This window comes from Cryptomeria japonica, chromosome 5, assembly GCF_030272615.1.
Source record: "Cryptomeria japonica chromosome 5, Sugi_1.0, whole genome shotgun sequence".
Taxonomy (NCBI): Eukaryota; Viridiplantae; Streptophyta; class Pinopsida; order Cupressales; family Cupressaceae; genus Cryptomeria; species Cryptomeria japonica.
The window spans coordinates 217,816,495-218,104,852 of NC_081409.1; the positions used below are offsets into that span (position 1 = coordinate 217,816,495).

Consider the following 288,358-nt stretch of genomic DNA (forward strand, 5'->3'; position numbering starts at 1 on the left):
AGAAAAAATGTCAAAAGAATTATTCTAGGCTTTATGGGATCATAATACACCCAAAACCATTAAGAAAATAAAGGTAGTAGCTCCTTAATAAGCTTCCTTACATTCTTCAAGAATTTGTTCAACACTATCATCATATTATTTCTTCTCAAGAATACACTCCAACTAGGGTTGTTTCTTTGTAGTCATGCCAAGTCTCTGACTCACAACACATTCTTTGTGATTAACTTCTCACCCAGGGAGATTTGTGAGAGGTCATTTTTGTAATGTCTAATGATAAATCTCTTTGGTTTGGATGAAATTACTTATAAATTCTACAAATCCTTTTGGGACATAATGGGTGGTGATCTTCATAAGCTCTATCTTGAGGCCTTTCATTTTGAATCCTTAGGAAATTTAATAAATAATGGAATATCAAATTCATACCTAAAGTTGGATACCCTAAAGAAATCTACAATCGGTGGCCTATCACTTTGTTAAATATCTCATATGTCAAAGTTCACACTCTTAAGCTTATGCCTCTTCCACCTTAGCTTATTTGTCTTGATTAGACTAAGTTCATTAAGTTTTGTTGGTTGAAAATTTTGTACACTTGGGGAAATATACAAAATTGTGGTTTCAACCACAACACACAAGTAAAAACTCTCCTAATTAAGGGAAGGCTCCCCCTATCTAACTACAACTTGGAAAATAAAATGGGATGGGACAACAATCTTTCTTCTTTTTTCAAGAAAGATAATATCTGTTTCTCTTCACAGAAAAGGATAGCGATTGAATAACAACAGTAACCACTTTTAAGTGAAATAAGAGAAAGGAAATGAAGTATCCTGAAAGCGCAAAGACTTCCGTCACTTCCTTCGGGACGAGACAACAATACCAAGCTCAAAGACTTGACTATTGGAAGTCCTATCTACCCTTTGCTATACTAAATTTTACAACGAATAAAAGATAACAACTCAAAGACTGGAATAATCTATTCTTTCAACACAAAGACAAGAACTAATGCAAGCTCAAAGACTTGTTCCTCCTTCAAGAGAGTTTCCTATTTTAATTAATCTTCTCTACTTGCAGCTCAAAGACTTCAAATCAGATTGGACTAAGCTCCTTTAGAAACACTTGGCATAGAAGAAATAAAAGATTCAAACTCAAACATGTAGTTCAAAAACTCAAAACTTGAGTAATCCTTCTTTATTATTCTTCGAAAACTTTCAATCCACATACATAAGCTCAAAGACTTCTTGTTGTAAATTTGGCAGAGTTTTTGCTTGTTTTCCAAAAGATAAAAATTACAATAGACTCCTTCAGTATTTATAGAAGAGGAGCCTTGAGAAAAAGGTGGGAGGATCCTAACTAACTTAAGAGATTCTCTCAACCACCAAGACTCATTCAATAACTAACTGAGACTTCATTAACTAACTAAGAGTTACTCCAACTAACTAAGACTTATTCCAACTACAGTTCTAATCGGACACAACTTGCAGTTGCCTTACATGTAATTACAAAAGTGTAAGTAATGTGTAACTTGCTTTTTACAAAAAATACTTTTACATGTAACTTATCAAAACTAAATTACAACTACATAACTAAAACTATTCCATGTGTCTAAAGACACGACTCTAACTGCATCATCCTTTGTCTGTGATGATCTTCATGTCGCTTCAGGATGCTATAAGTTTGAAGTATTCTGGATTGCTAAAGACATCTTGAACCGGAACGGGAACTTGCATCCTTATCTTCTTGCTTGGGGTAGTACTGGTTTTTCAAGAGGGAAAGGGCGACCTTCCTCTTTTTATGTCATGACCATCTTTGTCTTGAAAGCATTTTATGCTCTCAACCATGAATTGTTGTTGTATTTCTTCTTTGTATCATCCTTCATTCTTGAAATTTGCTTGCAAAATAAGGCCCATGCCTTAATCCATTGATTTGGTAGATCGTGTGTACAAACCGAACTGACAAGGGAAGAGAGAAATTGATGCAAAAATGGGCTCACAAGTGAATTTCGGGTTTTGGAAGTTGCATTATATGTGTGGGAAAAACAAGAGCATTAACTTGCAATTGCGGGGAACAAACATGCAACTTCATATGTGTAATGGGTAACTACAAGTTTGCACTTGTAATTGGACCTTTAGAACTCATTTTCAAGTGTTTTTTGAGTGCATTTTGGACCAATTTCGGGTTTTAGATGGCTGACTGCAGGTAGATTTTAAATGGGGAAAATGAATGAAGGTGTGAAATGAATGGATGAAATGGTATGTACGGATGATGGAAATGAATATGGAAAGATTTTGGGAAGATCACCTTCAAGAAAATGGGAAGAACTTTCAACAAAAGATGGTTAAATCTTTTATCCGTAAGGGAAGAACAATTGTTTTCATCCAACTTGTAATCGGGATTTAAAATCCCGAATACAAGTAAAGAGGGAAAATGGGGAAGAACAATGCAATTCTAAAATTGCTTTACAAAGGGGAAAATCTCTCTCACAAAATCTGATTTTTGGGGAAGAACCAACATATTTGAAAACAAGAAAAATGAAACAAGAAGAAAATAAAGAAATAAATCAAACCCTGCTTCAAACTGAAAATGCCTCTTCAACAAGATGATTAATCTTTGAAATAAAGAAGAATATTTCTTAAAAAGAAATTAACCGTATTCCAAAACCCTAGCCACATTTTTGAAAAAAATGCCCAAAATTGAAAAACGTGGCAACAAATGCATGAGAAATGGCATGGAAAATGGCCAAGACTCTTTCTAACCTCAATACCTTAGCATACCAAGCCAAAACGATTCATAACATTGCTGATTCGTGGCATTCCAAATGGCAAAAAAACGTGGCTGCTGTTATAAAGCTAAAAACCAGCAATCTTAACCTCCATGTGGCGTGAAAGGTGTTTGAAAATGCATAAAAATAGGGAGGAATCCAAAACGCCTTCTATCTCCCAAAAAATCTCCACAAAAATTTGCTAAAAATCCTCAAAAAACATGTTTTTCCTTGCAATTCGGGTTTTTTGGAACAAATAGCAAGTTTAAAATGCATGAAAGAATGAAGATCGGCTTTTTTGGAGGATATGACAAGTTTAAATTTCACTTTTTCAACATGTTAGGCAAAATCGGGATTTTTTGGCCAAATAGCAAGTTTAAAATGTCAAAAATGCACTTTATGAGCAAAATCGGGTTTTTTGGACCAAAGTGCCAATTTTAAATTGTCACTTTTTCACTTACAAGGCAAAATCGAGATTTTTAAGACAAATAGCAAGTTTAAAATTCACTTTTTCACTTACCAAGCCAAAATCGGGATTTTTTAGACAAATGACAAGTTTAAAATTGTCAAAAATGCACTTGCAAGGCAAAATCAAGTTTTTTGGAAAGAAATGCAAGTTTTAAATACTTGTAAAAGGGAAATAAAATCCCTACAACAAGTTATACTTGCTTGCACATATGCAATGGGGATTTAAAATCCCTATTACATGCTAAAACCATTAAAGTAGGGGTTTTTTGACCAAACTGCAAGTTTACTTGTAATTGAGTCAAAAAATCCCTATTTTAACTAAAGAAGACCAAAAACCAATAAAAAAGATAAAAACAACAAAGGGGAAATGTAAAACAAATTACAAGTAACATCTTTTAAATAAAAGTGCACATGTAATAAGTAAAAAATTCCCCTACAAAGACCAAAACAATGAATATTATTAAAACTTGCAGTTTGAAGAAAATTCTCCACCTATAGTTGGGATTTTAAAACCCGAAATTGAAGGAAAGACATAGCAAACGAACCCAAAATTTTACGAAATTTGAAACGTAGTTCGAGGATGGACTAAAGATTAAGCCAGTCCAAGGATTAGTTGAAATTCTGCCTCGAGAAGCATGTCATAGAGTAAATTTTTTCATTTTTTCACAAAAATTTCATGTAATGGTCCTTCATTTTTTAAAACAAAAATGAGGACAACAAGTTTATATTTATATTAGATAATACACTTTTTTTGGGGGGAGTAATTGAAGGGAATTTATGCTCTTATGACCACATTGAGTGGCCTTTATATTCTATCCATTCTTTAACTGCTTGGGTTTGACCTAATCTTTTAGTTAGTTTGAGTAGATGTTGTTTGTTGTTGTCTTAGCTTGAACTACCATAGTTGACCAACAAGCTAAGCCATTTGGATTATTTTGGTTTGCATGTCAAGGTTTCCCTCTTGGCTCTTTATGTGATTTCTACATAAGGCTTTAGCTATTTATTAGCTCATTAACCTCTCAAATGTTGGTCAAGGGGATTTTATTGGCTAATAATGCTACCAATTAGTAAAAATTATCATTTTTGTAGTTATTCATTCCTCACTCTAATTGAAGATGAAGATAATTTTAAACAAATAGTTTATGCATTTATACTTTATTTTGAGCCTTTGGCTCGAGTGTCCAACAACAAAAGACCTAGAACTACAAATAATATTTTCTTCCCAAGATAGCTAGTTAGATAGTTATGGGTGGAAATTGATTGATCATGGGGAATTTTTTTTCAGTTTTTTAGCATTACATTTTCTTTTCAAGCTTCTCCCATTTTTCTTTGGCAAGTTGTTGCCAAGTTTGAGAAGAAGTTGAACTAGTAGATCAACAAGCCATGTTCCTTGGCTACCAAATTCCAAATTGGCTGGACAAAGTGTTAGTTGCCAATCATGTCTACTATTATTCTTGTTGAGTGCCCTCCAAAGCCTATTAAAATTTTAAAAAACGTAGACATTTTTTTAGCCTCCATTGACGAGTATTGTGGATTTCATTATGTTTCTTGGGAATATAGTTATCTTCTCTATGAAGTTGGTGGTTTGGGACTGCTTTAAATTTGTCAACAAGGTTTAGCCCTTTGCGCCAAATTGATTTGTAGAGCTCTTAAGAGAAATAAAACATGAAAAATTCTTATTAGTCAATATATTAGTTCAAGTGTCTCTTTTGGATGACTAACTTAGAAAGGTTTGGACCTCATTACCCTTATCACCATGACGAAGCCAATTCAAATTTGAAGGCATTTTATCATTAAAAGAATTATGAAATCTTGAGAGATTATCAAACCTTGGCTTATTTGGGTGGGAAGTCAATTACGTAATGCCCTTTCAATCAACTAGTAGTATATTTGATGGCCTCCTATTATTTCTTGTCAAGATTACCTTTTAGAAAATGTGCCATAGATTCATACATGTAAATTATTCAAATAGGCACTAGGACTCTTCCATGTCTCACTCATAGAGGTACCAAGAATTTCCTCTCTTAGCTAGAGATTAATACAAATTGTCTAGCCAAGACCAAGAAACCTTTCAAGCTTTTATTGGTCTCATTCTTTCTCAGACGGTCTACGAAATTGGGGTCAAGTCTTTCAAATCTTGGTGGAAGGACTAAAAGTAGTATGCTTATACACCATTTCCTAATTATGAGACCCAAAAATTATATTTGCGTCTCTCCTAATCTTCCTATGGTTGTCCAGTTGAATCGCCATTTATATAACTCCAACCCTATAGTATGTATTGGGCTATGCTTAGTCGACTTGTAGCTACCTTAACTCTTAATTAAGTCATATTATCATTATTATATTCTTATTTAGCTAAATAGATTGACATAGGGGTTATATGTTATTGTCTAAGTCATCCTAGGTGATATCTTATGAATAAGTATTATATATATATATATATATATATATATATATATATACATGTACATGTACATGTGCATATATATATATATATATATATATATATATATATATATATATATATATATATATATATATATATATATATATATATATATATATATATATATATATATATATATATATATATGCACATGTACATGTACATGTATATATATATATACATGTACGTACATATATACATGTGTATATCTATATATATATATATATATATATCTATATATATATATATATATATATATATATATATATATATATATATATGTACATGTATATGTACATGTATATACATATGTACATGTATACATATACATATGTACATGTATACATATGTATATGTATACATGTACATATGTATATGTATACATATACATGTAGATATATATATATATGTGTGTGTGTGTGTGTGTGTGTGTATACATATACATACACACACACACACACATACATACATACATACATACATACATACATACATACATATATATATATATATATATATATATATATATATATATATATATATATATATATATATATATATATATCATAAGATATCACCTAGGATGACTTAGACAATAACATATAACCCCTATGTCAATCTATTTAGCTAAATAAGAATATAATAATGATAATATGACTTAATTAAGAGTTAAGGTAGCTACAAGTCGACTAAGCATAGCCCAATACATACTATAGGGTTGGAGTTATAGAAATGGCGATTCAACTAGACAACCATAGGAAGATTAGGAGAGACGCAAATATAATTTTTAGGTCTCATAATTAGGAAATGGTGTATAAGGATTCTACTTTTAGTCCTTCCACCAAGATTTGAAAGACTTGACCCCAATTTCGTAGACCGTCTGAGAAAGAATGCGACCAATAAAAGCTTGATGTCTAGCCAAGACCAAGAAACCTTTCAAGCTTTTATTGGTCTCATTCTTTCTCAGATGGTCTACAAAATTGGGGTCAAGTATTTCAAATCTTGGTGGAAGGACTAAAAGTAGTATCCTTATACACCATATATACATGTACATATATGTGTATATATACACACATATACATGTATATATATGTATATGTATGTATATATACACACACACATATATATATATACATACATGTATATACATGTATATATACACATATATACATGTATATATACATGTATATACACATATATACATGTATATATGTGTATACACACACATATATATACATGCATACATGTCATATATATATATACATGCATACATGTCATATATATATATATATATATACATGCATACATGTCATATATATATATATATACATGTATATATATACATGTATATATATATATGTATATGTATATATATAGATGTACACACACACACACACACACACACATATATAGTCCAAAGTATTGTGTTCTTATTGAAGAATATTGGGTATCTGCCTCAAAGTGGATTAGGAAGTTGCCCTCTCAAAGTGGCATATTATTAGAAAGTATTTGGAACATATTTCCTATTATAATCTTCTATTGTACAAGTTGTTTCATTACAACCGTGTCTACTTCAATCCTCCACAAGAACTTGGCATCATAGATTCTAGGCCATCTGATTGGCTATTCTTGAGCCTAAATCGACTCATTTTGCTAGGTGCATTCTTATTAAGGTCTCCCACTTGGTTATTGTCTTATGAATTTGGGAGATCTCCAAGTTTGATGTCTAGTCTATAGACAATTAGATTCTTTCAAGTATCTTTTTTTGTTTTGTACTAGAGCTTAAGAAGCTTGGAATTAGATTCAAGTTTTTGTAGGCCTTTTGGACTTGCTCCCTTTTTGTGGCATATGATTTTGTTATGGGACCAACCTTGTCTCCCTTTCAAGTATACCCATATTTTTGACATGCTTTAAGGTGGAGATTCTCTTCAACATTTGAGAAGATAAAAAATTCTTTATATTTTTTAGGATGTTTAGTTGATGCTCATTTCTCTCTTTATGTTACAATTATGATTTTCTCTAATGTGCTTATTCAAATTCAAGTGAAAGATACCAAAGTTGTAGTTGAGGTGTCCCATTTGTAGGAGCTCTTGGACCATTAGGGCAAAAATCTTGGATTTCAATGAGGTTGTGCCCAATTCATCAAATGAGACTGTGTTCCCCAATCCTATGACTCCTAACCCTTGAGAAAAAGAGAAATTACACTTGTAGTTGGTCACATTCTTCACTATCACCTTTTGCTTCCTCTCCTGGGCGTGGTGCTTCTGGTTGGCTTGAATTTGACAAGTTCTCTTGATTGAAGTTGATCATTTCTATAGTATGTACTCAACAAACTTCAAAAGATACTCTTGAGGAGGGTGCATGCACTAGTTGTGAGTTGGTTGATGATAATCTAACCTCTAATTATGTATGGAGAAATCCTTATGATACTAGAATTGTTTTAACTATTTAATTTTTTATGTCATGTTTAGACTTGACCCTATAACTTGTTGTTATTTATCCCATCTTAATTTTTTTGAGACTTTTTACCATTTTGCTTTTTAATATCACACCATCGTCTTTTAGGTTAATTAAAAATTAAATAGGACTCATTCAAAAAAAACGTGTAGCAAAAGTTTGAGTTTTTTTTTTCTTTTTACCAGAAAAGAGACGTGTCTTTTTACCAGAAAAGAGACGTGTCTTTTTACCAGAAAAGAGACGTGTGGTTTCGTAATTTTATTTTTAGAACTGTCACTGCAAGTTGATGAAGCAGAGGAAACTTACAAAAGCGGCAGACTTCTGTATCTCACCACGCAGTAAATCTGTCGAGGTCTTACATAAAAATTTCGCAAAAAGTTGGTTTGAATTGGCGACGTGTTGAATAGAGAATAAATGTAGCGAGTGAAAGTGAAAGGCAACGGAAACGTGAACATTTGAAATCAAACGATATTTATCCAATTAAAACTCGAAGAAATCTTGAAAAGGGCTTTTAAATTAGGCGTTGAGAACTATAAATCGGTAACGAAAATTTTAAACATCCGACCGTTATCGAAGTTTGGGTAATGGAGATCTCTTATAATTCTGATGCAGTTTTGAATTAATTTATTTACAGGATGTTTGGGATCTCAGTCAGGTCAAATGCAGAAAGCTGGCCGCTTAATTTATCTGTCAACATATTAATATAAAAGATGATTTATGACATGATCAGATTTCTAGAGTCGCCCACCTCAAATTATGGTAAAAAATTGACAAGATTTACAATTATCTGAGGAGACCTAGCCTGGATTTCATAAAGCCGGCTTTGTCGTTATGTCATGATAAACCCCACCTAGGAAAATAAAGATAAGAGGTTAGATGGTATCTAGGATTTGTGTGTGTTTGACTTACTATTATATATACGTGGTTGTGTTGTCTTTGATATGGAATTGAAATGGCCTCTGTTTTGGTTTTGTTCTTCATAGCATTGTCTGCTGCTGCAGACTATGGCAGCAATGGCGCCTACATTCAATACAATACGACAGCAGGGCCAGTGGAAGACAAAATCAATGTGCATTTGGTTCCTCATAGCCATGACGATGTGGGATGGCTCAAAACTGTTGATCAGTACTACATTGGATCCAATAACAGTATTCAGGTCTTTAATTCAATCCAATTTAATTTCATTATAATGCTTATGCATTCACATCGAGAATCTTGTACATGGAATCTTAAATTAAGATATTATTGGAGAGTTTATTTTAAAATTACACAATGTTCAACTTACATCAAAATAAGACATCCCAAAGTAAATAGATTTTCATTTCTACCACAGACAATTATGGTTTAAAAGATAGTAAAACTTTGTATCTTGACAGAAGTTTGATTTTGGATGGTAAAATAGTAGCAAAACTCAGTCCAGAGTGACTTCAGAAATTAAAAGTTATTTTTCAATTAATTGGAATATAATCCAGAAAAAATTCAAAAATTAAAAATTGCTCAAAATTTCATACTGCAAAGATAAAAATCAATAGCTATTTTAGGAGTCTAATTTTTATTTAGAATTTTTGCAGTGGTATACCAATAAAAACAGTAGTACATCAATAATAGAATGTAGTGGAACAATACATAGAGGCTACCAATGATGCTTGGAACATTTCTTTTTTTAACCTTGTACCCTCTCTTATGTCAATTATCATGTCTATATCTCTGGTATGGCGTTGTGCAGGGAGCATGTGTGAAGAATGTGTTAGATAGCCTGGTTTTGGCATTGCAAGAGGATCCCAACAGAAAATTTATTTTCGCAGAACAGGCAAGTTGGACTGGAATTCTATATTTTGTCTCTCTTTTGCATTCTGAAATGATTTATGATTTAGTGTACGGTTAACACAAGTTTGGATTCTTCCTTGTTGATACAGGAAAGTTCCGAATAAACTATATTGGTGCTCTTTAAATTGCATTGCATTGTAAAGTTCTATGGGTTTCCTACAAAGATATTAGTTCATGTACATATAAATGAAGCCAATGTTGTCAGAAAATTTGTTTTGTGACATGGATATACGTTCTTGTTATCAGAATATCTAAAAGCGCTGTTAAATTTATGGACAAGATTCTTTTAAATATTTTAGATTATGTCTGCAAAGAAATTGAGCACACATCACTCTGCATTTTTCATCATATCAGAATACCTTTTCATTTCAAATAAGATTAAATCTAGTTGCAATTGTTGTTTTCTGAGCCCCCTAATCTTGCAAGAATACTAGGAGACAGTTGCAGCTTTCTTTGGGAGTTTAGATTTAACTTTAATAATTTATAGTAGATATAGAGCAGCTGGTCAATATTTTCATATTATATATGATATGTTACTATTTGAAAAAAAATCATATTATCTGTAAATTTTGGCCAATATCTGACATTAAAGTAATTTGTACAAATTTACTATTATTTGGTAAATATTTATCAATACAATGAATACATGAATTAATAGTTTTTCATCAATTGGCAAAAAGATAGCCCATAAGACTTTCTCTGGAAACCTTTGTTCTGTGATGAGCCAAGGAAATGAAATCCTGAAATTCAACTGATGAACCCAGTGGACCAAGATTCTCTTCACTTTAATGTATTGAAGGTCACTGGACAAGAAAAATTACTGTCTAATCTAGGTTTCTGTTATCTTCATATGGTTAATTATGATGGGAAATCTCATCTCTCATCAGTGTCCATGTTCTGGTTGATCGTTTGAGGGAAAAGCAGATACTGTCTTGAAAACTGGAAGATTGGATAAAAAATTGAGCCATCCTAAAACAAACTTTTATTTACCCTATAAATAATTAACCTTCAGATATGTATAGCTTATATTCTGTGGGTCAATTCGATACTGTTAGCTGATAAGTACTACCCAATATCTCTTAGATGATACTGCTTCTACTGTATTGTTTACCCTCATATTGTTGATCAAATTTTTGCTTTTGTGGTCATAGGCTTTTTTTCAGAGGTGGTGGAGGGAGCAAAGTGATGAAAAACAGACACAAGTGAAGAAGCTAGTTGATGCAGGCCAGCTTGAATTCATGTAATTTTCTGTTTTGCACAATTTATCACAATCTTGTACAGGGTAAAGTTGACTTCATTTGTATCAGTAGTAATTTACTGATACAGTCTAGTATTTGTACTTCTAGTAATGGTGGTTGGTGTATGCACGATGAAGCAACAGTGCATTATATAGACATGATCGATCAGACAACCCTTGGGCATCGTTTTATCAAGCAACAATTTAACAAAACTCCACGAGTTGGATGGCAGATTGATCCCTTTGGACATTCTGCAGTCCAAGCATATTTGCTGGGCGCTGAGGTAAGAGCCTTATGACCTGTTTCCTTTCGATGTTCAAATATATAAATGGTTCTGTGTACCAACTAGGTGCCTATTTAATATCATGTTATATCCTTTTTCTTTTTGTGATATTAATTACACATGGTAAAGTCTCCAAGCTGTCTCCAAATTGCTTTACACATGGTAGGGTTAACAAACACTTGTATACAATTTAATAAGAAATTGCAAAAGTAACATTTGTTTCCAGGTTTCTACAAAGCATTTCAAAGGCAGAACTTGTATCTCTGCCCGATTGGATCAGTTTCATGCATTTTCTTAGTGGATTTCTCACATTATGTTGACCTTGGCCATGCTATACCCTTGGTGACAGGGAACTAATTGCTTTGTTTTGTTTTGATTTGATAGATAACACAGTATAGACCATTTTTCTCCTTGCAGTTCAGTGTAAATTTAGGAAATGGATCTAGTGTATTCTATGCTTTCCTGAGTGATGGCTTTGTTGTAATATTGTTCGTGCCAGTCATATTTATGTAATAGGAGTGATAGGTCATTTGTTTCCCTATTTGTATATGGATAGAGGGATGACCAAATTTGTTCTAATGACAAGATTTCACCCATTGACATTTGTGTGGAAGAATAGAGATGTAAAAATATATTTGTGACAATCATTTACCCATGCTAATAAGCTATTGTCCTAGTCTTATTGTCTTAATGTCATCCTTGTGAGCATCACCTAGATGCAATAAGTGCTAACTCGACCATTTGTGGTCATGAGAGATGGGTTATTGGGAACCAGTAGTCATGAAATGATGGTCAATGAAGATTGACTTTGAAACTATACAGTTGAATCACAATAAACCATTTCATTAGCCAATGAGTTAGTTTAACTTCGCTATCATAAAGTAAGTGTTTGCAGCCTGTGAAATGACACACACAACTAAAAAATGTATTCTCTGAGATCCAAAAAGGATTATTTGTGTTTTGAAATACTTCTTCATTGTAAGTTGAATGTTATACTTCCATTTTACATCTTCTAGATGCTTTAAATGTGCTTCATTCTTTTTTGTTGTTTGTAGCTTGGGTTCGACTCTCTGTTTTTTGCACGCATAGATTATCAGGATAGAGCAAAGCGAAAAGATCAGAAGTCCTTAGAAGTTGTGTGGCGGGGGTCTAAGACATTTGGTTCTTCTTCTCAGGTCAGGAGGATTTCTACTTTTGTAAATGCTATTACAACTGTCAAGAATGTTGTCTCTACTCTTTAGATGCCATTCTTCTAAGTTCTCACTATTCATTTTTGTTCCAGATATTTGCTGGTGCATTTCCTGTTCACTATAGTCCTCCACCTGGTTTTCATTTTGAAGTTAATGATGATGATGATCCAATTCAGGTGCATCTTTCTAAATTTGAAAATGGACAACAAAGCACACTAAATTATCTACTTCTTACTCATGTTCATGTATAATATATTGCAGGATGATGTTCTTCTTTTTGATTACAATGTTGATCAAAGGGTAAACGATTTTGTCGATGCATCAATTACCCAGGTAATATATCGTTGATTTTCTTAGAAATCAAATAGAATGCTTGAGGTGAAGCATATATATACCTGTATGACCATATAGTTTAATCACTTGGATTTTTTAATTGACAATATATTATTACAATACATAAATTTTCTGTTATTTTTAGAAATTATATGTGATTGTTCCTTTCTTTAAAGCATAAATGCATAAATCACACATAGTAACATTCCTTCATTTGAATAGGCCAACATTACTCGTACAAACCACATTATGTGGACAATGGGAGATGACTTTCAGTATCAATATGCAAATTCTTGGTTCACGCAAATGGACAAGTTTATTCATTATGTAAATAAGGTATTATTTTCTTTGGTCTTTCCTCTTATTAGTCATGCATGATTTACTAACATATTAACATTCAATATGGATTATCAAAATCCAACATTGGCTTTCTTGAGGTGTGATTTCTATGCAGCATATTAACATTATATGAGACTTTTTTCCTTTCTGGCTAACTATCATAGTTGTCAATAACAATACTAAGATTGTGGATAAATCCATAAGCCATAAATATAATGTAACGATTTAACAAATGTCAAGGTTCATATATATGAGGGATGGCTACTGTAAATATGTATAAACCAACAATCTTAAATTATTGTCTCATGTCAAGATTTGTGTATTCCTTCCCATAGGTTTTCTTGAAAAGCACTATCAAGATTTAGCTACATTATCCCAAGTTATACAGACATCAAAACACTTGAACAATAAACATGACAACTTTTGTAATGTCCCCACTTTGAAATATAATTTAATAAATAATAATAATAAAATTAAAATACAAAAAGAATAAAAATAAAAATTAAATTAAAATATAAAAGAATATAATTAAAATTTGATTAAAGTTAATGAATAGTCAAAAGGCATGAAATGATAAGTTACGACTCCCTCAAATATTAGGTATAAAAGGTAGAAGAGAATGTAATGTTCCCTGACCGCACCAGCGAGGGAGGCAAACGTACGGTGGGGTTGGAGCAAGGTCGTACGGTGGTGCGGCCGTACGGTAGGGTCAAGGAAGTTGTACGGTGGCGCAACAGGACGCACGGTAGTGCAGGGGTAGGCCGCACGGTAGCACCAAGAAGGCCGTACGGTGGTGCAGGACAGGTCGTATGGTGGTGTAGGGCTGGCCGTACGGTGGTGCAGAGCCGGCGCACGGTGGTGTAGGGCTGGCCATACGGTGGTGCAGAGCAGGCCGTGCGGTGGGGCTGAAGGTGTACGGTGAAGGCCGTACGGTGGTGCGGATTGGGTAGAGATGCCGAGGTTTGGTGAACTGCAGCGGTTGTGTGGTGGGTTTCCAGAGCAACGGGTTTGGAATATTATGAGTTCCCCTTATGCATGTAAATCCAAATTAACAGATACGCACTGGAGAAAGTAAGCAATGATATATTTCAAGATGTGCTAGATCCGGAACGAATACAAAGGCAGGATAGGGTGAGAGGTGAATCCCACCGAAACTGCAAGTACCAAATAGGGAGGGTCTTTCACCTCCAAAATGGCAGTAACCAGAACTCCAATAGGAATTCGCACAAGAGAAAATAAATATCAAAATTCGCATACCCCTAACAATGACTAACACGGCCAAATATATGGGCTCCGGGAAACTTCCCGAAGGGTTACAAATGGGCCGACATGACCAACCAAAACTTGCCTAATCTAATTAAAAAAAGGCCCGAAATATTTGTTATTAAATTTGGGCCTTACAACAAAGTAATTAGATTTATTATTTAATTACATCGGGGATATCACAGTCCTCCCGGGCCAAAAATTGCTTGCCCTCAAGCAATTGCAGACTTGGATGCTCCAGAATTTGTTCCCCTTTCCAGGTGGCATCCTCAATGGGTAGATTCTTCCAGCGTATAAGGAACTCTTTGACTGTGCGTGTTCTCAACCTCTTTTCTCTGACATCGACGACCTCCGCCGGTTCCAAAATTAGTTTCCCTTCTTCGTCGATGGGTGGCAGATCCCTGGACACTGTGACGCGTTGCTCGACGACCTTCTTCAGACATGACACGTGAAAAACATTGTGAATCCGACTTCCCTCAGGAAGCTCCAATTCATAGGCAACTTCGCCCACTCTCCGAACCACCCTGTAGGGTCCATAGAAATGCAGCCTCAGCTTCTCCTTACCACTTGTCTTCAAGGAGGATCGTCTGTGCGGCTGAAGTTGGAGGTAAACCAGATCACCAACTTCAAAATTTCGCTCAATCCGGTGTCGGTCAGCATACATCTTTTGTTGGTTCTGTGCCCTTTGCAGGTTTTCTTTGAGAGCTCTCAGGATGTCTAAACTCTTTTGAAGCCAATCTTTGGCCATTGGTGCACGACTATCTCCCAATGCCAGGTCAACAAATGAAGAAGGTTCATAACCGTATAGTGCTTTGAAAGGTGGCATGCCTATCGACATGTGATAAGTGGTGTTGTAACAATGTTCACCCAAATGTAACCAGCGAACCCAAGCCCTCTGTTGTGCTGAGATGTAGTTCCTGAGATAACCCTCCAGCCATTTGTTCACAATCTCTGTCTGTCCGTCTTTCTGCGAATGGTAGCTCGTGCTGGGCGACAGCTCGGTTCCAGCCAACCAAAATAACTCCATCCAGAAGGTACTCAGGAAACGTCTATCCCTGTCATTGACTATGTTTCGCAGTAAACCATGTAGGCGGAACACCTCACGGAAGAACAACTCGACTACTTGAACTGCTTGATATCTTGTGGGGATGGCAAAAAAATGTGCATACTTGGTCAATCGGTCAACTATGACAAAAATGCAATCCTTTCCTTGCACTCTGGGGAATCCCGTAATGAAATCCATCAAGATGCTATCCCATTTCGGGTCGGGAATTGGCAGTGGTTGCAACAGTCCGACCGGAAGGTTATGCTCAGATTTGTTCTGCTGACAGGTGGAACATTCCCGTACATACTGCAGAACGTCGTCCTTAAGCCCCTTCCAGGAAAACCTTTCACGGATCTGTCTGTAGGTTTTCAAGTATCCCGGGTGTCCAGCCAAGGGGGAGTCGTGCAATTCCTTCAAAACTTTTTCCTTCATCTTGGATTCGGGTACCAGATAAATTCTGTCCTTGTAATAAATGATGTTGTCAACTACCTTGTATTGGTCATCCTATACTCGACCATCCATCAGTTCGCAGGCAAAAGTGTTCTTAGAGTATTCAACCAACAGGTATTCCTTCCAGTCTGCTGAAATCTGAGATAAAGAACATATGGTGGGCCTTCTTGACAGGGCATCAGCGACCACGTTATTCTTTCCCTTCACATATTCAATGTCGAAATCAACTGCCTGAACTTTGCTCACCGATTTCTATTGTCGTTCATTCACATCCCTCTGCTCCAAGAAGTATCGCAAGCTGTTGTGATCTATTCACACAACAAACTTTGCTCCGACGAGGTACTGCCGAAACTTCGTCAGTGCGTGTATGATGGCGAGCATCTCCTTGTCGTAGATGGAATATAACCGCTCAACTCCCGAGAGCTTCCGGCTCTCGAATGCAATGGGGTGACGGTCTTGCATCAACACCGCTCCAATGCCTTCACTCGAGGCATCACACTCCAAGATGAAAGGGCGAGTGAAGTCTGGTAGTGCCAGAACCGGACACGTGCTCATCACTTATTTTACTTTGTCGAAGGTCTGTTGTGCCTGTGCATTCCAATGGAAGGATCCTTTCTTTGTTAGATCTGTCAGTGGTGTCCCAAGTTGTGAAAATCCTTTCACAAACCTTCTATAATAACTGCACAAACCAAAAAATCTGCGCAACTCTGAGAGAGTCTTTGGTGGAGGCCAATCCAAAATGGCCTGAATCTTTTCCTGATGAACTTGTACCCCCTGGGTGCTGATGACATGACCCAAGTATAGAACCTCGGTCATTCCAAATTCACATTTGGATCTTTTGGCATACAGTGATTGTGATTCCATAATCCCCAATACTTCATCTAAATGCCCCATATGTTCCTTCCAGGTCTTGCTGTAGATGAGTATGTCATCGAAGAATACCAATAGGAACTTACGCAGTTGCTTGTTGAAGATGTGGTTCATGCAAGACTGAAAAGTGGTTGGAGCATTGGTTAATCCAAACGGCATGACCAAGAACTCATAGTGTCCGTAATGGCAACGAAAGGCCGTCTTTTCCACATCTTGCTCCCTCATACGGATCTGATGGTAGCCGGAACGGAGATCAATCTTGGAGAAATAGATTGCGCCATGTAGTTCGTCCAATAGCTCATCGATCCTGGGAATGGGGTACCTATTCTTGATAGTCTTCTTGTTTAGTGCACGATAATCGACACACATTCTGAGAGTCCCGTCCTTCTTCTTCACTAGTACCACAGAGGACGCAAAGGGGCTAGAACTTGGCCGGATCCATCCCTTATCGAGGAGTTCCTGGATCGTTTTCTCTATCTCATCTTTGAACTTCTTCGGGTGGTGATAGGGTGTGGTGATAACGGGTTTTGCCCCCTCCTCCAACTCGATGGTGTGCTCAAACCCTTTGTGTGGGGGTATACCTGGTGGAATATCAGCGAAGACCAAGCTATGCCCATCCAGAACCGACTGAAGTTCCCCATCCTGATAGTGAGTCGGTTGTCCTTTCACAGGTTTTGTTGAGATCAAGCAATGTGTTGCCTAGACTACTTCATCATGTTTGAAGATGGCTTCCATCCTTTTGGCAGAAATCTCCCTTGGGCCGCCATTCGACATTCCCCTGAGAACTACCTTCCTGCCATCAACCTCGAATGAGAACTCCATCCGTTTGAAGCTCTGTGTGTACTGGTTGAGGGTCTCCATCCATTGAATGCCCAATATGATATCCGTGTCATCCAGATCCACAACAAAGAAATCATCGGTCATCGTGTAATTTCCCATGGTGATACTGAGTTGCGAAACCAGGTGAGTGCATGATAGGAGATTGCCTCCTGCCACCTTGACATCGAACCCTTCATGTTCCTTCGTACACAAGCCCCTATGGTTGACGAGTGACGAGTTTATGAAGTTGAGCGAGGCTCCACTGTCGAGCATAACAAGAACTCGTTGCCCTTGGAGTGTACCACGTACTCTAAATACACTGCACCTTGGGGTCCCTGCCAGTGTGACGATGACGCCCCCCCTTCGTACCAATGTGGAGATTCTCTCCGCCAGGCTAGTTTCTTCAGCCAATTCTTCCCTTGGGGTTTTTCTTTCTTCATGCTCCTCTTCTCCATCAAACATTACTTCAATATAGTGATTCTTTCCTTTGCCCAAACATCGGTGGCCTGGTTCCCATGGTTCTTTGCAGGTGAAACACAACTTCTTCCTTCTGAGTTCTTGTCTTGTAGCTTCATCGAGCGATGACCCCTTTGGATAGGGTTTATTATCCTTCTCCCTTGGAATGAAAGGTGGTTTGGTAGGTGCAAAACTTCTGGAAAAGGAAGATGTTGCCATGTTGCGGGCCTTTTTTATTGCTTCTGTGAGCGTGTTGGGGTTGAACCCTTTTACCCAACCTTTCAGTGGTTCCATCAATCCGTCTATGAACAAGACCACCAATCTCCGCTCTGAGATGTCGGTCACCAACACAGATAGTCTCTGGAATTCTGTGATGTAATTGTCCACAGATCCCGACTACTTTAGTTGCGCCAACTCCTTGAAATTGAGTTTCGGATCCTTCCCGTCAAATCGATCTATGAGCTTCTCTGTGAATTCAACATAGGAAGTTATCTTGTCATGGCCAAGAGTGACCATTCCATGATGCCACCATTCATGCGCGACCCCTTCCAGGTGGAGTGCTGCAAACTTGATAGCTTCATCTTCAGGCATCGGGTTGAGTTGGAAGTAAGTATCTGCCTTTTGAACCCAGGCACAGGCCGAGGTCGCTCCGGCCCCATCAAAGGATGACAGGTTGATCTTGCCAACCTTCCGTTTGATGTCATTGTTATAGTGTCCATAATGGCCCCGACTTCTGCCGCCCAAGTATTTCATCTGGAGCTCCACATAATCCTTGAAGGATATGTCCCCTTCGAGATTTGCACCCCTCCAATCTTGACTCAACTGTGCTTGCATCTCCTGAAAGGTGGGTTCTGGCTCCCCCCGTGGTGCTTCGGATTTTTGAGGAAAAGTCAGCATCAACGGCCGTGAATGTGAGCGTTGGATGTTTGACCTTCCCGTGACCGAATCATCGCCCTGCCCATTCTGTTCTCCATTCGTTTTTCCCAAGGCCAATTGTCGTAAGGTTTCCTCCATGATTTGTTGTCATTGCTCACCTCTGGTTAGGGTGTCGTTGAGTTGAGCTTGGCTTTTGGTTAGCTCCCTTAATAGTGCCATGACTTCTCTTGTAGGGTCCTGTGGTTCGCCCATTCGATCGGCTGAAAAGTACCTCCTTCTGGTGTACACTTACATCCGCTACACGACAGGCTGGCAAGATCACAAGCTCTGATACCACTGTAATGTTCCCTGATTGCACTAGTGAGGGAGGCAGACGTACGGTGGGGTTGGAGCAGGGTCGTACAGTGGTGTGGCTGTACGGTGGTGTAAGGCTAGTCGTACGGTGGTGTAGGACAAGTCGTACGGTGGTGTAGGGTTGGCCGTACGGTGGTGCAGAGTTGGCGCATGGCGGTGTAGGGCTGGCCGTACGGTGGTGTAGAGCAGGCCGTGCGGTGGTGTTGAAGGTGTACGGTGAAGGCCGTATGGTGGTGCGGATTGGGTAAAGATGCCGAGGTTTGGTGAACTGCAGCGGTTGTGTGGTGGGTTTCCGGAGTAACGGGTTCGGAATATTATGAGTTCCCCTTATGCATGTAAATCCAAATTAACAGATACGCACTGGAGACAGTAAGCAATGATATATTTCAAGATGTGCCAGATCCAGAACAAATACAAAGGTAGGATAGGGTGAGAGGTGAATCCCACCGAAACTGCAAGTACCAAATAGGGAGGGTCTTTCACCTCCGAAATGGCAGTAACCAGAACTCCAACAGGAATTCGCACAAGAGAAAATAAATATCAAAATTCGCATACCCCCAACAATGACTAACACGGCCAAATATATGGGCTCCGGGAAACTTCCCGAAGGGTTACAAACGGGCCGACATGACCAACCAAAACTTGCCTAATCTAATTTAAAAAAAGGCCCGAAATATTTGTTATTAAATTTGGGCCTTACAACAAAGTAATTAGATTTATTATTTAATTACATCGGGGATATCACAGAGAACTCATTTGAAAGGGGAATGATTTGGGAATCGAATGTGCAGATCTGATTGCGAAAAGGCTGTGTCCCTTTCAAAGGGAAAAAAGAATGAAGAGTTACACTCTTTCAAAGGGTGCTAATGGTGAAAGGGGCATGTCTCTTGCTAAAGTGCATACATGATGAAGAGGTGTGACCTCTCCCTCACATTGAGAGATATAAGGAAAGGAATAAAAAAGCATCTAGGATATCGCCATCAATCAAATCAGATAAGAAGTGTTGTTAAGTTACAGGCAGTAACATCCTTGTTCTTCGTGGTATGCATGGGGATGTTCTTAATATGCATGCTTAATATATGTGTTGACATGGCTAAAATCGTGGAACTACGACTCTCTCCAATCAACGCAGAATGGAATGCTTAGTATCCTATCCTCTCTTGAGATAAGAAAATCCCTAATGCTGTTTTAGTTGATCAATGGGGACGACCTCAAGGTTTCAATTGTTAGGTTTTGATTGCAGGATAGCTCAATAGTTGATGTGTTTTGCTGGAAACACAAAGGGGACTTACAGTTAGACAGAATTTGTTTCGCACAGGTTCCCTAAGATCTTACAGTTTGATTTCATCAGATTTATCTTTGGTATGATGTTGTTCGGACTTCAACTTTGGTAAGAAAGGGGAAAAAGGAAGGGGAAAGAGGGAAAAAGTGCCTAATTAATCTACCTAAAAATAACACCTTCAAGTTGATAGACAAAATTTTTGCAATAATCAAATTTAATTTCGCCAGCTATTCGCACAACTACATAAAATTGATGCAATCTTCAAAGGGGAAACATATTTTCAAGTTTTTAAACATAAACACTGAAGTTGAGAGATTCATACATTCCATGTTCAAAAAAACCGAACTAGGCTTATTAATAAGTTCAGACTAACCATGCAGAGGAATTGGCAGTCAGCCAATCGTTAATGGTATGAACGAAGATTTCTATCAGATATCAACTTGCACATATTATTTTGTAAAGCAAAATGCATACATAAATTTAAAGAGTGAAGAAATAGACCGTGCACTCACATGAAACAGTAACAACTTCAATTTCCATTAAGTCTGAATATATTTCTGCAGAGCTTTTGCAACAATCTACAATTTCTTACTAATAATAAGAGAGAAACCAACTCCCTTGTATAGGGTTTCAAAACAGATGAATGGCCAAGATTAAACTTAAACAAGTGGCCCAGATTCATCTCCTAAAACAAGGCTGCCCATACCCATAAATGGAAAACAAAAATCAACACCAACCATAAAGTAACTAATAACTACCAACTACCAAACATAAAGCTGCTCCAAAAAGTGCACTTGCACAGAGCTAAAAAATTTACAATGACTTTGGTAGTTGGAAAGAAACTTTATGTTGAAAAAGTGCACTTAGAATTTGAAAGAAATAGATATTTTCAAGAAAGCACTTCCTTCCCTGAGGTGGACTTTTTCTCCAAAAATTCATCTTCCTCATGCAAGTAACCTTTCCAGATGTCCCGGTGTGCCGAACGTTCTTCCAGAACATATTCTTGAAATTTTATACAAACGGGGAACAATTCCTCATTAGGGGGAAAAGGAGGATTGCACATTTTGAACTGTGTGCCTTCAAGATGAGAGTCGACTATCCCTAGCCGCTCGCGCCAATCCGATTGTTAATCTTCGAAGCGCAATATGTCTGTATGCAGCTTGCTGATGCACTCTATGTCCTCCACAGAATGCAGTTTTATCGGGCTTCAACCTGACATTCCATTGTGATACTACATCACCATCCTCCCTAGTATCCGTCCAGCCAATGACCAATGCCTTATGGATATTTTCACCGCCATTTTCGATATGGGATAAGTCCATCTCGCATTCCTCCCGAATTTTTCTAACGATGTCCGCCATGTCCATCTTCATGTTGACGATCCAATACCACTCTTTTAAAGTATTGACATTATAGGGATCTAGGATAGAATGTAGTGCCGGCATCCGAGTGTGAGTCCAAAAAAGAGCCCTCATGAGTGGTTGAGCTAAGGCAACCACTTCCTGAATTTTGGCGTACTCCCTTTGTACCTCCAACATCTTTATCCGTGCTGCTTGTATTTTGATTGTCACTTCAAATACATCATTAATAATCTTCTTTCCTTTTATTTTAATGCTCCGGATCCATTCCTTGACAACCGTGGCATTGTCACGCACTCCTTCAAATTCAGTTGCAGTCTTTTGTGCTAGTGCCAATGGGGGAACATGGGATTCAACAGCATGCTGTAGGGGTTTCAACAGGTGATCTATGTACCCCTCAACTTGTTTAGCATGAGCCCGATACATATCTCTCTCAGTAGTCATTTTGTCGAGCTGTCTGAGCATATTCTGCACGGAATCTTTGAATTCTTCGCTCTCCTACTCTTTGGTTGCTTGCCCTATTGGGATGGTCGTGACGTTGTAATCATCCATTGCAATCTAATTTGTTGGTTTGTCTGCAGGTGGGGTAGCAATATGAATCGTGTGGTTCCTTTGCTCGTCTTGGGTAATCTTGGAGTAAGTCTTCGGCTTTTTCCTGCCTTTGGATTTTATTTCTCCTATTCGAGAGAAGATATCCTCCAGGTTAATTGGTGGCTTGACAACTGCTTTCCGATGTGCACGAGCTATTAACTAGTCTTGAGGGATGGTCTGTCCAGATGCAATTGCCAGATTCTCACTCTGTTCTTTGGAGGCCTCAGCTGACTCACTGCCTATCCGTAATTGATCCGGCATAGGAGGTATGGGTGTAGTATCTAATCCTTTACTCACGGCTGAGTTCTCCCCCACCTCACTGAGCAACTGCTGGGTATCCTCTAGTAATGGTTGCTCTTCAGTTCTGCTGGATTCTTGAGTTGCATCTTCTTTCTGTTCTCCCTCAACCGCGGTGTCATCTTTGTTGCCGCCTTCTTGCTGCAACTCATGCCTGCTCTCTTGCGTGAGTTGCTGTTTACCAATCCCTTGATCAGGTGCAATCTCTCCCTCTTCGACCTGATTTCCAGGTTCATCCAAGCCAATGATCCTCACCTTTGCCTCTTGCTCATTTTGTATTTGAGGATCATTTGCCTTGAATGCAACAGGATCGTTTTGTGAAGGTGGAGTGGGTATGTAATCAAGTTCAACCACATCATCCTCTGAACTGAGGTCCTTGGATGACGAAGTAACCTTTGGCCTCCTGATTGGGATTTTTTCTCTTCTTGTTCTTTTCGATGTTTGAGTCCCCCTATTGGCCCTTGCTTTCTTTCTCTTCTTTTTAGGTTTCTCAACCTCTTCCTTTGGCGCGCTTGAGGTTCCTTCATCCTCTAAAGACTGGGAATCGAGACTACCTATCAAATTGTATGTGAATTGGGTCCCTTCATGTGTCAGCCTCTCAATTTGTTGGGATAACCAATTATTTGTGTACCTTCTTGGACCTTCCATGACTGCTTCAAAATCTATGATTAGGTCCTGAGTCCAATAAATGGCTGGCGGGAGGTCTTTGACAGCTTCAAATTCCCAGACTTGCAAGCAATTTCCATAGTCCGTTAGTTGATCTGGGACCTGGCGGTACTCATAAAGCCGCAATTGCTGAACACTCAACCTGGAATATTCCTACCGACGGACCTCAAAGTCATCTGAACAATTGCTCCAATAGTCCTCTATTGATGCCTTGGCTCTGTAACGCTTGCCGTAGGCCTTCTTTCCCAATCCCTCATGGTCAAAGCATTTCCTGGGGAAATGCTCCTATAAGCAATAGGATGCCATGACTCTTCAGCTTGCACCGAATTTTTGAAGTGCGCATCAAGATTACCCAAAATCATGGGGAAGGTGAACCCCGATTTCTTTTTGTCTCTGAGTAAGCTACTTGTTGGGTGTGCTTGCCTTGCTACCTCCATGAGGATTAATCTGTCTGATGGATAGCGTGGAAGTCGGTATGGTGTTCCCTCAAAGCCTGTTATTCTGATGTAGGTGATGTTGGTTGAAAATTTTGTACACTTGGGGAAATATACAAAATTGTGGTTTCAACCACAGTGTGTGAGTAAAACTCTCCTAATTAAGGGAAGGCTCCCCCTATCTAACTTTTGAATTTTATACTTTCAGATTAATATAAAACTCAGAAATCAGAATTTAGTTTCTAATTAGATTGTTTGCTGTAAAATTTAGAGATTTCTAGATTTAGGCATAACATAGAAATGAACAAAATAAGAACAAAACACAATTACCTTGGGAAAACCTCCTAGGAGGAAAAACCCAGCTAGAAAAGATCCTCAGATTTGATTATGGATTATGTTCAATATTCTGATTTACAATACTTATCTCAAGTACTTGAAGAGGTTTGAGATGTTCACTCTTAGGGCTGATGAAATCTTCAACAAGTCTGCACTTTCATAAGCATTAGGTCTGCCCCTTTAGCACACCAACCAGCAATTAGGTTCATACACTAGATCTGCACTTTTAGTGCATCTTAAGTCCGCACTTTTGCTTGAAGCTGGTCTGCAACCTTAGTGCCTTGAATCTAGAGTAGTTCGCACTCCTTTATGATGGTATTGCACTTGATGTTAGCACCTCCAATGGTAGATATGATTCACATATATTCCTTCTTCAGTTTTCGCATTATGCAGATATATATTTCGCATGAAAGAATATTGTATTGATTGATGAATGAGGTGAAGTTGTCCTTTATTTATATGAGGTGCAAGATCTAGTTAAGTGGGCTTTTACTTTATTAATAACTTTTAATTATTAATATCTCTTTTACCGAATTGCCTTATTAGTATAGGGTTGGCCCTATTTATGGGAGCACGTTTCCTTGAGTGTGACGTAAGGATTTAGGGAGTGTCGTGAGAGAGGGCCCAGCCCTACACCTTGAAGGAGGGGCTAGCCCTTTGGGCGGATTCCAATGTTGCCTAAGGCAATTGGAATCTGCCACTCCTACCTAATTACAATCAACACTCCCGCTTAATTAGGGAGGAGAAAACATAATCATAATCTTCCATCTTGCACACAAGCAAAGAATGGATTACATAATCAGAATATTGTAGTCTTCCATCTTGCACACAAGCATATAATGGAACTACATAATATAATCTTCCAGCTCGCACACAAGCATAGACTGGATCCACATTACATTGCCCGCAGAGGGTGGAGAGGATCTTTTCTACCATCTTACATTGTCTGCAGAGGATGGTTAACAATTACTCTTCTCCCTGAGAAGATTACAATACCACCTTACATTGCCCGCAGAGGGTGGTTTGATACAACACAATGTATCACTGAGGTTGAGACTCCCTCTCAATCAGGGTTTCATTTTCCAAAACACCGAGTCTGTCTCTGAAGTACACAAACTTCACTTTGGACAAAGGCTTGGTAAGAATATCTGCAACTTGCTCATCAATGTTGATATACTTCAGCTGAATGGAGCCTCTTTGCACCATATCTCGAATGAAGTGATAATGAGTTTCCACATGTTTTGATCTGTCATGAAACACTGGATTGATAGACATTTTGATACAACTCTGATTATCACAATGAATAACTATAGGTCCCCAAGGTTGTCCAAACAGCCCAGCAAAAAGCTTACGAAGCCACACTGCTTCTCTAGAAGCAACACTTGCTGCAATATACTCAGCTTCAGCAGTACTTATACAACTGAGGATTATTTTCTGCAAGCCCAAGAGATCACTGCGGATCCTAAGCTGAAACAAATGCCGGAAGTGCTTTTCTTGTCTTTGACACTTCCAGCCCAATCTGCATCTGAATAACCTTCCAAGGTTATTGAAGTGTTAAGTGGATACTTCAGCCCATAACCAACTATGCTTCGCAAGTATCTTAGGATGTGCTTGGCTGCAACAAGATGAACATGTTTGGGCATGCTCATGAACTGGCTGAGAGCATTCACTGCATAGCATATGTCTGGTCTAGTGTTAACTAGATACATCAGTGATCCAATCAACTGCCTGTACTTTGATGGATCTATAAAATCAGAGTTAGTTGCAGAAACACTTAACTTCTTTAAGTTAGATTCCATAGGAGTAGACATAGGTTTACAATCTATCATTCTAAATCTTTTCAAAATATCAATAGTATACTTTCCTTGACTTAGAAAAATTTCGTTAGATCTTTGCCATACTTCTAGAGCTAGAAAATAATGCATTTGACTTAAATCCTTCTTTTCAAATTCTGAAGCTAGTTCTTTCTTACATCTAATGATAAGTTCATCTTTACCAGTAAGAAATAAATCATCCACATAGAGAACTAGAATTAGCATTTCATCATTGGATAACTTAAAGTAGATGTTAGAGTCAACATCATTTTTACAAAATCCTAAACTTAACAAGTATTTATCAATTCTTTCATACCAAGCACGAGGGGCCTGTTTGAGGCCATACATAGCTTTCTTCAATCTGCAAACATGAGTTTTTCTATCTTGAATCTCATAACCCTCAGGTCGTTCAATATAGACTTCTTCCTCAATGACACCATTAAGGAAGGCAGTCTTAACATCCATTTGATGTAGCTTCCAACCTCTAGCTGCAACAATAGCTATTATAGTTCTAATACAGGTATATCTAGCAACAGGAGCAAATGTTTCTTCATAGTCTATGCCTTCTTTTTGAGAAAAACCACGAGCTACAAATCTAGCCTTATATTTTTAATACTACCATCAGCATTATGTTTAATTTTGAATAACCATTTAGAGGAAACAATAGATTTACCTTTGGGTCTGGGCACAATGTCCCAAACATCGTTCTTGATGATTGACTGATACTCTTCATCCATAGAAAGCTTCCAGGCATGATGGTTGAAGGCTTCTTCAACATTGCAAGGTTTAGACTCAATGAGATTGCACATCAATGCAATGTAGCTGGAGAATACTTAAGGTCTCTTGGTTTCTCGGAAGGTGCCACTGGGAGCAGCAAATCTTTCGGCTTCTTGAATGGTGTTTCTTACCCAAAGTGGCCTCTTTTTGGTAACAACAATGTCACTAGGTATATCAGTGGGATTCATAGGCTCTGGTGGATCATTATGTTCTTCTTGAGGTGGAGGTTCAACAGGCTCCCTCTGAATCTTAGGGTTAGTATCAACATTCATATCTTGATTGTCATTAATTTCATCAATAACAGAAGAACCTTTTGATTTTTTAAAGGCAATATCTTCTTCAAAAATAACATCCCTATTTACCTCAACATACCTTTGACCTGGAATATAGATCCTGAAGGCCTTGGAGGATTCACTGTATCCGACTAGCATGCCTTTCTTCTCGAAGGGTTCCAACTTGGTTCGCTTTTCCTTGGGCACATGACCATAAATAGGACTTCCAAAAATTCTTAGGTGACTGATGTCCGGTTTGGATCCTGTGAAGGCTTCTTCAGGAGTCATATTCTTTAGAACACGGTGAGGATATCTATTCTAAATATATACCGTTGTTCTAGAAGCCCCAACCCATAGAAAGGTCTGCAAATCTCGATCATGAATCATAGCCTTTGCAGCCTCAACAATAGTTTTATTCTTCCTTTCAGCAACTCCGTTTTGCTGAGGATTGTATGGAACACAAAACCCCCCCTTAATTCCTGACTCAACACAAAAATCATAAAAGCTACCGGAGCTATACTCACCTCCATTGTCAGATCTTAAACATTTAATTCTTTTACCAGAGGAGTTTTCAGTCAATGCCTTAAACTCTTTAAATTTACTTAAGACTTCATCAGATTCTTTAGATTTCAAGAAGTAGATCCAAGTTTTCCTAGAGAAATCATCTATGAAGATTACGTAATAAAGAAATCCACTAGGAGATGCTATAGACATAGGACCACATAAATCAGAGTGAACAAGTTCTAGTTTATCTTTAGCTCTATTTTCACTTTTATGAAAAGGGCTTTTAACATTTTTATCTATAGCACAACCTTTGTATGTATTATCATGAATTTGACTGAGTTTAGGCATACCTTTGACTAACTTTTCAAGAGAGGGAAGTGCTTGATAGTGTAAGTGTTCAAGTCTTCTATGCCATAGCTCATAGGATTCGGGAGCCTCATTAATGAGGGCTTCAACAGGGTTAGTAGAGAGCTTATATAAAATATCATATCTATTACCAATTCAACGAGCAGATTTAAAACTAGATTTCTTAGGCCAAGCAAGTACTTTTCCCTCAGAAAATGCAATTTGATAACCTTTATCTTCTAGAACAGAAATGGAAATTAAGTTTCTTTTAATTCTAGGAACAAATAAGATGTCACTAAGGTGAAGTGAAATACCAGAGTCTAAATTTAAATAAGTAGTGCTAGAACCTCTTATCGAATATCGAGCATCGTCACCAATTACCACATGAAGACTGGTATCCTTTTTTACTAAGCCTGAAAGATGATCACGGTAGCCTGTGATGTGTCTGGAAGCACCACTGTCAATTAACCATGTATTACTGTTTGTGGGTATGCTGCTTGATAGGGCAGAGATGAATAAGAAGTCATCATTTTGTTCTGAGACTTCATTTAGGTTGGCTTCTCTTTGAGTAGGATCATTCTGACATTCTTTAGCATAGTGACCAAATTTGTCACATCTGAAACATCGAACACGAGAGATATCCCTTGGCTTCTTCCAAGAATGCTGAGAACTAGGTGGTCTGAATTCTCTATTTCTCTTGGGATAATACTTCTTCCAATTTCCACCTTTCTTGCATTGGGCTGCAAGCATGTGTTGATCATCTACATGAGGACTTCTGAGTTGCCCCCTTGTGATAAGGCGTCTCTTCTTGAATGCAATCATTCTTAAGGTGATCAAGGGTAGGTAACTCAGTTCTACCACTAATGGTTTGAATAAAAGACTCCCATGAGTGTGGTAAACCATTTAGGGCAATCATAACAAGATCCTTGTCTTTCATGTTATGTCCAATTGTACCTAGCTGATTCTTTAGTTCTGAAATTCTCATAAAATAAGAAATAACAAAATCTTCTTTTGACATTTTGATATTAAATAATTGCTGTCTTAAAGTAATTGCCCTACTAAGATTGTTAATTTCATAGGTACCTTGTAGATGACTGAATATTTCCCTTGCAGTAGTGAATGAGGCAATGGAGGTGACTAGGTGGTTTTTAACTGAATCAATGAGAAGCTTTTTGGCCTTGACAACATCCCTTTTGAATTGTTTTAGCTCAGCTGCATCCGTAGGTTCAGTTAGCTCTTTCACTTCTATGAAGTGAAGAAGATCTTCTTCCTCTAGAGCCACCATGATTCGAACCTTCCATGCAGCAAAGTTGAAATTTCCATCAAGCCTATCTTCAACTTTCAGCCCCATTGACCTGACCTGTGAATGAGACAACAATCTGGAAATAAAGGAGTACTAAATTCTGAAATCTGAAAGTTGATCTAGCCTATAGCTCTGATACCATGTTGATTTTTATACTTTCAGATTAATATAAAACTCAAAAATCAGAATTTAGTTTCTAATTAGATTGTTTGCTGTAAAATTTAGAGATTTCTAGATTTAGGCATAACATAAAATGAACAAAATAAGAACAAAACACAATTACCCTGGGAAAACCTCCTAGGAGGAAAAACCCAGCCAGAAAAGATCCTCGGATCTGATTATGGATTATGTTCAATATTTTGATTTACAATACTTATCTCAAGTACTTGAAGAGGTTTGAGATGTTCACTCTTAGGGCTGATGAAATCTTCAACAAGTTTGCACTTTCATAAGCATTAGGTTTGCCTCTTTAGCACACCAACCAGCAATCAGGTTTATACACTAGATCTGCACTTTTAGTGCATCTTAAGTCTGCACTTTTGCTTGAAGCTGGTCTGCAACCTTAGTGCCTTGAATCTAGAGCAGTTCGCACTCCTTTATGATGGTATGCACTTGATGTTAGCACCTCCAATGGCAGATATGATTCGCATATATTCCTTCTCCAGTTTTCGCATTATGCAGATATATATTTTGCATGAAAGAATATTGTATTGATTGATGAATGAGGTGAAGTTGTCCTTTATTTATATGAGCTGCAAGATCTAGTTAAGTCGGCTTTTACTTTATTAATACTTTTTAATTATTAATATCTTTTTTACTGAATTGCCTTATTAGTATAGGGTCGACCCTATTTATGGGAGCACGTTTCCTTGAGTGTGACGTGAGGATTTAGGGAGTGCCGTGAGAGAGGGCCCAGCCCTACACGTTGAAGGAGGGGCCAGCCCTTTGGGCGGATTCCAATGTTGCCTAAGGCAACTGGAATCCGCCACTCCTACCTAATTACAATCAACACTAACTACAACTTAAAAATAAAATAGGATGGAACAACAGTCTTTCTTCTTCTTTCAAGAAAGTCAATATCCTTCTCTTCACAAAAAAAGTGATAGCAATTTAACATAAAACAAGAGTAACAACTTTTGAAATGAAACGAGAGAACGGAAATGAAGTTTCCTGAAAGATCAAAGACTTCCGTCACTTCCTTCGGGACGAGACAACAATATCAAGCTCAAAGTCTTGATTATATGAAGTCCTATCTACTCTTTTCTATACTAACGGTATCAAGAACAAATTATAATAGCTCAAAGACTGGAATATCTTATTCTTTTCTACTTAAAACAATGGGAAGTAGTATAAGCTCAAAGAGACACAACTATTTCTCACAAAATCTGCTTCTAAACTCTCTTAAGAATAAGTGCAAGCACAAAGACTTACAACTCCTCTCAAAAGAATATTTATTCTAATTTATATTAACCTCAAATACTTGTAGCACAAAGACTGTAAATCAAATGCAATTAAGCTCTTTAAGAAACACTTGCAAGAAAGATAATATAGAACACAAACTCAAGAATGTAGCAGAAAGACTCAAAGCTTGAGCAATTTCCTTCTATTCCTTCAATTCTTGAATTCACACATGAAAGCTCAAAGACTTCTTTGCTGTAAATTTGGCAGAGTTTTTGCTTTCTTTCCAAAAGATAAAGATTACAATAGAACCCCTCAAGTATGTATAAGAGAGGAGTCATGAGAAAAAGGTGGGAGAATCCCAACTAACTTGAAAAATTCTCTCAACCACCAAGACTTATTCAATAACTAACTATGACTTATTCCAACTACAATCCTAATTGAACACAACTTGTAGTTGCTTTAAATGTAATTACAAAAGTGCAAGTAATGAGATAACTTGCAATTACAAAATTATTTTCTTACATGTAACTTGTCAAAACAAAATTTCAAATGCATAACTAAAACTATTCCATGTGTCTAAAGACGTGACTCTAACTGCATCATCCTTTGTCTGTGATGATCTTCATGTCGCTTCAGGATGCTAGAACTTGAAGTATTCTGGATTGGTAAAGACATCTTGAACCGGAACGGGAACTTGCATCCTTGTCTTCTTGCTTGGGGTAGTACTATCTTTTCAGGAGGGAAAGGGTTGCCTTCCTCTTTTCATGTCATGACCATCTTTGTCTTGAAAGCATTCTATGCTCTCAAACATGAATTGTTGTTGTATCTCTTCTTTGTATCATCTTCCATTCTTGAAATCTGCTTGCAAAATAAGGCCCATGCCTTAATCCATTGATTTGGTAGATCATGTGTGCAAACTGGATTGACAAGGGAAGGGATAAACTGATGCAAAATGGGCTCACGGGTGAATTTTGGGTTTTGGAAGCTGCATTATATGTGTGGGGAAAACAAGAGCATTAACTTGCAATTGTGGAGAACAAACATGCAACTTCATATGTGTAATGGGTAATCACAAGTTTGCACTTGTAATTGGACCTTTAAAACTCATTTTCAAGTGTTTTTTTAGTGCATTTTGGACCAATTTCGGGTTCTGGATGGCTGACCGCAAGAAGACTTTAAATGGGGAAAATGAATGAAGGTGTGAAATGAGTGGATAAAATGGTGTAAATAGGGATCTTGATATGAGGGAAATGAAGCTTATGACCAAAAACAACAAGTGTGGATGGTTATGAATGGATTTTTGAAGAACTTTTCCATTTTGATCATATGAAAAATGGGAAGAACTTTTACTTATAATCCGGTTCTAAAAACCCGATTTTGAAAGAATGGGTATTTTTCATCTTTGAAACTTGGAATTTCAACAAAAGATGGTTAAAATATTACAACCATAAGGGAAGATCAATTATTTTCATCCTACTTGTAATTGGGATTTAAAATCTCGAATACAAGTAAAGAGGGAAAATGAGGAAGATCAATGCAATTCACAAATTGCTTTGGAAACTTGGAACAAAAGGGAAAATCTCTCATAAAAACCGATTTTAGGAAAGAGCAAAACAAAACTAACAACGATCATGAAGAGAAAGAATCTCTTATAGAAAAAAAAAGAAGATTCAAACCCTAGCCACGTTTTTGAAAAAATGCCATATGTATCAAAATGCCCATTAAAAGCATGAAGAATCAGTCAAGTAAAGCACCCAACCTCCACGCCTAGGCAAGACAAGCCAAAACGATTTAGGAAAGACAAGATTCATGCCACTTGAATAAGAAAATCATGGCAATTTTCAAAAACGTTTTTGCTGTTAAAACACCATAAAACCAGCGATAATGTCTTACAAATGGCATGAAGAGAGTTGGAAAATGCATGAAAATAGCAAGGAATCCAAAACGCCTTCCTCCCTCCTAAGATTTCTCCACAAAAACTGGTGGAAATTGTCAACAAAATCCTCCAATATTGTTGGTCGGGTTTTTGGGAAAGAACAACAAGTTTCATTTTACATGTAATAGTGAAAATCGGGTTTTAATTCCCATATTACAAGTTTAAAATGTTACTTTTCTCTCAACAAGGCAAAATTGGGTTTTAGAAATCCAATTGCAAGTTTAAAATTCCTCAATTTACACTTTATGGAGAAAATCAGGTTTTTTGGGCACAATAGCAAGTTTAAAATTGTCACTTTATTCCATTTCTAAGCAAAATCGGGTTTTAGAAAGAGATATGCAAGTTATAAATAACTTGTAAAGGGAAAATAAAATCCCTACAACACATTTTAATAACTCAACACATGTAATAGGGGAATAAAATCCCCATTACAAGCAAAAGACATTAAAATAGGGGTTTTACAAAAGAATTACAAGTGACTTTTAAATATACAATTTAAAATTAACTTATAAATAACTTGTAAAGGGGAAATAAAATCCCTACAACAAGTTTCAATAACTCAACACATGTAATAGGGGAATAAAATCCCCATTACAAGCAAAAGACATTAAAATAGGGGTTTTACAAAATAATTACAAGTGACTTTTAAATATACAATTTAAAATTAACTTGTAACTTATCCAAAAAAATCCCTATTATGACTTAAAAAGCCAAAAAACATCAAGGGGGAAATAAAAAGTAAGCTACAAGTTCTTTTTTCAATAAAGTGCACTTGTAATTAGCCAAAAATTTCCCTACAAAGGCTAAAACAATAAAAATCATTAAAACTTGCAATTCAAGGAAAATTTCCCACCTACAGTCAGGGAGAAAAAACCCGAAATTGAAGGAAAGACATAGCAAACAAACCTAGAATGTGATGAAATTTGAAACGTGGTTCAAGGATGGACTAAGGATTAAGCCAGTCCAAGGATTAGGGGAAATTCTGCCTCGGGAAGCATGCCATAGAGTAAAATTTTCATTTTTTGACAAATTTTTTATGTAATGATCCTTCATTTTTGAAAACAAAAATGAGGAACCTAGAATGTGATGAAATTTGAAACGTGGTTCAAGGATGGACTAAGGATTAAGCCAGTCCAAGGATTAGGGGAAATTCTGCCTCGGGAAGCATGCCATAGAGTAAAATTTTCATTTTTTGACAAATTTTTTATGTAATGATCCTTCATTTTTGAAAACAAAAATGAGGACAACAGGTGAATCTGGGAAACTGGATGAACCATGCACCGTATTTCCGGTTTAGGGTGGTAGCCTGCTTTGACAACCTTATATGCAATCCTCCTTGCATTAATCTAAACATGCGCATTGTAAAAGCGTCATTCACACGCTCGTATGACCAATTGTGTATGCGATGTTATTATTTTCTCTTTGGGAAATGTCATAGTAATGCAACTGAGGGTAGCAGTCGTATACCTTCACTTGATTCGACCTATTCCCAATCTCACCCTTCTTAATTAATCCCGTCAATGGCTGGTGTTGAGCAAACATGCAGACCAAGTAGGAAGTCATGGAAAAGTACTTTTTTTCTTCAAGCTCAACCAACTGTGTATGAATATTGTCATTGATGATCTGAGCCCAATCAAACTTAGACTTCCCAACGAAGACTTGCTCAGTGAAGTAGAACATCCATTCCTCGAAGAGATTCCATTGAGGAAGTCCCATGACCTGGCTGAGCATAGTAACCGTATCACCATATTCATTATGAAAATCGCTTATGGGGGTCTTTTTATTGATTCTAGTGCTTGGTGGTCTTCTCTCACTGAACCATTCTTCGTTTATCAATGTTTTGCACTTAGCAGGATTCATGTCATAAATAACTTGAGCCTCATCGATAGTTGTGGCAATGGGATCATCACGAAACGAGATATCAAATGCTTCCCCAAGAGCTTCAGGCGTGAAGTCAGCTAGTACAATCCCCTTCAATACCACTAATTTGGTTTCCGGCTGATAATGTTTAGCAGCCTCAACTACTAATTCATAATTCTGCATGGCCAAAGGAAACTAGCTGCTTGAGCAATACCACTCTCCATCATCCGTGTAGGCTTGCCATAGGCGTCAGGAGAGTACACTCTGTTCCTGAAATCCTGAATATCAATATGTCCTAGGTCCGTATCTCCTATGTTTTCCCACACTCTGGACCTTTGACTCCCTAACTCTTCCTCCTTGGTACTATATCTCATTTTTTCGACCTTGCGGGGAATGTCAGCTTTGGAAATCTGGGATGTTCCAGTAGCGTCAGGTGCCTTTGAGGACTCTGTCGCTGATTTAGGCATTTATCCTGCACAACCAGACATGGATTATGAGGCAGGCCTTGATGCGAAAAATAGGGGTTAGCAGTGCCAGAAGACGGCGTTAGTACCAAAATTGACGATCAACGAGATAATCAAAATTTGAAAATATTGCTAAAATGCAACATTTAAGCAATTTTTAATCTGATCGCTTGGAAGCTAAATGCAATTTGAAGCTGAAATCAAGTTGGTTTGGTTAACTGCTGGTTTGAACGAATTTCAAGATACTGTTAGTTATGATGCTGACGATGAAAGTTGCCAGTGTTATTGGATCGCGCGACTCAACATTTTAAGTTTTCAGTTTGAGCTCGAAACTTCTAGAATCTCTCTAAGTTTTACATTTTCGGCTGGAGAGACGATTTTGACAGTTGGCTATTATTGATTTTGAGCAAGTTTAAAATTTTATCATTCCATTTGTTGCCAATGATTGAAAATCGCAAATGTTTTTTGCTTTCTAAAATTATTTAGTTTTCATACTTGCTTGCTTTGAGCATTCAAATTAGAGCAAAATCCCAAAATTTGCCTAAGTCCCAAATTGTCGGCTGGAGACCGAATTTGACAAATCATTGATGTTTCACGGGATTAAACTTAAGATTTCCACAATGCACTTCGTAAGTTAACCCTGGGTAAAAGAACTATGATCATTTTGCAAAACCTTAACCATGTGAAGGGGCAAACTTTGACTTACCTGGCAGTGAACTAAAGAGGCTTGAACTGCAGATAATCAAACTTGGCGTTGAGGAAAGGAAGGTAGACTCAGCCCTTGAAGAAATACTCGGCTCCTTTTACAAACTCGCGATCAAAAGAGATAGTTAATCATTTTCGGCTCAAATCATATGTATTGCACAATCTTTCTCCTTTGATGATTTTGGCTTGAAAGAAGTTTATTTCGCGATTTTGGCTTCTTGAATGATTTTGTGAACTTGAACTCCTCTATGAATTTCGGCTGATAAAAATAAACAAATGACGAGGGTTTGGGTGATTTTGTTTTCAATACCAGACCTCAGGTGTTTAAATGATTTGCATGATCTTTCTCCTTGGATGATTTTGACCTGAAAGAAGTTTATTTGAGAGTTTATATGAACTTTGGCCTGTTAGCTCTTTCGTGAGCTTTAGCGAATTTCGGCCTTATTGGAAGATTTGCGAGATTTTCCAAATTGCCTTCATTTTGGGTTGAAAACTCATTTTTTGCGATTTTCACTTAAATGACGTTTTCGGGTTACACCATTATATTGCGCGATATTACCTTATGTTTTTCTATTTCGGCCTAGTTCATACTTTTGCGAGATTTAGTGATTCTCGGGCTGAAGGGTCAAAACGCAAAAGTAGATGAATGGCCAAAATCTAATCTAATCAAGTGGCCCAGATTCATCCCTACAAAAGGTACCCACGCCCATAAATGGAGGGCAAATATCAGCAACTACCCCAAAGGGAGTAATAACTACCTAAAAGGTAATTCAAACTTATCCAAGTGTCATGTCCCCTTTCTAGAGTGGACATTAGAGACAGAGGAGTTGGCCTATCATTGGAGTCTCGTAGGCTAGCAGAGGTTGATTGGGACTCATTCAGTGCATATAGTGACTGGATTTTGGCTTTATAGGCAGTTTGAGGGCCATTTGGAGCAGTTCCTTGATTTTAGGGAGATTCCCTATTTTTTAGGAGGTTGTGGCAGTTCCCATATTGGAGGTTCCACGGGACCATGTCATGGTTTCAGTTTCAGGAAGTTTGGGTGTGTTTCCTAGTTTCTAGGAGCATCCCTAGATTTTAGGGATGGGACTGCCAGTTAGTTTAACTTTTTTGGCATCGGTCACAGATAGGTGACAAAGTTATATTCATGATTGTTTGGTCATTTTGGGCTATTATTGGATATTTGGAGATATTTTAATATATTTAAATATTTCTTAAGTTTGCGATTAAATAAATTAAAATAAGGCTATGTATTTAGTCATTTTGGAGTAATAAGCCATTTCTGGCTTCATCTGGGTTGATATGCCTATGTGTTATAGCTCGTTGGAAAGGTCTTGAACTTTGCTACATGATTCTCACCTTCCGGAGTCTTTTTGGATGCCTGAAGCTATTTATTTGCAATTTAGTGTTTTTTTCCTATAGTTGACGCCATAATTAGAAAATAACACTCTTTTCATAATGCACCAACTTTACTCCCTTTTAGGGTTTGGCTTGGAAAGGAAAGGAGATACAAGGAGATGAAGACCAAATTGTTCATTATCTTTTACACATTTCATCTTTGATTTGGAGAATTTGCTCTGGAGAGTGATTTAGCATCTGGGATGAAAACCCCAGGGTCTTGCCTGTCTGGGACGAAACCCCCAACACAGTGGTTATTTGGTTCTTGCATTCAGTTTTCAGTGCCTTAGAGTTGGTACGACATCTTTTTTGGAGGATTCAGTGAACAGAGTTAGGGTTCAGCGTGGGGATTGGGGTTTCCAGCTTGGCATCACCTAACAGCCGTACGGTTGTACTTTGCAGCCATTTCTCTTCCCACGTGGAGCTATGTAAGAGCTTTGGATGTTTGCCACAGCTTCCTTCTTGATTTCAGTATTCACTCTTCATTCAGGTTGGACTCATTGCTTGTTGTAATCTTCCTGGAATTGTTTGGAATCACTGTCTGGACAATTATTTGATTTAAATAAATCAGAAATCTGCTTGGTACGATTCTGATTTGGCTGTGTATGAACATTTATTTCCAGTACTCTTTTCATGTACTTGTTCTTCAATTATTACTTGCTGAAAAACTATCAAAAACACAAAAATAAACAAACCTTCTGCAACTTCTGTCTATTCTCTAAAAGCATCAAAGGAAACACAGAAAAATATAGTTTATTAATTTAAAAACTACAGCAGATCAGCAAGGGTATCCATCAGGGATCTTTCACCAAGATAATTCAAAAACTGCACATACACAAAGTTTTAAATTTATGGTTGACTTGGAAGTCAAACATGACCCTTTGGCCAAAAGTGCACTTTCAAAATTTAAAAGAAAAAGCACTTTTTCTTTTCCATTTGTAGATTCTTTTTCCAAAAATTAATCCTCGCCATGCAAATGCTCCTTCCAAAGGTCTCGACCTGCTGCGCGCTCTTCGCGAACATATTCCTGGAACCTGATGCACAACTAAAACAACAAACTGAAAGGAGGCATAGGAGGATGACGAATTTTATACTGCATGCCCTCCAGATAACTGTCTACGTGCCTCAAACCATCCTACCAGCTGGACCGATTATGCTCAAAACACAATATATCTGAATGCAGTTGACCGGCAAAACCAAGGTCTTCTGCCGAGTAGGCGATCTTGTCTGTTCTCAATCTTTTCTCCCAGTCTGGTGGCATCACGTCATCAGACAGATCATTCTTCCACCCCAAAACCATTGATCGGAGGATTGTCTTGCCAAGCTCTTGCATGTTGTTCAGAATTCCATCGCATGCATCTTGCTCCTTGACAATGATCTCCCTTGTCTCATTCCTCGTAGTGATAATCCAGTACCATTCTTTAAAAACATTGATATCATGGGGGCCAGGGGTCCAGGATGGCGGACAGTGTAGGGATCTGCACTTGGGTCCAGAAAAGGGCTTTTACAAGAGGCAGGGTTGTAGCAGCTACCTCATGGATTTTGAGGCATTCCCGTTTTACTTCGAGCAGCTTGACCAAAATGGTCTCTCGATGGTGGGCCATTTCTTTTACCTCTTCAATAATCTGTTCTCCTCTTTCCTTAAGGCCTTGCATCCATTCCTTGACAGCCTTTGTAGTATCCCGTACCCCTTCAAACTCTATCGTGGTCCTTTGTGCCAATGCTGTTGGGGGAATGTGGGATTTAGAAGCATTATGCAATGGTCTCAGGAGTTGATCAATGTATCCTTCGGCCTGCTCAACATGAACTCGATACATGTTCTTTTCAGTTGTTGTCTCTTCGAGTTGTCGAAGCATGTTTTGCACAGAGTCTTTGAATTCCTTTCCTTCTCCTTAGTGGCTCGTCCGATGGGGACAGTCATGATGCAAAAATCAGCTAGTGTAATCTGATCTACTGGCTTGTCGACAGGCGGGGTGGCGATATGAAGGGTATGGTTCCTTTGCTCATCATGGGTTATCCTGGAATATGCCCTGGGCTTTTTCTTCCCTTTGGCCTTCGCTTGGTCTATGCGTGAGAAGATGCCCTCCAAATCGATGGGCGGCTTGGTGGCGGCCTTGCGCTGAGCTCGAGCAATTAACCATTCTTGAGGTACAGTCTGGGCTGATGCTATGGTTAAATTGGCACTCTGTTCTTTAATGATTTCAGCCGGCTCATCGCATATTTGCAGCTGCTCGGCCATAGGAGTGGAGGAAGTGTCAAGTTCCTTGCTTGCAGCCGAATTCTCTCCCACTTCATTGAACAACTGCCTAGTATTTTCATGCGATGGTTGTTCCTCAGTCTTTTCAAGTTCACAGGTCACATCTGTCCTTTGCTCTCCTTCAACAGTGGAGTCATCCTTGGTAGTATTATGCATCTGCAATTCATGGCGGCTCTGCTGGGTGGGTTCATGCAATTCAATCCCCTGAGTAGACGAAATCTCTCCTTCCTCAACTTGATTATCAGGTTCGGCTGATTCAATGGCCCTTAGCTCGGCATCCAGCACGTCAGGTGCAGGAGGATCATCGGCTCCAAATGCATCAATATCACTTTGGGAAGGCAGAGCAGGTATATAATCTAGTTCAACTACATCATCAGACGAACTGGGGTCTTTCGATGATGAAGTGACCTCTAGTCTCCTAATAGGGATCTTTTCCCTTCTTGTTCTTTTGGATGTTCGAGTTCCTCTGCTGGCCTTAGCCTTCTTCCTTTTTCAGGGTTTTCAACCTCTTCCTTTGGTGCACTGGATGTTCCTTCATCTTCGGAGGACTAAGAATCAGGGTTACCCATCAAGTGGTAGGTGAACTGGATCCCCTCATGAATCAGTTGCTCAATTTGCTGGTGCAGCCACTGGTCAGTATATCTTCCTGGGGCTGCCATAACCGCCTCAAAATCAGTGATTGGATCTTGTGACCAATCGATGCCTGGCAAAAGATGTCTTACCGCCTCAAAATCTTGGACCTGTAGGCAATTTCCTGAATCTGTTAGTTGATTTGGGACCCGATGGTATTCATAGAGTCGCATTTGCTGCACACTCAGCCTCGAATATTCGCGCCGTCGGACCTCATAGTCATCAGAGCAGTTCTTCCAATAATCTTCAACTGATTCTTTTGCTCTGTATCGCCTGCCATAGGCTCTCTTTGCCAGATTGTCGTGATCGAAACATTTCCTCGGGAAATGTTCCTATAGGCCATAGGAGGCTAGTTCTGCAAGGGATTCCTTGACATGGGCCAGACTCTTGAGATGGACATCGAGGTTGCCTATGACCATAGGGAAGGTGAATCCTGACAACTTCTTATCTTTGAGTAAACTGCTCGTTGGACGCGACTGCCTTGCGACTTCTAGAAGAACTATCTTGTCGGTTGGGTATCGTGGAAATCGGAAAGGAGTGCCCTCAAAGCCAGCTATCCGGATTTAGGAGAACCTTGGGAACTGGATGAACAAGGCCCCATACCTCTGTACCAGAATAGTAGTTTGCTCGAAGAGCCTTATGTGTAGTCCTCCCTGCATTAGCTTGACCAGGCGCATTGTGAAGGCGTCATTGACGCGCTCATACTGACCAACTGCATAGGCAGGGTTGTTCTTTTCCCTTTGAGCTATGTCATGATAGTGTAGCTGTGGATAACAATCGTATACCTTCACCTGATCAGGCCCATTCCCAATTTCACCTTTCATGATTAAACCCGGCAGTGGCTGGTTTTTGGCGAACATATAGACCAAATAGGAGGTCATAGTGAAGTACTTCTTTGCCTCAAGTTCGATCAATTGGGTGTGAATGTTATCGCTTATGGTCTTTGCCCAATTGAACTTGGATTTCGCAGCGAAGACCTGTTCCGTGAAGTAAAACATCCATTCCTCAAAGTAATTGGATTGGGGAAGTCCCATAATCCTGCTGAGCAATGTGACCATGTCCCCATGCTCGTTGTGAAAGTTGCTTCTAGGGGTCTTTTTCCCAATCCCGACGCTTGGAGGTCCTCTCTCCTTATACCACTCCTCATTTATCAGTGTTCTGCATTTGGCAGGGTTTATTTCATACGCCGCCTATGCTTCATCCGCAGTTGTTGCTATGCGGTTGTTCGGGAAGGGAATGTCAAATGCATCGCCAATGGTTTCAAGAGTGAACTTAGCGAGGACCATGTTCTCGAGGAGCACCAATCTGGAGTTTGTTTGGTAATGTCGGGCAGCCTCTACTACTAGCTCATAGTTTTGCACTGTTGGGGGAAATCCTGCTGCCTGGGCAATGCCACTTTCCATCATCCGCCTAGGCCTGCCATAGGCATTAGGGGAGAAAACTCAGTTTCTGAAATCTTGAATATCAATATGGCCCAGGTCAGTATCACTGACATTTTCCCACACACTTTGAACTTTTGATTCCCTCAGTCCCCCTCTCTGATACTAATACTTCATCTTTTCGACTCTGCGAGGGATATCTGATTTGGACGCTCGTGATGTCTCGGCTGCAGCAGGTGTCTTTGATGATTCTACCACCGATTTAGGCATTTACCCTGCACAGCTGGACGCGGATTACAAGGCGATATAAAGGGAAGAAAGCGAGTTAGATAAAGGGATACGCCAACATACAAAGATTGATTCGAAAACCGAACTTAAAGAATAGCATGACACTTTTAGCTAAAAAGCTTAATTAATTTGAACATGAATATTTACGAAGCTTTTCGATTGCGAATTTATACTTAGGCATTTTAGGATCAATTTAAAAAAATGGACGATGCTTTAAAATTTTCCTAAGTCTGAAAATGCGTTTTCTAGCTGAGTCCTAGGAATAGACTCGGATTTCAATCGCGTTGCCTGACGTCTTAAAAATGGGAAGAGATGTGATTTTAAGACTTAGACGATTTAATTCATTTTGCACATACATCTATCCGATTTTGCATATATTTCGAACGATTTCAAGAGAGGCGAAACACACTTAGCTGGCCAAAATGAATGGCATGAATCCGCACAACTTGCAAATTTGAATGGGAGAGTTCTGCAATTTGAATTTTAACGGTTAACTCCCTAGTTCAATTTTTCACGCCTAAAAGTTGGAGAGAGAAATGCAGTTTGAAGACTTAGGTTTTAGCAACTTACCTTGGTTGGATTTTTCGATGATTTACTTCAGCATGATTTTACCTTGGGCATTTTTCCAAATTCTAACTTTGTGATTTTAATCCTATGCGAACTTCAGCGAATGAAGGGGGGGTTTGAAAAACTTTGAACTTCATGATTTTGCCCTATGGCGAGCTATTTCGGGGTTTTGAAGAGCCTTGCAAGGTTTGTAAACAAATCACGATTCTCCTCTCACGTGAACTTTGGTAGAAAAGAGCACTTCGAAAACTCCTTTACAAACACTTCGCAATTTACCCTTTCGCAGTGAAAATCGGGATTTGGAAGGTTTACGCAAACACTAAAACTTCCGCGATTTCCCTATGGTGCAAAATTCAGAGAATGAGGGAGTTTTTTTAAAATTTCAAACATTGTGATTTTGCCTCAGATCAAACTTCGGCGATTAGGGGGGGGGATTTCGCAAGTTTGCAAGCCCACGATACATTGTAGTTTTGCCTAACTTCGGGACTTGAGGATGGTTTTTAAACTTACAACATTTATATTTGCTCTGTTAGTTGCCGAACTTCGGCGTTTGGAGTGTTTTGAAAACCCTTTTATACTTTTCGCACTTCATCCTCTAAATGCGAACTTTGGTGCTTTGATGTACTTTTCAAACTTTCAACTTTCACACTTTCACCTTATATTGCGATTTTCGGTGAATTGGAGAGTTTTGCAAGTTTTAACTTTCACGCACTTCTCTCTATAATACGCTTTTCGGGGTTTTTGAACCATTTGCAAACTTTAAAAAAAAACCTTTTACTTACCCGTTTGTATGTGTTTTTCGGGCTTTAGGGGCGTTTTGCCAATTTTGGCATTTTGGGGCACTTTGCCAACTTTTAACTTTTTACACTTGCCCTCCAAATCGCGATTTTTGGCGTTTTGAGTGTGTTTTCAAACTTCGGCGATTTGGGCCATTTTGCCAACTTCGGCGATTGAAGAGTTTTTGCAAACTTTCTAACTTTACCGTTTTCACCTAAAAGTGTGAATTTCAGGGTTTATGGGGGTCTTTGGAAACTTTTACCTTTAACACTCCTCCCTCATGCAAATTTCGGGGTTCGGAGGTATTTCGCAAACTTTAAATTTTGTCACTTATCCCTTTCTGGCAATTTTCGGGGATTATGAATGTTTTGAAAACCCTTGTACTTTTACGCCTTACCCTCATTGCAATTTTCAGCGATTGGACTCACTCTGAAAACTTCGGCGTTTGGAGCCATTTTGCCAATTTCGGCACTTGAAGCCATTTTGCCAATTTTCACTACTTGTATATTGTCCAATGCTGGCAAATTTTGGGATTTTTGCCCATTCTGCAAACTAAAAAAAACTCATGCAGTTTCTCCCCTTTAGTGCGAATTTCATGATCTTGGGAGGTTTCGAAACTTTGACATTTGCATCCTTTTATCTCTCCCATATCCTTTGACGAAAATCGGCGTTTTGGGTCTTCATGCGACCTTCAGACGTTTATCTCTTACTTGGCTGATTTGGCTAGTTTCTATCATTCTATGCCTATCTCAGGCAATTTTACAAGCTTAAACGATCTTTTGGAATCTCATGCCCGAAGGCTCAACTGATCATACGGATTCACAGGCTCCTCCGTTCATAACATCACCACTCATGGATTGAATACGGGCGCGCCCAAAGAGACGCGAGACACTCTACGTGGAACTCAACAGGGCGAAGGCGAAAAGACCAAAAAAGAGGAAGGGGGACCCTGTCTGTGACAGAGAGCGTGTGCAACGCACAACAATTAGTTATCATTGAAAAGCATTAGATATTCTTGCACATAAGTTGAACTGACTCCATGAATGAGCACAATGTAGTGATTATAGTGTAAAAGATTTCTTAAATGAAAATTATCAGATTAACTAAAGAACAAAATACTTGCAAGAGTGGCCTCTACTTTACATAATAATAAACATAACTATATTTATTACACTCTAAAGCAATAAAAATGAAATTGTAGCCCCAAGAACATAATTAATTGAAGTATAATGATTTTGTCTTTATTATGCATTTCTGAAATCTTTTAGATCAATGACATATTTTGCTCAATAGCTTGCTACTTCTAGGTAGTTTCAGCATGTTTTTGAGGGTCCATTGCCAAGCTAGACTATGATTTTTCAATTTGTTGGGACACATCTTTAAATTACACTAATGGCAATAATATGGGAATCAGAATTCTGAGCAGAGTCACAAAATATTACTTGGAATTTCTGAATTTCAAATTATTCTTGAATAAAATTACCACTATGGAGTTTATAGCCTATCAAATTCAGCTTTCAATTATACCATTCAATAATTAGAATGATAGCCAGCATAACCATCATGGTAGCTTTTTATAGTTGCCATGTAATAAATTTAAGGCATTAGATCTTGTCTCACCATATCAAAAATATTATGAATATTGTTGTACTGTACTGAGTTTTGTAAAAGTCTAATTGATTCTTCCTAACAAAATTTGAAAGTTCATAGGACGGACGAGTTAATGCATTTTATTCAACTCCATCAATTTACACTGATGCAAAGAATGCTGCAAATGAAGCATGGCCCCTAAAAGTTGATGATTACTTCCCGTGAGTGGAATCAATTGTGTTAAAGAAAGCATTTGATTTGTTTCTAGTGATTTCTGCGCTCTCTCTACCTCAGTGGGTATAAATTAATGGAAATATACAGGTATGCAGATAGTGAAAATGCTTATTGGACAGGATATTTCACAAGCAGGCCAGGTCTCAAGGGATATGTTCGCTACTTAAGTGGTTATTATCTAGTAAGTGTCTTAAAGCATCAAATGTCTGTCTGTTTATCTGAATGAATTTTTATGGTACATAATGTAGGAATCATAATAATCAGGGCATGGTATGCATGAGCAGGCAGCACGACAGCTTGAATTCTTAGTTGGCAGGAAAAGTGGGAGCTCAAATACAGATCTTTTAGGTGATGCTTTGGGAATCGCACAACATCATGATGCAGTTAGTGGCACTGAAAAGCAACACACTGCAAACGATTATGCTAAACGTCTTGCAATTGGAGCTTCTCAGGTTTGGCCTATGCAAAGCCACTAATCATTGTATACAAGTATTTATGTCAGGTTCTTTCATTCATTTCAAACATTGAATCTTATGCTTAAGTAAGATTCACTAAAAATTGTAACATTCCAGGCAGAAGAGGTAGTGAGTTTAGCTCTCTCTTGCTTGACAAGCTCAGAAACTTCTGGTTGTCCAAATATATCAAGGTTTGAACAGGTAAAATGATCACCTACTATCATTTTTCAATTTGAATTACTTGGTAGTGACACTGTCTACTTCCCTCCATGCTATTTTTATGTCATTTGCATCTTTTCTTATCAAAGGAAGCAAATTGGCTATTAGCATAATTTTATAGTACCTTTGTATTATTTACATTCAATCCAATATACTTCCATGTTTTTTTGAAGCTCTTCTAATGAAAGAAAGCAACAAGCTATTAGCATAACATTTGAGTATCTTTTTATCATTGACATTCATTATTTACATTTCAATCGTTCATGTTTCCTGTTAAATGTTTGAATGTGAAATGCCTTATACATTCTACAATGTCAGAGTTTGGTTCATGTTTTCCGATTATATGCATTGGTGTTTTGGATTTTTGGAGCTATCAGATATAGCTAGAGATGCAGTTGATCATTTTCAAATTCCAAATTTGACTAACATTGTAAAATAAGTAAATTTGACAGAAAAAAGTTGGCGATCACTTAGTCCCCAATGATTCTGATTTTGAAAACTACCATGTAATTATTCTCTTATGGTATCTGAATATAAAGCAAAGCATGATTAGATAAGTTCCCAACTGTATTTTGGGATTCAAACAATACAAGATAAAAATCCCGCATACATTGTTTCTCCAAATTCTTAAGTTCCAAACAAAGAAAAGATGATGTGTATGTAGGAACAATTCATTTTTAGGAACTACAAGCTACATACTACACAATAGTCATTCAACAATGTTGGTTTTAGGCAATCAGATGTTAATCTAGTTACTTAAATTATAAACAGACTGAGAATAAGCAGAAATAATAATAAAAGCACACAACACAAGACAAAAGTACCCTAGGAAAACCTCCCTCTTGGAGGTGAAAAAAACCCAGCAACAAGATCTCAGTTTATATTAGACAATATCAATATACAACTTTGCTTCAACACTTGAAGCAACATATAAATAAGAACAACAGAATGAAGATTCCAAACTAGGGCACAAGGAATAGCTTGATAGACTTATCTGCAATATCAAGATTTTCTATTTGCTGTCATGCGGATCATTTGCAGAGCATAGGATTGAATTCTCTGACTGTGAATGTGATTCGCTGCCACTGAGACAATCGCTGTTCCTAGGAATGAATCGCTGCCTCAAGAAGATAGTTCGCTGGTTCCTATGAATGAATCACTACCTCAAGAAGATAGTTCGCTGGTTCCTATGAATGAATCACTGCCTCAAGAAGATAGTTCTTTGGTTCCTAGGACTGAATCACTGCCTCAAGAAGATATTTCGCTGCTCTTGGAAGGATGATTGACATAAGGCTAGCAGTGCTTAAAAATGAAGATTATGCATTGTGCAGAATGAATCTTGTTTATATACAAGATTCATGTTCAAGTCTTCCAAGTCGGCTTTAACCAATTCCCTTTATTTTACATATTTCAATTTGCACTTTTGGTGCCCAATTTGGGGCCTACATTACTTGCAAGTTGCGACACGTTTCCTTTTGGGCCCAACCCTATTAGACATGAATTGCTTAACCACACGTTACATTTGGGCCCAGCCCTATAGACATAAATCGCTTAACCTTATTACAATAAGATAATATTTTAATTGCCACAAGGCAACATTAAAATATGATCCGAACTAGCTAACCATTTCAACACTCACTCTTAGCTAGAGAGGATCCTATGAATAATCAAATCTCAAAGTGTGTAATGTTCCCTGACCGTATTGGCGGAGGAGGCAAAGGCGTATGGTGGTGTTGGAGCAAGGCCGTACGGTGGATGTGAGACTGGGTGTACAGTTGTCAAGAGAGGGCCGTACGGTGATGCCAAGACAGGCCGTACGATGGTGCCCAAGATAGGTCGTACGATAGTGTGAGACTGGGTCGTACGGTTGTGTGGGAAGCAGGCCGTACGGTGGTGAGGAGGGAGTGTAACTGTACGGTGAAGGGGGGGTATGGTGGACTTCAACCTGTGAAGGGTTTAGTCTCCCGCAAGCGTAAAATTCTGAATATTAGGAATCCTTTATGCATGTAAATTAGATTAACAAATACGCGAGTGGAGAAGTAACAATGATGAGATTCAAGATTTGCCAGATCCGAAACAAGAACACAGAACAGAATAGGGTGAGGAGTGAATCTCATCGAAACTGCAAATACCAAATAGGAAGGGTCTTTCACCTTCGAAATGGCGGATACCAGAACTCCAACAGGAATTCGCACAAGAGAGAAAAATATCAAAATTCGCATGCCTATGACAAAGACTAACTCGGCCATATATATGGGCTCCAGGAAACTTCCTGAAGGGTTACAAACGTGCCGACATGACCAACCAAGACTCGTCTAATCTAATTAAATAAAAAGGGCCCGAAAGATTGTTATTAAATTTGGAGCCTTACAATAAAGTAATTAAATTTATTAATTAATTACATTGGGGACAACACAAAGTGGCTACTCCCATGGATGAAACACATAATATGTTCACCATAGCTACTCCCAGAGGGTGAATGAACTCATCATGGAATTTCTTCCATGATACCCACCATACCTACTCGCAGAGGGTGGGACCACCATGCCTACTCGCAGAGGGTGGAATTTCTTCCATGATACCCACCATACCTACTCGCAGAGGGTGGGACCACCATGCCTACTCACAGTGGGTGGAATTTCTTCAATGATGCCCACCATACCTACTCGCAGAGTGTGGAACAAAAAACTATTACACAAAAGATGAGGCTTCCTCTGAAGCTGAAAGAAACTGGCTCCCTCTGAGCTTGACAAGCTCCCTTTGAAGCTAAAGATGTCAAGCTCCCTCTAACATTTCCTCCTTTTAGAAAAGGAAGTCTTCATTTGACCTTTGCTCCTCCTGAGATGTCCCTATGCCAATTTTTGCAGAGGAAGCAAGAGGAGTGGACCTGAATTTGCAATCCCGAGCAAAATGACCATACTTGTCACACTTAAAGCATTGGATGTGAGATAATTCCTTCCTCCTTTTTTGATTTAGGGGTAGGATCTGAATCTCTGTCTTTATCCCACTTCCTTCCTTTGCTTTTAACCATATGTGAAGCAAGGGCTTGATTGTCTACATCATAATGATCATGCTCAATTCCTCTTGCTATCAATCGTGACTCTTCTTGTATGCAATCTTCTCTCAAACGATCGAACATTGGAAGATCTGGTCTTGCATTGATTCCTTGAATGTAAGACTCCCAACATGCTGAAAGACCATTGAGGGCAAGCATGGTCAAGTCACTGTCATCAACAACCTTCCCAATGGATGAGAGCTGATCTCTCAAATCAGAAATCCTCATGAAGTATGCTATGACGGATTCACCTTTCATCATCTTGATGTGATGAAGCTGCTGCTTCAAAGCTAGGGCACGACTGGTGTTGTTGATTTCGTACATCTCTTCCAATGTCTTGAACATTTCGCTGGCAGTCTTCAGCTTGGAGATGATAGGTACAATATGATCCTTCACAGAGTCAACCAGCATTCTCTGAGCTTGAAAATCTTTCTTCCTCCATGAAGTCTTTTCCTCTTCTGCCTCAAGTTCAATGGAAGATCTCTCCACAAAGTCTGCAAGATCACCTCCATTTAATGCAAGCATGATTCAGAATCTCCATGATGTGAAGTTGGATGCACCATCCAATCTATCTTCAACCCTGAGATAGTTGAAGATTTCAAATGAAGTAATAAGAGCAAAAATGGAAGGAGGAGGAGCAACTATAATCAATCTGATTACCCCTAATTCGAACTTGGCTCTAATACCATGTTGGTTTTAGGCAATCAGATGTTAATCTAGTTACTTAAATTATAAACAGACTGAGAATAAGCAGAAATAATAATTAAAGCACACAACACAAGACACAAGTACCCTCGGAAAACCTCCCTCTTGGAGGTGAAAAAAACCCAGCAACAAGATCTCAGTTTATATTAGACAATATCAGTATACAACTTTGGTTCAACACTTGAAGCAACATATAAATAATAACAATAGAATGAAGATTCTAAACTAGGGCACAAGGAATAGCTTGATAGACTTATCCGCAATATCAAGATTTGCTATTTGCTGTCATGCAGATCATTTGCAGAGCATAGGAGTGAATTCGCTGCCTGTGAATGTGATTCGCTGCCACTGAGACAATTCGCTGTTCCTAGGAATGAATCGCTGCCTCAAGAAGATAGTTCGCTGGTTCCTAGGAATGAATCGCTGCCTCAAGAAGATAGTTCGCTGGTTCCTAGGAATGAATTGCTGCCTCAAGAAGATAGTTCGCTGGTTCCTAGGACTGAATCACTGCCTCAGGAAGATAGTTCGCTGCTCTTGGAAGGATGATTGACATAAGGCTAGCAGTGCTTAAAAATGAAGATTATGCATTGTGTAGAATGAATCTTGTTTATATACAAGATTCATGTTCAAGTCTTCCAAGTCGGCTTTAACCAATTCCCTTTATTTTACATTTTTCAATTGGCACTTTTGGCGCCCAATTTGGGGCCTACATAACTTGCAAGTTGTGACACGTTTCCTTTTGGGCCTAGCCCTATTAGACATGAATTGCTTAACCACACGTTACATTTGGGCCCAGCCCTATAGACATAAATCGCTTAACCTTATTACAATAAGATAATATTTTAATTGCCACAAGGCAACATTAAAATATGATCCGAACTATTAAAATATGATCCGAACTAGCGAACCATTTCAAAAAACAATTCATAGTGTAAAGAAAAAATTTGAGGATAAAGAAGGAAAGGGAATTCGCTTGATTCTCAAATCTAGTCCACAAACTACTTGTGAAGTATAATTGCATTTAGAGGAGACATCTGACAACAAATATCAGAATGCAACTTATTCAGAAAAAAATTGGTATCTTCTTTTTATATAAATTTAGCTCCAAAGTCATTCTAAAGAACAAAATGAAATTCCTTATTCCCTTACAAGAGGTATGGGATTTTGGAGCACTAACATTTGAAGGTGCTTGAACTATAACAGGAGACAGACTTAAAGTTGAAAAATGCAGAAGTCATTTCCCTATGAAGAGATGTTTGAATGCAGTTTTTGTCACTTTAAAAAAATAAAAATCCAAGTACCTTTACCTAATATCTAGAATCCCCTTCCTAATATCATCAAAATTGATTGTGCTATGTTTTCCTCAACTTGAGCTTACTTTTTTCTTTCCAATGGGATAGAAAGTATGTTCAAATTTGAAAAATATGAATTTGTATTAAATAGTTCATACCTACGTGGAAATACTCCCCATCAGAATGCAGAAAAGATACAGAAATCTCCTAAGTTCAAGTAACTCTATAGACATTGCACTTTTGTTGTGCAAGTGGCTGAGGGAAAAAAATACTAATTGATTCCGAAAATGAATTCTCTTTGTGGCTGAAGAAGTCATAAAAATTGATTCAAAATGAATATGATAAATCATTTAAATTTAGTTGATTTATAATCAGCTGTACCTAGTTCATGAGAGTAAAGAAAAATATAAGGTGTGCCTTTACTATCATTAAGACAAAATTGGACAAGGTGGAGATGCAGAGTTAGAAGCATAGTTCCATGGAGTTTCTTGATGGGGAAACGAGAGGACAGGTTTCAGGGACGGAAGGATGAAGGGCCTAAGTTTGGGTATGGGGGCACGACAGAGCAAGGGTGGCAAAGGGGTGGTGCAAATACATATAGTACTTAAAAAACTAGTTATAAAATGATGTGTAAGGAATAAGTACAAGAATTGAAAATGAATCTTTGGCATACTATGTAAAGTTTAAACACAGAATTGGAAATCAAAACCCTAAGGCTTCCTATGGGTTACTTTGTTATTCACTAGCTCTGCAACTTTTCTCTCCTTCGTTACCTTCTATCCATTCTTGTTTTGATAGATAAAAATGAGGCTTTTTCCTTATGTTATCCAACTATTGGTCACCAAAAGTAATTAGGGCACAAAAATATCAATAAACACTAATCTCTATTGCCATGAATCAAATTTGGGTGATCAAAAGAGGCATGATTGGATGCCTTTGTAGGTTCATCATGTTTGGTATTGATAATTTTGAAGATTGGGTGCTTTATAGGATGAAATTGTCTGCATAATCAACACTTTGGAAAATGTTTATAATGGATTGATGTCTGTAAATATTGAAGGTAGTATGGGCACCATCTTCATCTTAGGGAGTCTTGTCAAGAACATTTGAATCCCATCTGCAATGCTCGAGGATTGAAATTTGGTGGTTGAAAGAGTAGATGTGCGTCAATGGAAATTCAGCACTTCAAAACCCTCGGAATAGAGAGAGAGACTTCGAGATGCAATAGGAAATCGTTGAATGGAAGCTGACTGTAAAGTTGGTGGGGCCATAAAAGATCTCTCTGATTGGTCGTAAACAACTAAACATTATGGAAGGGCAAGGTGGACAACATCCTGGAGCACAAAATAAAAAGGGACAAGACACAAAATTTGAGGTGCCAACACAACCTTCTTTGTCTTCGGGCTTAGTGATCACATCTTTCTTTTCATTATCTTTTGACTACAGCATTGTGGAAGAAAGCTTAATCTCTTCAATAATAATGCCTGAGTTGTATATAACTCTTGCGATCATAGAGCACATAGCTTGTACTTGTTATCAGACAGATATGCACCCTTACTGAGTTATCCACTCAGCTATCCAGTGAAACATGGAAACACTTTAGGACCTATGGGCACAAAGCAGGTTGACTCAGCTCCTAAGCATTTACTTTCTGCTTTTAGTGAGCCTTAGATTCTCTCCCATGTGGAGATGGTTGTAGGCTACATAGGCACACTTAGGACTCAATTTGGAGTTAGTTATTACTTTTTTCTGCTAAGCATTGTATCTATCTTAAGCTCTTCCAGCATGATTATTGTTTTGTAACTCAGAAAAATAGTGCTTCAACATTTTTGCAGGTTTTTTTCCCACAAGGTAAATAATCTTGCTATATAACGAGCATGCTGTTGTGTTCTTTCCACTATATTTAATATTTTGTTACTGTTTCTTCTCTTGTATTAGTTTATTATTGTTATTTTTCCTTAATTTATTTACAAACTCAACAATTTTATACTTAAAAAATATTGAACACCAACAAAATTAAAAGCCCTTAACAAAGAAATACTAATTTCAAAATTCAAAGGTTCACCACTATCTATAAACTTCTAATAATACATTTCCTTAAAATTAATTTTAAGATTCCCTGTTGTATTTCCAATGCTTGCAGATACTTCCATGTAGAATCTTATTTCATTGCATATTATAAGGCCTTTGTCAAGCCTTCTACAAAAGAGTTACTGAAAAGATGTCAGAGGGAGACCTATCAAATCGTGGTTATAACCAATTCTTGGTGTATATTATGTTGTATCTAACTCTTTAAAAGGTTTTGGGAGTTCATTGACTTTGTCAAACATTCATGGATTCACATCTTCAACTATAGTATTTGAGATACAAATTGCACAGATATCCTTGTTCCATTGTACATAGTTGAACTCATAAAAGATGCATAAATTAAAAAATCAGATTACTGTATATCATCAACCATCCTTACTAGTATTTTCAAAATATTCATGCTTAATTTATGTGGATGAGGCCAAAGTGTTGACAGTATTTTTAAAAGTGATGATTTCTTTGTAATCAAATTTTTTTAAATTTGTCGCAAACTGTTATTTACTAACTTTCTATTATTTTTTCAACTTCAATATGATACTTTAATATCTGGATATGTATTGTTGGTGTAATATTTTATTCACTTTGGATATTCTTCTATCGTAAGTGTGAAATTACATCTATTTAATAAGTTTACTTATAATAAATAAAAAATTTAATTATTCTTACCTAAGCTAATAATGACAAGTGTACACCTTGAATTGAGTTACACAAGTGTCATTACTACCCCATCAATCCTTGATTGTAGTTAGGTGCCACCTCTATTTAGTTAAATGCACCTCTATCTTAGTCAGGTTGAGTGAATTGATCCATTGATTGGCATTTCAACTCTTGACTTCATAGTTAGACTGAGTTAATTGATCCAGTGACTGGTAGTTAAACTGAACATGCCATCTCCTTGAGTCATGCATCCAGGAGGCCAATTTATATGTACTTCATCCATTAATTTGTTTGTTGATTTGATTTGATTATTTATTTTCTCAATTTTGAAATAACTTGCTTTGTTGCGAATTGCATCATTTGTTTGATGTTTGTAGCTGTTGTGTAATTAGATTCCACCAAATATTACATGCATTTCCCAAATCTAAGCATATGTAGCTGGATTTTTGCATCTCTCTCTCTCTCTCTCTCTATATATATATATATATATATATATCAATCATTCGAATCGAATCATACATGATAAAACCATCACAATTATTTGTTTTGGAGGTGGAGAGAGGTTTCATATTCTATAAATGACTTTTAGCCTATATATTACAGTGTGGAAGCCTAAACATCAGTATATGCCCACCAACACAGACAGACCTTCCACTGGGCAAGATCCTGGTAAGCTAACCCTTTCTCTTTTTGTTGCAGGGTGAATTTAATTTCCTGGTTCAAGATTACTCTTTGGGATCAAAATTGATTACTCTAGGAATATATGCTGTGGACAATAAAAAATAATATTTTATTTCTATTATTTATAAGTGATTCCCAATGATCTTTGTTTTAGGTCGTGCTGATATACAACCCTCTTGGTTGGAAGCGAGAACAAATCATCAAAGTGCCGGTATGTTTTTCTTCTAACTTAAGAATTCAGTTTTTGTATTTATGTACAATTTCCCTTTCTAGGATTTTATGAGTCAATCCTACTTCTAAATAACATTAACATTGTGGTTTGTTATTCTCAGTTTCGAAGTTTTTTTCACAATTTTACTAGTATTTCTACTCCTTTCATTGTGGATTTTACACATTACAAGAGTCTTATATTTTCAGGTTTAGCTTGTACTGTAGACCATATTCCAGACATTTTTGATCCAAACCAGCCTCAGTTACCAATATCAAGAATAAATTAATGTCATTAACAAGATTTTTTTTTTTCATTGCTTCTGTCAATTACTGGTTGTTTAAGAACTTATGACCATTTTTTTAAATATGAAATATAATGCCATTTGTCAAGCTGTTCTGTAACCTGTTAAAGAGTGGAGAGACAACTTCCCTTATATTACTGATAAGCATATAAAGTTTAAACAGAAGCTATTTTGTAGAATGGGCAATACCCAAAAATGACTTTGTCAAGAAATTGGAAGGCATATACGTCTTGAAGAGAAAACCTACACCATTTCTTATTCCTTGTTTTCTAATGATACAAGATTGTTAAACACTTTTGAAGAAAGACAACAATTTTCTTTCTTAGGTATGGTATGTATGGGTATGGCCTGTATATATATTTATGTATACAATTTTTAAAAAAATGTACAAAATTTCAAATACATTTGATATATTATATAATATTTGAAGACTGCTAATTTTGATAAAATCAGATTTCAAGCTGATGATTTCAGACTTGAACAACAACAAGCTCAATACCTTTGAGGTCATGGAATTATGGGAGAATGTCAGTAAATGTTATCAGCTGAAGAGAATGGATACTCCAGCCAACACAATTCTGATTTGGGTGAAAAAACAGGAATTTGTGCCTGTCATAAATTGTTTCCAGCTTACACCATGCTGATTTATGTCCTTTTTTTAGCAAGTAGAGTGAAATAGGTTTTAATTCTAGGTGTGATGCAACATAGCATATTAAACAAGAGGATTCACAAACCTTCTAGATTGATTTGGGACCCTAGAACTTGCAAAGTGTTCAATCGGAATGAGTTGGAGGTTTGAGTTGGCATTCCTTGAGGACAAGCACTTTTAGGAAGGGAGGACTATAGTGTCCCTTTTTGGTCTATTCCAACATTATTGGAGAATGTGCACTTTATCCAATAGGAATTTTGCTTGTTCCGGTGAGTTTAGGAATTCAAGTTGAGTCCAATGGTACTTTCCATATCCAATTTTGACTTTTTGCGAGCTCTCCACATTTCTTGGTTTGGTCCATTTTAATATTTTTGGTAACTTTGGCTAGATGTGTGGAAAATAATCAAATAATTAAATTGTTAAATGTTAAGTTTTTGAAAAGTAAAAGTAGAAATACAACTTACATTTAATTATTTAAAAAGAGTTTAAAGTCACTTTTTTGGAGGGAAAACACAATGACATAAATAAAAATATATTTTTGTTTCAAAAGGTGCTTATAAAAAGAAATTCAGAGGGAAGAAGTGGATTCAAAATATTTTATTAAACCCTTTATTATTTGGGAGATTGAACTAGGTTCATTCTTCAACCAAAGAACAGAAACCCTTTTGCTCATCAGTTTTGTGGATGAAAATCCACCTAGCTGATCAAGTGGATCCTTACAGAGTTGACTATTGTTTTGAACATTTGTGTCATTTGATTTGGTTATGATATTTGTGAAGTATTTGGTGAAAATAGAGATAGTATTCTAGGTTCTGCTTTTCGTTTGAAGTTTACAGTTTTGGAGTTGTGCAGAAACAAAGAAATATATTTTTCAAATCTATTCTTTTTTTTCAGAGTGCTTAAGGTAAAATTTATGGGAGATTTGTAAACAAATAATAAATTTTGTGGAGTTGTGTTCTATTCCTTAGCTATACCATATGGAGTGCAAACTTAGGGATTCCTAGGAGTTGTTGAAATTAAATAAAAATAATAATTTTTTTTTGAAGAGTCCTATTGTGACCTTTTTACACATCGTCCCATTGCAAATGGGGACCCCCTCTTTTTGGATTTGTAGTCTAGTCATTTGCTAGGGTTTAGTGTCTTTGGCAGTAGTTGCGAATTTGTCCTTGAGGATGTGATCAAGTCACCAAGTCCTAGTCCAAAATCCTTGAGTGAGCTATAGGATTCTAAATTGAGGGTGAGATTGTGAGGAATGCAAAATGTGGTTGAAAAGTTGTCAAAAGTGCAAAATGTTGTCAAAATTGCTAAAGAAAATTCCTTGTAAGGTTGGATTTTTTGACTTTGATAGGAGAGGGAAATCAAATTTTTTTGTGAAAATCTTTGACAAAGTTGTAATTTTCAAAGGAAATCCTTGTTTAGAGTAAGGAATTCCTAAAATGCAAAATTAATTCCTTGTTGAAATGTGGAAATTCACAAAGTTTGTTTGAAATCCTAAGGTGAAGTGTAGAATTCTAAATCTAAAAATGCAATCCTAAGTCTAAATAGGGAATTCGAAAATTAAAATGCAAATCCACATCTCAAACATGGATCCACATTCAAAATTAATTTCCTTAGCAAGTTTGTGGATTTCCTTGGAAAATTCTTCACAATGTTCGTTTGTCCATGCAAACATTTTTACCTAGGCCGGCCTAATTGCAAGGTGAAACATCTTGATTTTGAGTACATATATATGAGGACTCAAGAATACTAAATTTTCTCATTCATTCAAAACAATTCACTTCATTGTAAGGGCATAATTAGAGCAGATTTGAAAGTGAATTTGAGCATACCTAGGGCTGCAAATTACATGAGACTTGGAGCGAAGTTTTACAGCAGGTTGAAGCGATTCTTCATCAGTATAAATTAGGTTGGAGGTGTGAGTTTTGGACCAGACCTAAGGGTACATAAAAGAAGTGAAACACCTTCATTTGGAGCAGATTTCATCAGCATATTAATCAGATTCCAAACCAGCATCATCAACTTCAAGTGCAATTCAAATATTGAAGAGAGGAATAGGTGTGCATTTGAGAAGAGTAAAAGAGAATTGAGGCTCACTCAACTGCATATTTGGAGCAAGATACCTATCAAAATCAGAATTCAAATCAGATTTCCATACATTTCCAGATTTTAGATAAGGAGGTGGAGGATTTTATGAATTTAATTGACAACTATTATGAGAAAACCCTCCTACTTGTGCAAAAATTTGTTAAAATTTCCATGCTATTATCATAACTATTTCTTGCATTTTACTTGAAATATTTTGAAATCGGTTTTTCATACTTTTATTTGTAACTTAAGGTGTTGTATCTTTAGGTAAATATCAGGTGCTAGAGCCGGATTGGAGACACCAACCTTGGCCACGTCGACATGGAGGAATTCAAAGAACAAATGCATGGGTACAGTCTATTCAAGATGGTTAAGAGGATGGTGAGGAATAAGATATTGCAACCTGCTAGTTTCCCCCCTACAATACAATGTGTCAAGTTGGTGGTGGAGTGTCTAAGGCATTATGATCCCAAAGAAAGATAAGTGATGGTTCCTGATGGTAGAGTGTTGGCTTATTTGATAGATGAGTCCAATCCGGAGGATTCCAATATTCCAAGATACAATTCCACAATCTACAAGACGAAGGAGGAAGCTTGGAGGATAACAATAGCGGACTTTATTCTTGTGTCGAGATCATCAACAATACATGGATGTTGAAACCAAGAAAGAATCATTCCAAATTACCAAAGAGGCTTGTTAGGTTCGACTTCAAAGAGGAATATGGAGATCTTGTCATCTTGTTGAACTGAGTAATGGGATACCTTTAGGCTTCTAGCTTTGAGCCATGGATGTTTTTCTTTATCAAGGAGATAGTAATCGGGGTTCCTTCTTCATCGATGGGTGGTAGATCCTTGGACACCGTGACACGCTGCCCGACGACCTTCTTGAGACATGACACGTGAAAAACATTGTGAATCCGACTCCCCTCAGGAAGCTCCAACTCGTAGGCAACTTCGCCCACCCTCTGAACCACCCTGTGGGGTCCATAGAAACACGGCTTCAACTTCTCCTTACCACTTGTCTTTAAGGAGGATTGTCTGTACGGTTGAAGTCGGAGGTATACCAGATCGCCCACCTCAAAATTTCGCTCAATCCGGTGCCGGTCGGCATACATCTTTTGCTAGTTCTGAGCCCTTTGCAGGTTATCTTTGAGAGATGTTAGGATGTCCAAACTCTCCTGAAGCCAATCTTTGGCCCTCGGTGCATGACTATCTCCCAATGCCAGATCAACGAATGAAGAAGGTTCATAACCATACAATGCTTTGAAGGGTGGCATGCCTATCAACATGTGATAGCTGGTGTTGCAACAATGTTCACCCAAATGTAGCCAGCGAACCCAAGCCTTTTGTTGTGTTGAGACGTAGTTCTTGAGATAATCCTCCAACCATTTGTTCACAATCTCGGTCCGTCCGTCTGTTTGCAGATGGTAGCTCGTGCTGGGCGACAACTCGGTTCCTGCCAACCGAAATAACTCCATCCAAAAGGTACTCATAAAACGGCTATCCCTGTCACTTACTATGTTTTGCGGTAGACCATGTAAGTGGAATACCTCACGAAAGAACAATTCGGCCACTTGAATTGCTTGGTATCCTATGGGCATGGCAAAAAAATGGGTATACTTGGTCAAGCGGTCTACTATGACGAAAATGCAATCCTTTCCTTGCACTCTAGGGAGCTAAGTAATGAAATCCATCGAGATGCTATCCCATTTCTGGTCGGGGATTGGCAGTGGTTGCAGCAGTCCAATCGATAAGGTGTGCTCAAATTTGTTTTGCTGATAGGTGGACCATTCTCGCACATACTGCAGAACGTCGTTCTTAAGTACCTTATTGGAAAACCTTTCTTGGATCTGTTTGTAGGTTTTCAAGTATCCCGAGTGTCTGACCAATGGAGAGTCGTGCATTTCCTTCAAAATCTTTTCCTTCATCTTGGACTCGGGTACCAGATAAATTTTGTTCTTGTAGTAAATGATGTCATCAACCACCTTGTATTGGTCATCCTGCACTTGACCATCCATCAGTTCGTAGGCAAAAGTATTCTTGGAGTATTCAACCAACAGATGTTCCTTCCAATCCGCCAAAATCTGGGATAGAGAACATATGGTAGGCCTTCTTGACAGGGCATTGGCTACGACGTTATTCTTGCCCTTCACATTCTCAATGTCGAAATCAAATGCTTGGACTTTGCTCACCCACTTCTGTTGTCGTTTGTTCAGATCCCTCTGCTCTAAGAAATGTCACAAGCTATTGTGGTTTGTCCGTACGACAAACTTTGTGCCGATGAGGTACTGTCGAAACTTCGTCAGTGCGTGCATGATGGCGAGCATCTTCTTGTCGTAGATGGAGTACAACCGCTCAGCTCCTGAGAGCTTCCGACTCTTGAATGCAATGGGGTGATGGTCTTGCATCAACACCGCTCCAATGCCTTCTCCCGAGGCATCGCACTCTAGGATGAAAGGGCGAGTGAAGTCTGGTAGTGCCAGAACCAGACTCGTACTCATAACTACTTTTAATTTGTCGAAGGTGTGCTGCGCCTACGCATTCCAATGGAAGGATCCTTTCTTTGTCAGATCTGTCAGTGGTGCACCAAGCTGTGAAAATCCTTTCACAAACCTTCTATAATAATTGCACGATCCAAAAAATCCACGTAGCTTCGAGAGAGTCTTGGGTGGAGGCTAGTTCAGAATTTCTTGAATCTTCTCCTGGTGAACTTGTACCCCCCGGGTGCTAATGATGTGACCCAAGTACAGGACCTCGGTCATTCCAAACTCACATTTGGACCTTTTGGCATATAATGATTTCGATTTCATAATCCTCAATACTTCATCCAAATGTCCCAGATGTTCCTCCCAGGTCTTGTTGTAGATGAGTATGTCATCGAAGAATACCGGTAGGAACTTATGCAATTGCTTGTTGAAGATGCGGTTCATGCGGGACTAAAAAGTGACCGGAGCATTGGTTAATCCAAACGGCATGACCAAGAACTCATAGTGTCTGTAATGGCAACGGAAGGTTGTCTTTTCCACATCTTGCCCCCTCATATGGATCTGATGGTAGCTGGAGCGGAGATCAATTTTGGAGAAATAGATTGCGCCATGTAGTTCGTCCAGTAGCTCATCGATTCTGAGAATGGGGTATCTATTCTTGATAGTCTTCTTGTTCAGTGCACGCTAGTCACCACGCATTCTAAGAGTTTTGTCCTTCTTCACCAGTACCACCGAGGATGCAAAGGGGCTAGAGTTGGGCCGAATCCATCCTTTATCGAGGAGTTCCTGGATTTTTTCTCTATCTCTTCCTTGAACTTCTTCGGGTGGCGATGGGGTGTGGTGATAATGGGTTTTGCTCCTTCCTCCAACTTGATGGTGTGCTCAAACCCTTGGTGTGGGGGTATACCAGGTGGAATATCAACGAAGACCAAACTATGCTTATCCAAAACTGCCTGAAGTTCCTCATCCTGGTAGTAAGTCGGTTGCCCTTTCACAGGTTTTGTTGAGATCAAGCAATGTGCTGCCTAGACTACTTCATCATGTCTGAAGATGGCTTCCATCCGTTTGGCGGAAATCTCCCTCGGGTTATTCGACATTCCTCTGAGAACCACCTTCCTGCCATCCACCTCGAATGAGAACTCTACGTGTACTGGTCGAGGGTCTCCATCCATTGAATGCCCAATATGACATCCATGTCATCCAGATCTACTACAAAGAAATCGTCTGTCACTGTGTAATTTCCCATGTTGATGCTCAGTTGCGGAACCAAGTGAGTGCATGATAGGAGATTGCCTCCTGCCACCTTGACATCGAACCCTTCATGCTCCTTTATACACAAACCCCTTCGGGTGATGAGTGATGAGTTTATGAAGTTGAACGAGGCCCCACTGTCGAGCATAACAAGGACTCGTTGCCCTGGAAGTGTACCACGTACCCTTAACACACTGCACCTTGGGGTACCCGCTAGTGCGGCAATGACGCCTCCCCTCTGTACCAATGTGGAAATTCTCTCCGCCAGGCTGGTTCCTTCGGCAAATTCTTCCCTTGGGGGTTCACTTTCCTCATGCTCCTCTTCTCCATCGGACATCACCTCAATATAGTGAATCTTCCCTTTGCCCAAACATCGATGTCCTAGCTCCCATGGCTCCCTGCAGGTGAAACAAAGCTCCTTCCTTCTGAGTTCCTATTTTGTGGCTTCATTGAGCGATGACTTCTTCAGAAAGGGTTTATTATCCTTATCGTTCAGAACAAAGGGTGGTTTGGTATGTGCAAAATTTCTAGAAGAGGAAGATGTTGCCATGTTACGGGCCTTTTTGATTACTTCCGTGAGCATGTTGGGGTTGAACCCTTTCACCCAACCTTTCAGTGGTTCCATCAATCTGTCCATGAACAAGACTACCAATCTTCGCTCTGAGATGTCTGTTACCAACACGGATAGCCTCTGGAACTCTGTGATGTAACTGTCCACAGATCCCGACTGTTTTAGTTGCACTAGCTCCTTGAAATTGAGTTTTGGATCCTTCCCATTAAATCGGTCTATGAGCCTCTCTGTGAAGTCGGCATAGGAAGTTATCTGGTCATGGCCGAGAGTGACCATTCCATGATGCCACCATTCGTGAGCGACTCCTTCTAGGTGAAGTGCTGCAAACTTGATAGCTTCATCTTCAGGCATCGGGTTGAGTTGGAAGTAGGTATCTGCTTTTTGTACCCAAGCTCGTGCCGAGGTTGCTCCGGTCCCATCAAAGGATGACAGGCTGATCTTACCAACCTTCCGCTTGATGTCATTTTTAGTGTTCAAAATAGCCCGACTTCTGCCGCGCGAGTATTTCATCCGGAGCTCAGGATAATCCTTGAAGGATATGTCCCCCTCGAGATTTGCATCCCTCCAATCTTGGTGCAAAGAGAAATTATATTGATAAAGATCGACAATAGATTACACAGACTCCGAATAGAAGCAGAATAGGGTGAGGAGAAACTCCCACCGAAACTGCAGATGCCAAGTAGGGAGGATCTCTCACCTCCGAAATGGTAGACAAGCTGAACTCCAACTGGAATTCATACATACAAAGAAAATACCAAATTCGCATACCAACACAAATGACAGACTCGGCCATAAATATGGGCTCCAGGGAATTTCCTAGGCCAACACGACCAAACTAAGACTTGACTAATCTAATTAAATAAAGGGCTCGAAAGATTTGTTATTACATTTGAGGCCTTACAATAAGTATTTTAATTTTATTATTTAATTATATCGGGGACATCACAGGATACAGTTCATACTTGCATTGTGTGATGAATTTCAGGTTGTTTAGGAGAAGACTATAATTCCACATTTGCATATGTTAATGGATATCCCTAAGCAAACTTTGGTGGAAGGATATGTAATTGAGGCAAATCAAGCATATGAGTTTCTTTGATGGTAATATGCATTGATGACAAGATTGGAAACCTTTCAGAAGGAAAAGGAAGGTTGCAATCATTTAGGTGCCATGGTCAAGGGAATTCAGGATGGAATCCTCATTTGTGTAGAAGTGGTGCTTGGAAAAGAAGTGAACAAATTGAAAGATAAAATGAAAGATATTTTCTTCAAGACCATAGGTTCCATTTCAGAGAATCATTTGGAGTATGCTTTTTCATTCATTACTTTCATGAATGGTGTTCAGGACCAAGGACCAGAATGGGAGAGGATATTTACCACGTGTATAACTTACTTGGCACTCATGAGGTATAAAGTGGAGGCCATGCCAAGTGCACCAATGGAAGAGTTTGACATTGTAATACCCCTCCTCGTTCATCCTCTTTTGTATGTTTTGAGTTACTTCAGTGATTGTTATGTGGAACGTTATTGTATTTTGATTCGGATATTATGCGATGTTATTTCATGCTTTATCTGGATTTATGGTGTATGATTTTATGTAGTATTTCAGTGCTTATGAGTAATGTTATTTTTATGGATCATTATCATGAGCTGACACTTTTCCCTTATATTGCAATGCGTTATTTATATGTTGCGTGTTTGCAAGTGTATTGGGATGATTTTCCTTCACTCACTCCGGTGAGATAGGGAACGTCACGATTCTCCTTCATCGGTGTGTTTACCGTGTCTGTATATATATTGGTCTCTATGCACATGTAGTTCTTTGGTGCAGGACATTGCAGGTACTAGTACCGGGTAGGTACGGGGTATGGACTCCACCTGGTTTCACAGGTCTGAGCATGCCTGATATATCCGATGGGAGTGGAGGAGATAGTTGTTGTACCGTAGCTTGACTGCAGTTACACTAGTATGAGTGTTGTCAGTCGGTTGTGTTTTCCCCGTCTGGCTGTTATGCGTATCATGGTGCCTTGGGTTGGTCATTTGAGAGTCGTCATTTGATCTGTCTTGGTTTTGCGTGTTTCCGTTTATTTAAATGGTTATTTAATTTAAATGGATGATGCTATCTTGTGTTGGCGTAATCATTTAATTAATATGCTCTGTGATTATTGATTTATTTAAATTAATGATTGCTAGATTAAATGGTTAAATGGCTTAATTTATTGTGTAAGTTGCATAATGTATTTTTGTGAAATAAATAAATTCCCTAGCCATTTAAAAAGGTTGAATGCTTATGTTGAAGGAAGTATTTATGGAAAAATAAATAAATAAAAGCTTCCCTTTTTATTTTCCCATTTGGCCTTTTTAATTTAATCATTGGAAAGAATTATTAATTTTGGGAAAGAAATAAATCTGATTGCCTTTTAGTTTTAAAATATTTAAATTTGATTGGATGAGAACTTTAACCTAGAAGCTTGGGTTAAAAGATATTTTGGGGTTTCCATTCTGGGCATTCACGGCAGGAGCAGAAGAGGAATTTTGAGAGAAGGAAATAATTCTGGAAATCTTCCTGGTAGAGCTGGAGATTCGACCTAGGTTGTAAGACTAGTGTTCCTTCATTCCCTTGCTTGCCTTTGCTTCAGGCTGAATAATCTATTCTGCTGTTTTGATTTGACTTTGTATATTTCAGTTTTCTTCCTGTGTGATTGAAAAATGCAATCTGCCTATCGATTCTTTTTGGAATGTTGAAATGGGAGAAAGATTGCCTGATATAGTTGATTTTGTGATGCTATTAGCATACGGTTGCATTCAGGAAAGAAATTGTTCATTTCTTCTTTGCTGTGTGTTATTTGTTCATAGCAAACAACTTCTTGATTTACCTCTTCTTTTGAAAGAAATAATTTTAGATTGGGTTTGCTGGGTGCATCCTTGTTTCTATACTGTCAAGAATTGGCTAGTTATTCTTTCTAGTGTGTTTATTTCACCATCTACCTTGCTGGTAAACTTTTCCTTGAATTTTGGAAATTGGCACTGTATGTGTGTGCCCGTGAAATAATTCTGGAAATGGAATGTTCCTTGTGGTTGTTGTTTTTGTGGCCTTTTGGTTTTAGAATGCTTGGAGGCATGTTTCTTGTTCCTCTCTTGTGGACTTTACCGCTCCCGTGATGGGCTTGCCTCATCACGTGGGTCGGTAGTGTCTGCTACTCGCAGGTACCAGAACTACCGGTCGGCAGCACCGCTACGTAGTAGCAGTGCTACCGGTCGGTAGGAGTGCTACCGGTTGGTAGCGGCTGCTACCGGTGGTAGCGACACTACCGGTTGACAACACTGCTACCGGTTGGTAGCAGTGCTACCAGTCGGCAATGGTGGCACTACTGATCGGTAGCACCGCTAGCGGTTGGTAGTAGTGCTACCGGTGGGTAGCAGCAGCCACCAGTCGATAGGGCTGTTACCAGTGGTAGCAGCACTACCGGCAGGTAGTGTCTGTTGCTCGGCAGTAGCACAACTGTGGGTTTGTTTGACCCCTGCTTAGCTTTGAGCCCTCACTGGTCTCCAAACCGGTTAGTGCTAAGAACTTAAATTTTATTAATGGATTGTTTAAAGTGGTTTTGCGTGATGAAATGTGATTTTCATGTGATTCTTATTATGTAGTTAATAAAGTTATCAATGAAAATTAAGGCCCGAATTAGAGATTCAAATTAGTAAGTTTTGGATATATTCTGAAAATGATTCAAATGCCTGTTTGGAATTCATGTTTTATTCGGTGGAATGTATAATGTGGATTTCATTCCTGATGGATATTGATTTGGAAATTAAATAATGTGTCTGCTGAAAAGAGTGTTTTATTTATGATTCAATCAATGATGTTGCAAGTGCTTATGATGCTGATATTCTCAAGGATTGTCTGAGTGCGGACTTGATGTATTTAGCTGTCCTTGCAAGTGTATATTGTGATATTTTAGTCTGTGGTTCAGTCATCTTGTGGTGGTGTAATTGGTACCTCTGACCAAGTGATATGTGTTGGCCTCATTGTCTTAACCATGTAGTGTCTTTGCCTTATGGTTAGCCAAGAGTCAGTATGTCCTTGTTTGACCACTTGTTTCTGATAGTGGTGTTATGGTTGTCTGCTTCGCCATAGGGTCCTCGGGGAGTGACCATGCTTGCATAGTGTCCTTTGAGAGTGGCTTTCGCTTGGGGGTTGCACCCAAAGTGGTAGGCATTACGACCCAGCAAAAGTCAGATAAAAACTTGTAATCTATTGAATTGATTAGGTGGGTAGTATCATAACATTAATAAATATAATTGTACCTCGTGCATAGGTGAGTGCTAGTATAGGGCTCATAATGTTGCGAGAAGGCCTGGAATGGCAAACCAACCACCTTGTCTTCACGAAGGCTGGTAGGGTCTGCATGAGACTTAGTTGAAACTAGAGGTTCGAGAGAGGTTACCAGGACAGTGAGCCGGGACCTATGGAGGCTGTACCATGGTATCCATATTAAGCTATGCGATGACACTCTCTCATTTGGTTCACTTGTGTGTGTTTGTGATGTTGAGTCACCTGGATTCTTGTGGAGTCTTTTGTGCTGTCATGGAGTCATATTGTTTTGTAGACCATGTCATGCTTATGCTTGTTTAAGGGTCCTCAACTATCTCCTAGCACGGTGGGGTGATTCCATTTTCGGAATTACATGGTCGGGTGGTAGTGCCACTTCCCATCGGATGTTCGGATTTGTACCTTCATGCGAGGATTGGCTTGGCAGGTGTTTCCGTGGTTCTTGATTTATGCTTCATCTCTTGTTGAAGTTTTTTGTTATTTGGAGACCTATGTGGTCATTGTATCATTGTATCATTGAGCTTTTGTAACCTTGTATTGGTTAAGTGGATCTTATACGTATATTGAGAAGCTATTTATTTGAAGAGCAATGTAATCCTATGTTGGGATGTTTTTATCATTTTCCTTTATGATGTTAGTAATGCTTATTGAAGTGGGAATTATGTTGTATCCTTTCAATCTTTCAATGATGAATCTTTATTTGCTTATGGCTTCTTGTGATCATTGAGTTAATGATGCATATGTGGATTCATGATTTTGTGGAATTTTTTCTTGAAGTTAATTCTTCGTTGGTAACCCTTAAGGAATTCTGGTGTAAGTCTTCCGGTTGTGTTATCGTGCATGTTGTGTAAATGCACTTATGATGTTTAAACTTTAAAAAAAAAATGTTTCACCGTTGTTGTGGGTTTTTCCTTCGGGGTTCCTGGCGGGGCACTACAGACATCATCATGTCTAGATTCGTTGAATTTGCTATCAAGGAAAGAGTTTGTTATAGTCCTAGTTGGCATTGAATTTTCCTATTTTCTCTTGCTCCTTGCAATTTGTGCCAACGAGGATACTTTATTTTTTTATTGGTTAATATATAATAAGAGTTAGTGGATTAGGTGGTAGTTATAAACTTGTAACTAACTCCATTTAGGGTTTTTTAATTTATTTCAGTTGTTGATTTAGAATTGATTTGGTCCCTTCATTTGTAATTGAAAGTCCTATATAAGGCTTTCTCCTTTCATTTGTAGCAAGAGACATTCGTGAAATTGTTGTCAAAATACTGCCAAAATAAATATAAACTCATTGAAGCTTGGTGAGAACTTATGTTGTTTTGGGTGTTAGCATGGTTTCCTACTTCTCAAATTAGGTTAAGATTTGTTTACATCAAGTTACATTGTTGAATGGGAGGTATTGTTGTTGATTCATGGCGAAACCTATATGTTTGTACCATTTGTAATTTGTTGATTGCAAGTTGTAGTGCATAATTAGTCCGATCTCAATTGAAAGCTTAACTTCAATTACTTTTATGCTCATTGATTCTCATTGTCTATGGTGTTGGTTTGTATAAGTGATTTGAAAATCATTTGCATACCCCTTGAAGATTGCATCATCTCTGTGTAGTTGTTTTCTCATGGAGAAGCAAAACTTGGTTTGGTTTGGTTTCACTAAGTCATCATTAGTTTCTTGCATTGTTAGAAGTAGATTAGATTCCTAAGCCCTTATCTTTTTGCATTTTATTTTAAAAGATCTTTCATAGAAATAGTTGGAGAGACTTATTGCAAAATCACAAGTTTTTCAAAGGAGAAGAATTGATTAAGTCCTTGAACGATTGTGTAAGTCCCTCTGTCATACTAGAAAAATCACATCAACTCACTGAGTCTATCCATCATAAAGTCGCATTGTTCGCATTGTAAACCTTGGGGTAGGCCTATTTCATCACATTGTTTACATTCGAGGTTTTCTTGTTCAAGGGAGGATAGAATAATTGGTATTTTATTCTATGTTCGAGGTGTCATAAAAAACACATCAACAAGTCCTATTGGATGTAGGACTGTCTAACTTGCCACCAACATTTTCTGAAATATCAAAAGTCTAAAAAGATATTGAAGGCAGAAAAATGTGAAGTCCATGTACCCTCCTTCAGCCTTATTTTGGATCACACCAGCCTAAGGAGGAATGAGACGTTAATAGAAAGGAAAGGTACTATGATGATGTGGAGTTCAAAAAGGAAGCCATGGAAATCTCATTGCAGCTAGCCTTGTTTAAAATAAAGTCATAGAATCCTAGTGCCTCTAGTAGTCTAAAACTCTGCCATTAGCTATGTATTGGTACTTGATTGGTTTTAAAAGGCGTTTGTAGCTGCCATTAGGAATTATGGGTTTTGGAGGAATGACATGGAGGCTTGGTGGGAGTCATGGAAGGTATAAGGAGGCCTATTAAGGCTGCTGCACTTGTTTATATTATTTTTGTCATAAATCCTGGAACATGGGAATGATGAGTAGCTACATAGGAGCTTGCAGGTGGTGACAGGAAAGTCTGCATCCTTCACAGTGATACCTCAGCAGTCAACAAAATATTATTATATGATCATCTATGTTGAGGTCAGATTGTTATCTTTCATTTTTGCGAACATAATGGAATGGTTTTGTCACATGTTCTGTTAAGATAATTGAAGTTGAGTAAGTCAAATTTATGTTGTTCAGATTCATGCCTGTTATCAAATACTCGAGTATTCACTGAAAGAAAAATCATTTTTCTGTGAAATTTCCTCAAATAATTTACACAAGTATAAACATCTATCTCAGTACATTATATTTTCCAAGTCATGATTGCCTCTACAATTTGTTTTTGCAATGCCTCATATGGTCTTGTTCTAGTGTCAACATTATTCACTTTTTGCATTGACTCCCTGTAATGTCCCACCCCTAGTGGAACACTGAAATCTGAAACTCAGTAAGCTGCTTGTGAGTTTTAATTTATTAAACTATGGTCTCCTGTTAGTGGATTTTTAGAGCTAGACAGAAGTTGCAGAAGATGTGTTTTCTATGATTTGTTTTGAAGTTTTTGAAAGAGAGTGATAAATACTTTCTTTTACAACAATGAAGCAAACTGAAAACTAAATTGAAAATTACAGTCAAGCTTGTCTTTGTATCAGATTTCTATTGAAGATGAGTACATTAAGCACTTTGATATGAGTGCTATTACAAAGCCAATGAAGTCTTAAAAACACTAACTACATACCCGGTAGCTTGATGTAGATAAAGTAAACTTGAAAGGTAGCACACAACCAAGGTGCACACTCAGAAAATGAGGTGCTTACTCAAAAAAAGACTCACAGATATCAGAAATATAATCCTTTCCTCTTCAAATCGCTAACATATGATGGTTGATGGAATATATAACTGTACTTTCCCCTTGAGATGGGGTTTGTTTTGAGGTCCAAATCCTTGGATGGGACGGCTTGCTGATGGACTGATTTTTATGTCTTCAAATAACCTTTAGACTGCTGCAACCTTCCAAAACTTGTCTGCTGTTTTGGGATGATTGTGTGACAATAAGGAACTGATGAGAAAGAAATTTGTATTAGTATTGACCTTGCACAAGGAGAAGAGTGGGTTGGCTAGGCACACAAGCACCTCACTCAGCCAATCCACAAATAACTTCAAACTGCTGTTCCAAATACCACTAAGGATTGTTGTATGGTACTCAACATTTAGACAAAGTGTTGCTGGTGACAAACACAACAACTATGGTGCTGAAAACTGTATTTCTTGAGCTCCCTCTACCCTGAAATGGTATGGCCACACAAGCAAATAGGTGGCTTCAGATTTGCTACAACTTATCCAACTTTGGTGCCCAAAGGAAACTTCTAAAAATGAAGCTTCTCCTCACACCCCTGGCTGGTCTCTCACAGTTGTAGATGTGCAAACAATGGAGGTTTCCATCTCCAAAGTTCTCAAAACCCTAAGGTTGCCAAGCTCCTCAAAGAAGACATGAAAGAGAAATGATATCCAAAAACATAAATAGATATGAGTCTCCAATGACCTTTAAATAACCTTTCCTCAAGTTGCCCTAATTAGGGTTGAAACCCTAACACCTCAATCAAATTTAATGAATTTAATAATAGTTACTTTATCCTCATAATAATTCTCCCACTTATAGAACATACACTTTATGTTATATGCTTTGTCCACTTATACTAACCTTTTATCTCTCTCTTCCCCATTCACTCTCTCACTAGGAATAGGTACATGGGAAAGGTGAAACTTAATATTATAAATATGTTTCAAGTGACCCAAGGAGAGATTATAAAGTAATATGCATCAACTTTTAGATCTCTTTTAATTTCTTTTTTTCTCTCTCATGGATACTTGGCAAAGAAGCACCTCACTCTCTCTCTCTAGATTCATGTATGCCTTTGAAAGAGATATTCTAGGGTTTAATACAGTTTTAGACTGGTGACTTGGAGATAACAATACTATCGACTAATTCCACCCATGTTTACTCTAAAGTTCCCTTTGGAATAGGAGAAAATCACCAGTCCAATGTCCTCTGCCCATCCTTATCAGTCTACAAGGACTTCGTTAATAGATTGATCCTGATCTATTGATTTTAGCTAAGAGGGGGACATTACACTCCTAATCATTTTCATTTATATCTTTCTGATTGTACCTCAAAATAGTGGAGTGATATTGAAGCTTTCCTTCTTGATTAGTTCTAGAAGTTTGTGGATCTTTATTTGAAAGTCTCCATTGGATGTTGATGGATCAATGAATCTCTGAATGTTGATATCTTTCAGACAGTTGCTGAGAATGAAAGCTCTTATTGTTTTCATGTGGATTGTGGTAGAACACTTATCTTTGAGAGGCTTTGGGATTCTTGATGGACAGCCACATAGCCATTAGAGACCCACTTCTTTTGAAAGTTTACATTTCTTTAGTTATTTATGTTATTTTAGGGCTGCGGTTACTGTGTCCATCTTGGTCAGTGGTCTTCTGATATCTTGATTCTTAAGAACTGAAGATGAAATGAAACTTTATTTTCATAAGACAATAAATTAGCATTAGTTACTTTTTCTCAGCGATAGCTGAATATATCAATGAATTTGGTAGTAAGACAACTGAAGTCATTGTCATATAAAATTTAAGTATTTGTATCATTTAATTGAGAGGAACAATTCTGTCCTGTAACGGAGGCAGACTCTCAAAAGTTGCATGATTTTCTTTCAAGGCATGTGAGATTCAATTCTCAATAGTGCCTGCAGATGTGTTGCTTGAATAAATGTTTTCTTATAAGATAGTTATATTCATTCTATGTTATGGAATGAGATATCTTTTTTAATAAAATGAATCCATCGGTAGTATGCATTTTGCTGTAAGGGTGCTAGTTGTGGCTATTTAATATGCTATATCTATTGACTTGGTGTATGATTTATATATATTTAATGAGGCATAGAAAATTTTCCTCACTTTTTGATGAAAAATGTGTCTTTACCAGGTAAACAATGAATCACTTACCGTAAAAGATTCAGATGGCAACACAGTTCTATCACAGCTTGTACCTCTGGAAAATTCAACAGTCAATTTGACAAACTACTTTAAGAAAGAAAATCAGAGCATATCATTAGACAAAAGCCCTCTTTTTTCACTTTTTTTTCAAGTGTCTGTGCCACCCCTTGGATTCAGCACATATATTATTTCAAAAGACAATGGTAATCCACCTCTCTTTGCTTAATAATTTTCCCATTGCACTGTGCATCATAACTTTTAATTTTTGAAATGACCAAAGATGATCTAAGAATGTGTATTGTAGAAAAAACTATCTTAAGAAAAATTACTAATTAGAATGTTTAAATAATAAAATTTTAATCTTTCAACTGCCTTTATGCACAGGGACTAGACCTGTTTTATCAACCAAACAAACTGCAGCAGTGAATGAAACGACATATGAGGCTGGACCGGGCAACTTCAGAATGACATTTTCCTCTATATCTGGTCAATTACAACGGATATCAAATTCCAGGACAGGGGTAAATTGCTGGTCCTTAATTTCAATCCTTTCACCCAAAGATGCCTTTACATGCACTGGTTTATTAATTGCGTGAAAGCACAGACTTCAAGACAATGTCAAACTGCATGCACAAATCTTCTTGAAGTCATGGTTTCATTTTCATCATTATGTTTCATTTATATTATATTCATAAAAAAATATGCAAAGACAAATGTATGAATCATTGGAAAATAAATGTGAAAGCCTTGGAACAAATGTCAAAATACATAATGTTTGTTCACACAAATGAACAACTGGATGGATCTCTATTTAAATTTTTGTTTAGCATTTTGCTTGACATCAGCAATTCATGTGAGGGTATGTGATTCTCTCCTTGGTTGTGAATATGAGAGTGGGCATCATACTGTAAGATGTTTGAATTTCTTCCTTAACTAGTTCAGTAGTCTAGGAAATAGTTATAGTATTTATGATTATCGGTCAGCTCCCCTTTTCCCAGCATTTCATGCTTATATGACTAAGGTTAGCAGAAGATGAAATATTTTTACATATATAGATAGAAATTAGAAATTAGAATACATTTGCTTAATCCATCCCAATCAATAAAATTTGGGCTATGCTTGGCTTAATGGTTTAGATGCTGAACCTGAGAAGTAAGAATACATCACGAAGAGTTTATCATCTTTCAACCATTTCCCTAAAACAAGTCTCCACCATATTGTATTTAACATGAGAGGAACATAGTAGGATTTGCAGTTAGTTATTATGCAGTGCACCAACTGCTATTTTAAGTTACAAGCAACTATTCTTCAAATTGAATTGCTTATGATTGCACTTACTTCCTAGAATATTGTGGCACCAAGCTCTGCAGGATATTCATACAGAAATTTCTATATCCTTAGCCAACAACCCCAACTATACATATTTCTATTCAAACTTCGTAGAACTCTGCAAACAAATTATTTGAAGTAGAAACTTCCTCATTCATTTATCTTTCTAACTTTTTCAATTTGAGTCAATTCAGTGATAGTCAAATCACAAAGGGGAGGGAGACGTCTTCAAAAAGATTGGATTTTGGCTATTTGGTGAAGGCATATTTCTCTTTTACAGCTCTCTACAATGCATGGTGATGTATATTGGGTCAATAATTTCACATATGGTTTCCTTTACTAGGTTTGCATAGTGTATTAAATAAGTTACAAGGCTTGGACTTGGCAAGCTGGTTTTTAACTTGGACTCAGACTTGGTGAAGATTTGACAAATTGAAAAACCATTAAATTTATAGAGAGTTATAAGGATTTAAAGCTTTTACTGTGCACCTTTCAATAATCAATTTTAAAGATATAATACACTTATCAATTAGATACTACTTTGATCACATACACAAGTAGATATTGATCAAATGAGTACAAAAGTGAATTTCAGTTGAAAGAAACAACATTTTTAAATAAACAATTCTCAAGTGTTATTGGTGTATAAAATTCACGGATTATGATATTTATGACTTTAAAAACAAAAATTACAACAGAGTCATAACTATGGTAGACAGGAGCTTGTATCACTTGGCCCAACATCACTAGCTCTATGTGGGGTCATGTTCTTGTATATCAAAGAAAACTAAAAATATTTCTACAGTCGTAAGAACATTATTTAGGATAAGGATTGACATAGCAAAACCAAAAGTATATGTTTTTTTTTTCTAAATTTCCACTTGACACTCATGATTGAGTTTTCTAGACAACCCTTGGCAAGTCTAGCAAGTTTGACTAGACTTGTTAGGTGCGCGGTCCTTGAGTCTTTGGGCCTTGGTTTGACTAGTTTATCTTGGGATTGGCCAAACCTTGGCAAGTCTTGTAACTCTGGTATTAATCCTATGTTAGAGGCTACAACTTTAACTCATTTACTAATGAAGAAAACTATTTCTATTGGTATTGTGGCTAGTAATAGATCCTTTCCCTTTTTAACCTAGTGGGAACAAAATAATGGCTCTAAGATATATGCTTCCTTGTACTATTATTCTTTCTATGCAAAATAAGACTAATTAAAATAAATTTTAAATCCTTATTTCTTTTCTTTCATTCTAGTAAAGTAGAGATATTTACCTATAACATCAAGCCATATGCTAGCCTTCTAGCAATGGGATAATACCTAGCTTGCCGGTTCGGGTTCAGGCATTGGTTCAGGTTCAAAGAACCAGTACGCGAGTACGGCAAAATTTTGAAAAGGGGTTTGGGTTCGTTAGTACAATAACATGTAAATTATACATATATATATATATATATATATATATATATATATATATATATATATATAGATATAGATATATATATATGTATGTATATATACATATATATATGTATATATATATATTTACATATATATGTGTGTATATATATATTTACATATATATGTGTGTATATATATATATGTGTGTGTGTGTGTGTGTATATATATATATATATATATATGCAGCCTATAAGCATGAATTAAGATTAGCATGTCACATAGAATCATATAAACAACAAAACCAACATAAACTTGTAATCATAGCATCATGATCATACCATAACAGCATCATATACATCAAGTTTAATATCAAAATGTAAAAATATTCAAGTATCATTGTTTCAACTTTCAACAATTTAAAGTTTGATCATCAAATGGATTCTCTAATTCATCATCCTCATTCTCCTCCTCCTCATCATTGACATTGACATTAGATGAATCAATGCCAATGCCAATGCCAATGCCACTTACACTTGCACTTGCACTTTAAGTTTGCTCGCTATCTGAGTCATCAAACGCAACAAGATGAGAAGTGAAAGCATCCAAATCAGTATGTTCTGGCTCTATATCCCACATCTTTGTTTCCCCTTGCTTGTAGTCATGTTGCTTGTTAATGTTTTAAAACTCACTTTTAGGGTTATATTTTAATTTTTTATGTGGTGGAATTAAAAAAAACAAACCATTTTTGGGCTGTCAGACCCCTGGGTTCGACCTGGTCCGAACCAGGCCTGTGAATCACAAACTCTGTCTAGACCACAGGCGAACCGGACCAAAACCCCGAACCAGGACCGGACTGGACCAGTACCAGGGGTCTAGGGGGCCGAACCCGGTAACTTAGGATAATACAAAAAATACATCTGCATCAACCAATCATTATGACTTTGGATGTTGACCAATAACCTAGGTTGCTGTTTCGGGTTCAAAGAACTGGTACGACAAAATTTTGAAAAGGGGTTTGGGTTTGTTTGGGTTCGTTAGTACAAAAACACGTAAATTATATATATATGCAGCCTATAAGCATGGATTAAGTTTAGCATGTCACATAGCATCATATAAACAACAAAACCAACATAAACTTGTAATCATAGCATCATGATCATACCATAACAACATCATATACATCAAGTTTAATATCAAAATGATAAAATATTCAAGTATCATTGTTTCAACTTTTAACAATTTAAAGTTTGATCATCAGATGGATTCTCTAATTCATCATCCTCATTCTCCTCGTCATTGACATTGACATTAGATGAATCAATGCCAATGCCACTTACACTTGCACTTGCACTTTAAGTTTGCTCACTATCTGACTCATCAAATGCAACAAGATGAGAAGTGAAAGCATCCAAATCAGTATGCTTGGCTCTATATCCCACATCTTCGTTTTCCCTTGCTTGTGTGAAATGAGCCAAGTTAATGTTTTAAATTAGTTGCAAAAGCCATCCCTTATTAATGGGTAATGATTGATTATGTTAGGGATTTCAACAAAGGTCAACCATTCAACCATGGAAGGTTATAAGTAATGTGTCATGATGAATTACTAATTTGAAAGGAATTTATTATATTATTGGGTTTGTGATGTGATATTTTGCCAAAACTTTCCATATTCTCACAGTTACTAGGGCAAAAATTTATGTTGATTGTAGATAATTATAGAGATTTAATAATGTTCCTTTGTAATGTATTAGGTATTTACTAATTAGTCATGCATCTATTTTGTAGTTGTATAGTGGATAGACAAGCAAGGAAAGGATTATTTACAGTGATACTATATTTGGTTGATGTGACAAGATTATTATCATTGCCCATGAAAATCTTTCAAATCCCCAATGTTGAACTTTGTTAGGTCAATTGGTTTTAATTTATCCAATGAAAAACATGGCTAGAAAAAAATGAAAGCTAATTCCATAGTTACAAAACTCACATGGACTCGTCAAGACTCGATGAGTCCTAAGGTGAGTGGGTCAAAATGAGTCTTGGGGACTCAATACTCTAGTACCTAGAGAGTCTTGTAGATTTGCTTGATTGATCAAGTCCCATAGGGTAGACTCAAGAACAGTGGAGGGAAAAATAGTTTGAAAAGAGAGAACAAAAAACTTTGAAGTGTTAATTTGACATTTTAGTTAATATAAAAAAAAATTATAACCTTTCAATACTATTTGGTTTATGACATGCCCTAGGAGCTTCATGATGGGCGTTGCACCTCAACAACATTGGGGTTTTGCCCCCAAACTCACATCAAACTATAATTCTAACCAAGTAATAGGCCAGTGATGAATGGTGATAAAAAAATCTACAAAATACATACCCCTTGTTGCAAATTTTTTCATCCTCATAGTCAAAGTCACAATTAAGTATTATCTTGTTTCATACATTGAAAAATTTATTTAGTATACAAGGATTACCATAAGCAAAGTTGGCATGCTTTATTCATTGTACTACTGAATACAAGTCATTGTTGGCAAAACATGCCATTTTCATAATGTAAAAATTTATCAATCATACCCTACATAGACAACTTGTAGAATAATCCCATCTATCAGTATCCTAGCTAAGGTCAAATTCAGACATAACCATTTATCTTTTACTTAAGCATTCATCTTTGTTAATGAGCTTGTGTAATGTCCTCAATTTTGGCCTAGGCATTCAAAGGTAAATTGATATAATTAATTAAATTAAGTTGTCTAAATTAATATTCTTGGGCACCTTGTATCTAATTAATTATAATTAATGGCTAAATATTTTATTGGGACTTTGCCTAGTGCCAAAATAAAATAAAATATTATAAGTCACTTTATGAGCAAAAGAAATGAATATTAAAAAAGTGATTTTATAATTTTATTAATTGGAATATTCCATGGGAAGTTATGAAAGGAGGCTGAGGAGACAAAAAGCATTCATTTTGGAAATTGTTTATTTCTCTTTTAGACATTTGTGTTGTGGCTAAATTTTTCACTAGAGCGATGAAAACCCTAACTCTTCCTAACAAACGAAAACCTAGAAGGCAACGCAATTCTAGCCATGGATTGACAGTGTGTTGTAGATTTGGGCTTAGATGAGAGACTTGCAGAGTACTCACCGAGTCTTGAAAAACTTGTGAGTTTTTTTCCTCGGTGAGCATTTATGCCGAAAACTCGCACAAAAACTTGCAAAGTTTTTGGGAAAAACTCGTCAAGTTTGTGGCAAGTTTTTCACAAAAACTCGGCTACATAAAAAAGAGGGGCCAAAACGAGTCAAAATATTATCTATTTTGTTTTCTTCAAGTCAATCTCATTCTCTTCGTTAGAATGTATACATGAAATATAACATTTAAGTTTAAATCAAATCATATTTCATGTATATATTGGCAGGATCTTTGAGAGGCATTTCAAATCTCTAGGAGTTATACTGCAAATTCTAGGTTTTAGAAAATCTTATAAATTTTTATATAGTCAAATTTTAGTAATTAGTAAGCTCCAATCAGCATTCTCTCGCTCTCGCTCTCTCTATCTCACTCACTTTATCTTCCTTGAATTCTAGACCTATCTATCTCCCTATCACTCTTGCTCTATCCCCTTTATACCTCTCTCTATCTCACTCTCTCCTCTCTCCCCCAAGATCTAGACCTATCTCTCTACCTCTCTCTCTCTCTCACCCTTAGACCCCTGTGAGGAGTACTACCCTCAACCCCCCTCTCGCTCTCTCTATCTCACTCACTTTATCTTCCTTGAATTCTAGACCTATCTATCTCCCTATCACTCTTGCTCTATCCCCTTTATACCTCTCTCTATCTCACTCTCTCCTCTCTCCCCCAAGATCTAGACCTATCTCTCTACCTCTCTCTCTCTCTCACCCTTAGACCCCTGTGAGGAGTACTACCCTCAACCCCACTTTGGCGAGGTGTTGGAGCGACATCAAATTCCTACCATTAGACCCTCTAGTTCTACCTCTCCCCTAGTTGTCACTAGAGTTGGGAAGAGGAAGACGTAAAATGTTTTGATCTAGTATTACTTTTAGTTTTACAAATAATTTGCTACTTTCATTTTGTTTCAAACTATTAGCCATCAACATTCCACATGAAGAAAGGAAGCAAAATTTGTATTTTATTTGTTAAAAGTTGTACATTATGCCATTTTGTACCCAATTTGCATTCAAATCAATCAAATATAACTAGATTTATCTTGTTTCTTTTATGTACTCATTTATTGACTTATTGGATGCATGTCCTCATTGAATTTTGCAAAAGAAATGTATTTCTAATGCAATTTAAGCAAATTTTTAATTTGCCGAGTTGTTTGCTGAGTTTTTGTTGAGTCCAAGTTTTTCAACTATGGATTTGGGATTTGGGGATGAAAGCCCTCAAGTGTTGTTGAGTGATTTCACCTAGAAGTCGCCAAGGAGCTAAATGTTCAAGATGTGATGATTTTGGTACTAAGTAATGCACTGTCTTTCCAATTTATTTTATTCATGGTTGAGCTGAAAGATTGAAAGATTAAAGTGTTGTGATAAACCTCATGATACTAATTCTGGGTGACATGTAGAGATATTGCATATTTCAATAAAGGATTCATTGGGTCCCACATGGTTGTAGATTTAAAATAAACCTAGAAGTCACCAAGTAGCTAAATGTGAATTAATCAAAATAAGGGAAATATATTATATTTAAATCTACCATAGCTTATAAATCTCATCATACGAATCGTGGGTGACAAGTAGAGCTATTGCAGATTTCAATAAAGGATTTGTTGGGTCCCACATGGTACTAGATTCAAGAAGAGAGAGCCACGTAAATTGGAGAGAGTATGAGGGATGTGTGGAAATCAACATAGGTGTATTTTATCCTTGTTGGTGTGGGTTTAATGTGTTGATTGAGTGCCTATTCCACTATTTCCAATGTGAGTCCTCTCTCCAGCTGGCCGCTAAGAACATTCTAGCTTGTGCGTAAAATTTTACCATTAGTAAAATTTTATACAAGGCAATACATATAAAATATTTTATAGAGCTATGGTGGTATAAAATTAAATTTAATGGCTGCTTATATACCAAAATATACACATTTACTTTTTCGTCGTGACAAATGTTACAAAATATTTGAATAAAATTTTATGGAGGTGTAGCATATGCACACTCAAAACACGAGCAAAACAAAATCATTTGCAATGAATGAAATCACACAACAATACCCTCCTTGGATTTGCTTTATTATAGGAAGAAACAAACAACAATAATCCCTCGAAGAATTTTGAACACTGAATGAATGCATTCGTATGGGGTTGATTTTTATTGCATGTATCATCAGATACGGATCATTTTTCTAGGCAGCCGAATCCCTACGTATCCAAAATGGCTAAAACTAACAATTTGTTCATGTGCCAATAGATACGGTATCTGAGCCGTATTTGTGTCATACCATATTTGTACCCGTTTTTGGTACTGCGGTATGAGTATTAGGCCAGGGAGGGTGTCATTTCCTGCAACTCTACTTTAATATTTTTTTAATAATAAATCCCTCACTTCAAGTCACTGAAACACAAGAACATATCATGGCTACATCATCGAGGACCTATATTTTTAGTTTTGATATTTGTTTTGATGCCATGGATTTCATAATTCATTAGGTTTGTATACATTAGACAACATTTATAATTTTAAATTAATATATCTACCAATGTTGTTTCCTTCAGCGAAAAATTAAAATTCATTTTTATACTCATGTGATCAATGTATACTTGAGTATATAGTCAAAGTAGATTCTATTTGACTATTTTATTGTATATCTAACGTTTTTAATTAAAGGATGTATGAAACAAGTTTTGAATCCTTAAAAATCTCTATATTTCATGTTTTTTTCAATTTGTCAAGTTTGGGCGTTGGATCTGAGTTCGAGTTGAAAATCAGCTTGCCAAGTATAAGGCAAGTCCGACTCTTGTAACATTAAGTAATTCATTGTGCTTGTAACCACACTTTTAAGAATAATGAAGTAATATCATGCATGTAGAAGGAGAAGTCCTTTGGAATTAAACATTAAGATGCAGAATAGACCTAGGTACACATACTTTAAATTAGATAGTGATGGGGCATTGAATTTAATACACTTCAAGCAAGTTATAGTGGTGGTCAAGTTCAAGTGATCCACCTACAGGCAATTGGTATTGCAACTAATAACAATGTCAAGGCTTTACCAATTAAACAATGATTGTTAATAATCCAAAGATAGTTTTTTACATCTAATAATAAGAGTAGATTCTAAATTACAATTGATAACATTATGAAAACCTACTCTCCTTTCCCTATTTTTTGTTGTTGTCTACACAAGACTTCACACATAGATACTTTAATTTACTTTGTTAGTTCAATTTTATGAGGCAAGTTATGAGCATATTTAAATAGCTAGTTCCACTAGCTGCAGTGTTTTGTTGTTGTTGGATCACCAATTGCTTGTTTTGGGCTGCGCTATCAACCATAGTTGAAAAACCCAGACTCGGCAAAAACTCAGCAAGGCCCAAAAATGCAACTCAGCAAAAAATTGGCAAAAAATTCGGTAATCTAAAAAATTGCTTAAATCTTATTAGAAATGCATTTTTTTTGCAAAATTCAATGAGGAGATGCATCCAATGAGTCAATAAATGAGTAAATAAAAGAAACAAGATAAATCTAGTTGTATTTGATTGATCTAAATGTAAATTGGGTACAAAATTACATCCTCATGTGGAATGTCGATGGCTAATAGTCTAAAACAAAATGAAAATAGCAAATTGATTTTTGTAAAACTAAAAGTAAATACTACATCAAAACATTTTACAATTTCATCTTCCTAGCTCTAGTGAAAACTAGTGGAGAGGTGGAACTAGAGGGTCTAGTCCTAGGACTTTGTTGTGGCTTCTCCACCTCGCCAAAACAATGTTAAGGAGAGGCATCCAATGAGTCAATAAATGAGTAAATAAAAGAAACAAGATAAATCTAGCTATATTTGACTGATTTAAATGCAAATTGGGTACAAAATTACATCCTCATGCGGAATGTCGATTGCTAATAGTATAAAACAAAATGAAAATAGCAAATTGTTTTTTTGTAGAACTAAAAGTAAATACTACATCAAAACATTTTACATTTTCGTCTTCCTAGCTCTAGTGAAAACTAGGGGAGAGGTAGAACTAGAGGGTCTAATCCTAGGAGTTTGTTGTGGCTTCTCCACCTCGCCAAAACAATGTTAAGGAGCTGCATCCAATGAGTCAATAAATGAGTAAATAAAAGAAAAAAGATAAATCTAGTTATATTTGATTGATTTAAATGCAAATTGGGTACAAAATGACATCCTCATGTGGGATGTTGATGGCTAATAGTCTAAAACAAAATGAAAATAGCATATTGTTTTTTGTAAAACTAAAAGTAAATACTACATCAAAACATTTTACATATTCGTCTTCGTAGCGTAGCTCTAGTGAAAACTAGTGGAGAGTTAGAACTAGAGGGTCTAGTCCTAGGAGTTCATTGTGGCTCCTCCACCTCGCCAAAACGATGTTGAGGGTAGCACCCCTCAAGGGGGTCTAAGAGTGAGAGAGATAGATCTAGATCATGGGGGAGAGAGGAGAGAGTGACATAGAGAGCAATAGAGAGAGGGGATAGAGGAAGAGTGATAGGGAGATAGATAGGTCTAGAATCTAGGGCAAATAAAGTTAGTGAGATAGAGAGGGCGAGAGAATGCTAATAGGAGCCTAATGACTACTGAAATTTGATTGTCTGAAAATTTATAAGATCTTCTAAAACCTAGAATTTGTATTATAACTCCTAGAGATCTGAAACCACTCTCAAACATACTACCAATATCGTGAGACATGGACCAGCTCTGATACCATGTGAGATTTTGCCAAGATCAAGAGGCAATGGAAAGCACAAATAAGAGAGACAAAATATATGGTAGAAATAAGCTGTATTCTATCAAGATGAAAATACTGATCAACTGGATCATCAATCGATTGTTGTTTATACAATGAATATGAGCCTACTTATATAGGAAAGGCTATATGGATATGTGAGCACACAAACATGACATGTGGCTCAATAAAAAACAATGGTAGGTAGGAAATAGATGTGGGTAGGTAGGAGAAACAATATAATATTCCACATGAGGTGGATCACCCACTGAATGTGGAGTGTAACAACAAGATCACACCATAAAAGGTGGAAATTCTCCTACACACACTATCCCAATGTGGCACAAACACCCAAGTGTCTCATACCCAAACTACTATAAAATGCATGTACCTAAGTAAACTTAAGTAAAGTGTAATAATATCCATGATGAATAATTATTTACACCAACACCCCCCCTTAAGTGCAACTTAGGGGAATGCACTTAAGTCTACAATGCAACTAAGCAATGCAAGATGGGTCTTGGCTACGAGGCCATGTTAGGTACCCATGTACAAATGCAAATGCATGCAAACCAATGCAATGAAATCTCTCACAAAGCGGGGAAAGAGAGAAAAACCCAATGGGAAAAAACCCTCCCCCAAAAGAGAGATGAAAACTAGATACAAAGAACTCTCATAGAAGTATGTGAAGGACAAAACCCCATGTGAGGAAAAAGTCCCCCCATATGAGAGAAGAAGAAGAGAGACTAGGAAGCCCCCCCTCAATCTGGAATCTGCACCAATGATAGAAGCTCGAAGATGAATGAAGAAACTGCTCCATGAACGTCGAACCACGTTCCTCCCCTTAGGAAGAAATAAAACCAAAGGTGTATCCAAAAAGTCTCCCCAACCATGAAAGGAAGATGGAGAGAAAATACTCATGATGAAAGGAATCTTTGAAAACTGCTCAAGTGTCCCCATGTCGATGTTGAAAGGTACCCCCTCCAAAGGTGGTAAACTGTGCCACACTGCTGAAAAAGGCACTCCAAGATCTAGTGGAGATGAATGTAGAACAATATCCAAACACTCATATGTCTCCTCAAAAGATAAAGAGACCTCCTCCAAGTGTTGTACAAAAGTATCAACAATCATGTCAACGTCTAAAGATTGATCATGTAGAGAATGCACAAGAGGGTCAGAGTGATCCCTCGCAATAATCAAAGAAGGATCATCTTCATCAAAGAGAAGATGAATGTCATCAATGGTATCTCCCAAATCTGCAATGTAGGAGTCCACAAACAAACCTGCAATGTCTGTCAAGTAGGCATCCTAATCAACTGAAGCTGGAAGACATGAAATATCCTGCTGCACTGAATCATAAGAAGGCAAAACTGTCGCACTAGTTGCATCATCAAGTGCAATAGGTGGTGTGATATCAATAGAAGGAGATGAAATGCAAGGCTCAAGAACGGGGTCACATGTGAGAATCCCCAAGTTCAAATGCCCAAAGTTCTCCTCAAAATTTGAATCATCAACATAGGAAAAATCAACCTCATCAATAGGACCAAAATCTGAAAAAGAGTACAACCGAGATGCATGATCAACCACCCTAGTCGCAATGATAGCTCCACTCTCCAAGTCTCTAATGATAACTGAATCAGGTGTAAACTCCACAGTTTTCCTAGTTGCCCCATGTGTGATTTGATAGATGGAAAGAAGATTATTTGTCAAGTGGGGTACACACAACACATCATTGAAGGAGTTATCCCCAATGGCAATAGATCCTTTCCCAATCACATCCATGTATGTATGATTTCCCATCAAAATCTGTGGCATGTGGCAAGGCTCAAATGTAGAAAACATAGACTGCGAAGATGCCATATGATGAGAAGCCCCTGAATCTAGAAGCCATCTCCCTGAATCATGACTTGTAGTAGCACAAAGAGCTTGTCCCTTTCCTTTATCTGTCCCAAAAGAGTGATCCTTTCCTTTATCCTTGGAAGAAGAAGCCGATGTAGACATTCTAGAAGGTAGGTTGATTCTATTCTTCTCAAGAAGATTCTTCAACTCATCAATATCCTTCTTATAACAATGATGTTCATCATGTCCTGACTTCTTGCAATATCCACAAAAAAGATTGTCCTTATATGATTTCCTCTTAGGTGAGAATGGTGAATCACCTTGTTGTGGAGAGGAACATTGTGCTCCATCTTGTTGTGATTTAGACTTAGGTTGCTTTAGATTCTTTCCTTTTCCTTGATTACTTTGATTCCCTTTGTTAGCCACCAAAGCTTGTGATTTTGAAGATTTGAGAATTCCCATCGTGGTCAACTTAGATTGCTCAAGTATCAACATCTCCGTGAATGAATCAAATGAGGGAGAAGTGTATGAGGTACCTTGAGCTAACCTATGGGTGTAAAAGCTAGATACAAAGGCTGCATACTCTGAAGGAAGCTTGTCCAACAAGTTATAAACCAATTGAGCATCTTTTTTGTCAATTCCACAATCCTTTAGCTTTGCTCTTAGCTCAGTTGATTTTGTGACATAATCTTGGATTGTATCAAAATCCTTGGGATCCAAAGTTGTGAGTTCACTATCAAGCTTGTAGCCCTTAATCTCATCAACTTGACCATACAATTTCTTAAAAATATCTCAAGCCTCTTTAATTGTTGTACACTTATCAATGTGAAAAATGAGGTCATCTGATACATACTTTCTAAGAGTTCCAAGTGCCATAGCATTCTTAGTAAGCCATTCAATTTGAGCATTAAGATCAGCCTTAGGATCAAGTGGTGCTGTAATAGTTTCATTTACATAATGAATGAGTCCTTTTTCCATTAGTTTACTCCATGCCTTGATTTTCCATGATGCATAATTATGAGGACTTAAAAGTGGAAATTTAGGAGAACCCATAGCACCAAAATGAAAAAACACAAGATAGAGAGAGGCACAATCACACAAGACACCCCCCCAAAATACTCAATCAAGAAACTCCCCAAAATGGTGATTTTGGCACTTTATACTTAGTGCGTATACAATGGGCCACTTGCAAAACAAGGCAAAGTGGACTTCTAATTTCAATTTACAACTTCTCAAAATGAGATCTAAGAGACTTCAACAAATATTGCTAGTGATCTAAACTGAGATCCAAGAAAATGCAAGTACCAAATATGCCAAAAATGGCCAAATACTGAAAGTACAATTTCTACTTAAAATCACTGCAAATAGATGGCAGATTATGAAAGTAGATGAAAAAATATGCACTTTCAAAAAAAAGGCACCTGAAAAGGACTCCATATGAGCCCAAACGAAACCTCCAAAGTTGTAAAAATCGGGATTTCATGATTTTCGAAAAACCTATATCCAAAAATCAGAAAAATCTTGCACCACTGTACAGATCACCAAATTCTACCCCAAAACAAAAAAAATTGCTCAAAAAAACGAGTCCGGATGAGTGAGATATCGCTATTTGAAAAATGCCTGCAATATTATAATTTCTGGAAAATTTCCGCCGCAGCGTCAAACTTCAAATGACTCTAGATTTGGCCTCCGAAGTCCGATTTTGATGAAACAAAAGGAAAAACTGATTTTCTTGGACCTCCTAAATCCAATGGTGACCTCAGATTTGACCCATCAAGCTTCAATAATAACCTGCAATAGAAAATTCCAAAATACACAATACCAAATAGCATCAATTTCTCTCAATTGGCAAACCAATGACACTCTAATGGCTTTGATACCATGTGAGACATGGACCAGCTCTGATACCATGTGAGATTTTGCCAAGATCAAGAGGCAATGGAAAACACACATAAGAGAGACAAAATATATGATAGAAATAAACTGTATTCTATCAAGATGAAAATACTGATCAACTGGATCATCAATCGATTATTGTTTATACAATGAATATGAGCCTACTTATATAGGAAAGGCTATATGGATATGTGAGCACACAAACATGACATGTGGCTCAATAAGAAACAACGGTAGGTAGGAAATAGGTGTGGGTAGGTAGGAGAAACAATATAATATTCCACATGAGGTGGATCACCCACTGAATGTGGAGTGTAACAACAAGATCACAACATAAAAGGTGGAAATTCTCCTACACACACTATCCCAATGTGGCACAAATACCCAAATGTCTCATACCCAAACTACTATGAAATGCATGTACCTAAGTAAACTTAAGTAAAGTGTAATAATATCCATGATGAATAATTATTTACACCAACAAATATATACATGAAAGTCTTTTTCCTTTCTTATACTTAAATGTTTTATTTTGTGTATATATTCTGATGAAGAGAATGAGACTGTCTTGAAGAAAAAAAAATATTAGATAATTTTTTTATGCATTTGGGCTTCTTTTCTTATGTAGTTGAGTTTTTGCCAAAGACTCCACGAGTTTTTGTGAAAAACTCACAAAAAAACGGCAAGTTTTTCTTAAAAAGTCTGTGAGTTTTTGGCTTAAATACTCATAGAGCAGAAAAACTCGCAATTTTTTCAAGACTCAATGAGTCTTGCATCTATGCTATCAACACATGAAAACCTCCTCTCCTTTGCCTATTTTCTATTGCTGTTTTTTGCAAGACTTCACACATAGATGCTTATGATGTTGGCCGTTTAGTTTTTTACAATGGTTGTTTAGGGCTCTACCGGCCTAAAAAAAAAGAAATGCCTTGAAAAAATTCACTTGAAATTGGAATCAATTTGAAATCAAGTTGAAATTGCCATGCGCAACCGTAATTGCGTAGGTATGCATCATACCATTTCCACATGATTTTAAACAATAAAACCCAAATTTTGCCCATTACCACATGATTAAGATCTATACCCAATTCAAATACACTCTTGCCTAGCAATGCTAATATTTCCAGTTGATTCAATAACACAACTATTTTTAAATAATATTATAGAAGATTTATTCTTAGTTGGTAGCTATGCTTATCAAAAATCTATTTGAAGATTTCCTGATTTAGGGTTTAAGATGTATAGAGATGATTGTATTATATAGTTGTCTTGTGTGCAAGTAAATTATTGTTAGCTTAGGAGTTCTAGATAGCTTTTTGTTATTTTTCATGCAAAATCTTGTTAAGTCCTTATAAATAAGTATCATTTGCACCTAGATTTTCAATAGGAATTTTATGCCTATCTTGTTGCTGAAATTTCTTTTCAATCTTATTATGTTTTTGTGTTTTATTTCGATAGATAAAAATTTCCCCTTAAAAAAAACAAGCTATGTTTTGCTAATTTCATTGGAGTATGATTTTTACAACGTTTTGTGCAATTTCCTATAAATGACATGCTTTAACTTATAGGAATCCTTTATTTAAACCAATTCAATCCTTGTGCCTTTTTATCTCTTCTTTTTTTTTCTATTAATTATAATATGGATCCAATACATCAAGATTACATAGCCAGCATAAGACAAAATAAAGTTAGAAAGTACCCCCTACCAACGTTCTTAACCCCGAGAACCCACAATTAGATCATGTTCTGCATCATTATCCACTATCAAGATACAAAAAACATATATACCAATGACCGTGAAATATACAAATAGGAAGTCTATGCAAAAATCATGAACATGTTAACCAAAAATGATCTCCCCAAATGGAGAGCTAGAGTCTCCAACAGTCTCCACCCATGTGGTCCACCCTTGTGGTCCTTCACTCCATCTCAGCTCTCTGCCCCAAAGTAGGATCTATATAATGATGCACAACTGGGACTACCAATGGTATGTTTGGCACTTGTCCTTGGCCATTTTTGCTTCTCTGCGCTTGCAAATCTCTCATAAAGTTCGCCAGTCCCACCTCGAATGGTGATCTCTCATCGGTAGTCTTGGTCCAAGAGAATCCATGTGCTATCTCCTATGTGAAGATTCTGGTATGGCCATCATGCAAGAACTTTTCAATCTTTCTCCGGGGCTAGTTTCATGGTCACTGTAACTTGCACATCAATGTTATGCACAATGAGTCTCCTCAGAGACTCAGTAAGGGATCTATCTCTTCCATTAAAGAGATTATCATTCCTAAACTTCCCAATAAGCCATAAAACTTCTAAAGAAAAAACAGACCAAAACAAATTAGCAGCTCTTTTTAGGCTTTGGGCACTACTAGTAACCACCTCAGAGACCAAAATATTTGAACCAATGTAAACACCAAAGATATTCCAAACTTCCCTACCTAAAAAGAAGTCAAAAAATATGTGATTGATAGTCTAGGGCATTGTACAACAAGAACAGATAGAAATATCACCATCGGGCTTCCTAATGGGGAGCTTCTAGAGCAAAAGCAACCAACAAAAAAATTTCTTCTTAGGCTCAATTGGTCTATTTCACAAGTTGTCAAAGACCTTCTGCCAATATTTATCACCCTAACTCAGGCCCTAGCAAGACTTGGCATGGGAGAGGATAGAGTTATTATCAGCTAGGACAACATAGATAGATTTTGCTTTGACATTAGGCAATGAGGATCCATCAAGCCACTTAAAAGAAGTAAATCTGGTATCATCACACTGGCAAGGCTTGGGAAGGTCAAGAGGGGAGTAGGCATCACTCAGGATAGTATAGGTCTTGTGGTGAGAAGAGGGGATATGGAACTTGTCCATAATGTCATTCCAGCTCAGCAAATGGCCATCTTGGAGGATATCAGAGAGTCTATTTAAGCCTTTTGTAGCCCAAATCTTGGTTGAACAACCTTGTAGTAAAGCAAGAGGTTTGTGTAATGTCCCCTTCTCATTGACGACCTTCCAGTGGTACATTAGCCTATTCCTGAGACCCGTAGGCTAGGTGGAATGAAGGATGAGGGGTCCAGCATTGATGAAACGCGGACTTACTATTTTTAGTAAGTCAGGGAATGACTATTTTGGTGATACTGTCCTACTGAGCTCTCCATGCTCTGTCTCTGGGCGCGAAGTTCAAGCTTTTCGGGGCATTATTTCTTGACTTACTATTTTTAGTAAGTGGCAGTGTGGTATAATTCTATTTTTGGCAGTGGACAAGGCCCTGATTCTGCAGTAGTTCAGTGGTCTTCCTAGCTCAGTTTCATTCTAGTCTTGATAATAATCAGTACGGGAGTCATATGTGATACAATTAAATATTATTTCCTTATCCTAAGGTTTAATATTTAATTAATCTGATTATTTGCTACTGATTTATTGAATTTGGGATTAATGCCTATTTTATCCTAAGTATTTGGCGAAACTCATGTGTAATAAGGGATGTCGAAATATTTTAGAGGAATATTATTTTATATTACATCTCCATTATTTGCCAAGTGATTAACGTGGGTCCATTCCTTTTTGGCGTGAGGTTTGACTTATGAAAAATGGCGCTATACTTGGGTCCACATGAAGGTGAAATGAAATGCAAATGAAGGAGTGGAGTTTGGAGGAATTTGCATTTGAATTTGGTTGTTGAAAAGTTATAAATAAGAGCCTTCGGCTCTCATTTGGGAGATCTTAAAAAATTGTAATGTTATGCTACCGGTTTGGCGACAAAACTTGAGGCTTCAGAGTGCGTCTCCCTAGTGCTACTCGGTTTCGTACTTGAAATACAGTACCTAGCTGTGCATTGTATTCTCTTACATTCTCAGAGTTGGCCATAGACATTTTTGGTGCTGAAGTGATTCTGGAGACTTGCTGGTTTTGCCTGTGGCTGAAGCACATTTTCAATCACACCTCTCTGCTAGAGCGACTGACGGTTATGGGTATCAGCTCTATCCTCCTTCCCAGCAATGGCGATATATTTTGTGAGTTTATAGCAATTTTAATTAAGCTTTGAATTTCCTAGATCAAATCGAAATTCCTAGGTATGGTGTGGGTTTCTGATATTGCATTGGGATGCGTGCAAATTAAATAAGGGTTGTTTGGGGTTGTGGCTTTAATTGGTTGTAATTGCATATATTATATGGTGGGTTTGGGACTGGTTTGAGTTGATTTGGATGAAAAATGAGGGAGTTATGAGCATTCTAGCATTTCCATAGGCTGCTGATTTGTAATTCCAGCCTGCAGATTGGATGTAGCAGAAATTCATTGTTCGTAGTATTATAATCTGCATTACTCTTCTCATCATATCTCTATTTTTGTAAGGTTGTTTCAGTAGTACTGATTAATCATTCTTGTTGTTCTTATTTGTAATCCCCACTCCATAAGTGGAAGAGGCTAGCTTGCCGCCTTCTTGCTTTGTAATTCAGTTTATGTACTTAGTCCTCCCACTGAATAAGTGGTTGAGTGATAAGTTTAATACAATGGTCCTCCTGCTGAAATATGCAGTAGAGTGATAGCTTAATGTAATGTCCTCCCGTTGAAATATGTGGTAGAGTGATTGAGTTTTAGTTTCTTGTTATTTTCCTTTGGCTGGTTTACCGCCAAGAGTTTGGTTTCTATCCTGCTGGATAAGCAGAAGGGGCTGGATTGCCGCCCAGGCATTGTAATTTCAGTTTGTTTTATGGTGCTAACGATCCCCGGAACACCGTATGCTCTCACCCTCCCAGATTGGGCTCTCGGTGAACAAAAGGTGGAAGGGTTCCCTTTGAGCAGTTTGGATTATTTCTCTAACCTTAACGGGTTGATGTGTTTGCTTGTAACTCTTACTATTAAAAAACAAAAAAAAATTACTGGGATATTATAGTTTGCCTTTGTAGTTCAAGTCCCATCAAATCGAGCATTCACCACAAATCTCCCCATTCACTCCAACTATAGCGCTATGAGATATGTGTCTCCTCACAACCTCCCATGCATTCCAGATAGATCTAAATACAGTGGATCCTGAAGGTCAAATATTAAAGTGCCTTGCAATGATATCATGGAGTGAGTCCTTTCCACACCGAGCTTTTCTTTGGGGTGGCCTTTGAGAGATTGTGCCTAATCAGAACTTTCCAAGGCTCATTCCCTTGCAATGATCTAAAAATCCATTTTGCTGCTAAAGAAATGCCCTACCATCTCAAATCCTTGAGGCCGAGCCCCCCCAAATTCTTACTTAAAGTACACCTTTGCTAATTCACAACATGTTTTTTCTTGCCCCCTTTGCCATGATCAAACCATAAAAAGTCCCTAATCTTTTTCTGGATGTGGCAGAACTAATACTTATTAAAAAGCCAGGCAGAAGTATAATAGATATTATATGAGGAGAGGATCTTTTGACATATCTGCACTCTTCTAGCCAATGAGAGGAAGTGCCTATTCCATTTCCCCAACTTATCAATTTTTTCTCTGATCCATTACCACATTGCTTTCAAATTTGGTTCAATGGCAAAGGGAATCCCTAGATACCTCACCAAGTGCCTATTCCATTTACTGCACCAAGGAGGAGGGTGTGCCTCCCAACCTAACAAAACTGATTTGGGCAATGAAATTCTGCTCCTTGATGCTTCACAGAACAATTCAAGTTTAGCCATAAGTGTATTCATATTGTCTTGTTCCAACTTAGTAAGGATAACAATGTCATCAGCAAACTGAATGTTGGAGATCCTCTCCATTGGGTAAGTAATACCATGAATTTTATGAGATGTCTTAAAGTCCCTCATCAAGTAGTATAGAGCATCAGCTGCAATAAAAAAAATAGTTAGTGCTAAGGGGCAACCGTGCCTGATGGACCTAGACAAATCAAAATATTCAGACTTACTACCATTAATCTCAACACAAGCCTTCGCATCCCTCATCAAAACATTCACCATTTTACACAAGTGCTCGGGAAAGCCTAAACTTTCCATCATCATGCCCACAAAACTCCATTTTATTTTGTCGTAAGCTTTTTCAAAGTCTAATAACAGAAGAGCAATGTCTTGTTTAGATTCTTTTGCCCAATGCATGGACTCCGAGCATGTGAGCAAACTCTTGAGGATATATCTTACCTTGACAAAGCCTGTTTGGGTGGGGTTGATGACTTTGGGAAGAATACCTTCCAATCTCTGTGCAAGGGCTTTGCCTAGGATCTTATAGGATTCATTCAATAAAGTAATGGGCCTCCAATTCTTGATCAGAGATCTGTTTCCCTCCTTTGGAATCAACTTACTAGTCCTTTATTTATTTCTTCTCCTAATGAACCACTATTAATGACCTCTTGATACGCATGCAACAGATCCTCCCCAATCCATTCAATGCATTCTTAATAGAACTCAACCAGCAGCCCATCTAGCCTTGGGGCTTTTCCATTGCTAAGGGCCATTATGGCCTCCTTAATCTCTTCCAGGGAAAGCTTCCTATCTAACAACTTAGCATCCTCCCTACTAACTTTCCTTGGAATAATTCCTCTAATGTAGTCGCTAGCACTAGCTTTACTCATCTGATTGTCCTCAGAGGAGAAGAGATTTTGATAGAATTGAGCAAATGCTCTTAGGATACTTGCTTGGTCAGTAATAGTTGTTCCATTATCCCAAATACTGTCAATGCCAACTCTGGCTTCCTTGGCTTTAAGTAGTTGGAAAAAATACTTGGAGCCTTTATCACCATGCTCTAGCCAATTAATTGTTGCTCTAGTCCTAGCCCCCTAGATCCGCTTATTCTGAATCCTTCGAAGAGAATCCTTAGCTAGGCATATAACATCCTGAGACTCCACATCATTAGGGTTTTGAATAATTTCTTCAACCTTTTGTAGGTTGCAGTGAGCAAAAGTCTCCTCTCTTTTGATATCTTTAGCCATTTTTCTTCCTACTGTTTGAAACAAGGACTTCCGGCTTTGAACATTCTGATTCCATTCCTGAATGGGGCTGTCATGTTTACTGATAATCCTGTTGAACTGCCTAATAATGTAGACTGCCTATTTTAGCTCCTCATTCAACAGGCTAATGTTGACAGAAAAAATCTCCTTATGAAAAAATCTTCTAGGGGGAAGATCACTGTGAGAAATCAGAGCTTGAATAGGATGATGGTTCGAGAGAGTATAGGGGGTAACCTTCACAATAGATCCCTCTTGGCTCTTATTGATTCTGAAATAGTCATTATTGAAGTAAAACCTGTCAAGCCTATAGTAGATCCTCTTGTTACCTCTCTGACAATTGCACCACGTATACCAAATACTTTGGTCTTCTCTATCACAGCCTGCTAAAGGGTCAACTAGCCCAAGCTTCCCCACCATCCTGTTCCAAAAGAACCTCTCCTCTCCTTTCCATTCAACCTAACTGCCACCTATTTTATCTCTAGGACTCTCCACCATATTGAAATCTCCACCTAGGATCTAGGGGATATCTTCCAAGCCAAAAATCCATTTCCATAATTCTATCTTGTCCTTGTAATCATTAGAGGCATAAACAGAGCATATCCCAAATTCCAGGTCATTGAATTCTAGGATAACCCACACCATTCCATTACATGGAGAACAACCCCATCTAGAAACAAGCTTGGCCCATTTATTGCTGAGGAGGATAGCAGCACCACCTTTACCCTTGATGTGTTTGGTAGCAAAATACTCAACCTCCCTCCAAATGCATTTTAGATTGATGTCAAGCCAAAATTCAACTGCCTTGAGCTCTTGAAGGAGGAGGACTTCAATGTTCTTATGAAGCTTAAGAAACCTTTTCACCACATATTTCCTATCTGGGGTCTCTAGCCCCCTTACATTCCAAGATGCGATATTAATTTCCATAGGGATATTTTAGGGGGTAGATACCACTGGGGACCTAAAGCTGTCATAACATTTGGGCAACTACCCTTGGGGGACCTAAAGCTGTCATAACATTTGGGCAACTACCCTTGGGGGACCTTTTTTTCTTTGAGTAAAGTATTAGAGCCACTAGGCCTCTCCCTTTTCTTTTTGAATTCAAAATCAACGCCTAAGTGAGAGGTGTCTTCTAGAATCTTTGTTCTCTTATGTTTCTTAGTCATCTTCTTGTTAGAAGCATTTCTAGCTCCATATTCTTTCATAGCCTCCTCAACAAGGCTTTCATTAGGGCCACCCTTGAAGGGGACAATGGCCCACTTGATTGCTTTTTCATTTTCATTCAATCCTACACTTACCATATCCACCTTCATACTCTCACTAGTTTCCTCCTCCATTGAAGGACTAATGCTCATACGAGGAACTTCCTCATCCCCAATGTCTTTCAATCCATATCTGAAAGGGGGGGTGCAAGGTGCAATCTGAGGTGATTCCTTACTAACAGCCTTAGGCTTATTTAAATCATCTTGTTTTCTTGGAAGTTAAATGTCATTTATGATAGACTCTTCCGTAGTGCAATCCTTAGACCCTAGTTCAGCCCCCACCTTCCCACTTTTGGATAGGGGGTCATAAGGTATGGCAAAGTCCCTCCTATGGGGATTGACCTTATCACTAGAGGGGGACATCTGAGTATTAGGAGGACACATATCATTATCAATAATACTAGGTTTTACTAGTTGTTGGACCCTATTTCAAGTCTCATTCAACTTCTTAAATTTCTCCAAAATGAGCTATTGAGCGTTTAGCTTCAAATGTTTAGGAGGGCCTACAACATCAATAGGAGGAGTAGGAGGTGACAGAGTTTCTCCCTGAGAGATATTCGCTTTCCTAATCTCAACACTCAAAGCATCAAGTTTCTTAAGCAAAGGGGAACCATCATTGGAGTTGGGAAGGGTAGCTAGGGTCTGTAGGTCCAGGCAACGAGGGGAATTTCAAGGGATCGATCTTGGTTTCTACTGCAGATTCAGCATGGGATGCATGTGAAGTCGAGGGAAGGGGGGGTCACTTGACTTAGCCACCGGGGGAGACAAGTCTGACTCTGCAAGACCAACAAAGGGTTTACTGTTAGAGTTGTCAACTTTTTCATTCTTCTTAAGAACGGGACAATTTTTTCTGAGATGCCCTTCTCTTTTGCAAAGAAAGAAGGCATTTTGCCTCCTAAAAATTCAATAGGACAAGTAACTGTTTCAGTAATAAGCTCAATCTTGAGGTCTTTAGGAAGATCCTTCCTAGGGTTTATAGACACCAACATTCTAGCATTCATATGCGGAAGCAAAGAAGTTTCATCAATTCTAAGCACTCTCCCAAGGGGCTCCATTGCATGAGGTATCACATTCCACAAGTAAGGGGGAATATCCTTAATAGTAATCCACCTAGGGTTCGACAATGCCAAAATTTTGTCGGTGTTTGCATCTAAGTCCCAAGAGAGGGCTCTAAAACAACCAGACCGGATAGTCCAATATTGCCTTTTAACCACTTCTTTCTGACTACTAGGGTTATTAAAGAAAAAAAAAAAAAAAGCCCTTTTGAATCATTCTGCAGAAAGAGAAAGAAAACCCTAGTTTCTTCACCCAAACATTGTGTAACAAAGCATTCAAATAGTTCCTATAAGGTAATTTGGAAATGTCCAAAGCCGCTAAAAATACTACTGAGTTCCTAGGCCTATTTTTCTCATAAATTATCACACCAGCCATTTGAGCATTAGGAAAGACAACCAAAGAGTTGGCAGAGAGATCCTTACCTCTTCCTCCTCCACCATCATTGACACTGCCCTCTTTCTCTTCTTTGCTGAGGAATTTGGTGCCTTCAAGAAGAGAGATTTTCCCCACAACCTGCTTGAAGGTTTTTAATCTAGCCTTGCCCACACCAGCACCAGAAAGAATGCCATTTTCTGGAGAAGTCGAGCCCATAACTATAAGCCCACGCCAAGCATTCAATGCTTTCAGGCCAGCTGACCTTGGGCCTGCATGAGGCAAACTTCTCATGAGTGGCCGGCCTCCAAGTACAACCCTCTATTACCAATGCTAGAAGTTGTAGAGCCCTCCAATATTTCCCAATCCTAGTTGATTAGAATTTGGCTTCTAACCCGCCGTATCTCATCTTTTTGTTAGAAAGAGTAAGCATTTATTAGCTGCTACAGCTTGTTTGTTTTAAGTAAAAACACATAAAAATATCTTGTTATGAGTTGAAGATCTGAATTGCCTTGTGCTTGTACCCAAGAACAAAAGGATGGTAATTTTTTTTATATGCTTGTAATTTTACATTCAAATACTTGAAGAGTTAAATTGTATAAATTTTAAAAAACCAGAAGTCATTTTTTTAGGTTCTAGTATTTTTGTTCAATTTTTTGTTATAGGAAGCTTCCCCTTATAAATTGAAGAGAGGTTTATCCTTAGATGCTGTTTTATTTTGTATTTTATTTAAGGGGTAAATTGAAATGATAACGTACATTAGTAGCAATATCATATCTGCCCATGCAAAGTAAATGGATTAGTAGTAGGTTTACCTCTTTGAATTTCTAATTTTGAGGTAGGCAAGGTGGAAATGCAAAGTAGCTTAGATCTCAGTTTCTTGTTAGTTGAAGTATGAATCATAGAATCAGAATTTAGTTTAATTTTTAGTCAGTGGCCAGTGTTACAATTTTGAGTGTCATTATACAATGAAAATTGATTATCATAAACCTTTAAAAGAAGAGTGAAACATTCTAACCAAATGTTATGTCACAAAATATTTTTGGTTACGATTAAAAGAAAAAACTTATTTTATTCCATCATAATTTGCATTTTGAAACATGACATATAGTAATTTATTTATTTTGTGGTAGGTAAACGTCCCAGTCCAACAGTCCTATCTTTGGTATGGTTCTTCTAATGGGGATGCTAGTGATTCCCAGGTTTGTGATTATATCATTTTTGTATCCCAGTTTTAAAAAATAAAATCTAAAGATCATGCATTTTGTTATTTTATGCACGTATATAGAAATCTTTTATGACTATTTCTCTCTGTACAAAAGTTGTGAGTATTGAATTTATAACTGCTGGTGAAGGCTTCCGGAGCATATATCTTTCGTCCAAATGGTGCACCACCAACAGCCATTTTAGAACCGGTAATGCAATATCCTTTTGTTTATGATACTATAAGAACAATATTATTCTTCATAAAACTAGCTAGGTCTCTTGCATATATTGTTAAACAACAATTTCTTTGCTAAAGACAAAGATAATGCTACAGGTCCCATTAACTATCATGACAGGACCTTTGGTTCATGAGATCCACCAGAAATTCAATTCATGGATCTATCAGGTCTGCATTCTTCAAAGAAAACTATTTAGTTAAGTTGAATTACATTTCATTATGCTTACATCAATCACACATGTTTTCTTGTATATTGTTTATCCAAGGAAGCTGAGAAGAAATACAATGAGAGTAAAAAATAAGTGGGTTTTAGTCCTCTCATTAGAGTATGTATCTAATATTGACAAAGTAAATGTCTATAAGGATGCTATGTAAACTTAAGCTATATTTTACAACTTTATTCTGTGGTTTCTTATGGGAACTGTTTGTTAGTAGATCTTGCCACTTTTGAATGAGTTACCTGTTTTGTTTCCAACAAGTTCTTTCTAATAGTTGATAATAAAGTCTTTGTTATCTTGCTGCTATCATAATTGGACCTGTGCTTGGTTTTAGTCAGCTCCTCATGATAATAATAGGTGATGATATGTGACCTACCTATTTTATTGTTAAATACGAAGGTTGCATGGGTACGGGGGTACTTGGAGACGTCTGAGACTAGTACTGGTATGGCTATTTTTTCAAAATAGGAAACAACGGTACTTGTTGGTGCCAGCTATTTTTTCAAAATAGGAGACTGGGGGTACTTGAAGACGCCAATTTTTTTAAAATATAATTTAATAATTTATAGAAAATCTGAAAATATAATGACATTGAACTTTGAAAACAAGAATTAACATTAACTTTGAAGTTTAAGTACACAAATGTGAAATAACTCAAATCAAAATGTTATACAATCATTGTGTCAAAGTTTAAAACTGATTACATAATGAAAATAGCTTGATAAGCAGCAAGTTGATACGCAAACAAAAAAACTGGAAACAAAAATCAGAAATCTTATATCTATCATCTACTCTTCTATGCCATGATCACCCATATCAAGCTCCTTAGCTGTGAGGCTCTTTAGAAAGTCATCACTCTCAAATTTAGGTTCCTCTGATGGTAGAATAACAGGGAGTAAATCAGTTAGTTCATCTGCTTCAACCAATTCATCCACAATGGCTGCAATTTCTCCATCAAGTGAAATTTGATCCCATTTTGTTGAAGGACCCTCATTGTATCCAAGATCTACACGAGAGAGAAGATGAAGTGAGTTATGAATGTACACTAGGTTTTTTGCTTTCTTTGACCCTAATCGGTTCCTCTCTAGTGAATGAATGAACCCATAAGTACTTCAATTTCCTTCACAAGATGAAGAATTGGCAGCTTGTGAGAGCAATCATATTGCAAATTATTGCAATTCAGGGGCTTCACTTCCATGGTTCCACCACCACTCTATAGGGTCTTTCTTTACTTTCATATCATATATAACTTCCACAGAACCAAAATCACCTCACCCACGTGAAAACTTATTCCATCGAGTCCTCAAAATTGAAACATCCTCACCTTGGCCATAAATCTTTTTAACTAATGCCCAAAATCCCTTCATTACCTCTCTATCCTGATGCGGAACCCTCTTTTTGGTCACTTTTATATCATACCATTTAGGATTAAGGGCATAAGCAACACAATGAAGAGTTGTGTTAATTTTGTTCCATCTTGCATGCATCTTTTCCTCTATCACAGGATATAGAGAAATACCTTTTGGATCTGATGTGGAGCCCTCTTTTTGGTCACTTCTATATCATACCATTTAGGATTAAGGGCATAAGCAACACAATGAAGAGTTGTGTTAAGTTTGTTCCATCTTCCATGTAACTTTTCCTCTATCAAAGGATATAGAGAAATATCTTTTGCATCTATTATCTTCTTGACTCTTTCACACATGGAATCTATTGCTTCATAAACCTCTCCCAAACATGCCTCGTCTGAATTTGCAAATCTGATCACCTCACACATGGGCTTAATAAAGTCCACAACAAACTTAATATCAGCCCAAAAATGCTCATCAAGGACCATACCTCTCACCTCAACTGCAATATTTGATGTAGACTGCTTCTAAGCTTCCCATGCATCACTAACAACTATGGAACACAAAGCTCGTTTGACTTCACAAAGGTGGTCAAGAAGAATGAAGTAAGATGCAAAATGTGTATCAACAGGTTTGAAAAGTTCTACCTTGGCAAATTTACGATAAGTGGATTGTATTTGGTGATGGTTACATATGAACATTTGTATTTTTTTGCCCTTCTCTACGAGATCTGAAATCCATTGGAACTTGCCAATATTTTTGAGTGCATTATTCAACGAATGCACACAAGATGGTGTCCAAAATATCTGTCTGTACATTTTTTGCACCAGCATGCATGTTTCTTTACAAACAAGGGCGGGATCAATAACAACTTGGACTACATGTGATGCCCGCACCTCCTCAATGCTATCACATGGTTGGTTATGAAGAAATTTTGCATTTTTTCTTCCCCTAAACAATCCATTGCCTTCAAAAAATAAGGCCCTTTGCTGCATGTTACCATGATGTTAAGTAGTGGATGATTCCTCACATCCATCCACCCATACATCACAATACTGCATCCTTCTATAGCCCACACTCTTTTCAATAGTGCAGTTTGTTCCTCTAATAGAGTTTTTTCTTTATCTACTAGAGTAGTGCGAATGTAATGTCCATGTTTGATATTTTCCTTATTTTTAGTCCTGAAACAATAATTTTAATTTTAAATTATATCTGTAATATATTAATAAGTATAATCTTATCAAAACTGAATATATTTTATTATATTCTTTAACTCAAAATCTTAAGAATAATGTGAAATATAGAACTTATCTTGCTTTATTGTAATAACTATAATAGCCTCTTTCCAAAGTCTAACGCTCCCTATATGTCATCATAAAACTCTTCACTGTCTCCTTCTTTAATATATATTGACTTTCCTATACTCAGAAATCTTCCCATTGAAGACCAATTTATGATCTTAACCTAAATCAATTGTCATATAGCCCAATCTTCTCCTGGCCTAATTCCTCCCATCTCGGGTGAATTCGATGGTCTTAATATATGATGGGAAACGATGTTTGAATAGACACGTATTCTTAATTTATCCTAAATCACACCTTTTGGTTATACTTTGATCGGTTACTTAACAACTCAGAATCTTGTTTTCCTTAATGATTTTGCTGATCATTGATAATTCTTAAACAGATCGATCATTATAATGTAACCATCTCTCATATAGTTGACCCAATCAACCATCTTGATAATAAGTAAATTTGACTTGTTTTATCTTTGTTCTCAACAGACGTAAGTTTATTAAATACATTTCTTAATCTGATTGCTGCTCATAATCGGGTTGTTTTATTAACATTCTTCTTGAATAGACATCGACTCTTGATATTGCTTGTGAACATATCAATCAATATAATCAATTTTCTTTAATGATGTTGCTGTTAGAGATCCTTACCAAATCATGCTGCCAAGTGGAGTAGCCACTAGGCATTGCTCTCAAGACATTACCGCTGACATCTAGTGATGACAATATTATCTCTGTAAGACATAATCGCTGCATATCACTTCATAAGTTAATTGCTTTCAAGCATATACTTATCACTGCTTTAGTCAACTCTATGCTATGCCTTAATGATATTGCCATGAGCCACGTTACCCACTATATTTCTGAATATTATATTGGCAGCATAGGAAATGATATGCCTGTAAATGGAGACAAGAGGTGCTATGCCTTAATGATATTGCCATGAGCCATGTTACCCACTATATTTCTGAATATTATATTGGCAGCATAGGAAATGATATGCCTGTGAATGGAGACAAGAGGTGATGTGCCTCATTGAGTGGTTCGTATTTCACTTTTAGAAGAGTTTGGAAGGAGTTTATACTGTTGCAAGGGAGACCATTCTGACATGTGTCAGATCTGGTGTGCAGAAAGATTACCAAGTGATATGCTGGACACTTAAAATTAGCAGCAGCACTCAAGCTGGTGAATTGATAAAAAATTTATTTCTGTTTTCTTGGGTCTTTTTATTATCTTCAGCCACCAGCCATTGAGAAGGGAGGAGTGGGACCCACAAGGACTTGGCAAAGGCTCCAAATGTAAATATCAATTCAAAGATTAAAAACAGAAATAATATTGTAAAATTTATATTATTATTTGATAAGTATGAAATTTATATTAATATTTAATAAATATATAATTTATATTAGATCTTGTTCATTATTATAATTAAGATTTTATTTAGTTCATTTTATTTGATTATATCTATATATTTTATATTTTAATTTGTATTATTATTTATCATTAAATTCTATCATGTTTAGATTGGGACATCATAGCGAAGCTTTGTATATCTAGGTGGTTTATAGCCTGCTGGTGCATTGTTGATCGCTTGGACCATCTCTCCATAGAAAGGTGAGCGAGCAACATTAAATGGAATACTATTTGCATAGAAGAATCGCACAATCACTACATCAATTGCTTCTTAACTTTACACATGTCAAACAATCTTCCGATGGGGTTTGAGCTGCCAATGTGTGGTCTTTTGTGAGCATGTTCTTGTTCCATCTCTAGAAGTCACATCCACCTTTTACTCTCTATTATAACTTTGAGCTGCAGTAGTTGCCCCTATAGTTGAAGCATGAGAGCTTTGAATAAAAAGTTTACCATCAGCCCTTTCTTGTTCCCTCATAGCATCATATCGTTTTGACTCATTTTAACCACCTTCAACATAGTTTCTTGATAGGTGAAGGAAATGAGCCCTCACCCTTGTGTAGGTGCCTTTGCTATGCATTGGACAAAATTTACAATGGATAATGGCTGTTCCACATGTTCCTTTCGGCCCCGGAACTTGGTCAACATACTTCCATAGTGGATATAAGCCTTGTTTTCCTCCACCTGACATTCTACATGAAAAAAGTAAAAAAAAAATCAGATTTGACATTAAATTTATTCACTAAAAAACTATAAGACTAAATAATTTTATCTATCATATAGTAAGACAACATACTATCATACTGTAAGACAAAATAATTGGGATGCAATTTGCATTTTTAATTTTATTTGCCAAATTTGTTCAACTTTACCATAATTCATATTCAATTTCACTATTCACTATGTGGCTATTCAGTGCAACCTTCGTAAACAGACTACAATATTCTGTATTAGTATTACAATTAAAGATTTTAAATTTAAATACTTCTAATAATCTAATTTTAATAAAATTTTAATACAGTATTAAATTATTAATTTATTAATTATTAAAATAAAAAATTTAAAATATTGCTAATCCTGTTAGCACTGAAATATTGTTAATAACTTACTACTAATAGTTAATACTTAATAGTTAATAAATAATAAGTTAATAACTTAATACTAATTTATTTGAAATGAATCAAATCTGAAAATTAAAACCCATGTAAGATGAAAGGTTGCTGAAGATTCTCTTGCTTGCAGGTGACTTTGTTTGTTGCGTGCAAGTTTGCCTTTTCTTTCCTTTTCGGTGGTGGCGTCGCGTGTGGCGTTTTTTCCCTCTTCCTGAGGTCGTGTTGTGTTTTTTTCTTTTTTTGTCAGTCGTGTCGCTTTTTTCTTCTTATCGCGTGTTTTTTTGGGTTGTGTTTTTCACAAAAAAGTGCTTTTTAGGTTTTATTTGCCGCATTCATTGGAGACGGCGGGAGACATTGGGATTGTGTCGCCTACACTTAGAGATGTCTCAAGCCACATCTTAGGAACATGAGACACATCCCAGTACCAGAGACCCGTTGGGTTGGAGATGCATCTCCGTGCAACATAGTTAAATACCCATAAACAAGTTGGCACGTGATAAGAAATCATATTTTTGAAGGATGAGATTAGTTTGATTAAGACTTAAGTTTAGGGCTCCTAGAATATATAGACACAATGTGTACTAGGAGTTTCTTGTAGGCTTTGGATATTTCTTTTGAATTACTGAGTTTGCATATAGTATAATATATAGACACAATGCTTCTACCATTTACCTTTAATGAATTTTTCGTTCATTTATTGTTAGTATTGAGTTTTAATACAATATAGTACAAAACATTATATGTTGGCTGATGTCAAATTTACATTGATTCTTTTTTTTGAAAAGATAAATTTTCACTCTTTCTATCAATCCTTAACACAAGGTACTAATGAACATACAAAATTATTAATGTTAATGTGAGTGCAAACTGACTTGATCATGTATTATATCATAAACCATGATTATATGATGTGATTCATGCTTCTTGAGCGACTTTAGATGTGTTGGGGAAATAACTTCTTTGTCAATGACATTTCTTTGTACTTCATCTCTAGTCTAGTAGCCATCTAATCTTGTAAATCACACCATATTCCATGTGTTTTACTTGTATTACTGGTAGAACACACCATAACTCAATAACTCAGACTTAACATAATGTCATGTAAATTTTTTATTGACTCTAGACTGAAAAATATCAAAAATACATAAATTTGTGAAATAAACTTGAATAACATGCCATATATTGAGAATGACCTAATGAATAATAATACTCTAGACTTGTAGGTAGATTTTCTCTTGATATTAGATCAATAAGGGAGAATTCTTACATCATGGGGTTTTGTCCTTAAATGCTTCAATTTCCAAATGGAATGAACAATAAAATGATAATAGATATATGATGTCTTTGATCCATTCACCTCCTTTTATAGGTTCTCTTCTTTGATGGGGAATAACTTTGTTAGTGTGCTAGACAACCATTCTCCACAAGTAGGCCCAAGGGTTTCAGGAACACCTGTTCAGACCACCTCTTGGGGCTCACCTACCTTGTGAGATATTAATACCGCCTTTCTCTAACAAATACAACCAATCCTCATGAGGGGCATGACAAAGGATTAGGTTATTAATATACTAATTTCTCATGTACTATGAATGTATATGTATATATATGAAATTAAGCATAGATATCATATAAATCTTAATTCCCTAGTATAATCAAATGTCAATCTTGCTGACATTGTATATATATATACATGAATAAGTGAAATAACTTATGTTATAGACCATATGTTTGCCAATTATTCCTAATAGAATTCAAATAGGACATTATTGAAAATAAGCATACAGTTCATAAGGTAAGATACAACAGACCAATCTGCTGTAATGCATGATCCTTGTTGTGATTGAACTCAGTCTCCAGTTGATATTTGATATGAGTCTGTTCTTCTTCGATGCCTTCCTGTCTTTTTCCCATCGTGGTTGATTTCCTGTATTCCCCTTAAGTGGTGCAACTTTTGGAATAGTTATCCTTTTATGAGGGTCAGGTCTCCTCATTGGTGCCCCACCGTCAATCATTAGTTATCATAATTAGTTTGCAATTGCATCTCTTGATGGATTGCATGTCTTTAACTAAATACTTAGTGCTTTCATTAAGATCACTGACTAGTTAACATAACTTTATTCCTCTGTTCTAATTGTTGTTGTAATGCCCCGCCAGGAAACCCCGAAGGGATTAAGCCATAACACAAGAATAGAGTGCAATAATTTTTTTTTTTAAAGTTACACCACATTAAGATGCAACAAGATATCAAAGATTCAGATTTCAAAGCGGAAGACAACAACTAACACCTAAAGAGTTTCCCAACGAGATTACTTAAATTTCACAATTCACTTAACTCACACAATTAATCAAATAAGCTGATTATCTTAATAGCAAGATAATTCTTAATCAGGATAATTTCTTTCAAAGGACGGAAATATAAATCACAAGCAAAGATTCATCCATTAAGATCTATTCATAATCTTCATTCAAGCTTTTCATTTAAAATTACAAGCCATACATCTAACATTCTAACACACTAGAATTCCATCATAAACATAAGAGATCTTTTTCAAGCATACTTAATTTCCTTAACAACAACAGAATATATTCCATTACTCTAAGTTACATTCTTTCATATTCCAACTTATTGCATTTTAAAAGACGATTACATACATGCATCTACGATAAATCTCATCTAAACCACTTATGCATTCGATCCACATGGCATTCAAGAAGGGACTGAATATAAGCATTTAAAGTCAATTCCATTTATCCACTTAACCATTCTAACATAAGCTAATCATACATGATAAAGCTGAATAACGGAAACATAAGAGAATAACACCACATAACACCATAATGATCTTGGAGTTCACCCCTAAAGGGCTACATCTCCGGGTCTGCTCAACTGCAAGACCCCTCTGATAATTAATAAAGTTAAGAATACAAGAGGTTACACCATTACAATCCAGCCATCAAGGCGAAACATAAACAATATACAAACGACCATATCGGTCAATAAATACATAAACGATCCCTGAAAAGAACAGGATCCAGCTGAACATAATCGAAGCTAATACAAAGGTCCAGGAGAGCATCCATAAAACTGAGTCATCACCACCCAAGGTCTAACATGAAACCGATACTCACAAGGGCATAAACAAAAGGACGAGCCACAAAGGTACTCTTAACAGGACAAAACGACAACACACTAGCGAACGTAGGGACAAGTGTCATCACACAACCTGGTATGGTTACCATGGCAAGTCTTCATAGGTCCCGGCCCCATACACTGGGTTACCCTGGCAACCTAATCCGAGCTTCCGGCCCATCCAAGCCTCATGTGGACCCACACATCCCCTCGTGAAGACAAGAATGGTGGTTTGCCATTTCAGGCCTTCTCACAGCATGCCGAGTCTATGATAGCACTCGTCCCATGTGTGAGGCACATTAACTTACTTAGAGATTACATTCTAATCTACTGTTAGGTTATCACTTATTAGACTCACTTTCGACGGGTTACCCAGCAGCCACTTTGGGCGCGGCCCTCAATCGAAAGCCACTTTACCATGCGACACTAGACTATACTCAGATGAACTCAAAACCAAGGAATAGACATGGTCAGACGAACGGAGTTCAAAAAGGGAGAAACAATCGTCTGGTCAAACACGACTCAAAGATGAACACTTACTGACGGTACTCTAACTAGAGACCCGACCAACAATGGTCAACCACAATTCAACATTCGACTCACACATAGAGGATATGATCAAAAGCAACACTACTACAAACAACAGTCCACTCGGAACCGAGGACTGAAACAGGTACCCCAAATCACGCCATACGACAGGGTCCTATCAAAACAAGCATGACTTGCCATTTCATAAACAAAAGCGAATACAGAAATTAAACTCGCATAGGCAATAATCAACAGATACAATCTTTCCGAATTGATCTAAACATTAAACGTCGATCAAGCTTTCTACAAGATCTAAATCAGATTACAGTTATCTACCTCATCTAGGAATAGGTTGTTCTTGGTTTTCTAACTCTCTAAGGTCCAAAGCATCGAACAGACATATTAAGTCATAAAGAGTTCTTAAACCAATTCATATTAATTAAACTCAGACAACCATTAATCAAATAAATAAGATATTTAATCTCCAATTAAAACGTCATTAACATACTGGTCCAAAATCGACCCAAAATCGACCTCTATAGTTTCGTATTTTCAAGCCCAGATGCATTATACGGATCACGGAAATATAATTATAAAAAGAGAGTCTAAAAGGAGATAATCATTTCCAAAAGCATATCGTTTCAGTTTCTAATGATCAATGGTAAATTATCTCACTTACTTCTCGATTACTCAAATGATATGTTCCAAGATAATATTTAACATCATCAATTAGTAATTACATCGTATTTCAACGATTTTCCAATAACATACTATTCTCTATTATTTTTAAACAATACTACCTCAATTAGCCAAATGCTCTAATCAGCTAGAAGGTAAGATATACATTTATTAGTCCAAGATCAATCAGAATATAATCGATAATATTCAATTGCGAAAATTAATAGTTTTAGAACTTAATGAGGAAGGGTACATAATTCATGAAATGAGATTGAATAATGATTAACCTATAAACTCCATTACAAAATTAATCAATACCAAATTAACATTTATCATGATATTGCCACCCTAATCCTAATTAAGAAACTAATTAAATCTTAACATTAAAATAATATTTAAAAATATTATATGCATTTTTTGAATAATAAAAAAAAATACATTAAAAAAACTATTTTAAACAAAACTATTAAAAAAAAATACATTTTAAAATGAGGCGAGGGCGGGGCCCACCTCCCAACAGGGACGGCTGGGCGCCCAAACGCTAGCCAAGGGCAAACTCGCACGGGCGGCGCCACTGCGGTGCCCGCAGGTCCCGCGGCGCCCTGCGGCCACCGCAGTGAGCCACGGCCGCTGCGGCTGCGAGCGAAAGAGAGGGAAACGCGTGGGGGAGGGGAGGAGGAGCGGGTGGAGCTCCGCTCCCCGCCCTCTAACCCCAAACAACTGTAAAACAAAACCCACGCACAGCTCGATAATATACATTTTTTTTTTTTCTTTTACAAAGTTCGGTTTAAAATAAGACAAAACGCATGGTTCGGTTAAAATGCGTTTAACACAGCGCTATTTAATTTAAAACACCGTCCGAAACTTCCAAAACAAAAACGCCAAAATGAGCTGTATAAATTTCGGATGAAAATAAGTTCGATTTTAAAAAGAACTAGGTTTTGGTATCACGTTTTCTTGATGATTTTCATTCTCTCCAACACAATGGAATTTCAAACCACCCAGAAAGCATTGAGGAATAACAAATCCTGAGATAAATCTCCAGCCAAACTCAAAATGGCCAAACAGGGAACTATTTTTTTTTTTTTAAAAACCAAATGGTTAAACAGATCCTACCTGATCTCGCATTCCTGGCAAGATCTGCCGAAGAGTCCCAATCTCCAGCTCCCAAATCCTTCCTTCTCCATCCAAAACCCCCCCAAATTTCATCTCCAAAATATTTTTCCAACCAAAAATTCTCCAAAATATTTTTCCAACCAAAAATTCTCCAAAATGTTCATCCTCCCAAAATTTCCCCCAAATTTTGGGTTATATGGAAGAGTTGACCAAAATTCCATTTTTGGAATTAAAATTTTTATTTAAAAATAATTCTCAAAAATAATTCTATTTCTAACTATATCAATAATTTAAATTGCTTTTCCAATTCAAAATCGATTCTCATTTAATTCAATTTAACCTTTCTAATTAAAAGCCAACAGAATACAATTTAATCTATTGCAATTAAATACAGAACTTTCTTTTTCGACATCATATACAAAATGCATTTAATAATCAAAATCAGTCATTTGATCGAACTTACTCCCAATTTAAAATGAGCAATCCAATATCAATGAAAATCGAATAATGAAATCCCGATTAATTTAGTCCATTAATCTCTAATGCACAAATACATATTTAATCAAAGTAATTACTAAGGACTAATTAATCAATTTAACCATGCACACCAAGCACGCAAACCGAGAAGGTCAACCAAACAGACGACTCGCAAACCCAAACAAGAAGGGAACACCGGCGACGGTTGACGATGCTCACTTGAGCACGACTAAGGTCAACTAGGGTCTTACGACCACCTAATCCAACTCTAAGGATTAAAGAGTACACTCAAACCTGTAGATCCAGGTGAAGACGAACCTCGCACTCATGCGGCGTTGTACCTGAAATCTCCTGCAACCAAGAGTCATACATGCATACATATATAAACTTAATGAAAGCGTTAGCTCAATATTAATACCACGAAATAGGTACACTAAACAACTTGCTTACAACTAGTGTGAAAACCCCATCAACAGCTATGCGTTAAATCAAACATCTGACTATAACATTATATTAAGATACACTAACCAAGATTACACCAAGATTAGAATTAGATTAGGGTAGGGGTACTACATTCTCCCCCCTTAGGTTCCGACTTTCTCCTGGAAGTCGTAAGGCTAGATGGAGAACATGTCGTACGCATCAGCCCTGAAACTCATTCAACAAAGATCAAATTGCACATAGAAATCTTTCTATAATCAAATGAAATATGTTTGCAAAATCCTTTACAAACGCCATTATCCATTGGCAAGATACATCTAAAACCATACATTCCTTAAAATATTCTAGGAATTATCCACAATCATAGCAGAGCAACAAGAATTTTTCTTCCTTTCATTACACCAAATTAAAGCATTACAAAGAGGTAAACAACAATTACCATAATCATCTACCAAAAATGACAAGAAAACATGGCATCATGACCAATTTCTGTTACCAATACATCTTTATCATAACATTTTATTGAATAGAACTAGCTTAAATATCAATTCCCACAACCAAATTAACTTTCAATAAATAAGAGCAACAAAATAACTCAATTGTTTACACTTGCCAGGCATAAGAAAACCTTTCCAATGACTATGTCCCATAACATAGTGACAAGCTAACACAATTTACTCCATGATACACATAATAACCATCCGCATAACTGGAATGCAAAACAGAAAAGGCCACATGTGAGCATGTCTAATGCTCGGTCAAAGATAACCTGCACGATCAGCATCTCTATGCCTGATCTCAGAACAACAATATGATCATAAATATCCAATATCTCACTCAAGGGCTTGATGGTGCTAGGCACACCATAGCGGTGCTACCTTCCATACAAGACCTTTGTGAATATCCCTTGTTGAGCAAGGTGGTTAGCCTCCAAGAGATAGTCACCACACATAGGTAGGTAGTGGGTCCTAGCTGCAACACAGCCTCACATACCCCCATCCTCAAGGTTCCCTACATCAACTTCCTCGCACACACTCTACCAATTCCGTATCATACGTCCTTGGAGAGGAATTTCACATCTCGACACAAGACCAGCATTCGAAAACAATAAGGATAAACCAGTTTAGCCACCAAAGTACAGATGAATAAAGATAATAAATCCTCAATTCCAACAGTAAGACAAGAAAATAATCCGGAATTGCAACACCAAATCAAAAGTGCAAAAGATCACAAGATCGTGGCTAAACCTTCAAAATCAAAGTAAAATAAATTGCTGATCCCCAAAGAAATAATAAGAATATCACAATTGCACATAACATCACTATGTGACTAACATCTAGCCACCAACGAGGAAGGAAGGAACAACTGACTAGCTATTGCAATAGCTCATCATGTGGTGCGACATAGTCACACTACCCACATGGCATGGCGGTGTGCACCTCGACATCACCCCGCATCACGTTGTCACGTGGCATGGCAATACCCCAAGCGGAGAAAACACGCAATGGGCGTATCCCGCATGGTAGTGTACCTCGCGGAAAAAAAACACGCGCAAGTCACATCCCGCATAGTGACGTATCTAGAAGGGTACTCGCTGTAAGTCAGAGGTATACATGACTAGGGTCCACCCACATGCCTACCAACACATACTAACTGGCAGCACATGTGAATAAACCTACCTTTCATGAAGACAAGGCAAAGGATCCTCCAAATTACACCATCACTATACACCAGAATCACCATCGAAAATGCTCAAATAAAGGAAGGGAATAGGCTAACACATATAAACCTATAAATAGATTCATCAAAAAGGGAAAGTATTGAGTACACCTTTGATACAGTTTAATAGTACAACTATATCATTCCTCGAAGTAGAGAAGCTAAAGTCGCTTCGCGCTGACATTACTCATATGCCAATCCATACTATTCAAGGAACGGTTACTTCGAATACTACCCCTTAACATACTGAGTTACCCACAACCCGAGGTTTGGTACTCAGCAGGGAAACAAATAAGCAACATCACATAAACAGTATGGTTTCCCATACTCATAAGCAACATATCCTCCATGGTTGATTACTTCACCAATCCATGGGCACATAAAATAAGCACTGGTTTCTTACAATACACACAATTACATCAGTACTGGTTTAGTCACATTTACGGGGAGTACTTTTCAGTACGCTAACATCTATACAAGGAAGATTTTAATTATGCTTTCTATATAAATAACTGAATCAAGTTTACTCTAGATCCAAGTACTGAAATTATTAACAATTCACAATTACATAAAGGAATAACATCATTCCTATATCTTTATCACATTTCACCAAGCATCCGGAACCAAATTACTAACTAAGCAAATTCATTTCTAAAGCTTAAGACTTTCATCTATCACTATGAAGCCAAAAGCAAACATACAATTTCACATGTTTTATAAACATTCTATTTAAATCAATGCACTCTTTAATATCATTTCTAAAAATCTTATGATTAGGCAAAGAGAAGGGAAAGAGAGTTTGATAGCCAAACTATTTCTTACAAAGACACAAGATCAATCAAGATCACGCTATAATATCAAATTTCTCACTATAAGCCTATCGTTTAATTACACAGTTTTCATTTCGCTACCGTTAAGAAGGATGGCAATCAGCCTAACAAAACATTTCCAATAATTATGGTTGCAACAAGAGGCTCCAGTTTTCGAAACAAAACAGAGATCAAGAGAGGCAATCTTTTCGATAACACCAGACCTCTTGAGAACACTCTCTTATACTTAATACAAAACAGACACATGTCATAATTTGCAACCTATTATTAAAATCAAATTCCGATAAAAAGGTAAGCGAGGGCTATTACCCAAATAAAACATATTAATGCATGCACATCGAACAAGCTTTTCATTCGCACTTCCTAAACACATTAAGGTAATTACATATACCCAAAAGCGAGTTCAATGGAGCATTTGCTAAAATAGATCCTCAATCAAACTGGTTTAAAGAAACACATAAAACAATCTTTCGGGGAACACATTAATACTTTCTCAAAGCTACAATAACATGCTCCTTTTAATACTTCTTCTACAAACCAAGCAGTTTCACATAATTCAACTATTCGCATAGCAATGCACCTCACTTAAGATAAAATTTAATTATGCTACTCCTACAAAATACACATGGAGAATTCTTTAAACGTACACATACAGTTTTCTCCCAATAACCAAAATAAATTTTTAAACCCATAGCCCTTTAATAATCTAAAACATAAGCATCATAAGGCTCACACAAGGGTTCAAGAAGTCACACCCTTTCCTCTAGCAAACAAGAAACTCAATTCAGAGATAATTACACATATCCTAATCATTTTAATTTCCAGAAAGAGAGAGAGGAATGGTGATGATCATTTAATTTTCTACAAAATAAGCATTCAAAAATTGCCATACTAGTCCTTCAAGTGGACAACACTAAGCTAGATCATAATCTTAAACAAACACAATTCGCACTTTCAGATTCAAGACAAGCACGGACCAACCCAAATGGATTAGTCTAAAGAGCACAACACTCAATAAGGGAAGGTACATACGACTCTCTTTCAAAATAAGAGTAATCGTAGACCAAGACATCAATAAGCACACAATGCACATATAAACATTCAAACACCAACGTCAAGAAGGCGAGATCAAGGTGTGAACACACACGTTACACACCAGCTAAGGTCTGCTCAATCACTCACATGCAATAGGAGGACAAGCATACACATAAGGTCAATACACCTCACACCAATAGAGGGCACACGCGACACCAGAGATCCCAATGTTTGCAACATGGGCTCTGATACCAAATGTAATGCCCCGCCAGGAAACCCCGAAGGGATTAAGCCATAACACAAGAATAGAGTGCAATAATTTTTTTTTTTAAAGTTACACCACATTAAGATACAACAAGATATCAAAGATTCAGATTTCAAAGCGGAAGACAACAACTAACACCTAAAGAGTTTCCCAACGAGATTACTTAAATTTCACAATTCACTTAACTCACACAATTAATCCAATAAGCTGATTATCTTAATAACAAGATAATTCTTAATCAGGATAATTTCTTTCAAAGGACGGAAATATAAATCACAAGTAAAGATTCATCCATTAAGATCTATTCATAATCTTCATTCAAACTTTTCATTTAAAATTACAAGCCATACATCTAACATTCTAACACACTAGAATTCCATCATAAACATAAGAGATCTTTTTCAAGCATACTTAATTTCCTTAACAACAACAGAATATATTCCATTACTCTAAGTTACATTCTTTCATATTCCAACTTATTGCATTGTAAAAGACGATTACATACATGCATCTACGATAAATCTCATCTAAACCACTTATGCATTCGATCCACATGGCATTCAAGAAGGGACTGAATATAAGCATTTAAAGTTAATTCCATTTATCCACTCAACCATTCTAACATAAGCTAAATCATACATGATAAAGCTGAATAACGGAAACATAAGAGAATAACACCACATAACACCATAATGATCTCGGAGTTCACCTCTAAAGGGCTACATCTCCGGGTCTGCTCAACTACAAGACCCCTCTGATAATTAATAAAGTTAAGAATACAAGAGGTTACACAATTACAATCCAGCCATCAAGGCGAAACATAAACAATATACAAACGACCATATCGGTCAATAAATACATAAACGATCCCTGAAAAGAACAGGATCCAGCTGAACATAATCGAAGCTAATACAAAGGTCCAGGAGAGCATCCATAAAACTGAGTCATCACCACCCAAGGTCTAACATGAAACCGATACTCACAAGGGCATAAACAAAAGGACGAGCCACAAAGGTACTCTTAACAGGACAAAACGACAACACACTAGCGAACGTAGGGACAAGTGTCATCACACAACCTGGTATGGTTACCATGGCAAGTCTTCATAGGTCCCGGCCCCATACACTGGGTTACCCTGGCAACCTAATCCGAGCTTCCGGCCCATCCAAGCCTCATGTGGACCCACACATCCCCTCGTGAAGACAAGAATGGTGGTTTGCCATTTCAGGCCTTCTCACAGCATGCCGAGTCTATGATAGCACTCGTCCCATGTGTGAGGCACATTAACTTACTTAGAGATTACATTCCAATCTACTGTTAGGTTATCACTTATTAGACTCACTTTCGACGGGTTACCCAGCAGCCACTTTGGGCGCGGCCCCCAATCGAAAGCCACTTTCCCATGCGACACTAGACTATACTCAGACGAACTCAAAACCAAGGAATAGACATGGTCAGACGAACGGAGTTCAAAAAGGGAGAAACAATCGTCTGGTCAAACACGACTCAAAGATGAACACTTACTGACGGTACTCTAACTAGAGACCCGACCAACAATGGTCAACCACAATTCAACATTCGACTCACACATAGAGGATATGATCAAAAGCAACACTACTACAAACAACAGTCCACTCGGAACCGAGGACTGAAACAGGTACCCCAAATCACGCCATACGACAGGGTCCTATCAAAACAAGCATGACTTGCCATTTCATAAACAAAAGCGAATACAAAAATTAAACTCGCATAGGCAATAATCAACAGATACAATCTTTCCGAATTGATCTAAACATTAAACGTCGATCAGGCTTTCTACAAGATCTAAATCAGATTACAGTTATCTACCTCATCTAGGAATAGGTTGTTCTTGGTTTTCTAACTCTCTAAGGTCCAAAGCATCGAACAGACATATTAAGTCATAAAGAGTTCTTAAACCAATTCATATTAATTAAACTCAGACAACCATTAATCAAATAAATAAGATATTTAATCTCCAATTAAAACGTCATTAACATACTGGTCCAAAACCGACCTCTACAGTTTCGTATTTTCAAGCCTAGATGCATTATACGGATCACAGAAATATAATTATAAAAAGAGAGTCTAATAGGAGATAATCATTTCCAAAAGCATATCGTTTCAGTTTCTAATGATCAATGGTAAATTATCTCACTTACTTCTCGATTACTCAAATGATATGTTCCAAGATAATATTTAACATCATCAATTAGTAATTACATCGTATTTCAACGATTTTCCAATAACATACTATTCTCTATTATTTTTAAACAATACTACCTCAATTAGCCAAATGCTCTAATCAGCTAGAAGGTAAGATATACATTTATTAGTCCAAGATCAATCAGAATATAATCGATAATATTCAATTGCGAAAATTAACAGTTTTAGAACTTAATGAGGAAGGGTACATAAGTCATGAAATGAGATTGAATAATGATTAACCTATAAACTCCATTACAAAATTAATCAATACCAAATTAACATTTATCATGATATTGCCACCCTAATCCTAATTAAGAAACTAATTAAATCTTAACATTAAAATAATATTTAAAAATATTATATGCATTTTTTGAATAATAAAAAAAAATACATTAAAAAAACTATTTTAAACAAAACTATTAAAAAAAAACGCATTTTAAAATGAGGCGAGGGCGGGGCCCACCTCCCAACAGGGACGGCTGGACGCCCAAACCCTAGCCAAGGGCAAACTCGCACGGGCGGCGCCACTGCGGTGCCCGCAGGTCCCGCGGCACCCTGCGACCACCGCGGTGAGCCACGGCCGCTGCGGCTGCAAGCGAAAGAGAGGGAAATGCGTGGGGGAGGGGAGGAGGAGCGGGTGGAGCTCCGCTCCCCGCCCTCTAACCCCAAACAACTGTAAAACAAAACCCACGCACAGCTCGATAATATACATTTTTTTTTTTCTTTTACAAAGTTCGGTTTAAAATAAGACAAAACGCATGGTTCGGTTAAAATGCGTTTAACAGAACGCTATTTAATTTAAAACACAGTCCGAAACTTCCAAAACAAAAACGCCAAAATGAGCTGTATAAATTTCGGATGAAAATAAGTTCGATTTTAAAAAGAACTAGGTTTTGGTATCACGTTTTCTTGATGATTTTCATTCTCTCCAACACAATGGAATTTCAAACCACCCAGAAAGCATTGAGGAATAACAAATCCTCAGATAAATCTCCAGCCAAACTCAAAATGGCCAAACAGGGAACTATTTTTTTTTTTTTTAAAACCAAATGGTTAAACAGATCCTACCTGATCTCGCATTCATGGCAAGATCTGCCGAAGAGTTCCAATCTCCAGCTCCCAAATCCTTCCTTCTCCATCCAAAACCCCCCCAAATTTCATCTCCAAAATATTTTTCCAACCAAAAATTCTCCAAAATGTTCATCCTCCCAAAATTTCCCCCAAATTTTGGGTTATATGGAAGAGTTGACCAAAATTCCATTTTTGGAATTAAAATTTTTATTTAAAAATAATTCTTAAAAATAATTCTATTTCTAACTATATCAATAATTTAAATTGCTTTTCCAATTCAAAATCGATTCTCATTTAATTCAATTTAACCTTTCTAATTAAAAGCCAACAGAATACAATTTAATCTATTGCAATTAAATACAGAACTTTCTTTTTCGACATCATATACAAAATGCATTTAATAATCAAAATCAGTCATTTGATCGAACTTACTCCCAATTTAAAACGAGCAATCCAATATCAATGAAAATCGAATAATGAAATCCTGATTAATTTAGTCCATTAATCTCTAATGCACAAATACATATTTAATCAAAGTAATTACTAAGGACTAATTAATCAAATTAACCATGCACACCAAGCATGCAAACCGAGAAGGTCAACCAAACAGACGACTCGCAAACCCAAACAAGAAGGGAACACCGGCGACGGCAGACGATGCTCACTTGAGCACGACTAAGGTCAACTAGGGTCTTACGACCACCTAATCCAACTCTAAGGATTAAAGAGTACACTCAAACCTGCAGATCCAGGTGAAGACGAACCTCGCACTCATGCGGCGTTGTACCTGAAATCTCCTGCAACCAAGAGTCATACATGCATACATATATAAACTTAATGAAAGCATTAGCTCAATATTAATACCACGAAATAGGTACACTAAACAACTTGCTTACAACTAGTGTGAAAACCCCATCAACAGCTATGCGTTAAATCAAACATCTGACTATAACATTATATTAAGATACACTAACCAAGATTACACCAAGATTAGAATTAGATTAGGGTAGGGGTACTACAGTTGTTCATCCTCAATGTCATTGCTGTTTAATATCAGACCAGCTGCTGTTCATTAGTAATGTTCGCTGGCTGTTCTTTGGGAAAAATCGTGAAGTTTTGAGGCAAGACAATTTTTCCTAAGGTGTGGATATCTCCTTGATGGCAGGGCATGACACATATCAATCTCACAGAATTGCTTTCTAACTGCTTGTTAATTCTTATTCTTTATTGTTTCCAAATAATCTGTACGATGCTGAAATTGACTTCAATAATTTTTTATATTCAAATGCCTTATTTAATCCATGCCAGGACTGAAAGTTTGAATTTGAAACCAGTAGTTGATTATTCTCTTCTAAATCATTATAGCCATTTAAGCAGAGATTTGATTTGATTATCTAATGTAGACAGCTATGCTTATACAATTTACAAATATTGACTTGAATTTGAGGTCTTGTAGGTTACCAGGCTTTACAAGGACAAGGAACATGCTGAAGTGGAATTCACTGTAAGATTTAGCTTACTAATAAAGAAAGATGGTGTAAATATTGCATGGATGTTTTAGGGAAGTTTATTCTTTATTAACATTCTATATTGTTTCAATATATGGTGCCTGCCATAACTATGATAATTGCTGTGGAATCTTATCTTAGCCCTATATCCACATTCCAAGAAACTATTAATTAATCCTATTAAAATGAAGTCATCTAAAGATATATACAGTTATTTTCTTTTCTATGTTTCCAGAATTTTTATTGTTATATGATTCAGCAATAGACAGTGCATTGTTATCTATGATAATTTTTGTTTTCTAACAAGTATGATATTTAAATGTGCTTGAAGATTGGTCCCATTCCTGTGGATGATGGTGTTGGAAAAGAAGTGATCACTCGAATGACAGCAAATATGGCTACCAACAAAGTCTTCTACACAGACTCCAATGGAAGAGATTTTATAAAGCGGGTAAATTTTTGTTTCTATAGCTAGCTTGAAATTTACCTATATTTTCTGGCATACTTTTAAGTTAATGGAAGAAATTTTATAAAGCAGGTAATTTTATATACCTTAATTTTCTGGCATACTTTTTAGTTATTTTGAGATTTGTAATCTTCATCATACATAAAAGTTCTGAAGCTTTCTTAACCTTATACCACACAAACTATTGTATTAGGATTGTCATTCATGGAAACATAGTGTGAAAATGGAAAACAAAATACTGGGGGAGGACCTCTTTTTTTCAAGGTCCAAACTATTACAAGAAATATGGACTATATGAAATTTCTTAGATTAGATCAGAGAAGACAAAAGATATCCATGAAAATCATCAAAGAATCAGTAGTCAAAATTACCAAAAGCTTAAATTTATTAGTAAAATACAGTGGGATTATTGTAATTAAACACAGAATATAATTTTCAATAATGGATTTACCTTGATTAGAAAAATTAAGCCTTATTGAAGTTGGTAGAGAAAACACAATATCATCCTACCATTGTTGCAGATATAAAATGGTATATGATATATTATTTCATTGGGATAATATAATTATTGATTGTGCAGTTATCTTTTTAAAATCTTCTTTCTATCAACAACCCAAACTACCTTAAGAAGCAAGAAAATAACTCTTGGATATCAAATCTAACATAAAATTTCTAACAACACTTATTAACGAATATTACTAATGTATTTATTTATTTAATACCATTATATACTAAACTATAGATGTAGTATAAAATCACAACATTCCTCCCTTCTTACATCAATCCAAACAATGGATAAAACACAACAGCCCATATCAAATTTTAATGAAGCAGTTTGTCCAAATCTCTTTACTCACCTAAGATACCAAAATAATCATGTCATTAAATGTCCTAATTGTCAAATTATACCTGCTAAACCTCTGTACCACATGAGAGAACAAATCCCAACCTCAATGAACAACGAAGGAAACTCTCTTCTAAGAGTCCACCCTCCTTTAAGAGTGTCCAAATCCCTCCTCCAATACTTGAACAATGAGAGAACAATTTTCCTCTAAGGGTGCACCCTCATCTGAGTGTATCAAAATCCCTCCTTTACTGCTAAAAAGGAACAAATCTCTCCCCCAATGTACAATAGAACAAAACCAATAAATTTAGGTACATTAACCACACCTTTAGCGAATACACTAGTTATAGTTTCACTAACCACACCTCTTTTTGTGATTACACTATTGACAAATACTACCAACAATTGCCTAGCTTCCCTTGTTCCAAGAAGGGACACAAATGTGGTGGTGCTTCTCAAACAGTCTGCCATTATAGAGCAAGAAGCTAGGTTGAGATGGATTTCTTTTTCCAAACTCCGTGCCTCTATTGTCTCCTTTGACCTCTTTACACTCTAGCCATCAGAAGTAACGATGGAATCTCTTAAATGTCATTAGATGTAACATGTAAAGGGTCCATAACTTTGATAGCACAAGCATGAGGTGACGAAAAAAAATTCATTTTCATGGTGTCAGTTTTTACCAAAAAGCACCTGATTACAATTATATCCTTATAGCAACTCTCACAAATATTTCCATATGATACTATTTTTAATGAATATGTCCTGAAAGGAACTTTCCGATGGATTCACAATGCCGAAAAACCTATGGCTATTCATATGAGTATGTTATAAAGGTGAAATAAAAAGATAGAAAGTCATTGTGAGGCACAAACAAGGTTTGAACCTAAGTCACAGGGTTTGCCAAATTTCATCCATGAAATTCAAAATTCAACGAACTTCAAAGAAATCTTATAAATTCATTCTCCTTTGCCCTAATATTCATAGGGAGAAGGGCTTACAGATTTTTGTGCACTTTGGCTGGGATTTTCTATTGGCTTTTGTTGGGTTTCCCAAAATCTAGATGGCAAAAATTCGTCAGTCTCTAGAAACAGATTCTAAAGTTTTTGAAATGCTATCCACTTCAACATGAGATGCTAGACCACTTACTGTGAAACAATATTTGTAGATAGAAAGGAAGGCAAGTGGATAATCATGATATCCTTAACTGAAAAATACGAGCAAGCTGACGCATTCTTCCCCCTCTACAGACTACTGCTTGATTAATATTTAAGATTTAGATTTTAACTTTTTAAGTTTTTCAGCTGCTGGTGTTTTAATATTTACTATTTAGATTTTAACTTTTCGGTTTTCTGCTGCTACTCTGAAATCTATTATTTAGATTTTTAACTTCTAAGTTTTGTTTTTCATTTTAATAATAGTTAAATCTTTATATGTTATTTTTTAAACGAAGTCAAATCATTTTTTATCTTATTTTTTAATAAAATATTTTAAAATATTTAAATTAGATTTTAGCTATAATATAATAATTATTTACTTATGAAATTTAATATATTTATATTTATAATATAAATATTTAAATTAAATTTTTAAACATATTTATATAATAATATTTTAAAATTTCTTATAATGGTTTTTTTTTTTTGAGCACAAGTGCTATCATTATGGGGATAGCTCCCTTCATTAATCTGAGAAACAAAGGTTACATCTGAAACCACCAATCCTCTGCTGCAGGCTGACATAATGGAATCACCTGACAAACAAATTCCTAGCCTTAAACAGAACAACAGAAGATAAAAAAATTCTTATAATGTATTCAAAGTTAATATAACATTATCTTATTTTTATAAATTTATTATTATTTATTTTTTTAAAAACCAAATTTATATATGGTGAATTTAATCACTATTTTTTTTTGGTTTTCAAATTATTCTCCTTGCCGAACTTCATCTGAATTTTATGGTTGTCAAACACGAACACGAATTCGAACCTTATGACTTAGGTTTGAACTGATGAGGTTTTGTAATATATACAAAAACTTTCACCAACCTATGCACCATGTTTGGAGGTCAACCACCAACACATATTACTAATCCATCTACAATAAGAAAATAAATAGATAATACAAACTTTCTCGCATAATTTCAGAATCAACTTACAAACACCTGTTAATTTTGAACAATAAATCATGAATATTTGTTCTTCTCACATGCCCTTCACACTCACAGACTAAATGCTTCTATCCCACCCAGAAATATTCATTCTTGACTTGCTTTCTAGATATGCCCTCTCATTCCCAAATTCAAAATAGAAATATATTTCTCTGTAAGTTGTGTCACTTCTAATATCTGCCCTTCCCCTGCCACTTATTTCTCTTTCTATTTGTTTGTGCTCAGACAAAACCCCAAAAAGTTAAACTATTAAAAGTCATCAAGCAGTTGCTTAATGAAATATTCGACTTGAAATTCAAAGAGGAAACAGCAAGCTTGTACAACCCACTAATACACTTTATAGGCTGGCTGAGAATAATTTTTTGCTTCTGACTCTCAACTCACACTAGTAGTTGAATGAGTTGATCAACCCAGACATTCCTCAAACGCCATATTGAAGTTGTACAATGTCTTTGTAAACATGGACAAGAATGTAGACTACATGAGTTTGTGGTAAATTTGTTCTCCAATTAGACTGTAATGTGTGCTTATTATATTAATTGACGCATGGAATCCATTGCTATTACATATGTTGTTACCTTGAACTTGAGTGGTTTGAGGCAGCAATATTTCTATTCTTTGATTACTTTCTCCACAAATATTCCTTTTTGCCGACAGTGTTTTCAACTGATAAGGCTTCATGACTTTTCAGGACTTCTCACAGGCTCAAAGATGGTCTATGCTTAGAGAACATATTTAAATTAGTAGAACAAACACAGTTTATTACACCATTCTTGTAGATTATTATGATAGATTATTTCTTTGGGGATGATATTACATTGATTGCATTTGGCTTTATATAAGCCTCTTTCAATAAACTACTTAAACTACCCTAAGCAACCTCTATATGGGAAGTAACTCCTGAATATCAAATCTAATATCAATGAATAACAAAACTTATTAACCAACTTTCGTAATTTGTTTATTTATTTAATACTATATTAACCTCTACATGTAATATAAAATCCCAACAAGCCTATAGCGATTTTCTGTCCCCACCCCTCGCCACTAATAAAATGAATATTGATACCCCCAAGGGAAATATGGGTTTAGCTAGTAGGGGTGGAACATTTGGTGACTTAAAATGCCAACCTATCCCACTCTATGTCAATCATGTAGCGTGGAAACATAATAATTAGGAATTGGCTTAGGCTATACTTAAAGGAATCCAAGTAGCATTCCTATGGAGTTGTAAGAGACTAATTATAAATGATATTTTCTGATCACCATAAATGCTATGAAGGGTGGTGTTGTGTTGCACACACACGCCCCGTCTCCAACAAGGACCCCCTTTGGTTTTTGTGTGCCTCGCTGGTATTTCTTGCAACTGTCCCATGGATCCATAAGATGTAGATAAGGCCAATTTGAGAAGGTTTTGATGTCTTAAAAACAAGCCTAGAGTGGGAGTCACACCTTGGAATTTAGAGTGTCAATGCCTACATTTCAAATGTTAAGAGAGTATAAGATGGAATAGGTCTGCAAATAAGAATGGGTTGCTATAGAAGTTTGACAGATGGAGGAGTTACTGAATTAACTCCAAAACTCCCAATGAGAATGGCTAGGACCTGCCTCCTCATACAACTTCAACTGCCATACAACTCACTATAGAGTTGTTGATGTGTTTTTTTATTTTATGAAACCTCGAACACAGAATTAAATACCAAGTATTCTATCCTCTCTTGAACAAAGAAACCTTATATGCTAAATGATGTGATCAAAGAGTTGCCTTGCTGAGTTGTTGATGTGTTTTTTATGACACCTCGAACACAGAATTAAATATCAAGTATTCTATCCTCTCTTGAACAAAGAAACCTCACATGCTAAACAATGTGATCAAAGAGTTGCCTTGCTGATTGAAGAATTTGCTCAATTTTCTAGTTATTTATGCACCTTAGTTTGATTGCACCATAGAATCTCTTTCAATTTGAATTTTGTTTACAACTTCTTACAATGTTTTTTAGATTGTGTAGATGACTAATTTCAATTTTTCATGTGAACTTTCTTAAGTTGTTTTTGTTTTTGTTTTGTTGCCACTTAGGGGTATTGTTGTTTGGCCTATATCAATCTCATATTCACCCTCAAATGTTATGGATTTTTGATGGCTTAATCTCTAATTTTAACCCTTTTCTTATAAGGTTGTCAATTGCAAATGTCAAAAATATCTCTGATTTCTTTAGCTATATCACCAATCTTTTCTATCCTTTTTAGACCTTTAACTCAATGTTAGAAGGGGTCTTTTGTGGGAATAATTGCTTACTATGATTTCCAGCTCAAGCTACTTACCCCTAAATTTTCCTTGTATGGGTGGTATTCTTCTATTTCTTGTGCATTGTATGGTTCCAACTACACCCTGCCTCCCCCTCAACCTTTTTTCCATATATAATTATATTGGTTTGGAGGTCACTCTTTTTAGGCTAAAACCTTGTTTAAATGTTTATTGAATTTTGCATTTGCATCATGTCTAGGGTGCTCTTTTCCCTGGTACTTTTCTAGTGTACATGTACAATCTAGTCCCTTTGATGATCTATTTTTGTTCATTTACAGACAGTAATATTTTTATTTTCTCTCTCTAGTTTATTTGGTATAGAAATTAGAGTTAATGATGGTACTGGTAAGTTTTAGTCCTATGCATGAAGAAGAGCTTCTCATAAACCTATTATTATTAAATAGATTTTGACCCTTTCTTTAACTAATAAGGGTAACATCTTAATAAGTCTATTGCCCTAAGAATAGTGTAACTTTGCAGTCAGGCACTTACATTGCTTGAATAAGTGTAGATTCGTAAATTGAAAGACATTGGTTGCTTTCAATATTTGTTAATGTGCAAAATTCTATATGATTTACACTTTTCAATTAGACAAGAATTGAATTGATCTTTATTTGTGAGATAGGTAAGGGATTACAGAACTGATTGGGATCTACAAGTACACCAACCTGTGGCAGGAAATTATTATCCAGTAAGTTTTGAAAATTCAAATATAATATTGTATCTCTAAACTACTATATAATTTGGTACTTAAGAAGTTGTTGACATGAATCCTATGATCAACATTTAATGAAATATGAGTAAATTAATTATATGCTATGTATCTCAGTAATGCATAATGAGTAAAGTAATTGTGTGCTATAGATATAAAAAAAAATTAGGGTTAGACATCTGTGTGGCAATGCTTGGATTGAGTTTAAATGTTTCAGTGATGCAAAAAAAATCTTATTTTTCAGATACAAGTTATTGATTACGAATAAACATGTATTTAGACTCCCAAAAATATTTTTTGAAACGTTTTCAAAGTTAACTTATATGGTATGGACATAAAATTATGTTGATTCTCTAAAGAAAAATCAATCCTTTCAGATAGCTTCAGGGAAATGTTATACATCTGAAAAATATATTATATAAAGAATTTATGAGAACTTGAAATGTAGCCTAAATGTTCACATTGAAAGTTTATTACCTGGCTAATGAGTTACATTGAATAATGAAAATATAGCTGACAAACAATTTAAACTAGTATGCATTTGATCTCAAGTGTAACTACTTTGTTAATTGTTATATTGCCTCATTTTCACGAGACATAATCTATCTTGGAATCATTTAAATTATAGAAAAGGAAGGTTTGTAGTCATAAGATTCATAATAGGTTGAATGTGTAAGAGGATTGAGGACCATCATAATGTGCTCTCTTTTGTAAAATTACATCTACAAATCATATTTTAACCAGCTTGTACTTCTCAAAAGTTTGTTGGCAATTGACTTAAGATATGGTATCTGTGCATTATTATAGCATGCCATCCATGCGCCATCCCCATTCCAACCTCATCCATAAGTCAGCCATGTATATATTATTATATATTCATATTTTCATAACAACAAGTTCAATAGAAACTGAATAAGACGACAATAATAATATATGTAGGCTATATCTTATGTTAGTGTTGAAAAATATAACCACAAGTTGTGAATTGCCCAATGGAAAATGACAATTTCCACTGATAGTGTGTGTGAAGATTGCCATAAATGATGTGATTTCCCGTTGTGTTGAAAGGGTCAGCTCCCCTATGCTTATAAAAACAAATAAAACTATGTACAAAAATCACAACATACAAAGCTTGATTTGGGTTTTGACATATTATGAAAAAATAATCATGAAATGTAATACTTTTTGCCCCTTGGACTAGGCTTAACCGGAAATAATAATTAAGCACTTACTGCAAACATTTAGGGGTTTTCTTGAAACACAAAAAAAATATACATAGATTTCTAAGTAAATTGTAGAGTAGGAATTTGTGCTCACAAACAAAACATAGGATTACATACAATAGAAGACTTCACAAATCAAAGTTCCCAAATATTACTATTGAAAGCTACAAACACCCGAATTAACAATAATCACAATACAAATCTTGCAGCTATTCATAATCTCTATCCAATATGTAAAACTATTCACACAAGATTATATCCCATGGAGAAATTTATCACAATCACTGAAAGAGCTGAATTATGATTAAAAAGTAAAATAGCAAAGGAGAAAATAATATCTCATAAATGATCAAATGAGTATGAAGCCTGAATTTATCAATTATTTTCCTATAAACTTTAAAATCTCACACAATACTGAAACACAAGGTTAAATAATGAATTTTACATTGAGCATGATAAAATTTATATTATTTGTAGATATAGTTATAGGGGTTCTCTAGGAGCCCTACTCTTGAAAATAGTGCTATAATTCAAGATACAATCAAACACTGCCATAGAAGTAACTAAATGCTGCCACATAGGCTGTAACTAACAAAATGCTACATAGCATTAACTATCAATAGTCCAAATCCAGACAAGCTTAACCTTCCATCCATTAACCTTTTAGTTGATTGGTCTTCAAGAGTGATGACTTGCTAGGGATGGGAATCTTGTTCCATCTCTACAACGGAAAAGATTTGTGGAAAGATAAAGCACATAAAACAAAAATAATAAAATCACATCCCATCTCAAGGTATCCATGGTCATGGACTTGCAGACTTGCAAGTACCTTCACTACATTGTTGCAGAATTCCTAAGAACAACCACTTCATGCTGTAACTCCACAACTTTTGCTTCTTTACCACCACCTTGAACAAGAGTTGAGGCATAGCCTTTACCCTCAACCCCTAGCACTTCTAGTTTTTAAACAGGTTCAATTGCCATCTCCACATTTCTAGAGGCGCCAAAGATTTGTTTGGAAGAAATTATCACAATAGCCATAATCTAACTGAAGCATTAGGTATGAGAAGAGAAAAAATTGTAATAATTTCACCTCTTATTGCCACCTTGGAACACTTCCCCACCACCAAAACAAATTCTACTAATAAGCTCTTGACAAAAACTAAATTTGCAGGTTCATTGAAAGCAAAAATACTTCCCAATTGTCAACACAAAGAAAATGCTTCTAATATAAACAACCTAACTAATCATTTCCATCACCCCTTAACATGTAGGGCAACAATACATAAAAGCTACAACTATTTTATCAAGGGGGCTTGTAGGACTGCATTGAGCCTAAAAGTTTCTAGATTTTGTCTCAATCACTGTAAATGTCGTTATCAGCTCTTTCTTATACCTTTGTTAGCTAAACAGTTTGCCGCCTTGCTCATATTCCTTTCATAATGTTTAAAGGAGATCTCTTCAAAATTTCCCTTTAGGCTGAGAACTTGAAAAATATATAGGAGTTTGCAGCTCATGGTCTTACCTCTGTTTATTGCATTTATCACATCCAATGAATTATCTTTTACTATGAGTTTAGAATGATTTTGCAATACAACCACTCCAAGCTTTGTAGCTATAGCTTTCCTGTTCCACCTCTTTTTTTGATTATCTAAAGAGTCTATAATGACAATATCCCTTGCGCCATACTTAGATAACCATTAGCAGCTCCATCAAAGTTTAATTTCAAGAAACCCTTTGTAGGAGGGAACCACAACTCTCCTTGAGAACATTCCAATGTAGATCACACCAACCTCTCCTAATATTATTGTCACACCTTAAATAGTAGTAGGATTTGAAAACCCTCTCGAGAATTTTCAATTCAAAGCTAGAAAACAAATACTTTACCCTAGCTATCTAAGGCTGTGCAAACTATTTTATTGGAATTAAATTGAAAAAGTTTCTCACTATTAAGTGTCTAAATTTCTAGTATATTTTGTAATGACTCCAGTCGAGAACCCTGAAATGTATGCAATATTTTTGTTTATTTTATGTTCATGGAAAAGTAGAAACAAGCACTCAAACACATAACTAAACCCTACACTAGTTAGATGAGCAATAACAAGTTTTAGAATTTAATTTTGTCATTCATTTATCAAAATAACTGTAAAGAACCAGCTGATCCAATAATAAATGATGCTAAATTATTAATAGAAACTTTCAGATCTTAGTGTTATTCCAAATAATTGATAATAATAGCTAAAACCATCAGCAACAAACCCTTGAATTGTGAATGAGAGGTCAGCGTTAATTCATTTATTATCAGAATTAAACCCTTCAACAACACATAATGGATCAGCAATAAGTCAGTTTTAGAATGCAAATAGCAACAGTCTACTTACACGTTGCCATATAGCTGTACAGACATATAGAAAACCTCAAAGGGGTAGCACAAGACTGAAATGTAGACGTGAAATGAATATAAATGATGATGCAGGCTGGGAGTAGGTTTATAACAGTCACAACATGCTGGAAAATGTATGGGCCAGGTCTGCAATGTTGGCGGCAATGAAAACCCTGTACAGTGGCATAAACCCTCTCAAATCTGCTGGTAAATCACTGATAACATCAAGCATAAACTCGGTGCAGCTGTATATGATCTCCAAATTCTGATAAGAGTGAATGATATGTTGATTTGCTTGCAAAAATAAATCGTTTCAGTTGGAATAAATAGCAACAATAAGATCAGATGTGATCCCCGAATAGAATCCTCACCTTTGGACAAGAGGGTTTTTGCCCTCAAATCCATGATGGAAACTAAGAGGCTTTTTGTATTCTTGATTTCATACACCAAGGGTTTTCATCCTTAAATGTTCGAATTTGAAAATTGAATTCAAAACAATAACAAAATGGATACCTTGCTGTAATGTCCCCTTCTCCATGATATGTCAGAGATAGTAGAGGATTAGCCTATCATTTGACCCTTGTAGGCTAATGGTGTGTTGAGAGGGTCCAGTTGAGCAGTTATGGGGCTCTTCAGGTGGCAGTTGGTAGTGTTCTTCTCTAGATCCTTGGGTTCTTTTATGGCAGTATATTTAGGTAATTCTGTCTCCGTTTGGGGTTACTTAATATTTATAGTAAGTCATGAGGATGATAGAGGCCAACCTTACTATTTTTCCTAAGGCACCTAGATATGCAGAGGATGAGGTGTGTTAGGGGTAAATAACTTATGTTAGTAGGATTGATAGTTATAATTGTGTTTATGTTGTGTTTATGGTTATGTTGCATTGCCGAGAGGTTCCTGTCGGGTAGTTGGGAGTTGGTGATGGTTGGCAACTTGGCCAACCGTTGGGTCTATATATTGTTTGGATGGAACCTCGGCAGGGGAGATTATGTATGGACATATTCTGGATAATTCAATAAAGATATAACTCTTTCGATCTAATTGTTTATCATTATTACTTATGTTGTGATATATAAATGTTTTGTTACATGAATAATTGGTACGTGTGGAAAACACTGTGTTATCTATGAGTGTTACCAGCCTTACATTAAGGACTAAACATTTTGGCGTCGTTGCCTGAACGAACTTGGAGATAACTATGGCGGTAGGCGGAAGGAATTAATGGGTCAGCCATTCAACCAACAATTGATTGTCGTGGACAGCGACACACACGAAGAAAGTACCACAGAAGAGACATGAGAGGATCAGTTGACAGTAGACTTGGTAGAGTTGTGAGACGTGTCGGTCACGCAATACGTGCAGAGAGAGGCTCGGGAGAGAGCCGTCTCGGAAGGCACGGTACGTGGTGAACTCACCGTCAGCACTCCGTCTTTGGCCTGCTCGGAAGTATTCCAAGGTAACTCGCTAGAAATTTGATTGCACTTCAAGATTGAAGGGAGGAAACTACTCGAGAACTCTGTCGGCAACAAGTACTCCGAAGGTACGAGGAATAGAGCCATAGGGAGGAAGAGGAGAGGGAGGCTGGTCGACGCCGTACCTCTAGCACTTGATGCCCCTACGGCCAAACAAGGACAAATGTACCACTACCACCGAAGGAGTAGACGAGGGAATTGTACGAAGATCTCTCCGCATAAAAGAACAGGACAAACGGAGATGATGGCTAAGGGAGGTTGTTGACTCGAGGAGCTCGGAGAAACGCATCAGAAGTCGGAGTCGTAGTCGGGAGAGACAAAGGCCGTGTACGTGAAGGAGTTGGTTGAGGTTGCCAGGAACTTGCCACTTCCAGATGTAGCAGAGGAGGATCTTGCCGACTAGGCCCTGCCCCACACTCGACGTCAAGCGAAGAGGACTACGGAGCCGAGTCATAGAGCAACCCGTCAGAATATTCCGAACAAGGAGAGAAGGCGGTATGAGACCTGCATGAGAAGATCGCCACTATTTTTGAAGCAACATTATCTCGCATCAGGAATTTGTCCTTGGCAGAGGGAATCAAAATAGGAAGGTTAGATCTAGAAACCTTGGGAAGGAGGGACTGTAGGAGTGAGGGTGACCAAAGCCCTGCGAACATGTGCCCAGCTAGACCAAGAGCATACGGTACCTCTCGGGCACATAATACCTTTCCGGCATATAGTCACTTCCAAGCGCTACATAAAACCTTCCACACAAGAACAATGGCACAAACCCTGGAGAAACAAAAGCTTCCAAAATTCATGGGCGACGGGTCAGAGGATCCCGTACAACATTGTAAGACATGCGTGACCATTTGGGAAGCAAATGGCCAGGATGACCGCGATTACTGGTTGAAAGCATTTCCAGCCACCCTGCGGGGAATAGCGATTGATTGGTATACAGACCTGGATGTCCAGTATAAAACATCCTGGAACAGTTTGAAGAATGCTTTCCAGGAGGAGTTCAAACTCCTAAGGGATGACAACGAAATTGTGGCAGAGATTTACAACACCAAGCAAGGAAAAAGTGAAAGCGTGTGGGCATATAACAGAAGGCTAAGGGAACTACTCAACAAAATGGAGAACCAGCCGGCTGATGGCCTCAAGAAGCGGTGGTTTGTTGAAGGACTGGTATCGTCCCTCAGACGGAAGATGAAAGTGGTTCCTCCGCCCTCGTATGATGAAGCATATAACCGCGCGATGGATATTGAAAGTGAAAACAAGACATCCCGAGGGAAACGTCGGGTGAGCGATGGTGACAGTATGGATGAAGACAGCGATGGGGACTCCAAAACCGTGCAAGCACTCCGAAGGGATATGATGAGGATGATGAAAGAATTAAAAGGTGACAAAGAAAGTGGCAGGGAAGGAAAAGAGCTATGGTGCACCGACTGCAAGACGGAAGGACACACTAAGGGGAGTTGTCCCCGCAAAGCCTTTTGTGACATCTACCAAGTAATGGGACATTCCATTAAGGAATGCCCACACAACTTGAAAGCACGGAGCACACAAGTGCTCTACGCCCAACCCGACCAAGTCACACCGCCAGCGACACCTCCAAAGTCGGCAGCAAACTCTGACGCCTCTCCTAGAGGGTACCGAAACAACTGGTGGGGTAACAATAGATCCAATACTAACACTCCACGGAGTAGAATTCAATAGGACGCAAAGGGACAACCCATGATCCAATGCTGGAAATACAACCAATGGGGTCGCTTTGTGCAGGAATGCCAAAATGGAGATGACGCAGGAAGTTTGCTATGCAAATGGTGTGGTCTGGGGAATCATGAGGACACAGAGTGTCCAAAGCAAAAAGGGGTAAATATGGTGGAGGTAGAAGAACCAGGGGAAGGCGTACTGCCAATCACAAGATTGCAAAACAAGAAAGCCATGTATCCTAGCCCTCGCACGGAGAAAGAAAGACTCCAAGAAGCCAGGGCAGATATTGAGTGGGCGATGGCAGAAGAACGGAGGGCCTTGCACCCGGCTGCCAATACCCCACTCCGTTCAGAACTAGAGAAAACTATCATTAAGCAGATGTTACAGACCACTATACCCATGGGGGTATTCGATCTTCTACAGACCATGCCACAGTTGAGGATGGCCCTGACAAATGCAGCCGGCGACACTACCATCAACCAGGAACACCGAACGATGACAGAACCACTTAGTACGGCTCCGGTGAAGGAACTTGGTACGGATGCCATGGACCCCATCTTGCTCACGGTGAGTATTGGACGAAAACCTTCTATGGTGGAGATGGATATAATGGGACAAAAGCTCACAAACACCATTGTGGATGGCAGGTCTGGGGTCAATGTGCTACCGGAAGAAACTTGGAGAGGTCTTGGCAAGCCTACTCTCTGGCCACCAACATTTCATCTGGTCGGTGCAGATCAACACGGTATCAAACCTCTCGGTACTCTCATGGCACAAAAGGTAGTGATCGGGACACAACAATTCCTTTTGGACTTCGTAGTCATCCCACTGGAAAGAAAAGTGTACGACGCCCTCTTGGGAAGGGGATGGCTGATCATGGCTAGAGCCAATCATAATTGGAAGAAGAATACACTCTCAATCGAAAGTGAAGGCCATAAGTATGTGATTGACCTGAGGAATCAGTTCATCAGTGAAGAGCTTGCGTCGTCTGACTCCGACTTGGAAGACTCAAATAGATGGGAGTGGGGTTCCGAAGGAGACAGAGGAGGAAGGGAACCCAACAAGGAGGGAGTATTGGAACTGGACGGATGCCCTAAGGATGGAACTAGTTCGTTGGCCGGACTCTTCCATTGGCAGATGGAGGACTACGAGGTCTTCCACCCAGAGTGCCACATGCTGCAAATATGCAAGATTGGGGAATCAAGTGGCGGTATGGAGGAACAGTCATTTCCATCGGAGTACGGCAGGTACTAGGAGGGAATGGCACGAGTGGATGACAAGCGAGCCCACTAGTTTGAACGAGACAAACCCATCAAGTACGAGGAAAGGGGCATGGAAAAAGTTAAAGTAAGGGAAATAAATAAGGAAAAACTACGACTGATAAAAAGGCATTTATTTTATATTAAGTTAATAAAGCATTTATGCCTAACCCTAACCCTGACAAGGACAAGTAATTATAAAAACCCCCAAGAGGCCCATTTGTATACAGAGTGGGGGAGGAAGCGAAGCAAACCCGACAGCAAGGCGGAGCTGGAAGGGCAAAGGTAGGTACTTGTACGAATGGACACATGAGAGGACTTCAGCCCGTACACCGTACGGACCAACTGTACGGACGTGAAGGCATGGGAAGGAGCATTGGAAGGCCTGTACGATGTACAGATTGCTCGTACTGGAAATCAGGAAAGACAAATGCCTCACCCGTATGGCGTACGACCGACGCGTACGAAGGCAACAGGAGGAAGTAGAAGGCAACGGGATGTTCCGTATGGTGTACGACGTACAGAACGCATAGCACAGGGAAGGACGGGACGTACGACAGACGCACCTAGTCCGTACGGTTGGCACCAAATTCAACAGGCCATGCCGTACGTCGTACAAAGTCTTAGGTATGACATAGATCAATCTCGGCATTATTTGTCGTACAGAGCTCAGTGTAGACCGTACGGCAAGCTAAGTAGTCGGTACAGTAGTGTATAGCCGTCGACGCAAGGAAGGAGGAAGTCGTACGGCCAAGGAAACGAATACCGTACGGTACCGTACAGAGACCAGCATGCAATAGTCCGTACACGCAAGAAGCAGGCAGGTATAAGAAGGAAGAAGGTTATTTGGCAAGTCAAACCTTGGACTCTATACGGTGAGAAGGCAGTGGATAGTGCAATGGGTCATACAAATTGGCGAAGCACCCTTTTAGACAGTTATAATAATGGCCACGGACGGGACAAAGGAAGGTGAATAGAGCAGGGCAGTTATAGTGCAGCCATGACTGCCATAGAGCCAACCAGCAGCAAGAAAGCCAGGAACCGGCCAAAGGTGCAGAAGGACTTAGAGGAGCTCACGGCGAAGAATGTAGCATTTGAAAGTGTGACCGGTAGCGAATGCCGCACTTGGTGGGAAGAAACGCCTCCGGACCATTTAATAAAGGACTCCCTCAGGAAGGCTCAGGTAGACCATGCCATCCAAATGCCCACGTTCAGCATCAAGGATTTTGAGCCAGTACTGCGGACTATGGTGTCTGGATATATCCCGCAAGAAAGAGCCTCCATCATTCAGTTTCAGGGATGCACAGTGCGAGTTTCTTTTAAACTGAAGGATTTCAGTTGTTTTTTGGCATACCTGAGAAGGAGGCATCTGCAGCCAAACCAACCAAAAAGCTTACCAAGGAAAAACAGAAATGGTTGATGGACTTGGTATGTAGGGATGACCTCACAGAGGAACAGTGGAAGAGTGCCTAGTCCACGGCAGGGGGTTGAAACGTGCGTTTATCGCACCAGGAGAATGGAGGATGTTAATGGACCTGGTAAAAAGTCGCCTTACAGGAGCCAGCTATGCATTTGACATAGCTGTGTGGATGATAGGATTAATGAATGGGATTAAGTGTGGGAAGGTGTACAACTGGGGGCAACTCTTGGCAGAACGAATTCATGATTTTCTCAAACTAGAACACAAGACGTTCAACATGTGCCATCATGCCATCAGCTTATTCTTGGACGCTGTACGCCTGCAAGTACCACCAGAAATGTGGGGAACATTCGAACCGCATGGACGGGTGGAACCAAATAAACCTACCATATACTACCATACCCACTTGGACACACTAGGTGATACCGTGCAGCCAACCAAACTGAGGAGGAAGCTGGACGCATCTATAGAGTTCGAAGATGCCAGTAGTGCTGAAGGGTCTGAGGAAGAGGCAAAGGAGACTGAGGAGTAGGAAAGTGGTGATGAAGGGTTTCGCATGGTACCACACACAGTTGCAGAGGATGAAGGGGAAGCAGAGTCGTAGTAGCAGGAAGAGGAAGAGGAGGATCAACACAGAGGGTTACGGGCACAATGGAAGAGTACGAGGGTGAAGTTCACACCTCCGAAATTGTCTTCGGCACACTTGGTACCGCAAGAAGCACTTACCATGGCCATCCCTATGGGGGACGTGCGACTAGTAGGGGTGCTGTTCCGAAAAATCAACGAAGGGGAACCACTAGCATAGTGGCAGGTATCATTGCCACAAATTAGCTTGGTTGTACTTGCAGCAGAAGCCACAGAGGGTACCAGTATGGTAGACCAAACAGTGGTAGGGGAGGCCATACTAGGAAAAGACACAATGACCGAGCAGGGAATTGGTATGACATATCTAGGTTCAGGTATGAAAGACATTGGTACGGTACCAGCAGGTACTGGTACAATATCAACATGTATTGGTATGGTACCAGTAGGTACTGATACAGTGCCAATAGGTACTGGTACAGTTCCAGCATGTATTGGTACAACTTCAATAGGTACTGGTACAGCTCCAACAGGTACTCGTACGACTCCAACATGTACTGGTACAACATCAACAGGTACTGGTACGTCTCCAATAGGTACTGGTACTGCTCCAACAAGTACTTGTACAACAAGAACTGGTACTGCTCCAGTAGGTACTGGTATGGTACCAGCAGGAACTAATATGACGAGCACTGGTACAATACTAGTAGGTACTGGTATGGTACTGACACGTAGTGGTACACTAGGTGCTAGTAGGGAACCAGCGGAGAAAGATGAGGCAAGGGATGTATTGATGACTGGGGATGGCCTGGAGGCGTTGGCAGCACTAGAGACACTCATAGACGAAGATATAGATGCCTCGCTGGATGGATGGCTGGGGCAGTTCGCACTCACTCCGCACCTTCCCCCCTCCCCTGCACCACATAGCATGGCCATTGAGGTGTGCCTGACATCGGACATAACTATTACTATCTCAGACTAGGACGAGGGGATGTCTGTTGACCGAGAGCATCAAGCCCCAGGAAGTGGCGGGCAAGACCAAAAGAGCTGTGGGCCAGAAAAATCACTAGCAGGGCTCCACCTCACTCCACCAGATCCGAGTGATCCAGCAGGCTCACTCTAGCGATTCCTGGGAGAGCTCTCCGATATTGCACGGGGAATGGCACAGTTGACTGGGCAGATGGAGGTCGGCAACTCCGCCGACGCTACGCAACTGTGTCACTTCATGACTACGGGGTGTGCAGATGAGTTCGCATGCCACTTCGAGCAACAAGAGTGGCTGAATTGTAGTACGCTAGAGATGGTTCAGGAATAGACTCACAGGCACCTGGTGGAAGGCAGGGGCACGTTGGACACCACCTTCCGCAACATGGAGGGGGCCTTCCGGGATGTATACTTGCAGATGCGGCAGCACCAAGTAGAGCAAGAAGCTTAGCAGTTGTACATAACAAAACTCGAGAAGGGGAGAAGCATGCACAGTTAGTTGCAGCAGAAAGGAACCTGCGGAATGAGTTGGAAATGAAGATGACCACCTATGAGGCATGTTGCAGCATGCAGAAGAAGGAGGTGCAAGTACTAGCAGCCCAAGTGGCAGAGCTCACCTCACAGATAGAGCAAAAAGATAAGAAACTATTGGAAGTTGCCCACATGGTAAAGAAGGCATGGGAATGACAGCTGCTGGTAGAAAAGAACCTGAGACTTCACACCGGACAACAATCTTCTTCTCCATCCACTACAGGGACGCCTCCTCCCTCGATCTTAGTTTATATTTTGTATTTCAGCTCCTATTGTCTTAGTCGTCTGGAAGACGACTACTTTTTTGGGGGGGCTAATGTTAGGGGTAAATAACTTATGTTAGTAGGATTGATAGTTATAATTGTGTTTATGTTGTGTTTATGGTTATGTTGCGTCGCTGAGAGGTTCCCATCGGGTAGTTGGGAGTTGGTGATGGTTGGCAACTTGGCCAACTGTCGGGTCTATATATTGTTTGGATGGAACCTCGGTAGGGAAGATTATGTATGGATATATTCTAGATAATTCAATAAAGATATAACTCTTCCGATCTAATTTTTTATCATTATTACTTATGCTGTGATATATGAATGTTCTGTTACATGAATAACTGGTACGTGTGGAATACATTGTGTTATCTGTGAGTGTTACCAACCTTACATTGAGGACTAAACATAGTGGACTTCCCTATGGTTTTTGTAGAATCGAGAAATAATGATTATTTTGGGAGTTATGATAATTTAATTGTTATTAAAGTTATACTTTAGTAATAATTAATTATATGAGCATATTAATAATTAATATTTTGACTTTATATTATAAGGTGCAATTAATATCATAAAGTCAAATATTAATATCATTTAAGATGGGCGCTTACTTTGCAAATATTAAAAATGGCCTAAAGTAAAGTGAAGCATTTAATAAATTAAAAGACATTAAATGCTTTTTGTGGGAAATCGAGCCACATTGGAGACTTATAAAAGGAGCCTCAATGAATAATTAATTCATTCTACACTTATGCATTTTGGTGAAATGGTCTGTGAGGAGAAGAAACAAAGGTTTTCAGAGATTTCGATCTTGGAGAGCGTAGCTGCTTCATGATTATTGCTGCCTGAGGGTGTGAGAGATCATCTTAGGGTTGCATTTATTGGTGAGTGCAGACAGTAGTCATATTTGGGCAAATTGAAGGGATTATTCTAGGGTTTGGAGAGTATTGGAGAATCATTTGCAGAGAGATTACATTGCAGATTGGAGAACGGAGTTATTAATGTTTTTATGCCTTAATATCTGCTGCTGGCCGTACCAATCTGCTACTGCTGGGGTCATACCAATCTGATGCGGAAGGGCCGTACAACTTCCATTGCCTGGTCGTGGTCTTCAAGGTGGAGGCGACTATCTTTTGGAGCATTGTCTAACATTAATTTTGGTCGGCTATTCATTGGAGGTGGACAGCAATAAATACCAGAATGAATCAGTCCTATTTTCCCCATATTTGGCGTTCACAACTGCTGCATAATCATTTTCATGCCTGCAACATTATAGCCCTTCATTTCCGGGTATGAGTTATGTAATTATTTGCAATAAATATTCAGCAATAAATAATCAGATTTGGAATGAGCTATTCTTTGTCTGGCATTAGTTATTTAATGATATATTGCATTTCCTATAATTATTGCATTTCCTAGCAAGGCATCAAAAATACAAAAAAACTATAAAACATTAAAATTCCAAAAAAAAAAGTTAAACAAAACCAACAGGCAGAAATCAGCAGTAAATATCTCTACAAGGGGGTGGGATATTTCACTTGCTTTAAGAACTTACTTTTCCTTTATAGGCGCCCCCTTTTGGGCCCTTCATTAATCTCACTTTTTTCCTCTTAAGATTTTTTAAATGAAGCATTGCGTAGGTCTTAGAATGTCTCATTTAGATGGCCATTCCAATAATAACATTTAAATTGCCGTTTTGAAAAGATAATTGGGCTCAACTTACATTGTTATGATTAAATTATTCGTATTGTGCCCCTTATGTAATGTCCCCAAATTTTTATAAACTGATTTAATTGAATTAATCGATTAAGTTCTCCAAAAATTAATTTTATTTCAAAAAGATGATTTAAATAATTAATTAAATTAAAAATAAAGTAAAAATAATAAAATATTAAAATAAGTCACTTTATTAAATAAAGTGCTCTTGTTGTGTCTAATATTAAATATGGCCAATCTTCTCCATGTTGCTTGGAGGTCTTTATAAGGAGGAGCTTTGGTAAGGCATGCTTATGGTTTTTGATATAACGATTATGCCTTGTGCTTTGTATAAGCTAATCTCTGAGGACGAAAACCTTCAATAGATTAAAGAAAGGTTGGACGAAAACCGAACTCTTCCTAAGAGTCGATTAGTGATGGAGTTCACAGTTGGGCCAAATTTGTGAAGTCTCCAATGGGGACAAATTTGCAGAAGTTTAGGGTTTGATTCAGAAATAAAGAAATGGATATTTATTAGATGATTATATTCTAGGAATGGACGGCTAAATTCTTGAGATATAACTTTATTTCTATCATCTAAAGTTTGGCACAAGTAATTTTTCGTTTATGATATTGTTGTGAGTATGCTTTAGTGCCGACTCCTCATTCAATATCCTAGGTTTAATTGATATTGCAGGTTTATTAAAAGAGCCTACTCAATTAAGTGAAGGTTGAGGATTAACTTTCGAGGCATTGAGATACTAGAGTAATATTTTTGTGTATGGCCCGATCTTTAATTTAATAGTCTTCTAAAGTTTGGGCTTATGAAATATTTATTTTTTTCTATTTTCATGGACTTCCCTTTGAGCCCAACATGTTTTTGGAGCAGCTTTTGCAAGTCATTTCCGTAGCTATCTAGTGTGGCTCCTTAAACAACATTAACTCTTGAAGTTGCGGATTCTCATTAGAGCATGGGTCTTTAGATAGGTGTTAGCATACATTGTTTCCAAATGTAGATTTATCTTTTTCTTTATATTGAATCAATGCAAGATTACAAGTAATGTTTAGCTAAAGAAGATAGCTGAAAGAATATACAGAGGACCTTCAAATGGACATGACAACTTAGAAGACAACAAAGATGATTACAAAAGCCAGCAAATGGCATACATAAGAAACCAGACATTAATAATTCAGTTTGAACACTTTACAAAGAACTATTTTGCAGCTGTTTTGAAGAATGTTAGCTTGATCTTGAATTTCTTGAAGTTGAGCCATGGCCAAAACATTTCTTTTGGATAAATCTAGAATCAGTGAAAACAAAAGTGCTGCCTGAAAAACTATGTCAGAGTAAAGCTTTAAAATACTAGTTTTCGAAAAATAATTGCTTGAGATCATAGTAGTACACCTAGCCTTCCAAATATGACTTAAAATCACTTGTCTAATAGAATCAGAAATACAATTATTATGCAAACCAAGGCCAAAGAGAGCTTCCTTCCAATTCAACTTATGATGAAAAATAGCAGAAAAATTGGTAAAAACAGCTTTCCTTTGTTTTTTCACAAAAGGGTATTCCCAAAATAAATGTTTCATATTTTCACTGCATGAGCAAAAGGGACATTTAATTGGTTTAACTACAACACATCTTAGTCTATCTCCAACTAGCAACTTGTGATGAACATTCTATAATGTCCCAAATCCGTAGTCTGCATCCCTTGCCGCTTTTTCCTTTGTTGCTATCCTGCACACCCCCCTTTCCTCCTCATGGTGTGCCCTTTAATACTTGCGGGGCCGGGAACATGTTGGAGTGGACCCATCCAAGGGTCGTGGCCACTAAAGGAATGGTGAGCGGTGGTGACTGTTGGAGTCACCTCTCCCTGTTTGACCCGCACTTCCTCTCGGCGCCTTAGACTAGTCTTCATCGCATTTTATTTAATGCTTTCGTTTAGAAGTGATACGCTCTTCCTTAGTGTGGTTAAGGAGAGCGTTAATTGTAGTATCATAAATAATTTATATTGTATATAGGTTCTATTAATGATATCGTATTAATATGATATTATTCCAAATAATAATTATAATGTATTTTGACAATTTATGTTATATTTTATATTTATTAAATAACACGTTATATGGTAAATGTAATATTATATTACATATCAATATATCTATTTTATGTTTATTTAACTAATAATATTTTATGGTAAAGCTTCTTTAATAGTTAATATTAATAATTGAAATATGAACGTTACATTAAAATAAAACAAGAAGTCATCTCAGATTAGGTTACAATAATGGTAGGAATTAATTAAACCATCACATCTATCCAATAAACTAATTGATTATTGTCATTAGTTAATGCAATTGGTGTGGTCAATCCTTAACCATGCTCGATATCATCCTTAGATGGAAATCAATAATCAATACTTATTGTTTCAATGGCAACATATTCTCCGTAATTGTCTGTCCCAGTCCGACATGAAGACTGTGTATTTAACCCACGAATGGTATCTGTATCTGCTGATTCCCCCATGGCATACTATTATCGATGATGCTCGTGCTAGAGGAATCAGGTATATTATCATTGTCACATGGTATGACTGTGTATTTGGCTGTCTCTTCTACAACTTCGTCTCTTTCAGAGACTTCACGAAGTTGTTCCTTTGCGTCAGAGACTACATAATTAACTCCTATGAATACTCCACCCACTTTTAGGTGTCCTTCACATTCGTTCCTTGATTATTGTCCACTTCCACCTTGTCGTATTCACACTGCTTCTAATACCCTAATCCGTTATTCATTTAATAATTTTGGACATTCTTGGGTATGATATTGTATTAAAATAATATTTAATATTGATATGATTAATATTATTTTTATATTAATGAATGATTAATATTACTATTAACATCAATAATTAATTACCTAATAAATGATAATTTATTATTATGATTAAGAATCACAAAATCTATTATTAATTACATCACCGGGATGTGGGGTTATGATAACCCTCTCACTTTAGAGGAAAATCGTGAAGTCTCATAAATGAGACGTTTTTCCAATATTATTATATGTTAATTAATAAATGTTTTAATTATCGTATTTATTTAATCACAATAATCCAATATCCAAAGAGGGGTTATGACAGTACGCCCTTCCCGAATTTGCTTGTCCTCAAGCAAATGTTTATTTTAATTTCCTCAACTAAGTCATCTACCATCATGAGTTAAACAACACAGAGCATATATATGGGAAACACGAAGCATACACGTGGAGGGCATAGAGCATACACATGGAAAACACGAAGCATACATATAGGCAAACACGGAATATACATGTGAATACACACATTGTGAAATTTCTTTCTTGTTATGAGTAGAAACACAAATCAACACCAACTTGATGCAAAAACATAAACACTCAATCTAGTTTGTGATCTCAGGTAGAGTATTTAAGAATTTCAAATGGAGTAAATATAATGAGTCTGATTAGCCATATCGACAAAGAGGATAGATAGCACAATGTTTGGATATTTTCCTCAAGTATTAATTAAATGGACTATGCTTAACTCCCTAAGCTAGAAATTGAGTCTCAACATTAGTTCCGGATTTTCATATTTGTGCAATCACTAAATTCCACCTCTTAGCACTGATTTTGCATCTCCATTTATAATTGAGGTGGGGAATGATCTCATAATGAGGCAATAGATGGATATAAACTTTCTTTAGAGGAAGATGGTGGAAATGAGAAGAAGCCGTCCATTTCAAATCTTTAAAATAGTTGCATTCCCTTGGCGTACATATAAGAAATTCACTATACTTGATGTTTAACTGAAATTTCTCTTTGATTTTCATCTAAGAAGCCCAATCAAAGTTATTAAAATCCTACATGTCTTTAAATTTCTGAATCCCTTTTGTTTTGGAAAGAAAACAACAAGTGGTTGATTGTGATAACTAATAAGTTTATTCCACCAAATTGACAATGAAGCAAAGCTAAAACCTTGCTGTAAGGAGTAGCCATTCCATTGCAAAAATTGACAAACCTACTGCCAATCCTTCCAAATGGACTGTATAGGGAAAGAGGCCTTGATTTTGAAAAAGGGAGACATCATAATTTTATCAAACCAATTAATAGATTGCCATTTTTTATTGGCACCAGCTTGAAAAACTCAATGACAAACAAATATCTTCCATGGTTCATCCCCTTTAGTAGCTCTAATAATCCACTTCGCAACAAGGCATAACCCTTGAGTTTTTGGGTCAATGATTCCTAGACCACCTTTATGTTTTGGTTGAATGCAATGAGACCAAGAAGACGCAATAAAATCAGCATAGCCATCCCATTTGGACCAAAGAAATTTTCAAATTAGCTTATTCAGATCTTCATATTTCCTCTTCGAAGGCATCCAACAAGATGAATGGTACACATGAGAAGCAATAAAATTTGTATGGGCTACTTCAATCCTACCTGCCAAAGAGAAATAGTTTATTTTTAAGTTTGTTTAGGAACCATTCCCACATATAAAAAAGAGAGACCTCGACACCAAAGGGAATGCCAAGATATTTGGTAATCTCCCCATGTTTAACTTCCTTCCATTCCTTAGGAATACCTCCAAATTGGGACATCAACAATTCAATCTTGTTATGAGCTAACTGCGAACCAGAAATGGCACAATATAAATCAAGGATTTCTAGAGTATTCTTTAACTCTTCTTCATCATTTTGCAAAAAGAACATACTATCATCAGCAAAATGAGAGTTGATAACCAATCTGTTTTGTGGCATACAAATTCCTTTAATATGCTTCAATTGGTTGCCTGTTTGGAGAAGGTAACCCAAGGCATCAGTAGTAAGTACATACAAGAAGGGGGATAAAGGGCATCCCTGCCTTATGGATCACTGCATTTCAAATGGAACAGTTAAAGAAAATCGATCACAATTTGTGCATTGGCATCACGAAACAACATGCGAACATGTGTTAGTAATTTAGGCCCAAACCCCAACCAATGTAACATTTTGAAGATGAGATTTGAGAAAATCTTATCATAAGCTTTCTCAAAGTCTAATTTGATTAGCAAGGCATTTTGACCTGACTGACGGGTCCATTCAAGTGTCTCCCAAGCTAACATTAGGTTATTCAAAATAAATTTGCCTTTGACAAAGCCAGTTTGCTCAGCTCTAACAATTACTTGGATCACCAGTTCAATCCTAATAGCTAAGGCCTTTACAATAATTTTATAAGATGTATTTAATAAGGTAATTGGTCTCCAACCAGCAATTGTATCCTCATTCTTCCCTTTAGGAATAAGTTTGATTAAACCTCTATTTATGTTTGGTCGTAAAAAGCCCTTATGAAAGGCTTCCAAATAGAGCATATAAAAACATCCTTGATTTTATCCCACATAGTTTGATAAAACACAGCTGGGAGGCCATCATAACCTGGACTTTTATAAGGCCTCATGGAAAAAAGAGCACACTCAATATCCTCCAAGGAAAGGATGCAGTCGAAATAAAGACTATATCCGGGATCAATTTTATTAGTGATAAAATCCCAAATAACTCTTGATCTAAATTTCAAACATAGGAAACCATGCTAACATCCAAAATAACATAGGCTCACCAAGTTTCAATGACTTTTGTATTCACTTTGGCAGTATTTCAGCGACAATTTCACACAAGTCTCTCATTACAAAATGAAGTGAGCAAGTCTTATATCGAGCTCTTATTACAAATGAAGGCCCCGTATTGATTCAAAATCAATGGCCAAGATTAAGACAACTAAAGCCTAATTAGGGTTAGTTACAACTTACTAACTAACTGACCAAACTTTATTAAAAACTAGCCAATAGAAAATAAACAGCTTCCTTGGCACAAAATGCAAGGAATGAGAACAAATGGCAAATTTCCATGCCACCTAATCCTTCAACAAACTTTCTTCTAGAATGATGTATCTTTTATCCTTTTATCTAATAGAAAATTTAATGAACTTAGACACAACAAGATCAAGCTCTATCATTGGTATACTTGGTATGATATCCAACTTATATTCGATGACGTCCAAGTCATCAACGCTTGGCAAATATTCTCTAGCATTCCAATTCTCATCCCCGAAAGCTATTTGTGTGCAGGGAAGTGTGACTGTCAAACAATCAAAAGGTTAAGTTACACACCAATGAAACATTACATATAAAGGGATAAATTGACAAAACAAGTTAGATAACCATTCCATTGTCCTCTATCTCCAAGGATTCCTCAAGTCATGGGTTTTGCTCTCAGATCATTGAGCAACTTGACTCTTAGAATGACAACTCAAAGGGTGAGTGCTATGGCAAATTGATTTATATGCTTATGCAACTAAGATCTATGATATTATAACAAAACTATGCTATAATGAAGATTAATGATTATGATAATGAAACTAACATGCTATGATGGATAAATTACTATGCTGACTTGCTTATGATTGCTAGACTAATATGATTATGATCTAAAATGCTTGAGGATAATTTGTGTGACTTGATAATGAAAGCACTATGATAATGAAAAATAATTTTGATCATGTGTAGCCTTGATATTGAGAGGATGAGTCCTATTTATAGAGGAAATTGGCAATTAGATGGCTAAGATTGGATTAACTTAGCAAGGGCTAGGATTGTATGAGAGAGGGCACATGATCCTCAATCCATGTTTGCAACTTTCACCAATGCAATGGTGACAAGTGGCATTATGAGAGGGCTTGAGAGGAGAGGGAAGAAGCATTAAATGTTTGAGGGGACATGAGGGTTACCCTAGGGGGTTTGGTTAGGGTTAGTTTAGTGGATAAATTTTTTATCCAAGGGATAAACTCTTGTGCAAGGGTTAAAGGATATCCATGGTCAAAGTCTAAGTCACCAAGTTCGAATTCGAATTCAGCAACAATAAAATTTGGATGAAGTTCGACAAGGGTAAAAAATTCGAAAAAAAAAATCGACATTAAATTCGCCTATATAAATTTAAATTATTTAAGTATATAAATAATAAATTCATTAAATTATAAATATAACTTAAATTTTTAAATATATTTGAAATACTATTATAAAATAAAATAAATTTGAAATGAAATTAAAATTAAATAATATTATATCAAATTTAAAATTAATATAAAAATTTAACAATGTAATTAAAATTATTAAAAATAAAACTATATTATGAATTTATATTACATTATAATTAATTTTAAAAACTTCTTTAAGTCATATTCCGTAATTTATAATACATTATCTTTATAAATTAAATGGTCTAAGTGGTTGAATGGGGGCTCACCACGACTATTGTATATCGGGCCTTTAAACATTATCTTTATGCATTATCGTTATTCAGATAAACTCTGATAAATTCCTTTTGGAAAGGGATTTTTGCAGTGGGAAGCACAGTTATCATCAAATTGATGGTTCTTATTTGTGCATGGCACCTTTCAGATTTGTGGGAAAAAACCCTTGTTCCAGCGCAGCGTAAGGAGATTGCGCTTATTCATTTCCGGATTCGCGACTGCAGAATATATTTCAATTTTAAAGCCCTAGTTTTTCTTCGTACGAATTTTGGGCCGAATTTGAACGCATTTTTAATGTTTTATTGAAATTTGCCAAATTTCAAATTTCAAGTATGAAATTTGGCTAATGCGGTGAATTAGGTCAAAGTAATTAATGCTTGAAGAGATTTGCGGGTTAGATGAATGGTTAAGTTAGAGAAAAAGCATCTAACCAAGGGTCAAAGGTGAGTTAGCCTTAAAGGCTTAGGAAGACTTTGGAGGTTAACTTGTGGAAGGGAGAAAGCCTTTAATGGTTTGAGAAGTGACACCTTCCTAATCCTTAGTTTAGGAATGTGCAAATGTTTAGGAGGGGGTTTAGGCTAACTAGAAGGGTTTAGAAGAATTTAGAGGAAGGTTAAGCATGCAACTTGCATATTCTAGAAAGTGCAAGTGGGATGAATTTAGGATTTTAAATAAATGTTCATTTATTTAAATGAGAAAGGAAGATTTAATTAAATGTGAATTAATTTTAATGTAGGAGGGGATTTTATTAAACAAATAGGATTTATTTATTTAATTAATAGTCTGAATTTGGCTAGGTGAATTGATTTAAATAAATTAAATAATTTATTTAATTAATAGGAGGTGTTTGGGATGAATTAATTAAATATTAATTTAATTAATAGTTAAGGGGATGATAATTAAACAAATATTAAATTCATTTAATTAGGTGGACAAAAATAGGTGTCTACACTATCCACAAAGAACATGAATGAAGAAACATTGTTCAAGTGATCTTTCACAATAGGACCTGTAACTTTGAAGAAGTTATTGTGCATTGTCTTTCAAACCTTCTACATTCATATCATCTTCACTCATCATCTCTTGTCCAAGCATCTCTACAACTACAACAAATATCTTATTTTTAATTCCTTTAATCACTTCTTCCATCCAAACACAATCATCACCTATCTTGTCAAAGATTTCCTTTTTTGCTATTAATGCACAATGCCAATGGCCAAAATCATATATGTCCTTCGCTTCTATCACACTTCCATCTATCAAAGTTTGCTTGAGAGTTTCTTTCCATACGCACAAACATGGAATTGTCTTATCTTGTACAACTAGGAAATCTTCCTACAATTCTATCATGTTTTGAATTCTATACATGAATGTAGCAACTTTTCCATGCACCTGCACCAAGCCTTCTACAAACTTATTGGCCTTATTAGAAATGCTCTCAATCCATTCCTTTGTTTCCTTTACTGTCACCTTCGTTTCTTCAAAACTCTCAACTGATTCCTTTGGAAGAGATACTGGTGGGACAAATGTCTCATCCTCTTGTCGAATTGGATTCATCAAATGTTGCATATACTCTATTAACCTCCTATTCTCAGCTTCAAGCTTATCTCTCTTTTCTTCTCCTTTCCTCAATATTTCCTTAATCGTGTTTGGAAAGAAACACAACCTTTCAATATTAGAACCCTTTGAAATAGTACAATCCTTCATAATTATTGCCCTTTGAAAGAGACACAGCCTTATCTACTTCACATTCCTTTCTTCCTCCATTAATCCTTCCTTGATTCCCATGCTTCATTCATTTCTTCCCTCATTCCTCTTCAAATGATTTGTCTCTCTCTTACATCTCATGTTTGAGAGTCACAACTCTTCGTTCTATGCCTTTTGACCATTCATTAACTTAATTACATTTTAATTATATTATTTCATATTTTTATTATTTTGTTTGTTATTATTTATTATTAAATTCTATTTTAAAATGGGGACATTACACAAAAGTAAGCTTAAATAGCCACTCCAAAAGCTATACCACCTTGTCTTTTCTTTTTAATCAACTTAAAACTCACTTATTTCTCCATCATGGCATTCCAAGTCTCAAAAGGGGCCAGTTAAGAAAATTTATCACTTAAATATCGGTGCTCAAATAGTTTTTATCAAAAAATTCAAAAAACGATAAAGTTAAATCTTTAATTTGAATTAAACTTTAAAAAATAATAATTTACTGTTATTTAATTTAAAATCATTAGACTATAAAAATTATCGAGATAATGATATCCACTGCTTCCGATGACACATCTAAAAATAGTAACACTGCCAACTAGCTCAGTTGATGCCCAAAATTGACTTACTAAAAATTACAATTATTGGAAAATTCAACCAAAATGACTCCTAAGAAGGGCATTCCGCACATAATAACCACTAGAGCTCGAGTAAACATCTAATACGGCCAACCTACTAGATAAACTGTCTAGCTTCTTCTTGCTAGTTTCTTGATAGATCCTTTGAGTCTCTCTCTAGTGCTACATGATTCAAATGAATTAGGATTAGTTCTTAAATACCTAAGTTGCTGAATCGTGGGATTTTTTTGCTGATTATGGGTACGAAACGTACCGGAATCAGATTCTGAGATGAATCTCCTTTGGGTACGTCGGGGGTTCATGTTTTTAGATGACGAAATGTTTAGTGATTCTAGTTTGATCTTTTTGATATTCTTAAGACCTACAGTGTTGATTAGTGAACTTAGAACTTATCTATCATTAAATTGTAGTTTGATCTTTTTGATATTGATAGCTGAATTTAAATTAGTATGTAATGTTTCGAAATTTGAAATTTATAATGGTTTTGTTTAGCATATGTATTGGTATATGACATTCTAAACTAAATTCTATTTTTTAGCTACATATACATACATACATACATATTACATATATGTGTGTGTGTGTGTGCGCACGCTCGCATGTGTGCGTGTGTGTATATGTATATGTATATGTATATATATGTGTGTATATATAAATATATATTATTTCTGTATGAACATACCAACAATGTACCCAACCCCTAAAAAAATTTCTGTCGTACCAACGTTTCATACCCACATACCTGATTCGGCAACTTAGTTAAATACACTTGCCTGTTGTGTAATTTGAAATAATTTACATTTTAGTTAGTTCATAATATTCAATAGACAAAAGCGACAAGATTTCAAGTGATTTCTAGTTTAAAATTGGAATTTTAAGAGTTTTGGGTTCAAGTCCACAACTGTGAAAATGACTTGAGTCAATTTTCAACCTGCAAATCTGATCTAGGGTGGTGAACAGAAGAACTAGGGATCAAGATCAATTTCTAGGGATAAGTGACGATGAGATTTAGATAGGATAATATCATTTTCCAAATTCCATGTAAAATATACTATCTTTCAGACTATTCAATACATAAGGGCAACCTAATCACTATTAGTCTGAAACATAAGACAAAAGGACACGAATATGCACTTCTCACCTTTACAAATTTGTCCATTTTAATTTTTATTTAGGATGTAACATTTGATAGTATAATTTCTTCTATTTACATTTTCTAACCTTAAGTACATGGGCTTTATTTTGAAGGTTAGTTACACAATATTAGACAGACCAATTCTTATTTTCATTGTAGTGTTTTGATGATCATACATACTCCATTATAGACAATTTTAAAAGCTGTGTACAATGTTGTTTTTTTATGTGTTCTACGCTACATACAAAAATCATAGATCTTATGTGCTTATGTGGGTCTTCAAGAATAAATACCATCTTCGTAATTAAATGAATGATTTCCTCTATATGGACAGTATAATATCTAATATTATTTTTAGCAACCATATGTAGTCTAAATTTAAAATAATTTTAACTAAAACATCAAAATTAACCATCTCTTTTTATCTCCATTTGAATCTTCAATTCATCATGCCCTTTAATTTCATAGAGATCTTGTATTTGGCTGAGTTTCCTTTTTAAAATTAAAATATTTATTTAATTTTATAAACTATTTTGCAGATTAATCTTGGGATGTATATGGCAGATAACAAAATAGAATTTTCAGTTTTGGTTGACCGTGCTGTTGGAGGTTCAAGCATCCAAGATGGGCAACTTGAAATAATGTTTCACAGGTTTAGCTATACACAATTGAAAGAATAAAAAATCTAAGATACTTTGTTAATTAAATAAAATAGCATTTGAGGTAAGATTATGACTGATTTTATTTAGCATTGTGATACAACAAATATTTCGAAAGCTAAAATATTATCATGTACTTTATTAGGCGGTTGATCAATGATGATGGCCGAGGAGTTGGTGAAGCTCTTGATGAAACTGTTTGTGAAGTAGAGTGTGAAGGACTAACGGTATGCAATTTAATAAATGCATTTTCATGCAATACTTTTGATAGTATTCTAATTGATATCTCATTCTGAAGTGTTTATATACTTTTGTTGCCTATTACAGTTAATGTCTACACATTCTCAAAACTTAAAAGCATTCAAATGGTCAGTTTTATTACCATGCTAGATAGGAAGATAGTAGACAACAGCATCAAGTTGGTTGTTTAAGCTTCAGAGTAGAAATAGCTTTGGAGTAAAATTATTTTAATGGAACTCAACTTTTTATTTAATCTCATCTGAAATCAGGAAATACTTTCTAGTTTTATCAATTAATGTCTAGTAACTAAAGTTTTGCTCCAAAGACACCTGCTGATGGTTGAGAGAACCTGCAAATTAGAAATATAGAAAACAAATCTTTAATAGTGAAAAGAACTCGTAAACAAACCAAGTACCTTTTCAATAACCAAATCTATTTTGTACAGATAAAACTAAAATGAAGTCTATCACCAAACCACATTTGAAGATAGATAACATCTCACATGTATTTCCATAAGGTTTCACTAACTTTCTTTTCACCATCTACATCTTCTTTTTGTCTAGTTTAAAACAGTTTTAAGAGTCTACACAATAATCTAGTTCAATACTAACTTTCGATATAGATCTTAGACTATCTTGGACAATGAGATCTATAGTGGAAAAAGAAATCAAACCAAAACATTCAATACATATTTACACTGAAGCTTCATCTAGAGGCAAGGAAATATATAAAAGTTAGGCCATATTTCGAGACCAGAAACATACCCAAATTGTCAACTATGCTACATCATGAAACATGAAATATATCTGTACCCAGTCCGAACATGGCACAAGGAAGAAATAGAATTGTGCCTCCTCTCAAGTCAAGCAATATATTAAAGTTAAAACCATATTATGATATTAGGTTACACAATTACCTTATACATCATCTTTATTGCTATCATGAAAACAAAAAAATTAAATAGAGTGCAACAATTGTCTCATTGTTTTGTAGCAATTGCTCTTATCTTACACATTATTGATTATTATAGGTTACAAATTTTAAGAGCTCTTTTGAAATTTAAATCTTTAGTTCAATTGAATTAAAAGTACTTATGTTGACTGTTGAGATCTCTAGGTTATAAGGAAATTTGGAATTTTATCCTATTTGTGAAAGTTGTAGCCACCTTAATTCACTAGTTAGTTTCTTCAGAAGGAATTTTTTTAGGGTAGGAGGTGGAGTAATGTGTCTCCCCTTTAACTACTTTCCTTTGAGTGTTCAAACTTCAAAGATTATGCCCATTGTAACTATTTTTTCTAATATAATATCCTCAAACTAGGAGGAGCTATATCTTTACTTAGATTAATACTAGAATACTCTAATAGTTAAAAGAAAACTTTTCTCCAAAAGAGATAATATTATGTAAGACTTTTGAGCTGTCAACTCAGTTACATGCATATAAGAATAATATGAAGTGATTAGATGCTTATACCAAATTTGTATCTTCTAGGTAAGAGGTACTTATTATGTGAGCATCAATGCTATTGGAAATGGTGCACAATGGCGTCGCACTACTGGACAAGAAATATATTCCCCATTACTATTAGCTTTCTCACAGGAGGTAAAAAATTCATAGATGCTGAGACAGTTCTTTTATTAAAGAGTGAATTAGTAACACAATTTATAGATGCTGAGATGTTTCTTTAAATAAAAAGTGAACTATTAACAAAATATTTTATAATATAAATAGTGTTTTTTGTCTAACAGGAGGCTCAAAATTGGGATGCTTCTCATTCTAGGTTTACAGCAATGGATCTAAATTATTCATTACCGAACAATGTTGCAATACCCACCCTCCAGGTGAATATTTTTGGTATCTTTGGATCACATTTACTAATTGTAGTAGAGTTATTTTTTACAAACAAACAGAAGTGAATATGTTAGTAGTTTTTGAATAGTTAATTTAGAATATACATAGATTGATTACTCTTGTGTCATTAGGATGTAGAGAAAAGTAAGATTACATTAGTTGCTAGTTAGTGGAATGTTTTTCATTAATGATTTTTTTTTAATAGGAGCTTGAAGATGGAAGTGTGCTTCTACGACTAGCTCATTTGTATGAGGTATTGCTTAAACTAAATATTATGTTATTCCATTTTCTACTTATTTGGGACAATTTACATTTGATGAAAATAAAACTTAAGAATGAACTCACATAAAAGAAGTAACTACAAGAAAAAATCACCAATTTAACTTGGAAGAGAACTTTTTTTGTCAAAATCAAGTCTTTAATCATATGAAATAACTCAACACTAGAACATAATAATAAATTTGCATGTAGGGAGAATAGAAAGTTTTATGGTAATTCTATATAAAAGGGGTAGGTAGGCTCACAAAAGGACATCTAGATACTTTATCAACAAAGTTTGATCAGACATGTAATCGTAGTTAGCAAGTTCTTATTCCCATTCATAAATAGATTCATTTTTCATATTTTTTGGAAAGAACAAGAAGAGATAAGAACAGCAACAAAGAATGAATACAACACTGGAGGATGAAGAAGATTCAATTTTTTAATGTTATAAATAAGAATATGGATAGATTGCAATTAAGAAATTTTTTTAATTGATTTCAAAAGTACACTTCTTAAATAAAACCTCAACAATTTTCTTTCTAGAGGATTCCCTTCATATTAATGTTGTGTTCCATCATAACTACAAATATTTGTTATGGCCTGTCATATAATTGGAGTAAACAATTAAATATTCATGTATGTGTTGACAGTAGTCAACTTAATTATGTCTTGGTTATTGCATGCTGTTACCTTGATGGTGATAATCTAAATAGCACCTCTTATTTTTCTTTAAAAAGTAGGCTTCTATATTATAGAGTACAAGGATGAAATAACAAACCTCTCATTTTTCTCTAAAATAAAGATTCTATATTATATAGTAGAATGATGAAATAACGTATCTCTCATTTTTTTTCGAAATAAAATTTATATTAAAGTAATATTGTAATATTTAGTCTATAATGGTCAATTGAGTCTTTAGGATAGACTTTAGGAGTATTCTTTATTCTTTTAGTTGTCATTTTTATCAATTTTCATAGTTATTGATCTTATCCTTTATGGATAAATCATTTGTATTTCTTACATAAGGATACTTTCACTGCTTAGTTAATATCAACTATCTTGGTAATCTTTGTGTCTTATATTTTTCATGATATGGTATTAGAGGCCATGTCAAGCTTCGGAACATGAGAACGTGAGAAGTTCTATGGACTGCTACCAACAACGATGACTTGCACACACATGGCGTAGAAGGACCAATGGGCTGCTCATGTGGCTTCATTACAGAAATAAACCTATTGGCTTTTAGGGCAGAAATCTTGGATTTGATTTTCTAGAAATTTGTGGGTTTTTTTCTACCAAAAATTGTTAATGCATTAGTAGCCTCTGCAAGATAAGACTCTCCTAACTCAGTAATCTCCTATATTCTGTTTACTCATTCATGCTTTATGTTTATCAGACTATAACATTGGTCACAATTATGATATTGATATTGGATTAGATTGACGACCTGCTTAACTATGTTAAGCGTCAATCTAAAATGCTATCGGGCTATTAACCCAATAGCATATTAATGTCGATTCATATCGGCATTAATATGCTATCGGGGTATTAACCCGATAGCATATAATGCTAACAACTATTGTTATTGTTTATGTTATATTAATCCATATGCTTTGATACCGATTCATAATCGGGTATGTTTTATATCTGTAACAATTAACAAATGACATTGATTCATGATCGGATATGTTTAAGCACTATTATCATTAACATATGATACCGATCGGATATGATTAAGCACTATTATCATCAGCAATGATACCGATTCATTATCGGGTATGTTTGAAGCACCGATTAGTTATGGATTGGTTGTTGTTAGTAGGGGTCACGACCAAGTGACATCTTGGTCGGACATGTCTAAAAGACATGTCCAATCAAGGTGCCACTTGATCGTGGCCACCCTACTATTTATACATCATTCCAATCAAAGGAGATGACATTGAAATCGATACATGTTCATCCTCCTTATCTGCAGTAAAAGAAAGATAGCAATATTAGTGTCATAGGCATAATATCAAATTTAAAATACACCATCCTGCATATAACTTGTCCATTAAATTGGAAATTACAATACATTTACATGGTATCAGAGCCAATTCGATCGAACTTGAGGCTATTTAATTTCGTGAAACAAATTTAAGAACAAGGTTATATACTACATCACATTTCTTCAAATGGCCAGTGCTATCAGATTCGAAGATAGACTCGGAGGTGGTGATGATTTTTTAGCCTGGAAATTCAGAATTCAAATGATCTTAAAGGAGAACAAAGTGGATTCGTTTGTTCAAACTAAAAATGATCAACCCGAAAATGAACCTGACAAAACAGCATGGATTGAGGGAAATGAAAAGGCAATAAAAATAATAGTTGATGGGGTGAGAAACAACATAATGCCCATCATAAGAAAACATCAGATAGCCTATAAAATGTTCAAAGCTCTTGAAAGCACATTTGAGATATCAAATGCAAGTCGAACTCTAGCATTAAAATGAGAAATAAATCATATCACCATGAATAAAGGGGAGACAATCAACACCTACTTTATGCGGATATCAGTTCTAAAAGATGAACTTGCAACTCTGGACTACGAGATCCAAAGCAAAGAGCTAACACTCATTGCTTTAGATGGGTTGCCTAGTGGATGGAGCACATTCGTTGAAGGCATCAGTGCAAGGTCCAAATATCCCAAATTTGAAAGATTAAGGGATGACTGTCTCCAAGAGGAATCAAGATTGAACAAAATGGGAATGAAACACAAGAATATAGATGAAGACCTGCAAGTTCTAAACACCAACTCCACCAAGCAAAACAAGAAAAGGCAGTTTAGAAAGAGAAAAGGTCGTCAAGGCAAGAACACTTCAAAGAAGGACTTATCTCACATTCAATGTTACAGATGTGATCAGTTTGGACACTTCGTTGCAAAATGTCGGGAAAGAACCAAGAAACATGCTACATTTGTCAAAGCAGGGAAGACTAAAGGGGAAGATGACTCCGGGAAATACGTATTCTACTTAGCACTCACAAGTCAAGCTTCTAACAAAATCAACTCATGGGTGATTGACAGTGGTTCATCCAGGCACATCACTGGGTTTAGAGAAGTACTTGATTCCATGATAGAGGAGAGTGATGAGGACATAACCATCGGAGATGACTCCACATATCCAGTTAGAGGAGTAGGAACCTGCACCATCAAATTGAAGACAGGCATAACCTTATGGCTTGAAGGAGTACTATATGTCCCCGGCATCAAAAGAAATCTAGTTTCTATATCGGCACTGGAAGATAAAGGATACAGAGTGACATTCATGGACAACAAAGTATTGGCTTGGCCAAGGAACTCCTCCATCAAGAAGGCAAAGACCATTAGACAGAGACAGGGCTATTTGTATGAGCTGTGCATGGAAACCAATCTAGCCCTAATCCATGAAGCCACTAATGCAAATGAAGTTTGGCATAGAAGAATAGGCCATCTGAATTTTAGGGCTTTATCTTCAATGGGAAACCTTGTCACAGGTCTACCCAAATTAAAGCAAGATCATTCAGGGGCATGCAAAGGATGTGCCCTAGGTAAGAATACCAAAGGTGCATTCCAAAATAGTACTAGGAAAACTAGCAAAATTCTAGAATTAGTTCATTCTAATTTATGCGGACCTATGTTCGTATCCTCTCTAGGGGGATTCTTGTATTATGTAATATTTGTTGATGACTACTCTAGGAAGACTTGGATCTACTTTCTGAAAAGTAAAGAATCAGAAGAGATCCTCTCTAGGTTTAAAGAATTTAAATCATTAACTGAAAACCACTCAGGAAACAAAGTTAAAACCCTAACAACCGACAATGGGAGAGAATACACATCAGATTCATTTAAAGAATTTTGTAGAGATAATGGGATTAAGAGGGAGCTTACTATACCTTATAACCCCCAACAAAATGGGGTAGCGGAAAGGAAAAATAGGACTATAGTTGAAGCTGTCAAAGCCATGATCCTAGATCAAAACCTTAACACTAATCTCTGGGTTGAAGCTTCCAGCACCGCTGTATATATACAGAACAGGTGCCCTCACTCCCATCTTGAGGACAAAACTCCTGAGGAAGTATTCACTAAGATTAAGCCTGATATTAGCCACCTTAGGATATTTGGATGTCCTGTCTATATCCATATACCTAAAGAAAAGAGACTAAAACTAGAACCTTCTGGAAAGAGAGGATTGCTTGTAGGATATAGTGAAACCTCCAAAGCCTACAAAATCTATGTACCTGGTCAAAGAAATATTGAACTAAGTAGGGATGTAATATTTGAAGAAGACCTGGCTTTCAAAAGAGCTCAGAACTTAATAGAACCTGAAATCTATGTACCTACCTCTAACTTAGATGAAAATCTTGCCCTTGAGTTTCAGAGGGAGAATCTAGATGAAACTGAAAATGAAAATGAAAACACACCTAGAAATCTCAAGAAAAGACCACTATGGGCCACCAAAACAATAGAAGAAGCTCAAAGGTTTGCTGCTCCTTCTAGAACCTTCAGAGAAAGCAAAAAACCTAATAAATTTACTAGCTATGTTGCTCTTATGAATGACCTATCTAAAAACGAACCTGACAATGTAACAGATGCCCTTAAACATCAAGTATGGAAGGATGCTATGTCTGAAGAGTATCAATCCATAATGAAAAATGATGTATGGGAAATTGTTCCTAGGCCAACTAAGAAGTCTATTGTTTCTTCTAAATGGCTCTTCAAGATCAAACATGCAGCAGATGGCAGCATTGAAAAATTTAAGGCAAGATTTGTAGCTAGAGGTTTTTCTCAAAAGGAAGGGATAGACTATGAAGAAACATTTGCTCCTGTAGCCAGATATACCTCAGTAAGGGCTGTACTAGCCATTACAGCAGCAAAGGGATGGAAGGTACATCAAATGGATGTAAAGACAACTTTTCTTAATGGAGAGATATCTGAAGAACTATACCTAGAGCAACCTGAAGGGTTTGAGATCCATCATGCAGAATCTCATGTGTGCAGACTCAAGAAAGCTCTATATGGGCTCAAACAGGCTCCCAGGGCCTGGTATGAAAGAATTGACACATATCTATCAAAACTAGGCTTCTCTAAAAATGATGCAGATCCTAATCTCTACTACAAACAGAGTAAAGATGATATGCTAATAATGATTTTATATGTTGATGATTTATTAATCACAGGAGAAGATCACCTTATAGATCAATGCAAGAAAGAGCTATCCAAAGAATTTGATATGAAGGACTTGGGATTCCTTCATTATTTCCTAGGGTTGGAAGTATGGCAAAATCCTGACAACATTGTTCTAAACCAAGGCAAGTATACATTAGACATCCTGAAGAGATTTGGAATGCTCAGCTGCAAACCTATGACCGCTCCAATGGAAACCAATCTTCATAAACTTAAAGAAGCAGCAGCAGAATCACCTTCTATTGACCCCACTCTATACAGGCAAATGATTGGGTCTCTTATGTATCTAGTAAATACAAGACTAGATATCTGCTATGCAGTGAATGCCTTGAGTCAGTTTATGTGTGAGCCAAAGGAGATACACCTGGTAGCAGTAAAACACATTATGAGATATTTACAAGGCACCTTAAACCTTGGTCTCAAGTATAAGAAAATTGATCTTAATCTACACGGATTCTCAGATTCAGATTGGGCTGGAAGTGTGACTGATCGGAAAAGCACCTCTGGGTGCTGCTTTAGTTTGGGATCAGCCATGATATCCTGGATCAGCAGAAAGCAATCTTCTGTAGCGCAAAGTTCCACCGAGGCCGAATACATTGCAGCCTCCATGGCTGCCCAAGAAGCAGTGTGGCTTAGAAAGTTGCTTGTGGGATTGTTTGGCAATCTGATGTAACCTACTATCATCCATTGCGACAATCAAAGTTGCATAAAACTTTCAGTGAATCCAGTGTTCCATGATAGATCCAAACATATTGAGATCCCATACCATTATGTACGAGACATGGTAGACAAAAATGTGATCAAATTAGAATATGTTAGTACAGGAGATCAGACTGCAGATATTCTGACCAAACCACTTTCCTGAGTGAAGGTTGATCACTTCAGAAAGGGTTTAGGTATGATAGAAAGATAGTCTGCTCTGTAAATAAGATGTTGAAAATGTAAACTTCTTTTGTCATGTTGAGACATTTTGGGTTTTATCCCCTGTGTTCATATCTAAGAGGTGACGATCTCTCAGATTATGAACACTTGTATGCAGACATCATAAGGTGACAATCTTATGATTCTCAAACCAGTTATCATGTTGGATCTCTGGTATGTCATGGATGTGCCATGATGTTGTTGTGATAAAACATTTGAATGAAATGTTTGTGCACATATCACAACATGGATAAGATGAGAATTTAACCATCCTCATATGTTTATCCTCAGTATTGCGTGTTTAGGCAATACTGATATCATGTGTTTAGGTGATATCTTCTCATAATAAAATGATGAATCTATTATATCACATAGTTGGGTGGTACCCTATGTCACATACTTAGAGTAATGTTTTATGTTTGTATCCTATGTTCTGATGGTACTTCATATTATATGTATAGATGATATATATTCTTGGAGACTGACATTTTGAAAAAGAAATGTGATGCAGATTACCTTATCTTCCAAAAGCTAAGAGGGAGTGTTAATGCATTAGTAGCCTCTGCAAGATAAGACTCTCCTAACTCAGTAATCTCCTATATTCTGTTTACTCATTCATGCTTTATGTTTATCAGACTATAACATTGGTCACAATTATGATATTGATATTGGATTAGATTGACGACTTGCTTAACTACGTTAAGCATCAATCTAAAATGCTATCGGTCTATTAACCCAATAGCATATTAATGTCGATTCATATCAGCATTAATATGCTATCGGGGTATTAACCCGATAGCATATAATGCTATAACTATTGTTATTGTTTATGTTATATTAATCCATATGCTTTGATACCGATTCATAATCGAGTATGTTTTATATCTGTAACAATTAACAAATGACATCGATTCATGATCAGATATGTTTAAGCACTATTATCATTAACATATGATACCGATCGGATATGATTAACCACTATTATCATCAGCAATGATACTGATTCATTATCGGGTATGTTTGAAGCACCGATTAGTTATGGATTGGTTGTTGTTAGTAGGGGTCACGACCAAGTGACATCTTGGTCGAACATGACTAAAAGACATGTCCGATCAAGGTGCCACTTGATCGTGGCCACCCTACTATTTATACATCATTCCAATCAAAGGAGATGACATTGAAATCGATACATGTTCATCCTCCTTACCTACAGTAAAAGAAAGATAGCAATATTTGTATCATAGGCATAATATCAAATTTAAAATACACCATCCTGCATATAACTTGTCCATTAAATTGGAAATTACAATACATTTACAAAACTCACTTTTTTTTCCTTAAAATTCACACCTTTTGTCTACCGAAATTGCATGGGTTATTTCACTAAAATTACATTTTGTTTCTTCTATGAAAATAGTGGTGCCTGTGAGTAGAATTTTTTATGGTTTTTTAAATAAAATCAAAGCCTTTTTTGCACAATTTTTGGTGTTTTTAAATAAAGTTGTGCGTATCTTTTATTTGGTTTTCTTGAAGTTGCAAAACCCAAAGAAAAATTGTAGGGCTTTTTCTAAGATTTTCAAGGTTTTGCTTGATCATTCTAGAAATTTTTTATGATTTAAAAAAAAAATCATGGGTACACTTTGGCGCCTAGGGTTTCAAAAGTGTTTTTGATAATTTTATTCAAAATCATGTTCTTTTTCAATGCACATAGGGTTTTTGGTGTTTTTAGCAATTTTTTATCATTCTTTTAATAAAACCATGGGTATTTTCTATGAATCATGGTACCTAGGGTTTTTGGCACAATTTTCAAACATAGTGGTGGAATCTTATGACAATTTTTTTACAAGATCATGATTTTTTATTTTCTAGCTAAGGTTTCATAGGATTCTTTCAAAGTTGCCACAACAGCAAAAAATGGCTTTATTTTTCCATAATTTCAGATTGTGGGAGAGATGGATTCATTACTCAACAACATGCTGGAAGGCAACAAGTGCTTCATAGGAAAAAATACAACAGTTGTAAACATTGCATGCTCTCGATTTTTTTAGTACAAGTGCCTTGACAAGATCGTTCTTGGTATTGACACTCAGCCAATAGTTGGAGGTAAAGACTAAGAAAATTTTGATTTGCATGATTGAGAAGTTGTCATGCTGATCAAATTGTTAGTGACTACTAACATGCTTTTGGAGGTTCAAACATGAACAACCTCTATAGAGATTTGGAAAAGCCTACAAGATATGCGCAAGATGTTAGATAACACCAAGGCCTTCTTCCTGAAAAAATATATTTTTCTCAAAAATGATGAATGAGATGTCTTTGCAAGAACATTTGATGAAGATCAAAGACATTCACATTAATTGCAAGTCATTGGTTGCAAGATAGAAGAAGATATGTGGTCATAATGCTAAAAATCTTACCACGGGCATATGAACATTTCATTTAAACACTCAAAATCACACCTACCAATGTCAACTTGAAGTTCAAAAATTTGTGCAAAAAGCTCTTGTAGTAATACAGATGGAAGAAGTATTTTGGTAGCAGTAGTCATACAAAGAGTGTAAAATAGGCCTTTGTAGCCAAGGGTATAATGAAGGTACTTTGAAGAGTTTGAAAAATATCACATCACTATTGTGATAAACTTGGTCATATGGAGAAGCACTACAAAAAGAGGTTGATTGATTAGAAATCCAACCAAGGAGGGCCTACACAAAAGGCTCATGTCACAAAGCATTTGGAGTAGGACTCAACCTTCTATGTTGTGATGGCCAAATGACTTGTAATATTTCTCTTAATTTTTTTTTGTTTTTTTAGCAATAAGGGTTACAAGCAAACACCATAACCCATTAAGGTTAGAGAAATAATCCAAACTACTGAAAAGGAACCCTACCACCTTTTGTTCACTGAGAGCCCAATCTGGGAGGGTGAGAGCATACAGTGTTCCGAGGATCGTAAGCACCATAAACTAAACTGAAATTACAATGCACGGGCGGCAAGCCAGCCCCCTTCTGCTTATCTAGCGGGATAGAAACTAAACTCTTGGCGGTAAACCAGCCAAGGGAAATAACAAGAAACTGAAACTCAATCACTCTACTGCATATTTCAGCGGGAGGACATTCATTAAGCTATCACTCTACCGCATATTTCAGCGGGAGGACAATTGCATTAAACTTATCACTCGACTACTTATTCAGTGGGAGGACTGAGTACATAAATTGAATTACAAAGCAAGAAGGCGGCTAAACCAACCTCTTCCACTTATGCAGTGGGCAAGCAACACATCAGAAATGGTTAGTAGTACTACTACTTAACCTTACAATATAGGAATTAGAGAGATTGAATAGAGAAGTAATGCTGTCCAAGTTGATAAATATTCCCAAGCAAGTGCTAACTCCCCAAAAGCCCTTCAACATGAAATTATGAATTTCTAGGAGCAATGACACGTAGACCAGCAACTTCAAGAAGCTATGACACACTCATATCTCTCTGCAGACTCACCCAAATCACTCTCAAATCAACTAATCTACTCACACTCCTAAATGCACACCCAAACACTAACTTCTGGAAATCTGTAATTTTTGACAGCGAGCTAGAAACGCATAACCAGCAAACACCAAGACACACTAAAATGCATTAAACACTTTCACAACTCGCCCAAATCACTCCAAACCAAACCCAAACTACTAATATATCAATACTAACCAAGAACAACCAATAAAATGACCACCAAACATCCCACTTAACTCAACTTACTTCCAAATGCCCACACAAAGAAAAACGCCATAGCTAGGAATTTCGATTTGCAATATTAAATTGAATACTCGGAGATTAGTGCTGGAAACTTACAAATTCCTTCGCCCAAGACATAGAAAATCAAAGAGCCAATACCCAAAAGCAGAAGGCGATCACTCAGAGACTTATGAATGAAAGTATGCTTCAGCCATGACTTTCCCAACAACCTAGAAACACATTGGAATTCGAACCACATCAAAACCAGCAATCCCACACTTCAACAATGAAAGATCCCTGATAGATCTTTGCTGTTAACCTGCTGTAATTTTTTATTTTTAATTTTGTTTTCCTGTTTATTTAAGTTTTTCTTACAGAACTAGACAGAAGTGCAGAAAGGGTTGTTTGTTTTTGTGTTTTTGATTGTTTTATAGCATAGGAAGGAATAGATAACAGCAAATATGAAGCAATACTGAAATAAATGAGGTATACAGCAAAAGTCAGAATTATTGCAAATCGTACCAGGCAGATTTGTCTGAATTACAAAGCCAAACAATGAATCCAATGTATTTCCCAAGCTCTCATACAAATTCGAAGTCAAACTGGAAGATGAAGAATGTTCTCCAACCCCACATACACTGGAAGTGAATACAAGCAATACCCTATACACCACGTGGTGTATTTGCTGCAAATGGCATTCCTCCAACTGCAATGAACCACGTCTCCACTGGAAAGATGGTAGGCTACGCTGAAACCCTACTGAGAATTGATGCCTCAGTCCTTAATCACCACGCACAATGCCTTATAAGTCCGGTGCCAAAGATTGCTGAGGGCTACGTCCCAGCCAATCCTAATCCTGGGGTTTGCGTCCCAGTCTAGAAATCGCTCTCCAGAGCAAATTCATACAAGTTGTCAAATATGCAAAAGATAATCATAGAATGAAGCTCCTATCCCCTTATAACCCCTCTCAATTGCAAATCGATCCCTAATTGTCTCCAAGTGGCGTGGTCTAGTGGAAATGTTATAATTTCTTATTTTAAAGTGGTCATGTTACTAGAAAATGACCTTTTTCCCCATAGATAGAAATCCGCTCACTGAATTGCCCTGAGACCAAAGAGAAAGATTTAAAGAATTTCAAGATCTTTCCAACGAGCTATCACACAATAGGATGCGTATCCAGATGAGGCCAAAAATCCCCTTATTACTCCAAAATGGCTAACAACTTAGCCTTATTTAATTATTAAACGCTAACTTAGGAAATATTAAAAATATAACCCAAATAGCCACAAAATGCCCAACTGACATTACAAACCCTAAAATCATCCTGTCACCTTTCTGTGACTGAAGTCGGAAATCAAGGATTCACTGGTAGTCTCATCCCTAAAATCTAGGGATGCTCCTAAAATTTAGGAAACAAGCCCAATCTCTCTGAAACTGAACCCAAAGAGGCATCTCATGGAGACCCAACCTTGGGCATGATCAAACCTCCTAAAAAGTAGGAACTGCCTCCTAAAAACAAGGAATGTCTCCCAACTGATCAATAACTGCTAGAACACCAAGTCTCCAACACTGAATAACCAAACCGGGTCTCTGTCCAACCCTGTCAGCCTACAAGACCCCATAATAAGCTGACTCACATGTCTCTGCTAGACTGAGCTAGAGTGGGGACATGACAGTCCTCCCCTCTCGGAGATGCTTGCCCACAAGCAACTGTAATGTTGGATGCTGTAAAATGCTCTCACCTTCCCAGGTGGCATCCTCTATGGGAAGATCTCTCCATCGAACCAAATACTCTCGAATCACCCAGCTTCTCAGCCGTCGTTCCCTCACCTCAAGAATCTCATCAGGAACCAAAATCAATTTACCCTCCTCATCCATAGGAGGTAACTCGGGTGAAACTGTAATATGCTGTCCAAGTGCCTTTTTCAGGCAAGATACATGAAATACATTATGAATCCTGCTGCCAGGTGGTAACTCAACCTCATATGCAACCTCTCCCACTCGCCTGAGTACCCTGTATGGACCATAAAAACGTGGTTTGAGCTTCTCAGCTCCCCCCCTTTTTAGGGTGCTCTGCCGATATGGTTGTAAGCGCAGAAAGACCATATCATCCACCTCAAATGCTCTCTCAATCCTGTGCCTGTCTGCGTACATCTTTTGCTGATTCTGGGCCTGCTGTAAATTCTCCCTGAGAGATCTCATGACATCCTGGTTCTCCTGTAACCAATCCTGAGCCAAAGGAACTCTACTATCACTAACTGCCAAATCAGTGAAAGATAATGCCTCATATCCATAGAGAGCTCTGAAAGGCGTCATGCCAATGGACATATGGTGAGTGGTATTATAACAATACTCACCCAAATACAACCAACGTACCCATGCTTTTTGTTGCCCTGACACATAGTTACGCAAATATCCCTCAACCCACTTGTTGACTATCTCGGTCTGTCCATCAGTTTGAGGGTGGTAACTAGTACTAGGTGTCAACTCAGTGCCTGTAAGCCTGAAAAGTTCCTGCCAAAAGGAACTCATGAACTTGCTGTCCCTGTCACTCACAATGGTCTTGGGAAGACCATGGAGTCTAAATACCTCCCTGAAAAATAACTCAGCCACCTGTGATGCTGTGAAATCCAGTGCAATGGGAAAGAAGTGGGCATACTTTGTTAGCCTATCCACAACAACATAAATACAATCTTTCCCCTGAACCCGAGGAAGACCTGTAATGAAATCCATTGAGATCCCTGTCCACTTCTGTTCCGGTATAGGTAAGGGTTGCAACAACCCCGCTGGGTAGGTATGCTCCGACTTGTTCTGCTGACAAGTCATACACTCACGAACATGGCGTAAAACATCATCTTTGAGACCCTTCCAAGAGAATCTCTCATGAACCGCCCTGTAAGTCTTACCATATCCTGGATGTCCTGCTGTAGGAGTATCATGGAGAGCATGCAAAATTTGTTCCTTCAACTGAGAACTCAGAACAAGATAAACCCTACCCTTGTAGTAGATAATATCATCTACCACACTATATCTGTCATCCACTATCAAACCATCCATGATCTCACAAGCATGCTGATCCTTGGAATACTCAACTAAGAGTTGAGCCTTCCAATCTGCTGAAATCTCGCTCAATGAGCAAAGGGCAGCCAATGAAGGTTTCCTAGAGAGTGCATCAGCCACAGTATTATTCTTCCCCTTTATGAATTCGATATCGAAGTCATAAGCCTGAATTTTGCTAATCCATTTTTGTTGTCTATCATTAAGCTCTGTTTGATTTAGGAAGTATTTCAAACTGTTGTGATCAGTTCTTACCACAAATTTGTTGCCAACAAGATACTGTCTGAATTTGGCTAACGCATGCATGATAGCCAACATTTCCTTGTCGTAGGTAGAGTACAACCTCTCATTAGTTTGCAACTTTTTGCTCTCATAGGCAATGGGATGTTTGTTCTGCATCAACACGGCTCCTATACCAAATCCTGAGGCATCACACTCTAGAACAAAGGGCTGCAAGAAATCAGGTAGTGCCAAGACAGGACAAGTGCTCATCACCTCCTTGAGTCTATCAAAGACCCCTTGCGCTTGTTCTGTCCATCTGAAGGCCCCCTTTTTTGTAAGATCTGTCAAAGGTGCTGCCAACTGAGAGAACCCCTTCACAAATCTCCTATAATAAGCACAAAATCCAAGGAATCCACGTAACTCCGTAATGTTCTGAGGGACGGGCCAATTCTGAACTGCCTGAATCTTCTCCTCATGCACCTTCACTCCATCAGCACTGATCACATGTCCCAAATATAACACCTCCCTCAATCCAAACTCACATTTGGAAAGCTTAGCAAATAGAGACTGATCCTCCATTATGCCAAGTACCTCCTCAAGATGTCTGAGATGATCCTCCCAAGTACAACTGTAAATCAATATATCATCAAAGAACACTAGAACCGACTTCCTCAGCTGCTTGTTGAAGATATGGTTCATACAGGACTGGAAAGTAGCTGGTGCATTGGTAAGGCCAAAAGGCATTACCAGGAACTCATAATGCCCATAGTGACAACGGAAAGCAGTCTTGTGTACATCCTCAGCGCGTACACGAATCTGATGGTAGCCTGAACGAAGATCAATCTTAGAGAAATAGACAGCCCCATGTAACTCATCCAACAACTCATCTATGCGCGGAATAGGATATCTGTTTTTTATTGTCTTCTTGTTCAAGGCTCTGTAATCAATACACATCCGTAGAGTCCCATCCTTCTTCTTAACCAACACTACGGAAGAAGCAAACGGGCTAGAACTCGGCCGAATGAAACCCATATCTAATAGTTCATGAATTGTCTTCTCAATTTCATCCTTATAAGCTCTAGGATGACGATATGGGGTAGTAATCACTGGCTTTGCTCCCTCCTCCAACTCTATACCATGCTCAAAACCTCTATCTGGTGGCACTCCAGGAGGTATATCACCAAATACTCTACCATGACGATCCATCACTGACTGAATGTCCACATGAAACACACGGCCATCCTGGGGTGTGGGTGTTTTGGACTTAACCAAACAATGCGTAGCCCAGAGTACATCATTATGCCTGAGGATAGTCTCCATCCTGCGAGAAGTCACTTCCCTAGGTCCACCATCTGAAGCTGCCCTCAAAATCACTTTCTTCCCTCCAGACAGAAACTCCAACTGCATACGGTGGTGATCAATAATGTAACGCCCAATACCCTGTAACCACTGCATGCCCAAAACCACATCATAATCCTCTATAGGAAGCACATAAAAATCATCAGTCAAAGTATAATTCCCCATCTGAATACTAAGCTGTGGAATCCGTTTGGTGCAACCCAAAACTGCACCATCTGCCACCTTCACTCCAAAACCACCAAACTCCTCATACTGCAAGCCACGCCTCTCAACTAATTTCTGATCAATAAAGTTATGCGTAGCACCTGTGTCTACCAAGCTGGTGACCCACTCACCCTTAAGTGTACCTTTCAACCGGAAGGCATGAAACTTAGGATAACTGGAGAGAGTAGCCATAGCTACTTTGGCTGACGCCAACGGCTCAGGGATGTCTAGCTCCAACTGTGTCTGAACCTGCTCAACATCCTCTGTATCATCCTCAATATCAGTATCAAGAACCTCCTCATCTCCTAACTCAGAAGTCACCTCAATCAAATGAACCTTTCCTTTACCCATGCAATGGTGTCCTGGTTCCCAAGGTTCCTTGCAGGAAAAACATAACTTTTTCCTCCTCAATTCATTCCTCGTTTTCTGATTCATCCAAGGGGTTTTCGCTGAAGTCCCTTCTTTGTTCTGGGACGTATTGGCCTTCTGTGCAGGCCGTGAATCTCTAAATGGTTTCTTATCTGCCTGATAAGAAGTGGGAACAGTATCTAGTCTCAATGTCACCTCAATAGCCTCCTTAAGAGTTGCTAGTTGGAAAGCACGCACTAGTCCCTTTAGCCTATCCTGCAAGCCCTCAATGAACAACATCACACTACGTCTCTGGGGCATATCCGGTACCATCACTGCAATACGTTGGAACTCATTAATATAGGCTTCTGCATGACCGGTTTGTCTAAGGTGAGCCAACTCCCTGTAATAAAGTTCTGTATCCTTACGGTCAAACCGTGCAATGAGACGCTCAGTGAACTCAGTATAGGAGTGAACTAAGGTGTGATCCTGGGTGACCAATCCATGGTGCCACCAATCATAGGCAATCCCCTCTAAATGCAATACAACAAACTGAATAGCCTCACGCTCAGGCATGGGCCTCGATGAAAGATATATGTCCAGCTTGTGGACCCACGCTCGTGCGCTAGTGTCTCCTGTGCCATTATATGGGGCCAATGTAATCTTCCTAGTAGCTCTATTCAAATCATAATTCTGCTGCTGCTGGTGTGGTCTATTACCATGATCTCCCCTGAACCTAGTTGTATCTCTACGCTGTGCACAATACTGGGGAAGAGGGAAAACGTCCCTAACCTCAGGGGGTAGAGCTCTCCACTCAGCTGTGGCTGCTAAAACTGACTCCTGGAACCCAACCTCTGGTGGTTCCACTTGTGCTAGTTGTTCACCTGGTATGAACTGAGGAAGCAATGGCCTATTCGTAGTAGGTGTACGATGGCGGTGCCTCCTGCTGGAATGATGGGAGCTCCCAACTGAAGATTGGGACTGATGGCTGCGGTGACTACCAGCCACTGAAGGTGACCTACCACGCCTACCTCTGTGTCCATCCATATCCAAACGATCCAAGGTATCTTGTAACCTATCTAATGCCTGGGCGATCTTGGGTTGAGTAGTGATAAGATTCCTCATCATCTCTCCCTCTTCCTCATCCTGATTTCTTCTGCCACCCACCTGTTCCTCAGCCATGACTGGATCCTGTTCTATCCCAAACTCACGCTCGTACTGAGCTCTTCTGCGTGTGTAATACCTATTTATATCCGCTCTACCCGAATGCATAGAAATAAAATCTGATTAACCCCACAGGCTGGCAGAATACATAGCTCTGATACCACTGAAAGATCCCTGATAGATCTTTGCTGTTAACCTGCTGTAATTTTTTATTTTTAATTTTGTTTTCCTGTTTATTTAAGTTTTTCTTACAGAACTAGACAGAAGTGCAGAAAGGGTTGTTTGTTTTTGTGTTTTTGATTGTTTTATAGCATAGGAAGGAATAGATAACAGCAAATATGAAGCAATACTGAAATAAATGAGGTATACAGCAAAAGTCAGAATTATTGCAAATCGTACCAGGCAGATTTGTCTGAATTACAAAGCCAAACAATGAATCCAATGTATTTCCCAAGCTCTCATACAAATTCGAAGTCAAACTGGAAGATGAAGAATGTTCTCCAACCCCACATACACTGGAAGTGAATACAAGCAATACCCTATACACCACGTGGTGTATTTGCTGCAAATGGCATTCCTCCAACTGCAATGAACCACGTCTCCACTGGAAAGATGGTAGGCTACGCTGAAACCCTACTGAGAATTGATGCCTCAGTCCTTAATCACCACGCACAATGCCTTATAAGTCCGGTGCCAAAGATTGCTGAGGGCTACGTCCCAGCCAATCCTAATCCTGGGGTTTGCGTCCCAGTCTAGAAATCGCTCTCCAGAGCAAATTCATACAAGTTGTCAAATATGCAAAAGATAATCATAGAATGAAGCTCCTATCCCCTTATAACCCCTCTCAATTGCAAATCGAACCCTAATTGTCTCCAAGTGGCGTGGTCTAGTGGAAATGTTATAATTTCTTATTTTAAAGTGGTCATGTTACTAGAAAATGACCTTTTTCCCCATAGACAGAAATCCGCTCACTGAATTGCCCTGAGACCAAAGAGAAAGATTTAAAGAATTTCAAGATCTTTCCAACGAGCTATCACACAATAGGATGCGCATCTAGATGAGGTCAAAAATCCCCTTATTACTCCAAAATGGCTAACAACTTAGCCTTATTTAATTATTAAACGCTAACTTAGGAAATATTAAAAATATAACCCAAATAGCCACAAAATGCCCAACTGACATTACAAACCCTAAAATCATCCTGTCACCTGTCTGTGACTGAAGTCGAAAATCAAGGATTCACTGGTAGTCTCATCCCTAAAATCTAGGGATGCTCCTAAAATTTAGGAAACAAGCCCAATCTCTCTGAAACTGAACCCAAAGAGGCATCTCATGGAGACCCAACCTTGGGCATGATCAAACCTCCTAAAAAGTAGGAACTGCCTCCTAAAAACAAGGAATGTCTCCCAACTGATCAATAACTGCTAGAACACCAAGTCTCCAACACTGAATAACCAAACCGGGTCTCTGTCCAACCCTGTCAGCCTACAAGACCCCATAATAAGCTGACTCACATGTCTCTGCTAGACTGAGCTAGAGTGGGGACATGACAAACAAACTCACCAAGAACACTGAGAGAACACGGAAAATAGCTAGGTATTGTCTTGCAAGTACGAAACTGCACTTAGCTAGGAAGGCTCACTTCAAAGCTTAGATTTCTATTGCCAAACTGGCAGCATAACAATGCAATTTTCAAGATGTCCAAATGGGAGGCCAAGCACCTGTATTTATAGTTTTTTCCCTCTAAAATTCAAATGTAAATGCTCCCAAATTCACCTCTCCAATTTGCATTTCATTTCACTATCACATGGCATCCAAATGATATTTCATTTCATTTCCCAAGGTGGGCGCCCAAGTTGCATTTTAACCAATAATTAAGCAAGTTCGAACTTGCCTTAAGTCTTCAACAATAACTTAATGCATTCTTCAAATTTCAACGCCTAACTTAGGAAAATATAACATTGATATTAGATATAAATATGTTTTTTCCTAAGTCGCCCAATTTATCATTAATTAGTAATAAAATAATTAAATATTAAACCTTAGGATAAGGAAATAATATTTAATTAAATCACTTATGACTCCAATACTGATTATCAACAAAATCTAAGATGAAGTTGAGCAATGAAGACCACTGAACCGCTATAGGAATAGGACCCTATCCAAACAGCTAAAAATAGAATTGCTCAACATTGCCACTTACTAAAAATAGTAAGTCATGGAATACTCCTCCGAAAAACATGATCTTCGCACCCGGAGAAAGAGCTTGGAAAGCTCAGTAAGACGACATCATCCAAATAGCCAAACCCTAACTAAAAATAGTAAGTTCTCACTTCACCAAATAATCAAATGCATGTTATGCCACCTTGGAGCTCATGAAAAACCCAGAAGGAAACCCTAGACAAAACTGAAGAAGTCCCTCTTGGTAAACCCTAAAAAGCTTGAGCAAAACTCCACAAAAGTTGGAAACCCTAATTCTCCTTTCCAAATAGCCTATGAGTCTCCAGAATAGGCCAATGGACCGTTGAACTAATCACTACGGAGAAGGGGACATTACATGTCTAGTAAATCAATCAAAGTCTTCTATGTGGTAAATAGATTTTGGAGCATCTCAACATTTCACTCAAAAAAGATTGGTTCACAGAGTATATGGATTGCTCAAATTCAATGATTCGGTGGTGACGAGGAGTGCACAATTGTTAGGTAAGTGTTATGTTGCAAACATACACACTCCATTGCAGATGGCGAACCCCCATTGTTTGCTTTCAGCTTGGTGTTTTAGCTTAGATGTCTTGGCTTGGCTATTTATGAGAGGGGTATGTTTTATTAGTCCAAGATTGGGAGTGAAGGTGAAGTTGCAAATATTTCTAAATGTGATCAAAAGTTGCAAGATGTTGTCATCAAGCAAGAAAAGTTGCTAAGTTGTCAAGATGCATAGGATTTCTTCTTAGGAATGCAAGAGGTGGTAAGTTTGCTTGTAATTCCATTTGGAATTGCAAGCATAATACCTTAAGGTCATGAACTTCAAGTCTGTATTTGTACATACCCAAGGGGGATAGGTTGTGCATATAGGGTGTAAAATTCCACTCAAGAGGAGAAAATGAGGATAAAATTGTCTAAGTATCAACCCCCTCATAACATGTACAAACTTTCTCATTGGAACCCTCCAAATCCAACCTAGGTGGTGGCTTATAAATGACAAATGTTAAATTCAACCTCATGTTCCAAATCAAAAACTGGTAAGTGTTACCTTAGAGTGGTCTCAACATGCATTTGTGCAAGACTACACTCTATGTATGCTCAACTTATTTTATGCATGACTACTTACCATATGCGCTCCTACTTAATTTGTGAATTCAGCCCCTTGAATCGCGCCCTAGCTTTTGTGCAAGACTACACCTTAGATGCACTCAACCTTGTGCAAACACATGGTTCATATGTGCCCTTACTTGTGCAAGAGCACTCTCTAAACCTTCTCACATCAACTTGTGTAAACAGTGAACACCTACCTTATGTGCTCAGCCTGCAAGTTGTGTAAGGGCATCATCAAAATGCGCTCAAGGATAGGGATTGTGCAAACATACCCCTCATATGCACTCAACTTTTTGTTCATGCAAGCTTCCTAAATGTGCCCATCTCTTTCTTTGTGCAAATCAACTTCTAAAATTCACCAAGGACTATTGTGTATGTACGCACATGAAGCGCGCTCATATTAGTGCAAGCATCTACTTCGAATGCACCCAAGTTTGTGCATACAAGTATTTCAATTCTGCCCCTACAATGCAAGTATAGGTCTGAAATCTGCTCCTCATTTGTGCAGACTATGTCATAACCCCTCCTTGGACATTGGGTTAAATAAATACGATAATTAAAACATTTATTAATTAAATTGGAAAATCGTCTCATTTATGAGACTTCACGATTTTCCTCTAATATATAATTATTAATGTTTATTATTATTAGTTATTATTATTATTTATATAATAACTATCAACGATCATGCACATGAAAAAGCCAAACAGCCACAATGGAAAGGATACGATTATGTTAATAAGGAGGTGCATTCAAATGTGAAAGGGTGCGATCTTGTATGAAGACACTAAAAAGAATTACGATTTGTTTTAATTCAGTGACTTGTCAAAATAAAGGAAATGTTTGATTTATTAATAAACAGTGGTTAATAAGAAGTGAGATATGAGAATTATTTAATAAACCAAAGATCGACTCAACATATGCTCGATTGATATTTTTCTTATGCAGCACTTTAAATAGAAGTGAATAACAAAGATAAATGAAAGACAAGCGACCAAGAGATTATAAAGGTGTGATTCTATGGCAGCGCGTAGTGTCATCTTGGAAAGGTGCGATTTGAAGATTAATTAAAAGATACAAATACAGACATAATAAAGTTTTGTTTTGACTTTGTAAAATAATATATTATATCTAAAAATTTGATTACCTAATCAACGGTAACGTGTCATGAAGAAATGTAATTAGTTTCAAAGAGATGTAACCTCTCATGAATGGTTACGTGAAAGATATATGAGGGGTGAGTGAATAATTCTGAGAATAGAATGCAGAAAATAAAGAAGTTCTCATATGTGTGAAGCATGGAATTATACAGTGTGAAAAATATATGGAGGTAGTGGTAATTGTGAGAAAGTAGAGTGCAATAAGCATGACACTCATATGAGATATTTAGTGGCAGACCAGATTTGACGCATGTCAGATCTGTCTGTTTTTACAGCCACCTTTATACTAACAATTTATGTTTTAGGCAGTGGTGGTATTAGTGATTTATAGTAATATCAATATAGCGTGTAATAAGTATGACACTCATATTAGATATTTAGTGGCAGACCAGATCTGACGCATGTCAGATCTGTCTGTTTTACAGCCACCTTTGGTGTCAGATCTGTCTGTTTTACAGCCACCTTTATACTAACAATTTATGTTTTAGGCAGTGGTGGTATTAGTGATTTATACAAAAAGGTAATTAGTAAATGTATTAATAATTGGTAATTAATAAATATATAAATGATTTATAATACAATATAATGTATTTATTTGTTTATATATATGATGTAATAATACTATATGAATGATGTAATATCAATAAATATGCATATAGATATAAATAAACATATACATATATTTGTAATATAATGCCGTAATCAGACATAAAAATATTAGATTGTAAATAAGAAAGAACTCATAAGATAATAAATAGTACGAAGAATATTGTTTGGATATAATCCTTTCTACGACTGTCAATATTCACAGGGTTGGGAATTGAGATGTTCCAAAGAGGGGCGGTCTAAATCCAATTAATAGCATGGATCCCAAGACAAAGTAGGGATCAACAACCCATAAACCTTGAGGGCATGGTCCCGAGATAGGTAAGGGCTTGGATCTGTAAATTTATTATGGATGTATGATAGATTAACAATTTATCTATTATTAGTTAATTGATCGAGCTGTGGAATATCATTGATTCGATGCACGTTAAGGTGGAATTGTCTCCAAATATATTTAGTTAAGTTATAAATATATTGGAAATCAATTAATTATGGTTAAAACTATCTTGAACCTAGTTGGGGACATTACAGACTAACACCCCAATCCTTGTAATGGCCCCTTACTAGGTGGCCGGTAGTTGAGTAGGGATTGGCCTATCATCAGGTTCTCGTAGACCAGTGGAGTGGAGAGGGGACCCATATTAAGGCTTGTGGAGTTGTATAGGGGCTTTATAAGCCATTTTGGATGTTCAGAGGCAGTTCCTATTTTTCAGGAGGGATCCCTGCTTTTAAGGAATGATTGAGAGTTGGTCTCGAGGTGTGAATAGACCATTCTAGATGATTTGAGACCATCTCCTTGTTGGCATATGTGCAGAATGTGATGACATGATGAAATTGTATGTTGTCATTGATGTCAATATGTTGTAGTATGAACCGGTATATTGTAGTAAGCAAACTGGCAAGAGAGCAGGTATGATGATGTGAACCAGTACATGTGAAAAAGTGAAGCGATATGTTTGTTCAAGTGAACCAGCATGTTGGAATGTGAACCGGTATATGGAAAGTTTTGTATCGGGGTTTCATTTGGTATGACTACCGGTTGGTAGTCTTAGTTTCAGGGTTTACGGTTGATGCATTTCAAGTCTGTGTGATTCGACCGACGACATCCTGTGATGGGTTAACATTGGAATGAAGATCAGATCGTGTTACCACGTCAGCCTTGTGTGCATGAAGGATTCCCTTGAGGATCTTGCATGAAGAAGATTGATCCTATTTACCTCGGGAATGTGCAAAGTCTCAGTAAATGGTGGAGAGTGTGTGATGGGTTATCAGCTTCCAGAAGTGACAAAGAATGAACGATTGAGAACGTCTTGAGATTTGTTCAAGATAGTTTTACATTATGCAATGTGATTGAACGGTCAGGATTGGACCGACTGTATTGATAACTTAAATGTTTAGTGTTTAGGGTTTATGCCACCGACCTATCTGTTGTCTATAAGGTTGATGATGGTTTTCACTTGAAGTTGTTGGCAAATGTTGTGTGCGTATCCGAGTGTAGAGATACTTGATTCTTGCCAGACCAGAGAAGTGTGTTGATACCTGCAGAGTGAGATTGCAGAAGAAAAGGAACTAAAGTGGATCTGCATTGGCATTGAGTGCTATTACTAGATCATTGTATTACCTGTTGACTTCTAACCATTTCAGCAGTTGGAAACTCCCTTAACTAGGCAGCTTTAAGAGGCTTTCTGAAAATCCTTTAACAGGGTGACTCAAATTCATTGAGTTCTTCAAATCCTCTTGCAAGGTAACCTTTAACAGGGTTCTAACCTTTAACCGGGTATTTAGCCATCCCTTAACTGGGTGATCCCTAGCAAGATTGGTTTCTAGCAGAACCTATTGTAAAAGACTTTAACCGAACTAGGCTCCTAACAGAGCGGACTTCATAAGAGTTCAAATAACAGCTTGTGGGTATTCATCCCCACCGTGGTTTTTCCCAGTTGGGTTTCCACGTGAAAAATCAATGTTTCATGTGTGATGCTTTTCGTGTGATGGTTTAGTGTTTTATGTTAAGCGGTAATGCAAGTTGATTCAATGATCATAAGTATTTCTGATGTATTACTTGCTTAAGCTTTTGGGTGAATTTGTGATAAGGTATTAGGCCTTGAGTTGATCTAGGTGTTACTTGTTTATTACAATCTCACTGTGTTTTACAGGTAGTGCCCTGACTTAGATCGGTGATGCTTTTTACTGGTTAGTGCAGTCTCTACTGTTTGAGTTGTGGAGAAAGTTTTTGTCTGTACTGATTCACCCCCCCCTCTCAGTACCTGTTGGATAGTTACTGTTCATCATTATTCATCACTCCTATTTTTTGGGAAGGGGTCCTTTATTTTAGAGAGGTCTACCAGCTAAACTAGTTGACCACCCGAAGTACTTTGGAGCAGAGCAGGAGCCCCTATGAGCATTTACAATTGATTGGAGACAGTCTCCTACCTTTTAGGAGAATCCCTATTTTCTAGGACATTTCCAGTTGACCTGCTATATTTGGATATCATCCCTGGACTGGTGTCAACACTTAGATTTTAGTTTGGAGTCTAGCTGATGATTTTTGGAATAAAATGGAACATTTAAATCATGAGTTTAATGTCTTAAATAAACTAATGAAATAAATAAATAATTTACTTTATATTATTTTAATAAAGGAACTAGCATGGGGCCCCCCTTGAGTCATGACACCTAGGATACTTGAGTTAAGTTGTTTTTAAAAACAACTTAATTTTATTAATAAAAGGAGTCTAAGGGGGTCGTACACCTTGAGGGAGACATAAGGGAATGAAATAAACTTAATAAAAATAAATCAAGGCAACCCTAAAATTGAATTAGGGTTTGAGAGAGCATAAAGCAACTTTGGAGGCTCATTTTGTTCTTTCATTCAATTCATTTTTACATCAGGATTTTGGGAAGTTGGAGTTGGAGCAGGTTTCAGCAGCAAATCAGATTCTTTGAGGATGAAAACACTTGAAGAAATTGTGAATTGGAAGGAAACCCAATTCACTGTTGGAGAAAATCTACACAGGGTCTTCATCTAGGCATCATTAGACTTCATTATAGGCTGATTACAGCAGTGAGATATTAGAATATAATTGCAAATTAGGGATTTTTATCAATATATATCAGCATTCCAATGCAACCTCCAGCTGGCCGTACCATTTGGGTGTCATTTCTAGTCAAACCTTAGCTGGAAATTAGGTTTGCAGGCCTGTAAGGAGAAAATCGGACTTCGTATCAGACCCTTATTATATCTTCTTTTGGCTTCAGCAATAAAATATTCAATAATTTGGGTGTAGGCTTCTAGGTATGCAAAACTTGTGTATTTGGTGAATCAAATTCATTAATTCTGAAAATTACAATGCTGAACTAATAAATCAAGATATTGGAAATTTATCAGTCCTTTGTTTCTTTATTATTTGAGTTGGGAATTATTATTATTTGCATACAAATCAAGATCCAACCTTGCTCAATCATTTGGCATTAAAAACAAAACATAAACTTTGCAAGAAACCTTAAAATCTCCTTCAATCAGCACAAAATAAATTTACCCTATTCACTGGTCAAAGATAATTTGAAAACAAAAATCAGAAATTTAGTACAGCAGATTGGGAAGGTATCTTCCAATGGTATCAGAGTTGTGATCCTGCTTGCCCGAGGGTTCTCTGATTACTTCTATGCATCCAAGAAGGACTAGGGCCTACAAATACTATACTTGTAGAAGAGCACAGGGACACTTGGATTTTGATATGGATGATATAATTGACGGTAATAGGAGTCCTCAGTATGAGAAGAGACAAAATTGTCTTGATCCTGATGAGTTACTAAGAACTCTAGCTAATTCGTAGTCGAGGATTGTACAGGCATTAGATAGACTTCAGGATACTTTGGATAGAATGGACTTGAATCGACCCTACGACAGGCGTGGCAGACATGATAGGCGTGTTGGGCATGATAGGATTGACAGTTCTGTTTCAGTAGCAGGTAGTCGTGGGAGTAGTAGAGCCCCTTCATCCATTGACACTTCTCTTGGTTCTCCTAGGCATGATGGGACTAATATACGGACAACAAACAAACTTGTGCAGCCTATTTTTCCTCCGAGAGATGAACCACCATCAGTAGACCCATAGGAGGACATTGAGTTCCAGGATACAGTTATGGCAGCTAGTGATGAGTAGGCACACCTACCACACCATGTTATGGATGCCTTTCCCTTACATTAGTATTGTATGCAGCACAAAGACAGTATGAGGAGCCATAATGATAGGTGGCCTAGACAGTAGCAGAACAATGGTCTCAAACGAGCTACCAATAAGCTCACTTTATCTTCCTTCAATGGTAGTGGGAAGATCAGTGCACAAGCGTGGGTGTACAAACTTGATATTTACCTTTCACTTAAGTTGATGCCTGAGGACGAGGATTCTACACTTAGAGGGCATGGCTTATGATTGGTGGCATCATGGTTTGGTGATCCAAAAGCATGGACTTATTCATTCTTACACTGAGCTTACTAAGTGGTTGATTGCCAGATTTGACCGTAACGATGTTGAGCTGTATTACATAGATCTTGAAAGATCCCTGATGGATCTCTTTTACCAATCTGCTGTAATTTTTATTTATTTAAATTGATTTTTCCTGCTTATTAATATTTTCTTTCAGAAATAGACAGAAGTTGCAGAAGGGTTGAATTCTTTTTGTATTTTGATGATTTTTCAACAAGTAAATAATGAAGTACAAGTACATGAACAAAGTACTGAAAATGAAGTTCATATACAGCCAAAACAAATTCGATTCAAGGCAGATTTCTGAATATAAAATCAAATATTTGACCAGATGAAGATTTCCAATAGTTTCAGGAAGATTACAATCAGGAATAATTCCAACCTGGATGCTGAAAGAGTAACATAACTAGGAATGAAGTTGTGGCAAGATTCCAGCCCTCCAAGTGCTGCACGTGGGAAGGAAAGTGGCTGCCAGGTACAGCCGTACAGCTGCCAAGTACACCCAACTGGTTAGAAACCCCAAACCCCACGCTGAACTCTGTCAGAATTGCTGAACCTCCAGAAAGAATGCCGTACAATCTCCAAGATGCTAATAGCTGCAAACAAATCCAAACCACTGTATTGGGGGCTACGTCCCAAACAGGCAAGGCATTGGGGTTGGCGTCCCAGATGCTGAAAAGCTCTTCCAGAGCCAAATCTCAAATCCAAGATGTAAAATGTGTAAAAGATAATCATAGAATGAAGCTCCTATCCCCTTATAACCCCTCTCAATTGCAAATCGAACCCTAATTGTCTCCAAGTGGCGTGGTCTAGTGGAAATGTTATAATTTCTTATTTTAAAGTGGTCATGTTACTAGAAAATGACCTTTTTCCCCATAGACAGAAATCCGCTCACTGAATTGCCCTGAGACCAAAGAGAAAGATTTAAAGAATTTCAAGATCTTTCCAACGAGCTATCACACAATAGGATGCGCATCCAGATGAGACCAAAAATCCCCTTATTACTCCAAAATGGCTAACAACTTAGCCTTATTTAATTATTAAACGCTAACTTAGGAAATATTAAAAATATAACCCAAATAGCCACAAAATGCCCAACTGACATTACAAACCCTAAAATCATCCTGTCACCTGTCTGTGACTCAAGTCGGAAATCAAGGATTCACTGGTAGTCTCATCCCTAAAATCTAGGGATGTTCCTAAAATTTAGGAAACAAGCCCAATCTCTTTGAAACTGAAACCATCTAAAAGGTCATGAATAACCTCACGACTGGCAACTGTCACGACCTCCTAAAATTTAGGGATACCCCCTAAAATCTAGGAACTGCTCCAAACTGGCTCCAAACTGCCTGTAAAGCCAAAATCCAATCACTATATGCACTGAATGAGTCCCAATCAACCTCTGCTAGCCTACGAGACTCCAATGATAGGCCAACTCCTCCGTCTCCGATGTCCACTCTAGAAAGGGGACATGACAGATCTTGCACTGCTATGACAGACTAGACATGTCGAAACTTATATTAACATGTTGAAACTTATATTAATGAGTTTCAACATATTGTTGTTATGGTCTCGGAGATGCTTGATAGATGTGTGGTGACATTGTTTATTGAGGGTTTACATGACAGGTTACGGGGATTGGTCAAGGCTTTTAAGCCTAGACCCTACATTAAGCTATTCAGACTACCTTGGACCTTGAAAATACACCACCACCCACTTCTCATCAGCAAAATAAGAAGTCTTCAGATGGGCCCAAGCGTTTCAGAGGTCTTCCACACAAAACTAGAATGCACCACCTCCTCCCAAAATGAATCAGGAGACACTAAAGAGTTGAGGAGGAAGAAGCTATGCTTCTTGTGTAAGGAGCCTTAGGAAAGGCAAGGCACATTTCATTGAGGTTCATTCAGATGTGGATGATGAGCATATTTAGGAGACTAATTTTGAGGGCAACAATGATGAGGGTGCTAATACACATGATGTTGCATATGGCACTATTGCTACTTTTTTTGGTGTTCCTAGGTATTATCCTTTTGTGTTGGAAGGAATTGTCAAGGAACAACAACTGTTATGCATGGTTGATAGTGGTGCTACTCATAATTTCATGAATGAAGGTTTTGTAGCCAATAAAGGGGTGGAGGTAAAGGAGTTTGATGGATTCCATGTCATGCTAGCAGATGGTTCCAAAAAGAGTTGCACAAGAAGGTTACCACAATTATCTATTGCATTAGATAATTATTATTTCACAGATGATTACTATGTTGTTGGTATTGGAGGAGGGACAGGTGTGGTACTTGGTGTGCAATAGTTGAAGTCTCTTGGGAGATATGTCCAAGATTTCAACAAGATGGAGTTGGAGTTTAATTACATGGGTAAAGATATTGTGCTTAAGGACTAATGAATGAAACAAAGAACGGGGCAGCTAAGAGTATGTTTTCTTGCCTTGACATTGAGGCTTTTAAAAGCATGGATAAAAATGCAGAAATCAGTTCTAATTTTCTGATGTTTAACAGCAGTCGTAAGTCCTCAATTTCTCATGACATTGCAGCCTTTACTCTTAGGGAAATGAGTGATATAGACTCTATTGTGATTGGTACACCAAATGCAAGCATTGGGCATGGTAAATTTTATGATGCATCTCATTATAGGACTGATTTTAGACATTTTGGAGCAGCTGATATAGAGCAATCTCCAAAGTTGAACGATGGTTGTCTTGAAAGGGCAAAGCAAGCCAAGTTATTGGCCCATCAAGCATCTTAAAATGTTCCTGACATTCACCACTCCATAGATGATGATAAGAAAAGGTTGTCCAATTCAGAAAATTCAGTTGTTGTTGATGATTTTCATAATTATGATGGAGATTCTTTCGATGACACTCATAGTGGATCAGCCACTCAAGAGTTGTCTATAATGGACATTGAAGATATCCATAACTCATCTTTGGTTATGTCACCAATTTGTGATGATATGGCAACGATCTACTTGTTGATTGGTGATTTATTCTTCATAGATTCTGCATGGGATAGTGGCTGTCTAATGAATTTGTTGCATGCTAAAATCTTGCTGCACTACTGTTAACAGCCACTGTCCTACTATAGATTGCAAGAAGAATGGATTCATTCTTGAGATGATGATAACTCAGGCCATTCTGTCGATGCCTAAAAACCTAGCAATGCTGTTATAAATTAGATAATCGCTATCAATGACTAAAATCCATTTGAACATAAACGCCACTGATATTTCCAGCACCTCTTGAATTACCATAAAAAGCAGTGTTACAAGACTCACAGAGTCCAGAGGTGGGTCGCCCTTGCCGAGGCCCATGGCCTCTGGACTTGGACTCAGCCGAGTTTGGCTGAGTTTTGGCAGACTCGCCGAGTTTGTCAAACTCGGAAGACTCGCCGAGTCTCGTGGGTCAGACTCTACCGCGCAGGCAGAAAATAATAAGTTAAAATAAAAAAAAATGACATGGCAGAGGAGGCGGCTAGAGCACGAGGAGACCCATTGGAGGACCTCGAGGATAATGTGGATGAGGATATGGATGTCACTAAGTGTGAGCCTGAGCCTCAAACACAGGCAGAGATCATGGCTACAGAACGTTCCAGGACCTATCTTAGGTGGACACGTAGGACAGTTGAGGGGTCTACTGATATTGTCTCCTCTGAGCCTTAGACTTCTAGGCTCTATCTTTTATGTTGAACTTGATATATGTTTTGAACTTTTGATGACATGGATTTTATATTCCATGAATTTTGTAGACATTTGACACTATCTATATTTCTAATGTGTTATTTAGTTTAGCTTATTTCCTTCAGCGCAAGCCTAAAATTTGCATTTATACTTATGTGATGAATGTAAACTTGTGTATTTGCTTCTATTTGATGAGATTATTGTCTTTAATGTTTATTTATAATAAAAGCATGACAGAAGTTTAAAAATTTTTAAAATCTTTGAATTTCTTGGGTTTTTTCAATTTGCCGAGTTTCAGTCGAGTCTGGCCGTTGAGTCCGAGTCTGAGTGAAAAATCAGTGTAAGATACCCCTTAATTTTCTTATTTTTAACACAACAAGATTCACCCGTTAAGGTTAGAATAATCAAACTTGCGTGGAAAGGAAATGTTGAAACTAACCCTTTCACTTTTTGATCACTGAGAACCTAGTATGGGAGGGTGAGAGCATACGGTGTCAAGGGGATCATTAGCTCAAATAACTGCTGGAAATGAAATCTCAAATACATTACTGGGCGGCAAGCCATCTCCCTCTGCTTATCCAGTGGGTGTAAGAACTTCTACAGTAGTATGGCAGTGCAAACACCCAATTAGAAGATTACAAGATTGAAAGAACAACAATCACTCGACCGCTTATGCAGTAGGAGGACTAGAAATGAAATAGCAATCAACTCAACCACTTATTTAGTAGGAGGACAGTGTTACAATAGATAAGAAGGCGGCAAGCCAGCCTCTTCTACTTATGTAGTGGGACAAAAAGCAACAATCCAAGCATATAGTTGTTAGTACTGCTAATCAGCTTTACAATGCCAACATGGATTACAAAATTACTAGAATCACTGTCCAAACTAGGTAGCAAGGCCAAACTCTTCCACTTATGTAGTGGGACTAAGAGAGTTCCAATAAATTGTTGTTAGTACTACTAACCAACATTACAATATGATTCATCATGGATATTCAAATGCCAAAACCCAAACTAACAGCTAAAACTTATTACCAAAACTCTTCACACCACACCAATAGACTCACACCTAAAAACCAGCTTCAACCCCAAAAAACTAAATCTGATATGAACAAACAACAGGCTGGAAATATAGACCAACAACAATAAAATCCTCACAAACACTTCTTAATCACTCCCCACACATTCAAATTATCTGAAAACACACTCCAAAGGCCCTAGGCTTAAAACAAGTAAGGCTACATTGAGAAAATGGCACCAACAAATCAGAATTAGCATAACACACAACCCCTGTCACCTCCTAGCAAAGATGTCTAAAATTGAAAAGTTTGATTTGCTATATAAAATACAAATCAACACCAAACACGACGAAACTTAGCAAAAAGAATCGCCTAACCAAGAGGAAAAAATAGGAAAAATACCCAAAAATTGCAACTAAACTCTAAGAGACTTATGAATGATTTTCACGATCAGCTCCATACCAAACAACAAACTCCAGCACTGGAAACAACACTCCAAAAATCAAAGCATCAAATAACTTCATCTTCCTTAAGCTTAATCTTCTCCTCTGAGTGAGAAACAGTCACAATATTCAGCTAGGGGCTATCTTTTGTTGAGACATGAACCAGCTAGGACTCGAACCTAGGACCTTGCATACGCTGCTGGAGTGCTCTACCACTGAGCTACTGGCCCCTCTTAAACCAGTCCATCGTCAGTTCGAGTGTGGCTTATTCCAACACCAACACCCGCCCTTAAGCCACACCTCTCATGTGCTTGGGGCTCCTAGCCTGGACCTGGCTCTGATACCTTGTTGAGACATGAACCAGCTAGGACTCGAACCTAGGACCTTCCATACGCTGCTGGAGTGCTCTACCACTGAGCTACTCGCCCCTCTTGGACCAGTCCATCGTCAGTCCGAGTGTGGCTTATTCCAACACCAACATCTTTCAAGCTCAAAACTGAAGGAGACTAGGAGGTAATCATCCCTCCAAGCAAAGTCTGAAATGATTTTTGCAACACTTCGTTATCATAAGCAATAGATAGTCTCAAATGAAGGCCAAGGCACTTATTTATAACCTTCTCTCAAAGCGAACCTCCTTTTCCCTCCAATGTGGGACTAAACAATGACATTCAAATTCACTTTAATTTGCATTTCATTTCATCCCTTCACCAAGTCGTCCCATTTGCCTAGACAAGACACTTTATTAAAATGCAAATAACACATTATGTGAGCAAAATGACTTTAATATAACTTAAGCAATCCCTTTAATAAATCGTCCATATTTCCTTAAGTTATAATCCAACTTAAACAACATTTTCCAACAAATCGACCCCCTCAAGGTAGTAAATATACTCCATAAAAAATATCAATAAAGTGTGTTATGGCCTCGAAGGTAATAAAGTGAATTATTTTATAAAATTAACTTCTAAGGCATCCATCATGCCTTATAAATAATTCACTTATAAAATATTTTTCCTCAACCATGAAATCGCTCAACATAAACTCAGACTTGCCAAAACAGCTCCAAAAATGCTGGAAGACCAACTGCTGAAACTGACCTATCAGAAATAGCAATCTAAACTGACCCATTGAAACCTTGCTAAAAATAGCACTTCCTAACAATAGCATACTGCTAAAAATAGTAAATGTGTCCAAATGCATTTTAGCCACATTTTGAGCAGCCGTCACAACTTACTAAAAATGGTAAGTCCGAAAAAGTCTTCGGATTCGTTTGCATGTCACACCATTGCGAGGCTCTCTAACAACCAAGAAAACCCCGCAAAAAAAGTGTTGTCTTCAGCCCCACTTACTAAAAATAGTAAGTTCATAAAAGTCCTCAGATTTAGTTGCATGTCACATCATCACGAAGCTCTCTAAAAACCCAAAAGGAATCCAGAAGCAGAACTATAAAACTCCAACATGCAAGCCACCAAAACTGCCAAAGTATCCTCCTAGAAAATAGGAAACCCTAATTTCTACCTTTGATTGACCAACAAGTCTTGGAATTGGCCAACAGTCCCCAAAACCAACTAGAGCAGAAAAGGGGACTTTACAATCAGCTTGCCAAGTCCAAGGCAAGTCTGAGGCTTGTAACTATGATAAAAAGTGATTTTGAGATGATTTTTTATAAGTTACTATTTCATGAATTTGAAATGCAAAATTTTAATGGCTTTGTATAGGGTTCTACCACTACAAATAGATGCTTTTTATTTTTATTTTAAATCTAATTGGTATTGTATAGAGGCACTTATATATAGAGCATCATACAAATCCAGTTAGCAGTAACCAAATGCACGACATTATATACGCACGTAGGCTTTATAAATAAAACCCTACCCAACCCTCTTTACCAGGCATGGGCTTCACAAGGCGGATTTATTTTGATTTTCATTAGAGTTCAGCTTCTTTTGTTAAGCGCATCCGTATACATGCAAAAGTATTTTCTAATATTTTGATAAAAGCTCGTTTCAAACGCACACTCTTGTGTATTGCAATTTCAAACACAAAATTTCGTTGATTTTTTTCTCAATACAAAGGTGCATTTGTCCTTTAGACACTCCTTCCTATGTTTCGACGCACACTGGACTGTATTGGAGTGGTTTTAGCAAACAAAATACAACATGTTTCTCCTATAATTCACCTGCAAGCCTCAGTAATCCGATTGCATTTGCGAGTTTTGATTAAAAAACTTAATTTGTCATCCTTTCTGGCTCATGTCCCCATCTTCTAAGCATTTTTTAAACCTAAAACCATAAAACCCTAGCTCAGAAACCTTTATGTAACACATATAGTGCATTCCTCTTCAGATTTACTTACATGGCTTGGAAATTTGATTCATGTGCCCTAGGGCAGGCACACGACTGTCTTCTGACTTGCAAGTTCTTTCCAACCTCCAAAATCTATTTCTTACTTTCTTAGCTCTGCAATCGTTTACGGCTATTGCACACAATTTTTTAATTTAAAAAATCTTTAATAGTGAATTTGTACTATTGTTTGTGCAAACTTGTAAGACCATTTTCATGACAAATTTTCCATGTAATAGCATTGGATAGTGATTGAGATGCACATTCTTCCTAGAGTTTTTAACGTTTTCTGGTTTCTCTAGATGAAATTTTGTGTAATGTGACTATGTCTTGTGTCTCGCCCTATTTTTACTGGTCATTTTATTTGTTCGATTGTTTTATTTGCAATAAAAGTTTCAAAGTTGCAGCATTTGAAACCTCAAAAATGGCCATTAGAAACTCTAATTTGCACTTGATGGTGGAAACAAATAATTTTCAAAGCAAAAAGATATGTCAAAAACCCTAGGCATATTCTACAATAGGGTTTCTAGGCAAAAGAAATAAAAAAATAAAAACTCAGAAATGTTTGTCAAAAACCTTAGTGTGTGCTTTAGGGTAGAAATAAATAATTTTCAGAGTCAAAAAAATGTGTCAGAAACCCCAGGCACATAAACGTATGAAGTCAAAATGCATTCAGTTTGTCTAGTGCACCCCTTTCAAGGTGAAACAAAGTTTCCAAACGAAAGCTTGAATAAATAGTGTATGGTGTGCAGCATCTTGGAGAAACATAAGGCTTTTGAAATTATAAACTTGGAAACGAATGCATGAGCATACCCCAGAAAGAAAGAGGAAATAAGTAAGGTTTCAAGTGTTTGTGAGTGCAGTAATCTGGCTTGCGCACTGTAATGGAATGATATGTTTTAGAATTAATACATTCACAGACATAGTATTATGGCATGCGGCACAAAAAGGCTAGCTAGGAATAATAGGCTATGTATAGTAGTACATTTATTGTGATAGCTAACTATGTTTTAGCAGAAAATTGGAATGAATAACAATTGAAAGGGGCGGAGAAATTAAATGTACAGCTATATAGAGGGGTGCTCAGGATACAAAAGCAGAGATTTTATAAATATAGGCTTTAAAGGCTGCAAATAGCAGGCATTGGTGTGATTAAATATTCTCTGCATCAGTCACCATTTGCTATTTAGCAGAACAGAGCAGCAAGGACCATCTCAGCTCAAGATTCATTATATCTATTATCTTTCAACAGGATGGTAGCATTTCAGCATATTTCATTTACTTTTAAAATTTTTGATTGTTTTTAATTTGTGTAAGTTTTTTAAATGATCATCCTCCAACATCACCAAATAAGAAGAAATGCAAGTCACCCAAAACCATGTCTCCACTTCCCTACGTTTTTGTCCCATAAACTTGAAGAAAAGTTGGTTCATACCTATATAATTATAAAAACTATGTTTTTTTAATTAATTTGGCTATTTTCAAGGCTGATTTTAGCTTCCTTAGGTTGCTTTGTTGTCGATTTTCTCTGTGTGAAGGTGTGTGCAGACATTTAGAGGGTTCAAAGATCCATTTTCCAAGATTTTTCCTATCTATGAATGTTGATTTGATAAAATCAAAATTGACGATTCATAAAATTCAAATAAATTATAACATTGTATTGATGGCACATGTTTAATGTAAATTTCTAAGACGAAGAACTTTGAATTCTTGAGCAGAATGTAACAGATTATTGCATTAACTTTACTAACTATTTAGTATGTATGGACCTACAGGCAGGGGAAGATTCATTATATTCACAGGTTGCAAAAGTTGAGCTCAAAAAGGTTTTCTCAACCAAAACGGTAAAACTGCAACATCTATTCAAATCTGCTGCTTTCTTTTTTTTTCTTTAATTAAAATGTTGATTGTTTGAGTGATCAATTACTGCAGGTATTGAAAATCAAGGAGATGAACTTGTCGGCTAATCAAGAGAAATCAGAAATGAAGAAATTAAATTGGACAGTAATAGGTGATAATACCACAGAAGTTGGTAGTGTAAGAGGTGGTCCTGTGGATGATAGGGACATGATTGTAGAGTTGGGCCCAATGGAAATCCGCACTTTTATCTTGCAATTCTAATAACTAGTCAACATATTGCCTGTTTTGAATTACATTTATCTGTGATCTCCATCATCCAAATTACTTAAAAAAGGATGATTATGAAATAAGATCCTTTGGTGAGCAACCAGTGTTCCCTTTAACATTGATCATATCTTGGGGTTAATCTACTTCAATTGGTGAGGCCTCAAATGATCATATATTGGGGTTAATCTACTTCAATTGGTGAGGCCTCAAAGGGATTTCAATGTAATCACCCATACTTTAATAATAATAATAATAATTTATTTTGCTTGTGTATATGTAATATAGCTTTAGATATTTGAAATAATTACGTCGAGAAACATTCAATTGTGAGAAACAATAATGTGCATTTCAAATTCTTGAATCAAAACCAGTGGCTAGTCCCTGTCATAATTGGATAGAAAAGTTTCATAGATTTTTAACTTAATTATAAATGGTCAGACGAAGTTTATTCAATATATGTTGAATATATTTTAGATATTGACCATGGAGGATTTTATGTCTTGTGTACTTAACATGCATGCTAATAAACATTACCGTTATCTTGTAAAAAATATGCACTGTTGGCTAATGATACCTCAATTGTTTTTGAAAATCAAATCACATATAAATTATCTTTTTTACTAGTTATTAAAAAAGGAGGAAGGTAACTCAAAGTAGTTGTTATCAAGTGGTAGGGACACTTGTTTCTCATGCTGGAGACCAAGGTTCGACTTCTCCAAGCAACAACCTAATACCAATAGGCGTGCTGAAATGATACTTCATTCTAGTTAATTGATAGATAGTGGTAGTTACAATAGTGATTAGTGTTCAAACCAAAGGAGCCTGTTATACGCACGTTCAAGTGGAGGAGCTCAATTCAAGCATTCAAGCTAGAGGAGCATGATGGAGGATAATGTTCAAGTTGGAGGAGCATGGGTAGAACTATAAGGAGGAATCCCTTACAAGAGGAGATTGGAGTTGTGACATTCAAGTTGAAGGAGAGCTAGTGGGAGAATCACAAGCTAGAGGAGTATAGATGGGGAGATAAGGAAGAAGAATGGATGCCCCATAGGAGTAGTTGCTCTATAAGAGGATATAAAGAGGTGTGGTGGTTGAGTGAGTGTTGGGGGAGAATCATAAGTCCAATGGTATCCCTATTAGAAGACCATTAGATAGGGATATATCTTTGCATGATTTAAGGAGAAGAGATCTTTGTTACCAATCCATAGCCAATAAAGTTATAATATCAAGAAAGATACCAAAGGCACTAAGCCTAATCAACAACGATAATGGTGTGTGATACCATCCACTAAGGTTCAAATTCTAGATGTGGTTAGATTAGATCTAATCCCCTAGGTGACTTTGATAGGATGGATTCCCTACTTTTGGTCACTTAGCCAAACAAGGCTTCTAGAATAGATGTATGCTTCCATAACATGTTGTGATCTATTTAAAGGGAGAGATGATAAATATGTTATCCATTGAATCTAGAATACAAAAAGAGCAAGATTACTATTGCAAACAATTAAAATCAACTCTTAATTTTAAAATAAAAATTGGTCAAAAGGTATAGCAAATAAATAATAGCTTGCAACAAGAACTAATGAGATGTGAGATTAATGTATTTTCCCTCAAGTTGGATTCACCTAAAAGATGATGTCTTGAAATTGCTTTAACAACCAAAAAAATCATCATACTTGTGTAATTCTAAAAGAATTAAATTTATAGTCACTTCTATCTAACAAGCAATTTTATATCTATCATTAGTTTGTAAATTTTCCTTTATACTATATTCTATCATATCAACTTAATATGCTAATAAAAATAAAGAGGTACTTACCATGTATTTGTGTTTGCAAATATTTTATAGCTGAAGAACACAAATAGCGTGTAAACAAACAACACTTTTAAAACCTACGCAAGTTGTTCCCACTAGGCCCAATAAGTGTAAAGCATTAACAATTTTCCATTGCCATGAGAGATAAGGAAATGGAACAAATCATGTTTACCCAATAAGGAAATTTGAAAGGGAAGACGAGTGGTGCATGGCCTTGGCTCACCAAAAATAAGCACCCAATACTTAATCCAACAAAATTGTGCCTAATCAAGGTCTTAAATCTTAGATAATATTAAATTATAACATTATTTACTACTCCTATGTAATGAAATCAAGGATTTAAATCATTTAGCCTCATTGACTTTCTTCTAAGGTTATTGAATATTAGATACCTGTTGTGCGTTGCACACGCCCCCTGTCGCCGACAGGGTCCCCCTTTCCAGTTTTGAGTTTTTTGATCGTCATCCCGAGAATCGAAGCAGAGTTTCTCGTGTCTCCTCGAGCGAGTTCGTGATCAGTTCGTAAGCTGATCGACGTTGGAGTAATGAACCAATGAGTCCTCTTGACTGATTTGGCTTTCGGGCGTAAATACCGAAAGTTTGTTCCAAAATTTCAAAGCTTAACGTAATGCAAACATTTCGGACCCCAGGTCCGAACTTGGCGAAAGTCAAGTTGAGGTAAAAGGGAAACGTTATGCGCTCCCCCTTTTGGATTTAAGCGTCCGAAGGTGAAAATTCAAAATTTTGAAAGCATAAGGTGGCAATCGCATTTCGGACCCTAGGTCCGAAATTTCCAAAATTAAAATTTTTAAAACATAACACTACCCATCCATTTCGGACCTTAGGTCCGAACTTCAGTGAAAGTTGAGTTTTAACGCAGGCGAATGCCCATTTCGGACCCCCGCGTCCAAATGTCAACCAAGGCGAAATAAAGTTTTAACGCAGGCGAATGCCTACTTCGGACCCCCGCGTCCGAATGTCAACGAAGGCGAGAGTTAGGCTTTAAAAGAAACCACAACAAAGCCGATTTCGGGCCCCCACGTCCGAATTTCAAAGGACAAAGTGTAAAGGTTTTAAAAAAGCGATATCAAAACGCACTTCGGACCCTAAGCTCTGAAAAAGACCAAGTGTTAAGCTTTTAAAAAGCGATATCAAAACGCACTTCGGACCCTAAGCTCCGAAAAAGACCAAGTGTTAAGCTTTTAAAAAGCGATATCAAAACGCACTTCGGACCCTAAGCTCCGAAAAAGACCAAGTGTTAAGCTTTTAAAAAGCGATATCAAAACGCACTTCGGACCCTAAGCTCCGAAAAAGACCAAGTGTTAAGCTTTTAAAAAGCGATATCAAAACGCACTTCGGACCCTAAGCTCCGAAAAAGACCAAGTGTTAAGCTTTTAAAAAGCGATATCAAAACGCACTTCGGACCCTAAGCTCCGAAAAAGACCAAGTGTTAAGCTTTTAAAAAGCGATATCAAAACGCACTTCGGACCCTAAGCTCCGAAAAAGACCAAGTGTTAAGCTTTTAAAAAGCGATATTAAAATGCGTACTTCGGACCCTAAGCTCCGAAAAAAGACAAAGTAAGGTTTCAAAACATATTAAAATGCGTACTTCGGACCCTAAGCTCCGAAAAGGGACAAAGTGTAAGGTTTTAAAGCATATCGAAACGCACACTTCGGACCCCCGCGTCCGAATGACAAAGGCAAAGTGTTAGGTTTTAAAAGCGACATTAAAATGCGTACTTCGGACCCTAAGCTCCGAATGACACGCAGTGTTAAGATTTAACGCAGTGCAAACAAAACGCATTTCGGACCCCTACATTCGAACTTCAACAAGGTCAGGTGAACAACGTTTCCAGACCCTAAGCGTCCGAAATTCCAAGGTGAAAGTTTAAAACGAAGTCCAAAAAGCAAGCAAAACTTTAACGCAGAAGGCACAGTGTGTAACGCGGAGGCCAAGACGAACAAACCCGCGAAGGTTAGATTCGAAAACCTCCAATTTGTCAAAGTTCAAAGGATACAATTCAAAATTCGAAAGGAACTCTTAAATCCGAAAACAAGGAGGTAAGACACTGCATCATCCTCCCATCAACCATTTAAAATTCAGGTTGCTAGGCACAAAACCATGTGAAATTGATAAATCCTCTTTCATCTCCCAAACCGCGAAAATTTAAACAGGAAGGATAACCGTTGGGATTCAAATTTTGCAGGGTCATCCGCTCGCCCCGCGCAACAAGGTCAGGCAATCACCCATCATTCGCTCCAATCAGGTAAGTACGCCTTATCGCGTACGGTCATTTAAAATGTGTGAATCAAATAAGCAAATACGCAAAATTTGAAATGCTTAGAGTCTGCATCTCCGTTATTTGAACATCCAAAATTTAGGACTCATTCCCAAGGTTTGGCCGGAAACTGCATCTCTTTTCAAAATTCTCATGTTTTGCCTTTGTTATAATTAATCCAAAAAATTCGAGAGTAAGAATGCTTAGTCATAAATCTTCAGGAATATGATGTTGTTGAAGTTAATCAGATTGTTAGCCCAGAATGATATTTAAACTAATCTCGGTCTGTTGAAACACTTCTGTTATTATCTAACCCGCATCGTCATTCTCGTATCACCTTGTAATCCATGTCTGGCTGTGCAGGATAAATGCCTAAATCAGAGGCAGAATCATCAAAAACACCCGCTGCAGCAGAAACCTCACGAGCATCCAAATCAGACGTCCCACGGAAAGTTGAAAGAATGAAGTATCAGTATCAGAGAGGAGGGTTAAGAGAGTCAAAGGTCCAGAGCATCTGGGACAACATTGGTGACACCGACCTTGGCCACATTGATATTCAGGATTTCAGGGATCGAGTCTTCTCGCCCAATGCATATGGCAGGCCTAGGCAAATGCTGGAAAGTGGCATCGCCCAAGCAGCAGGTTTTCCTCCAGCAATCCAGAACTATGAATTAGTAGTGGAAGCTGCTCGGCATTACGAGCCAAAGTCCAGATTAGTGCTTCTGGAAGATATCACTATTGCCGACTTCTCCCCTGAGGCTATCGGTGATGCATTTGATATCCCCTTTCCAAATAATCCCATAGCTACAACAATGGACGAGGCACAGGGGGCGTATGATATGAACCCAGCCCGATGCAGGGCACTGATTAACGAAGAATGGTTCAAAGAAAAAAGGCCTTCAAGCACCAGGATTGTGAAAAAGACCCCCAGAAGTGACTTTCATAATGAACATGGCGATATGGTCACCTTACTTAGCCGAGTCATGGGACTTCCTAAGTCCAACTACTTTGAAGAATGGATGTTCTGTTTTACAGAACAGGTCTTTGCCGGAAAGTCTAAGTTTGACTGGGCCCAGATCATAAGTGATAACATCCACGCTCAGTTAATTGAGCTTGAGACAAAGAAGTATTTCACCATGACCTCCTATTTGGTCTATATGTTCGCAAAGAATCAGCCACTGCCAGGATTAATAATGAAAGGTGAGATCGGGAATGGGCCTGGTCAGGTAAAGGTTTATGATTGCTACCCGCAGCTGCACTACCAGGATATAGCTCAAAGGGAAAAGAGCAGCCCGGCTTACGCGGTTGGACAGTACGAACGTGTCAACGACGCCTTCACAATGCGCCTAGTCAGGCTAATGCAGGGAGGGTTACACATAAGGCTCTCGGAGCAAGCTACCATTTTAGTGCAGAGGTATGGGGCCTGGTTTATTCAGTTCCCAAGATTCTCCTACATCCGAATTGCTGGCTTTGAAGGTGCCCCCCTTCGACTTCCGCGGTACCCAACCGATAAAGTAGTCCTCATGGAGGTGGCAAGACAATCACGCCCTGCCGGCATATTGTTACGAGAGAGCAAGCAAGCTGGATTCGCATTTCCAATGATCATAGGCAACCATGATGTCCAATTGACAACTCCCACCCTAGCAGAAGAGTCCCTTGCAGAGCTAGCCTCCTATGGCCTACAGGAACATTTTCCAAGAAAATGTTTTGATCATGACAATTTGGCAAAGAGGGCTTACGGTAGGCGCTACAGAGCAAAGGAGTCAATTGAAGATTACTGGAAAAATTGCTCCGATGACTACGAAGTCAGGCGACGGGAATATTCTAGATTGAGTGTGCAGCAAATGCGACTCTTTGAGTACCGTCGGGTCCCGGATCAGCTCACAGACTCGGGGAACTGCCTCCAAGTCCGAGAATTCGAAGCAGTAAGGCATCTCTTGCCAGGCGTTGATTGGTCTCAAGACCCAATCACGGATTTCGAAGCAGTCATGGCGGCCCCGGCAAGATACACAGATCAGTGGTTACAACACCAAATCGAGAGGCTAGTCCATGAAGGGGTCCAGTTTACTTACCATCTGATGGGCAGTTTCGACTCTCAGTCTTCCGAAGATGAAAGGACATCAGCTGAAAAACCAGAGAAAAGGAAGAAAGCTAAGGCTTGCAGAGGGACTCGGACGTCCAAGAGAACGAGGGAGAAGATTCCCATAAGAAGGCCAGAGACCACTTCATCTTCAAGGGACCCCAGTTCGTCCGATGATGCCATAGATTTGGATTGCATACCTGCTCCGCCTTCCCAGAGCGACATAGAGGCATTCCAAGCCAATGACTCTCCTGCTCCAGATATGCCGGACACCGAGCAAAAGGGCCCCAATCCGACTAAGCCGGGTGACCAGATAGAGGAAGGAGAAATCCCATCCACCCAGGGGATCGAAGTGCATGAACCTACCCAGCAGAGCCGCCACGAATTGCTACTCCTCCATGCAGCCAAGGACGACTCAACTGTCGAAGGGGAACAAAGAACAGACGAGATCCATGAGCTCGAAGGAACCAAGGAGCCACCATCACAGGAAGATGTCAAACAATTATTCAGTGAAATAGGGGAGAACTCAGATGCAAACAAGGAGCTTCCTCCTTCTTCCACCCCTCCGGTGGCGGGACAGCTGCTAATTTGTGATCAGCCGGTTGAAAGCATGGGAGCACAAGGTGCTAACTTAACCCTATCCTCAACTCAGACAGTGCCTCAAGAGTGGCTGATCGCCAGAGCTCAGCGCAGGGCCGCCACCAAGGCACCCATTGATCTAGAGGACATCTTCTCACGAATGGATCAAGCAAAAGCAAAAGGGAAGAAGAAACCAAGAACATACTCTAAGATAACCAAGGATGAGCAAAGGAACCGCACTCTTCGTATTGCTACCCCGCCCGTAAACAAGCCAGCAGATCAAATAACCCTGGCAGATTATAGCATTACAACTGTCCCCATCGGACAAGCTACAAAAGAGCAAGAAAAGGAGGAATTTAAGGACTCAGTGCAGAACATACTCAGACAGCTCGAGGAAATCACGGCTGAAAAGGACATGTATCAGGCCCGTGCTGAACAAGCCGAGGGATACATCGATAAGCTCCTACGGCCACTACACAACCCCTCTGAATCCCATATTCCCCCAATGGCATTGGCGCAGAGGACCACAACTGAATTTGAAGGAATCCGGGATACCGCAAAGGCCGTTAAGGAATGGGTGCAGGACATCAAGAAAAAGGGAGAACAGATCCTCAAAGAAGTAAAGGAAATGGCTCTCCATCGAGAGCTCACTCTAGTCAGGCTGTTGGAAGTAAAGAGAGAATCCCTTCACATGCATGAAGTAACGGCCTCTACCCTTCCCCTCCTAAGAGCTCTTTTCTTGACACATACACAAATTCCCACACTGCCTGACATCCTGAATCCCCATAGCATCAGTGTTCTCAAGGAATGGTATTGGACCGTCACCATGAAGAACGACGCCCAGGAAATTATTGACAAAGAAAATGACGCATGCGAGGCAATTCTGGGGAACATGCAAGAACTAGGCAAGACCATCCTCCGATCAATGGTTTCAGGGTGGATAAATGACCTGTCCGACAGTGTAATCCGGCCGGATTGGGAGGAAAGATTGGGAGCAGATAAGGTTTCTTATTCCATCGAAGACTTGAGTTTTGCTGGTCAGTTCCATTCAGACATATTGTGCTTCGAGCGTAATCGCTCCAGCTGGAAGGACGGTTTAAGGCACGTGGACCAGTATCTCGAAGGCATGCAATACAAAATTCGCCACCCTCCCATGCCGCCTTTTAATCCCCTCTTCCAATTATGCATCAAGTTTCAGGAATATGTCCGCGAGGAACGAGCAGCAGGTCGTGATTTATGGCGAGAATACCTGCATGGCGAAGACCAGTTTCTGCAAAAGGAATGTGAAACCAGGATAGAGAAAGTAGTTTCTCAAAAATGCCTTTTTCCCTCCAAGTCTTAAAAAGTGCACTTTTGTCCCAAAAAGGTGACAGTTGACTTTTGGTCAACATATTGTAAAGTTTTTTGTGCACCTCCCCTTTTTGGATTATTTCAAAAGTTGTAATTATCCTTTGGTAGTTATTGCTCCTTTTGGGGTAGTTGTAGATATTTATCCCCCTATTTATGAGTGTGGGTCCCTCTTTTTGTAAGGATGAATCTGGGCCACTTGTTTAGATTAGATCTTGGCCATTCATCCATTTTTGGAAACCTATTTAAGGGGACTGGTTTTCCCTCATTTAGGAGGAAGTTCTTGAATTGTTGCGAAAGCTCTGAAGAAATTTTGCAGGAATTAATACAATGGATTAAAATTACCTTCAAATTTCCTTGTGAGTGCATGGTCTCCTTCTTCATTCAAATTAGAAAGCTTTTAAATTATGTCTGTTCATTTTGCACAGCAGTTCTTACCAAGCATCTGATAGAACCTTCACAGTCCATACCATTAGAGGATAGCTGATTGCTTTTTCCTTTCTGCATGGTTAATCTGGGCTATTTTATGATTCAGTTCGATTATCAAATATATACATATCATGAATGTAGAAGTTCTAATATGGTATTTGGTAATATGAAAATCTGGTTTCTCCTTTGAAGATTGCACTAAGTTTATGCAAACATTGTGTCTAAATGACTGATGATGCTTAATTTAGTTTCTTGGAGGTGTCTGTCTGCTTGGGTAAATCTGTTGTCCTAGTTAACATTTACAGTTCTCTTTCTCCCTACCCTTCCTTTCTTTCCTCCCAATTTTATCCCCTTTTTTTAGAAATCTGCAGTCTTGCTAAATCAGCTTCAAATTAACCAACATCACCTGAAAGAAAACCAAAAGAAGTCCCTGGGAATTCGTACATGGAATTGCCAATCAAACGTAAGCCCCCTTGTGTTTCCAGCAAAAAACACATCAAACCACTGAGAGATCCCACAGTCAAGACCTGACAAAAGAAACCTTGAGGTTATCCCCATTGATCAAATCGTAGAAAATAGCATTAGGGATTCCCTTATTTCAAGAGAGGGTAGGATACTCAGTGAGTTCATTCTATTCTGCGTTGGCCATATGGAGTTTGCAGCGATGCGATTTCATCCACGTCAACAAAATTGGCACTAGAAGGAGGGCTACGAGCAGTCTAGCTCAAAGATCATATCAGACTACTCGCAGAAAGGAAGACGCAGAATCAGCTTTTATCGCTTCTTGCGTGCAACAGATGCTAGGAAGGCAGCTCAAGATGCAGCATGGTGTTGCCCTGTGAACACTCACGCAACCTTCCCCTTGAACAGCTAGATCAGGGGCTGAATCAGTCATACATTGTGGATTAAGTTACACTCCCTGGCTTGGAAGTCAGAGGAAGATCCTACCCTCCTCAGCCAGAGAAGGATCCGCACCACATCCACCAGATCAACTCCCAAGACAACTCACGCTGGAACGAATTGGGTCTTTTTCTCCTAAAAGGTTCGAAAGAGTCCAAAAATCAAGCCCAAAACGGGAGAGATTTACTGGTTTTCAGTTCTACAGACGCAAGGGTTATCGCCAGCCTTCAGACCCTAGTGAGTCCATCTCGGCGAATCAGCAGTCCGCCGTTCCAGGGAGTTCAGTTTTTACGGTTCCAGTGGTTACAAATCTAGTTCCTACTACAACACAGATAACTCAGCCACAGATGGCGCACAATCCACCTGCTCCAAATGGTGCCACATGGTTGGTAGACAACCCATCACCGCTGATTTTCCCAGCTTACCATGATATGCCCAAGAGCCCGGACAGATTCTGTTCCGTTTTTCATCCAAATGACCCAAACAGGACAGCGGAAGAGCATATCAAAATATTTGAGGATGCATTGCGCAATAGGCGAATTGAATACGCGGATGTTGCATGCAGGCTTTTTCCTTATTCATTGGGTGAAGACGCATTTTACTGGTTCATACATTTACCAGTATCCTCTATCGACTCTTGGGAAAAGTTGAAGGCAGCCTTCACAGGAAAATATGGCATCCCTATAACCCCCACGGAGCTGTACAGGCAATTTGTGGAAGTCAAGAGACAAGAACACGAGCCTATAAGTTCTTTCAACAACAGGTTCCATAAGGCCTTCACCCGATTACAGGATCCGTATGTGGTGAGTGACGCTTCGGCAAGAGAAATCTACTATTCAGCATTGGATTATTTAACAGCCATGTTCGTCCGACAATCACATCCTGCGCCGACTACACTGACCGAGGCCTATGCTAAGGCTATGGAAATTAGTAAGGGGCTAGGCCAAAATATCGCCGGGCCCTTGATGCAATTAGGACCCCCTGCTGCATCCAGCCAACTCCAGGGAATCACTCAAGCTTTGGCCCACCAAACGCCCATTTTAAACCCAATCCCGCAACCGGCATATCAGCCTCAGCAGCTCACCAGTCAACTGGTACTGCATCTAGGACCACCTATAGCCCAAATCCTCCCTAAGCAGCCTATCTATCTGCAAAATACCACTGTGTCATCAAGAACCCAAGAGGAGAAGGATGAGACGCGGGAACTGACTGACCAAATGAAAAGGCTGTCCTCTGAAGTTACTCATCTGCGAAATCAGAATAATCAGTTGCAAAGTAATCAGAGGAACCAACACCAGGGCCAATATCAGAATCAAGGATATCAAAGACCCGCAAGGACATGGAACACCCGTCCCAACAATGGAGGAGTGCCTACTCCGCTCGACAATCCGCCAGCATCAGAAAACAGGCCAACGGATACGGTATTTTTGGCAGAGGTAGCACATTCTAACTGGTGCAGGTTACACAACACTAACCAGCACTCAGAGTTACAATGCGATGAATTTCAGGTTGCTGCCAGCATATTCCAGCGGGAGGTGGAAAACACAATACCTCAACCAGTGCTCCCTCCCTCTGGATTTGAAATAGTGCCATCACCAAGGTATGACACTGCGCTTGTTCTAGAAACCTACATTCCCCCATTTTTCTTCCCCAATCAGGATGAAAACGAGGTGGCCGACCCGAATCAGCCCGTCGATGTGAATGCATTTCAGCAGTACCAGCGCGCAAATCGGGGGTATTACAACAATAACAACCAGAACAGCAACGGCAGCCCCTACACCACTTCCACACCTCCCAAAGACATCCAGGTCCCTCCAGATCAGAATGCTAGTAATAACCCAAGTTATCCAAAGGCATCACAACAGTACGCAAGCCAAGGGCAGCCCCAGAAGACCCCCCCCCAGCCAAGAATGCTCGTCCCGTAGAACCAGCCAATTACTGTCACAAATCCAGGCTCCAGTGATAGGTCGTCCAGCAATATAGAGATTGCTAAGCTAGGCCAATTGGTGGCAGACGAATTCAAAAGGATGAAAGTCAACTTACCTTTTTTTGAACTAATGAAAGTCTCTGAAGTTAGGGACATGGTCTTGAATAGCCTTAAGGAACCCACACCGACTCAGTCCAAAGGGATGGACGATCACTCCAGACAAAGGATAGTACAAGGACAACCCCAGAAGATCACTGGTGAGGTGAGAGGACCAACAACTCCCAGGGGTGCGACAGTGAATTATGCTGCACCACCTGAGTTCCAAAATGATCAACCTATGGAGGCTGGCTTTGGAGCACGTGCACGGGGAAGGACTCAGGATATCTCAATCATGAATAATGATACCTTACCATCGGAGCCTACAATAAGCTTGTTCACCGAAAAGCTGGAACCCCCCCCCTTTCTGTTAACTCTCCGAATCTTTGGTAAGAACTTGCACAATTGCCTCATTGACTCGGTGGCTTCAGCAAATGTTATGCCCTTGTCAGTATGTAGTGCTTTAGGCTTGACCCCCACCAAGACTAACCAAAAGGTTACCCAGTTGGACAAATCTGAAGTAACTGTAGTGGGCGAGCTAAACAACATACACATGCAACTAATAGCTGATCCACGTATTCAGATGTACATCGACATTCAAGTGGTGGACATCCCAGGGGCCTATGGCATGTTACTCAGTCGAGATTGGACCCGCGTCCTGAACGGCTGGCTGCATTCTAGTTTCACCCACATGTGGCTACCATGGAGAGGGGTAGCAAATCAGATCCGGATCGAGTCCGAACCTCGGCTCAAGCTGATGATTACGGAATATAATCAGGCTAATGAAACCCTATTCTTAGAATCAGACCTGGGCACATATAGGGCAGACGTCGGGTCAATGAACGAAGTCTTATTGGTACAATGCTCAAACCCAGTCCAAAATTTTGGACAGATTGCAGAGAGTTATGATAAGGAGGCCCCATCGCCAGAAGAAGGTGAGTTATTTGGCAGCCTCAGGGAATTCTTCTGCAAATGTGAAAGACCAGCGTCCCAGCTCAACTATCAAGATTCTATTGCAAATTTGCTCCTAACCAGTTGGTGCAGAGTTCACAATGCTGCCCATTCAGAAACAACTTGTTCACTATGCAGGGCAGCGTTGAGTCAGGCATGCAAGAGACATTCAGAGGTGCTACAAACTCATACTCTCAGACCGGAAGCCACCACACCCCCTGAGCGGCAAAAGTATGGAATTACAGGTCCGGCAACCGCAACCAGCAAGGTTACCAGCCCAAATCAGACTTGGACCTTAAGGTTCGATGGCTCTAAATCCAAGAGAGGGGCTGGAGCAGGGGTAGAACTGATAAGCCCCACTGGTGAAACCTATTTAGCTTCCTACAGGCTACAGTTTCACTGCACCAACAATATAGCAGAATACGAGTCTTTAATTCACGGTTTGCTATTAGCCACTAAAAAGGGAGCCCAGATCCTGCATTGTTTCGGAGATTCCGAAGTAGTAGTCAGGCAAGTTCGAAGACAATACACCTGCCACGACAAGAGACTCAGCCTTTACCGTAATCGCGTGTGGGACATAATGGAAAGCTTCGATGCTTTTAACATCAAGACCATATTCAGGTCACAAAACCAGGTCGCTGATTCGTTGGCCCAGGCCGCAAGCACGCTTGAGCCACTATCAATGCAAAGTTTGAAGAAATTTATAGTAGAGTTAGCCTCAGTTCCATCAGTCCCAGACAACATTACCAATTTTCAGGTGTTCAATGATGACAAACACATCATCGACTTCATTACAAGCTCAGATGTGTTTGCAACTCAGATCATAGATGAGGAAGAACCCCAAGAAGCCGAGATTGACATAGAGGGGGTCTTGAATCTCAGAACAAATACGATTCCCAAAGGTATGGTGCAGTTAGAACGAATTTTCGACTGGGACCAGCTTAAGTCTCGCAAAGAGGGCACTGCAGAAGGAGGCGCCTGTGATAAAATCAATATCGGCACACAAGAAAATCAAAAGAACGTGCTGATTGGCAAAGTGTGTACGCCCCAAGAAAGAGACGGAATCCTCAAAAATATGAGGGAATTCCCAGATATCATCGCTTGGGGGTATGAGGATCTCAAAACCTATGATACATCTGTAATAAATCATACCATACCCCTCAAGCCAGATTCAAAACCTTTCAGGCAGAAACAGCGTCCAGTGAATGCCCTCCTCGAACCATTAATATATCAAGAGGTAAAGAAGTTGCTGGCTGCTCGCATCGTCTTTCCAGTACGACATTCTACCTGGGTCGCTAATCTAGTCCCAGTAAGAAAGAAGAACGGGGAAATCCGACTGTGTGTCGATTTCCGTAATCTAAACAGAGCATCAGAAAAGGATAACTACCCGCTGCCCTCCCTTGATGAAGTCCTGCAAACAGTCAACGGATCCCAGATGATGTCCTTCTTGGACGGTTACTCCGGGTACAACCAAGTAATGGTCGAATACGAGGACCGACTTAAGACTGCATTTACCACTAAGTGGGGGATATTTGCTTATCGGAGAATGCCCTTTGGTTTGATCAACGCAGGGGCTACATTTCAACGCGCCATGGACATTGCATTCAAAGACCTTGTAGGTCGCTGCATCATCGTCTATATGGACGACTTGACCGTTTTCTCCAAGCAAAGGGTAGATCATGTGAATGACTTACGAAAGGTTTTCCAGCGCTGTCGTCGATTCGGGATATCTTTAAACCCAAGGAAATGTATGTTCGGGGTGACCGAAGGTAAGCTCCTCGGCCATGTTATCTCAGAAAAGGGCATAGCAATTGACCCTGATAGGATCAAGGCCATACTGCAAATCAGTCTCCCTGCAAGTAAAAAGGAACTTAAGTCATATTTCGGAAAGATAAATTTTGTTAGGAAATTCATAACTGGGTTTGCCGAAATAGTTCGCCCTCTCAACGATATGTTGAAAAAGGACGCCAAGATAGAATGGACCCCAATAACCAAAAGGGCGTTCGAAGAGATCAAGCAAGCAATCGTCCAAGCGCCGGTTCTGGTAAGCCCTGACTACCTAAGGCCGTTTTACATTTATTCCTTCGCCTCCGAGCACACCTGTGCAGCAATCTTAACTCAGCGAAGGGAGGAAAAGGGTGAGCACCCGATAGCATTCATGAGTACTCCGTTGAAGGAGGCTGAACTAAGATACCCAAACATTGAAAAGCAGGCCTATGCGCTAGTCAAAGCCATCAGGAAGTTCCGGCATTATATACTTAGGAGTAAGATATATGCCATAGTACCAGATGTCGCAGTGAAGACATTATTGATGCAAAATGAGCTAGGCGAAAGGAGAGGCAAATGGGTGACCATCATCCAGGAATATGACATTGAAATCCAGCCTATGAAGCTAGTGCGAGGTCAGGCCTTGACACAAACCCTCGCGTCTGAATGCTCAGGAATCGTACATCAACAGTATCTGATTGAACAGGTCTCCCCAGACAGGTGGTATGATGACATAATTTTCTACCTTCTTAATCAGAAATGCCCATCACACCTCAACCCAGTGCAGAAAAGGGCACTAAGGATGAAGAGTAGCCGTTTCATGCTGCAAGGTGCCGTCTTATACCGCAGGAATCATGAGGGCATTTACCTGAGGTGCGTAAATGAGGATGAAGCACGCCAGATTATAGAGCAGTTCCATACCAAGTTCGGAACCGGCCACGGATCAGGCCTAGCAACGGCTCACCAAATCCTCAGGGCAGGCTATTATTGGCCTGCCTTATTCCGAGACACCCACGAACATGTAAAGAAATGTCATGTGTGCCAAGTATCCGCAGCAAGGGAGCGCACCCCAGCTATGCCACTCCAACCAGTCATAGAGGTAAGACCATTTGGCCAATGGGCGCTCGACTTCATAGGTACAATCAACCCACCCTCCTCTGCGCAACACAGGTACATTCTAACCGCTTCTGATTATTGTACAAGGTGGTCTGAAGCTCAATCGTTGAAACAATGCAATGCTGATGCTGTTATTAAATTTTTAGAGGAGAATATTATTACACGTTTTGGCTGTCCTCATGCTCTAGTCTGTGATAATGGTTCTGCTTTCACGTCATTAAAATTTTCAAATTGGGCCTTCAATTACGGGATCACTTTAAAATTTTCGTCTAATTACTATCCCCAAGGTAATGGTTTAGCGGAATCCACAAACAAAAACCTCCTGAGTGTGATTAAGAGACTCCTAGACAAGAACCCGAGAGATTGGCATACCCAACTCCGATTTGCCCTTTGGGCAGACCGTACCCGATGCAAGGCCGCCATTGGAACTTCTCCATACCACTTAGTATATGGTCTTGACCCCATCTTCCCGATACAATTGAGAATACCAACTTTGCAGTTCATGAGCGAATACCTAGGAATCGATAATGCTGCGGAAGCCAGGTTGTCCCAGCTATTATACTTAGATGAAAAAAGAGACGACGCTATAAATAATTTTGCCAAACACCAAGAAGTAGTCAAGCGTTGGTTCGACAGACGGGCAAAAGTAAAGGCCTTTCGCATTTCCGATCTTGTTCTTTGTTGGGACAAAGCTCATGAAAGAAAGGGAGAGCACGACAAGTTTGATAATCTGTGGCTCGGTCCTTTTCAAATTTCAGAAATTTTGGGAGAGAATGCATTCCGACTCAGGACCCTAACAGGCGAGGACGTTCCCTTGCCCGTGAATGGTCAATTCCTCAAGCATTATTTCCAGCCATAGGCTTCCCCAAGCCTTTCTCATTGTGAATAGTGGCTCCGTTTTCCTTTCTTGTCTTAGCTTAGTTTCCTGTTTTCCTGCTCCGTTTTGGGACCCCTGTCATTTTCTCGAAGGAGGCCTTCGCCATGTACAAACGCTGGTGCGACGCCAGATTACTGTTACCATCTGTTTTTGGAATCCAAGCTCGGGAAGACTTTTGATTAATGGAGCACCCCATGATCCGTCCGGTTAGATCTAGACGACCTTTCTCTACAAAATTTTGTCCTAGTCAAAACCTATCCACAATATCGCGATTACTGCACAGATACACATAAAAAATTGCATACAATCAGTTGCTAATCAAAGGGACGCTATATCAATGAAAGGTCCATGGCTACACTTCAGCGACCACTGTTACGCTCAATCCCGCGTAGGCTTCACTGCCTACTATGCCAAAAAAAGAGAAAAAGAAGAGAGAAAAGAAAAGAAAACTGATCAAGCGCTCTGAAATCAAGCGTTAAGCGTAAAATTGGCAAAAGGGAATGCAGGCATCTCTGCCGGTATAAAACAAAAATGGGGTAAAACCTTCTTGCCGGAAATAGAGCAATCTCTGTGAGCTAACAGGCGATAACTCCGCCGGGGCTATAGACGCTCGCTGGCAGCGGGGCTCTATCCAGGTTGCTTTTGGAGTACTAGCCCGTTGGACATCTCGACACAGTGAAACATTGATGCCACAACTTTTTCTAGGCTGGAATGAACTCCATTTGCACACACTAGTTGATCCGACCTTCATGCGATTTGATTTGACTATTCACATTATCTTATTTTGAAAGATTCTTCTCCTTCTCTCCTCTCAGTCGTGGTGGTTAACCAGAGATTCTAGGTTCGATCCGAACTTGCGTTCCCGAAATGACTGGGAGCATTTCTCCAACAGAGTCGCCATTTGTTGTGCGTTGCACACGCCCCCTGTCACCGACAGGGTCCCCCTTTCCAGTTTTGAGTTTTTTGATCGTCATCCCGAGAATCGAAGCAGAGTTTCTCGTGTCTCCTCGAGCGAGTTCGTGATCAGTTCGTAAGCTGATCGACGTTGGAGTAATGAACCAATGAGTCCTCTTGACTGATCTGGCTTTCGGGCGTAAATACCGAAAGTTTGTTCCAAAATTTCAAAGCTTAACGTAATGCAAACATTTCGGACCCCAGGTCCGAACTTGGCGAAAGTCAAGTTGAGGTAAAAGGGAAACGTTATGCGCTCCCCCTTTTGGATTTAAGCGTCCGAAGGTGAAAATTCAAAATTTTGAAAGCATAAGGTGGCAATCGCATTTCGGACCCTAGGTCCGAAATTTCCAAAATTAAAATTTTTAAAACATAACACTACCCATCCATTTCAGACCTTAGGTCCGAACTTCAGTGAAAGTTGAGTTTTAACGCAGGCGAATGCCCATTTCGGACCCCCGCGTCCGAATGTCAACCAAGGCGAAATAAAGTTTTAACGCAGACGAATGCCTACTTCGGACCCCCGCGTCCGAATGTCAACGAAGGCGAGAGTTAGGCTTTAAAAGCAACCACAACAAAGCCCATTTCGGGCCCCCGCGTTCGAATTTCAAAGGACAAAGTGTTAAGGTTTTAAAAAAGCGATATCAAAACGCACTTCGGACCCTAAGCTCCGAAAAAGACCAAGTGTTAAGCTTTTAAAAAGCGATATCAAAACGCACTTCGGACCCTAAGCTCCGAAAAAGACCAAGTGTTAAGCTTTTAAAAAGCGATATCAAAACGCACTTCGGACCCTAAGCTCCGAAAAAGACCAAGTGTTAAGCTTTTAAAAAGCGATATCAAAACGCACTTCGGACCCTAAGCTCCGAAAAAGACCAAGTGTTAAGCTTTTAAAAAGCGATATCAAAACGCACTTCGGACCCTAAGCCCCGAAAAAGGCCAAGTGTTAAGCTTTTAAAAAGCGATATCAAAACGCACTTCGGACCCTAAGCTCCGAAAAAGACCAAGTGTTAAGCTTTTAAAAAGCAATATCAAAACGCACTTCGGACCCTAAGCTCCGAAAAAGACCAAGTGTTAAGCTTTTAAAAAGCGATATTAAAATGCGTACTTCGGACCCTAAGCTCCGAAAAAAGACAAAGTAAGGTTTCAAAACATATTAAAATGCGTACTTCGGACCCTAAGCTCCGAAAAGGGACAAAGTGTAAGGTTTTAAAGCATATCGAAACGCACACTTCGGACCCCCGCGTCCGAATGACAAAGGCAAAGTGTTAGGTTTTAAAAGCGACATTAAAATGCGTACTTCGGACCCTAAGCTCCGAACGACACGCAGTGTTAAGATTTAACGCAGTGCAAACAAAACGCATTTCGGACCCCTGCGTTCGAACTTCAACAAGGTCAGGCGAACAACGTTTTCGGACCCTAAGCGTCCGAAATTCCAAGGTGAAAGTTTAAAACGAAGTCCAAAAAGCAAGCAAAACTTTAACGCAGAAGGCACAGTGTGTAACGCGGAGGCCAGGACGAACAAACCCGCGAAGGTTAGATTCGAAAACCTCCAATTTGTCAAAGTTCAAAGGATACAATTCAAAATTCGAAAGGAACTCTTAAATCCGAAAACAAGGAGGTAAGACACTGCATCATCCTCCCATCAACCATTTAAAATTCAGGTTGCTAGGCACAGAACCATGTGAAATTGATAAATCCTCTTTCATCTCCCAAACCGCGAAAATTTAAACAGGAAGGATAACCGTTGGGATTCAAATTTTGCAGGGTCATCCGCTCGCCCCGCGCAACAAGGTCGGGCAATCACCCATCATTCGCTCCAATCAGGTAAGTACGCCTTATCGCGTACGGTCATTTAAAATGTGTGAATCAAATAAGCAAATACACAAAATTTGAAATGCTTAGAGTCTACATCTCCATTATTCGAACATCCAAAATTTAGGACTCATTCCCAAGGTTTGGCCGGAAACTGCATCTCTTTTCAAAATTCTCATGTTTTGCCTTTGTTATAATTAATCCAAAAAATTCGAATGCTTAGTCATAAATCTTCAGGAATATGATGCTGTTGAAGTTAATCAGATTGTTAGCCCAGAATGATATTTAAACTAATCTCGGTCTGTTGAAACACTTCTGTTATTATCTAACCCGCATCGTCATTCTCGTATCACCTTGTAATCCATGTCTGGCTGTGCAGGATAAATGCCTAAATCAGAGGCAGAATCATCAAAAACACCCGCTGCAGCAGAAACCTCACGAGCATCCAAATCAGACGTCCCACGGAAAGTTGAAAGAATGAAGTATCAGTATCAGAGAGGAGGGTTAAGAGAGTCAAAGGTCCAGAGCATCTGGGACAACATTGGTGACACCGACCTTGGCCACATTGATATTCAGGATTTCAGGGATCGGGTCTTCTCGCCCAATGCATATGGCAGGCCTAGGCAAATGCTAGAAAGTGGCATCGCCCAAGCAGCAGGTTTTCCTCCAACAATCCAGAACTATGAATTAGTAGTGGAAGCTGCTCGGCATTACGAGCCAAAGTCCAGATTAGTGCTTCTGGAAGATATCACTATTGCCGACTTCTCCCCTGAGGCTATCGGTGATGCATTTGATATCCCCCTTCCAAATAATCCCATAGCTACAACAATGGACGAGGCACAGGGGGCGTATGATATGAACCCAGCCCGATGCAGGGCACTGATTAACGAAGAATGGTTCAAAGAAAAAAGGCCTTCAAGCACCAGGATTGTGAAAAAGACCCCCAGAAGTGACTTTCATAATGAACATGGCGATATGGTCACCTTACTTAGCCGAGTCATGGGACTTCCTAAGTCCAACTACTTTGAAGAATGGATGTTCTGTTTTACAGAACAGGTCTTTGCCGGAAAGTCTAAGTTTGACTGGGCCCAGATCATAAGTGATAACATCCACGCTCAGTTAATTGAGCTTGAGACAAAGAAGTATTTCACCATGACCTCCTATTTGGTCTATATGTTCGCAAAGAATCAGCCACTGCCAGGATTAATAATGAAAGGTGAGATCGGGAATGGGCCTGGTCAAGTAAAGGTTTATGATTGCTACCCGCAGCTGCACTACCAGGATATAGCTCAAAGGGAAAAGAGCAGCCCGGCTTACGCGGTTGGACAGTATGAACGTGTCAACGACGCCTTCACAATGCGCCTAGTCAGGCTAATGCAGGGAGGGTTACACATAAGGCTCTCGGAGCAAGCTACCATTTTAGTGCAGAGGTATGGGGCCTGGTTTATTCAGTTCCCAAGATTCTCCTACATCCGAATTGCTGGCTTTGAAGGTGCCCCCCTTCGACTTCCGCGGTACCCAACCGATAAAGTAGTCCTCATGGAGGTGGCAAGACAATCACGCCCTGCCGGCATATTGTTACGAGAGAGCAAGCAAGCTGGATTCGCATTTGCAATGATCATAGGCAACCATGATGTCCAATTGACAACTCCCACCCTAGCAGAAGAGTCCCTTGCAGAGCTAGCCTCCTATGGCCTACAGGAACATTTTCCAAGAAAATGTTTTGATCATGACAATTTGGCAAAGAGGGCTTATGGTAGGCGCTACAGAGCAAAGGAGTCAATTGAAGATTACTGGAAAAATTGCTCCGATGACTACGAAGTCAGGCGACGGGAATATTCTAGATTGAGTGTGCAGCAAATGCGACTCTTTGAGTACCGTCGGGTCCCGGATCAGCTCACAGACTCGGGGAACTGCCTCCAAGTCCGAGAATTCGAAGCAGTAAGGCATCTCTTGCCAGGCGTTGATTGGTCTCAAGACCCAATCACGGATTTCGAAGCAGTCATGGCGGCCCCGGCAAGATACACAGATCAGTGGTTACAACACCAGATCGAGAGGCTAGTCCATGAAGGGGTCCAGTTTACTTACCATCTGATGGGCAGTTTCGACTCTCAGTCTTCCGAAGATGAAAGGACATCAGCTGAAAAACCAGAGAAAAGGAAGAAAGCTAAGGCTTGCAGAGGGACTCGGACGTCCAAGAGAACGAGGGAGAAGATTCCCATAAGAAGGCCAGAGACCACTTCATCTTCAAGGGACCCCAGTTCGTCCGATGATGCCATAGATTTGGATTGCATACCTGCTCCGCCTTCCCAGAGCGACATAGAGGCATTCCAAGCCAATGACTCTCCTGCTCCAGATATGCCGGACACCGAGCAAAAGGGCCCCAATCCGACTAAGCCGGGTGACCAGATAGAGGAAGGAGAAATCCCATCCACCCAGGGGATCGAAGTGCATGAACCTACCCAGCAGAGCCGCCACGAATTGCTACTCCTCCATGCAGCCAAGGACGACTCAACTGTCGAAGGGGAACAAAGAACAGACGAGATCCATGAGCTCGAAGGAACCAAGGAGCCACCATCACAGGAAGATGTCAGACAATTATTCAGTGAAATAGGGGAGAACTCAGATGCAAACAAGGAGCTTCCTCCTTCTTCCACCCCTCCGGTGGCGGGACAGCTGCTAATTTGTGATCAGCCGGTTGAAAGCATGGGAGCACAAGGTGCTAACTTAACCCTATCCTCAACTCAGACAGTGCCTCAAGAGTGGCTGATCGCCAGAGCTCAGCGCAGGGCCGCCACCAAGGCACCCATTGATCTAGAGGACATCTTCTCACGAAAGGATCAAGCAAAAGCAAAAGGGAAGAAGAAACCAAGAACATACTCTAAGATAACCAAGGATGAGCAAAGGAACCGCACTCTTCGTATTGCTACCCCGACCGTAAACAAGCCAGCAGATCAAATAACCCTGGCAGATTATAGCATTACGACTGTCCCCATCGGACTAGCTACAAAAGAGAAAGAAAAGGAGGAATTTAAGGACTCAGTGCAGAACATACTCAGACAGCTCGAGGAAATCACGGCTGAAAAGGACATGTATCGGGCCCGTGCTGAACAAGCCGAGGGATACATCGATAAGCTCCTACGGCCACTACAAAACCCCTCTGAATCCCATATTCCCCCAATGGCATTGGCGCAGAGGACCACAACTGAATTTGAAGGAATCCGGGATACCGCAAAGGCCGTTAAGGAATGGGTGCAGGACATCAAGAAAAAGGGAGAACAGATCCTCAAAGAAGTAAAGGAAATGGCTCTCCATCGAGAGCTCACTCTAGTCAGGCTGTTGGAAGTAAAGAGAGAATCCCTTCACATGCATGAAGTAACGGCCTCTACCCTTCCCCTCCTAAGAGCTCTTTTCTGGACACATACACAAATTCCCACACTGCCTGACATCCTGAATCCCCATAGCATCAGTGTTCTCAAGGAATGGTATTGGACCGTCACCATGAAGAACGACGCCCAGGAAATTATTGACAAAGAAAATGACGCATGCGAGGCAATTCTGGGGAACATGCAAGAACTAGGCAAGACCATCCTCCGATCAATGGTTTCAGGGTGGATAAATGACCTGCCCGATAGTGTAATCCGACCGGGTTGGGAGGAAAGATTGGGAGCAGATAAGGTTTCTTATTCCATCGAAGACTTGAGTTTTGCTGGTCAGTTCCATTCAGACATATTGTGCTTCGAGCGTAATCGCTCCAGCTGGAAGGACGGTTTAAGGCACGTGGACCAGTATCTCGAAGGCATGCAATACAAAATTCGCCACCCTCCCATGCCGCCTTTTAATCCCCTCTTCCAATTATGCATCAAGTTTCAGGAATATGTCCGCGAGGAACGAGCAGCAGGTCGTGATTTATGGCGAGAATACCTGCATGGCGAAGACCAGTTTCTGCAAAAGGAATGTGAAACCAGGATAGAGAAAGTAGTTTCTCAAAAATGCCTTTTTCCCTCCAAGTCTTAAAAAGTGCACTTTTGTCCCAAAAAGGTGACAGTTGACTTTTGGTCAACATATTGTAAAGTTTTTTGTGCACCTCCCCTTTTTGGATTATTTCAAAAGTTGTAATTATCCTTTGGTAGTTATTGCTCCTTTTGGGGTAGTTGTAGATATTTATCCCCCTATTTATGAGTGTGGGTCCCTCTTTTTGTAAGGATAAATCTGGGCCACTTGTTTAGATTAGATCTTGGCCATTCATCCATTTTTGGAAACCTATTTAAGGGGACTGGTTTTCCCTCATTTAGGAGGAAGTTCTTGAATTGTTGCGAAAGCTCTGAAGAAATTTTGCAGGAATTAATACAATGGATTAAAATTACCTTCAAATTTCCTTGTGAGTGCATGGTCTCCTTCTTCATTCAAATTAGAAAGCTTTTAAATTATGTCTGTTCATTTTGCACAGCAGTTCTTACCAAGCATCTGATAGAACCTTCACAGTCCATACCATTAGAGGATAGCTGATTGCTTTTTCCTTTCTGCATGGTTAATCTGGGCTATTTTATGATTCAGTTCGATTATCAAATATATACATATCATGAATGTAGAAGTTCTAATATGGTATTTGGTAATATGAAAATCTGGTTTCTCCTTTGAAGATTGCACTAAGTTTATGTAAACATTGTGTCTAAATGACTGATGATGCTTAATTTAGTTTCCTGGAGGTGTCTGTCTTCTTGGGTAAATTTGTTGTCCTAGTTAACATTTACAGTTCTCTTTCTCCCTACCCTTCCTTTCTTTCCTCCCAATTTTATCCCCTTTTTTTAGAAATCTGCAGTCTTGCTAAATCAGCTTCAAATTAACCAACATCACCTGAAAGAAAACCAAAAGAAGTCCCTGGGAATTCGTACATGGAATTGCCAATCAAACGTAAGCCCCCTTGTGTTTCCAGCAAAAAACACATCAAACCACTGAGAGATCCCGCAGTCAAGACCTGACAAAAGAAACCTTGAGGTTATCCCCATTGATCAAATCGTAGAAAATAGCATTAGGGATTCCCTTATTTCAAGAGAGGGTAGGATACTCAGTGAGTTCATTCTATTCTGCGTTGGCCATATGGAGTTTGCAGCGATGCGATTTCATCCACGTCAACAATACCCAAATAAACTATTACCACAAGAAGAAATTTTAGTTTTGGGCAAGTGCACCAAGATGGGGGACCAAAAAGATGCCAAATTTCTTTTTGGCCCCCATCAAGCCCTTTTTGTGCATGCCAAATAAGGCCCTATTTGGTGCATGCCAAATAGGCTTGGCGTGCCGAGCCTAAGGTTTGGGCACGCCAAAATGCACCAATAGGCTTGGCGTTCCGAGCCTAAGGTTTGGGCACGCCAAAAGCATTTGGCGCGCACCAAATAGGGCACACACCAAATAAAGCGAGCGCCAAATGCATTGACATTTTGAAAAGTGCATTTTGAATTTTGAAATTTCAAATTGTCATTTTCTTTCACTTCCTCTCTCTCCGGATATATACATAAAATATAACATTTAAGTATAAGTCAGACTTATACTTTAAGTTATATTTTATGTATATATTGTCAGGATGTTTGAGAGTGGTTCCAGATCTCTAGGAGTTATAATGTAGATTCTAGTTTTTAAAGTATTCATATAAATTTCAAATAGTAAAATTTCAGTATTCAGCATGCTCGTATCAGCATTATCTCTCTCTGGTCTCTCCTCTTTCCCTACATTCCTCAATCCTTACCTCTCTCTCTCTCTCAGGTGTCTACCTCTCTTTCCCTTCCTCCCTCTCTTGCATTGGGATTTTCTCTCCCTCTAGTCTCTCCCTTAACACCCACCTTCCTCCCTCTCTCTCTCTCACATCCTCCCTCCATCCCTCTCTTCACCTCTCTCTCCCTCTTTATGACAGAAAGAAAGGAAAATACTAGGGAGAGAGAGATAGAGGGAGGAAGAGAGTGGTTGATGGAAAGAAAGGAAAATACCAAGGATAGAGAGATCCAGACAGAGAGAGAGTCAAAGTGAGAGGGAGGAAGGACTGGGTTGAGGGAGAGAACTAAGAGAGAGATTAAGTGGGAGAAATGGAGGGAGGAAGGGAGGGGTTGATCGAAAGAGAGGGATATATAAGGGAGAGGAGGACGGGATGGATAGAGAGGGAGAGATCCAAGGGAGAGAGAGATTAAGTGAGAGAGGGAGGGGTATGTGCACAAAGATGGTGGTCAGAAAAGTGGACACCACCCAAAAAAACATGAAAAAGCAACACGTACGCAGTTCTAAAATTTGAAATCATCCTGTACGCGCTGAGGTCCGTTGTTCTCGAGCCTAAAAAAGATACCACGTACGCGCTGTCTTTAGGAAAGTGAGCGTGTATGCGCTGCTCTTAGGAAAGTGAGTGCGTACGTGCTCATAAAACCCTAAAAAACCGCGTACGCGGTACCTATCAAAAAAAGTTTTTTAAAAAAGAACTAGGTCTTATTTTCCCATGACCACAGCGTTTTTTCCTCATTTTCCTCCATGAAACCGCAAACGGACTGTCTCATTTCTCCACCAAACGCTATGGATCAAGGTTAGTTTTTCTTGATTTTTTTCTTTCTTTCTCGTTTATTCAATTTGTTTTACGTTTTGAATTTAATTTCGTTTATTTTGATTAGTTTTTTTAATTTTTTGTTTCAAAAACCAGATTCTGATAATCCACAACAACAACAAAATGCACCTCCTAAAGACCCCGAACAAAACCCACAAGATACACCTTCAGTTCCTCATTTTGATTGTACACCTGAAACACAGGAGCAATTGATTAATCAGTTAGGGCAAAACACGTCTAAAATAAATAGACTAATTAATAAATTGAAAACATCTGAGCTTGAGCATCATAATCCCTCGCCACTAGCCTAGAAACATTAGCTAGTGGTGTCATAGTTGTTTCCACACAAATTACAAAATGGGGAAACTTTAGGGATATGTGTCGTCAATAATATGCTGGTGGGTTATCATACGAAGGAGTGAAAAACAAAAATATTAGTAAACAACAAATATGTGCCCTTTTTGTTGATCCTAAAACTGGTCAGTCGTTACCTCTTAATGCAAAGAGGTTTCCCATACATTGGTGTACCAATGTGTAGATGAAGAATCTTTTTTGGCAGAGGTGGTGGATCGTCTTTTAGATCCACCTTGTAATAATTATGAGGTGACATTGTATTTTTTTACAAAAGCATATTGTGAGTTTGTCCTCAATGTGCAGCCAAACTATTTTGACATGAGAGAGTTCCATGGTAGAGGTGGCGGCTCTGCCCAAGATAGACCTAGAGCCCATCGATGAGTAGCCCCGGAGAGTCGTCGCCCCCTAGCATCCAAACCCAAGGTGCATCAGGTTGTCCCAGTAGAGTTGAAAGAGTCGATGGAGTTACAGACTCTTCAAGCGATTACATCATTGACTTTTGGCATTTGCATGAAGATTGCATTAATGATATGTTATGTTGTCAATTGATGTCAATTAACCGGTAATGATATTGTTGTAATGTTGTTTTGTAATCGGTAGGAAGAGCTAGTTAAAGGGAACTTTAACCAGTAGGTAAGTTTGTGGAGTGAACCGGTATTGCTAAGTATTGGAGAGTTGAACCGGTAAACCCTACTTGTTGTTTTGATAAACCCTAACCGATTAAGTTTGGTGAATTGGTTATATTCAAAGTTACCGAATCAGAATCGGAATCGGAATCGGGTACGTGGGTACGGTATGCAGGTACGGCAAAAAAAATTGAGGGAGCTGGGTACGTTTTGGGTACGCTGGTATAAAAAACATATAAAATTCATAAATATGTATATTAAAATTTAAATATATTAATTTTAAATTAAAAAAATATTTATATATATTAAAAATTACATATATTAAATATATACTTTATAAATTTAATATTATTTTAAACTTATAATTTTATTATATAACTATTAAGATATAGTTTTACGAACAATATACATATAATGTATAATAATTTTAAAATAGACTATTTTATATATTTCATTATTAAAAATTAAACATATTAATTATCAATTAATATTAAATATATCTTATAAAACTTATATTATTTTAAATTTGTAATCTAATTATATAACTACTAATATATAGGTTATGGGACAATATATTAAGATAATGTATAATACTTTTTAAAAATCTATTTTATATATTCCATTATTAACGATGACAACATCCATAGATTCCATCGCTTGAGCAAATGAAGAAACTACTGCCGTCGCTCGAGCGTTGTGAGCTGTTGCCTGAGCGTTGTGAGCCATGAGCCGTGAGCCGTTGTCGTGAGCCGAAGACAAACGAAGACAAGCGTTGCCGAAGACAAATCCAAAATGCGTTTTCTGTCTGCTCGTGTCGTCTTCTCTTTTTGTTTTAGGGTTTAAATAGCCCATTTTCCTTCCGTGAAAGTCAACCTAGACGAATCCAAGATGAATCCAAGACGAATTTGGGGGAAAACCTAGACGTATCGGTAACTTAGGTTATATTGGTTTATGATCCGATGGTGAGTGGTAATGATTATGACATGTATGGATATTATATGAAGAGAGTTTCAAAGTGTTTTTGGCACGTTGAGGTAACGGTTTTTGTCTTGGGAATGAGCAAGTATATTGCATGTAATGCAAAGCGCATGATGAGTTACTAAGTTGGATGAAGCGGTGATCAAGGAGCGATCAAGGATTCCTTGAATGATGTGTAGAGATTGTTATGTAATCCAACGGTCATACTTGAACCAACTTGTTTGTAATCTCTATGTGAATTAGGTTTTTGTTGTGTTACCGACCTAGTTGATTTGTTTATAAGGTCGATGAGTTGTTTAGTTTCAGAGTTGGCAAAGTTTTAATTGAGTGTGTGGTTGTCGAACCAAATGATGTATCTACAGTTTGAGTAACGGCAAATAGGAGCATAAAAAGAATCTGAACAAGCAAGTGCAGTGCTATTCAAATAGATCGGCAAACTCCTATTATTTTCTAACAATTACAACAGATTGAAATCCCCTAATTGGGTAAGCTCTAACAAGCTTGGTGCTATTCAAATCCTCTAACAAGGTGATCCATTAGCTTGGATTTCAAATCCTTTACAAAGGTTACTCCTCACAGGGTATTGCTTCTAACAAGGCATTATAGTCCATCCCTCAACCGGGTGGTCCCTAACAAGATCTGTTCTTATCAGGACTTTTTGTAAAGCTTTAACAGGCTTGGCTCCTAACAGGGCGAACTTCAGAAGAGTTCAAATAGTTATCTTGTGAGTCTCATCTCAGTGTCAAACTTTGATGGATTGTTTCTTCTAGTATAGGAGACATATGATCGATCCATTTGAACCTATGGGTTCGTGTGAGGCTCCTCTACAATGGCCTATCTCGGTTTTTGACAACTCGGAGCCATTTTCAATTGGTAGCATTTTTTCGCCTACTGTAAAAGACGTCAGTTGCATGCAATGCAAAGTTGCAAGATAGGCTAGAATTATTTGATTTGTCGTGTGCACAAACGGACGTCACAAGCATGTACGGATGGGTAGGTTTACACTAGGCATGCTCCTCTCGTGCATCCCAAAGCGTCGAAACATCGAGAGTCATACCCTACCGCTGCGATCTCTCAAGTGCCCTGAGTCCAAAAAATTGTCAAACTTTGACGGATTGTTTCTTCGCATCCAAGACACATATGATCTATCCATTTGAGTCTTCAAGGTCGTGTGAGGATCCTCTACAATGGCGTATCTCGGTTTTTGACGACTCGAAGCCATTTTCAATTGGTAGCATTTTTTGTCTGCTGCAAAAACCGTCAGTTGCATGCAATGCAAAGTTGCAAGATAGGCTAAAATTGATTCGGTTCGTCCTGTGGACAAACCAACGTCACGAGCGCGTCTGGGTGGGCACGTTTACACTAGGCATTCTCCTCTCATTCATGCCAAAGCGTCGGAACGTCGAGTCATACCCTATTGGTGCGATGTACAAGTTGCTTGACAACTTTTTTGACAATAATGACAATTTTTGCTCAAATTGTATCTAGACTCAATCTATGACTCCTATGACCCGATAATGACTCAAATAATTATCCATGATTATACAAGAACCAAGAATTCTCATGATTGACCTTATCAATAATGGTCACAATTGACCTTATGACATCACATAAACTCAAAATATAGTCACAAAACATACACACAAAAAAATAGTCACAAAACATTGTCACTATGAAAATAGTGGTGCCTGTGAGTAGAATTTTTTATGGTTTTTTAAATAAAATCATAGCCTTTTCTGCACAATTTTCGGTGTTTTTAAATAAAGTTGTGCGTATCTTTTATTTGGTTTTCTTGAAGTTGCAAAACCCAAAGAAAAATTGTAGGGTTTTTTCTAAGATTTTCAAGGTTTTGCTTGATCATTGTAGAAAATTTTTATGATTTAAAAAAAAAATCATGGGTACACTTTGGCACCTAGGGTTTCAAAAGTGTTTTTGATAATTTTATTCAAAATCATGTTCTTTTTCAATGCACATAGGGTTTTCGGTGTTTTTAGCAATTTTTTATTGTTCTTTTAATAAAACCATGGGTATTTTCTATAAATCATGGTACCTAGGGTTTTTGGCACAATTTTCAAACATAGTGGTGGAATCTTATGACAATTTTATTACAAGATCATGATTTTTAATTTTCTAGCTAAGGTTTCATAGGATTCTTTCAAAGTTGCCACAATAGCAAAAAATGGCTTTATTTTTCCATAATTTCAGATTGTGGGAGAGATGGATTCATTACTCAACAACATGTTGGAAAGCAACAAGTGCTTCATAGGAAAAAATACAACACTTGTAAACATTGCATGCTCTCGATTTTTTTAGTACAAGTGCCTTGACAAGATCATTCTTGGTATTGACACTCAGCCAATAGTTGGAGGTAAAGACTAAGAAAATTTTGATTTGCATGATTGAGAAGTTGTCATGCTGATCAAATTGTTAGTGACTACTAACATGCTTTTGGAGGTTCAAACATGAACAACCTCTATAGAGATTTGGAAAAGCCTGCAAGATACGCACAAGATGTTAGATAACACCAAGGCCTTCTTCCTGAAAAAATATGTTTTTTCTCAAAAATGATGGATGAGATGTCTTTGCAAGAACATTTGATGAAGATCAAAGACATTCACATTAATTGCAAGTCATTGGTTGCAAGATAGAAGAAGATATGTGGTCATAATGCTAAAAATCTTACCACGGGCATATGAACATTTCATTTAAACACTCAACATCACACCTACCAACGTCAACTTGAAGTTCAAAAATTTGTGCAACAAGCTCTTGTAGTAATACAAATGGAAGAAGTATTTTGGTAGCAGTAGTCATACAAAGAGTGTAAAATAGGCCTTTGTAGCCAAGGGCATAATGTAGGTACTTTGAAGAGTTTGAAAAATATCACATCACTATTGTGATAAACTTGGTCATATGGAGAAGCACTATAAAAAGAGGTTGATTGATTAGAAATCCAACCAAGGAGGGCCTACACAAAAGGCTCATGTCACAAAGCATTTGGAGTAGGACTCAACCTTCTATGCTGTGATGGCCAAATGACTTGTAATATTTCTTTTAATTTTTTTTTGTTTTTTTAGCAATAAGGGTTACAAGCAAACACCATAACCCATTAAGGTTAGAGAAATAATCCAAACTACTGAAAAGGAACCCTTCCACCTTTTGTTCACCGAGAGCCCAATCTGGGAGGGTGAGAGCATACAGTGTTCCGGGGATCGTAAGCACCATAAACCAAACTGAAATCACAATGCACGGGCGGCAAGCCAGCCCCTTCTACTTATCCAACGGGATAGAAACTAAACTCCTGGCGGTAAACCAGCCAAGGGAAATAACAAGAAACTGAAACTCAATCACTCTACTGCGTATTTCAGCGGGAGGACATTCATTAAGCTATCACTCTACCGCATATTTCAGCGAGAGGACAATTGCATTAAACTTATCACTCAACTACTTATTCAGTGGGAGGACTGAGTACATAAACTGAATTACAAAGCAAGAAGGCGGCTAAACCAACCTCTTCCACTTATGCAGTGGACAAGCAACACATCAGAAATGGTTAGTAGTACTACTACTTAACCTTACAATATAGGAATTAAAGAGATTGAATAGAGAAGTAATGTTGTCCAAGCTGATAAATATTCCCAAGCAAGTGCTAACTCCCCAAAAGCCCTTCAACATGAAATTATGAATTTCTAGGAGCAATGACACGTAGACCAGCAACTTCAAGAAGCTATGACACACTCATATCTCTCTGCAAACTCACCCAAATCTCTCTCAAATCAACTAATCTACTCACACTCCTAAATGCACACCCAAACACTAACTTCTGGGAATTTGTAATTTTTGACAGCAAGCTAGAAACGCATAACCAGCAAACACCAAGACACTAAAATGCATAAAACACTCTCACAACTCGCCCAAATCACTCCAAACCAAACCCAAACTACTAATATATCAATACTAACCAAGAACAACCAATAAAATGACCACCAAACATCCCACTTAACTCAACTTACTTACAAATGCCCACACAAAGAACAACGCCATAGCTGGGAATTTGGATTTGCAATATTAAATTGAATACTCGGAGATTAGTGCTGGAAACTTACAAATTCCTTCGCCCGAGACATAGAAAATCAAAGAGCCAATACCCAGAAGCAGCAGGCGATCACTCAGAGACTTATGAATGAAAGTATGCTTTAGCCATGACTTTCCCAACAACCTAGAAACACACTAGAATTCGAACCACATCAAAACCAGCAATCCCACACTTCAACAAACTCACCAAGAACACTGAGAGAACACGGAAAATAGCTAGGTATTGTCTTGCAAGTACGAAACTGCACTTAGCTAGGAAGGCTCACTTCAAAGCTTAGATTTCTATTGCCAAACTGGCAGCATAACAATGCAATTTTCAAGATATCCAAATGGGAGGCCAAGCACCTGTATTTATAGTTTTTCCCCTCTGAAATTCAAATGTAAATGCTCCCAAATTCACCTCTCCAATTTGCATTTCATTTCACTATCACATGGCGTCCAAATGATATTTCATTTCATTTCCCAAGGTGGGCGCCCAAGTTGCATTTTAACCAATAATTAAGCAAGTTTGAACTTCCCTTAAGTCTTCAACAATAACTTAATGCATTCTTCAAATTTCAATGCCTAACTTAGGAAAATATAACATTGATATTAGATATAAATATGTCCTTTCCTAAGTCGCCCAATTTATCATTAATTAGTAATAAAATAATTAAATATTAAACCTTAGGATAAGGAAATAATATTTAATTAAATCACTTATGACTCCAATACTGATTACCAACAAAATCTAGGATGAAGTTGAGCAATGAAGACCACTGAACCGCTATAGGAACAGGACCCTATCCAAACAGCTAAAAATAGAATTGCTCAACACTGCCACTTACTAAAAATAGTAAGTCATGGAATACTCCTCCGAAAAACATGATCTTCGCACCCGGAGAAAGAGCTTGGAAAGCTCAGTAAGACAACATCATCCAAACAACCAAACCCTAACTTACTAAAAATAGTAAGTTCTCACTTCACCAAATAATCAAATGCATGTTATGCCACCTTGGAGCTCATGAAAAACCCTAGACAAAACTGAAGAATTCCCTCCTGGTAAACCTTAAAAAGCTCTAGCAAAACTCCACAAAAGTTGGAAACCCTAATTCTCCTTTCCAAATAGCCTACGAATCTCCAGAATAGGCCAATGGACCACTGAACTAATCACTGTGGAGAAGGGGACATTACATGACTAGTAAATCAATCAAAGTCTTCTATGTGGTAAATAGATTTTGGAGCATCTCAACATTTCACTCAAAAAAGATTGGTTCACAGAGTATATGGATTGCTCAAATTCAATGATCCGGTGGTGACGAGGAGTGCACAATTGTTAGGTAAGTGTTATGTTGCAAACATACACACTCCATTGCAGATGGCGAACCCTCATTGTTTGCTTTCAGTTTGGTGTTTTAGCTTAGATGTCTTGGCTTGGCGATTTATGAGAGGGGTATGTTTTATCAGTCCAAGATTGGGAGTGAAGGTGAATTTGCAAATATTTCTAAATGTTATCAAAAGTTGCAAGATGTTGTCATCAAGCAAGAAAAGTTGCCAAGTTGTCAAGATGCATAGGGTTTCTTCTTAGGAATGCAAGAGGTGGTAAGTTTGCTTGTAATTCCATTTGGAATTGCAAGCATAATACCTTAAGGTCATGAACTTCAAGTCTGTATTTGTACATACCCAAGGGGGGTAGGTTGTGAATATAGGGTGTAAAATTCCACTCAAGAGGAGAAAATGAGGATAAAATTGTCTAAGTATCAACCCCCTCATAACATGTACAAACTTTCTCATTGGAACCCTCCAAATCCAACCTAGGTGGTGGCTTATAAATGACAAATGTTAAATTCAACCTCATGTTCCAAATCAAAAACTGGTAAGTGTTACCTTAGAGTGGTCTCAACATGCATTTGTGCAAGACTACACTCTATGTATGCTCAACTTATTTTATGCATGACTACTTACCATATGCGCTCCTACTTCATTTGTGAATTCAGCCCCTTGAATCGCGCCCTAGCTTTTGTGCAAGACTACACCTTAGATGCACTCAACCTTGTGCAACGACATGGTTCATATGTGCCCTTACTTGTGCAAGAGCACTCTCTAAACCTTCTCACATCAACTTGTGTAAACAGTGATCACCTACCTTATGTGCTCAGCCTGCAAGTTGTGTAAGGGCATCATCAAAATGCTCTCAAGGATAGGGATTGTGCAAACATACCCCTCCTATGCACTCAGGTTTGTGTTCATGGAAACTTCCTAAATGTGCCCATCTCTTTCTTTGTGCAAATCAACTTCTAAAATTCACCAAGGACTATTGTGTATGTACGCACATGAAGCGCGCTTATATTAGTGCAAGCATCTACTTCAAATGCACCCAAGTTTGTGCATACAAATATTTCAATTCCGCCCCTACAATGCAAGTATAGGTCTGAAATCTACTCCTCGTTTGTGCAGACTAACACCCCAATCCTTATAATGCCCCCTAACTAGGTGGCAGGTAGTTGAGTAGGGATTGGCCTATCATCAGGTTCTGGTAGGCCAGTGGAGTGGAGAGGGGACCCATATTAAGGCTTGTGGAGTTGTACAGGGGCTTTATAAGCCATTTTGGATGTTCAGAGGCAGTTCCTATTTTTCAGGAGGGGTCCCTGCTTTTAAGGAATGATTGAGAGTTGGTCTCGAGGTGTCAATAGACCATTCTAGATGATTTGAGACCATCTCCTTGTTGGCATATGTGCAGAATGTGATGACATGATGAAATTGTATGTTGTCATTGATGTCAATATGTTGTAGTATGAACCGGTATATTGTAGTAAGCAAACTGGCAAGAGAACCGGTATGATGATGTGAACCGGTATATGTGAAAAAGTGAAGCGGTATGTTTGTTCAAGTGAACCAACATGTTGGAATGTGAACCGGTATATGGAAGGTTTTGTATCGGGGTTTCATTTGGTATGACTACCGGTCGGTAGTCTTAGTTTCAGGGTTTTCGGTGGATGCATTTCAAGTCTGTGTGATTCAACCGACGACATCCTATGATGGGTTAGCATTGAAATGAAGATCAGATCATGTTACCACGTCAGCCTTGTGTGCGTGAAGGATTCCCTTGAGGATCTTGCATGAAGAAGATTGATCCTATTTACCTCGGGAATGTGCAAAGCCTCAGTAAATGGTGGAGAGCGTGTGATGGGTTATCAGCTTCCAGAAGCGGCAAAGAATGAACGATGGAGAACATCTTGAGATTTGTTCAAGATCATTTTACATTATGCAATGTGATTGAACGGTCAGGATTGCACCAACTGTATTGATAACCTAAATGTTTAGGGTTTAGTGTTTATGCCACCGACCTATCTGTTGTCTATAAGGTCAATGATGGTTTTCATTTGAAGTTGTTGGCAAATGTTGTGTGTGTATCCGAGTGTAGAGATACTTGATTCTTGCCAGACCAGAGAAGTGTGTTGATACCTGCAGAGTGAGATTGCAGAAGAAAAGGAACTAAAGTGGATCTGCATTGGCATTGAGTGCTATTACCAGATCATTGTATTACCTGTTGACTTCTAACCATTTCAGCAGTTGGAAAATCCCTTAACTGGGTAGCTTTAACAGGCTTTCTGAAAATCCTTTAATAGGGTGACTCAAATTCATTGAGTTCTTCAAATCCTCTTGCGAGGTAACCTTTAACAGGGTTCTAAACTTTAACTGGGTATTTAGCCATCCCTTAACCAGGTGATCCCTAGCAGGATCAGTTCCTAGCAGAACCTATTGTAAAAGTCTTTAACCGAACTAGGCTCCTAACAGAGCGGAGTTCAGAAGAGTTCAAAGAACAACTTGTGGGTATTCATCCCCACCGTGGTTTTTGCCAGTTGGGTTTCCACGTGAAAAATCAATGTGTCATCTGTGATGCTTTTCGTGTGATGGTTTAGTGTTTTATGTTAAGCGGTAATGCAAGTTGATTCAATGATCATAAGTATTTCTGATGTATTACTTGCTTAAGCTTTGGGTGAATTTGTGATAAGGTATTAGGCCTTGAGTTGATCTAGGTGTTACTGGTTTATTACAGTCTCACTGTGTTTTACAGGTAGTGCCCTGACTTAGATCGGTGATGCTTTTTACCGATTAGTGCAGTCTCTACTATTTGAGTTGTGGAGAAAGTTTTTGTCTGTACTGATTCACCCCCCCCTCTCAATACCTGTTGGATAGTTACAGTTCATCATTATTCATCACTCCTATTTTTTAGGAAGGGGTCCTTTATTTTAGAGAGGTCTACCAGCTAAACTAGTTGACCACCCGAAGTACTTTGGAGCAGAGCAGGAGCCCCTATGAGCATTTACAATTGATTGGAGACAGTCTCCTACCTTTTAGGAGAATCCCTATTTTCTAGGACATTTCCAGTTGACCTGCTATATTTGGATATCATCCCTGGACTGGTGTCAACACTTAGATTTTAGTTTGGAGTCTAGCTGATGATTTTTGGAATAAAATGGAACATTTAAATCATGAGTTTAATGTCTTAAATAAACTAATGAAATAAATAAATAATTTACTTTATATTATTTCAATAAAGTAACTAGCATGGGACCCCCTTGAGTCATGACACATAGGATACTTGAGTTAAGTTGTTTTTAAAAACAACTTAATTTTATTAATAAAAGGAGCCTAAGGGGGTCATACGCTTTGAGGGAGACATAAGGGAATGAAATAAACTTAATAAAAATAAAGCAAGGCAACCCTAAAATTGAATTAGGGTTTGAGAAAGCAACTTTGGAGGCTCATTTTGTTCATTCATTCAATTCATTTTTACATCAGGATTTTGGGAAGTTGGAGTTGGAGCAGGTTTCAGCAGCAAATCAGATTCTTTGAGGATGAAAACCCTTGAGGAAATTGTGAATCGGAAGGAAACCCAATTCACTGTTGGGGAAGATCTACATAGGGTCTTCATCTAGGCATCATTAGACTTCATTATAGGCTGATTACATCAGTGAGATATTAGAATATAATTGCAAATTAGGGATTTTTATCAACATATATTAGCATTCCAATGCAACCTCCAGCTGGCCGTACCATTTGGATGTCATTTCTAGTCAAACCTTAGCTGGAAATTAGGTTTGCAGGCCTGTAAGGAGAAAATCGGACTTCATATCAGACCCTTATTATATCTTCTTTTGGCTTCAGCAATAAAATATTCAATAATTTGGGTGTAGGCTTCTAGGTATGCAAAACTTGTGTATTTGGTAATTCGAATTCATTAATTCTGAAAATTACAATGCTGAACTAATAAATCAAGATATTGGAAACTTATCAGTCCTTTATTTCTTTATTATTTGAGTTGGGAATTATTATTATTTGCATACGAATCAAGATCCAACCTTGCTCAATCATTTGGCATTAAACACAAAACATAAACTTTGCAAGAAACCTTAAAATCTCCTTCAATCAGCACTCAATCAATTTACCCTATTCACTGGTCAAAGATAATTTGAAAACAAAAATCAGAAATTTACTACAGCAGATCGGGAAGCTATCTTCCAATGGTATCGGAGTTGTGATCCTGCCTGCCCGAGGGTTCTCTGATTACTTCTATGCATCGAAGAAGGACTAGGACCTACAAATACTATACTTGCAGAAGAGCACAGGGACACTTGGATTTTGATAAGGATGATATACCTGACGGTAATAGGAGTCCTCAGTATGAGAAGAGACAAAATTGTCTTGATCCTGATGAGTTACTAAGAACTCTAGCTAATTCGCAGTCGAGGATTGTACAGGCATTAGATAGACTTCAAGATACTTTGGATAGAATGGACTTGAATCGGCCCTACGACAGGCGTGGCAGACATGATAGGCGTGTTGGGCATGATAGGATTGACAGTTCTATTTCAGTAGCAGGCAGTCATGGGAGTAGTAGAGCCCCTTCATCCATTGACACTTCTCTTGGTTCTCCTAGGCGTGATAGGACTTATATACGGACAACAAACAAACCTGTGCAGCCTATTTTTCCTCCGAGAGATGAACCACCATCAGTAGACCCATAGGAGGACGTTGAGTTCCAGGATACAGTTATGGCAGCTAGTGATGAGTAGGCACACCTACCACAGCATGTTATGGATGCCTTTCCGTTACATTAGTATTGTATGCAGCACAAAGACAATATGAGGAGCCATAATGATAGGTGGCCTAGACAATAGCAGAACAATGGTCTCAAACGAGCTACCAATAAGCTCACTTTATCTTCCTTCAATGGTAGTGGGAAGATCAATGCACAAGCGTGGGTGTACAAACTTGATATTTACCTTTCACTTAAGTCGATGCCTGAGGACGAGGCTTCTACACTTAGATGGCATGGCTTATGATTGATGGCATCATGGTTTGGTGATCCAAAAGCATGGACTTATTCATTCTTATACTGAGCTTACTGAGTGGTTGATTGCCAGATTTGACCGTAACGATGTTGAGTTGTATTACATAGATCTTGCACTGCTATGACAGACTAGACATGTTGAAACTTATATTAACATGTTGAAACTTATATTAATGAGTTTCAACAAATTATTGTTATGGTCTTGGAGATGCTTGACAGATGTGTGGTGATGTTGTTTATTGAGGGTTTACATGACAGGTTACGGGGATTGGTCAAGGCTTTTAAGCCTAGTACCCTACATTAAGCTATTCAAACTACCCTGGACCTTGAAAATACACCACCACCCACTTCTCATCAGCAAAATAAGAAGTCTTCAGATGGCCCCAAGCGTTTTCAGAGGTCTTCCACACAAAACTAGAATGCACCACCTCCTCCCAAAATGAATTAGGAGACACTAAAGAGTTGAGGAGGAAGAAGCTATGCTTCTTGTGTAAGGAGCCTTAGGAAAGGCAAGGCACATTTCATTGAGGTTCATTCAGATGTGGATGATGAGCATATTTAGGAGACTAATTTTGAGGGCAACAATGATGAGGGTGCTAATACACATGATGTTGCATATGGCACTATTGCTACTTTTTTTGGTGTTCCTAGGTATTATCCTTTTGTGTTGGAAGGAATTGTCAAGGAACAACAACTGTTATGCATGGTTGATAGTGGTGCTACTCATAATTTCATGAATGAAGGTTTTGTAGCCAATAAAGGGGTGGAGGTAAAGGAGTTTGATGGATTCCATGTCATGCTAGCAGATGGTTCCAAAAAGAGTTGCACAAGAAGGTTACCACAATTATCTATTGCATTAGATAATTATTATTTCACAGATGATTATTATGTTGTTGGTATTGGAGGAGGGACAGGTGTGGTACTTGGTGTGCAATAGTTGAAGTCTCTTGGGAGATATGTCCAAGATTTCAACAAGATGGAGTTGGAGTTTAATTACATGGGTAAAGATATTGTGCTTAAGGACTAATGAATGAAACAAAGAACGGGGCAGCTAAGAGTATGTTTTCTTGCCTTGACATTGAGGCTTTAAAAAGCATGGATAAAAATGCAGAAATCAGTTCTAATTTTCTGATGTTTAACAGCAGTCATAAACCCTCAATTTCTCATGACATTGCAGCCTTTACTCTTAGGGAAATGAGTGATATAGACTCTATTGTGATTGGTACACCAAATGCAAGCATTGGGCATGGTAAATTTTATGATGCATCTCATTATAGGACTGATTTTAGACATTTTGGAGCAGCTGATATAGAGCAATCTCAAAAGTTGAACGATGGTTGGCTTGAAAGGGCAAAGCAAGCCAAGTTATTGGCCCATCAAGCATCTTAAAAAATTCCTGACATTCACCACTCCATAGATGATGATAAGCAAAGGTGGTCCAATTCAGAAAATTCAGTTGTTGTTGATGATTTTCATAATTATGATGGAGATTCTTTCGATGACACTCATAGTAGATCAGCCACTCAAGAGTTGTCTATAATGGACATTGAAGATATCCATAACTCATCTTTGGTTATGTCACCAATTTTTAATGATATGGCAGCTATCTACTTGTTGATTGGTGATTTATTCTTCATAGATTCTGCATGGGATAGTGGTTGTCTAATGAATTTGTTGCATGCTAAAATCTTGCTGCACTACTATTAACAGCCACTGCCTTGCTATAGATTGCAAGAAGAATGGATTCATTGTTGAGATGATAATAACTCAGGCCATTCTGTCGATGCCTAAAAACCTAGCAATGCTGTTATAAATTAGATAATCGCTATCAATGACTAAAATCCATTTGAACATAAATGCCACTAATATTTCCAGCACCTCTTGAATTACAAAAAAAAGCAGTGTTACAAGACTCACAGAGTCCAGAGGTGGGTCGCCCTTGCTGAGGCCCATGGCCTTTGGACTTGGACTCAGCCGAGTTTGGCCGAGTTTTGGCAGACACTGTCAAACTCGGCAGACTCGCCAAGTCTCGTGGGTCATACTCTACCGTGCAGGCAGAAAATAATAAGTTAAAATAAAATAAAATGACATGGCAGAGGAGGCGGCTAGAGCACGAGGAGACCCATTGGAGGACCTCGAGGATGATGTGGATGAGGATATGGATGTCACTAAGTGTGAGCCTGAGCCTCAAACACAGGCAGAGATCATGGCTACAGAACGTTCCAGGACCTATCTTAGGCGCACACGTAGGACAGTTGAGGGGTCGACTAATATTGCCTCCTCCAAGCCTTAGACTTCTAGGCTCTGTCTTTTATGTTGAACTTGATATATGTTTTGAACTTTTGATGACATGGATTTCATATTCCATGAATTTTGTAGACATTTGACACTATCTATATTTCTAATGTGTTATTTAGTTTAGCTTATTTCCTTCAGCGCAAGCCTAAAATTTGCATTTATACTAATGTAATCAATGTAAACTTGTGTATGTGCTTCTATTTGATGAGATTATTGTCTTTAATTGTTATTTATTAAAAAAGCATGAAAGAAGTTTAAAATTTTTAAAAATCTTTGAATTTCTTGGGTTTTTTCAATTTGCCGAGTCTCGGTCGAGTCTGGGCGCTGAGTCCGAGTCTGAGTCAAAAATCAGTGTAAGATACCCCTTAATTTTCTTATTTTTAACACAACAAGATTCACCTGTTAAGGTTAGAATAATCAAACTTGCGTAGAAAGGAAATGTTGAAAGTAACCCTTTCACTTTTTGATCACTGAGAACCCCGTATGGGAGGGTGAGAGCATACGGTGTCAAGGGGATCATTAGCTCAAATAACTGCTGGAAATGAAATCTCAAATACATTACTGGGCAGCAAGCCATCTCCTTCCGCTTATCCAGTGGGTGTAAGAACTTCTACAGTAGTATGGCGGTGCAACCACCCAATTAGAAGATTACAAGATTGAAAGAACAACAATCACTCGACCGCTTATGCAGCAGGAGGACTAGAAATGAAATAGCAATCAACTCAACCACTTATTTAGCAGGAGGACAGTGTTACAATAGATAAGAAGGCGGCAAGTCAGCCTCTTCCACTTATGCAGTGGGACAAAAAGCAACAATCCAAGCATATAGTTGTTAGTACTACTAATCAGCTTTACAATGCCAACATGGATTACAAAATTACTAGAATCACTGTCCAAACTAGGTGGCAAGGCCAAACTTTTCCACTTATGCAGTGGGACTAAGAGAGTTCCAATAAATTGTTGTTAGTACTACTAACCAACATTACAATATGATTCATCATGGATATTCAAATGCCAAAACCCAAACTAACAGCTAAAACTTATTACCAAAATTCTTCACACCACACCAATAGACACACACACCTAAAAACTAGCTTCAACCCCAAAAAAACTAAATCTGATATGAACGAACAACAGGCTGGAAATATAGACCAACAACAGTAAAATCCTCACAAACACTTCTAAATCACTCCCCACACATTCAAATTATCTCAAAACACACTCCAAAGGCCCTAGGCTTAAAACAAGTAAGGCTACATTGAGAAAATGGCACCAACAAATCAGAATCAGCATAACACACAACCCCTATCACTTCCCAGCAAAGATGTCTACAATTGAAAAGTATGATTTGCTATATAAAATCCAAATCAACACCAAACACCACGAAACTTAGCAAAAAGAATCGCCTAACCAAGAGGAAAAAATAGGAAAAATACCCAAAAACCGCAACTAAACTCTCAGAGACTTATCAATGATTTTCACGATCAGCTCCATACCAAACAACAAACTCCAGTACTGGAAACAACACTCCAAAAATCAAAGCATCAAATAACTTCATCTTCCTTAAGCTCAATCTTCTCCTCTGAGTGAGAAACAGTCTTAATATTCAGCTAGGGGCTATCTTTTGTTGAGACATGAACCAGCTAGGACGCGAACCTAGGACCTTCCATACGCTGCTAGAGTGCTCTACCACTGAGCTACTAGCCCCTCTTAGACCAATCCATCGTCAGTCCGAGTGTGGCTTATTCCAACACCAACACCCCCCCTTAAGCCACACCTCTCATGTGCTTGGGGCTCCTAGCCTGGACCTGGCTCTGATACCATGTTGAGACATGAACCAGCTAGGACTCGAACCTAAGACCTTCCATACGCTGCTGGAGTGCTCTACCACTGAGCTACTGGCCCCTCTTGGACCAATCCATCGTTAGTTCGAGTGTGGCTTATTCCAACACCAACATCTTTCAAGCTCAAAACTGAAGGAGACTAGGAGGTAATCATCCCTCCAAGCAAAGTCTGAAATGATTTCAGCAACACTTCGTTATCATAAGCAATAGATAGTCTCAAATGAAGGCCAAGGCACTTATTTATAACCTTCTCTCAAAGCGAACCTCCTTTTCCCTCCAATGTGGGACTAAACAATGACATTCAAATTCACTTTAATTTGCATTTCATTTCATCCCTTCACCAAGTCATCCCATTTTGCCTAGACAAGACACTTTATTAAAATGCAAATAACACATTATGTGAGCAAAATGACTTTAATATAACTTAAGCAATCCCTTTAATAAATCGTCCATATTTCCTTAAGTTATAATCCAACTTAAACAACATTTTCCAACAAATTGACCCCCTCAAGGTAGTAAATATACTCTATAAAAAATATCAATAAAGTGTGTTATGGCCCCCAAGGTAATAAAGTGAATTATTTTATAAAATTAACTTCTAAGGCATCCATCATGCCTTATAAATAATTCACTTATAAAATATTTTTCCTCAACCATGAAATCGCTCAACATAAACTCAGACTTGCCAAAATAGCTCCAAAAATGCTGGAAGACCAACTGCTGAAACTGGCCTATCAGAAATAGCAATCTAAATTGACCCATTGAAACCTTGCTAAAAATAGCACTTCCTAACAATAGCATACTGCTAAAAATAGTAAATGTGTCCAAATGCATTTTAGCCACATTCTGAGCAGCCCTCACAACTTACTAAAAATAGTAAGTTCGGAAAAGTCTTCGTATTCGTTTGCATGTCACACCATCGCGAGGCTCTCTAACAACCTAGAAAACCCCCCAAAAAATAAGTTGTCTTCAGCCCCACTTACTAAAAATAGTAAGTTCATAAAAGTCCTCAGATTTAGTTGCATGTCACATCATCACGAAGCTCTCTGAAAACCCAGAAGGAATCCAGAATCAGAACTATAAAACTCCAACATGCAAGCCACCAAAACTGCCAAAGTATCCTCCTAGAAAATAGGAAACCCTAATTTCTACCTCTGATTGACCAACAAGTCTCGGAATTGGTCAACAGTCCCCAAAACCAACTAGAGCAGAAAAGGGGACATTACAATCAGCTTGCCAAGTCCAAGGCAAGTCTGAGGCTTGTAACTATGATAAAAAGTGATTTTGAGATGATTTTTTATAAGTTACTATTTCATGCATTTGAAATGCAAAATTTTAATGGCTTTGTATAGGGTTCTACCACTACAAATAGATGCTTTTTATTTTTATTTTAAATCTAATTGGTATTGTATAGAGGCACTTATATATAGAGCATCATACAAATCCAGTTAGCGTTAACCAAATTCACGACATAATATACGCATGTAGGCTTTATAAATAAAATCCTACCCAACCTTCTTTACCAGGCATGGGCTTCACAAGGCGGATTTATTTTGATTTTCATTAGAGTTCAGCTTCTTTTGTTAAGCGCATCCCTATACAGAAAGAAAGAAAGAATTTTAACGTCCACGAGGCTAAGAATAGCCTATGGGACAATCTGATCAAGCTGAATCAGTTTTTTAAGGTCTGATCTCTGCTTATTCAGGCTGATGATGAGAGCACCCATCTTCACGATATGCTCCTCGCTGAACAGGTTATACCATGTGCTAGCAGTTAGGAAATCGGCAAACTTCTCCCTGCTGACTTTAAGTGCTTCACACTCCAAGATAAAATGTTTTTCAGTTTCCACACTCCCGCTGACGCAAAACGGGCAAACTCTTTCTTCCCAAATCTCTTTTGGCCTTTTCCACCGCCCGGTGTCACACCGAAGTTGGTGAGAGTTGGTTCTAAGTTGTGCAATTAGAATTGTAGCCTTCCATGATATATTAGCCCCTATATAGACTTTTTGAAGATGATCATACTTGGGGTTGAACTCATTAATATAGTATTGTTTCTTCCTTCCTAACCCAATACTCCAATTTTTCTTGTAAAACTTTTCCATGACGAAGACCTTTATCTCCTTGATGTTTGTGGGGCATGAGTTCAAATAAATATCCCATTTTTTCAACCATTTGATGTTTTGTTTCATCCACGTCTTCTTCCTTTTGCACAAAGTGTCGTTGACAACAACCTTAGGCCATCTATCTTCTCCCATTTGCTCGGTTCTTTTTAAATAGCTAATGAGACGCACCATAGCAGCTGCCTCAATAGGGGCAGCACCCGTTTCACTTAACATGATATCATATGGGACCGTGCTTTTAATTTTGAACTTGCTTGTGATCAAACGTTTTTGAATTCTCTCAAATTGCTTCCATTGAGAATCTAAGGTACTGCTGGCCGAAACTTCACAACCATATAGAATAACCGGCAACACCAAAAGCCTAAAAAGTGTTTGGATGGTTTTCCAATCCCAAAGCTCAGCCTCTCTGCATCTATTTTGAAGTGCATAGAGTGCCTTCCAGCCGCCTAGAGTTCTCTTCTTCCTGCAACCTTCCCAACTAAGACTCTTGTTGAAATCAATTCCAAGGTATTTGTAATCTGCAACTTCTTCAAGAATGCTACCTTCAAAGTAAAACTTATGTTGCTCTTGTTTCCTTCTACTTGAGAAAACCATGATTTTCGTCTTGCTGATATTAACTTGCATTCCCACAATATTGCAAAAGCGCTCAAGGGCAAATAAGTGCTCTTGTCAACCAAGGGCGGAATTAGCAAGCAAAATGAGGTCATCAGCATAAAGGAGCAACCTTATCACAAATTCACCCAATTGAATACCATCACCATTCTGCATGTTTAACCATTCTTCAAGTTTGTCAATGTATAAGCCAAACAAGGTAGGGGAAAGAGGACACCCTTGTTTGACACCAATATCACTCCTAAAACTAGTTGAAATGCCATTAGGAGTTCTGATTTTCACTTTAACCTCCTCATAAAGCCTATGAATAGCAGCCCTAAGATGAGCCGGGATACCAAGCTCTTCCATTCTGTGCCACAGTTTGTCACGTGGGACTATGTCAAAAGCTTTTTTGAAATCAACAAAGCAACAGAAGACATCTTCCTTTTTCTCCCAGGTTTTTTCGATGATGTGTCTCAAAGTAATACCATGATCAACTGTGGAATGTTTAGGTCTGAAACCAGCTTGGCCTTTTGCACGTTTATGATTTTCTTTTGCCCATTTGCTGATTCTATTTTCTATCATGCTGCCAAATAACTTAGCAAACAAAGGATTGATCATTATAGTCCTATAGTTGGAGGGGTTATTGACATCTCAACTTTTGAAAAGAGGTATAGCAAGACTTGTAGTCCAATCTTTAGGAAACCCATGAGGAATGATGTTATTGAATATTTTTGCAATATGAGGGGCAAGGACTTTCATGCCCCACTTGAGAAACTCTGCTTGAAGTTCACCTAAGTCTTTAGCTTTACCAACACCCAATTTCTTAATACCCAATTCAATTTCTTGCACGGTGAAAAGATTAGTAGAAATGTTGACCAAGGGTGGGGGAGCCACCTCCAAATCATGTTCATAAAGTTGCCTAGCATAATCAAACCATTGAGTGGCTGTGATACATGCAAAAGTATTTTCTAATATTTTGATAAAAGCTCGTTTCAAATGCACACGCTTGTGTATTGCAATTTCAAACACAAAATTTCGTTGATTTTTTTCTCAATACAGAGGTGCATTTGTCCGTTAGACACTCCTTCCTATGTTTCGACGCACACTGGACTGTATTGGAGTGGTTTTAGCAAACGAAATACAACATGTTTCTCCTATAATTCACCTGCAAGCCTCAGTAATCCGATTGCATTTGCGAGTTTTGATTAAAAAACTTAATTTGTCATCCTTTCTGGCTCGTGTCCCCATCTTCTAAGCATTTTTTAAACCTAAAACCATAAAACCCTAGCTCAGAAACCTTTATGTAACACATATAGTGCATTCCTCTTCAGATTTACTTACATGGCTTGGAAATTTGATTCATGTGCCCTAGGGCAGGCACACGACTGTCTTCTGACTTGCAAGTTCTTTCCAACCTCCAAAATCTATTTCTTACTTTCTTAGCTCTGCAATCGTTTACGGCTATTGCACACAATTTTTTAATTTAAAAAATCTTTAATAGTGAATTTGTACTATTGTTTGTGCAAACTTGTAAGACCATTTTCATGACAAATTTTCCATGTAATAGCATTGGATAGTGATTGAGATGCACATTCTTCCTAGAGTTTTTAACGTTTTCTGGTTTCTCTAGATGAAATTTTGTGTAATGTGACTATGTCTTGTGTCTCGCCCTATTTTTACTGGTCATTTTATTTGTTCGATTGTTTCATTTGCAATAAAAGTTTCAAAGTTGCAGCATTTGAAACCTCAAAAATGGCCATTAGAAACTCTAATTTGCACTTGATGGTGGAAACAAATAATTTTCAAAGTAAAAAGATATGTCAAAAACCCTAGGCATATTCTACAATAGGGTTTCTAGGCAAAAGAAATAAAAAAATAAAAACTCAGAAATGTTTGTCAAAAACCTTAGTGTGTGCTTTAGGGTAGAAATAAATAATTTTCAGAGTCAAAAAAATGTGTCAGAAACCCCAGGCACATAAACGTATGAAGTCAAAATGCATTCAGTTTGTCTAGTGCACCCCTTTCAAGGTGAAACAAAGTTTCCAAACGAAAGCTTGAATAAATAGTGTATGGTGTGCAGCATCTTGGAGGAACATAAGGCTTTTGAAATTATAAACTTGGAAACGAATGCATGAGCATACCCCAGAAAGAAAGAGGAAATAAGTAAGGTTTCAAGTGTTTGTGAGTGCAGTAATCTGGCTTGCGCACTGTAATGGAATGATATGTTTTAGAATTAATACATTCACAGACATAGTATTATGGCATGCGGCACAAAAAGGCTAGCTAGGAATAATAGGCTATGTATAGTAGTACATTTATTGTGATAGCTAACTATGTTTTAGCAAAAAATTGGAATGAATAACAATTGAAAGGGCGGAGAAATTAAATGTACAGCTATATAGACGGGTGCTCAGGATACAAAAGCAGAGATTTTATAAATATAGGCTTTAAAGGCTGCAAATAGCAGGCGTTGGTGTGATTAAATATTCTCTGCATCAGTCACCATTTGCTATTTAGCAGAACAGAGCAGCAAGGACCATCTCAGCTCAAGATTCATTATATCTATTATCTTTCAACAGGATGGTAGCATTTCAGCATATTTCATTTACTTTTAAAATTTTTGATTGTTTTTAATTTGTGTAAGTTTTTTAAATGATCATCCTCCAACATCACCAAATAAGAAAAAATGCAAGTCACCCAAAACCATGTCTCCACTTCCCTACGTTTTTGTCCCATAAACTTGAAGAAACATTGGTTCATACCTATATAATTATAAAAACTATGTTTTTAAATTAATTTGGCTATTTTCAAGGCTGATTTTAGCTTCCTTAGGTTGCTTTGTTGTCGATTTTCTCTGTGTGAAGGTGTGTGCAGAGATTTAGAGGGTTCAAAGATCCATTTTCCAAGATTTTTCCTATCTATGAATGTTGATTTGATAAAATCAAAATTGACGATTCATAAAATTCAAATAAATTATAACATTGTACTGATGGCACATGTTTAATGTAAATTTCTAAGACGAAGAACTTTGAATTCTTGGGCAGAATGTAACAGATTATTGCATTAACTTTACTAACTATTTAGTATGTATGGACCTACAGGCAGGGGAAGATTCATTATATTCACAGGTTGCAAAAGTTGAGCTCAAAAAGGTTTTCTCAACCAAAACGGTAAAACTGCAACATCTATTCAAATCTGCTGCTTTCTTTTTTTTCTTTAATTAAAATGTTGATTGTTTGAGTCATCAATTACTGCAGGTATTGAAAATTAAGGAGATGAACTTGTCGGCTAATCAAGAGAAATCAGAAATGAAGAAATTAAATTGGACAGTAATAGGTGATAATGCCACAGAAGTTGGGAGTGTAAGAGGTGGTCCCGTGGATGATAGGGACATGGTTGTAGAGTTGGGCCCAATGGAAATCCGCACTTTTATCTTGCAATTCTAATAACTAGTCAACATATTGCCTGTTTTGAATTACATTTATCTGTGATCTCCATCATCCAAATTACTTAAAAAAGGATGATTATGAAATAAGATCCTTTGGTGAGCAACCAGTGTTCCCTTTAACATTGATCATATCTTGGGGTTAATCTACTTCAATTGGTGAGGCCTCAAAGGGATTTCAATGTAATCACCCATACTTTAATAATAATAATAATAATTTATTTTGCTTGTGTATATGTAATATAGCTTTAGATATTTGAAATAATTACGTCGAAAAACATTCAATTGTGAGAAACAATAATGTGCATTTCAAATTCTTTAATCAAAACCAGTGGCTAGTCCCTGTCATAATTGGATACAAAAGTTTCATAGATTTTTAACTTAATTATAGATGGTCAGACGAAGTTTATTCAATATATGTTGAATATATTTTAGATATTGACCATGGAGGATTTTATGTCTTTTGTACTTAAAATGCATGCTAATAAACATTACCGTTATCTTGTAAAAAAAATGCACTGTTGGCTAATGATACCTCAATTGTTTTTCAAAATCAAATCACATATAAATTATCTTTTTTACTAGTTATTAAAAAAGAAGGAAGGTAACTCAAAGTAGTTGTTATCAAGTGGTAGGGACACTTGTTTCTCATGTTGGAGACCAAGGTTCGACTTCTCCAAGCAACATCCTAATACCAATAGGCATGCTGAAATGATACTTCATTCCAGTTAATTGATAGATAGTGGTAGTTACAATAGTGATTAGTGTTCAAACCAAAGGAGCCTGTTATACGCACGTTCAAGTTGGAGGAGCACAATTCAAGCATTCAAGCTAGAGGAGCATGATGGAGGATAATGTTCAAGTTGGAGGAGCATGGGTAGAACTATAAGGAGGAATCCCTTACAAGAGGAGATTGGAGTTGTGAGATTCAAGTTGAAGGAGAGCTAGTGGGAGAATCACAAGCTAGAGCAGTATAGATGGAGTGATAAGGAAGAAGAATGGATGCCCCATAGGAGTAGTTGCTCTATAAGAGGATATAAAGAGGTGTGGTGGTTGAGTGAGTGTTGGGGGAGAATCATAAGTCCAATGGTATCCCTATTAGAAGACCATTAGATAGGGATATATCTTTGAATGATGTAAGGAGAAGAGATCTTTGTTACCAACCCATAGCCAATAAAGTTATAATATCAAGAAAGATACCAAAGGCACTAAACCTAATCAACAACGATAATGGTGTGTGATACCATCCACTAAGGTTCAAATTCTAGATGTGGTTAGATTAGATCTAATCCCCTAGGTGACTTTGATAGGATGGATTCCCTACTTTTGGTAACTTAGCCAAACAAGGCTTCTAGAATAGATGTATGCTTCCTTAACATGTTGTGATCTATTTAAAGGGAGAGATGATATATATGTTATCCATTGAATCTAGAATACAAAAAGAACAAGATGACTATTGCAAACAATTAAAATCAACTCTTAATTTTAAAATGAAAACTGGTCAAAAGGTATAGCAAATAAATAATAGCTTGCAACAAGAACTAATGAGATGTGAGATTAATGTATTTTCCCTCAAGTTGGATTCACCTAAAAGATGATGTCTTGAAATTGCTTTAACAACCAAAAAAATCATCATACTTGTGTAATTCTAAAAGAATTAAATTTATAGTCACTTCTATTTACCAAGAAATTTTATATTGATCATTAGTTTGCAAATTTTCCTTTATACTATATTCTATCATATCAACTTAATGTGCTAATAAAAATAAAGAGATACTTACCATGTATTTGTGTTTGCAAATATTTTATAGCTGAAGAACACAAATAGCGTGTAAACAAACAACTTTGAATTAAATTTATAGTCACTTCTATTTACCAAGAAATTTTATATTGATCATTAGTTTGCAAATTTTCCTTTATACTATATTCTATCATATCAACTTAATGTGCTAATAAAAATAAAGAGATACTTACCATGTATTTGTGTTTGCAAATATTTTATAGCTGAAGAACACAAATAGCGTGTAAACAAACAACTTTTAAAACCTACACAAGTTGTTCCCACTAGGCCCAATAAGGGTAAGGCATTAACAATGTTCCATTGCCATGAGAGATAAGGAAATGGACCAAATCATGTGTACCCACTCTGTCATCTCCCTAAAGCTCTCCTGCGACCATGTTTTAGTAGTCGCTCAATTATAGTAGTTATTGGATCATACAAATTTGAAAGGGAAGACGAGTGGTGCATGGCCTTGGCTCACCAAAAATAAGCACCCAATACTTAATCCAACAAAATTGTGCCTAATCAAGGTCTTAAATCTTAGATAATATTAAATTATAACATTATTTACTACTCCTATGTAATGAAATCAAGGATTTAAATCATTTAGCCTCATTGACTTTCTTCTAAGGTTATTGAATATTAGATACCCAAATAAACTATTACCACAAGAAGAAATTTTAGTTTTGGGCAAGTGCACCAAGATGGGGGACCAAAAAGATGCCAAATTTCTTTTTGGCCCCCATCAAGCGCTTTTTGTGCACGCCAAATAAGGCGTGCACCCTATTCGGCGCATGCCAAATAGGCTTGCGTGCCGAGCCTAAGGTTTGGGCACGCCAAAAGCATTTGGCGCGCACCAAATAGGGCACACACCAAATAAGGCAAGCACCAAATGCATTGACATTTTGAAAAGTGCATTTTGAATTTTGAAATTTCAAATTGTCCTTTTCTTTCACTTCCTCTCTCTCCGGATATATACATAAAATATAACATTTAAGTATAAATGTGACTTATACTTTAAGTTATATTTTATGTATATATTGTCAGGATGTTTGAGAGTGGTTCCAGATCTCTAGGAGCTATAATGTAGATTCTAGTTTTTAGAGTATTCATATAAATTTCAAATAGTAAAATTTCAGTATTCAGCATGCTCGTATCAGCATTATCTCTCTCTGGTCTCTCCTCTTTCCCTACATTCCCCCACTCTCTCTATTCCTCAATCCTTACCTCTCTCTCTCTCTCTCTTAGGTGTCTACCTCTCTTTCCCTTCCTCCCTCTCTTGCACTAGGATTTTCTCTCCCTCTAGTCTCTCCCTTAACACCCACCTTCCTCCCTCTCTCTCTCTCACATCCTCCCTCCATCCCTCTCTTCACCTCTCTCTCCCTCTTTATGATGGAAAGAAAGGAAAATACTAGGGAGAGAGAGATAGAGGGAGGAAGAGAGTGGTTGATGGAAAGAAAGGAAAATACCAAGGATAGAGAGATCTAGAGAGAGAGAGAGTCAAAGTGAGAGGGAGGAAGGACTAGGTTGAGGGAGAGAACTAAGAGAGAGGTTAAGTGGGAGAGATGGAGGGAGGAAGGGAGGGGTTGATCGAAAGAGAGGGATATATAAGGGAGAGAAGGAAGGGATGGATAGAGAGGGAGAGATCCAAGGGAGAGAGAGAGAGGTTAAGTGAGAGAGGGAGGGGTATGTGCACAAAGATGGATGTCAGAAAAGTGGACACCACCCAAAAAAAACATGAAAAAGCAAGTAACGCGTACGTGGTTCTAAAATTTGAAATCATCTTGTACGCGCTTAGGTCTGTTGTTCTCGAGCCTAAAAAAGATACCACGTACACACTTAGGTCTTTAGGAAAGTGAGCGCGTATGCGCTGCTCTTAGGAAAGTGAGCGTGTACGTGCTCATAAAACCCTAAAAAACCGCGTACGCGGTACCTGTCAAAAGAAGTTTTTTAAAAAAGAACTGGGTCTTATTTTCCCATGACCATGACGTTTTTTCCTCATTTTCCTCCACGAAACCACGAGCAAACTGTCTCATTTATGCACCAAACGCTATGGATCAAGGTTAGTTTTCTTAATTTTTGTCTTTCTTTCTCGTTTATTCAATTTGTTTTACGTTTTGAATTTAATTTCGTTTATTTTGATTAGTTTTTTTTATTTTTTGTTTCAAAAACCAGATTCTGATAATCCACAACAACAACAACAAAATGCACCTTCTAAAAACCCCGAACAAAACCCACAAGATACACCTTCAGTTCCTCATTTTGATTGTACACTTGAAACACAAGAGCAATTGATTAATCAGTTAGGGCAAAACACGTCTAAAATAAATAGACTGATTAATAAATTGAAAACATCTGAGCTTGAGCATCATAAATCCCTCGCCACAAGCCTAAGAACATTAGCTAGTGGTGTCACAGTCGTTTCCACACAAATTACAAAATGGGGAAACTTTAGGGATATGTGTCGTCAATAATATGTTGGTGGGTTATCATACGAAGGAGTGAAAAACAAAAATATTAGTAAACAACAAATATGTGCCCTTTTTGTTGATCCTAAAACTGGTCAGTTGTTACCTCTTAATGCAAAGAGGTTTCCCATACATTGGTGTACCAATGTGCAGATGAAGAATCTTTTTTGGCAGAGGTGGTGGATCGTCTTTTAGATCCACCTTGTAATAATTATGAGGTGACATTGTATTTTTTTACAAAAGTATATTGTGAGTTTGTCCTCAATGTGCAACCAAACTATTTTGGCATGGGAGAGTTCCATGGTAGAGGTGGCAGCTCTGCCCAAGCTAGACCTAGAGCCCGTAGATGAGTAGCCCCGGATAATCGTCGCCCCCTAGCATCCAAACCCAAGGTGCATCAAGTTTTCCCAATAGAGCTGAAAGAGTCGATGGAGCTACAGACTCTTCAGGCGATCACATCGTTGACTATTGGCATTTGCATGAAGATTGCATTAATGATATGTTATGTTGTCATTGATGTCAATTAACCAGTAATGATATTGTTGTAATGTTGTTTTGTAACCGGTAGGAAGAGCTAGTGAAAGGGAACTATAACCGGTAGGTAAGTTTATGGAGTGAACCGGTATTGCTAAGTATTGGAGAGTTGAACCGGTAAACCCTACTTGTTGTTTTGATAAACCCTAACCGATTAAGTCTGGTGAATTGGTTATATTGGTTTATGATCTGATGGTGAGTGGTGATGATTATGACATGTATGGATATTGTATGAAGAGAGTTTCAAAGTGTTTTTGGCATGTTGAGGTAACGGTTTTTGTCTTGGGAATGAGCAAGTATTTTGCATGTAATGCAAAGCGCGTGATGAGTTACTAAGTTCAATGAAGCGGTGATCAAGGAGCGGTCAAGGATTCCTTGAATGATGTGTAGAGATTGTTATGTAATTCAATGGTCATACTTGAACCGACTTGTTTGTAATCTCTATGTGAATTAGGTTTTTGTTGTGTTACCGACCTAGTTGATTTGTTTATAAGGTCGATGAGTTATTTAGTTTCAAAGTTGGCAAAGTTTTAATTGAGTGTGTGGTTGTCGAACCAGATGATGTATCTATAGTTTGAGTAACGACAAATAGGAGCATAAAAAGAATCTGAACAAGCAAGTATAGTGCTATTCAAATAGATCGGCAAACTCCTATTATTTTCTAACAATTACAACATATTGAAATCCCCTAATCGGGTAAGCTCTAACAAGCTTGGTGCTATTCAAATCCTCTAACAAGGTGATCCATTAGCTTGGATTTCAAATCCTTTACAAAGGTTACTCCTCACAGGGTATTGCTTCTAATAAGACATTATAGTCAATCCCTCAACCGGGTGGTCCCTAACAAGATCTGTTCTTATCAGGACTTTTTGTAAAGCTTTAACAGGCTTGGCTCCTAACAGGGTGAACTTCAGAAGAGTTCAAATAGTTATCTTGTGAGTCTCATCTCACTATAAAAATTTGATGGATTGTTTCTTCCAATATAGGACACATATGATTGATCCATTTGAACCTATGGGTTCGTGTGAGGCTCCTCTACAATGGCCTATCTCGGTTTTTGATGACTCGGAGCCATTATCAATTGGTAGCATTTTTTTGCCTACTGTAAAAGTCATCAGTTGCATGCAATGCAAAGTTGCAAGATAGGCTAGAATTATTTGATTTGTCATGTGCACAAACCGATGTCACAAGCGTGTATGGATGGGTAGGTTTACACTAGGCATGCTCCTCTCATGCATCCCAAAGCGTCGAAACGTCGAGAATCATACCCTACCGGCGCGATCTCTCAAGTGCCTTGAGTCCAAAAAATTGTCAAACTTTGACAGACTGTTTCTTCCCATCCAAGACACATATGATCGATCCATTTGAGTCTTCAAGGTCATGTGAGGATCCTCTACAATGGCGTATCTCATTTTTTGACGACTCGAAGCCATTTTCAATTGGTAGCATTTTTTGCCTGCTGCAAAAACCGTCAGTTGCATGCAATGCAAAGTTGCAAGATAGGCTAAAATTGATTCAGTTTGTCCTGTGGACAAACCAATGTCACGAGCGCATCTGGGTGGGCACGTTTACGCTAGGCATGCTCCTCTCATTCATCCCAAAGCGTCAGAACGTCGATTCATACCCTACTGGTGCGATGTACAAGTTGCTTGACAACTTTTTTGACAATAATGACAATTTTTGCTCAAATTGTATCTAGACTCAATCGATGACTCCTATGACCTGATAATGACTCAAATAATTATCCATGATTATACAAGAATCAAGAATTATCATGATTGACCTTATCAATAATGGTCACAATTGACCTTATGACATCACATAAACTCAAAACATAGTCACAAAACATAGACACAAAAAAATAGTCACAAAACATTGTCACATATTATTCAAAAATTTGCCTATAAATATGGTCAAATCAACTCTTGGCTATTTGAATATACCAAAAAAATTCTTACAAATCATCTCATGGGCTTTTATACAAAATTTGGCATTACAATATGTGCAATTCAGCTCATCGCCATTTTAATATACAAAATTTGGCATCTAAATATGTACAAATTAGCTCATTGCCATTTAAATATACAAATTTATGCCCCTGAACATGTACAAATCAGCTCATGGGCATTTATATATACAAAAAACAAATATAGAACAATTCATAGACGATATATACAAAATTCTCAAAATTATTCTACTCTGAATTGTAGAATCAATCAAGTGAGCCTTCAAGATTGGCTCTAACCTGTATTGTGTCAAGTATTGCCTCGTGGTCAGATTCACGAACTTTCCATGAAATCTTGTTTTGAGGTCTACCACAATACTTCATCAAATGAATATTTGTTGCAACAAAAAGGTTAGAGAAATGACGAATATGTCTGTGTGTTTCAAAGTCCTCAAACAACCAAACATCATAATTCTTGATAGGGTATCTCCTAAGCCATGTTCTTGTCACGACAACAAACCCTATTGGGTACTCAAAACCCTCTCCGTCAATGATTATGGTTGTCAATTTTCTTTTAGGCTCAACACAATGACACAAATAGTAATCGGTTCCTTCTTCATTGTTCTCTTCTACCAAAATTGCATACACATGACTTGCATTTTATAAAGTGATAATTAATACCAAAAATAAAGTGTGATGTACAACAAAATGAACCAAAAAGAATACTTGCAAAAAAATTAACTCAAAAAACCACTTGAATCTAGTAGGTCGAATACATGGTCAAAATCCACTGATGTCTCCATCTGACTCAATTGTAGTGCTTTGGGAATTTGATAGGTATCAATGGGAACTAACGGTCTACAAGACCATTTGTCAACCCACTCTTGAGATTCACATTCTTCCCACAAATAATACATTCATGAAGAGAAAAAACATACCATCTGTCTCTTATAAATTACTAGTGAACTTGTATTTGAACTCATAAATGAGTGCATGTCACTCAATCCTGCAATTGTACAACAATCTAGATAGTTTTCAATGTTAGATTCAGTGATCAATCAAAAATATCTACGAACCATTGACGTACTTGGATTACCTAGACCCATCATAGAGTTACACCATCACATAATCATTTCAACATCTATCAACTCAACACCACCTTCATACTTAAATTCTTCTCTAGCTAGGGCTCTTTTTACACATTCTCCTGCACCATCGTGCTCTCCCTTGCCATGTCCAGCCTCAGTGAAATTCCAAAAATATTGTACACCGCTTGTCATATGCATCCTTGTCAACCAATAAAACACCTTGCATTCTTGAATTGTGTGGTGCAATTATCTAACCATATTAAGTGTTGGTTGTATTGTATGTTTCTTTCATTTAAATTATCATAGAAAACTTTAAAGCATCCTTGTACAAACTTTAATGAATGAGTACAATCATCACTTATGTAGAAGTGATGCTCTCTTACAACATTTATATCCTCCCTTGTTCTATCATTTGCATGCATGAATGTTATGTGTACAAAAATAGAAACTTGTGTAGAATGATAATACATAGATTGCACTTCATTTTGAGGTTGTAGTGTATAATTTTCAACAAAATTAATGATAGAGATAATGGTTCCAAGAGGAAATGTGTCCTTACATAACTTGAATTTCTCATCTAACAATCGGTCTCTATGTGTATGCATTATTTACTCATAAACTAGTTTCTCTTGAAACATTTTCATAAATTTAGCTACACATATATCATTTTTCACTAGCTCACATCTCTTCAAATCTTTTCCATCTTTAACTCCATATGTGACTGTCTTGTATTTTCCAAAAGAAACTAGTTTCCTACCAATTTCATGTGTGCTCTCCAAATGTACACATCTTGGTAAATGTTGCAAACCACCATATATAGCACAAGAACCTTCCAAACAAGGCATCTTATAATAAATGCAACAATCATGTCTATTACATAACACACTTGAAATAAATTCTCTTACCGATTTAGGAGGTGCTTGTATATTGCATTGTTGCAAAACATCATTAGTGTGCAAAGTAGAACAAATATGACGGAAAATATCATAGTGCATGGAAAATTCAATATGCATTCTACAACAACACATGGTGTGTACATGATTAATCTTAATATAAAAAGTTTTTGCCATTTCAAACAATCTTTGAGAAATTCTTATTTGAGGAGACTCTTCACGGAATCTTTCATAAAAAAATTTTTTGAGTCATATCCAATAGTGTTTGGCATATGGCTCACGATTTGTAGACCCGATTCATCTTCTAACCACATCTCTTTGATTGGGAGAAACTCTTGTGTTGTCATGCCAAAAATTTTCAATTAATGTTCTTAGTGCATCAACAACAACCTTGTCTTTGCGTGGTAATCTACCCAAGAATGCCCAAAGAGAATTATTGTTAGGTTCCTCTATTTTTTCTCGCCTCTATAATGCTTTACTTAATGTTGTTCTACTAACGTTTAATGACTTACTTGTTTTGCTTATCAAACGATCTTTTTTTAATTTTCTTGCTCATTATGGTTGATGTAATGACATGCCGAGTAGCATTAGAATATTTAGTACGTGATTTTGAACCAATAGCTTGATATGTATCAAATAAATTTCTCACAATAGTATTTTCGTTGTTACTTTCAGATGACCTTAGGCCTAGAATTTTCATTATCTCTCTAAAATTCAAATTTTTAATCATTTGAACAATTATTGACATCTTGTGGTTTGATTTAAATTTTTAAAATAGTTTTACCATATTATTTTAACCATTCTCCTACAAGTTCGTTCATTCATTTTATCAGGCATTGGCTTCAATATATTCTCATCAATGTCATTTAGATACTTTGGTTTCCTACGAATGATTCTAGGAGGTGTTAACATCAATGCATTGTATATAATCAATTCATCAAATAGAGCAGTTGTATGCTCATCATTTAATTGATTATTCAATGTGGTATCTTCTTTCAGTTACATTAGGTTCATATGGTAAATCAAATGTCTCTTCTTCAATTGCATTAGGTGCATTATGTTCGTTTGGTAAATCGAGTTGAGATGTTGAGGATGGAATACCTTCTTCTCTCATTGTTCTTATGTCACGTAATTTATTCATATGATGCCTTTGTCTTTTCTTTTCAGCCTCTCGTTGTGCCATCATTCCTTGCTTGTTCTTTCCCATGGTTGATATCGGTTGTCCTAAATAGAATCATATTACATATATACGTAAATAAAAGTTCATAAACAAACAAATAACCATAAATATGCATCTTATCATTATTTTTTTGAATCAAAACTATTAAACAATCACAATAATATTGGCAAAACTAATAAGAACAACAATTCAATCATTTGAAATCATACAAAAACAAAAAATTCACTTCTATGTATAAAATAGTGATAGAAGTGTAGACACAGTTGCAGTGGGGCCTTCAACGACCTCAAAAACTCCTTTTGAGTTCGTTGAGCCTCTTGGGCAAATAAAACTATGTCTAAGTACCACATGTGCACTGTTGGTCCTTAAAATGTTAGCAAGCCCAACATTGTTTTTTTTCATCATGTACGTGCTCCTACGCCTTAAAAATGTTATGGTAGGGCAGATAACTAATAGGCTCAGTACCCCATACGCGCTATTTGTAGTAAATAAAATGTGAAGGAAAAGGGAGGGAGGGAGAGAGGGAGAGGGAGGGCGGGATAGAGAGAGAGAGGGGGGAGAGAGGGAGGGAGAGAAGAAGAGAGAGAGGGGGGAGAGAGGGAGGGAGAAGGGGAGAGAGGGAGGGAGAGGTAGAGGAGAGAGAGAGAGAGAGAGAGAGAGAGAGAGAGAGAGAGAGAGAGAGAGATGGGGTATGGAGGAAGGGAGAAGGGAAGAGAGAGAGAGAGAGAGAGAGAGAGAGAGAGAGAGAGGAACAAAGAGAGGGATGGGGTATGGAGAGAGAGAGAGGGGGGAGAGAGGGAGGGAGGGAGAGAAGAAGAGAGAGAGAGCATCGGGAGAACAAGGTTTTTTTGCAGACAAAACAATAAAAATGCTCCCAAAAAATCTTCATTTCCTAAAGTTTTTAGGGAAATGTAGTTGGTGGTAATTCGTGCCAAGTGGACCCATAACATGTATAAGGGAAGTTTGTTATAGCCATTTAGCCAGTATATAGTCACTGTAAAATACTATCATGCATAGATATTAATGAAATGATAAATAATGAAGGGGTTTCAAATAATTATGAACAATAATCAATTTTTTTTTGCATTCACTGTAATGATTTTGGCATTATAAACAAAGAGACACCAATTAATAGCGCACCCATAAAATGTAATGATGAATAATGAAGGGGTTTTGAATAATTATGAACAATAATCAATTTTTTTTGCATTCACTCTAATGATTTTGGCATTATAAACAGAGAGACACCATTTAACAGCACACCCATAAAATGAAATGATAAATAATGAAGGGGTTTCGAATAATTATGAAAAATAATCAAAATTTTTTGCATTCACTGTAAAGATTTTGGAATTATAAACAAAGAGACTCCATTGAATAGCGCACCCATAAAATAAAATGATAAATAATGAAGGGATTTTGAATAATTATGAACAATAGTCAATTTTTTTTGCATTCAATGTAATAATTTTGGCATTATAAATAGAGAGACACCATTTAGCAACGCACCCATAAAATGAAATGATAAATAATGAAGGGGTTTCGAATAATTATGAACAATAACCATTTTTATTTTTGCATTCACTGTAATGATTTTGGCATTATAAACAAAGAGACACCCTTTAACAATGCACCAATAAAATGAAATGATAAATAATGAAGGGGTTTCGAATAATTATGAACAATAGTCAATTTCTTTTGATTTGCAAGTCGTGCCCCAGATTTGATTTGATGCGTGATGCCCCAGATTCGATATTTTGATGGTGATGCCCCCTCGGGAGATGAATCAATTTTTTTTGAAAATTTTTATTTGATTTGATGAGTTGCGTGTGATGTGTAGGATTTCGTCTATGTGAAAGGTGGGTAAATTGATTCATCTCCCGATAAGTTACAAGTTTTAGGGTATAAGGGAGACCGCGACCATATTACAGGTCCGTTTGGCTAACCCTAATTTCATTTTCCTCCTATAAAAGGGAAAAATAGCTTTGATTTGATTCATTTGTGCCTTGTTGACTTTGGAGAAAAAGAATTTGGTCTGAAGAGAAAATGCCTATTCCGTATTCCAGACACCGTTTCGAGCGCGTTCGGAGGTACCGGAGACCTGCAACGTATGGACCACCAGTAAGTCAACATTTTTGACCCTCTTTTGATTTTTGATTTGGTCATTTTTAGTCATTTTTTAATTTTTAAAACTCGGTTTTAGCGTTTTAGCGCGTCAAAGTCGTAGATTAGCGCATACGAACTTTTAAGTAGCGCATCAAGTCTATTTTAGGGGTGCGTCCGAAATAAAATAGGGTAGCGCATAGGAAATATAGGTTAGCGCATAAATGTAGAATAGCGCATGGCAATAGTCGGGTAGCGCATTAGGTCATCAGGTTAGCGCGTAGGGTTAACCTAGCGCATAGGGGTCACAGGGGTTCACATGGGTAAGGGGGTTTAGCGCGTAGGGATAACCTAGCGCATAGGGTCAAACAGGTAGCGCCCGGGAGGTATAGATTAGCGCGTGGGTAGGTGTTAGTGCATAGGGTAGATTAGGTGGCGCATGGGGGGAAAGATTTAGTGCGTAGAGTCAGTCTAGCGCATAGGGTAAATAGATTAGCGCGTAGGAAAGACAGCCTAGTGTGTGGGTAAAGTTTAGCGTAGCGGGAGTCTGTTTTAGTGAAAAAAATTTGCAAGATGAGGTGTTTTGTAAATTTGTTGTGTCTACTGTTATGATTTTATGGATTTGTCCAATATGAGTGCCGATATAACTTGTTTTGATTTGCGATTTTTCAAGTTATGTATAGATATCAATGTGGTGTTTTGATCAAAATATGATTTATTTGCGTACCCTGTTTCAAGTTCAATGTGTGAAGCCTGATTTGTGTTACAAGCTGGTATGGGTTGGAAACTTGAGTTGTGTTACAAGCTGATATGGGTGGGAAACTTGAGTTGTTTTACAAGTTTATGTGATTGTGGAGACTTGAGTTGTGTTACAAGTTTTGATATGGTTTTTGATAACTTGAATTGTTTTACAAGTTGATATGAAATGATAAGATTTTGAACTTGATGTAGATGAGCAAATTGTTTCATGTTGTTGATGTGAGTGTGATTTTGAGATCTTTGTTTTAATGTGGAAACTGATATTGGATTTGTTTTGCTTGTTGACAGGAGCGCTTGAGTGTGGTCCAGTTGCGAGAGAGATTTCCGAGACCATGGACATTGATACCGCGGTTGACCCAGGCTGATCTGGACATCATTGAGAGATGTGGGTTGACCTCTCTTTTGGATATGCCTCGGTTCACTGTGAACCGAGGGCTACTGACAGCATTGGCAGAGAGGTGGCATAGCGACACAAACGCCTTCCATTTTGTGACCGGAGAGATGACAGTCACACTAGAGGACTGTTACAGGATCCTGCGGATTCCCGTAGTAGGTGCACTACTACCGTATGAGCAGTCGAAGGAGGGTGGGACAGAGGCACTGCACCGTATCTTCCATGATGAGACAGTCTGTGGTTATGAGATCCCATGGCAGGAGTTCTTAGACCTAGATTACGCCCCACTGCCATCTGTACTAGCAGGGTTCATTGGTGGATTCCTTTGTCCTGATTGCAGGTCAAAGGGATTCTCTATGGGATCGGGACTGGTATTGGAGGAGATGGTCACACAAGGGCAGAGATTTTCATGGGGATCAGCTATGCTGACCCATCTGTACAGGGGCCTACATGAGGTGGTATACCTCGGTTATGGCAGTTTGTCAGCTGGCGTGACACTGTTACAGGTATGGTGTTGGGAGCACATTCCAGCGGCGAGGCCACTAGTAGATAGAGACAGGCCCGTGGGGTGTGCATATGCGTATGGATACAGGGGTCTAGTTGTCTAGCGCAAGCTAGGCAAACTAGAGCATTGGAGGAGAGTGCTTGATGATATAGATACGGTCACCTGGCGACCGTATACACGATGCGAGGTGTGGGTAGAGGACGGGCTGGAGATGCCCTTTGTTTTTATGACTAGATACCTGATTGGGAGGACCCCGTTTGTGATAGAGAGGTTTGTGGTGACCCGAGTTTTTAGACAGTTTGGGCGCCAGCAAGGTATTCCACAGGGAGCGTGCCTATATGCACGTCGGAGACAGGATGTAGCAGATTGGGGTCTGACCATTGATAGTGCAGTGGCGGTGGAGGAGTTTGTCGGGTTGGCAAGGCAGATATGGGATTATGCCCCGGAGATTCTGGATGCGGGCATGACCGATGAGTTTGCCAGATTGTTTGCTGCGCGGGCGGTGGCCAGGATATCGGATCCAGAGGAGATGAGGCTAGCTTTTGATTCTGATGAGGAGGAGGGAGAGGGAGATGATGATGATGATGGAGAGGATGGAGGAGATGGACGAGGGAGAGGAGTCAGAGGGAGATGAGGAGACAGAGGGAGGAGAGGAGATAGGGGTGTGGAGAGAGCGATGAGACAGGGGGTGATAGACAGGGGGAGAGGTGGATTGGCTATTGGAGCCGATGGAGAGGGGAGAGTGGGGGAGGTGCTAGCTCCAGTGGGGGGTGTTGATGAGGCAAGGCGACTAGCACAGAGGAGGAGGACGAATGTGCTCCCAGCTCCAGCACCGAGGACAGGCAGGGTTGGAAGGGTTGCCCCTGCACAGGTACCACTACGGGTTCGGGTCCCTACACATGTTGAGGATGCATAGATCCGGACCCTACAGGTGACTGTACAGTAGCTGTAGGCACAGATTTTGACATATCAACAACAGATTTCATAGTTGACCACTCAACGGGACACCGAGATAGAGCGGAGGGGGTGAGCGGAGGAGCTGGTATCCAGCATGCAGAGAGCAGCGGCGGGTGGTCTGATGAGAGACACCCTGAGAGAGCTAGCATTGAGAGCTCAGGAGGCGGAGTACTATCAGCGACACTATGAGGCTGCGGTACCCAGGGACCGTTGAGTACAGAGCTTTACTCAGTCGAGATCCAGTCGATCTCGAGATACTGGGTCGCAGTCTGAGAGCCGAGGTGTTACAAGGCCACTGAGATAGGACCCTCCTGGGGATCCAGGGGTGGGTGCCTCTGGAGCTAGACCATCTCCGTCAGGGGATAGTCATACTTGAGAGACGTGGTCTCTTTTATATTTTTGATCATTGTTATTCTTTGTATTGGACACAGTGTTGATACATTTTGTACCTTTTGATCATTTTTGAGATATATATATATATATATATACGACACCATTTTCTTTGATCATGTGGTGTGTTTATATGGATGCATGTTATGTGGGTTATTTCTTCATGATGATGCAATGATTAAATATATGATATAATGTATGATGCAGGATGTATGTTTTTATATGCTGTGAGATGTATCTTGAAAATGAGATGTATGATTTGATATGCAACTAAATGTAAAATGATATGCAATTAATTGGAAAATGATATGCAACTAATTGTAAGATGATATGTAACTATGTTTTTGGTAGCATCCTCATTCTGTATTTGCCATCCGATATAGCCATTTGTTTGCTTTCTGTGTAGATATCATCATTGAGCATTGATTTGTTTTAGGAAATGTTGAAAATTTATACAAGCATAATGGTATAATTGAACAATAATGACCTGAGAAAAATTTACATGATGTTTGATTTTGCAAGATAGCACAAGCGTCAAGGTATAATTGAACCAGGACGACCTGAGTGCGTATTGTGTAGACAGACAAGATTAAATCATTTGTATGCATGAAGTGGAATCAGGCCTTTAGTGATATTCGATGTATCACGTCTCGAGGCAAGTATTCACACAGTACAAGTGATCACCTCCTAGACAGAAGACTAAGAAAATATTGGAAGTTCCTCATGATCTCTAGCTTTGAAGCATTTAGTGAGAAAAGGAAGAAAATCCAATTATTTAAAAAGTTCAAAACGCAAAACTAGTTAAGATTTTTATGCGATAATGCAACATTTAGTACTTCAAAAAATCATCCATCCTTGGTATTTCTTGTGAATTGTTTTGTTTTGTTTTGCGATGAAGTGTAGTTTTGGTTGTTGGATGTCATGTTTTTTGAGTTTTGCAAATAGCTTTGATGTCTTGAATGTTTGCAATATTTAGACGATTTGAATGCCCCTAACTGAGTGTGCCTCTTGATGTGAATATGTACAGTGATTTCCAAGCCATGGTGGATTTGTGGTAAGAGGATATATATGGATAAACCAGGATAGTGACTACGCTAAGTATGTCCTGAATGGATATTTGCTAAGTGTTGGGTGATGGCCGATAGTGTTTGTATGGATAAAATGGTATGGAGATAGATAGAGGAGCCATTCTTTCACAAGAGCGCATGTTTACTAGGTTTTTACCATTTGTTTTTATTGTACTTTTTTTTTGCTTTTTTCTGGATTTTTTGATTTTTTTGCTTGTTTTGGCTTTTTTCGTGCACTAGACTACTTAAGTGTAGTATTTCTTCAGATGGATGTTGTTAGTTGGTTCGTCGAGCACATCTCCTTCTGAATTTGTTAGCTGATAGGCACCTGATCCATAGACTGATATGATAACATAGGGACTCAACCAGTTAGGTTCAAATTTCCCTTTCTTTTCTCGATCTTGCTGTTTTCTTGGATTTTCTTTGAGAACTAGGTCACCAACTTTGAAGTTGTGGGGAATGACCTTGTGATTGTAGCTCCTGCACATGCGTTGCTGATATGCTTTGAGATGAGTATAAGCATGCTGACGTCTTTCATCTAATAGTTCAAGTTCTTGCAGTCAGTTAACTTGATACTCTTCATCGGGGATTAAACCTTTCAAAGAGACTCTGAGAGATGGGATTTCTACCTCCAGGGGTAAAATGGCTTCTGATCCATATACCAATGAGTATAGTGTTGCTCTTGTAGGTGTGCGGATGCTGGTTCTGTATGCCCAAAGTGCTGGATTGAGTTGTACGTGCCAATCTTTGCCTGCATCATTCACTGTTTTCTTGAGGATTTTCAGTATTGTCTTGTTAGACGCTTCCGCTTGACCATTTCCCTATGGGTAGTATGGTGTAGAGAACCTATGTTGGATTTTGAATTTTTCACATAGTTCTTGGACATCTTGATTTTTGAAAGGCCGTCCATTATCTGTGATGATTGAACTTGGAATACCATATCTACAGATCAGATAATTGAGGATAAAAAAGGCAATTTGTTTCCCAGTCACTGTGGTCATGGGAACTGCTTCTATCCATTTGGTAAAGTATTTTGTTGCTGTTATAATAAACTTGTGTCCATTTGAAGATGAAGGATGAATTTTGCCAACTAAGTCTAGTCCCCACTGATAAAAGGGCCAGGATGTTGTAAATGGCTGCAGTTCCTGTGCTGGTGCATGTATCAGATTACCATGAATCTGGCATTTAGGACATTTCTTAGTGAAGTGATATGAGTCTTTCTCCATTGTAGGCCAGTAGTATCCCATCCTTAGAAGCTTTTTAGCAGGAGTAGTGCCACTTGAATGTATGCCACAAATACCTTCGTGAAGCTCAAGTAAAGCAGAATTGGAATCATTACAATCAAGGCAACAAAGAAGAGTACCATCTAGACCTCAACGATACAAAGTATCAGCGGTAAGGGTGTAACGGGAAGCTTGTCGGATAAAGTTACGTTTTTGGTTACGGGATTGGTCAATTGGTAAGATATTGTGCTTGAGGTAGTCGTATATCGGTCCATATAACGGAGAATCTGAACCAGTCAAGGCATAGATAACCTGGGATTCAGAGTGGTCATAGGTGGGGGAGAACAGTTGCTCTACCAGGAACTTGTAACGACTTTGTTGCTCTGGAATTTGTAGTAATGAAGCGATAGTAGCGATTGCATCGGCTGCTTTGTTGTTCAATCTCGGTATTTGCTCGAAGGTGATGTGCACAAAATACTGTTTAAAGTCATCCACCATTCGCTTGTAGGGTAGTAGCTTGTCATCCTTTGTCTGATAGTTGTTGTTAATTTGATGGATGACCAGTTGCGAGTCCCCATAGACTTTTAACTCTGTGATTTTCCATTCTATGGCCATTTTGATACCTATAACCAATGCCTCATATTTAGCCACATTATTTGTGCAGGGAAACATAAGCCTATATGATCTTGGTATAGTGTGTCCTTCAGGAGTGATGAACAGAATGCCAGCACCTGAACCATGTTGTGTATAGGATCCGTCAAAGTATAGGGTCCATTGTTTGGTAGAAAGAGCAAGAACGTCCCTGTCTGGAAATTCAATCTCCATGGTGTGTTTGCCCGATAGCGGTGCTTTAGCCAACTGATTTGCAATTGCTTGTCCTTTGATTGCTCGTCTTTCTGTGTATTGGATGTCGAATTCACTGAGAATCATGACCCATTTAGCCAATCGGCCTGTAAGAGTTGCCTTGCTGAGTAGATATTTGAGAGGATCAATTTTCGCAACTAGCTTAATGGTGTGTGCTAGCATATAATGTCGGAACTTTTGAGATGCGAAGACCACTGTTAGGCAAGCTTTTTCAATGAATGTATAGTTCAGTTCATAGCCATTCAATGTCCTACTCATATAATATATGGCATGTTCCTTCCCTTGTTGATCTTCTTGTGCCAATAGTGCCCCCAGCGATATATCTGTTGTTGAGATGTATAGGATAAGTGGCTTTCCTGCGACTAGTGGTACTAGAACTGGTGGATTCATCAGGTACTATTTGATTTGGTAAAAAGATTCTGCACACTTGGTCTCCCATTTGAATGGTACATTTTTGTGTAGTAAATGGTTAAATGGTAGACTTTTATCTGCTAGCTGAGCGATGAATCGCCTGATTGATTGAAGTCGTCCTTGTAGAGATCTGAGTTGACTGATATTCTTTGGTGGTGGCATGTCCATAATGGCTTGTACCTTTGCTGGATCTACTTCAATACCTTTAGCTGAGACAATGTAGCCTAGTAACTTGCCTGATGTAACCCCGAAGACACACTTCTTAGGGTTGAGCCTGACTTGGAATTTCTCCAATCGATCAAAGATCTTTGTTAGGATGCTGAGATGTTCTGCTCTGGTGAAGGATTTAGCGAGTAAATCATCCACATAGTCTTCCATAAATGTATGCATCATGTCATGGAATATTGTTGTCATTACTCTTTGATAGGTGGCCCCTGCATTCTTTAAGCCAAAAGGCATAAGATTCCAACAGTACGTTCCCCAAGGACAGGTGAACGCGGTTTTATCTTGATCTTCTGGGGCTATTTTGATTTGATTATAGCTTGAGAAACCGTCCATTAGCGAGAGCATTGCATGGCCTACTGTGAGATCTACAATTATGTCGATACTGGGCAGAGGAAAGTCGTCCTTTGGACAAGCTTTGTTGACGTCTCTGAAGTCAGTGCATATTTTGATACTACCATCTGGTTTTGATACTAGAATGATGTTGGAAATCCATTCTGCATAGTCAATGGGTCGGATGAATCCGACGTCTAATAATTTCTTTAGTTCAGTTTTGACCATGAGCGCCACCTATGGATTCATTTTTCGTAGCTTTTGCTTGACTGGTTTAACTCCTGAAGAGATGGACAAGTGATACCTGATTAAGTGTGGATCCACTCCAGGCATATCAACATATGACCAAGCAAAGTTAATTTGTTGTTCTTTAAAGAAAATGATGAATGCTGATCTTTCTTCCTCTGTCAGAGATTCTGCAAGGTGTAGGTTTCTGACTACTTCCGTGGTACCAATGTTGATTGATTGAGTGGGCTCAATCAATATGGGTGATCGCTCATGAAAGTGCTCAGGAAGAGTGTCAAGTCTCCCATCGTTAGGTGTCTTAAAAAGGTTTTCACCCTTAGATGCATCCTTTATTTTTACTTTTTTGTGATCTAGAGCTTCCATTGACTGGTTTTCAGCATCAAATCCTTTATTTGGTTCATTTTTGCGACTGAGAGACTTGGCACTCCCTGGTTTGCAGACATCGTTACTTTGTTCACTGGTAGAGCCCATTTCCGGATTTACAGTACATAGGTAATGGATAATAGACTCATCATCTGGGAAAATTGGTAGATCATGGATTTCAGGTTCATCCCAGTCGATGAGGTCAGGAAAGACAAGCGGTAAGGAATCATTAGGTGGATCAAGTTCAGCTACTGTGAGTGTTAGGACAGAGTTTTCATCGTGATTGTTCTTGGTTTTAAAGAAGTCCAGGATTTCATCGAGGTCTTCGATGGTATTATCTTCTACATAGAATTGTTCATAATGTTTCTGTTCACTTTCCTTGGCATCATAGATATTCGGCGGTCCAAATTCAAGAGGTCTATCTCTTGCATTATGTTCGTCTTGAGAAAGAGATATAGAATCAGTATCATTCGGGATATCTGTAGTAGCATTGGAGCAGGTACCCCATTCATATTCATTGGAATCAGTCTCCGAGGCATCATCCCAGATTCTATCAGTACTGTAAATTGGTATGTTGTATGGTGAAAACAAATTTTTGATGATAGATACCATTTTGATAGTTTTTGTTGATTCTGTGTCAGATCCGTCTTCTATTTTCTGTATTTGTTCATAGACTGTGCTTCTTCGGGGAGAAACAAAGGTATCCGGAGATGATATGATTTGTTTTTGAGATATTGGTGTTTGAATATGAGCTACTGCTGCAGATATGGCCCTTTTGTGTTTTAGAAACTTTTCCTGATGTAACTTCTGATCTTGACATTCCTGTGCCTTGCGGATTGTTTTTGCTGATTCAAAGAGTGCTTCCTGCCAAAATTCTTCTTTGTACTTTGTCTTTACTTTCCATTGAGGTTTTGTAGTCAAGTGGGGTGACCTTTTTAATAGGAAGGTGAGCTCACAACCCAAGCTTGCTTTGTTTCTCTTGGGTTGTGAAGGAAGATTTATAGGTTCAGTGACTCCTTCCTTGCGTTTCCCAATAGGTCCTTTAACATCATATCCCATTTTCTGCATGATTAAGTATCCTTTTCCATATAGGTGTGTAGGTAGAACAATATCCAGAGTAGCTGCTCTATTATCTTCTTTCTCATCTTTGTATAACCAGCTAAGAATATCCTTGTCTTCTGATTCATGTGCCAGAGTGCCCAATTGGATGAAGGTACCATCAAATTTGGTGATGGGCTGAGTGACTAGATGTGTTGATGTAGTAGGCAATCCATGAGATCTAGGTGATGTTGGCAATTCGGCCAAACATAAAGGCTCCAAAGAGTATTCTCCTATACCTTGGTCTTTGATTTGCATTTTCTGTTTGAAGTCTCCCCATAAGGAGTTGGATTTTGCTGTTTGTTGATCTGATGTTGAAGATTGCTGCTTTTCTCTATTATGAGGAACCAAACTGTCTTGGGCTGCCCCCATTGCATTGCAATGTTGAAATGGATTGTGATCAACAGATATGGAAACTTCTTGTCCGTCATAAGGAAATTTGACACACTAGTGATATGTGGTACTGCTTGCATTTCATGTATCCAGGGTCGTCCTAACAAAATATTGTAGGTAAGGTCTATGTCCAAGACCTGACATATAGTATCCTTTTGTATTGGTCCTACTTGAATAAGTAATATCACAGTTCCTTTAGAGGATCTTTCCTCATCATCATATGCCTTTATGGTAATCTTTTTACAGGGATCAATAGATTTTTCTAAGAAGCCTAATGCACGAATAAGCTTTAAAGTACATATATTAAGTCCGGCTCCTCCATCTATTAAGACTCTTCTTACTCGGTGTTTGCAAACAATGACTTTGATATGGAGAGGAGTATTATGCGGATGGCTTAAGGAAGCATCGTCATGTTCTGAGAAGGTGAGGTTATGAGGTCCAGTCATATGGGGGACCATGGCTTGAAATCTATTTGTATCCAAATTTTGAGGTACATTGGTTTCCAATAGCACTTGTTCTAATATGTCTTTGTGCTTTGGTGATAGTTTCAACAATTCTAGGATAGATATCTATGCTGGAGTTTTACGGAGTTGGTTAACCAAGTCATAATGGATTTTTGGTGTGATAGTTGTAGGTGCAGTATGTCCTTTCAAGACATATTTCTGAGTTCGGGTTGTTACATTGACAGATTCATGATCACGCTTATCTCGGATGGTGATGACATTTACTTAATGATCTTCAGATGATATGTGATTTATGGTGTTGTTGTAGATATGGTTGACACGAGCTCCACGTGTATTATCCGAAGTTGAAGCTCCATCTTTGTAATTTGGAAGAGGATTTTTAAAGGCTCCATGATCACCATTTGTTTTGAGACCATCTATTGTTAAGTCACCTCGATCAATCATATCTTGCACCACGTGTTTTGACCTCATGCAATCGTTCGTCTGATGACCCTTGTTATGATGGTAATCACAATAGTGTGAATCATTCCACCAAGGTGGTTTGATTTGAGGTTCATAGTTGCTGATTGGAGGAAAAGAAAGAATCTTGTGTGTCAAAAGTTCTCTGAATGCTAATTCTAGTGATTGCCCCAGTGGTGTGAAGATATGTTTTTGGAAATTGTTCGTGTTGTTGTGTGAATTGTTGCTAGGTCCTGGATTCATGTTTTTTCTTTGAGTATCATTGGTGTTGTTTATGTTGAGTTGTCCTTGATCGGTGTTTGGTGCATATGTGTGAGCATTTGGATTAGTAGTTTTAGGATTTTTCGTGTTTTGAGGATTTCCGGATAATGCGAGCACTGGTTGCTTCGATTTGGGATCATATGATTCATTGTTGCCTTCGTTTTAGTTTCGAGTCCAAAATCGAGATTTGTCAAGGTTGGTATTGTTCTGGTTATTGTAGTTTGATGAGTTTGTTCCTTCCTTGTAGAATTTGAGTGTTCCCTTTTTGACACATGCTTCCTCTACTTGAATGTCATTCTCAATTAATTTAGCGAAAGATGGTATGCATTGAAGTTTTAGTCTATAACTCATTTCACTATTCAAGTTATCGATGAAGATTTCCATTTTCTCCTTCTCGGGAATATCTCGAGGAAATCTGGATACCATACGTCACCAGCGTTGAAGGAATATCATGAATGTTTCATTGTTCTTTTGTTTGGTGTTGCAAACATCTAGCATGGTTATGGCATGTTGGATGTTATAGGAATATTGGGTTATGAATTTGTTAACCAATTCATCAAATGATCTGATAGGTGGTGTAATTTTGGATAACCATTCCATGGTTTGCCCTCCCAAGCTTCTTGAGAATAACCTCATCAAATAGGTGTCATCATGAGCAAATTCAAGGCTCATGGTGTAAAATTATCGAACATGATCTCGGGGATCACTTTTCCCATCATATTTATCAAATTTGGGAACGTCTGAGTTTGGAGGAAAAGGCACCATGTTCAATCTTCTGTCAAATGGATAAGGACAGATTTCATTTAAAGAGTACCGCACTGTTGTCCCTTGTTGCATATCCTGTATTTGCCTTTGCAACATTTACATTTGCTGAGTAAGGGCAGCCAAAGGCATAATGTCTTGTCGAGGGAAAAGTTATTCCCTTGTATTTGTTCTCAGCTGAAAAGGTGTGGTAAATGGTATATTTTGCTTTGGTGTTTCTAGTTCGAGTATACTCATTTCTGGTATGCATTGTTCCGAAATGTGTTGCTTAGGTATGTGTTGTTCAAAGTTACGAGTTTCTTCTTCTCTTTGTTGTTCTTGATATGCATATTGTTGAGATCTAGTTTTAAAGATGTTTGAGTCTAAATCTTCAGGAAGTTTAATGCCTTTACTTGTAAGCATGAGCAGATATTTTTCTTTGTCATTTTCCATAAGCCTTTCTACAAGCTTTTGGAATGAGGGGTTTTCCTGACATTCCTGAAGAAGTGCTTCAGAAATTTCAGGTTCTTCTAAGGGTGGAACTTCAAAAGGATTTGACAATCTTCGATTCATACTAGACTCAGCGTGTGTCTCGCTTTGTTGGTTTCTTTGAGAGCGAGTAACAGGCATTTTAGTAGAAACTTTCAGTGATGAAAGGGACAAAAGCCTCGTTGATATGTTGCTCAGGGGTGGTTGGTTCTGGTCGAGATATGTTATAAGTGATACACTCGTCGGGCAAGAAGGCTGGATTGATTTTTCCGCCGCGGTTTATGGTTTGATTAAAAGCAGACTTTTGACAGTAGGCTCTTGTCTTCAAGGGTTCTTTGTCAAATTCATTGGATTTGTTTTGGATATAACATTTGACGTGATGAAGGAATACCTGATGAGATTTGAATAGTTGACGATTGATGCATAAGAACTTGTTTCTCTTGATGAATTTGGAAAAACTAGGTTGTTGTTTCTTCAACATGTTGTTACGATAAAGGTTCTTTCTTCTCAGAATATGAAGATTAGTCATGCATGAGTGATCAATGGTTTCCTTTGATTGGTTTGGATTCAGTTGATCTTGTTTGAAAGATTTCAAATCTTACTTTATCAAAGTGAAGGTTTAGATGCCCCTTCACGACAAAGTGTGTCAAATGATATGGATAAAAGCTTCTCGATATGGAAACTTGATTTGACAACTTGAAAATTTTAAACAAGTGTTTTTGTGAGATAAAATCCGTAAGATGGTAAAGGATTCTGTTGATACTAATGATGAGGTTTCCAGATTATGATAAGATAGACATGTTTTATCGTGCGATTCATTTAGGATTTTACAACGTTTGTTTTGACACAAATTTAGCTCAAGAAATAGTCTTAACGGTTTGTTTTTGCTATTCTTGTTTGATGAAGAAGGCTTTGGAAAATATTTTCGAAAATTTTAAAATTTCTCATTGTTTTGCCCTCTGTTTTTGTGTTTTGGATCACGCGCTAAAACAGAGACTATATGCGCTACAAAATTTACCCCACGTGCTAAAACAATGACCACACATGCTAGGCTGCCCCCAAACATGCGCTAAAGTTTTGAATGTTCAAAAATATTTTCTATTTGTTTTGAAAAATCTATGCGCTACCCTGGGCCTGTGACGCGCTAACCTGTGAACCCGATGTGCTAATGTTTAGCCTCCACGCACTAAGTTGATGTTTCCACGCGCTAGACTGTTTCTTTGATGCGCTAAATGGTTTCACACTTTTTTGCCTTGAGATGAAACGCTACTGTTTGGAACCGATGAGCTAATTTGATGTTTTGATGCACTAACAACAAGTCTGCATGCGCTAAGAAGTTGCTCTTATGTGCTAAACTGCCATGATTTTTCTTTTGGTTGATTTTTTGCAAATTTTGAATTTTTGTCGTGAATTTTTCAAGTTTGATGGATGATTTTCTGAAGTAGTAAATGCAAGCACGACACAAAAAGTACAACCATTTTGCCTAATCTAACAAAAAGTGTATGTTCTGCGAGGATGTGTTCAAATCCCCAATGTTTTGACAGGTTTTGATATGAATAATACACTTCAGAAAGACTCTTTAGTCAAGGGTCATAAATAACATCATAGCCCACTAGTCTCGATACTCCGTCAGCTCAAACAGCCATGTCACCCCCTAGAGGGCGCCCATTTTTTTGCCTTTTGCCAGAAATTTACCCAAAGTGAATCGCTTCACAGTTGAGTAGTTATCTTGGGAGATATATGGTGAGTAATCTTGGGGGCGGATTCTTCCCCACCCTTGCACTATGATGTTATAAATGTCTGTTTACTGACTCGGTTCAAAGCTTCTATTTCTATGGTTCGTAATCAGGCTTCCCGTTCGGCCGTCAGTGATAAACTCCCTCAAGAGGCTTCCCAACCTTTAGAACAAAGGCTTTACGTATCTCAAGGATACTGGGGGAAGGCTAATCGCTGCGCGCAACCGTTGAAAAGGACTTTCGTCACTTTCCACGTTTGATTATAGTGGGTTGGAATTCTTGGCGTCAAAGTCGCTCCCCACTTAGGTCATTCCCTTCACACCAACCATAAACGGCTTTAAGAGTTGATTTCAACTCCTCGGGAAGGCAGGTCTGCTAAAGGATTTAAATGCAGTATGACTGAAAGCGTAAGAGTAGGCTGGCTTTTTGATCACCCAGTTAAGGGGAGAGCATATACCTTCTACTTTCGAGACAAGACAAACAAGGTTCTTTTTATCTTTCAAGTCAATGATTTTCTAAGACCTATATGGAGATTGTTGCTCCATGAAAACATGGTGTTCTTTTTATTTCCTTCAAAGCGATGATTTTCTAATCTAGGAAAATAATTTGGTCAACAAAGCAAAATTTCGATCTTGGTGGTCAACAAAAGAAATCGATAAAAGGGGAAGGACTTCCCTCTTTGATTTTAAACAAAAAAATTAAAGTGAGGTTCCTTTTTCTTGCAAAATGTAAAATTGATCCTTTTAAGCACCAAAGGATGGTGATATTCTTTTTACCCCTTTCTTGCAAAAATAAATATTGTTTTGTTCCTTTTAGAACCCAAATTGAGAAAGTTTTTCTTAGAAAAAGTAAGAAAAAATTGTTGTTGTGGTTCGTTTTATAGCCCAAAGTAAGGTGAGTTCAATTTTATCCAACAAGAATTAAAATGACTCTAAATTTTAACTAACTTAACTAAGTTAGCAAAAATCTAAAACTATTTGTAATTCTACAAATAAAATCCAGCTCTACCTGCAAGAAATTGTCAGAGTCCTGCAAAAATTCCAATCAAATAGTTAGAAAAATCTGGATTTTGGTGGACTTCTACAAGTCTAAATTTAATTTCGGTTACAATTTTATTTTTTGTCTTCTGTCTGTGACGCGCTACAGAAAGGACTGTATGCGCTACAATATAACCTAGATGCACTAAAATAATATCCCAATGTGCTACACTATTTACTGGATGTGCTACTCTGTGTGTCGAAAGCACTGCTCTATTTTTCTCCCGCCCTGAGACCTACAGGAAAATTAGTGATTTGATGCGCTAAAAGATGGACTTCACGCGCTGGATGATGGACTCCATGTGCTAAACAGTGAATTGGATGCGCTAGGCTGTTAACCGGATGCGCTAAATAGTGATCTTAACGTGCTAATTCATTTTTCCCGTGTGCCTGCAAAAGTGGTTAAATTCAAAAACCGATTTGATATATGGGGTTGAGCCCCACGGTGGGTGCCAGAAATGTATGCGGGAAAAGCGGGTCGATAGAACTCAAAATGTGAAAATATGTTCCAAAATACCTGTCCACACACACACACAGGACTTCTTGGTGCAAGCTATGGAGTAATGAAGTATCAGCTTCCCAAAGTTGGTCCCATGGTTCTCTATCTTACAATGTCCCTCAAACCAATGTTTTTGCTCTCAGATCACTGAGCAAAATGGTTTAGGGATGGCAAATGCAAGAACGAGGGATGCTTTGATAGATTTTAGTATGAGATGCATCCTAAGCTATGCATGATTCTAGAAATCCAATAAACTAGATTATAAGATGACAAGGTTAGTATAAATACTATCCTAACATAATATATTAGTCTATGATTGAGCTAAAATGATAAAGAAATTATTCTAAACATGCATATTTAGACTAATTCCTGATTTAAAAGAGGCTAAAATGATGAGCATAAATGAGATATGAAAGCTTGAATGTATTTGAGCATAAGTATGATACTACAAGTTTGGAGGATGATTCAAAATGGAGGAATGAGAGCTTTATTTATAGCAAAAACAGGGCAATGGATGGTCAGGATTGAAAGAGTTGATCAAGGGTTGAGTTTGAAAGTTGGGGATCTATGTTTGTAATTGGCACCAATGAAATGGTGACAAGTGTCAACATAGGGTTGGGTTGAGAGAAGGGGTTGGAGGCATTAAATGCCTGAGAAGACCTTAGGGTTATCTAGAAGGTAAGGGTTAAGTCTAAATTAAGATTACCCATTGGATTAAGAGTTAATCCAAGGATAAACCCTTGTGCAAATGATTAAGAGATAATCATGGTCAAAGCATTAAATGTTTGATGAGACCCTTGGGTTGGATGAAGGTTGAGTTAAAAGAAATTCTTTAACCATGTAAGAGGGTTTGAGTTAACCATTAATGGTTATGAAGACTTTGGGGAATTAAGTGGTTGAAGGCTTGAAGCCTTTAATGGTTATCAAAAACTTTGAGGTTTTGAGAAGTGACTTCCCTTTGCTTAGGGATGTGACAAAGTTTAGAAGATGGGTTAGGCTAATTAGAAGCGATTAGAAGAGTCTAGAAGGGATTAGATAGGGGTTTAGGAAGGCAAGTGGGAGAAGTAGGATTTTGCAAGTGGATGGAGGGATAATAGGATTTAATTGAATTAAATGATTTATTCAATTTAGTTGTAATTTGGGGAAATTAAATAAATTAGATTTATTCAATTTTAGGATAACTATTTAATTAAATTTGAATTTAATTAAAATTGGATAGGGGGGATTTAATTGAATAAAATGATTTATTCATTAAATGGGTATAGTGAATTTAATTTAAATAAATTGAATAATTTACTTAATTAAATAGAGGAATGCGGGTAATTTAATTAAATTAGATTTAATTAAATAGAGAAATGAACATAAAATATTCATTTAGGAATATGGTCATTTTTATACATCTACAAAACCCATCGGGCATTGGGGTAACTAAAAAAGTGTTAACCCGATAGAGCAAGCTACCCCAATGGACAAAGCATGAAGGTATTGAATTTTAGTGTTTTGTAAAGAGGTAATGCTATTTTTATTTTTTTATCTTTTTTAAATCATGCAAAGGTAATGTATTTTAATTTTTGCTTCTGATTTATTTTTAAAAGGTAAAATTGATTTTAAGAGGTTATTAATTAACAGTTTACCTTTAAATTTAATTTTTCTTGAAAGTAAATAATGTCATGTGTTTTCTATATAATATATTTACATTTTGAGATTTTTTAAATAATGTATGAAGTGACTTTTATAGATTTATTTTCTTTAATCTTTGATTATTGTAATTTAAGGAATGTCTCATTAGATATTGTGTCATATCAAAGGAAAAGTATTGAGTTTATTGCAATATCTCATTATGATATTTTGTGTGCAGAAAATTATATTTGTTTCTTGGGCGAACATTAGGAGGGAGTATTTCTTACTCAAAAGATTAAACATGATTCTTGATACTTCCTTATTTCAAGATAATAATCTCTTATTATTCTTAAAAGTATTATTGTAGTTAAAAGTATTATTGTGGGGAAATGTTATTATTTCAAAAACTAATTAGTTTTCCAAAAGTTAAATTTCCTTACCAAAAGAGGTTATTATAGAAAATTTCTTTTTACTTTGGAAATTATTCAAGTGAAAGTAAATCACTCTCATTGGAATATTTACTCAAGGAGGTTTCATTTACTTTTGGAGCTTTATTATATCATATTTTTAAGAAATATTTTTACTCTAATTATGTGTAAAGATTATATATCTCTTTAGGGTAAAGTATATTTAATTTTCCAAAGCTGGTCATTAAGTAATTTTTTTTTAGATTTTGGAAAGTTTTAATTCAAGTGTAATGTATTCCCAAAATGTTATTAATACAATATTATTATTCTTAGGGAATATTATTCTTTTTGAATTTTTTATTTTGGTAAATCTTGTGACTATATGGCACAATATTTTGAGTTATTTTTTCCCTAAGTATATATGGTATATTTCCTTTTAGGTCAAATTTGATCTCGCAAAATGTTTCTAATGTTATTAAAGATATTATTTTAGCCCTAGAAGGATAAATGTTTGATTTATTGCAATATCTAAATAGTGTCATTTCATGTGCAAAAACAACATATTATTTCTTCCATGGGACAGGAAATATTTCTTACTTTAATAAATTAATATAATACTAGAAGATGTAATGATTTTATTATTTGTGAAAAATGCATTAAATCATTATCTTGGAAATACTTCCTCAATGGATGAAATATATTCAATAGTATTCATGAATAATATTGGATTAGTCAATTGGATGATATTTTCACCCTAAGTGAATAAAGTGGAACATGTGTATTAGGGTTAATTTTTTGTGTGGAATCAAAGTGTGAATTTTTGTAAAAGTATTTTCCTAAAAAGATGTAAAAACTTTGACTAAGGAGAATTATTATTTATGTATCTGAAAAGATCTAATTTTTAATGCAAAACATAACCAAAGGAAAATCATGATTTACTTTCCATTTGAGGAACCTGATTGGTTTAATTTATGTGCAGGAAAATTTTATCAAAACTTAGAAATTAGGAACTCAAGCAGAAACAAAATATTAAATATGAATTATTAATGTCTTAGTGTTGTATTTTAAGGATTCATTTGTAAATGTTTTTCAAACCAAAGGGTGTGTCCTTTGGGAATGCAACTGTCTGTAACTCCCTCCTGTGTATAAAATGGTGTGTCCTTTCATATGTGCCTTTTGATTCATATATTTAAAGGGAGTCAATTTTACAGAGGGGACGGAGATTTTATATAGAACATCATACTACTGAAAGGATTGAATATTAGTTTGTATTAGAGAAGTCTATAGGAAGAAGAAGTATCATTTTGCGCAATCAATCTGTAATGGAGTATCTGCAAGTGCAGCTTATGTATGCAATTATTTTCTAAAGATTAATATACAAGGTTCACTATTTCTTTTTCCAAATAGTGTGTACACTTTTGTGTTGATGATTATCTTTGTCCTCTTGATAAATTTGTTTATAGATTTGCTATGATGTGAATCACATGTCATTGCATTAAGTAAAAGATTGAGTTCTTATTATTTGTGTAACGCATACTGAACCTTCATAGTTGATAAGAGGTTGTCTCTTGAGTTGATAAGATATCTTTGTCTACAAAGTGTCATATATATATCCCTGGATAGAGGCATTGGTATGTTATTGATCTTATAAGGTTTTGATCTGTATGCATTCAAGGTCCTTGATAGAGAAACGTTCTTCCAAAATCCTATATGAACTAATCTATGCAGATTTTATTTAAATCCTGAAAGAAATCTCATTTTCAATATACATTCACAATCATTTCTTTTCAAAGCATTCATTTAGAGTATATAATAAAGCATAGTTGCAGAACAATAATTTGCCAGTTGTGTAAACTTGCTAAAAGGTTTAAATCCACTATAAATAACCTTTTTTGTGCTTGAGAGGAAGAGGCGTACCCACCTAGGTTCAATTGAGCCTAAAGTGCAGAGGGATTTGGTCTTTGACCATCCCTGTTCGTTGGCCAAGGACGATTGGATTACTTGAGGATTTGGCAAGTCTTTTGGTTTTCCAATATGTGGTTTTGGGAACCAATAGATTGGTGAATTTGCTGGGGAGTTGTCATACATAGTTTGACATTCACCTAGAAGCTCTGGTGTTTTTTCATTGAAGATTTGATAAGTTTTGTTTTCCCCATTCGAGTCACACAATAGATTGGCGACTCTATTAGGGAGTTGTTCAGAAGAAGTTTTCAGAATCTTTGGTAGTTTATTTCACTCTCTACTGGAGGGAGGATCCTAGAAGATCAGTTAAGTTGGTAATATTTTCCTCTTAGGAGGTGGCGACTCTATATTAACAGTTTTTTAAATTGGTGACCCTACTAAGGGAGGAAACTTGGAGGGAAATGCGAATTCTTCCCTTTGATAGTAATAGGAAATCTATTACAAAATGTCTCAAAATTGGTTGAGTAAACTATTATTTCTAGTGGACAATAGGCCATTGGACCTTAGAAGATTTTCATGTGAGATTGATGATATATTTTTACATTTTGCGCAAGTTATACCAAAATTTTATGGTGAACATAATGAATCAGCAGAGTGGCATTTAAAAATATTTTATTTGTTTATAGAAAACCATGACATTGATGATGAAGGATAGGTAATGATGTTGTTTTCTAGAACATTGAAAGATAGGGCAAGAGAGGAGTACGATTCATTACCCACGCAATCCCTTTCATCATGGAGGGATTTCGAGCAATGGTTTTTTCATATGTTTCATGATGTAGGTGAGGAAGAGGATGACATTTGATATGAGCTTGATGGAAACCAGATTTACACTATGGAGGAAGAATCTTACATTTCTCCTCTGGAAACATTTCTTGACATAGAGAAATAGGAAGATGAATCTGCAACACAATTATGTGTGAGGATGTTCAATATATACACAAAAATACCTTCAAACATCAAGCCCTCATTGTCAGAAAAAATGCAGGAGTTGGGTATTTATCATGATCCCCAGGTAAGGTTTCTACTTGAAATTATATATGAAAGCATGTTGGAGGAAGAATATAGTGATGATCCATTTTCAAATAGCGAAGAAACTATGGATTTAAATATCGAAGAATCCATACGCGTAGAAGCAAATATAAATAATAAAAAGGAAACATTTCTTAGTAGACAAGAAATTTCTTATCTGTTAGAAAAGGAATATGAAAGGTATGTTCAGAAAAATGGTCCAAATTTTTTTCAAATAAAGCAAACTAATGGATTAGGGCACATTCAGGGTGTTTTTTATGAAGTAAGTGATGATTCCTAGGAAAATATGTCAAAGGAATTCATACACAGTGGTGAGTATAATAGGGGATGTGTGCCTGGAAATTTTTTCAAATCTTTAGTACAACAAATCTCTAGAGGAAATTGAAGAAAGGTTTCCAAGATATGAATTATTTTCTAATCCATTTTTTGAAATAGATATACATACATTTTATGCACAGGAGGATGACTTTGTAGAGGATATTTGTGAAGACATTATTCCAAAAGATAAAGCATGTGATCAACCACAGAAGAGTTTTCATGAAGGTATGCATAACTTTTATACTCATCAATTGTGTGGAGAAGTAGAAGAAAATATGCATGAAAATAATTTTGCAAAATAAGTATACACAAAGACTATAAAAGAGAATATGACAATATTGTGCGGTAAGCAGGATGAAATATTTTTGCAAAATAGTCATGAGGATAATATATGCCCAAATCTATTATATGATAAAAGTGAAATATTTCCTCAAGGTTTGGATAATACTCCGAGAGAAGGGAATTATAAAGAAAATCTACCACAAAGGTTCTCTCTCAAAAACAATGTCGAAATTTTTTCAATTTTTCATTATGATAAAATGATATGTGAAAAGGGTTCTTATGTGTGCCCTATTTTCCTAGTTAAAGGAAATGAAATATTTTGCCAAAATAAAGAGATGGTAAAAATAAAAAATATAGATTGCAATCATAGAGGAGTAAAGCATTTGGAATGCTACAACAAGGGTTGTGCAGAGCCTAATGTGGATATTTCATTGGGAGATCCAAATATTTTTCAAGGAAGAGGAAGTGGAGAGACTTTTATTTTCCCTCCAAATAATATTGCATAGTTGGAAAATACATTTCAAGGTAAAAAGATATTCAAATTTATGATTTTAAAATCCTCAGTGAAAATTACACCCATGTAAAAATTATGTATAGTGAGGTTCATTTATTTTCTTGAAGAAAGGAGGCATATGATGAAACATTAGGGTTTTCATTTGAATGCAACGAGCAATGAAAAGATGAGTATAAGGTTAAAAAACATAAAACACAATTTGCACCAAGATGTGAGTGTAATTACTTATTTGTAAACCAAGTAATATTAATGAAACACATTTGTGAGAAATGTGATAAAATAGAGAAGAGGATTATAAATGTTGAGGAAAGTGAGAGTAATATATTCAGAAAGTTCACATGGTTATAGAACTAGAGTCAAGTGTTTGGCAGAGGGAAGAAATGATGTAAATTTTTGGGGACCTGGGGCCACCAAATTTTATTCAAATAAAAACCTACAAAGAGGAGTGCTTTTACATGGTGTGCTCTTCAGAGACAACTGGAATCTCGTTATGCTCTTAGGGAGCATACGTCCCCAAAAAGAGCCACTGCTAGAACCCTAAAATTTGAAATTTTATAGAGTTATAGATTCATGCTAAAAAGAGGATTTCTCAATGCAATTGTATGCACTACCTATGACCAGTTCCTGATAACCTATGAACACGTTAAGAGATCGATTTCCAAGTATGTATATGTATTCAAAACTTGAATTTTCAGGTACGCCCTTCTGAACCAAAATTAATTTCATTTGAATGTAATTATGTCAAGTTATTGATTTCTTTGCATTTAGTGTACATTCAAACATTACCATGTCAAATTTTAGAGCCTTATGGTATTATTTAGTATATCATTTTTAAGTAAATTTAAATAAGTCCATTATGTATCATTTTGAATTTTCTTTAAATAATGGCATTTGGATATTAACGGTTCTCTTTCTTGCAGGATCATTACATTAAGCCAACCATTTCCTTGAAATGATTATGATTTATTCAACCTAATGCAGAATTTCATATGCGAGTCATTTTATTCACATCTTATTTTAATGTTTCCTGCATAAAATTATTAATTTTGATACAATTGTTATAACATATTCATTTATTTGTGTTATAAGATTTCAAATAATTTTTTTACTAACACAAATTTTAATTGGCATTGATGTGTTATATGCAAGGTTACTATAAAAGTAAATAAAAATTTATTTTCAGGAGGGTAAAATATGAATGCTTTTACAAAATATATATCAAGTTCTATGGAGAGCCTATTTTGTAAATCTTTTAAATAAAAGATTTAATATATTGCCAAAAGAAATAAAAGTTTTTTCCAAAATGTAAATCATTTTTATTTTAGAAAACTTTATAAGTAAAAGTGGCATTTTTAAAAGGTAAAAATGATTTTAAGAGGTTATTAATTAACCGTTTACCTTTAAATTTAATTTTTCTTGAAAGTAAATAATGTCATGTGTTTTCTATATAATATATTTACATTTTGAGATTTTTTAAATAATGTATGAAGTGACTTTTATAGATTTATTTTCTTTAATATTTGATTATTGTAATTTAAGGAATGTCTCATTAGATATTTTGCCATATCAAAGGAAAAGTATTGAGTTTATTGCAATATCTCATTATGGTATTTTGTGTGTAGAAAATGATTCTTGATACTTCTTTATGTTATTATTTCAAAAACTAATGATTATTAGTTTTCCAAAAGTTAAATTTCCTTACCAAAAGAGGTTATTATAGCAATTTTTTTTTTTTACTTTGAAAATTATTCAAGTGAAAGTAAATCACTCATTGGAATATTTACTTAAGGAGATTTCATTTACTTTTGGAGCCTTATTATATCATATTTTTAAGAAATATTTTTACTCTAATTATGTGTAAAGATTATATATCTCTTTAGGGTAAAGTATTTTTAATTTTTCCAAAGCGGGTCATTAAGAAATCTTTTTTCAGGTTTTGGAAAGTTTTAATTCAAGTGTAATGTATTCCCAAAATGTTATTAATACAATATTATTATTCTTAGGGAATATTATTCTTTTTGAATTTTTTATTTTGGTAAATCTTGTGACTATATGGCACAGTGTTTTGAGTTATTTAAATGTTTGATTTATTGCAATATCTAAATAGTGTCATTTCATGTGCAGAAAAATCATATTATTTCTTCCATGGGATAGGAAGTATTTCTTACTTTAATAAATTAATATAATACTAGAAGATGTAATGATTTTATTATTTGTGAAAAATGCATTAAGATTACGTCTATCTCAATAATATCAATTAGAACGAGGTTAAGAAGCGAAATGATGGAAACGGGTTTGACCTAAGAAAATTTTAGTTTTACGAAATCTATATGCACCATTGCAAGGCTTACAATGAATAATATTTTTTAAAGGAGAAAACCGTAAGAGAAGAACTCAGGCGAATTCCTTTAGACGTGAGAAAATTGTGTTCGAATTCCATCAGCACAAAAGGCGAATTTATCATCATATGTTGTAGTGAATTTGTTGAGGGTTAATTTGAAGCAAATTTTAGAGTTATTTCCATTTGATTGGGTGCAAATTTGTCTTAGTATTGAACTGAATTTATGTAGAATTTATTCATGAAGATCTAGGTCTGCCTCATCGTATTTTTAAATATTTCAAGGAGGAATTCTGAATCAAATCAGCTTTGTCAATTTGCCAAAGGACTTCGGTGGCTGAGATTAAGGGCACAACAAGGTCTTAGCTGAAATTGAAATCCAAAACTGTGAAATTTAAAGGCTGAATTCAAAAACTATTGAATCACCTGAAGTATGGAAATATAAATCGGATGATTTGTTCATCAATAAGGTAGCTTTGAAGACTGCGCTGCGCATCGTGTGCTTGAGCTCTATGTTACTCAATTTTCAAAGATGTTTAGCCGATATGCTAAATTTTGTAGCAGATTTCAGCCAGATAGTTGTCTCATGCTGGAAAAATATGACTTTCGAGGAGTTGAATCATTTTTTACCTGAACAAATTTGAACTGGCAACATATTTTTAGCAAATATAGATGGAGGATGACGAGCTCTACGAATTTTCAAACTTAAGGTGGTCGATGGTAGCAGCAGAATCAAGGAGTCAACGTGGAGGAGTTAACCTCCTCCACCTAGTTTACGATCCTCTACCCCGTCCACTTGCATCTTTTTGAATCCATTTGCTTTTAATTACTCTGCACTATTAGTTAAACCTAATTGCACCACCTCTTTATGCGCCCCGTGCGACCCAACCCTGGTTCATGATGGAGCTAGAGTCAGATAGAGGAGCCATTAATGGCCCAAAATCTGCCGCTCACACAACCACAGCCCCCAAAAAAAGGTTTGCGGAAACTATTGCCCCGCCTGCGAATGGAGTCCACCCATCGGTGCAATTCCTTAAGGCTCCTGACAGTGAAGGATCCAATAAGGAAGGTAAGTGCCCTCGCATTACCTTGGACTCCTACATTTCTCCAAATTCTGAGATGTTGAATGAAATTGCTTTAGAAAAGCTTAGGTTATGTGACACTGCTATTTTCTTTACTTGTGTGGACATCCAAAAATGTCCGCCTAGGAAATTCTTAGATGACTGGTTCAACAATCTTTGGAACCTGAAACTAGGGCTTAAAATATCATTCTGTAGGCAAATTAGAGAGGTCTCTACCTTATCTTTTTTAACTCACATGAAGCCCAAATGGAAGCCCTCAAACGCCAATACTAGACAGTCAGAAATACATCCTTTCGAGCCCTAGCTTGGTCTCCAAAGGCAGTCAATGAAGAAGTTCTCGCACTTTCCTCCCCCAGATGGCTCATCCTTAAAGATGTCCCTCCCTTTCTGTGGTGATTTCTTCCCCAACTAATGGAACCGTTTGGCAAAACAATTAGGGTTGATGAGACCACCTATCTGGTGGCCAACCTAGATGCAAGAATGCTCATATCTATTAAGCCTGGAATTGACATCCCCCCGTGCGTAAACCTAAATATTAATGGGGACACCTTCCTCTGCCCTGTTGAGATGCTTGGAGGCTTGAACACCTGTTTTCTTTGTAAAAAGGAAAGGCATATTTGTAAAGACTGTCCAATTATCAATCACAGAAAATAAAAGAGTGATTCACCCAATACCTCGGAAAACCCTAAAACCAGTATTAACTTGAATTCGACTCCCTTGCACTCTGCTAACAAAAAAACCTCCGTACCCGGTCCCAAGCCCAATGAATTAAACCCGAGACATGTTGATCTCACACCTCTGGTCCCTGAACCCCTCATCCCTACTTCTTCCCCCTCAAAAGCTCCCGAAGAATCACCCTCAGATTGTTTTCAAGTGGTTACCTCAAGAAAGCGAAGGCAAAAATTAACCCACCAAAATGCCCTAAATCGATCTAATGTCCCAAGTACAGATCAATTGGCCGTTACTGGAAATCCCCGTCCTAAATTTAAGGACCTACCATCCACTTCGCAAAACCTGACTAATTCTCTAGTTAAAAAAATTGTTAAAAACTTGGAAAACCCTAATCGTGGTGCTGATGATGCTAGCATCAGTGATAACACTGCAAAAATGGTACTCAGATCTGGAACACCCAAACAAACGACACCATCTTCACTTGTAGGCCTTCCCTCTGATGTTAGCACCACCAACCCCTCGACAGGCTCCCAGCTTAATCAAATAGAAGATAATCATGTGATAGAAGTTATCTATGCCAACAAGGGTCTAGATGACATTAGCTCTAGCACGATGCTCCCTGGTTTTCCAGGCTCCCAGTTATCTAGGTCCGACATAAGAGGAAATGCGGATGTTAGAATTGAGCCATTTGAGATTAGTGAAGATGATGAGGACCGTATGAAAGGATCCTCCATGAATAAGAAGAAAGGTAGACCTATGGGATCTAAGAACAAGAAAAAAATTGGAGATCAACACGATCTCCCTACCAGCCCTATTTAGCCCCCCTTTCTAATGAAGTACATATCATGGAACGTTAGAGGCCTTGAGTCGCCTGATAGGAAATTTGTTATTAAAAGGTTTCTAGACTCCCATAAAAACTTAGATTTCTTGATGCTATAAGAACTTAAAACCGTTGGTTTTTCTCTTGACTTTGCTCTTGACTTCATTTGGAGAGATGCAATTAAAATTTACACCAAGCACCCAAGAGGTAAGGGAGGAGTTGGCCTTCTTCTGGCCCCTACCTGGGCAAACTACCTCAGGAATAAGTGAACTTCCCCATGTAATCGAGTATATTGGGTTACATTAGATATTCGAGGATCTTGCTTTGGCATATGCTCCATATATGCACCCAATGACTATAAGGAAAGATTGTCCCTCTGGATTTGGCTGACATCCCTCCCAAATATCCCCTGGGTCATGGCCGGAGACTTTAACATGACTGAACACCAGGATGAAAAGGCTGGGGGCCTTCCTTTTGAATGGAAAACTCTAGAAAAACCTCACTGGGACAGGTTTAAACATCAACTCCAGCTATTTGACCCCCTAGAAGGCACCAAATCTGATACCCATAACTTATGGTATACTTGGTGCAACTTCCAGCAAGGCACTAACCGGATCTATTCCAGACTAGATAGGTTTTATGTTAATAATAATTTCTTTTCTTTCTTCCCCAATCAACTTGGGAACACAGTGGTTGTCCTTCCAGTAACCCTCTTTGACCATTTTCCTATCCTTGCTATCATTAACACTAGGAACTCCCTCACTAATAACTACCCTCGCAGTAAGAAATTTCTCCTCAACACCTCTCTGCTACAAGACAAGGAAGTCCTTAATGCCATCAAAATAGTTAGCCTCTTCAACTTGCAGCCTCAGCTTCCTCAATCCCATATTCTTAGGTGGAAGAGAAACATTTCCTCATGGCAAAAGATATTTCAAACCATTGGCCAAAAGAAAGCCAAGGACTTTAGATCCCAGGAGAAATCCCTAACACATCAGCTCCACTCTTTGGAACAAGAAATTCAAATTCAACCCTCCTCCCCTACCTTGGCCAAGCGGGTATCTAAAGCTAGGGACATCCTCAGAAAGCATCAACAAATCAAAATTAAAGGGGCTTTCATCAGAGCCCGCAATCACTGGCTTAAGTATGGAGATAAAGGCTCAAAAAAAATTTAAATCTTCTAAAGCAAAAAAAAACCAAAGAGAAAATTGACAGAATAACCGTAGAAGACAAGGAGCTCCTGAATATCAATGATATCAAAGATGCCTTTGAAATGTTTTACAAAACCTTGTTTACCTCAGAGGATACTGAAGCCTCGAAAGATGCTCGAATTAAATGTAGTTCCATTATTCCAAAATGAATCTCTGAAAATGAAGCCCTCCTCCTTAAAGCTAGGATCTCCAAGCAAAAAATTACTAATGCCATTAAGGCACTCAAGGATGATAAGGCCCCGGGCCCTGATGACCTTCCTGCTGAATTCTACAAAGTCAATATTGATTGGATCACTAATGATCTCTATGGTATCTATAATGAAGCACTTGATACTGGCACCCTAGGGGAGTCCATCAATATGGGTATTGTTAAACTTATCCCCAAAGATGGGGACAAAGCCCTCATAAAAAACTGGAGGCCAATTACCCTCCTCAATGTCTCCTACAAAATCTTAGCCAAAGCCTTAGCCTCCCGCCTTGAGAAGATCCTCCCCAAATTCATCTGCTCTACCCAGACGGGGTTCATTAAAGGCAGGTACATATTGGAAAATCTTGTGACTAGCTAGGAGTCCATGGAATGGGCCAAAACCTCAAACCAGGATTCAGCCATGTTCCTTGTCGACTTTGAAAAAGCCTACGATAGGGTGGAATGGGGCTTCATCCTCATGATGCTCCAAGCCTTCGGCTTCCCTAGTGAATTCTGTGATTATGTCCAAATCCTCCTCAAGGATGCATATGCCCTGATCGAAGTTAATGGGTCTCTCTCCCAGCCTATTCCCCTCTCCAGATCAATTAGGCAGGGTTGCCCCCTTGCCCCTGCTCTGTTTTTCATAGCATCATACACCCTGTACTATCTCCTAAGAGATGACACCCTATCCCCTAGAGTGCATGGCATCATGATGCCAGACAACTCTAAATTAATCAACATTCAGTTTGCCGATGACACCTTGCTATTCCTAGAACTCTCTAGGCATAATATCATTTCCCTCAATCAAAAACTTGACACCTTTGGTAGAGCATCAGGTGTCTGGATTTCCAACTCCAAATCCATTCTACTTGGGTGGAAAGATGAGCCTCTGGACTAGCTTCAACAGTTTGGCTATGCTTGGGGAGGACCTAACAAAATAGTTAGGTACTTAGGTATCGCCTTCTCTATTTCCCCATCTCTGAGAGATGTGTGGAGCTGGGTCAAAGGGAAAATAGATAGGAAGCTAAATAATTGGGACAATAGGATCCTATCCCTAGCCGGCAGGATTCAAGTCTGCTAGAAAATCCTCTCCTCCTATAGTATTTACTATTCCTCTGTTTGGATGTTCAGCAACTATCAAATTTTTGAAATACAAAAGGCCATCAGATGTTTCCTTTGGTCAGATGGCAAGGGCAAGAGGAAAGCTCACGCAGTCAAATGGGCTTGGTGCCACCTAGATAAAAAACTTGGTGGGTTGGGCCTTAAGGATCTTAGACTACAGGGAATAGCCCTTGCGGCCAAATGGATATTCCACTCACTTGAAGGTCATGAACCTTGGAAGATTCTCATCAGGAACAACATACAAAATGGTGTCCCCAAGACTGCCGAAACTTGGAAAACCCTCCCGCTCAGTGATCTGATTGCAGGCAATTTCTCTATATCTATCCAAGGTACCTGGGTGTTTAAATCTATATGGAAAGCTTGGGAGCATGTGCGTAGGCTTATTTTCAACTCTAACATCAATTGTGATTCTACCCTCCATGGTGAAAGGTCAATATGGTGGAACCTATATCACAACTCTAAATCCCTTGCCTTAACTCAAGGATGCTCTGCTAAGTACTGGCACAATAAAGGTGTCAAGTACCTTATGGATATATTAGAACATGACAATCTTATCAGTTGGGAAAGTCTTAGCAATAAATATGATCTCCCTACCTCGCATAAGAGGACCTACAACATGATTAAGCAGGCATGCACCCCTCTCCATCTTCCTAGAGTCACGCATGTAGATGCTCACAAGTACCTTACCTTCCTTTGGAAAGATGGCTCTACCCTCCCCAAGATCAAGGCCAAGTCTATTTATACCCTGCTTAACAATGATACCTCGGTAATCGATCATATTAATGCTCTGTGGTATGTTAATCATAATCTCCACACATGGCAGAAAACCTTTGAGAAATTATGGAGATCCCCCATCCCCCCTAAGATCAAATGCTTTAGATGGCAACTTATATTAAACAGATTACCTATTAGGAATAAAATTGCTGCATACGACCTGTGCTCTGTTTGTAAGGAGCCTGAGACTGTGCGCCACATTTTCCTTGACTGCCCTTTTGCTAGAGAAATATGGTTGTTGTTTGGAATCTCTATCACTGGACATGTCTACACTCTTGATATAATCACTGGTTTTATTCATGGGCTCAAAAATGATGCTAACCTAATCTGGCAAATTCTATCTACCTACATACTTTGGTTTATTTGGAAACTAAGGAATGAAGAGAAGTTTCAAGGCAATGAAAGAGTACTTACTATTTTTTTTTAAAAACTCACACATTACAAAATTGTTGTGCGGGTTTGCTTTCTGATGAACTTAGAGAGGAACAAGCTGCTACAATTCCTCAAAGATGACAGAGCAACTATGTTTGTTTACGAAATGCAAGACGGCTATGAATGGGCCAGACTCACTGAGAACCAAGTATCCTTTGATAAGGCTGTGAAGAAGCTCATTAAGGAGCTACAAGACAACAGGCCTCCACCCTTCAACAAGATAGAAATGTGTTCCCAGATCCTGGAAGGGAAAAAGGTGGCTTGGATGGAAGGACCACTAGGATGGACCACCTGGCTGGAAGATCAAAACAAGATCCTGCAGTAACACCCTCTGATAAATTAGAACTACCTATACTTTATAGCTGATAACTACATATGGTGTTTATTTAGTATGATTTCACAGTTTGGTGGTTAAGGTTCTGCCTCCCGCCCCCTTTTTTTGTATGTACTCTCCATTTTTGGACTTCCGATTTCTAATATAAAAAAAAAAATGCATTAAATCATTATCTTGGAAATACTTCCTCAATGGATGAAATATATTCAATAGTATTCATGAATAATATTGGATTAGTCAATTGGATGATATTTTCACCCTAAGTGAATAAAGGAGAACATGTGTATTAGGGTTAATTTTTTGTGCGGAATCAAAGTGTGAATTTTTGTAAAAGTATTTTCCTGAAAAGTTATAAAAACTTTGATTTAGGAGAATTATTATTTTTGTATCTGAAAAGATCTAATTTTTAATGCAAACTTTAACCAAAGGAAAATCATGATTTACTTTTCATTTGAGGAATCTGATTGGTTTAATTTATGTGCAGGAAACTTTTATCAAAACTTGGAAATAGGAACTCAAGCGAAAACAAAATATTAAATATGCATTATTAATGTCTTAGTGTTGTATTTTAGGGATTCATTTGTAAATGTTTTTCAAACCAAAGGGTGTGTCCTTTGGGAATGCAACTGTCTGTAACTCCTTCTTGTATATGAAAGGGTGTGTCCTTTCATATGTGCCTTTTAATTCATATATTTAATGGGAGTCAGTTTTATAGAGGGGAAGGAGATTTTATATAGAACATCATACTGTTGGAAGGATTGAATATCATTTTGTATTAGAGAAGTCTATAGGAAGAATAAGTATCATTTTATGCAATCAATCAATAATGGAGTATCTGCAAGTGCAACTTATGTATGCAATTATTTCCTAAAGATTAATATACAAGGTTCACTATTTCTTTTTCCAAATAGTGTGTACACTTTTGTGTTGATGATTATCTTTGTCCTCTTGATAAATTTGTTTATAGATTTTCTATGATGTGAATCACATGTCGTTGCATTAAGTAAAAGATTGAGTTCTTATTGTTTGTGTAACGCATACTGAACTTTCATAGTTGATGAGAGGTTGTCTCTTGAGTTGATAAGATATCTTTGTCCACAAAGTGTCATATATATATATCCCTGGATAGAGGCATTGGTATGTTATTGATCTTTTAAGGTTTTGATCTGTATGCATTCAAGGTCCTTGATAGAGAAACGTTCTTCCCAAATCCTATATGAACTAATCTATGCAGATTTCATTTAAATCCTGAAAGCAATCTCATTTTCAATATACATTCACAATCATTTCTTTTCAAATCATTCAGTTAAAGCACGTAATAAAGCATAGTTGCAGAACAATAATTTTCCAGTTGTGTAAATTTGCTAAAAGGTATAAATCCACTATAAATAACCTCTTTTGTGCTTGAGAGGAAGAGGCATACCCATCTAGGTTCAATGGAGCCTAAAGTGCAGAGGGATTTGGTCTTTGACCATCCCTGTTCATTGGCCAAGGCCGATTGGATTACTTGAGAATTTGGAAAGTCTTTTGGTTTTCCAATCTGTGGTATAGAGAGAGAGAGAGAGAGAGAGAGAGAGAGAGAGAGAAGAAGGAGGGGGGAGGGAGAGGAAGAGAGATCAAATCCAGGACACAACATGATCCTTAGAACATAATATGACCCCTAACAACATCTAAGGGGTCATAGGGTGTCCTAAGGGGTCATATGACACTATATTATCCCTTAGCACGCCATAGGACCTATAACGATACCAAATAGTGTCCTAAGGGGTCATAGAACACCATATGACCCTTCAGAACACCATATGGTGTTGTTATGGGTCATTGGTGTCCCAAGGGGTCATATGGCATCCTATGACCCCTTAGGACACCATATGGTGTTTTTATGGGTCGTATGGTGTCTTAAGGGGTTATATGGTGTCCTAAGGGGTCACAGGACACCATATGTCCTCTTAGGAAACAATACGACCTCTAATGACACCTAAGGGGTCATATGGTGGGCTAATAAAATGATATATTAAATTTAAAGTTATGAATAGAACATCAGTATTTTAGTTTTGATATAGCTAAGTTAGACCATTATCAGCATAAGAGAGACTTTAAGCGAACAAACAACGAGGCTTCATTAAAAAGAAAGTGTAAGAGCTTGACCTAACCCTAAGAGTACTGCCTAAGTTCTAAATTATTTGATGCTATTAAATTTGTATGGTTATAGGACTAATCTTGATTGTGACTATAGGAATTACACACTTGATTTCTTTCATGGGTATGTACCATTCCAAGCCGTTTGACAAGTGATGATCATCATATACTACCACTGCCATGCATACAACAAACTTTGATTTCTTTAGGTGACAGGTGTTTTGTAACAACATGGGAACTCTCGCATACCCACCACTATCGTTCTCTAGGACATCATCTGTGTTATTCTCCCTCTTTCTCTTCCTACCGGTTGTTTCCTTCTGAAAAACATATTGTAGGTACTCTGACTCATCATGTTGCTTTGTTGACACTATTTTCCACATCTGCTCTGCTCATTAAAATCATATTCAAGAAGAATATTGCTACAGGTTTCCTTGTTTGTCACGGTAATACACCTGTGGTTCAATTTCAAACCCTGTTCCTCCTATTCAATACACACACACACACAAATCCATCAGTCAATTTTCTTAGGAGAACATACATGATAAATATAAAAGAGGAAGCTTTAGACAAGAAATAAATTCACTTACTTCTATAGAAGTGTAGACACAGTTGCAATGGGGTATGGAGGGAGGGAGGGAGAGAAGAATAGAAAGAGGTATGGGGTATGGAGGAAGGGAGAAGGGGAGAGAGCGAGAGAGAGAGAGGGATGGGGTATGGAGGAAGGGATAAGGGGAGAGAGGGAGGGATGGGGTATGGAGGAAGGGAGAGAGGGAGGGATGGGGTATGGAGGAAGGGAGAGAAGGAGGGAGAGAGAGAGGGATGGGGTATGGAGGAAGGGAGAAGGGGACAAAGAGAGAGAGAGAGAGAGAGGCCTTGTATGCGTTTGAGAGGGGGAGACAATACACTTATTTGTGTATATATATACTTAACATATTATATGTATATGCACATATTATATATACAATATCATATTATACACATATTATATATTACATATATTATATGTATATATACATTATATATAATATCATATTATACAATAGCGCGTACGCGCTTCTTACACCATAAGTACCCTGCACGTGCTTTTTAAACCATAAGTACACCATACGCGCTTTTGACTGTTTAGGCTTGGAAATAGGCCTAGATGACAAAGCTACGGTTTGGAAGTTTGATTTCCCTCCATTTCTCTCATTTTTGACGTGTTTTATTTTATCAACTTGGTTTATTGACTTTGTCATCATCAGGTTTACACTTCATCAAGTGGGTATTTCTAAAATTGCCACCATATTTTCACCCATCTTCTGAGCTTTCTAACCATATAATTTTATTTCAATTTGAACAACAATAACATATTATTATTGAATTTCTTTTACCAATGTCTCCATAGTTCTCACAGACATAGGTGCACTATTTTTTTAATAACTTTTGATATACTTATCCAAATTTAGAAAACTTTATATATTATTGTAGTGCACTTGATTATTTACAATTTAAAAAAAATTGTATTTTTCGATTTGTTTAGTCCAACTTATGCTTCGCGCACGAATAGGTACCTAATTTTCAGGATGTGCTCGATTGGAAAAATCATAAAAAACAAAATACTCAACAAAAAATTACAAACAAATACACATCTTCTAGTGCTCACTCTTAACTATCTTTCTGCCAAAGGATTTCTCAAAATACTAAATCTAACTATGACTTTTTTGATGCGCACGTCAAACACTATGTTATGTTTTTCAGAAAAAATCAGGGTTTATTTTTCGTGCGCGAAGGATTTGACCCCCTTAATCTTATCCAATTTTGAAAAATTTTAGTAGTTTGGAAACTAGATTCAGATTAATACAATATTTGTTCTTTGATTATCTTCATATCTTGAGTGGATGACTTTCAAATTTTGCCTCCAAGTTCAGGTTCACCTGATTTTAGAAAAAAAAAAAAAAAAAAGTGTCCACTTATACCCCCCTTTTTGACCACCATCTTTGTGCACTTACCCAGTTGTGAACATGTATTGGTGTTCAATTAAATATTTATTTTGTATTTTTTTTAATTATTTACTAATAAAAATATTTATATTTTGGGGGGGGTCACTATGACAATAACATAACGGCTATTGGAACTATGTCATCTATTGATGCTCTTCCCTACCTGTATTTATTTGACTGGCCTCTAAACACAATCAACAATTATGATTAATTAATCTGTAAAAGACCTCTCTTTTCTCATGCTTCCCTACGGATTTGATAAATCCTTCCCACGAAGCGCTAAGGAGACACAATCTGCTCCCTTTGTTGATATCTTTGATGAGGATGTGATTTAATGCGTTTAGTAGGAGAGCTTTGATTTTTTATAATATATATAGTACGTGGACCATCAACATTGAAATGAAATGAAATGAATGTTTTTAATAACATCTATGAGGCTGAACAACCCATGGGACCCACAGATAGCTAGCAAAGCACGTGTAGCCAAAAATAAACCCAGACTGAAAACTAAGACTGCTAGGCCTCTTTCTCCTTCTGCAACTTGGTTCTTTTGTTGTGTATCTTGCTTAGGAGATCTGTAACTCTTGTTATATTTTCCTTGACAAATAAATTACTCAAGGTGCCTACATTTAATGTCTCAACATAATTGGTCTGAATGCCATTGTAGGATGGACACTCCATGATGTAGTGTCATTATATATCCACAACCCCTTGAGTGAAATATCTGCATCTTCTATCTTCCCATTCCTCTTTGGGTAATCATCCATCTCCTTGTTTCGCATCTAAGTTGATGTTAGCTGGTCCTTAAATCTGAGAAATTAACATTTTTGTCTTCCACTTTATGTCCATTCCTATATAGTTTTTTTTGTGTATGGTCATGTGTAGAATTGAAATGTTTGATATAGTATTCTTTTTTTCTCCCTAATTGACCTGTCCACATGTTTTCTTTGAAATTGTCTTGCACATATTTTTTTATTTATCCATTGTTATTTGGGCAATCGTTTAGATTAATGCCCCATTTATTCATCCACTTAATGTTTATTTCATCCATGTGCTCTTCCTTCTATCTACTCTTTCTCTTGATGCTATTTTTGGTCAATGATGTACCTCCATGTTTTCTATCCTCCTTAAATAACTTAACAATCGGAACATAGATGATGCTTCAATAGGGAAGGCCTCGGCCTCCACTAGGACAATCTCATATGGGATAGATGACTTAATCTTGAGGCTAACCATAATCAAATGCCTTTTTTGTCTTTCTATTTGTTTCCATTTCCTTGTTGAAGTGTTGTTGCCCCATACTTCACATTCATATAGTACCATCGGAACCACAAGAATCCCAAAAAGAGTTTTCTTAGTTTTCCGATCCCATAACTCAGCTCTTCTATATCTATTTTTAAGTGAGTATAAGGCTTCCCAGCCCCCTTGAATCCTTTTTGCCCTACATGTCTCCCAACTGAAATTATTAATCATTTGTAAGAAGTTTCCCTCAAAAACATATTCTCTATGAGCCTTCTTTCTCTTCAAGGTGAAGATCATGACCTTGGTTTTTCTAGTGTTCACCTGTATCCCCACCTCATGATAAAAATGTTCTAGAGCCTTCAAGTGCTCTTCCAAATCTTGTGTTTTTTTCCATTAAGATAAGATCATCAACATATAAGAGAAGCTTTATGAAGTAATTGGCCAAATGAACTCCCCCACCACCAAACTTAATAGGGTAGGGGATAATGGGAAAACCTTCTTAACTCCAATGTTACTTCTAAAGAATTCTAATAAGCCATGTTTGGTATGTATCTTGGCCCAAACTTTGGTCATATAATCTATGAGCAACAACTCTATATTGCATTGGAATTTCCAACTCTTCCATTCTGCTCCACAATTTGCTTCTAGGTACTGTATAAAAAGACTTTTTGAAATCAACAAAGCAGTAGAATACTTCCCCTCATTGTTTATCACATACCTTATCAATCAAATGTCTAAGTGTAATGAAATGATCAATGGTAGAATACTTAGGCCCAAAGCCCTCTTGTCCCTTTGCTCTCTTACCCTCTTTTTCAACCCATATGTTGAATTCGTCTTTCAATCATGCTCCCAAAAGGTTTACCGAAGAGAGGATTGATCATTATAGTGTGGTAATTTGAGGGGTTATTGATGTCTCCACTTTGGAGCAAGGAGACAACAACACTAGTTGAAAAATTTGTCGGAAATCAATTTTGAATAACTCCATTAAATATTCTTTTGATGTGAGGTGTGAGAATTTCCAACCCCCATCTTAAATGTTCTTCTTGTGTGTCATCTATATCTCGAGCTTTACCCACTGCAATATTTTTAATTCCTTCTTTGATATTTTCTGAGGAGAAGAGTTTAATTCTTGATATGATCATCAGTGGGGTACCTTTGCTTTACATACTCTAACCATTGAATATTTGTGATATTATTTTCTTTTCCTGTGTCTCTCTTCTGCAGCTCTTTCCAAAAACCTCTTGGGCTATGCCTCCCAAGCTTAATCAACTCTTTTCTCCTTGTTTGCATGTAATCCTCTTTTTTCATTCTCACTAGTTTTGTATATTCCTTGTTATTACCATGTATTTTGACCATTTTCTTTGTTTCCTTACACTCTTGATCATACTATGGGTTTGCATGGAAGCTATTCTTCCTGTCCCTTTTGGGTCTAGACCGTCTACATGAGTTGAGGGCCTTGAGGATTATAGAAGTTAATTTGACACTGCCTATCATTTCCTTGTTTAAATTGACCAGCCCATTGGCTTCCTCGACATGCAGCTGTTTTTTAGCATTGTTCGAAAGATTTCTTGATTTTTATGTGTCAAGAAGATAGTCCCTTGGGCAACCTCTTTCTTTACTTTTTGTTGCATCTCCTTTTTGTGTTGATTATCCTTTTGCATGTTGATCCTTATATATTTTAGATTATGATCTGATTTCATTTCTATGGGATAGTCCTTCACCTCTATATCTATAACACTTGTCACAAGTCTCTTTGAACTTATAACATAATCTACCACACTCTGACCGTTGTAAGCGTGAATGTTCCTAGAGCTCTACCCAACCTTTAATATATTGCATATAATCAGATCATACAAACTACAAACTCCTAGCAATTCTACCCCATAATGTGTGATAGCCTTTTCCATCTTGAGACATTATTTCCCATTTTTGGCTCCCTTCTTCTAACCATAGAGGATTGTCCCATATTCCCTCCTCCACATTAAGGCAAAGAGACTGATTATTGGTTGTTCTAGCATTAAAGTCTCCAATTAAGTTGATTTCACCTTTGCAGTTATATGTTGATAGATATCTTTTTTCAATGTTGCATAGGGATCTTCTTTGTCTAATTTACTCTTTTTATAGAATTTTGAACCATAAGGAGCAAAGTAGCATGTTGCAAGGTAAATTGTGGACATTTTATCTTCCACTTTTATCCATATGTATTGCTTATTCGGGTCTTCCTTTTCCATGTGAATAATGCTTTCCCGAGAGTCTCTTACTAAGATGGTTACTCCTTTGTGGCCCTTTCCATTTTCAGTTAACTTGTTCCATTGTGATATCTTCATATATCCCTCAAAGTTTGGGACCTTACATCCTTTATGCTTGTGTGTTTCAAGGAGGACAATCACATCCATCCCCTCCGCTATGGGTCCTAAACTAGTCCCTCTCCTCCAAGAGTAACCTCTACAATTCCAGCTTACCATTGAGAGGTGTGCTTGGGGGGGGCACCTTCTAATTTACTATGTGCTATTTTGTAACTGAATTGGGCCTTCCCTCTATACATCCATGCTTCATTGCCTACACTTCTTGCTGCTATGACTTTCTCCCAATCTTTTCTCCTCTCTTCTAGTTACAAAGGAGTTAAATCTTCATCTATGAAGAATCGTGCGCCTTTGAGAAACCTTTTGTTCCTCAAAATTTTTCTCTTGTCCTCAATACTTTTCAAAGTTACTCTCACATTTCTATTTCTGCTATCTTGTGATATTCTACAAATTTTGCTTGCTTGATGAATATGCCATGTCCACTCCAACTTGTCTACTAGAAAGTCTTTTACTAACCTATCGATACGCTCACCTTCCCCATAGTCCTTCAAACCTTTTATTATTATATTTGTTGCCCTTTATTTTCGCTAACTTTCTTCCCCTAATTGCATTTTGATTTGCTTCTCTATGAGTTCCTTTTGATTCTAATCTATTGACCCCTTTGTTACTCGTGCCCAATATTTCACCTCTTCTAGTTGCTCCTTTAGCTTGGCCTCTTTCATCTCTATGTTTGCAATTGTTGATTGGAGCCCTTGTAGGTGTGAGGTGTTACTTTCATCTGATGTTGCAACAAAATTTCCACTTTTAATCTGCTTTAGTTCCTCCTTCACAACCATGATTTCTTGTTGTCGTATTTGTAGTTTGACGATTTCATCTTTGAGACTTGTTTTCTTGCATTATTTTATGATTGGTGTCCATAGCCTCTTTCCATTTATTATACTTCAGGCGTTCCAGTCCTTACAAGCCTTCCAGTCTCCTCTTTAATCCCATCAACTCCTTAACGTATAGGTTTGAGGACCAAGTTAAAGGTGTCGAATTGGGGCTGTATTGGTCCATCTTGCTGTCATCTTCCAACTCCGCTGCAATTTTTGCCTTTTGTTGTTCTATACCATTAATACACTTGTGTTGATGCTCTTGTTTGTGTGCTCTTTTAGTTTGATCGTCTTGGTCCATTTCCATTTCCATCCTCGTTCTTACTTTCTCTTGATGCACCTTATGAATGACTGTTGTTTGGTTGAAGTTTACTATCCTTGGCAAGATAGTGATGAATTTAGTGTGCCCCAACCACCTTAACCTTTTGGCTATCTTAGCTTGCCTTTGCTGTAAAATCCTCTTATATTGTTTGGCATTAACAAATGTAAGTCCTTTTACATTTGGGTGCCTTGCCCACAAGCATGAGATTTCATGTTCCCTGCTGAGGTATCTTTGGTGTATAACACCATACTGCCTATCTGGAGCACACTTTCATGATCATCCCTAATCGTCTTCTCATAACTTTTCTTTAACTCTTCCAATGAGATATTTTGTTCATCCCCTTTGTATTCTGAAAAGTCTATAAGTAAATCTACGTCCTTCTCTGTGATATTTTCCACCATATTGTCTGATTTTAATGTTTTATGTTGTGGGTGATTCATGCCAATGATAGGAAATGTTGTGTTTTATATATGTTGTGGTTTTCCAATTTTATGGGTTGCTAGTTTTGTCTTCTTTAGCAGAAAGGAGACAAAATAAATATTTTTTTTTAAAAAGCAAAGAGAATCAAGAAAAGGGATGGATGATCTATTTTTGTGGGCCAGTGGAGCATTCTGGATCTTCTCTGTCTTCACCTGCAGCCACTTTTCTTGATTCCATCCTATGTCATTCTGCTACCTGTGCTTCCCGTTCAAATGACAAAAACCCTTGATCATCGTGAGCTCTCTATTGTCCAAACAAAACCCTCCATCCCAGTGAGACTCCCTGCCTTTCTACGTTCTCTTTGATTTGTCAGTGAGAAGAACCTTTCGTTTTGCATTCTCCTCTTGCGTTCTCCTCTGTAGTGAAGTAATCCACCACCTTTCGCACATAAAAAACCAGCGCGAAAGAAGACTCGAAAACTCACTAAACGCCAACAAATTATTGCAGAGAGAATGAGAGAGATAATTGTTCATTGGGCTCTCCTACCTCAGACTAACTAATTCAAATAGGTGAGAGATTAAGATTTGTAATAATATGGTCGTATGGCAACGGATCACTACAGTAAAGCTGAAAAGAAAAAGCTAAAACAAGTACTCTCCCTTTCCTCCTCACCTCCTTCACCCGCTCTTCTGCTACCTGTGGACCCCTGCACCCCGCCGCTGGACATTACAACCAGCCTTCTCGAATCCAACAATATTCTGGACATTTGCCCAAGTATTCCCTTCAAAATGGACTTTGTCAAATTTTAATATGTATTGCCTATCTACGCACGATAAACCATCTATTCTGGATATCAATCGATCAAAAGGGCCAATTTACTTTTTTCTGATTGTCTGCACTTCTTCATCATTGCAGTTTGTCAGAGTTCATATATTTCACCATTTTTTTTAATTTGTAATCTTGGAGAAGACTTTATTTTTAGCCGATAGGCTATATATGGTGGCCATAGCCACCGTATTTGTCTATTGTCAGACACCTGAAAAGAAAACAGTTCAAAAATTACCGGAAAAAATCTCTAAAGCAGATTCATTTGTCTCTGGCATTAATGAAATTGCATTATTATATCCTCTTCCACAAGAATTATGTAGGCTCTTTTACCACGGTTTGAATCGAACGACATGATTTATGATTTTACATCAGAGATTTTTATTTATTAAAGCAACAAGTATTACGATCACTTCTTTGCATGTCATTAACAACTACAGCCTGTATGATGGGGTTTGATTGCTTATCGTGACAGCTATAGCCTGTATGCAGTACGCGCGGTAAGTTATTTTAATCTCGATCGTCGGTACTGTGCATGCAATTTTTAAAGCATTTGCTAAAACAGTGCCTCTGATTTGATTGTGACTTTTTGTCGACCTTTCCCACTGATCCAATGTGACTTTTCGTGTACCTTTCCCATCGCCATTCTTACACTTCCATTGAAGTCTTAAACAAGGGTTTGAATAACTAGTGAGATCTAAAACCAACTGAAAATAATATAATATCACAGTCACTCAATGGTTTGATTATGCTAGGAAACTTTATGAACAAGAAGGTAAGGTAGATCTGCCACCCTTGGTCAATAGTACGACAAATATTTTCACCGTGGAGGAGGTTGAGATAGGTATTAGGAAGTTAGGTGTTGGTAAGGCAAAATACTTGTTGGGGCTTCAAGCGGAGTATCTCAAGTGGGGCATTAAATCGCTTGCTCCTCACATTACAAAAATCTTCAACAATATTAGCCAGCAAAGATTCCTTAAAGATTGGACTATCAGTCTTACAATACCTCTTTTTAAGAGCAGTGACGTCAATAACCCCTCCAATTAAAGAACAATAATGATTAATCCTTTATTGGCAAAACTATTTGGCAACATGATTGAAAATAGAATCAACAAATGGGTTGAAGAAAAGCATAAACGTTCTAAAGGGCAATCTGGTTTTAGGCCAAAACACTCGACAGTAAATCATTGTATCACTCTGAGGCACATTATCGTGAAAGGGTGGGAGAAAAAAGAAGAAGCCTTTTGTTGCTTTATTGATTTTAAAAAGGATTTTGACATGGTTCCTAGGGACAAGCTTTGGTTCAAAATGGAAGAGTTGGAGATTCATATACATCTAAGAGCTGATGTTTATAGGATGTACAATGAGGTGAAAGTCAAAATCAAAACTTCAACAGGCATTTCAGAATGTTTTAGGTGTGATATCGGGGCCAAACCATGTTGTCCTCTATCACCTAGTTTATTTGGCTTATATATTGACAAGCTAGAAGAATGGTTAAACATGCAAAATGGTGAGGGTATCCAGTTGGGAGTATTTGTTATTTGTCTACTCCTTTATGCAGAC

At 37.8% G+C, this 288,358-nt stretch overlaps 2 protein-coding genes and 1 long non-coding RNA gene across 3 annotated transcripts; 2 read left to right on the forward strand and 1 right to left on the reverse strand.

The window, feature by feature from the left end:
* The first annotated feature begins 8,460 nt into the window (after positions 1 to 8,460).
* Positions 8,461 to 186,753, forward strand: LOC131064401 (alpha-mannosidase). The gene is made up of 30 exons (XM_057998534.2): positions 8,461 to 8,885; positions 9,128 to 9,282; positions 9,853 to 9,936; positions 11,105 to 11,193; positions 11,300 to 11,474; positions 12,530 to 12,649; positions 12,757 to 12,840; positions 12,926 to 12,997; positions 13,220 to 13,333; positions 44,821 to 44,921; positions 45,022 to 45,115; positions 45,219 to 45,386; positions 45,507 to 45,590; positions 54,009 to 54,074; positions 54,241 to 54,297; positions 71,454 to 71,667; positions 71,849 to 71,985; positions 96,571 to 96,639; positions 96,793 to 96,852; positions 96,978 to 97,049; positions 117,240 to 117,287; positions 117,623 to 117,742; positions 123,700 to 123,765; positions 148,624 to 148,736; positions 148,889 to 148,970; positions 150,473 to 150,583; positions 150,730 to 150,822; positions 151,038 to 151,085; positions 186,131 to 186,199; positions 186,288 to 186,753. The coding sequence occupies exons 1-30, from the start codon at positions 8,837 to 8,839 to the stop codon at positions 186,474 to 186,476; spliced, it is 3,003 nt and encodes a 1,000-aa protein (XP_057854517.2). The 5' UTR covers positions 8,461 to 8,836; the 3' UTR covers positions 186,477 to 186,753.
* Positions 186,754 to 230,168: 43,415 nt separating this feature from the next.
* Positions 230,169 to 231,236, reverse strand: LOC131875826 (uncharacterized). Its single transcript, XM_059220511.1, has one exon. The coding sequence runs from the start codon at positions 231,234 to 231,236 to the stop codon at positions 230,169 to 230,171; it is 1,068 nt and encodes a 355-aa protein (XP_059076494.1).
* Positions 231,237 to 234,335: 3,099 nt separating this feature from the next.
* LOC131876327 (uncharacterized) lies at positions 234,336 to 234,913 on the forward strand. Its single transcript, XR_009372573.1, has 2 exons — positions 234,336 to 234,406; positions 234,494 to 234,913. It is a non-coding gene; the product is annotated as an uncharacterized LOC131876327 (long non-coding RNA).
* The last annotated feature ends 53,445 nt before the right edge of the window (positions 234,914 to 288,358 follow it).

What these genes read in the sequence shown, in the direction of transcription:
- LOC131064401 (XM_057998534.2), top strand. Translation starts at nt 8,837, where the DNA reads ATGATTTATGACATGATCAGATTTCTAGAGTCGCCCACCTCAAATTAT. An exon ending in TTATTCATTATGTAAATAAG is followed by an intron (nt 13,334 to 44,820) that starts GTATTATTTTCT and finishes GAAAGTTCATAG; the next exon opens with GACGGACGAGTTAATGCATT. An exon ending in TTCCACTGGGCAAGATCCTG is followed by an intron (nt 54,075 to 54,240) that starts GTAAGCTAACCC and finishes TCTTTGTTTTAG; the next exon opens with GTCGTGCTGATATACAACCC.
- LOC131875826 (XM_059220511.1), bottom strand. Translation starts at nt 231,236, where the DNA reads ATGGTTTTCTCAAGTAGAAGGAAACAAGAGCAACATAAGTTTTACTTT.